Raw genomic sequence first — 288358 nt, 5'->3', positions numbered from 1 at the left:
AGGAAGAAATATACCTAATTTTGTATAGTACTGTCATTGCGGCCATCTTGAAATCCGCCATCTTGGATTCAGGTCAAAATTTTTAAATGTGACATATCGTTTTCTACCAGAAGCACAAATCTGGTACTATTTTAAAGATAGCTTTAGTCGTGTAAGAATTATTACCTGTGAAAAGATTTCTCCTTTTCGGATTAATAATTGTTACACGACTAAAAGTAAAGACATGAGTTTGGCGTGAAAAGAACGAAAGGGATATGCACGGCTTCAAACGAAAGAGGAACGCGAAAGAAAATGCACTTCTGAAAATGATTTGTTTGAACTTTATACGCCAAAAGACATGAAACAGTTCAAGTAATGAAGAGGAAAACCCAGTTGAGAACGTTAGAGAAAATGTAAATACGGATGCGTGTGTGTCCGGACCGTTCAAGAGATGTAAAAGGGGGAAAAACTAATTTTATTACTCAAAGACTGGTGTTGCTCTTAATCGATAAAATGTCACTGATAAAGCAGCAATACATATTCTGACAGCGACGGCAGAAACATTAGGCCATAATGTAGAGGAACTAGCAATAAATGGGTAGGTATTCCATTCACCGATGCTGAGAGTAAACCCGTAGCGAAGTTGCACAGAACCACAAGAAACAATTTCAGAGTGCATCAAGTGCGTTAGTTGTGCATGGGAACGGAAAACTACTGCCGAATTTGACTGGCAGGGAGACTGCCGTCAGGTTATCAATAATTATTACAGGAAATGGTCAAGAGAAGTTAATTGGTGTTCCCATTTTGTCGTCATCAAGAGAAGAACATATTGATTCTACTATAGTACATTCGCTTGAAGAATGGAACTTGGTAAAGTTCGGCAGGCAGTTTATTGTGACACTACTCTCGGCAATATGGATCATGTCAACGGTGCTTGCATTCTGCTAGAGCAGTAGCTCCAAAATAACCTTCTATACCTTCCTTGTAGACACCACATTTATGAATTAGTTTTAAAATGTGTATTTGATAAGTGTTGTTTCGTTTGCATCTGGACCGGACGTTCTCCTATTGAAGTGTTTTCAGAACGAGTGGTCTAGAATAGATTGCACTAGCTTTATTCCAGGAATTGATGATGATGTATCGAACAATATTTCCGATGTAAGAAATGAAGTGTTGAATTTTGCTTTCAAACTTATAGAAGCAGAACACTGCAGAGAAGATTAATCATCATATTCTTTGGTGGCATACCTCCTTGAGGAGTTTTCTTTCGTTTGCCTGGAGCAATTCACCATGTATGGTGGATGGGAAAAGCAAGCTACTATTTAAAATATTTCTGTTTCGCCAACAATTTCGTTTAACGAAGCAAATAGAAACGGGTCTTCGGAGAATATGCACTTTCTGATACGACTCTATATTAAGCCAATTGGCTTAAATGTGATCAAGCATCCCATTCACCATTACAAGACCTTCAATTTTTGAAAGGTTTATACAGTTAAAGACAAATAGATGCTGAATTATCTGAAGTGGCTCTTTCTAAATTTTCACGCCAACTCTGGTACTTGACGGAGGAACACGTAGCATTGGGGTTTTTTGATGATGGAGTTACCATAATGGAAAAACAAAAAAATGATTGAAAGAATTAAAACTATAAGCGGAAACCGTGAAGCAGCAAAGAGGCTTGATGAAAGAGATGATACCATAAAAATTCTTGTGAAAAGAGAAATCAGTGATTTTGTTACAACAAATACACAAATTTTCCTCGAGAGATTTAAAATACCCAAAAGGGTTTCTTTAGTGTGTTCCGACTTCATGGTCAAATAACAATGACTATCTTCAAGGAAAGACAATAGTTAAATTCATCCACGTAACAAACGGTGCAGCAGAAAGGGGAGTGTAACTAATAGAAGATTACAACAACGTTCTTACGAAAAATGAGGAGCAGAAACAGTTTCTTTTGCAGATAGTGAAGTCCCACAGACAATCTTTTCCTATATGCGACAAAGTGAACTATGTAGCAAATAAGATTCATAATTGACCAAAAAGATACCACATAAATAAGGGATATTTCAGTTTCTTCGAAGTTATAATTTTTCTTTTTCCTCATAATGGTCTATGAATCATCTTGATGGAAAAAACTTAGTTGCAGTTCAAAGGGAAAGAAGCAGTTTGTTTCAGTTTATGTAAAAGACTTCCAAAATTCTTACAAATCTGTGTTCCATAACTGCAATAAAATAACATTACATGAAGCATTTTGTTTTTCACACATAATAACTCTTACACGAATATAGGTAACTTGAAAATAATAACAGATTTGTGCATCTGGTGAAATGCTACCTCAAAAATATATGTCGCATGACCCTCTTCCTATTTAAAAATTTTGACCTGAATTCAAGATGGCGGACTTAGAAACGGCCGCCATGATAACGTATACAAGATTAGGTTGGTCTCTTCCTCTAGTTCCATTATTCAAGATATCTTTTCATTCCCTTGAGCCGTTTCTAAATTACGCGAGTTTATTCCAGCTTTTCCCCATACACTATGTATTGTAAACGCATTCAAAATTTTAGGTCGTTTGCGGCACCATTTAAAATTATTCAGTGGATCTAATTTTTCTCCTGGCTTAATTTGGTTCCATATGGAACGTGAGTCCAAAGAAATTCCTAAATTTATTTTTCCCCATATAAATTTGGACCACCCTAATATATTTAATATATATATATATATATATATATATATATATATATATATATATATATATATATATATATATATATATATATATATATATACAGGGTGTTAATGAACTACGCCGACAACTGTAAGAGCTGATTCCTCACATCAAAATAAGACAAAAATTTCATATAGACCTGTGGGGAAAAGTGCATAGTTTCAGAGCTAGGGCTGTCCGAATTCGCGAAAAAGCCAAATTTCAAGAGGCCGTATTTCGAATTTGAGAAACTGTGGATGGTGGTCCTTATCAGCGTAAAGGAAATCATGCATACGCAGTCTAAAAATGTACATTTCATTAATATTCAACGGGTGTACAGAATATTTCCTATAGGGTGAAATTCCCAGACATTCTATTAACCGAATTTTGAGATATGTTCTGACTTTAAGATTGGTCCAAAGTAGGCAAATGATAAGTCTTGATAGCAGTGAATACGGAATTCTCTGGCGCGATGTCGGAAGTATTAAGGATCGTCAGCAGCGCGATCTCTTGTACTCGGAAAAATGCATGCTGCGATGTTTTCTTTGACGCTTATAAGCGAAGGAAACGTGGAATATACCGTGACTAAATACATCGCATCAAACGTTATTCTGAACACAAAAAAGCATGGACCTGCCGGTTCCTAACACTTCCAACTTCCCTCCGAAGCATTGGATGTCCATTGTTGTCAAGGCTTACCCTCCTGCCTACTTTGGGCATTCCTTGAAATCAGTGTATACCTGAAAACTCTATTGAAAACATATCTGAGAATTACAACCTGTAGGGAATATCCTGTACACCTATTGAAAATTCATGAAATATGCATTTTTGGATTGAGTATGCGTGGCTTCCTTTACGCTGATAAGGATCAGCATCCACAGTTTCTGAGAATTCGAAATAGGGTCTCTTGAAATTTGACATTCTTGAGATTTTGGATAGCCCTAGCTCTGAAACTATGCACTTTTGGCCATAGGTCCATATGAACTTTTTCTCTTATTTTGATGTGAGGAATCACCTCTTACAGTTTGTCGGTATAGTTCATTAACACCCTGTATATACATACACACATACATATGTGTGTGTGCAGAGGTGGATCCAAAGGGGGTTTTAGGGGCTATAGCCCCCCTTGACGCTCAGGTATACACTAGATAAAATTGGCTTCAATCCTGCTTTACACTAGATAAAGCTGCAAACTATGGTTTAGTACCTCCCTTGATCATATCCTGGATCCGCCACTATGTGTGTGTGTGTGTTTTACTCATGTTTCCTAAGCCTACCACTTTTATAGTAAGTTAATGTTGTTCATTACTATTAAATTTTAAAACAATGCGTATCAGAAATATATCTCACAGTGAGCGAAAGCTACGCGTAGATCCAATGAGAAGTGAGGTTTGAGTTAAACGCGTTCATTTAAAAACTTAGAGCTTACGCCTGGCCTTAGCGAATATTTTACAGCTTGAATTTGAGTTGAGCTAAACATATTCCAAATATGAGGTTCTTCATTCTTATAGTTGAGTTACACATTATAACTATAGGACTTGACTTCTTATATAGTCAAGTGACCCAGCTTTCTTCAAGGCGAAATAATATGGTGGGGAAGACCTGGTGTGTGGGAGACAATTTGCTCGAAATCCTCTGCATCTGCCAACCACATAAAATTTAAGTCACATGTCATCAAATCAACCAACTGGCAGATCTCATCTTTCGTACCAAAAGTATTAGATGAAGTGAAAAACAAAATAAATCAGTAAATTCAATTTTTTTGATGATAATATAGTTAAATAATTATTCGGTTTATGGAATTCACTAATGAACCTGCTACAGTTGAAATGTTAAATTAGGAATTGAAGGAATGCAAACAATGTATATTTCTTTTGCATCAATAACCATTTCTAAACTAATTTAAATACTCTTGAAACAAGTAAATAAGTTACTTTCACGTAAAATAAATAATAATAATAATAATAATGATGATGAAATTAACATGCCTTTTATTTGAGAGAATGTTATAAACAACATAATCATGTAACTATGTATATGTTCAAATATTTTCTGTCCATTAGGTATGACGATGATGCTAATGAATTTGTAATACTCCAACAAGCGAAGATATCCTTCCTGCGTAATTATTTATGAAAAAGAAACGGATAAGGTAGAATCAGCACATAAAAAATGTGAAATATTTTACATTGTCTACGAATATTTTGAACTTTAAACTTTTATTTTGTATTTCTGAATATGAATTCTCCTTCAGAAACTAGTGCTTTCGTTAGGAAAAGTAATCCCATTATGTTATTTGCTTTCTATTAAATAGTTAATGTATTGACAGCGATTGATATTTTATTTATTACTACTGTTCAAGTCACTGAGAGATGCAAATAGTTTTCTTTGTAATATGAAATAAAATGAAATATTTCAGTTTTACGTCTCATGTTTATTCTGTGTAGGCTAAAGGAAACGGTGATGATAAGAAATGAATGAAAGAGTGAGATGAGGAAAGTAAGATAATAGAAGGGAGAACCCCGAGAAAATCACATACACGGTGTTTGTCCACCATAGAACCTACTTAGCGCGAGCAGAAATGGAACCAGGGTTCCCATACACCAGAGGTGAACGCTTTACCACGCGGTCCTCTTATAATATGAAGATAAGTTAATTATCAACGTAAACAAGTAACATGAAGTAGAACGTTATTTCCAGGTTAAACTAGACGGTTCCTGTCGCTTCAAAATCTGCAGTTGAGATCGATGTTGCATGTCCCTTTTTCACGACGAAACGGCTAAATGTTTTGAAGTGAATTTTTTAGCATAGCTCTTTCGTTTTTATCGAGTTTAGTTTTTGTAATTTTACTCTGATAATCAAGTACCCGTAAGTTGAGACAATTGATCATTCATTGAATAATTAGGGTTGGTATCTAGACAAAAGTAAGATCGAGACAATTTTGTTATAAATCGAGACGATACTGACACTCAATATGACGAGACTTACTCGAGACAAGACCGATATCGAGATAGACATTAGTAATTCGAGACAAGGCCGTGACTAAGCCCAGTGTCGAAGGTCTCGATCTTCTCTCGAACATTGACAAAAAAAAAAAAAAAAAAAAAAAAAAAAAAAAAAAAAAAAAAAAAAAAAAACAGAAATTCTCTTTTCTCAATTTTCGTGCGTCATTGAGTTACGTGTTAGGTAGTTGATCAACTGCCCTTGAATGACCGCAGCCATAGGTGTATACAAGGAAGAGAGAGAGGAAAATGCCACTTCTCGTCACGTAGTGTATTGAAAATGTTTACAACAGAAACCTATATACACCAATAAGTAAGTGTTAGGATAGGGGAGAAACCGACAGAGAAAAATGCAATTGGAAGGGGAGTTTGACAAGGATGCTGCCTCACGCCAACATTATTTAATATCTATTTAGAAGAGAGAATGAAAATGAGCCTATATGATGAAGATGACATTTCGATAGGAGGTAGAATGATTAGATTTATAAAATTTGCAGACGATATGGCGCTTGTTGCAGAATCAGAAAAGAAAATCAATAGGATGATAGAAGAGCTTTGAAGAATATTGGATGAAAATAAATGTTAAAAAGACAAAAGTTGTGGTGATTGGAACGAAGAGGTCTGTGTCAACTATAAAAGTGGGAGGGGAGAAAATAGAATAAGTGAATAGTTTTCGATATCTGGGTAGTATTCTTAGTAATGACATGAAGTGCGAACGTGAAATAAAAGCAAGAATAGGAATGACGAAAGAAGCCTTTAGGAGGAAGAGAAGTTTGTTTTGTGGGACCTTGAATAAAGAGTTGAGAAGAAGACTTATAAAACACTTCGTGTGGAGTGTTTTACTGCATGGAGCGGAAACATGGACATTACGTAAAAGTGATGAAAAACGACTGGAAGCCTTTGAAATGTGGGTGTGGAGAAGAATGGAAAGAATTAGTTGGGTCAAGCGGAAGACGAATGAGAGGATGTTAGAAACGGTGAGGGAGAAAGAACACTTTTAGGTATTATTGACAAGAGGAAGAGAAACTGGTTAGGACATTGCCTGAGAAGAAACTGTATCATGAGGGTCGTGCTAGAGGGTATGGTGGCAGGAAAGAGAGGGAGAGGGCGAAGGAGGTTACAATTAATGTACTATATAAAAACAGAAAGATCATACGTGAAGACCAAGAGGTTAGCGGAAGACCGTGGAGCATGGAAGCTTATCAGCTGGGGCAAGTGACTTGCCAATGAGGGCAGAATACCTATGATGATGATGATCAACAACAGTATAGAATTTTTCGTTGAGATAAACATTTTCCCCCTCTTTCATGCAATTTGAATTAGGCTACTCAAAAAGCATGCTGTCAACATATTGAGAAACGTAATTTTATAGAGGAAATAACTAAATTTTCAACTTCCCACACAGTCCGAAATATCCAGGAAAAGATGTTTAAAACTTCTTGTTGTTTTATTACGGCCCCTCGTATAAGTGGTGGTATCAATTTTTCTTTTAAAAATGACAATAAAGTCTTCAGTTTGGAGGAGAGTAGCAGTGACGACGCTAGAAGGGAGCAAGGGAACAGACGCCCCACTGATTGCTACTTGCAGGCGCGGATCCAGGATGTGATTAACAGAGGGGCTAAACCATAGTTCGCAGCTTTATTCGTGTAAAGCAGGATTGAAGCCCATTTTATCCAGTGTATATCTGACAAGTGAGTGTCAAGGAGGGGCTATAGCCCCTATAGCCCCCCTTGGATCCGCGCCTGGCTACTTCTACCACTACCACCCCAGATTTGTTACATTGTAGTATAAGTAAAGTAATATAATAATATACGTTTCGATATACAAAAGAATAAATACTCTCTAAAGTATTTTCTCTGTTCTTTTATAAAGAACGTTTATTCCCCCTCCGAAAGAAATTGAGGCTGGCGTCGACATTGAAGAATAAGAACATAAATTTCGCAATAAAATAGGGCAACATCATGAAGAAGAAGCATCTAATTAAACCAGAGAATTGATTAGAGATATTAATAAGAACTCTAGATTTAAAATATGTAAAATTTCTATATTAATAATTCCAAAAATTGATTTTACTAAACCATAAAAGAGCTACAAATAAATATATTTCTCTTACTTTGTTGATTCTCCGTGGACTGTAGTTTGAGGTACACTCCTGGTCACAAAAACATAGACTGCCTTCCAAAGACTAAATAAGAAGAAAGTTCTAGATCGTTACTAATTCCTTTAGGGCTGACTCATTTTCCCTGTATTTTTTGTAACGGAGGTTTGGAAATTGAGCGATAATATTGTTGTATACACACTATGATTTGATTGTATAGTATATGGACAAAACACTACTATACTAAAAGTACAGAAGTCGCAAATTTAATACATGCCATATTTTAAATGAAAGAGATAGCAGTAGGAGCATTACCATACCTATGAATAAATTACGATGACTACGTCTGGTTTACGTGTTTCGTTAATTGTTTCAGTACCAATTTGAGTGTCTCAACGATATGCCCTTATTTGTTGGCCTTCTTTGGAGCCATCAAAAACCCATCAAAATCAGCATAGTGCAAGCAGACCCGTATTTAGGTAAGTGCTATTCTGTGCTCGAGCACAGGGCGGTAGAATTTAGGAGCGGTAAAATTTTGGAATTCTTTTTAAGATTCACAATAAAGTAATATTTAAAACTAGGAACCGGCAGAGTCCCGCGCAAGCGCTAGTAAGTATGTGTTTAATTCGCTCTAATTACAGTAGTTACTAATTAGTTAGCTTGTCTGATTATTTTTAAAAAGTCATCTCTTCCACCCCAAGGGGTGAGGATGAACTTGAACCTCATGAAAGCTGATATCGTTAAACTGAGCAACCTCGAAAACTATGAATTCAACACTATCTGTCGTTTTTGATTACTTTTAAACTATCACACCCTCCCTCGGCAGTGGAGTATGACCTTGAAGTTGAATTGGATTAAAACAGTCACTATTCACCTCAGCGACCCCAAAAACTATGAATTCAATTCTAACATTGGTCGTTTTCGGGAAGGGGGCGACAAATTTTGTGCTGAGGCTGCAAATTATTTAGAGCACAGGGGCGCACAATATATAAATACGGGCCTGAGTGCAAGAAATAATATTTGAAAACATTATGCTGTTTTTTTGGTAAATAGTCCAAGTAGGCTGAAGATTTCAGAGACTAACGTAAAATCTCATTTACATGCAATGTCAGTATTATAAGCCTCATGACTGAGTAAAGTTACTATCTGAAGAAAGAGTAAAACTAATTTTGAACAACTGACATGGCATTCTGCTGGGCGTATGGCAATTTTTTTTTTTTTTTTTTTTTTTTTTTTTTTTTTAAGATGGAAGGACAACATCGTGTCCGTGAGCTATTGATCCTAAATATTTGAAAGTGTCCACTTTAACAAAAGTATTGTTTAATATTTTAACGCATCCATAATTTACCGTATTACGGTCCCGACACACTTCCATGTATTTAGTTTTCTCTGCATTTACTTCTAAACCCAAGGGTTTAATAAGATTTTTGCATTTCTTTCTATTGTTCTTCTATCATCCCCTATTAAATTTACATCATCAGCATATGCCATAACCTGGTGAATACCGTTCAACTCTAGGCTCTGTTTTCTAACTTTGATTTTCCTTATAGCGTATTTCAGCACAAAGTTAAATAATAATGGCGACAACGCATCTCCTTGTTTCAGGCCATTTTCGACGTGAAATCTCGTGGACAAAAATTTTCCTACCCGGACTTTACTTTGGGATTCATTTAAACATATCTTAATTAATCTAATTAGCTTTCTCGGTATTTCAAGTTCTGTAAGAACGTTGTATAATGTTTCTCTCCTAACCGAGTCGTAAGCCTTTCTAAAATCAATAAATAGTTGATGTACCGGGATATTGTATTCTTACTTTTTTTCGAGTATTTGGCGAATGGTAAAAATTTGGTCGATAGTAGATCGATTTCGTCTAAATCCGAACTGGTAATCTCCAATAATTTCATCTGCGTATGGGGTCAATCTTGCTAATAGAATATTTGAAAGAATTTTATAGGATATTGACAGAAGAGAAATACCTCGATAATTATTACAGTCAGTTTTGTCGCCTTTCTCGTGAATTGGAACAATGATTTTTTCCACTCTTGTGGCAATTCTTCCTCGTTCCAGATAAGGAGAATGAGTTTGTGTATCTTGTTCCACAATTTTTCGCCTCCAGCTAAAATTAACTCAGCCGGAATATCATCTACACCCGGAGATTTATGTTTCTTTAATTTCTTTATAGCGGTTTCCACTTCTATTCGGTTGAGTTACGGAATATACGGTTCTGCGCTGTGTATCTTCTTTTCTCCACGCACATTAGTTTTTGGCACATTAGTTCTCCACGCAGCAAATCGTCAAAGAAATCTTTCCATCTATTTAAGATGCTATTCGTATCAGTGAGAACTGTTCCGTCAGCTTTCTTTAATATATAAGCACGAGGTTGATAGCCTTTCTTAAATTCGCTGATCCCCTTATACATGTCCCGAATATTTTTATTTTTACTATTATCTTCAAGTTTCTTAATTTTAGCTTTCAAAAAATCGTGTTTCTTTGTTCTAAAAGTTTTGGAAGCTTGCCGCCTGATATCTGAGAAGTTTTGTGTAGTTATTTCATTCGCATTTTGTAGCCAGCGTAATTTCTCTACTAGCCTGTTTTCTCCTCTCTAGTAGCTTAATCCATTGGGCATTCTATGGTACAATTTGTACCATACGGGTGTTTCATGGTACATTGCGTTATAACTCTTCCATTTGAGCTTATTCGTCCGTTTTTTTTTTTTTTTTTTGTCTTTTTTTTTCAAGTCCAGAGGCATCGTAGCAGACCTTATGGTTTCACACCTTCCTGCGTCCAGACATAGTATGTGATGACGTCATACTTTTAAAACATATATTTTCTCTTATTAAGCCTATGTTCATTATTTTTGGCGGGCTTATTTTTGCACGTAGAAGACTGGAATTTTGCATAAACATTCAGTCCACCGAGTAGTATTTACCAGATTTTTTTTTCAGATTTCTGGTTAAAACAGGGGGGGTCCAGAGGAGCAAAGGGTTGAAAAAAGATATTTTTACCCAAAAAATCCCTTTCTTCCGGATTTTCCCGCCTTACATACATGATGGAGACACGTGAGTCGTACCGTCTGAAAGGCAGTTCTATTCTGAAGAGAATGATGGGTGAAACATGATCCTAGGGTAATTAGGGATGTCTCGGAAATTTTTTCAAAATATACTTCTGTATAGGGGAAAATGGGACATGGTCGGTATATATATGTATATATATATATTTTTTTTTGGCGGGTTTACTTTTGCACCTAGAAGATTGAAATTGTGCATAAACATTCAGCCCACCTAGTAGTATTTATCAGATTTTTTCAGACCTCTGCGTTAAAACAGGGGGGGTCCAGAGGGGAAAAAAGTTGAAAAAAGGAATATTTAGACCAAAAAATCCCTTTCTTCGGGATTTTCCCGCCTCCCATACATGATGGAGACACGTGAGTCATACCGTCTGAAAGGCAGTTCTATTCTGAAGAGAATGATGGGCGGATTATAATCCTAGGGTAATTAGGGATATCTCAAGAAATTTTTTACCTAAGATCATGGTCTTTTGCGGTAATTCGGGGCATTGTGGGGATTCTTGATAAAATTTCACCCGCCCTTACTATTTAACATAAAAACTTGAAATTTGGTACACACATTCAGCCTAGCAAGTACTATTTATCAGATTTTTTGAGATCTCTACGTTCACACAGGGCAGCTCCAGAGGGGCCCAAAGTGTGAAAGAATTCCCCCGAAAATTTCCATTTGACATCAGTTTTCCCTCTCCTGGTATATGATATGGATATGCAAGTGATACCATTTGAAATCCAGCTCCATTCTAAAGAGAATGAGGTATGAACCATGATCCTAGGATAAATAGTGACGATGCAGTAGCTTCTTGACTGAAAGTTTAAAAAATATCCCAAAAAGCCCTAATCCCGAAAGGATTAATGCATTCCTGGTCGAATCATGGTTTGTTCCTACGTTCTTCTAAAACCGAGAATCTATTCGAAACTGCAATCTGGTATTCCTCTCTTACCTGGCTCTCTTCTAATTTCTTTAAATTAAATCTCTCCGTTTTCGGACATTGAATATTACCTTTACCCAACGATAATCTCTCTCGTATTATCGCTGCTACCAGGTAGTGATCAGTGTCACAATCAGCCCCTCTAAACGACCGGACATCAATTATGCTAGATTGCCTTCTTCTATCTACTAAAACGTGATCAATTTGATTATGTGTTATTCCGTCTGGTTGAAAGAAAACGTTGTCCGTTGCGATAGAAACCGCCGTTTCCAGGGCAACAGGTCCTGTCACGGTTAGCCAATATTGAAAGAAAACAAAGTAAACGAAGAAAAGCAAGCGCAATGTAATGTAGAGGAGTCGCTAAAATTAATTCTCTTTAACGAGGACGATTTACGAAACATCATCTACTAATCGAAATCATGATTATTCTTCAATAAAGTAACTTCCAATAAACCTTTTGTTATTGTTAATTATTCCATATCGGACTCCCGAAGAAAACTCATCTAAACAACTTATTGACCGTGCCAATAGCGACTACTCTCAATCATGACTCCGTTTTCTTTCATTTAGGAATAGGAAAGAAAGAGAAGAAAGTAGAAGGGTAAAAGAAGGAGGTAGGTAAAGAAGAAAGAAAAGAAATAGGGTATTTTAATAAGAAACAGATTACTGGATAATTCCGGAAATATAGTAAAAGGTCGGGAAAGTCGTTGAAAGATGAATCATTCTAAATGTTATTAACAACTAATCAATTTTGGAATGCTTCGGAATAGACACATGTTACCTCATACCACCCAGACCTAGCTCCAGGCACCACGATCATGGGGTTGCCCAGACCTAGACCTGGAAATGAGAAAAGTGAAATCATTCTTTGTACTGTTATTCCAACCGGTGATTGATAACCATCCAGCATCTGAACTCTGTTCTCTAGGATCGACCACACATATGAATTAGCCAAGAGGAAAAAAAAACTTATTAACTCAATATAAATTTATGTATCGTATCAATAAAAGTTCGACTTCCTAGAAGAAAGATGTCGTATTTAGGCTTATCCTGCTAATTTTGCTTCACTCCTCGAGCCGATTTAAACCGTTAGTGACGGTCCTTCATGACCTAGGTTATTTACCTTAACACACATATTAAAACACGACACATATATTATAGATGTTAATATGACAAATGATATCACTAAAATTACTTAAATTAAATCTATCATGCATTCACGCGCTCACTCACTCAGGACAGTGTATATATGTTTAAAGGAAACCAACTAACTACAAAGATACAAATAGTTTATTACATTCATAGTGAAAAAAAATGACAAAACAAATAATTATAAAGAAAATCTTAAAAGCACAAGTTCTTGGTTATATATTAATAGAGTACATAGTATTATATTTTAGTAAATTTTTATATATTCAATCATATTGACAAATGGAAAAAAAAATAATTACATGTATCATATCTTAGGCATGCTAAACCAAATTATGATTTGCGACATACGCAAATAAGACACTTATTTCACTTAAAAAAAAAAATTGGACAAAGAGGAAAGAAAAAAAAACCTTTTGGTATATTAGAACTTATATGAGTCTCTACCTCACATTGGGTAATAAGATATTAATGATTTTGAGCGTTCAAATCACAAATCACGCACTACTCATAGTGTCCAAAACATTTCGCTCCATTTAACTTTGTTCGTGTTTATATATCTCTCTATATGTATATATATATCTATTGGTTTACAAAACCATTCGTCGTCTATACTTGGTTTATAACTTTTAACAGTTTATATCTGCAATCGCACACTGCGACGCTTTATACCCATCCAGGGATTTCGAAAAATCACTATCGCTAGAGGATGTTTCTCCTCTTAGACGGTCCATTTCCAAACTTATTAATTGAATAGTTTTAAGTTATTTATGCAACACTGGGACACGTCATGAGGCCTTTCCTTAGGATCACTTTCGTATATATTTATATATAATTCGGATTTTTAAAACGATCTCCCGCAGGTGTACGGAGTATAAAGGTTCAAATTGAGGATAAAAAAAAAAAAAAACTGGTCAAGTCACAGGATACATATGCAGGTGAGAAGGATTCAAGGTACACTTTCCACAATGGTTTTTGGTTGGTAGTTCAGGGATAATATTCGTTATGATGTGGGTTACGTTTAGACCTGCCGTTACTTTCCAATACATGCCATTACAGAATTACATAAGGTATCATTTACATTTATTCAAAAGAAAAGGAAAATTACTTAAGTGCACGGCGGTATTCATGACAAAATCTACATTCTCAAATTCGTCGGAAAACTCACTGGCAAACTATAGCAACCAATACACGTTTAGGGGGGACAGACACGAGCGCTCTTACATATATTCATAATACATTTAATATCATACTTTTACTTTAAAATCATATTCACATATTAAGTACATATACATTTCGACGTATTCATTTCTCTCTCTCTCTCTATATATATATATATATATTTATATTCAATAAATGCGCACACATTTAAATTAATCACCCCAATAATAAAATTTTTTACAAGGTTGCAAAAATTGTCCAAAAACAAATGACTTCCGACATTACATATGAAAAAGAAAATCGCTTTTCTACCTGATACCGCGCATCTATAAATTTTTTCACTTTTATATATTCAATTCGTGCTTAAATAACGAAAAAAAAACTTTGTGAGGCAGGCACGTAACACAGAGCATTTCTAAAGATATAACTAGATAAACCAAAGTACAATTTCTGGGCCCAGGTTAACTACAAGGTAATTGAAAACCAAAACAGAAAGGAAAGTGACCAACGGATTAAAAAAAAACTTAAGAGGAACGACGGTGAAAGAACGTAATCGAAGTGTCGTCAAATACTAAGTCTTTGTTCATTTCAGCGATAGGTCAAAATGTGATGGAGGACCCAATCATTATCTACTCCATTCATGAATCGTGTCTTGCAACGTCTCAGCTGGTAATTTCAGATCAGAGTTGTACGTTAAATAAATCGTAAGCGACAAGTTCAAAATCGGGGGGGGAAGGTTGAAATTAAAAAAAAAACTTGAAGAAATGAAGACAGAGAGAGAGATAGAGAAGAAGGAAGACGAAGAATAGGGGCGCCAAAGACTTAAGTGAGAAATAACTAACGCTACAAAGATAGAAGTCGAATTTCGCTCTGAACAAAATCCATAGCCAAAATATTCTTAACATGCCAAAAGGGTGGTCTACTCAAATACGTAGACTCAAGGGCGCCCTGCTGCCAAGGATGCAAGTTCTGTGTCCATCAGATCCCAATCCCACAAGAGTTTGCTTGTAAGATTGAAATCCGATCCCCGTATCCGGCCCAGACCAGCAGGATAAAAGGAGAGGGGGAAAGGGACCAGGTAACTGCGTCCCCAATTTTGAAATCTCTAAGTAAAAAAAAAATATTCGACCCCTTAGAAAAACTAAGAAGGTTCGAGGACAGTAATGAAACTAGAATAGAAGTATTATCTAAGATATCCCTAACTAATGATTTGCCGAAATAAAAAAAAAATTAAATAAACTGAATTTTGGATCGGTGATTTCTATGCCAAACCTCACCGATAGCTACCCTGCGCAGACACGCCACAGTCTGGGATGTCGTTAATTTCCCTCGTCTAATTAAACTAAGAAAAGAAATGAAAATACTTAAAGGGACTAGGGGTCGACATCGGGGTACGCGAAAATAAATTTCAATAACTAATTGTTTTGATTCTGTAACCCTATCAGAGCTGTCGCCTCCATGAACATTGTAAGCTAGCCTGAGTAGGTAACGTGAAGGAAAAAAAAAATCTCACGGAGCAGGATATTCTATTTTAAAAACCGACCAGAAAATATAATTCACTACAGCCCTGTTGTATAACTGCTACTGTCTTTTCATAATTTATTATTCAATATGTCTAGTCAGCGATTATATGATGCTACCTATTCTATCAGATGGTATTACTATGGTTGATTATTACTATAACACATTAAACTACAAAGTATTACCATAGTCCGACTATATATTGCCCTCCGATCCGCGTGATATCATGGTGCAGGGGTCAGAACTTGAGATGTTTGTAGCTACACGTATCTATTCAATATCTATATATCAACACACGGCGAAGTATTCACTGGGCTACTATATATTTAACTATATGGGTGTCCTATATTCTATATTCATTTACTACAATATTCATATACTTTATATTCATATTCACATTAATATTCATTTGCCACGACGCTATATTCTACAAACACCCTGTTTCCTCTATCTACGCCCAGCCTATTTACACATTTCATCATAATACTTTAAAATCTATAGTCACTACAAACATTTCCCATTCCGATCACCGCACGACAACCTCACTCGAACTCAAGACTCTTTCACACACACACAATACTATGTAATACCTGGTAGCTTTATTAAGAACGAAAGAAAAATCCTACGTATGTTCACTGAAAATAGAATTATCCGCGATAATATTTAATGTTTATAAAATTCTGCAGTAACAATGAACTTCTGCAGCCACGAAGAAAAATGAACATCTAATATAATTTCAAAGCGAAGAACTAGCATCATATCGCCCAACTTCTGTTAAAAATTTACGTATTGTTTATTTATTTAAATATTTAGGTTTCTAGACTATGCAGAATGTTGAAATTTTCAGAATATATTAATTTTGGGTCACTTGACCTAACTGTACATTCATATGGGCTGTGAATTATACCTTCTAGGTTTTATTTCGGAAAGAAAGGTCAATTTCATGAAATCTAAATCACTAAGCACTAGGGCGGAGCGAAAAATCACTTTTTTATAAATCGAAAACGCAATAGTGCGGAAAAGTTGTCAAGTGATGTTGATAAAATACTGTAAAAATTTCATCGCTGAAATCGAATATCTTCGGGTGGCGAATCGCCAAAACAGATTTTGTGTATTTATAGGATATGCAAACCCGCCGTACATATAACTCTTTTGTGTTTCTACGGTAAATGATAAAAACCTTACCTATATTTCTTAACTTAAGTAATATATGAAATTTAAGAAATATTTTGTGCATGATTTAGGCAGATTTGGAATCACACAATAGCCAATGTGATCAAAATAACAATCTACTTAATACAAAATACATGTTTTTTCTGTATCCATCTGCTTGTTTCAGTGAAACGACCCAGGACCCACGACGAGAACGGGAGTGCAGGTCGGGTCCCTCCCATGCCCACCCTACCATCCATACACGTGTGTTCAAAATTAGATCTTTGGCTCTTTGGAGAGCATAGTTTGCCTTTGTTTCTACTTTTGGGTTTACAGATTTCAGATTTTTTTTTTTTTTTTTTTGTTTTAAGTCTGATAAAACTATCTCTGCCACAAACTGATGCAGATGCTTCTGTTACAAGTTTCAAGCAGAGTTCTGTATTTTGAATATGAAAGGTCTTTTTATGAATGGATGTTCGTGGTTATTACTGTAGATTTCTCTATTGGAAAACAAGACAGCGCTGGAGGATGCGTCACTTCAACTGATTCTCAGTTAATAAAGTCAGTGTAATCGTTTGCATTGAAATTGCGCGTTGGTAGCATACTTCTTATTTACATATGACTCATTGTCTACTTTAGAAGGTCTTCCTCGTTTCGTCTTCCTACTGTTGCTACTATCATTATCTCTATTCTTCTCGTTCCTAGCCTTTCCCCTAGCGTTCACATCTTTCTCCATGCCTTTTTTCTGACTTGAAGTCTTTGATTGTCAACCATAGAAAGCAATATATTCTCCGGATTAGCGAAATAACAGTTATTTTGGATTACTTCCTGAACCAATTGCCGCTCCTTTTGTGGTATGTATCTTATGTGGTATGTGGTAAGTTCTCATTAGTCATACGTGTTTAGCTCTCCGTCTTTACAAGTAGGGTATCTTTCTACTAAAATCCAGCGACCTCCAGTCTTTTTTCTGCATAGAGTTTGATCTTTAAAACCATCAAAGTTTAAGCCTCTAAGAACCTTTCCTTTGGCCATTAGCACTTCCTTTTGTCGTATCTTATCCCTTTCTCGCCGGATTTTTGAGCGGTCTATCACCTTTGGATCAATCATTCCAAAACTTTGCATTGCAGCTGTTGCTATCAAAGCAGTTGCAGATCAGATATTCCAAATCGGTCTACCAGCACAACAGGAGGTCTAAGGACATGTCGTTACTCCTTGCTTCTTTTTTCTCTAATATCCTATTATTTCGCTAAGTAATCATCAACATTTGACTCATCGCCATTAGAAGATGATGTATGGAGTTCATTAGAAGTACTCGTTTGTGATATGTGAGAAGACTGTTGGAGAATGGTCTCTCCTGATTTCCTTTTAGTGCGTACGATTAGTTTTATAGGCTCCTCGTAGTCAACTCCCTCTATTCTGCCTACTCGTGTTGTTCTCTGATCTTGCAGAAATGTCCACTCCTTCTTGGGTACTTAGTTTCTCAATTCATATGAGCACATGGAAAGTTCATGACATTTACAAGAACATATATCAAAGAACTTAGTGTAATCTTGTTTAAATATATCCAATTGTTTTCTGGAAATTAGCAGAAGCTTTCGTTTTCTTCTCAGATTTACCAAACTTCTTGTATACTTTCCGTGCAAGCCAAGTAGAAGCTGAACTATACGTTCTAACGACACCGTAGGGATGGAAGCCTTGTCCTAAACAGATTTCACACACTGAGCAACGTCTCTCGCCACCATCTTTACAGATCAATCATACCCTTTCTCACACTTTTCAAGCTCTACCAATTAAAAATAATGTTTTATTACATCTGATTTTGTGGGTAACTGTACACCTGAAAGCTTAGCTGAATGTTTAAATACGAAGTAAGTCGTTCGTAATCTTGTTCTTATCTTTGGCATGGTTAGAGTTTCAATATTGATGCAAAGTACGAATCTCACAATTACATAAAGTTTAATTTACAGTACACAAACAAATTGTTTATATACTTATCAACTACGTACAACGAAGTAAACACCGAAACGCAATGCTAACACCGCAAAATATCTTGAAAAGACCGTCTTCCACACTCGAACAAAGTTATCGAATACTAACGTTGTTTCTTTTTAATACTGCTACTATGAATTGGACTAGTCTAAATTACGCAGGGAAGCAAAGTAAGCTGTATAAAACAGTACGAGAATTTTTTTAAAAAGGAAAACGAGTGTTGAAAGAAAAGTTGTAATGAACAATGAACACATTTATCGGCGTATTAATGCAATGCTGGAACCTTATATGGGACCACAAGTACAATGTATGGTATAGAATAATTTGTTTTGCTAAAAGGGGCTATTTTATGGTTCCAAATCTGCCTAAATCATCTAGAAATTATTTCTTCAATTTTACAGACTGATTAAGATAAGAAATATAAGTAGTACTTTTATTCATTTACCGTAGAAACACAAAAGAGTTATATGTACGGCGGGTTTGCATACCGTATAAATACACAAAATCTTTTTTGGCGATTCGCCACCCGAAGATATTTGAATTCAGCGACGAAATTTTTACAATATTTTATCAACATCAATTGACAACTTTTCCGCACTATTGCGTTTTCGATTTATAAAAAAGTGATTTTTCGCTCCACCCTACTAAGCACCTCGACAGAAGAATGGCGGTTAGTACTGACTTTTGACACTAGGGCTAGCGACGATATAATCAACCCTTGAACAACTGAATGTGACCTTGTACACGGAATTATTATACTATATTAAGTTCACTATTAAATATTGTGTATGAGTTCACTTAATGACGGAGTAATAAAAATTATCGCATAGCAAACACTACACTGTCCATGTTTAATTATCTCACACACTCTTTCATCACTTAACTATCACAATTACTACTACTACATTACAAATATACACATACATGCCACTACACACCAATCATCACTATCATTAATACATGTTATACTAATAAATATACACAGGAAACATTCATATTTTACCATTTTAAATCGGCTCGAAAGGAAAAGGAAAGAAAGGAACAGGGCCAACTGGCCCTTATATTTACTAAATCACATTCTTTACTTAACCTGTTTAATCAATGCCCTGAGGGGACATATCGGAGTATTAGCTAACAATAGGACCCCTGCCCTGAAGGGGCAGGAACCCGGAACAAACTACATGTTCAACTCATCCCGCTGGAAGCCGTACTCCCAATTTGGGAGTCAGATAGGAGCCCCTACTGTAAATTTACACGTGCATTATTCTACCTATCTTAACTACAAAGAAATTAAATACCGCCATGTATGTAATAAAAAAAAATCACTCGCTAACTACATAAACAAATCTATAATGGACAGGTCTTGTAACCCTCAATTAGTAGGAAAATTGGGAGGTAGAAATATCAAGGGAAACACTGATCTTCAGAACCGGATTTAGGAAGAAAACGGAAATCACAATACTTCTGAATCCTGTCCATATCGATCGGCAGATGAAATCATGGCGTCAGTATCTTGCACTTACTATTCTCAGTTTTTTAAACCAGTGTTGTTCGAAAAATTTAATAGTTTATGGCTCCTTGAGACTTCCAGTGATTTTTCATGTTAATAAAATCCAAATATTACCTGAATTTTGATGTTTACCACTGCAGGAATCAGTCCATTTACGAAGCAAAAAAAACTAATGTCGTCGACCACAATTTCAGGCATGGAATGGAATAATTGCGCCCTAATATCATAGCGTGGGTTTATCAGCCAATCAAAACTAAGCATTTTGGCGGTGGGGCTTTGAAACGAATAAAATTTGGTAAAATCTGGATTAAACTAGATTTTAGAAGGACCTAGGTATCTAAAAGAGAGGTGAAGGGTGGTCCTGAAAATTCTGTCGAATTTTAGATTGGTTATTTGATCTGGAAAGTTCCGTCCAATAGTGGATCTATATTTTCGGATAGCACTGACACCGTAAGAATTGTAATAATCCATTTACATATCCATATACAAGACTTATAACTAATTTAAAATATAAATAAAGATATTGATTCCCAAAACTATAATTCCCAATATTTTTTTTTTTTTTTTTTTTACAGTTTTCCATGTTAATTTGAAATAGAATAATGAACAATATTACGAATTATATGAACAGCCAGAAATTTTTTGTTAAACGTCAGGTACAGTCGGTGCAAAAAATTTCGGGCACCCTCCTATTAAGAACATAATATCATTAGACTGTAATGGCATATTACATGGTGATGTCCAAGTGTATTTATGAACGTCACGATGTGGGAATTTTGTGCTTTTCACGATTAGGTTTTTGGATGTGGCAAAGTTCACGAGTCTAACACCGTTGTCATTACTTTCCTTTCCTATAGTCGGTTTGAAAATATCCTCTCGTCCTACCTTCGCATTGAAATCCCCTAATAGAATTTTCATACGATATCGCGGGAGTTGTTCAAATATCCGTTCCACTTTTTTCGTAAAAACTGTCTTTTATATCGTCATCCTTATCTTCAGTTGGGGCATGTACATTTAAAACAATAATATCACACCACCTTAAGAGTAGTCCCTTAAGAGTAATAAAAGAAAGTCTGTCAGTAACAAATTCAACCCGTTTAATTGCTGGTAATATTCGTTTGTGAACGAAAAACCCTGTTCCTAACTGGTGATTTTTATTTCCTTCCCCGTAAAAGAACGTAAAATTTCCGGAATTAACAGATCCATTTCCTTCCCACCTAATTTCCTGAACTCCTACTAGGTCCATCCTGTATTTCTCTAACTCACTCGTTACGGATTTTAACGCGCCTGCCCTATAAAGACTTCTAATATTCCATGTTATATATATATAACATGCTGAAAAGTTCAAAAGTTCAGCTACATAATTTACCATTTGCTGGTTTCATAACCACAACCTCTCCTATTTCATTCTTGGTAGTAAGACCGTATCGTGTCTATGACTCACTTTCTCTCTTTCTCTGTTTATCTGAGTTGAAAGTGGATCTGTCTGTTGTGCATCGAAGGGGAGGGGCTGAAAATAGTAGGTATACAAGAATTATTACCGATAGTATTCTACTTCTGAGTAGAAACGAAGATTAAAGGAAAAAATTAACAAAAGTTATTCTCCTATTGTGTTATTTCAGTTCTTGTGAATACGAAAATCTTACAAGTATCCTACTATTCTGAAAGTTTTTTTTTTTTTAATAATGAATAAATAAAAAAAGGGGAAACTGGAATGGGATTCGATCTAGTGTCAAAATGGTTCGCAAGTTTGTAATCCTTTACTCACTCATTTATAAAGACTTCGTTGAGAGATTTTTCTACTTTATATCATACATTCATACATTCAGCTTTTCTAGCTGTAGGGTTCGCTTCGTGCCTCAATAGAATAATTTTCTGCTTTTTATTATTATTATTATTATTTTTGATTACTAAATCTTAACAACAGAAGCTAATATATGTTTGGCAGACAATCTAAACAGGCACCTGCAAGTTGGAACAAAGAGAGGGCCAATCACAAGGGACTTAGTGGTATCGTAGGCCACACCAGACAATGTATAACATTTTCACAAGAATTGAATAGTTATATTCAATGGAGAAACTTGTTCATCGTACAGAAACACGACAGGAACAAGAAAACTGCTATAACTGTAATCAAAATATTTACTTACTAAAAAAGCGCAAAAAAAACTTATTTACTTACTATTTTAGTGCAAAACTTGATTCTTCATATTTTGAACTAGTCTCTCAATGTTCGGTGGTAAATTGGATGTTCCAACAAGAAGTGTATTTTCAAGGTGAACATCAGTTTTCCAGGTTAAAAAAAATCAATACAAGTTAAGTTACGTATCATTTCCAATAGCGGATCAGGCGGGCCAGATAAAACGGTTCAGGGGCCGCAAACGGGCCCAGGGTCGGCTGTTGAACGTGACTGATCTAAACACTAGGTTGAACCAATAGTTCAATACTTTACTCTCTCTCACTCTCCCGCGCTTTACCCAGCTCCTTTAATCGAAACTGAATTTCCTTTCGTTATTACAAAAATCCCTCCAAAGCACGATTGCCAGGATTAACTCAATTGAGCTTAATTTTGTTTTTTGCCTATAATTTTGGTTTTTGTTTTCTTAAATATTTTTGAGAACATTTTTATATAAGGAATGCTTTCTATTATCTTCACTTACTAATCACACAACTTGAATCAATGCGGAAGGAAAAATGTAATAAATGCGGAAAATTGTGAACTATTATACACACAAGCTTTAATAAGCATTGTTATACATTTAGAATTCCAATGAACATTATCAGCGCATACAATAGCATTAAGTGTATAACAGGGAACTATATTTTTCTTAACATGATATAGCACTTTATACCTTCATCATTCCTATCTTCTCGTATTTTCCACAAATAATTGCAACTTCGGCAATCACTTTTATAATAGTTACTAATTCCCCTACTTACCAGCGCTTGACTTAACTAATTCCTTGATAAGGGATTAACCTCGGCCATTTTGAAAAAGAGGAAACGAATAACAGAACGCAAACTCACAAAAAGAATAAAAATGCTCCTGATGAGTGCATAAAATAGCATCGTAATCTTACGACCTGCAATGCATGGCTTAGTTTTCCGTCGATTCTCTTTTTTCCTGAATAGGATTCATTTTTTGATTTGATTTATTTTGTCTTTCAGCAGCGAGGCTATATGAGACATGGACCTACAGCTTAACGTAGAACCTGAACCACATGAGCTTCCGCTGGGAATCGAACCCGGGTCCCCCACGCCAACTTTCTAAACAGGAGAGGCCAGATATATGTTAGGCGGTTATGGAGAATAATTATAAGAATTCTGTATATGTATAGCAGAGGAATTATCAAAATGTAAAATAATTCTAAATTTTAATTAATTATAATTAAAATAGAATGTTTCCGAAAGAGAATGAACTAAATGAATATATTAGTCATATATTAAATAAGTCCCGGGACTATAAATTGTAATTTACACCTATTATTTAGCATGAGAGCCAATCAGCCAAAATAATGACTGTACTTCTCTCAAATTTCAACTATGGTCCAAGCGAAGTCCGAATGGGTTACAGTAATAAATTAGACACATACGAAATAAACTTTAAAATTATATGAATTGTGATTAAATTTTTTTATTAGTATGAGAGCAAACTGGCCAGAGAATAGTTAATATACTACTTTCAAATTTCAACTGAGGATCAAACATTTATTCTTGCACCCGATTCGAAGATCTATGCATCGGAAACGCACGTGAAACGCATCAATTATATAATTGCTTTCCGAACAAATAGGGTAATATAGTATGTTTGTATACAAGTATGTCAGTATATATGTACAAATATGTATATAATTAGCACAACTTGACGAATCTGGGTAATAGAGGTATACAATAGACACTAATAGCAAAAGCGACCTAAGTTTTTCTTTTCAGGAATAAATCACGACGACCAGGCGAGGCAACGGAACAAGCAGCAGAATTGCATGACATAATAAAAAATAACAAAGTCCCCACTAACAAAACACTTCCATACTACAGACAACGCAGACATGACAACAGATTAAATATTAGTCAACTGCAGAAGTAATATTATAAAGACACAACTACAGACTTATTTACATGGATTTTCACCACCCCTTCAAGTGTGGTTTTGCCATGTAAATTGCCTATGCATGCAGCACGACCGACAAGGGCTTTTTTTCTGGCTTCCAGGTTTTTTGTCCCTCTATCAAAACAAAATAACTTCTCTCGCGCTTTCCTATCTCCTTGTTTACCCTTCTTTCTTTCTATCTACACATAATACCAGATTCGCGTGTAAATGTCTTCCGTTTAAGATAGAGGCCGCGGTACACACACTCCCCACCGACAGATACTATAGGTTACTAACAGCATGGAGGAGAGGCATGTAGAATGTTGGTTGATGCCTTACTCACTATCCAGGACGCGGGCTTTCCTGAGGGGCGTCCTTACTTATAAATTTTCTGTTTCTGTTTCATCTAACATACGGAAAGCTGTGAGAGTGTTCTCTTACTTGGAATTGAACCCAGAGCAAAATGTATCAAATTTATGCTAGATCAGTTCTGTCCAAATCACGGCCCTCCAAACCATTTTCTGCAGCCCACAAAACTCTCACGACTTCCGATTGTTATCACTAATACTATTTTCATTTATATTTATTCATTCTTTTAATATTTCCACTCTTCTTTCGAAATAAGGCATCTATTTAGCGCTTCTGTACTAGAAAAAGCATCCACGGCAATACGTTTCCTTAACTTTTGTGAGTTTAGACAGAAAAGAGTGCCAATGTTTGGTAGTAGTAATTGTTTCTGCATTTTCCATCATGAAAATCGTGAAGAATCGTTTCAGAAGCTGCCTTGGAGATTCTTTTCTTTTACATCTCACGCGGCTCGCAACAACAGGCATGGATGTAGATATCCCAGCCCTTTTAAACGCCTGTTAGTCACTCTCATTTGCCACATTGAATAGGTATATAATATTTCAAATACCTGTTTATATTTTTCTTTTGTAGCGTAATAATAATAATAATAATAATAATAATAATAATAATAATAATAATAATAATAATAATAATAATAATAATTATTATTATTATTATTATTATTATTATTATTATTATTATTATTATTATTATTATTATTATTATTATTATTATTATTATTATTATTATTATTATTATTATTAGCTTCGGCCCTCCACCTTACTAGTAAAGACGGTTATGGCCCTCAGGCTCATTATAATTGGACACTACTGTGCTAGATCCACTAGAAGGGCTAATTTTAACAGTTATATTGTAAAATTTGAAGAAATAATCAACTTACTTTTCACAAGTTAAACTATTAATACACTCGAAGATAAAGCATTATTCTAACGCTAATCACTTTAAAAATTGAAGTCTTAAAACTAGAACTAAAAACACAGAAACAACCTCCAATAGTCACTGTTCGAAAAAAAAAAAAAAAAACATTATACTTGATACCATCAAGTATCGTCATAACATTCAAACGTCTGTGATTATCTCAATATTTTGTCACAGTTCTAAAAATAGCATCACGACGTTATTTGGTTCAGTTCTTTTATATACAGGTATATAGATATATGTATGAAAGTGACTATGTTTATGACTTAGTAACTCTTGAACCACCCGACCGATCGCGATCAATTTTCAACATAGATTAGTTCGGGACTGGGATGTTTTTCATCATTTCATTTTGACGGTGCAACTTTGGAAGGATGAGGGGGGAGATATATAAAAATGATCGAAAATGAGCGATATTAGTGCTGAATCCATAGTTTTCGGTTTCGCTGAGGTGAACAGTGACAGTTCCGGTGCCGTTTAAGTCCATATTCCGCCCCGCAACTTGGGGAGGGGGTATATATAAAATGATCGAAAATGACCGATATTAGTGTCGAATCCATAGTTTTCGGGGTCGCTGAGACGAAGAGTGACATTTCCGATGCCGTTTAAATCTAAATTCAGCTCACAATAGCAATATTTAATTATTAAGACAAGAAACATCGTCTATCAGAGAGCGCTTCGATAATAGTAAAAAAAGTGACTATCAGAACATTTTACTAATTTTTCTTATTTTAACCCAGCGAAGCGGGTAATTGACGCTAGTATATATATCAATTATCAATTTGATATACGTGAGTGTCAGACAAGTGAGATAAGATGATAGTAGGTGATGTCAGAAGTACAATAAAATCATTAATAATTTCGTGTAAGAAGTACATTGAGTTCTGAAAAAATAATTTTCGCTACAACATCAGTAACAAGATATGACATACTCTATGTTCTATTCATTGTTTATGAATTACGAAAATATTGTCCTAAATAACTGTCTCTTTTCGGGCTTCATTTCGTAACGGTCTTCGCAAAATTTGCAGACCGCAATGCAACGCAAATAATGCAATAAACAATTACAACTGCTTTGAAGGCTACTCCAAACTACAGCACAAATCTTAAGTTGCGTTTACTTAGTTACAGAATTAGGTCCCTTTATTTCACCAGAGTAGTAACTTGGATTGTTGATTATTGATGAAGTTTTTATTTGTGAAATATAAACAGTCATAAGATCCTTTATCGAAAAAATGTTATTCTTTTAACCTTCAAATATTCCACCCTTTTAATATACGAAGAAGATTTGAAATCCTCTGCTGGAGAACATTATATAAAAGTTAAGTTCAAATTTAGATCCGGACATGAACGGTATGGCCTATTGGTATTTGAACATATCAACACACAGATTAATAAATGTGCAAACATAAAAAATTAATATGTTACTCGTATTTTTTGAGGTGTGATTTCCTCGAGACAAGAATTCCTGTTTTTGATTGGGATTGAAACTGGTCAGAAGCAAGTGTTACTGGAATCAGAATTCAAAACGTCTTCACAAAATTACGTTTTACTAAACTTTGAACAACGATTTTCTTACAATTATCTCATTTCCATAAAACATGACATGTGCTGCGTTTGAAGTTTTCTAATGGTGCCCATATCTTGGGATTGAAAAATCAGGGGGAAAGGAAATAAACTAACCTTGAAATCACATTTTCGTGAAAATATCGTTTATTTCCTTTGAAGCTCCCCAATGTGGCACATTCATTAGAGTTCAAACGCGTCCCAACTTCAGAATAAACTTCAGGATAGGTTTACTAATAAATAAATAAATGATTAAATAAAAAGAAATTGACTATCATTGAACATGGAGTACGTTTTCTTTGACTCTAAGAATTACTCTTCTTGGTTAACGTCGAAATTTTCAAGCAAAGTTCCCGATTTTTAAAATTTATTTCCTATTTTGTGCACGGTAGTGAGACTTAGCTGAATGATGATGGAAGAATTGGTGGAATGAGAATGTATGAAGAAACAGGAGTACCCAGAGAAAACTGACGAATACCATGTTGTCCAACACAAACTTACTTGGACGGGGATCGAATCAGGGATCCTATGAACCAGCCGATCTACCACTGAGCCAACGTACTCCCCAAAAGGAAGAAATAAAATTAAAAAGTTCTCACAATTGCGCTCAATGTAGTTAGATATTTCCAAGGGTGGCTTGGGGTGGAAACTCTTCCAATGGGCCATATTTCCGGTCGTGGTTAATGTGTTTTACCAACATTTCAGCAATGCTACTTTCCAGATTCTGTGTATTGAAAATCTCTCTGAGGGAGGGGGAATTCTGAAATAACCATTGCTTTCTATATCTATACAAGTAAGAATTTATTGATCCAATGTTCTTCATGTCAACTCCTCACTTAAAAATAAATAATTAAAACAGAAATGTTTAATCTACGCGAGAAACCAACACAGCCACTTCTTGGCTCTTTCCAATTAATGCTGTTGAACATGAGCAGAAATGCAGGTGGGGGTATTAAATAAGTTCGATGAATTTATTATTTCGTCCTTCATCACGATTAGAGTATAACAAAAATTTAATTTTATATCGCCATTACGACATTTACGGAATACAGTATACTTTAGAAAAATAATAAACTGGTCACTTTTGTTTTATTAGTTTCAAGAATTCGTGGGTTTCATGTAAAAATTGATAGTTTAAAAGGGGTAGAGTTTGCGATATATACCATTACTTATCGCAGGGAAACCATAGGGTCCAAAGGTTTAAGTGAGATTAGAAACAAACATGGATTAGAACACTTTTGCCAAGCGATAGAAGACGCGTCTGAGGGATACTTATACTCATTACTTAGTCCTTTCCATAGTAGAATGCCTTGCTTTTGGTAGAATATATAACTGACAAACAGAGCCGTAGCTATGGGGAGGGGGGTGGGAGAGCGAGCAGGGCGGTTGCCCCGGGCGCTGATAGCAAGGGGACACCGAACGAGCAAGAAGAAAGAAAGAGTGTTGGAAACAAGTAAACGACGTGTCGACGCGAAAACCGATGCAACGACATTGCGCAAATTTTTCTAAAGATTAGATCGTTGATAATCTAAGTAATTTATGTCTTATTAACGAGGAGAAGAAAGTGCTGAAATTGCGCAAATTTCCGCCGCGACGTTGCCAACAACAGGATTTAAGGAATTGTGTGAAATTTTGCATCGAAATGAAATGTATAAAGCTATTCCTTTATGAGATATATTTTATTGCATTCTAATATTTACAAAGCAACATACTTATTTACAGAAAATTTCATTTTACAGTTTGAATGCTTGAAATTTAAATCCTACAGCTTTTAAAAATGTCATACGTGCCTTCTCATAGTTTCTCTGCGAATTCCTGAACTCAGCATACTTCCTCATGACAAACTCGCTCCTTTTGACTTCTGCTGGTCTTTGGGCCTTTGAAATTCCTTTTAATATGGACGTTATTTTCATGGCAGTTTCCGTTTGGATCTCTAACAAAGCAGAAATCACCGTATGAATATCAGGAGCAGGGAAGTAAAATTGACTATTATAATGTCTGTGAAAAGCTTCTGGTCCATTTGTCGTCCGACGCATCGTGGATGGTATAGACGCCCACATGACAGGTGGATACCTAAAATTAATAAAATAAAAAGATCCTTAGTTCATGCACACAATTATTGACAATTTATATAAAACACTAAAACATTTATAACACTAGATTCAAGAAATATTTATAGTCTTGGTCCGTAATTTGTTTACAACTATCAAAACCTGCATTTTAATCTACGTCTTACATGAAGACAGAAGAAAATTTCACTATAATTAAGTTGCATTGAGAGAAAATACCATATCAGCACAACCATTAATGTTGTGTTCAAACTAGGACAACAGTTTTTGCAGTATTAAGAGTTATTGAAGCATGTGCTACTATAGATGAAATTCAAAAGGAAGCTACTTACTTGCAACCGTCTTCTATGTAGTTTTCTAGGACGTAATCGGAAAATTTATGCCCTGTATCATCCGGCGTCATTGATATTAGTTGAGTAAAGGCATCTGATACTTCTGTTGGATGTAAATATGGCAACCCAAAAAATGCCTTTATCCATGAACCTGTAAGAAAAGCAATAATAATAATAATAATAATAATAATAATAATAATAATAATAATAATAATAATAATAATAATAATAATAATAATAATAATAATAATAATAATAATTTGTTAGAATAAGCAAGCATTGGGAAAGTAGTGAAATTGATGGATCTTACTGTTGGCTTTATAATTTCTTCATTTCGTACATTATTAGAACAGCAGTTTATTTGCTTTTAAGAATGGTGACTGAATTAAGATTCTTCAGTCAAACAGAATAAGATTCTATTTTCAACTGTATTCTGTATTAATATATAACAAAACAAAGTCCACATGGTATTATTAAATTAATAATAAAGAATAATAGACCATAATAATATCAATAATACCTAGTTCAGATTTTGGATCCATATATGCTTGTCGCAGATCATTGTCGGCTTGAATCCTCCGCCACCATGTTTGTCCCAAATGGAATCTGCAGCCACGAATGTCACAATTTGGAAACACATTCTTGATGGCTTCGTGAGCAGCTGTTTCAAAATCAACGTAAATGATTTTCAAGTCGAATCTACTGTCTAAGTTTCTTATCATCTTCCACATGGCCACATACGTATTCTTGTCTTTCTTCGGCAAAAATGCAAAACATAGAGGTAGATAATATCCATTTTTATATGCATGTATTGTATATAACTGTGTGAAATGCTTAGGAGCATAAGTGAAAGTTCCATCTGCAAATACTTCTAACCCGCTGAACTCACACAGAAAACTGAAAAGAAAATAAGATTAGTGTCAGAAAAGAAAATAGTAAACAAGACTGTAGTGTCATATCGTTAGGTGAAATGCTATGTTACGATATATTTTGTGAGAATCAAAAAAAAAAAAAAAAACTATTTTACTATAATTTGGAAATAAGACGGAAAAAGGAACTTTTCTGTTCAAGCAACTACTTCCTATTCTACTTCTTGATGCTGTAAATGAAACTCATTTCAAAGTTAATGGTTATAAATGAAATTATACTTACTCGATATTTTTCTTACACGTGAAAAGAATTATATTAGCTTCATCATCAACAAAGATGAATCTTTCTCCGTCAATTGCTATATCATCCTGCTTCTGAACCATTTGCTGTATAGCCTCTACGGTGTTTCTGGGTAGACGAGGAGTCACCTTTCTTCGATTTTTATAAATAACGTCTCGGCATCTTTTAATTTCTTTATGATCAAGTGTGTCATGATGTTCCAATTTTGAAACTTCCTGCCTTATAATTTTATTTGGCTTCTCGTTCAATTGTTCAGTGGCTCGTCGCTTACAATTCTCTCTAAGAAAATGCCGTTGAACACCATCTTCATCTTCACAATGATTATGAATATCTTTCCTTTCTAAAACTTCACTTGTATTTTCATCCATTGTTATACTAGCATTACAGCTTTTCTTAGTACATCTGAAAGAAAGGAAATAATAATTAAATCGTATCACGTGTTCTAAACTTACTATTTAAAGAAAAATGTATTCACTATTTCACTGGCAAAAATGTTATATCTTCCATCACCTTTTAACAAAGTATAGGTCCAATTGACTGACATAAATACTAATGCAGGCTTACTTATTCACTTACGAAAGTATAGGACAAATTGCCTGGCATAAATATTAAAATAGGGACTAGACACATATTTTAACAAAATATAGACCCAACTGACTGACATGGATATTAATGTAACTTTCCATTACTTAACAAAGTATAGAAGCAACTGAATGGCATAAATATTAATATAGGTTACATCACTTAACAAAATATAGGTCCAACTTCCCGACATTAATACTAATAGTGTGTTACATCTTTTAACAAAGTATATATGGATCCTATTGACTAGCATAAATACTAATATAGGCTTACAGAACTTACTAAAATATAGGTCAAGCTGACTACTGAAAATACTAATGTAGGCTTTGCATAACTTAGCAAGCTATAGGCTTATATACATGCAAAAATTATGTACTACATTAACTTACCTCCAATTTGAGCCTTTTTTTCCTTGGCGAAAGAAACGATACTTAAAGCCTCCCATTAATACACAAGGTACACCTTTTTCTGTTTTCGTCAATGTAAACTCCATTCTGAAAGTTTCACTTATGTTTCTCCAGTTTATTGCTTCCTGTTTATATTACCCTCCTCACTAAAACTTGCGATTAATTCTCGATCCTGATTGGCTCGTTGTGATTCTCGTTCCTCATTGGCTTGTTCTATTATTGGTTTATTATATCCGCAATTCGTTCGGGGTTTTAACAGAACCTGAGGAGGTCTGACATACAGTTGCTGGTGACATTTGGGAGAGTGCACAACGGAGAAGAATAAGCTTTGCAGAGAAGAATTGCTGAGATGCATTGCTTTCCTGAAGAAGGTGTTCCAACCACAACCAACATAGATAACATCAGAGATGCATTAAAACAGCAAAACGTACAGTTCACGAACCTCATTCGTGTCCAAACAAAGGAGGGACCAGCACCCATCTTGAGAATGTTTTCAACATTTGCTCTGGCCATATACGTTGAACACGCTTTGCCGACAGTCGGCTAACGGAAACGCTTTGTTATCTCTCTGGGAGTGAAGCAAATACACAGTAATTAAAGAACTGAGGCCCTTTTCAGGCCCACAAACCAATTTCAGGTCCAAAATCTTTCTAATGTACACTGTCCGGTAAATATCTTCAGGATAAAACAGTTGAGAATGCTCTAAGAGCATTGCCAGAACGAACTTTAAAAGAATGGAGAGATCTAGCGGGAAGGATAGCTGTAATTGTTCCTAGATGTAAAGGTAAATCTTTTTATCCGCACCCTCTTCTCTTTCTCGCAAAAATTAACAAAATATCATCTCTTTATGACTTATAGTTCTCGAGATATGACTGCTTAAATATCTAGAAATTCGAACTTTTTTAGTCAGTATCACGGGAACGGTAAGTCATAGAGAGATGATATCAGTGTTAATCCCTAATAGAACATTAAACATTTTCGTACTGATATTAATTGATGGCCAGTTGCACAGTGGCCACCGGTTACTATTTGCTACCAAAATATTTACCACCCTTTTAGATATTGACCAACACCAATATGACCTCTCTATGACTTACGGTTCCTCAAATAATGCTCCTTAAATCTCTGGAAATCGGCCATTTTTGGCCAATATCATGGGAACGGTAATTCATAGAGAGACGATATTGGTCTTAATCAATACCTAAGAGGATGGTAAACACTTTGGTAGCAATATTAATTGGTGGCCATTGGCCAAACCAGAACTCTTTAAGTTCGTTGAAAACCGCGGCGAGACACAACATTCGACATGCTGCTTTAGAATTCTAACTGCATGTAGGAGGTACACGTAGATATAAGTTGCTGCATCACTCAAGGGGGCGAGCTTTCTTGCCAAGGGGCCCTATTTATCTCTAATACACTGACCACTCATTCTTGTAACAATTTATACGATAATACCTAGGTAATATATAACAAATGTTTCTCACAGCACCTAAGAACAACTAAGACGCAAATGCAAATCTAAGTATCATTTATAGAAAGGTGAAAGGATAGTTATTAAGATATGTGGTAGACACACCTGAAATATGTATACAAGTGCTTGTTTCTGATTGGCCAAAACTGGAAGATATAGACAAATCTTTATTTCTGATTGGTCGAACGTCTGTTCACGATATTTCAAGAGAACTTCTAGAAATATTTATATATATTGTTTATTTTATATATGTTTGTTTTCCTTACAGTATTTCAAAACTATTTGCTTTCAATAACTATATTCTTACAGTTTTAATCTTACAGTTAGATATGATACGGAAAATGAATGACTGGGACACATTCCCCAGTCACCCTCTCTAACGACGCCATTGCACACATATAATATAAATGACTGAAAATGCTATTGTTATCCATTACTTTGTATTTTTTTTTTTGTTAAAACGACTTGCATTTTGGTGACTGTTTTTATTAGTCGATATACTTATGGTAATGATGGCAACGTTGCACAAGATTTTTTTCGCAATTTCCAATTTTGTTGCCTGCTCATTAAGGCTTTATCTGTGTCAACAGATAAGCGTGGGAAAATTTGCGCAATGTCGGTGCACCCGCGAAAACTATTGGCACTCTATTAAATTAATATTGTTATCGGTATGCAAAGAAATAGATTTGTTAGAAATAGATTTTCTTGCTCGCTCCGCTCCCAACCCTGCCTCTGCTCAATAGAAGTTTTTACTTGTTACCTTAGAAAGATATTATATATGATTTGTTAATGACGATGTGATGTACAAGGTGGCAAGTAATGACTTATAATCTACGCAGGAGTGTTTTCAAAATCAGAAACGGTCGAAGTCTGAAATATACGTGTTCGGTGCTTTTTATGGTTATGAGTTTGCTTAGATATCACGCTTTTCTACCTAATCGGATTAATCATGACGGTGAGAATTCGGCTTTGAGAAATTCATAATGAAGGCTCCTTCTGAATTTCCGTTACACTTCACAAAATATTTTTACCGCAAAGATTCGAAATTAAAATGCTATTTGTGTGGTCAAATACAGAATAAAATTACAGAAATTTACAATTATTACTGGAAATTAATGCTGTCACCTACGTATTTTGAACATTTCAAAAGCACATAGTTTCTAATTTATTAAAATTTCATTTCTTATGGATAGTGTGAAACGTTGTAAATAGTTGTAAATTTCCATGATTATTCTCCAAATGAATTTGTATACACTTTGTTTTCAAATTTAACAAAAAGTGCAAAATAAGCCTCTTGAAAACAGCTATTATTTGTAAAAGAATACATAATTATCGCTTTTGGAGGTTGCAATGGTCTGTCCAAGCAGCTTGATAAAAATTCAGCGCAGCATAACAACAAAAGCTGCTTCTCTTATATATATAAACAAAAAGAAAGAAAGAAAAAGCGTGGTAAAGTGAATATAGGGACACCGAATTCTAGTTCTTCCAGGGCGCCGAAATCTCTACCTACGGCCCTGAACATAAACAATGGATTTTCGTAGAAATAGGAAATGCAAAGCTGAATGGCGTTCCTTGATGCTATGCCACTGTTGTAAAGATTGGAAAAACTCAGATGGATTACAAAAAATACAAGAGAGACGGATATTACTGTGAAACTAATGGCATGGGCTAGTCATATTGAAAGGTGAAATGAAAATCAGTGGATGAAAGCAATCCGTGACTGGATACCATGAGGCAGGAAGAAATTTCTTGCAAAGTGTTGTGATGAAATCAACAACCACTGGTAGAAGTAACATGCAAAAAATTGCCGAAAATAGATGATTGAGTGGAAGCATGGGACATGCCGCATTGATTTTGCCTATTATGCGAAAACGTGTAAAGCGTCACATTACATTCTTTTCATTCCTCAAATCCTTGACAGGAAGACAATTGATATATTACAATGGAAATACGAGGTACAGGTAGGGACTTTGTTTTCTTTATATGATCATCATCAGTTAACGCCCTTGGATACCACTTTACACAGTTGAATAGCAGTGCAAAACGAAAGTTGTTCATACATAACCATATTGCTTCCTGCTTTCACTACGTCTGGAGAAATGTCACCTGCGTAACTAGGACCAAGAATATAAACAACTCCGTTATGATAAATAGAATGTTGTGGAGACGATGTACAGTTATGACATTTGTTTTCACTTTTCATAAGCTTATCTCTGACATTGAAAAGCAATCTTCAAAAGACATTTCTCGAGAATATAAATAGATCTATTTTTGAAAATAAGAAAAAATACCTTGTTGTCTTCCATTTTTGCTTGACCGTAATTGAAAAGAATTTCCTGTTTATAAACAAATTTAGTCTCGGTATTCAAAACATTCTAAACGGTCTTCACTTTTCATTTCTAATGACGCTTACTATAAGATTAATTTAACTTTAGCTTTTGCGTATTTCTCAGTCTTAGGAAAAGTGGTGTCGATTCCGATTCACCCCACCATTGAGAGGCAAACTTTCACTTCTATAAATCTATTGCCAAAATATTTTCATAAATCTATTACTTTAGCGATACTAAAACAATTTAGTAAATGTAAGTGTTCGAATTGGTACTATATAAGTTGACATACAAGTATTTTATTAAATTAAAATGTGAAAACACATATTAGCTCATAATAAAAATAAAATAAGCTCTACTATATTGAAGTAATGTCGTACTGCACAACTACTCATATATAATTCCTCTTCTCTCTCTCTCATTTTTTCTTTCAGGGGGCCACGGTGGCTTAGTGGTAGAGCGTTCACCTATGGTGCAGGGGGTCCTTGAACTAACCCCAGCTCGCGCCAACTGAACTTTGTGGTGGATAAAGACCGTGTGCGTGAGTTTTCTCGGGGTTCTCCCTTTTCCAGCCACTTTCTTCATTCCACAATTTCATTGATTTCTCATCACCACCGTCTTCTTTAGCCTAGCCATAAACGTGGAACGTAAAGCTGAAAGATTTCATTTCATTTTTCTTCTCTCTCTCTTGCTCGTGTAAGTTGCATAGCACTTCACTCCTGTCCCTCATCCCAGCCGATCCACCGAGCGCTTTCTAGTTTACATCCTTGTCCTTAACGTTGTGAGTGACCCAACAACAGTGTCTAAAATAAAATAAATTCTACTAGATTATTAAAGTTTAACGAAAAACTAAAGAAAATGTCCAAAGATGAAATATACACTTATAGATATATATCATTGAGTTCATATATATATGTTCATGCCTAGTATTCGAGAGAGTCGAAAAAATATTTTTTTGCAAACCTAAAAGTTGATGCTGTACAAGAGTGACGCCACTGAAACTGATACTAAAGCATACCTTCACCCACTTGTTCAGTATTATTCTACCAAGACGACAGTACGTGGTATGGTTAATGAACGTAAAACCCAAGCATATCCTTCAAATCTCGTATAAAAGTACAAATAGTTTGCCCGTAATAAATTTTTAGTTGATTTTTATCATTCTTGATTCAGCATATGAAGCATATATAAAGTATACAAACCAACATAGTATACAACTTCACTTCTGAAAAAAGGTCAACTTTTTTTTATTTGTGAATCGATACTCGAGTAGATAATACTCTAGTATAATAATAACACGTAAAATGAGAATTCCTCAACAAAATATTCAAATTAATTAATTAGTATTTTGTGAAAGAAAGCTAAAATGGAAGAATGAGCTATATTTCAATAACAAACTTACTGTTTTCCATAATGTTACAGAAACGTTTCTTTGACTTCAAGGAAAACAATTTATGAAGCTAGGAGATGAGAAAAGTTGGCGTAAATATTTTTCTTTTTTATCCACTTCCTAGGGACCAAACAACCAGTTGAAGCTATAGATGGATACATAGATATAGATACATGCGTGTTAGAAGATTGATCATATAAGCGTAAGAAAATGGGATGATTGATGATGAACACTTATCGGTAGATTTCAGAAAATCCAGAAAATTTCAGGAATTTTTATGGCGCTGAAAGTAAGGATATGTCGTTTGTTGCCAATATTGATGCAGTTCATGGATCCTATTTTACTGGAATACCTTATTTATTTATTTATGCACTATATATAACAATATTAACTATCAACAATATGAACCAATCAATGAGTGATATAGATATACAGGTGATTCATTAAAATATGAATTGAGAAAAACGAAAGGGCACCTGTAGAACAGGACTGGTGAGACATATTTGATAATAGAATGAAGAATCGTCATCGCATCCAGACATGAACCAAGGGCAAGAGCTCTACATATGAAAAAATACAATATTTTCAAAATTTTATATTTAGTTTTTTCACTTCATTACGAATTTTCATTTCTATATACAGTGAAACCCCTCAATAGCGGACACCAATGGGACATGAAGTTTTGTCCGTTACTGAGAGGTGTCCGTTATAGAGAGTTACAGAAATTTAATGTCTCATAAGGGTAATTGTATGCAGTAATATCAGTAAATACCTTTTTTATTAGCGTAAATACGTAAAATTCAATATGAAAATAGTCTTATTTAGTACAATTTGAATTACTGGGAGGGAGAAATTCATTTCTATTAAATCATAGCCTGTTATTGCTGGGCAATGTTTAACGCAAAAGGCATGCTTTTTCCTCTACAACGGTAATAAAACTCATTAGCAAGTGTCCTCTAAAATCCTCAGTACGATTGCAGAAGAAACAAGTGTGTGTGTGTGTTTGTGTACTGGCGCGGCATCTTCGTTGACAGAATGGATGAAAAGGCAAGCTATTGGGGGATGCATATTTATTGACCCAGGCCCAATCACAAAGAATATCCTTTTAGAGAAAATGAAAAAGGAAGCCGGGAAAACTTCATCCCAGACTTGTTCTAGTATCATGAGTAAAAGAAAAATGTTTCTTTTCCAAAAAAAGTAAGAGAGGTAGCATTGTTCGTTGAAAATGTTTGTTTTGTTATCTATGAAATTGTCGGTAAAGATGCAAGGTCCAGACGAAAAGGATTAAATTTGTTAGGGAAGGGAAGATCTTTCGCATAGAATTCCTGGCCTTACGACTAACCCTGCATGAGTGTTATTGCTTATTGAAAATTTTCTAGGATTTCCGCCGGAAAGCAGTTTATTGCGGAAAAAATTTGAAGTTCAGCTGTTCTATTTGATGGTTCACCAGGTCTGGACTCATGAGAGATACACTTATGGGGAAAAGACTTTTCTGTATACTGTAATATATCACAGAAAAGAGAACAATTCCTGTCCGTTATGAAGAGGTTATTCAAACGTTTGGGGGGAAAAAGGACTGTCCGCGTCCGTATCTGAGAGTGTCCGTAAAAGGGAGGGTTTTGTTCCGTAAGAGAACATATATTTTTGCCGGGACAAAAAAATATGTCCGTATTATAGAGGTGTCTGTTATTGAGAGGTGTCCGTTAAGGGAGGTTTCACTGTATTACAATTAACCACACTAGCTCAAGATCAAAACACGTAGTTCATATACTACATACTCAAGGATATCTTGACCTGATTAAGACAAGACCTGTAACATTTTAAAATTTTGAGTTGGACCCTGTCTGGGACCCTGCGAGGACCCTGGGGCAAACTATTTTATCCGAAAAATGTGTCCTTGGAAATGATTAGATACGTATTGTCTGAGTTTTCCACTTACCCAACCGTTTCCGAACAAATGACTCGGTTCAAACTATTTTGTCAGGTAATTTTTTGTAGTTCTTACATTACAAAATATGTTGTAACTCACGATATTCCGCCCGGTGGCACGTATAACTTTGGGATTCATCTAGTTATAACATATCAAATGCAAACACAATTGTCTCGTTCGGATCTCAGCGGAGCCACTGCGTGACCCTTCCTTGTGAGTTCGATTAAATATGTTTATACTTGCTTATACTGCAGTCAAATTACCAAAAAGTAAGGAACAAATTAGTAACAAGCTGAAAATTGGTACAGATGTTGGGAATGATGTTTTAAACAACACACTAAAAGTCCCCTGAAATCGAACTTGACCTTCGCCGCCATATTGGAAAATGGACGCTGGAAGTGTCAAATGAACAATACCCCGATAAAAATAGCAATATCTTCACTATGGTTGAATATAAAGAGATAAACTTTGTGTCATTTTATAGAACATAGATAACACAATTTTTTTAAGAGAGAAACAAGTGTTCATAAAACGCATACTTTTACAAATATTTAGCTCTAAACTCTAAAATTACGAAAACTACCGTCAAACTGATTTAAAACTTTATTGAACTTAGGAAGTAATTATTAACAAGTTAAAATTTGACATAGATGTTGGTAAAGATTATTTAAATGACATACTAAAATTCCACAACTTCTTCGTTCGCCATATTGGAAAATGTCCAAATGTCCGAAGTAATTGAAAGATATTTTTAAAACTGAAATACAAAATCTCAACCGGGCTAAATATTTGAGAAACAGTAAATATAGTCGATTCTAAATCAATTGCGAACAATGTTGGTGGGTGGGTCGAAAGATTATGACGTGTTTAAGGTTGTCGTCCGCCATCTTGGTGGCCGCCATTTTGGAATCAACTTGTTTACTTTAAATGGCAACATGGTCGTGTGATAAATTAAACAACATCCTCGTTCGAAGAGAAACTCAACGGTATCATTTTTTTCAAACACTACAACGGTTTTGAAGTTGTGAATAGATTTAGGATATGTTATGTGTGAATTCCTGTGAAATGTGCTGTGCGAAGTTTCGAATTGAAGGATAAAGTAAAAAAGAAAAAAAAGCTTTGTAACATCTCACATTACGTATTCTTTAATAACCAGGAAAATAGAGACTTAACTATTACTTAGACTTAAATTTTGTTATATGTGGAACATTGTATAGACGGGAAACGACTGTCTCTTTACTTTTTCTTGTAGGTATAATCTTAAAAAAGGAGAAGTGGCACCCTTACAAATTACAATTGAAACAAAAACTGTCAGAGGATGATTCTCATAGTCCAATGGAATTTTGTTAGTAGGCGTTGGCCCAGATAGCTCGTGACCCAGTGTTTCCTCATTACATTGTTTTTAGTGGTGAAGCAAATTTCTATATAACAGGTGGGATTAACAAGGAAAATGTCCGGTACTGGGCTAATACAAATCTTAATTGGATAGATGCACCCAGTGATTTATTTGTGGATTTTGTAGAAGGGGGGAATATTTATGGAAGATTGTGTTCCGTATAACAGAACAACTATAAAGTCAGGTTGGGACAACGTTATTTTTAAACCTATCTACTTTGAAATTATGGTACTAGTTTCATAGGCAGTCCTCAAGTTCATATATTTTTTTATTAAAAAAAAAACAATTTTATGATATATATTGGTAGGGACGTTAGATAAAATTTGGTTAGGTAGATGAGATTACATTCGTTACTTGCCTTGCTACTTTTCGTTCTACTGCTGAGGACAAGTGTGCAGCATCCAGCAAAAGCCCTATAGCTACATCGCAACCTGCATAACTTGTCATAACAAGTGTCACACTCCTACGTAAAACTGTTTTGTTATGACAAGTAATTCTTTAGTCCATTCTTATTAGGTATTTGAAGCCGAAATTCATCGCCCGAACAAAAAAAGTTAGTAGTTTACTTTTTGCAGAACAGTGATAGGTGCACATACACTTGAATCTAATTTTATTAAATACGTAGAAGGGAAAAGATGGTACTAAATGTCATTCTTCATACTATAAATAAGTTTTAGTACCAGTGGAATTAATAGTACTTTCATACCTCACTTTAGAATAGTGAAGCAATGGGAGATTGGTTTAAATCGGATACCGTCTTTTTTCCAGTTGATTTGTCGGTAGCAGCATGATGTCCACTTTTTATCCAGCTAATCACATACTTTTCTGCATTGAAAGAAGTCTCGAAATGTCTGGTAGATTCGAGGGTTTTTACAGATAAACGGTTTCTAGCGTCAGTGTGCTGTAAGTTTAAGCTGGAAAAGCCTCTCCCACAGTATGCAGAAGAAACTAGAAGAACAATGATTTCATGTTAAGATTTTGTAGATTTCGTCCAATATTAGGAGGTTCCCTCGGAATGCTGCAGAATTTTGGCTGTATTATCAGGGGAACATTTTATTTTATTTATTTTTTTAAAATTTCCATTACTTCTTTGTCGCCGTATAACATTCTTGCAGACAATTCTTCTGGCCACTTGGATTGTAGCAAAACCTCGACCCTACTGAACGTTTCGTTAGGAAAGCAAGATCGTATGTTATCTGCTAGATCCTGACAGAATTGAAATCTTATTTGCTGGTACTTCTCAAGAGAACTGTCTGAGGGTTTTGCAAGTGGGACTCTACAAAACTGACCAGTTTCTTCAAACTGACGTTGTAATTCTTCCATGAACATGCCATCCTTTTCTTGTAACGCTTCCAGTACACGTACAGTTGTTTTAACTTCGCTTATTGCTTGTACAGTACAAGGGATGCTGACCTTTCTTGTAGAAACAGGCTAAGGACATCTAGAGGTTCCAGCACATCTCGGATCATGAACATTTCATAAACAAAATTCCACTTAGTGAAATTTTGCAGGACCGAAAATATTGCACGCCGCTGAAAACTTCTCTGCAAATTTGTAGAAGCTTCTCGAAAGTGTCCCACTAGCGCAGAATAGGACTTCCACAATGCTTCTACTGAACGGTAAGAAGAGCCTAACCACCGTATATCAAAAACTGTAATAATATTATAGAAGAGAATACCTAGTTCTTCTGATATTAATTCGATTTCTCGTGTTCTACGGGCGACATTGAGTAAACACCGTGTAATCGCTCTACAAAGTTTTGAAAATGAACCACGTTGTGAACAACCAGTTCCATCTTCTGACTCATGTAGTAAAACACGAGTAAATTGGTATCTAATTCTCGCTGCAGTAAAGAGACAGCATCATTTATTTCGCCTTGCATGTTACTGGCGCTCTCAAACTGCCATAAGCCTTTCCCGTAATATCGTTTTGGAAAGATTCATACGTTCACATAATCATGGAATCACAAACCTCTCTGCCTGTTATTGCCTGTAACTCAAATAATCCTAAAATTATATTGATACATACGTGATTAACTACAGTACGGATATACACAATGAGAACAGGTTTATGAGACACAGTGGAGGATTCATCCACCATTAGCTCGAAGGGTTAAACGGAACGTGCAAGGTACTCGGCCACTTTGCCTTCATTTCTGTAGCTAAAAGTCAATAATATTTGCACATATAACATACGAGTAAAGAACTTTTCCGAGGTCCATTAAATTTATTTCTTGCAATTTAATAAGATGTGGGAGCACCATAAATGATAGACGATTTGGACAATAACGTAGGCAGTCCTAAATATCGTAGCTGTCTTTGTAACACGAATTTCATTCACAATTTTCCACCTGTCTTCTGCATTTGCCATTGAAACCTATATTTCTTCCCTATCCCTTTGTTCACATATTGACATGTGAACATTTCTTGTGTGCAATAGACTGTTCGTGGTCAAAGATTTTATAAAAACGTTTCTTTGATGCTTTTGCAATAATATCGTTGCACCATACACATTATACACTTATTCTTCTTTCTGTATGAATATCGAAATGAAATGAAATCTTCAAGTTTCACGTCCCACATTTATGCCGGTTAGGCTAAAGGAGACGGTAATGATGAGAAATGAATGAAATGGTGGAATGAAGAAAGTGGAAGGAAAGAGAAAAACCCCGAGAAAACTCACGCACTATATCAATATCGAGTTTACGAACGGAAGCACATATAGTACACACAACGCGAATGTCATTAGTATTTTGTTTAGCACCTAGCCACGGTAGTTTAATTTTCCAGCTCACAATTTTTTTTTTTTTTTTTTTTTTTTTGATCGCATATAGAAGGGAGCAAGCCACTGGGGCTAGAAATAACCTTACCATTATTAACACTAGGTCCCGAATCATTTTTATCTTTCTGCTGAGATGTGTCTAATGTGATTTCGGACGTTGTACTATCTTCAAAGCCTCTTACTTTGTGTGCTGGAATTACTGTACTTGCCTCATCGTCAGGAGCTTTTCTTTTGTTAAAATATAGTCTAATATCCATTTCCTTTTGTTCTTTTTAACGTGCTTGTCAACGAAGAAGATACCAATTTACAACTGCTATGACTGCTCACTGATTACTGAAAAAGTTTTTTTTTTTATTACTATGCTACTCAGATTAAGAATGGTAAGTAGTGAAAGATTGTTTCTTCGAGAAGCAATCCTATAAACAAGACCAACACAGCTCGCGACAACAAACATCCTGAAAAAATGAATTATTGTATTTTAAAACAGATTGTATAGCCTAAGAAAGGGGGAAAATATCTTCCCAGGCTGGGAAGAATGAATCAAATCTAGAGACAGGGAAGTCAAAACTTAGAAAGGGGGAAATTCCCAGGCTTCCCTGGCTACAAATAAATCCCTGGATGCACCAAAGATGTAAGGTGCAAGTAAGGTAATGGTATGGTGTGGAATATGGGACGAAAAACTTATTGAATCTGTTTCATTGATGGGATCTTGGATGCTGCACAATATGAAGATATGCTTGAAAACACTGTTATGCCACTTTTGTTGAACGAGGAAGAGTGATTTCGTCAATATTGGCAACAAGATGCGGCACCACAGCATTATGGTCGTAATGTAATCGATGGCTCAATGGACACTTTCCTGGTTGCTGGATAGATCGGCATGGACTAGTTGAGTGGCCAGTCAGGTCCCCCGACCAAACTCCGTTGGATTTGTATCTTTAGGGGCACTTTAAAGCTATTGTCTACCAGTGTAAAATTAATGACATTGGCTACCTGAAAAGGAGAATCATTACAGCCTGTGAACAAATATAATCAATTATGCTTCGCAGAGTGCACAAGCACCGGGTCGCACAGTTAAGAATGTGCATAGAACAGAACGGTGGGCATGTTGAAAATGTGATGTGATTGTATTTGTCTTATGTGTGTTAGCTCTCTCTTTTCCTGGTTATTAAAGAATACGTAATGTGAGATGTTACGAAGTTTTTCTTTCTTTCTTTCTTTCTTTTTTTTCTTTTTTTTTTTTTTACTTTATCCTTCAATTCGAAACTTCGCACAGCACATTTCACAGGAATTCACACATAACATATCCTAAATCTATTCACAACTTCAAAACCGTTGTAGTGTTTGAAAAAAATAATACCGTTGAGTTTCTCTTCGAACGAGGATGTTGTTTAATATGTCACACGACCATGTTGCCATTTAAAGTAAACAAGTTGATTCCAAAATAGCGGCCACCAAGATGGCGGACGACAACCTTAAACACGTCATAATCTTTCGACCCACCCACCAACATTGATCGCAATTGATTTAGAATCGACTGTATTTACAGTTCCTCAAATATTTAGCCCGGTTGAGATTTTGTATTTCAGTTTTGAAAATATTATCTTTCAATTACTTCGGACATTTGGACATTTTCCAATATGGCGAACGAAGAAGTTGTGGAATTTTAGTATGTCATTTAAATAAGCTTTACCAACATCTATGTCAAATTTTAACTTGTTAATAATTACTTCATAAGTTTAATAAAATTTTAAATCAGTTTGACGGTAGTTTTCGGAATTTTAGAATTTAGAGCTAAATATTTGTAAAAGTATGCGTTTTATGAACACTTGTTTCTCTCTAAAAAAAAAAAAAAAATGTGTTATCTATGTTCTATAAAACGACACTAACTAGGGATGATACCATACCCGGACCAAGTACGTGGGGATAACCTATATATCTTCTCAAAGCTCTTGCCATGAGAAGTACGAAACTATTTTCAAATCACGGGCAAACCCGCAAACTGACTCTATATAGAGCCATTGTGTTGGTGTTTGTGACCCTATGTATGGTATATTCGACAGAAATAAAAATGAATGTTTCGATGCATCACACGTAAGCCCCTGAGCTCATCATGTTCCTGATTGGCTCACTGCTAGAACGTGGCTTGGGTAAGGGTTTGATAATATCACTTTGCACCCAAACGTACCCATTTCATAAGTGTTGCCAACGAATTGTAAATACAACGTGGCAGATGGTTTCTGTACCACTCGATGTATATCCATGAAAACGTGGCATATACATTGATAACACTAAAGATGTGATATTAAGAGTTAGTTATACTTTTAATATAATACCTTTCGTGTTTTCAATGTACCCTTTACAGTATGAGGTGTGAAAATAGTTCCTCTGTTACTTTTATATTGAATTGTTGCTGATCTACCCTTGAAAATTTCAAGTAAATGATAAATTTTGTTTAATTGATTATTACATTTATTTGGAACAATATGTTTTAAAAACTACACTGTGTATTAATTTTCAATAGGAGTCAACATAACTTGAATTGGTTATGACATACTACTCCGTTTAGGTCTTTTCCTGTTTACATTGACCTGGTCAAAAACTCTTCTATCCCCGAAATCCTTCTTTCCGTCGCCATCCGCGTCATCGTAGAGTACTTTGAAGTCCGGATGATCTTTATACCAATCTTCACTGTAAAATAGATAATATTTACTTTAATAATATTATATAATTACTATTTAATTAACTAATATTCCCCGATTAATAATTATAATAATAATTAATAATAATTTCAGTAAGTTTAGATACGCTGCTAGTTTTATCCTAGTACGAGGGAGGATAAGAAAATAAGGTTACGAGGCCAATGTTTCTAGAGATTAGTCCATTATAGAGGAATGAGGAGTGTGCGGTAATTTTAATACATGGAGTTGATAACTGTACAAAGTTCCAGCCAACCACCACCTACGGTAAGTAAAAGTAATCTACGATTTTCTACACTTTTGTACACCTTTAAAAAAACTGTTGCGCACCTCTGTTTCTCGGGAATATGACCCTTAAACTTACATAATGTATCAAAAGAAAACTATCAACTTGGAGTGCGGATTTGCAATATCGGACATATAAGTAGTGGGAATGGTTGTACACAGTCTTGGGAAGTAACGTAACGCAAGTAACGCGTTACTTGTAACGCGTTACTTTTTAAGTAACTTTTCCTAGTAACGCGTTACATTTTTCAAAAGTAACTGTAACGGTAACGCATTACAAATTTTTAAGTAACGTACTTAGTTTGCGTTACTTTTTTCGCGTTATATTTCGGATGAGTAACTACAATATATGTATTTTTTTTTTTCGGAAACAAATGTTTCTTTCCTGTAAGTGAATTTCTCAGAATGAAACAATCGAGCATGAACTACGTATGTCAGTGACCGACAGTCACAGACACACACAGAAACAGATAAGTTCGTAGTGTCACTTGCTGTTTTTTTAAGATGAGGACAGTCTTAGGGAAATCACGTGTACTGATTGCAAACACCTGGAAGATTTCGTTGTAGATTTTGACAGCTCCAAATCAATACCTTCAGTGAGTGAACTAGGAGTGCAACTATTTTACTTTGATTGGTATTGTTTTTTATAAAGATGGAGAACTAAAATATTTTACCGTTCGAACATTTGAAAGAATACTTTTTTTTCTTAAGAGCTAAGGATGATGGTGGACAGAATTTAAAAGTAAAGTGTCTGAAGTGCCCCGGCGGAAAATATTTATCAACAACTAGGGTGTCATAATTAACGATTTACAGTAAGATGTTAATATGAATAAACTGTGTTCTGATGAGTAGGCCTACTTTATTACTAGAAAATAGTTTGCTGATGGTATGTAATATTCGAGTTCTTTCAGATCAGTTTGCTTATCCTAGAGTCCCGTTGATTATAGAGTAGTGTAATGTTTCTCTACAGTATACTCTTTATTTTTAATTTTACATAGCAACATTGTTATTATTATATAATTAGTTTAACAGAATAATAATAAGCAACCATTTTTTCTAACATATAGGGATGAGCACGAGTCAAGCTAAAACTCGACTCGACTCGAATTGAAGTCGAGTTTCGAGTCAAGTCAAGGGTAATATCCTCGAGTCGAGTTCCGAGCCGATTCAGTTTTTCGCGTCGAGTTTCGAGTCCAGTCGAGTTTGATAAATGGCTCGTTCGTTTTAAGTCGTCTTGAAATCATGGTCTGATTACACTGGAAAACGTAAGCCATGAGAAATGTAAGCTAAACAGTAATATGGAATACTTTTAGTGTTGCTCACGAGAGGGGACACGGCTCGCATTTCGTCTCGTCTCGATAGCGAGACCACAAGAGATTTTTTATAACAAGCTCAGCTCTGCTCGGCTCAACTGAGAAGATGGCTCGAGCCGGCTCACTTCGGGTGAACCATCGGCTCGAGCTGGCTTGGTGGGGATGAGCCATGTGCTCGGTTCGGCTCAACTGAGCCGAGAGCTCTTGCCGAGTCGTTTGGGTGAGCTGTTGGCTCCGCTACTTCTTGGTTCGGGTCGATAGTGAATGAGCTGTGAGCCGAGCTGCTCGAGTCGTTGACAATTCTAAACCCGGGCCTAGCAGTTTTGAAGATATTTGATCATGCCCTTTAACTTTTAACAGTGTTTGGCTCGAGCCCGAATACTCAACCTAGACCCTCAACCCAAACTCAGAAGCTCGTGAACAATGTCCTTGATTCCTAGACTTCACGACTACCGAGGTTGGCAATCAACTGGTTTTTTAGTATTCAAATACAAACCACTTATCTTTCTCTTTATATGCAGTGTTATAATAATAATAATAATAATAATAATAATAATAATAATAATAATAATAATAATAATAATAATAATAATAATAACATAAGTTGTATTATGTATTAAGTAATAATAACAAATTGCATTTGTCTACAACAAATAATATAAGTTGTAGTAGTAGTAGTGTCATTGATAATAATTATACTGTCTATGTAATATACTTGAAGAATGTACTCGAAACTACACAGCGGATTTGGCTCGAGTCGAGTTCTCGAGTTGGAGGAAATTTTTCGAGTCGAGCTCAAAGATGTTTGTTTCTAGTCGAATCGAGTGTCAAAGAAAACTCGCTCGTGTCCATCCCTACGAGTAACGCAGTATGGCATTTTATCAATGTTACATTATATGAAAATGTTCATATATCAAGTAAAAATTTGTCCTTGCATTTACATAAAGCGATTCGGAACGTGCAGCAATAATAATAATAATAATAATAATGCAGTTAGTAACGCGTTACTTTCGAAGTAAAGTAAAAGTTACTTTTTGGGGGCAAGTAACGCGTTACTAACGCGTTACATTTTAAGAGAAAGTAAAGTAACTTGTAACGCGTTACATTTTTACAAGTAACTTACCCAACACTGGTTGTACATGTTACTTAGAATTTTGTACACCTTCCGTAGAATTTTGTACACCCCTGTGTTTCCAGAAAATTACTTTAAAAATGTCGAAGTCAAACATCAACTTGGAGTCCATAATCATCATATCGAAGATTTAAGTAACGAAAAGTAATGTACGAATTTTGTCATACATGTCCATAGCCCGTCGTAAGGGTGTGTATGCTCTACGAGTTCAAACTGGTGTCAAACACGTTGCAGCGAGGCGGAAGATATGTCAGACTTTTTGTGAGGGTGTCGTAACTACACGGGCAGAGCAGCGGTGGTTTAACAGGTTTAAGGACAGTGACGAGGCACTCGGAGACGCACTGCGTACCGGAAAACCAACATCTAAAAAGTGAATATCTTCAGGCAGCAATTCAGGTGAACAATAGAAGACATGTGAGGAACTGGGACTACAGTTCATTGAGTGGAGAAACCATTCGACAGCACCACCGTGAACTTGGGAAGCACTACAAGTTGGGTCGATGGGACCCAGATGATTTGACTTCGGGTCAGAAGGCACCTGTGTTTCTTTGTTATTTCGTCTGAGAAAGGATCCATTTCTGGACAGGGTGTTAACAAGTGATGAGGAGTGTGACCTGTACGCAGCCACGGTGATGTCTTCATAAGTTACCATCCCATGAACCGATTCCAAAACAGTCGAAACCAGTGCACCAGAAGAAGGTCCTCCTGTGTGTTTGGTGGTCTGCTCGCTTCATCGTGCATCGGGAACTGCTACCAGTTGGTCAAGATTATCAATGCAACTGTGTACTGTCAGCAGTTGAGCTGTGTTATAGAAAAACTCAAAACTCTGGAACCAGCACTTCGAATCGAAAAGGGGTCCTCCTGTTACAGGATAACGCTAAGCCCCGATGGCTAGATGACCCGGGACACCATTCTACGCATTGGATAGGAAACACTTGTAGTGCTTCCCAAGTTGATGGAGGTGCTGTCGAATGGTTTCTCCACTCAACGAACTGTAGTCCCAGTTCCTCACATGTCTTCTATTGTTCACCTGAATTGCTGCCTGAAGATATTCACTTTTTAGATGTTGGTTTTCCGGTACGCAGTGCGTCTCCGAGTGCCTCGTCACTGTCCTTAAACCTGTTAAACCACCGCTGCTCTGCCCGTGTAGTTACGACACCCTCACAAAAAGTCTGACATATCTTCCGCCTCGCTGCAACGTGTTTGACACCAGTTTGAACTCGTAGAGCATACACACCCTTATGACCGGCTATGGACATGTATGACAAAATTCGTACATTACTTTTCGTTACTTAAATCTTCGATATGATGATTATGCACTCCAAGTTGATGTTTGACTTCGACATTTTTAAAGTAATTTTCTGGAAACACAGGGGTGTACAAAATTCTACGGAAGGTGTACAAAATTCTAAGTAACATGTACAACCATTCTCACTACTGCAAATCTGCACTCCAAGTTGAGTGCAGATTTGCAGTAGTGAGAATGGTCCGATATTGCAAATCTGCACTCCAAGTTGATAGTTTTATTTTGATACATTATGTAAGTTTAAGGTTCATATTTCCGAGAAACAGAGGTGCACAACAGTTTTTTAAAGGGTACAAAAATGTACAAAGTCGTAGATTATTTTGCTTACCTAAATCTTCGATATCATGATTACGATCTCGCAGTTGATACCGGAGTTAGAAATTTTGAAGCTAATTTTCTCTAAACCCAGAGGTGTACAAAAGTCTAAGGGATATGTATAACAATATAAGATAATTATATGCCTGATATTGCTATTCGGACTCCAAATAAGTGATTTGATTATGGTAGAATCCGTAGCTTTAAAGGCAATTTTTTCGAAACACAGGGGATGTACAAAATTTTTTGAATCATGTAAAAAAGTATTTGAAATATATACAAAATTCTACGGGAGATTAACAAAATTCTACATGGCAGATACAATCATATCTTCTACTTATATGTCTGTTATTGCTAATCGGCATTCCGATGGTTTGAATAGGGTAGAATCCATAAGTTAAAGGCATTTTTTTTTTTTTGTAAGGCAGGGCTGTACTTTTTTAAAAGGTTACAAAAGTGTACTAAATTCGTGTATTACTTGTCACTACTTAAATGTTGGATATGATGATTCCGAACTCCAAGTTGATGGTTGAGTTGGAAACTTTGGAGCTAATTTTCTGGAAACACAGAGGTGTACAAAATTATTTGAATGGTGTACAAAATTCTATGGAAGGTGTACAAAATTTTACGGCATATATTCAATCATATTCGCTAATTATATGTCATATATTGCTAATCGGTACTCCAACTTAATGGTTTGCTTATGGTAGGATCCGTAAGTTGGCCATTTTTCTCGAAATACAGGGGTGTACAAAATTTTTCAAAAGGTGTACAAAAATGTACAAAATTCGTGGATTCTTTTCGGCTTCTTAAGTCGTCGATATGAAGTTTCCGCACTCCAACTTGGTCGTTGAGTTCGAAACTTTGACGGTAATTTTCTGGAAACACAGGGGTGTACAAAATTATTTTATAGGTGTACAAAATTGTACAAAATTCGCAGATTATTTTTAATTACCTAAATCTCGGATCTGGTGATTCCACACTTAAACGTCAACTTGGAGTGCGGAGTTTTGAGGGGTGTACAAACTTTTTTGAAAGATGTACAAAATTGTGCAAGATGTGTGCAAAATTATGGACATGTTTAATATTTGATTTGCTCATTCCGCACTCCAAGCTGACGGACCTTAAATGCAGTTTATGTGCAGCAACTGAGAGCAGTATCGCCATAGCTGCTGTTAAAGTTTCAACAGTGAAGCAGTTCTGCGTTGCCGATTGAAGTATAAATAACAAGTAGTTAAAGCCCGTCACAGGGGAAAATACATTCTTTCCTATTAAAAGTGATATTCAAGAAAATATTTGCATAACATATGTTCCCTCCTGATTAGTCTTTAAAATCTTTTTGTTTTTATTCTGGAAGCTAGACAACCCATAGGACGAAATAATGGATATGATTTCGAACTCCCTGTTTGCTTAGTAAAATTAATTGGCTACATAAATCTTCCGAAAACGTTTATTTTTTCGATGAGACATACTAGTTCTTGCAGATTGTTTTTTTTTTCAATCTGAAGAAGGAAAAACGGGACAAACAGGCGTCCCGAAAGCCTTCTTTCATTGAAAACCGGGACTGTCCCGATAAACCGGGACGTCTGGCAACCCTGCTTGGGCAGATCAATTAGTATGATAGCTGAAATAATAGAGGAGAGGAATGGCGATCAGTTGGGAATGGCGATCAGTCCACTTTGCCCTCTTGCGTGACCCGAGGAGAAGTCAAACTAGTGCTGTAATCTGCCTCTTGTAGCAAGGTTTCTTGTGTATTCTCGACGAAGTTGTCAGAGAAGACTGAAGTCTACAGCGTGCTTAAATTTGTTTTTGTTGATTTTCTTAAAAGATCTGCATATTTCAACTCACGATACGTACAATTTTAAGTTGTAAGATCTTGAAGTTACTAAGATTCATAAAAAGTTATATTTACGTCTAATGCAAGACACATATTTATATTTCAAATGGTTTAGGTACAAAACCTCGCCTGGCCAAAACCTCGCCTCCCAAAACCTCGCGGCCCAAAATCTTGCCGGGCCGAAACCTCGCCTGGCCAAAACCTCGCCGCCTAAAACGTCGCGGGACAAAATCTCGCCTGGCCAAAACCTCGCCGCCCAAAACGTCGTGGGCCAAAATCTCGCGGGGCCAAAACCTCGCCACCCAAAACCTCGCGGGCCAAAATCTCGCCGGGCCAAAACCTCGTCTTCCAAAACCTCGCGCCCTAAAATATCGCCATTCCCAAGATTTCAAATACTCGAACGGTTTCGAGTAACCGATGACAACTCGATAAATTTTCACTCCCGAAGTTCGATAGGTCTTCAGCCTTATCGAACACCCCTAGTCCTAGGCCGAATGTGTGCCAGCTCCAATGGCAGGCTCTCGGGTTCAACCGACCTCGAGTCCCCAGTTATTGAAAACAACTAAAAAGAAGCGCCATATTGCGTCAATGAAAATTACTGTATATTTGAACTTTTTTAAATCGGGGAAAAGGGGTATTAATTCGCCCTTAGTTGGAGGCTAAATTCATCGTTTATTCCTGACTGATTTTAATCAAAGCTGTGAGAACTGTGCCAACCTTCAAATAATATATACTTAAAATTTTAACAAAAATCTAATAATATTTATGAAAGTATGAAATAATATATGAGTTTTTACGACGTCCCTTGATTATGTCCTGTAGGTTAAAGGAGACGTAGTTGACCAGGATGAAGGAAATGATCGAATAAAGAAAGTGGGAGGAAACAGGAATAACCCGAGAAAGCCCACACACACGATGTTTTGTATCTTATTATTATTATTATTATTATTATTATTATTATTATTAGTAGTAGTAGTAGTAGTAGTAGTAGTATTAGTAGTAGTAGTAGTAGTAGTAGTAGTAGTAGTAATAGTAGTAGTAGTAGTAGTAGTAGTAGTAGTAGTAGTAGTATTTGTAATGTGGAATTGCATATTAAGAAACTCATTGGGTAAATTTTAAAGAAAAGTTTCATTCCGCAAGGTTTTGGCCAAGCGAAATTTTGGTTCGCGAGGTTTTGGATGGCGAGGTTTTGACAGGCGAGATTTTGGCCCGGCGAGATTTTGGGCGGCGAGATTTTGTCCCGCTACGTTTTGGGCTGCGAGGTTTTGGCCACGCGAGGTTTTGGGCGGCGATGTTTCGGCCGCGAGATTTTGTCCGTATCCCATTTCAAATAAACTACGTTTTACATTATAACCAGTTCAATTTTCAAAATCGCGCAATGTTGGGAATGCCGATCAACGTGATCGGTTTACCATCATGGTGATCGCCATTCCTAACAAACATTTGGAAAAGTTCTGCTGCCAAAAATTATAAAAGAGGCTAAACTTAAGATAGGTAATACGCCTACTTGAGTCAAACACTGGAACTTTGGTATCGGTGTAACCTTTGTGGATCGTGGGTGCATGCTGACTGTACTGTTGTGGACTCACCAGATTAGGGATGCGCTCGAGTCGAGACATATCTCGAATCTCGACTCGACTCGACTCGAATTCGAGTCGAGATTCGAGTCGAGACACACTTTGTAAAATTCGAGACGAGTCGAGACAAACGTATTTCTCGACTCGAATTTTCGAGTCGAGACACGAGTCGAGTCGAGACGGCTCTTAAAAATCTCGACTCGACTCGAATGTCTCGAAAATCTTTCTATAATTTTTAATATTATTTTGAAGAAAGTATTCACTCAGAAACAGCCTTGAAACCAATTCCAGCTTTTATTCCTTCAGAAAGATACAGAACGCATAAAATTAATAGTTAATCTTTAAAGATCAAGATTTAATTTTCAGCTCAATTCAGTTAATTAGAACTAATAGTTAATGTCGTTGTATTTGGTTGTACTGCAAATATAATGATAATAATAATTGATTATCTAGTTTGTATAAAACTATTATCCGTAGTCTAAATCTAGTTTGTATAAAACTATTGCGATAAAGTGAACTTCATAAATTCTCTGAATGAGCAGTTGGTAGTCTATAGTAATTTAGCATAGTTATAATTATTGTGTTTTCGTTCCCATGAACGCAATAGGGTTACGTAACTTCTGGATTATTCGCTTGCCCAACTATTCTGAGGCTTTAATATGTTGCAGCATATCACGAGCTACGGATAATATATAATGTAACATTTGTTGTAAATCACATATTATGATACGAGACTATTTTACATAGTATATCTTATCTAATATAAATAAAATAAAGAGTTTGTTTGTGTGTTTGTCTGTCTGTCTGTCTGTGTGCGACCTGGGGACCAGACGAGTGGACCGAGAGTTCCCAAAATTTGGTCACGGATACCGTAGTCCAGGCCCCAGATCAAGACGAAGCGTTTTTTTAAATTTCGAACCAGGGGGGTCTCGGGGAAGACGTTTACTGGGACCGACCTGGGGACCAGACAAGTTGACCGAGAGTTACGAAATTTTGGTCACGGATACCTTGGTCCAGGTCCCAGTCTAAGGCGAAGCGTTTTTGTCAAAATTGGAACCAGGGGGTCTCAGGGGGGCGTTTAGCGAGACATGTAGTAAAAGTAATCCAAATTGATCGACATTAGTGTCAAATCCATAGTTTTCACGGTCGCTGAGATCAATGGTGACACTTCCATCAGCGATGACTTGCAAATTCAGCTACTACTGTATGCGGGCCGGGTGTCAGCGGGTGAGGAATATCGAGACATGTATAAATAGCCCATATTGATTGATACTAGTGTCAAATCCATAGTTTTCGCGGTCACTGAAATGAATGGTGATACTTCCACAGGTGTTGACTTCCAAATACAGCCCCCATGCGAAGAATGGGTATATTAAGCTAGTATTACAATAAATGGACTGCTTGGATGCCAAGAACTAGTACAGATAAGTACCATTCACTTCTATGAATAGGTATTTTTTAAAAGGATTTTTGTAAACACTAAGTTATAAAACAATGAACTACATACAGTAGTTATGGTTTTGGTTCCCAACATAAAAGAAATATGGATTGTTCATGAGATATTGAACTTCAACTTTCACTCCTGGAAAATTTCAGTTTTGGAGTTAGGCCACTTGGTATCAAAGCAGTTCACTGTAAGATAAATACATTCCGCACATTAGTAACATAGTTGTTCAGGGGCCTTCGATTTCCATCCTCTCAAATGAAAGCTGAACGATTGCTTGATACATGCTGACTATATGGGAGAAATAGTGTATTAAGCTTTCGAGCTTTGGTGCGTATCCGTATTTACACTCTGATATAACTTTAAGTTCACACTCAAATCGAGCTAATTGTTTAATGCATTTCGAAAGCTTTTGTTTTTATGCAGCTCATTAAGGAAAATCTATTTCATAATCGTAACATTTATGTACTAAGAAACTATGAACGTAAAGTGGACTCGACCTAGCCCCGTGGCCGCTGTGACTCAGTGGCACAGCTCTCACCCTTGATGTGTGAGGACTCTGATTCTGTGTGTGTGTGTGAACTCCGCGGCTAGTGTACGCGTCTTTGCCGTGGAAGACTCGGGTTCAATTCCCGGCGCGAGCTCATGTAGTTCGGATTCCACGTTAATCAGTAGGTCTACATTTCATATATCCTCGCTGCTGAAAGAGACGGTAAAGTCAAAATCAACTCAACAATATATATGTGTGTGTGCTTATGTGAATTTCATCGTGGCTGTATGGTTAACACATACGCCTTGATCGCGGTAGACTCTGGTTCGATTTACGGTGGAAGCTCATGAAGTTGGTACCGGTATCCCACTTTAAACTGTAGATTCATGCCTCATATAACCGTAGATATAATATATATGCCTTTGATACACTTATTTTCCGACTTGGAAGCCATCAAAAAGTCCCGTAGACCGAAAATGAGAAACATGGGTACAGAGTAAAACAGCCATAGAAATTTAAGCTTTTTAGGCTAACTTAATCCTTACATATAATGCAACTAGCTTGGCCAAGTTATAATGGAGGAAATGCTATCATTGCAACACTCTGAGAATAGAAAATGTTCGTCAGGTATTACTATCCCCCCTCTCCTGCAGAATGAAAACCCTGACTAAAACTCAATATATATATATATATATATATATATATATATATATATATATATATATATATATATATATATAACTATTTTGTGTAATGTAACAAACAGTGGCGGATAGTATTCATGTTTCCTTGCAGAGGTCCTTACGAGAGTTCGCTTCAATCTTCCTCTCCCCAAGAACTAAAATAAATTAAAAAATTACTTGTTACTATTGCTATTAATTGTTAATCTTGTACAAAGGACGCAATTAAAGTCCCAGTGTAACACCCCTTCACATTTAGATTTTTCCCCTGGAAGAAAAACAGTTATTATTGTTTCTTGATTTCTCAGTCTCGCCTACATAAACATACGGATAGAATTACAGGATAGGACATGTTTAGATTGCTTGCACGTGACATCTAACTATATTTCTCATCAAATGTGTCACAGATGAAAATTTCCGTTTGTACTGCCTCTATTTTCTGGTACATATGTTTCATTTATGTTATGTTGCTAAACTTCGTTAGGAAACAAGTACAGACTGCGCCTGTGTGCTTGACAAAACGTAAATGTACTGGATAATTATTTCTTCACTTTCTTCCAGAAAAAAAAAGTAACCAATCTCATGTCGGCTAACAAAAGGAGGTAGCGGACCAAAGATAGCCGTTGTTTACCTAAGGTCGTTACACAGCAGGGGTTTCATTCAGTCAGAGGGAAAAGAAAAAATAATTTAAGATTTCTACATTTGTTTTGAACTGCAATATACTTCTTCCTTTTATTTTAAGAATCATTTCCTTCTCATTTGTCTGCTTCAGAAAAAAAAATGCAAAAAAATCACTAGAATGTGCTTATTTACCAAAAGTACGTACTAGATCACTAGTTCAATAGTAAAATCACTAAATCTAGTACGAAATCATAAATGTGGCATCCCTGGGTTGGAGCGAAAGTAATGGTTGGGGTAAAAACTAGTCCGTATTTCTACTGCGTTCTGTTGTTGAATTCACAGAAATGTTCAAAAATAAATTCAAGAAGTAAAACACGATCCTACAAAAGACTGCTTACTTGCTCACTGGTTTTCGTATTGTGAACTGAAACTCAAGTGCGCAGTCATGTTGAATACTTCTGTCCCTTTCTACTTTACAACTTGAGGTGGGATGAGGGTCAGGATAGATCTAGTGATATACCGCTAAAGGAAGTGCTTCAGTACAGAGTCGGAAGCGGAATGTATTGTTTATACTACTTACAACGTTACCCCCACATAAAATATAAATTCACCCTTTTCTCCCTTCCCTTTTTCGAATAATATGAACCGACTCTTTTGCTGAAGAAAGATGCTAAAAGAAAATTGAAACATCTGTGTCTAAACTTTCTTTGAAGCGCAGTCTTCTGTATTTGTAAGGTTTTGCGAGTGTTTTCGAGATAGCCAAATCTTTTACCAAGGACTCCTGCTGCGAACTGACCGTGAGTAAACACCCGATCTCGCTGTGCTCAATTTCTCTCGCACACGTGAAATGGGTTTGTTGTTTCCAAAACAAATAGGAAGTTACCTTGTGCTTTTGCATTTCTGCACGCACACAGGTGCCATTGTTGTTTTAATGATCAGAAGAAATATCAAAACCATTCGATATATATGATACGAAACAGCTAACAGAGGGAGGCAAAGATAAAAGTAAGCCTATACCAAGTTTTCCGCGTGGTACCATTACGGAGAATAAATATTTGATAAAGTCACGTAGATGCGCTTAAACCTATTCCATCTGTCCTTATAACTTTTCTGGTCTCATCAATTTCTCAGGAGAATACGTACAACATATGTCCAAATTTCATATATACTCTTTCTAAACTAATGAGTAAACTCATTAACCCTCCAATACGCGCGCGGGCTACCATTGTAGCCCAGCGTTTATATTTTCCTTGCTGCAAAGTAATGCGAGATGATAACTCAAAGGGTGTCTGTGTACCTTTCTATCAACTATCATTCTGCGTGTTTAGTGTGTGGTCGAACGTAAAATCGAAAGGAGCTCATTGTTATTCTGCTTGAAAGTTTCATGGGCTACACCTGTGGCCCGCGCGACTATTGCTGTCACAAATGTTCCAAAACGTCAAAGTTTTTTCATTATAGTTTGAGTATTGATCAGATGGTCAATGAGTTTCAAAAATGCCAATTCTGATGCGGCATGTTTTCTAGATGGCGATAGTTAACATTTTGAGACCACAAAAATTCATTTTTCGGACACAGAAATAGTGAAAATTCAGAAGATGTGACTGAGAATTCCGGGCGGCAGGAGTCACTGATACCTATTGATAATAGTAGTAAAGACAGTTATGAAGTAAATTGTTATGTAGTAAAAGACAATCTCAAATGGAAATAAGTCACTCCTACTCGTAATATTTGCGCTCGTGCACATAATATTGTGCTTTGTTTTCCAGGACCTAAAGGTGGGGGCAGGTCTGCGTTGTCGGAGCTTGAATATCAAGTGCTTTTAGATGCAAACATTTTGAGACTTAAGGTTGATTTTACCAATATTTACATTGACAGTATTAGATTGAGATTTGTACTTAACCGTGATGCAAAATTTACAGACGAGATTGTACGTGCCCTTATTGACATTTTGATGCTTTTGATGAGTGGTCAATGCTTGAAGGAAAGTGTGCATTGACCACTCACCACTTGTGTGCAGAACATGCTTAGAAGGACATTAATAGGGAAACATAAAAAGAAAAATATATGAGTGTAAATAGCATATGTAAAATTATGCAAAATCGTAATCAAACTTTGATACCAGAAACTCGTTATGCTGAAAAGGTATATGTTTTATGGATAATGCGTTTATTTGTAATATTTGTAAAATTTTTGAAAAAAATTATACTTAAATTTTTTAAAAAATTCTAACACATATGTTTAAGAGGAAGGAAAGTTTAAAATGCGCCAGATTGGTCCATTTATTGATAAATACAAATAACTTTTAGTCTTTTCCTGTATCACTTTTGAAAAAATGAAGGGTGTTGGTCTTCTTTGTATATACATAGCTTTCAAAATAAACATATTTCTCAAATTGTTTATAAAACCTTTAAAACAGTTTATAAAAACAATTCTCTACAAGAAAGACAGAAATATTAACAAAGCTAGGCAACATAATAAAATAAAAACAAACGGGCTACAGCGGTAGCCCGCGCGACTATCCACGTCACAAAAATCCACGCGCGTATTGCAGGGTTAAGAACACCAACTGATATCAATAAACAGGAAAGAAAACAATACTTTATACTTCTATCATTTGGTACACATCTCTATGAAGCACAGCTTGTATCTTTTCGAAATAGCTCCTTCGTGTCACAGCTGTGGTTAGTTTTGTTTTGTGTTAGGATGAAAGAGAGAAATGCAACATTTGCTTCGCGGTGAAGTTATATATATTATTAAGATGAGCGGTGATAAGCGAGGTTTAACAAAGAGTGCCTTTCGGATGCACAATTTAACGGGTAGTTGCAGTCCGTGTTGAGAATCGAACCAAAGCTTTCTAAGACATGTTATGACAAATCCAAAAGGTGTGTTGTATCGGTGCAGTACCAGTTTTTCACGTTTTTCAAAATATTCCAAAACCCAAAGAATAATCTTTAATTTCTGATATTTTAGTCGTCACAAATTACAATTTTATAATGTAGTCAATGTTTATAATTACTGGGCAGTTGGGCGTTTAAACTAATGACATCATAATAAAGTCAAAACCATAATTTTGAGTTGAATTGATTCTGAGTTTAACGTCCCGTTCAGCAGCGAGGCTATGTGAGACGTGGACCTACTGATTAACGTGGAATCCGAACCACATGAACTCCCACCGGGAATCAAGCCCAGGTTTCCCACGCCAAAGGCAAGTATGCTAACCGTTAGCCACGAAGGAGCTCCACCATAATTTTAGTGGGCGTTAAGAAATATCTCGCCAGTGCTTTTACAATAAATAAAATTTTATAAGTATTAAAGAATAGTGGTAAGAGATTTTATAATAGCTCTTTTATTTATGAGATATGAGTATTTTGAAAAAAAAAACAACAACTAAAAAATAGGTTGGCGGAACCACAAAAGACTTTCTTATAAATACATACGCACCTTACTCACCTTTTATAATTGCCATGCTTACGTTCTCCATAAAAACAGAAATTCTCTTTTAGTGATACTTTACACAAGATCATGAAATGGGTTCAAATTTAATTAAAGGCAAAATACAATACAATAATCCACAAATATTGCCTCAAGTGAGTTTAAAGATTTCTAAACACTAGTGCGAAACCGGGCTCTGCCGTTGCGATCGATTTACAGGTCTTGAGACGAAAGTAAGAAGGGACTTACGCACACAGTAAGTAAATACAATTAATATGCCTGTAACTTTCCCCCAAATAAGTGTATCTTAAAACTAACCTCACCATTATTTTTCTAATTAAATTCTAGCCCGAAATTATGTATCATATTACCCTATTCCCATTTTGTAAACTTGACCTTAATTCAAAATGGTGGATTTCAAGATGGCTGCCATCAAGGTCATATCTACCATACGACTTCCCCCCAGGACTTATATGTATCCACATGGTTTTTCTTCACTTTTCTTCATTAACGCTCCGTTTACAAAGGGTAGTAAGGGACTTCTGTAGTAATCTCTAATAACTACATCACAACTCTTAAAAGTTATTTAAAAAAATAGAAAACATGCACCATGGCAAAAATTTGTCATCACAAGTAATGATGCATACATGCCTTCTATCAGCAAAAAAAGTTTCATTGAAATTGGAGCCGGACATTTGAGTGATGTCTCTTGTGGGATGTGATTGAACGTGACGTCAGAGCACATCGCCCCCCTTCCCGGAATTTACGGGAATTAGGTGAGCTGAGTGAGCACATGTGGTGCCAGCTCTCTCCAGCGACCTATCAAGGATCATTGCGTGTATGCCAAGACGTGTCGCCGTTTTTATCCATGCCAAAAGTCGACATACTGACAATTAGGTAGGTAGTCATGATGGTCTGGCTGATGTGTGCGTATATTTTAACTCGTACATTTTGTCTCGACTCGAATTTCGAGACGTCTCGACTCGAATTCGAGTCGAGTCGAGACAGAGACTGTCGAGTCGAGACACGAGTCGAGACAGAAACATATTTTCGAGTCGAGACACGAGTCGAGACAACATTTTCTCGAGACGAGTCGAGACAGGCTTAAATCTCGACTCGACTCGACTCGAATGCATCCCTACACCAGATGGATATATCTGTGACGTGTCTTTGAAAAGACGTCAATAAAACATTCAGTTGACGTTTCTCAGTCTTTCGAAGGCGCAGTTTAGCAAAAAAAAAAAAAAAAAAAAAAAAAGCCTATGGAACTATGTGTTTATTAAGTTTGTACTGTGATCGCCATTACCAACATGTGATGAGAATGGCGACCAAAGTAGTAATTTGAGGTTTTTACATCGTGTTCCCGAACTGAAAAAATGATCCTCTTTTTATTTTACACACTTATTGTAGAAGGATTGGAGTATGTATTTACAAATTTGTTTCAATATATTTTGCAAATGAAACTACGTAATAACCCATTTTTCTTGGGTGATCGCTATTGCCCACCTCTCCCCTAAAGGGAAATTAATCATTTCTAAGAAGGCTACAGAAAATTAGAGCAAGATTCTGCGGAGAAATGTACGAACTTCAAGCACAATTACAATACATGTATAATCAACTAAGAAGACAAAAGTGCTTCCTTTCTATTATCATTTTTCATTTGCGTTTTATTTATTAAAGACAACCAGAAAGATGACACACATAGTACGCGATAGTTGAAATTCATTTGATCTTGACCATGCTTTAAAACCTTGAAGGGATCAATATCCATACGAAATACAGATGGCGTGAATACTATAACGTACAAGCCTTTGGTTCTCAAATTGTAAGTCATTAAGGCTGGCCTTTGAACTTAATCAATGTTTTAGAACTTCTACTTACAATAGAAATACAAAAACAAACCAGTAGCGGTTCGTGGTATGGAGAAACAGTAGTTGCATTATCAAAGGTATGTGAATATGAGCGAGTGTTCCCCTACCCCGGTGTTCTGGACTTATATCCAAATAATATTTAGGAAATATGAACAGAATAGTTTCTTTAAGCTCTATTCTTTTAATTAATGATTTAAATACATTTACTAATGTTGATTTAATATAGGCCAGTTCCTTCTTTACAAACGAAATGAACAATCACTGGCAACGCACATTTATCAGTAGGGGATCGTAGTCTGTACTAGCACCGGTTGCAATGTTGCAATATCAAAGGTATGTAGGTACGCGCAAGTGTTCCCCTCCCCCAGCATTCTTGAGTCTTATCCAAGAAATATTCAGGAAAAATGAAGAGGAAAGTCTTTGAAGCTCTATTTGTATATTATTGCTTAAATTATTTCTCTAATATTAATTTAATATATAAGCTATTTCCTTTTTTTCAAACAACCACTATCAATGTACGTTTATACACTATTTATATAGAAAACCTCTACACTCATGTTATTGAACACGAGATAAATCGAATATATAGTATGTGTTGTAAGCCATGAATGATGGCGTTAATCCGAAAAGAAGAAAAAAAAGCAAGAAAATTGCGTGCACGCAGTTAAAAAAAATTATTTAATTATATAAACTATGCATTATTTTAGAATGGAAGGTCTTTCTTCAATCTTTCGGGCTTCAAATTTTTCTATGACTTTATTGAAATCTGAAATGCTGCTCGCCAAATTTCTCTGAATAGAAAGCATCGCTACCACAAATATTTTCCGCTTTATTTTCTTTAGGGTACAGAAACACCTCTCTCCTCCGACAATATGCATTTTGTTAGCATTTCTTTGTATAAATATACGGAACAAAAAGTCCATTTTCAGGAACCGTATTTTTTTTGTCTGTAAAGAAGCATGAAATCTAAGATGTTTTCCTTTGAAAAAAAAAAAGTTTAACATTCCAGCAAATTAGGCTAAAGAAGACAGAAGAGTATTGGAAGTGAATGATTTGATATTAATTTATGCTCTCCGCCGGAAATCGAACACGGAATCCTGTGCACGAAAGACACAGAGCTAGGAATTAGACCAGTAGTAAGACATTTTCTTCTTGGAGACTTGATTGACACCCCTTCCCCTAGAATAAGATTTTTTAAAAAAAATAAATCCTATCCCAAGAATTTTCACCTTTGTATTATAAATGTTAAATACCTAAAATCTATTGACTTCGAACGACCGCTCCCCAAACTTTCAGCCTGGATCCGTCCCTGCTACCACCAGACTTATATTTGTTCTTTGCGAGTTTATGTTTTGTGAATAACTTCTTTCTTCCACGCGTCTGTATCTTCCTCACCCTATCAATTGCGCTGCTAAGCGGTGGAATTCGTAACTATTACAGAAGCCGACCAATTGGGGAAGAAAATACAACCGCACGGGACCAATACGGGAAGATGGGAGCGTTGCAAGAATAAATCCACTTCCCCATGTTAAGAGATAAGAGCTCGCTGCCATATGCTCAATGTTACTGCTTCCAGTGGCAAGGTTCGCTGCCACTGGAAAGGTAAATCTCTCTCTTTCTTTCCGTTTTTTAATTGACTTTTTTCAGAAATGCATCAATACTGTTTTGCGCCCAAGAGCAAAGGTTTATTTTTTTACTGATACACTACTTTAACACTTAAAAATATTTTTAGTATTAAAAAATATATCCGGTTGCACAACCATGCAATATATAGTACCAGCCGCCACTGACATTTATATGTTACTTGTGTACGAACTTTGTATACCAATGTTACTGAACAAGAGATGAATATAAATAGGATATAAAGCATGTTGTGTAAGGCATGAATGAGGGTGTTACGGAAAAAGAAAGAAGAAAGAAACAAGAAAATTTCACACACCCATACACAAAATTAGAAGTCTATTCTTTGTATTTTCCGAGCCCCAGATTTTTCTGTTACCACCTGATTGAAATCTGGAATGTTATTCGCAAAGTCCCTCTGAGCAGAAAACATCGCTACTGCAGATAGTATTTCTTCTCTCATGGTGTTCCGAAGGAAGTGTTTATTTTCTCTGGAGCGAGAAGTCTCTCTCTTCCTCCGACGGCTCAAATTTCGTTAGCATTTTTTATATGAATATAGGGGTCAGAAATTAAATTTTCAGTAACCATATTATTTTTTATCTGTTGCTCTACTGTAAAGAAGCATGGCATTTATAGAATTTTTCCCTTCGAAAATGATGAAAAAAAGTAAAATGAAATTTTTACTTTAACGTCCTTCAGCTTTGCCTTTTAGGCTAGAAAAGACAGAAAAGTATTGAAAAGTATTGAAAATGAATAATTGTAAGAATATTTTTTTGTACTCTTTACCGAAAATCAAACTGTGGACCACGTGTACTGAAGAAACCCACTAACCACTAGACCACAATGAGAGTTTCTTCCTTTTTTAAGACATCATTTAACAAATACTTGTATTAATTATATTAACGAAAGAAGAAAACAACCTATTTTTTTAACACACCAACTCCTCTATAGGTGCGAATTCAACGATACATTAAGAGTGGAAAAGTGCATAATGGGACCGTGGCTAAAACCCGGGATTTTCGGCGTATTGTTCTGATGTGTTAACCATTACACTACTTTATCTGGAGTGATTTATCGATTTTCAATAGATGGAAATCATCGTAAATTGGAAAACTGAAATTTGATGCTGAAATTACTCTGAACAAAGGGATTTCATTTTTTGTGAGTGGTAGAAGTATACAGTCGACTCTTTTTAATTCGAAGTCCAAGGGGATACGAAAAAACTTCGAATTATCCAAAATTCGAATTATCCAACAACATTCATTTTCACATATATAACAACAAAGAAACCAAAGTACTGCACATCAAAAATATATTCATATGGTGTCGTAAGCCTCATTTGTTTGAATTTGATTGTTTTTGTACGGTTAATAAATCTTGAATTTCATGTATTGCGTGGAATACAATATTAATAACATTTGGCTGACTTTATCAATAATTCATCTTAAATTTTCAACCAATTCTGAAACAAGATGAGATTGGCACACGTTCTCTATCTTTACTTCTTCCCCAACTCACTTCATCTTTATTATTACATAGATTTTCTATTTATCTTCTGTATTACTCTTCCCTATGGCTGCATCTGGATAACTGAAAACACGTTAAAACTGTATTTCTCTGTTTACATCTGTCCAACATTAAAAATCTTCAACTGTATTTACTTCGACTTATCCAAAACATAGGTTCAAAAGTTCGATTTATCCACGATTTTTTACTATTGTTTTCAATATAGTTTTCAAGGGAAATGGACTTCTGTTTGAATTATCAAATATTTCGAATTATCCAAGTTCGAATTAACTAGACTCCACTGTACTTCGAGGTGGGAGAAAAGCAGATACTTCGATTACAAATACTAGATATTTGTAGTATTATCGATGTTCATTTTATTTTATTAGATTCATTGTTCATTCTGTACACCATATTACATGTACGTTTACTTATTGAGACTTCTTCATTTCAGTTCTTAGGACCTTTTGAATCGGGAAATTTAATGAAAACAGAATTAAGGTATTGGTTGGCATGAAAAGAATATATAGACTTCTGTACACAGTAATATTATTAAAATTCCCAGTATCATTCTTTTACTGTCATATATTGTTTCATAGATTAGCAGTTACTTGGGTCCACAGTACTTCAAACATTTCACAGATTAAACCTGCTTTACATCAGTTATTGTGACGTAAAAGGAAATATGACTTGTGCGAAAAATACGTTTATAAATAGCAAGAGATGTAGTCTCCATTATTCACCGCAAATTCGGTCGTATCTGACTATAAGGAAAACTTAGTGTGGAACAGAAAACCACTTTACACAAAACAGACTTGAGTTAGCTTACAAAATAGTGGAGCGGTTTGAGTGAATAATTTGTTAATCATCTGTTCGTGTGTCCAAATCCTGAAGCAAATCAAGATTTTTTTATATTATTATTATAGTTTGCAAGTAATCTAACCCGGAGACAGAATGTTTCTTTCAATAACGCTTTATCGGAACCTCTTCCTTTCAAATTCGATTACGAAATAATATTATACGAATTGTAACTGTCAAGTGCCACAGTTGAAACTAGAGTGTTAAGTATCTTCACTATTCTATTACTATTCCCTCAAGCGAGAGAGACTAGGGTTTGATTCTCGGTAGGAGCCCATATGGTTCGTATTTCACGTTGGGTTGTGTGTCCACGTCTCATATAGGTTCGCTGCTGAAAGAGGCACTAAACTATAACTAACGTACTATTATCCGGGAGCGGGGACTGTATAACTCGAATTAAAACTCAAGTATTGTTTCGTATTACACTTAAATTTGTTCTTATATAGAAATAGCGCTAAAGGGGTTCATTAAATTTCAGTCAATCAATCAACTTAGCATAGTAACAAATATAGCATAGTGCTTCGTAGAAAAATTAAAGTAAGGCCCAGTATATGTAAGTTGGGATTTAGGAATCAGGTTGTCTAAAAGGCATTGAGCATTTGGAGCCCAAAAGTGAAAAGATGTTTACTGTCGTTTAGAAGAAAAATTGCTAAACACGTATTCACCATTTTATTTGATAATCTTCTGCCATTGTTCCGGCAGCACTCTAACCCAATCGTTATGATACTTCTATTGTTTCTGGTAAGAAAATGTGACAGGGTTTTACCGACTACGTTTTAACTAAATTAAGACTACTCGGGGAATTTTCAGATCGATAACAGATTACTAGTCAGAAAACATGCACTTGTTGAGAGCAAAACAAAATGCTAAGAGAAATTCATTCAGATATTTAAACATGATGTCAAACACATAAGTATTTCCTTCTCTCTCTCTCCTTTCTCATAAGAATAAGGCACAAGTTAGCATCTTCCGTATAGCTTGAATGCATTACGGTAAACAAAAGAAAAAAAACTTTCCTCAAGTAGGATTAAATAGCAATGCCCATTTATTTTATAATAACCTTGATTCTATATTATTGCATAATAACTACGTATATAATAGAGTTAGTGGTTATGTTTCAGGTTCGATTTTTTGCGTTATGAATATTGTGTTTGTTTTAAGGATTTAAGCACACTACCTCATAGAAGAAAATAATGTTGTAATAGTGTTTCAAGAGTTTTACTACAATACAGCTGAAGGATAAAATTTTCGTTAATTTCTTAGATTAAAGTTCTCTATCTTTTAATGTGAATGTTCGTCTTTCGTGGAACGCAATGTGCCTCTCTTTTCTCTCTGCATCATTTTTAATAAGCTAAGAACAGTGTTAGACGTGTGAACAGTGTTACATGTTATAATGTTAAACCCCAATGAAAATAAACCATATGACCCCTTTTTGTAGGTCTAATGGCTAATACACGCATCTTTGGTGAATAAATCCTCAGTATTCAATCCTGAAGAAGCGCAAAATTTGATTCAGATTTCACTTTAAACTGTAGGTCTACCTCTCGGTACTGTTAAGAAAACATTTTTGGTGATTCGGATTTCATCGTAAACTACAGGTTCACGTCTTGGAACAGAACTTTAACCAATCAATCTTATAAGTAAAATAGAAACAAAGTGTTTGATCAAGACAATGTGATATGTAATATTTTGCTTAACAATTAATTGGAATAAAGTCGCTGAGTCGAGGAAGATAATCTCTGCAAATTTCAATTCATTATGAAAACGCATTGTTCATGAATCAAACAATGAAGTTTCAGCAGTACACGCTTTTAAACTATATCATGAAACAGTTTGTGCTGTATGCGAAATATTTTTATCGTATCAAACTTCACTTATAAAAGTAGTGAGCGTCAGCAGGATCAAATTAAAATCCTTTTTTGCACAAGATGCACTTGTTCACATTTATGTATTATTTCATTAATTTATTTTCTCTGTTTATGAAGTGCTTATTGTTTAGCCGGAATGGAGCTTTTGGCTTCACATATGAAAAATATGTTTATTTAATCATATATTGCTGTAAATTACTGTTTGATGCAAATGTATATTATTCTTGAATTTATTATATTAAACTTGTGAGAATGTTTATTTAATATAAACACCTACTTAATATTCGCATACATTAGGCTACTGTTGCATACAAATTCAGAACGGTAAATCGTTCACTTCTTTTCTAAAAGTAAAGTCTAACTCTTGGTATCGTAACACATTTTTTTTAAAAACTTACAATCCTATGCACTTGTGATGAGAACGAAGGGAAGTTCTCCCAATTAACAAAAAAGAATCAAACTGGGAATCTCTTGCACTCGATTAAATTGAGTTCAATGCATTATCACTTACTACTGGAAATCCTCTATGAGATAGGTAACATGGTTCTATAATTAGTATGTATGAAATCACTATCGCGTCTACAATGCAAGAATTACAAATTTCAATGTCACAAGCACGGGACTGACAAGGAAAGATCACGAACTGGCTCTGCTAAGATCCGAAGGAGACAATTGTGTTTGCATTTGATACGTTATAACTAGACGAATCCCAAAGTTATACGTGCCACCGGTCGGAATATCGTGAGATAGAACATATTACGTAATGTAAAAGCTATTAGCTGGCAGAATAGTTTGAATCAGGTCATTTGTTCGCAAACGGTTGGGTACTTAAGAACGTCGATAATCCAAACGAACATTTTCATTCATTCGACCCGTGGAAATAAAAAGATCTACGAGTGACCCTACCGAAGTACGGAAGTTGTTGCCGCCAGGCGGCAGCTCTAACCGCCACAGCAGACGATTGGTAGCATCATAGAACGAAGACTACTATTTTTTATTTATTTATTTATTTATTTACCATTTCGATTATTTCTTATTTCTTTGTTGCCCTCACTTTCATTTTCTATCCTGTGTGTATCATACATAAATTAGTCCGACATTGTGAACTTATCTTTTTCCATTTCACAACAACTTTCAAACGATGCGCTACTTAACTCCCCTTACCTTTGAAACTTTTGAGTTGGAGCCCACCTGGGACCCTGCGAGGGCTCTGGGACAAGACGTTTTTACTTTAAATCGTTGTATTTTTGAAAATAAAGCCAAACTGCTTTCCTGTTTTCACATTTGTATCACCATTTCCGATTTATAGGGGTGGTCATAGACTTTTCAATTAAATTTATGTTTACATTTTGACCCGCCGCTATTTTGCATAGGGTTGTCGTAGAGAATTGAGACTTGTTCCATCTTCTTTCTTTTCTCAACAGCTTTCAAATGATGAGTTACTTAACCCTCCTTGCCATTTGAAACTTTTGAGTTGGGCCCCGTCTGGGACCCTGGGGCAATTTTTTTTAACCCAAAAAAGTGTGCGCTTGAAAATGATTGGATACGTTTTCGCCTAGTTTTCCATATACCAAACCGTTTCCGAACAAATGACCTGGTTTAAACTATCCTGCTAGGTAATAGCTTTTACATTACAAAATATCAGGGTGCGAATTACCGGGAGAGATGAGGGGGATTTTCCCCTCAATCACATTTTGTTTCCCGCCAAAGAAGTCAGCTGAAGTATCCCTACCGGGGATGCTCGCTTCCCCCCCCCCCAAACTATGCTTAGTATAACGCCAAATTTCACTGATTTTTGTCATTTCTTGTAAGTTTAATCTTCTAGCTATATTTCGAAATGAACGATGTAAACTATTCACTTTTGGTCATTTCTAATTCCCCCACTATTTTCACCGTTGTTTAGTTGAACTATATTACTATGACTACAGTTGTTACTTGCAACCGTATCCTCGTACCCTTCAGTTCATCGTCGTTCGTGAATTTGAATGTAGTAATTGCGCTTAACAAAGTCTCATATGGATTTATAAGTGCTCTTAGTGGTTGGCCAAGAAGAAGTAAACAAATAGCTTCTTCCACCATACTTAGCGAAGTTCGGATATGTCATATTCATTCTCTACATTTGTATCGATTGTCATCTTATTTTTACTTTTGTTATATTTGTTTTCGTTTTCCAGTGTATTCTTTGTTAGCACATGGTCCTCATTTCCTAGTAGTTTGTGTGTATGCAACTCAAAAGTTGCGTTTAATTTGTGATAATTAGCATAGTAATCACTGCCTTTTATAGTTTACGGAAATAGAGTTTTGAAACTGTACTCAAAATCTGAGATATATTCTCTCGTGGCTATATGTTAACATACACGCTGGGGATGCGCCTCTAGTGAGCAGACGTGTGAGGGTGAGTAAGCGCATAATTGAAGATTTGTTTCAGCATTTGCTAATACGACTGGTTCTCCGTGTCATTGTCCATGTCTGTATAAGCACTTCAACTGGAGCGGGCTTTTAAAGTTAACCCTTCATTTTTCCATCTTTCTTTTCGCTGTACATTTTGCTGTCCACACCAATAATGTTGTCTGGAAAACTTCAATGTAATGTTTTACTTTATTTGAATAACGTTGCACATAGTGAATCAACTCATCTGTAACCTAACAGTAAAGTAATTGTAAGTGTTGACTATTTGAGCTGTCATGGAATCGATATTCAAAAAAAAAAAGAATGAAAAGCGCAGCTTTAGCGGGAAGTAGAAGCGCAAGCTCGAAATTTGAATTGATATTTTTCAAATGTTTGGCCTTCGATTTGACTTTGAAGCCAGAAATCGGGGCCAACAACAATCCTTTTCTCGTATGATAGGTTAATACCTAGATTTTTTAAAAGTCCGGTTTAACATAATTTTAGTGGTTTTCATAATACTATTTTTTTTTTTTTTTTTTTTTTTTTGCAAGCTGTGTAAACGCGAAATGGAAAGATTTCAATATGAGTAGAAAACTTGACATAGACCCTATGCTTGTGATCATGGCTATCGCTCGGGCCGAATTATTAAGTAAATGAACCTTAGAGAACTACGGGCACAAGAGTGAGTACATTTAAATACGTTCAGAAAGATTAGGTGTGGTGTGTGCATACGTACATAGTTATTGTCAGTTTGTCAGTAGATTATTGAATAAATAAATCTCTTACTTATTAAAGATGTCATATTTATGTGTGTGTGTAGGGGGGGGGGTAAGACATTATTGTCTCATTTTGATGTATTGCACCTTCAGACTTTACGTCCTGTTGACCTAATTTTATCCCCCCCCCCAATATAGATTATCTAATTCGCACCCTGCAAAATATGTTCTAACTCACTATATTCCGACCGGTGGCACGTATAACTTTGAGATTCGTCTAGTTATAACATATCAAATGCAAACACAATTGTCTCGTTCAGATCTCAGCGGAGCTAGTTCGTGACCTTCCCTTGTGAGATATTTATAACTAAGCATCACTAGCACACTTTAAAGAGAATGCAAGATGACAGGTCTGAATTCTGTTTGAATGATTAAGATTTATTCTTAACTAATATGTGACCAATGTTGCATTATTTTTCTATAACAGATAAAGAATGAGATTGAAATGAATATTTATAATGTTATTCGTTACATCTCGTTACGAAACTTGTAAAGGAAGCCACCTCACTTACTTCTCGTTTACTGCTCAAGAATTGTTGTCTTCCCATATGATTTTTATTATAGAATTTCAGTATAACAGAGACTGAATCAATATTTATTTTCTCGGCGGGAGCTCATGTGGTTCGGAATCCACGTTAATCAGTAGGTCCCGTCTCATATTGCCTTGTTGCTGAAAAGGACGTTAAACTCAAAATCAACTCAACTCAATATTTCTTTTCTTTATAATATGTAATTTATGAAGTGTTTGGCAATGAAAATAGAAAACAGGTTAATTATTCAGCTTAGAGCAGTGGTTCTCAAACTTGTTACCGCGAACCACATTAAATATTGAAAAGTATTTTGTATCCCACCTACTTTTATTCAAATACACATTAACATTCTGCGTAATGGTGGTGTATTTCAAAGCAATTAAATTTGTAAATCATATCTAATTTTTCCATAGAAAGGTAACGCAGAGTTAACCTTTTGTCACTCGCGCTGTTGGAAAAAAAACAAACAGGTGAGTAAAAACTAATGATTTTTACGAATGGGGTCGCATTAGCGGAGTCACCCTCACTGCTATTCCTCAAGTGACTCCTTCCCCTCTTTCACCCTAAAGCTCGCTGACGTGCTGCAATTGTAGTAGCTTCCAGTACAGGTTGAGGAAATAGTTTCGTCTGCGTTTGCTTTTTTCAAACGCACGAGTAGTTCCGTGATAACACTAGCAAACATATATTTTTATGGAGTTTGAAATTTTCCAACGCGCGATCGTTAATGTGATAATTATTGTTTATGAGTGAGGTTTTGTTTTTCTAAGCAACGTCTCGCTTCTTGAATAGAAGTGAGATAGAGAAGTGGCTTGACAATATTAATGATGAGTCTGATGCTAACTATCGAAAATTAGTGGCTGCTGAAAGTGATGCGGATTGAAGTAATGAAAAAGTGAATGAAGATGATATTGATCATGATAGTGAAGCAGATATGAACAGTGTAGATGCAGATTCAGATGCAAACGATATGGATGTGAATTACAGTTACAGTGAAAATATTGTTTCATTGGGAAAGACAGGAAAACAAAATGTAAATAGTAACTGGCAGCATCAGCAAAGACAAAGTGTAAAAACATTGTGAAAAAGATGCTAGAACCGAAGTTTACTGCTAAGGGTATCACTTTTTTTTTTTTTTCGAAATTTATCGATATAGCCATGATTGATGAAATTGTAAAATGTACTAACAATTATTTGGATAAATTACGAACAAGTTTCGGCGAAGAACGCACTGCAACTGTACAGTAACTTCAAGAGCAAAATTAATGACTTTATTTCGACGTTTTTATTTGATTGCCAAAAGAAAGGAGCACGTGATGATGTACGATCACTGTGGACATGTGACGGAACAGGAATTCCAATCGTAAGAGCAGCAATGAGTTACACGAGCTTTTTACTGCTACTCAGGGCATTGGATTCGATGATTTCGAAAGCCGATCTCAGAGAAGAGATATTGACAAGCTATAGATATACCACATTGACTTGACACCTAGTTTTCTGTTCCAAGTGTTGCTATCGGCTGAAGGAATCCACTCCCTTTCGCCAAGGCTCTCTCTCGTTTAGCAACAGCTGAACCCTTATTGGCTCAACGCGTGGATGTGTCGATGGTTTGAACTTTAGTTCGCATTTTTGCCACGAATCAAGACATTTTGACAGCACTGTAGCAACAATTCCAAATATCCTAAGTATTTACTCAACAATTGCATGCATTACTTCAAATGAGTTTACTAAATATATTGTTTGTATCTCAAAATGTCAATGTTGGAAAAAAGCAAACGCGCGAGTAGTTATGTTGCTAAATTTGGCGCGAGTGACAAAAGGTTTAAACTACTCCCGACGTAATTCCCTATCCCGTGACAGATTTTGACTTACCCACTCTTTCCATCCTAACCCAGTATTTCTACTGACTGTAGACAGGGCAGGGCTCTGAGTAACCACATCCTCTTCACCTCATTAAGAAGCGTTTCCAAATTTCATTTTCTGAATAGTAATTTACATAATCTGTTTCTGCATCAAAATAAAATTTTGATAATTAAAAGGATAAACTTCTGGCGACCCACACAAAAACGGCCCGCGATCCACCAATGGGTCGCGACCCACACTTTGAGAAACATTGGCTTAGAGTATAGTGTCCTATTAAGAATTGAATGGGTCAATCCGAAGGCATCCATTTTGAGTGTCGAGAGGGACCAGGTACTAACACACATTTCTTGGACTTGTAGGATATGAATCGCTGTGCTAAGTAAACGAAATATACTCTGGACCTCTGAAATCGATCAGTACATATTGAAGGGTTCGATTCGAGGTGGGAAAACACACAACATGTATTTCATTATGTTTGTCCTATCGTAGGGTTCTGTGAGGGTGTTTTAAAATTTAGTGATTCGGGTTTCACCTTATTTCACGTCTCAATGCTCACTAAATCAAGTAGTGTAGCTTAAGAATTCATTCCTGGTGACTTTACAGGCTATGTCCAGCCAAGCGGATCATAACTACTATGGCTGACCAAGCAGTTCATTTAGGTCGAGATTTCATGATTATAAGAAGCTTCGCTTGCTTTTATGACAGCGTAAACATTTCGCTACGAAATGAAATTAATCTATGGCTGGCCAACTGGTTCATCACGTAAACAAACTAGATTGTAGTAGTAAAAATATGGTTCTCAGCAGTTTCCAAGGCAATTATTTCTTAAGCAACAAAATATGTTTCGTTACAAATGAAAATCGATGAAAGGTTACCGTTCGCCAGTTGCTATGGTTTTCCAAAAAGACTGACCAAACAGTTGTCTTATGAGCTTAAGCTTGAGATTTCGTGATTAAAGAAAAAAGAACTTCATTTCAAGTAACATCAATGTCTCGTTAAGAAATAAATGTCCGGCTATGACTTGCCAAACGATTCGTCGTCTATATTATGAACGGGTAGTGAAAAATTAGTCCTGAGCAGGTTTACAAGGCAATTTAAATTTTAAATAACAAAATCAGTACACGTCAACCAGCAGGATATGGCCTGTCAAATGGGATATAACTAAACAGATCAAGTTATAAATTTAAAACATTGCCAAAATTTATGCATGAGTAAAACATTGTCAAAACTAAAATTTATGAGGGCTTTTATCTTGCCTAAGATGGAAGGCTTCTTTATAGCATATGACTGAGTACAGGACATAGTCTAAGGTCAATGATGAAAAGTTGCCTTAGGTGAACAAATCTAATTGGTTAATCCGTACCTCTAACATCGACTTTTGAACTTGAAACCTGATAGAATTATTGTAACTTATTGTTTTTACACTTTAAATTTTAGGATTATAGTTCTATATGCAGCCGAAAAGACTAAAACCGTTCATTTGTTAATCGAGTAGTTACAAACCATTTATTTCCTAATTCAATAGCTGAAAATCGATAAAGTTCACAGTTAACGGTGAAAACCTAAACGGTTTGTTTAGCTAAAGAATGTAGTTGAACTTTTAAGACTGAAAGTTGTTAAAGTTAATTATTAAAACCGATTGATATGTAACAACAATTTCACACATTGAACTTTGGTTACAACTCACAGTCTGTCATCTTTAGTATAGCCTGATTAAGTATTCACTTTCAGCTTAATGTTGAAAATATTTCGAAAGTTTTTTTCCCTTTAAAGTGAAAAGCTTGGTCTGAAAATTTTTAGTTACAAAATTCAGATTTGAACATTCTCAGTTCAAAACTTTTTAGCTTGAAAACTTTTAGTTTGAAAATTTTCGATTAAAAATTATGGATTAAAAATATTTAATTTGAAAAATTTTGATTGAAAATTTAGGTTTAAAAGATTTTAGCTTTAAAATGTTGTGTTTGAAATTTTCGCTTGAAAATTTTTTTTTGAAAATCTTCTGATTTGGTTTGAAAATTATTAGTTTTAAAAGTTATGTTTGAAAATATTTTGTTTGAAAATTTCTAGTTTTAAAATTGTCAATTTGAAAATTTTGGTTTGGAAATCTTGGTTTGAGAATTTTTAGTTTTTCAAAATTTGGGTTGACAATATTTGACTGAAAACATTTTTAGTTTGAAAATAGATTTAAACATTTTTGGTTTCAAAATTTTGGTTTAAAAAGTTTGAAAACTTTGTGTTTGTAAAATCTGTTGGATGTATACTACTCCTTTCTATGCGAAAACCTGATGGGACACATATTTCTTATTATTATTATTATTATTATTATTATTATTATTATTATTATTATTATTATTATTATTATTATTATTATTATTATTATTATTGCAGTATTATTGAACGTTTTCAGGCAAACAACTAGTTTTTTTTTACATGGAGTTTTTGGGGTAATCCATACTACAGTATGAAATAAGCAAAAATAATATACACACAAAATATAACTTTATTTGAAAGCGAATATTCTAAAAACAACATTTATTTGAACTCACACATGCATGCCATCCAGTCATACAGAGATTCACATAACAACAAACTCTCAAACATAACTCAACAATTTAAAATTCACTGTAAACAAGCAAGATTTTTCTATTTTTAGATATTTTGTATCTAAGACAAATTTATATTTGCAAAGTAAATTCCAAAATTTACAATGTAGGACCATGGTATAGACTACTTTGTATATTTTACATTTAACTATATAATTGTATTTTCTTGATTAACAATAACGAAGCAATTCCAACAACATACCCACACAATGCCATAGTTAGCTTAATATCTCCTAGTTGAAGCATTTGGAAAACCCGTATAAATAAATGAACGAAATCTATCCACGATTTATTCTAGCTTTGGAGGCAAGAAACAAAAATTAATTTTTAAAGTCCATTGTTTCGAGTCTTGTGTTATCTTGTTTCTGCAACTGTAAATTATCGTTCCTTACATTGAAAGTCCAGCTAAAGTCATACGTTTGATTTCATAATGTTTCTCCTTTGTCTTTTCCTGTTAGCATTTGCTTGGTCATATTTAGGGTTTCCATAGTTCTTTTTGCCATCTCCTTGTGATTCATTATACAGGGGGTGGTCCTTGTACCAGTCCTCACTAAAATATAATGAAATAGTCATGTTAGTACATTGTTAGATAGTAAGCACAGTCATTGTCAAAAGCCCTTTCCCATTACTAGAAATGATCTTACACAATTTCTGTAGAATTCAATATTATATACGGTGTTTTAAAAAGATTTTGAAATATGAGCTGGCAACATTGTGAGGTAGATGCTAGTAAATACAAAGCGTGAGAGTGAAATCTTGCAAACTCGTATTCGTGGAACCAAGGGTGTCCTGTGAGTTGAGCAAGTGGAGTTGTTGCCCAGACCCCTCAGGAAAAGTAATAAGTGAAGTTTATAATTTATAATTCATTATTCGAATTCAAAATATTTAGAGATGATGAACCATCACGTTGTAAGACAACTTTACGTATACTATTTTAATGTCACTAAGTGCAATCATAATGGGATATTCCTATCATTAATATGAAAAGTCAAAGTTAGCGCAAAATAATTTATTCGTTCCATAATGGATATGAAAGGCTCACCTACTTCATTCGTTCCACAGCTTACTATCACGAAAGGCCATGCAAATCGACAAAATGGCCATGCATTGAAGAATTTAACAGAATTGCATGTTTACGGTAAAATCTATTATGGGAACAATGATAATATTACGGCCCCTTGTCGCAAATTTCGGTGACTTTTTAACCTACTGCGGCATAAAGAAGTTCCATCATAAACCACAAACTCAAGAAATAACCACATGGATAGGAAGTTTGAAGAAACTGACATGATTTAAGAAAATGTGTCCACGACGACAGTGGTATAGACTACTTTGTATATTTTACATTTAATTACCTAATTGTATTTTCTTGATTAACAATAACGAAGCAATTCAAACAACATTCCCACACAATACCATAGTTAGCTAATACCTCCTAGTTGAAGCATTTGAAAAACTCGTATAAATAAATGAACGAAATCTATCCACAATTTATTCTAGCTTTGGAGGCAAGAAACCAAAATTAATTTTTAAAGTCCATTGTTTCGAGTCTTGTGTTCACAGAATTATCCGAGCTACTGTTATCAGAAGCCTACAGCGTCCAGTTGGACGCCAGCTGGTTCCAATGCATTCTAACACTTTAAATCTAATAATAACTTACGACGTAGCTGATTTTGTGGCTGATCTGGATGCCAAAGTCCACTTCAGCTTCAAATCAGTAAGCAAAGTTTTCCTTATTTGATCGAGCAAACTACGCGTCAGTTAGCGATGTTCCTTTAAACATCAGCAAAGTAAATGTATGGTCTTGTCATCATGAGGCCTGTGTTATCTTGTAAATATGTACACTATAATTATTTAATGAAGTTGAACCTTATTGTTGTTTACAAAAGGTACAGTGGAAAATTATTTTGATACATATGTGTACGTTGAAACTTCCTAGTAGATTTTACATTTCTTTTACACCTTATTTCGTAAGTGAAGGCGAAGAGGTTAGTGGAAGACCGTGGAGCATGGAAACTTCTCATTTGCGGCAAGTATGGCATGGTAGAAGCCCACTTTCGATTTCTTCAATAACGTAATGTACAGTCAGAAACAATATTAAGTAAAGCTTAGAGCTATCACTTCTTATAAATGGATTATATATATATATATAATCCAATACTGAATTATTTAATTATATAAATTTACTTTGTTGTGACGGAGGCAAATAGCCTCAATGCTGACGTCCCCATTAAAATTCAACCATCAACATAAATAACTTAATTCTAATTTAATTTTTAAAATGTTATTTAATTCCATAAAATATTGGTATTGCATCTTTATCTGAATTGTTTTCTTATATCAGTCGCAAGAAGCAACGGGGTTAAGGTCACCCAATAGGCCTACATGGAGAGAAAGAGTGACAATTACGATGTTTCGTTACTGGAGACATTTTTATATCCGGCACATTACAGGAGCAGAATGTCCGTTAGAAAATCCACCCAGAAGGCCATTGCTCTTGTTTTACCTTTCCCGTGACTTCTCACTTGTCAATGTTATCCATGCAGAATTAGCTAACTTTTAGACTTCAACTGAAAGAAACCTTAGAGTGAATGTGTTCGCATTATTTCTGTTTAAACTTGCAGTGACTTTCGTGTCTACACGCGAGTAACAGAGTTGTTAGTGTATGTATAATAGTTGTTTCACGTTCCATTCCCAGTGGAGGAATGTATTTTTCGGTGCTGCCACATCGTTGTGAGTCAGTTGGGGAGTTATTATAATAAAGAGGTAGCAAACTCCGTTTAAAAAACCAGAAATTAAAGCGAGGATGCAAATATACAAACACCGTCTGCTAGCCAACTAATGTAAAAGTTGACTCTCCAATCCTAGCTGATTACGGTCTATAGCACCAATGTATTTGAAATTTGGTTAAGAGCAGAATTATTATTTTTATATGTAATACGAAATTCTTAAACCGTCCCATTTATGCTTATTACATTCAAACGTCAATAGGCTTGCACAGATCTCAAAATAATCATGCTCCGAAGTCTAATACTGTGTAATACCTCGCTCATTTTTTGAGTTCTTTTCCAGTTTGTTATGAAGTGGTATTGAAATTAAGGTCGTTGTCTCTTCCTTGCTGTATGTGGAAGATTAAGATTTATGAACTTCGAAATACACAGAGAAAAAAAATACCCTGCAATTTGAAGGGCGTGTAAATTAATTTGGTAGCTTTCGGACCAAGCGGTTAAACGTAGAAAACTGGATGGAGGAAACATACAGAGTTGTTTGTATAAAACATACGTAACCAAGGCTGTAGAGAATATACTGCAATCTGTAATGTTACATACTTCATAATATGAAATGCACAGAAAGTAGGACGTTATGTATTTAAAGAAAAATTGTTATTGGTAAAAGTGGGGACCAAAACCAAAGACCTCAGGGATCAGAGTAGCACTTTCTACTTAAAGAAGCGACTACTTATAGGCTAATATTCTATTTGCCAAGAGATAGAATAAGAAAAACTTTCTAAGGCACCTATATGTTCTAAAGTGTATTTAATCATGTTTAAAATGTTAGTAGCACGTGACGCAGACGACAAAACTTTATGGCAGACAACACCAAGTGTGCCAACCTGTGTGCCAACGTCATTTTCACAATCATAGCTGGAAGAGAGGTATGTTTCATGCCGGTAACAGCGGGGACAAGTGCGGAAGAAGGAAAGTGTCATAGTCTACGAACTTCGCAGACATTGCATGTATCACTTACGTCCAGTACGGGTGTTTTCTACGTTTTTCCTTTCTAATCGCATTTCCTCCTTCCCTATCGATTTGTCCGTATATTATTATTTCTGCACTCATCTTCCGTACGCTCTCTGTATACGTATGACGTCTGTATGACCAGGATTTTGGGAGAAGAGCATATATATGGCGGCAGGATGGCGGCTTCACCCCCCAACTGGCAACGCATTTCCTAATAATCTTACGGACTCCGGATATATCTGATTTACCCAGCCAATACGCACACGATTTAGTTTTTCGTGCATATCAGTATGGTGTCGATTAATTAAATCTCTCATTATCTCAACATTAGTTTGCCTCATGTTAGATTTTTTTTTAAATCGATTTTACTGAAGGAGTTGTAATTATTATTAAGATATGAAAGGACAGTATTTTTAAGAAACGTAGTGAGTCAGCAAACAATATTGTACGTAAGTTATATTTTGTCCCTTTGAATATAGATAAGTTATAAGACTTCTACAGAAATACAATATTTAGTCTTTAAAGGCTAAATACAAGAACATGGTACAGTATCTACGACTAAAAGATAAAAACATGAAACACTTCGTTATTCTAGGAAGTGTACTTTAACTGGATGATGTGTGGTCAGGTAATCGACTCTGAATTGCATTATTTCTGGCTATCGCGATCTATGGTTCATTACTTCTCAATTTAAATAACTACCCATTCGGTTTACGATGCAAGGTCAACATCGGAAATCTATGACCTCATTGGAACTGAACTCTGTACCATACACACTAAAGGTACTTTTAATTAACCATATGGCTTCAAGAGTTGTACTAGGTGGTAGACAGGCTTCTTATAACCTTATCCTTAACACGCAAACCACTCCACATAAGATGAGTAAACAAGTGGACTCTAAACATAAGTGGAAAAAACATGGTACAGTATCTATGACTCGAAGTTTAACACTTTAAAACCTTTAGAAAATACATTACATGAGAAATTTTTAACTTACCAGCCAGGAACATTTTCTGGTTGATCACATCTTTGAGTATCTTCATTATACACCTCTCCTAAAGAACAGCCTTGCTCTCTTGGCATTACTCCATTCAAACACACGTAGAATTTCTGACAATCTTCTGGATGGGGGTATTTAGGATGAGCCACTGCCTGACCATGTTCATCTACTTGCTGTTCTTTTGGACATGAGAAACCATCCTTCAGTTCTACTGGAAAGAGAAGAAAATTAAATAATTACGGTAATTTAAACATGCTACAAGTAATACTTTCTTTAATTTTTGAATGACCAAGATGGGGAAGGAGAGCTCAGTTTATACAGTTAGTGAAATTTTGGGTGTAGGCCGCAAAGTTCTATTGAACAATTGCACAAAACTTTGTATCATACGAAACTGCCTGCTGGGCATTAATGTTGGCGCGAAGAAGGGGCACACGCAATTTAGTACAAGATCTCACGGCCGAAACCATACAGCCTGAACCTTATGGATCACAATCTCACCGCCAAAATATCACCTATCCAAAACCTTGCCGGGCAAGCTCTCGCGGATCATACCTGGTCAGAACCTCCCTGGAATAAATATTGCTTAGAACAGAACCTCACTGCCCAAAATCTTGAAGGACGAAATCTCGCGATAACAATTTCTTCGGTGTAGAACGTTCAAAATATCAAGTTCACAGTCACTAAAAGAATTTAAGTGAAATAGATTCTATCAGGATAGTCATTTGGAGTTTCAGATGGTGCCTCTGAGTAAGGTGTATATGTATATTCATTTTAATCAATATTATAATGACAAAGTTATGATAAATGTAAAATTCTACTGATCGGAGTGTTTTGCTTCCTAGCAAAACCTGAAATGATGCTGCTTGATTGGATAGATAAGATTTCTTCTAATTTGGATTTATAATTATATATCCATTCATTTTGAAACTGTTATTTTTTAAGCTTCTAATGTCTAAAATAAGCATTTCTTGTCCCATATTATTATTATTATTATTATTATTATTATTATTATTATTATTATTATTATTATTATTATTAGTAGTAGTAGTAGTAGTAGTAGTAGTAGTAGTAGTAGTAGTAGTAATAGTGTGACCTCAGAAACTCTTACATACGAGGGAGGATCAAATGAAAACCTTAAAAGTTTATTATAAATTTCAAATGTTGTGCTATTGCTCTGAAAGTTGGCAATATTGTTTCCAACAGCATTCTCTTTCTTCAGTGGGTGGCAGAAGAGTCTAGTCAAACAAGCGCCAGCACATTATCAGTTTCAAGATGACCGCCCCACTGTGCACATGCACCGCATTAGAACAGCGTTCGGTGATCCGGTTTTTGAGTAGTGAAGTTGTGAAACCAACTGAAATTCATCGCAGAATGGCAGCAAAGTATGGTGATTCGTTTTTGTCCCTGCAGCAAGTATACGAGTGGTGTAGGAAGTTTAAAAGTGGCGAAACATCTGTGGAAGATGCTCCTCGACCGGGACAAGCTCACCGCATAGTGACCGACGACCAGGGATTTATTTGTAGCCAGGGAAGCCTGGGAATTTTCCCCCTTCTAAGTTTTGGTTTCCCTGTCTCTAGGTTTAGTTTAGTCTTCCCAGCCTGGGAAGGTATTTTCCACCTTTCTTACGCTATACAATCTGTTTTAAAGTACAATGATTCAACATCATGTTTTAGTAACTTTTTTTTTTACTCTTTTAGTATGTTTATTGTCGCGAGCTATGCTGGTCTTGTTTATAGAATTGTTTCTAGAAGGAAAATCTTGCAGCTGGTACCACTGCTTATCATTCTTCATCTGAGTAGCACAGTAATAATAATAATAATAATAATAATAATAATAATAATAATAATAATAATAATAATAATAATAATAATAATAATAATAATAATAATAATAATAATAATAATAATATAATATCAGTGAGCAGTCACTGCATGTAGCTTCTTCGTTGACAAGCACGTTAGAAAGAACATAAGGAAATGGATATTAGACTCTATTTTAATAAAAGGAAAGCTCCTAAGTATGAAAAGGCAAGTAACTCCGGTACACAAAGTAACAGGCTTTCGTCTGACGGTAGTGCAACGTCGGAAACCGCATTATAGACCGCATTAAAAAGTGAAAAGAAAATATATGAACTTGGGGGTCGCCTATCAAACTAGTATCATAATTTCAAAGTTGGTAGGTTTAAAAATAACGTTGTCCCAAACCCCACTTTAAAGTTGTTCTGCTATACGGAACACAATCTTGCATAAATATTCCCCCCTTCTACAAAATCCACAAATAAATCACTGCCGACGACAACATTGCGCTAGTGCAACAGCTTGTAAAGGATAACAGGCGTATTACCCTGAAAGAAATCGCAACAATAATGGAGATTAGCTTTGGTTCAGCTCAACACATTGTGCATAATGTTCTGCATTTCAATAAGGTATCAACAAGATGGGTAACACGTCAGTTGACTGCTGAATTGAAAGATCGTCGCGTCGACCCTGCGAACAACTTTTGCGTCGTTTCAACGCCGAGGGTGATGCATTTCTTGACAGGATTGTTACAGGCGATGAGACCTGGGTTCACTATCATCAATCAGAAATTAAGAAAGCGAGCAAGGAATGGCGGCATAGCTCTTCGCCGAAACAAAAAAGAAAAAAAAAGAAAGAAAAAAGAAAAAGAAAAAATCTCCACTCAACCATTAGCAGGACAGCTCATGCTCACTCTCTTCTGGGATTCTAATAGAATAATTTTGGAATAGTACATGGAAAAAGGAGTGACGGTAACCAGTGCCTCGTATTCAAACATGCTGAAAAATCAACTTCGCCCTGCAATCACGCGTAAACGGCGAGGGCTTTTGTCCTCAGGAGTACTCCTACAGCATGCCAACGCCCGACCGCATTCTGCCCGTTTGACCGTTGAGACTATCGATGACATCAAATTTGAGTGTCTCATTCATCCACCCTATTCACCAGACCTTGCCCCAGTGACTTTCATTTGTTTGCACCACTCAAAAGAAGTGATGGGCGGCGAACATTTCAATAGTGATGAAGAGTGAAAAATGCAGTGCACGAGTGACTACAACTCGATCAAAAGAATTCTTCCAGCGAGGTATCCATGCACTTCCAAAACGGTTGAATACTTGCATTGAATGTCAAAGGGTCTACGTTGAAAAATAAGAGGTAATATTTCCTTTCATTGTTACATTCTAACATTTATTGCACTTTTAAGGTTTTCCGTTTGATTCTCCCTCGTATATTGTCATGGTGAGATTTTGGCCACGAAAGATTTTGCCATGCGAAGTCTTAGCAACGGGAAATTTTGGTCTCTGTAATTTTAGAAGCGAAGTTTCGGTCACGATAATTTATACATATATCACACACGAACATTCGTCCGGATCTGGTCGACGGCAGTACACCGGCTCATTCCTAGACTACAACATGTAACAAACTGTTATTGTGGATCGCATGTCACATCGACTGCTTAGCAGATAAACATCAATGTCGCACCTGAGTTGCCAGCTAGAACTCAAGCGCTACTCTGCAACAGTATTTTTTACAATCAGGGCTACGAAAATAGGATTCCCAGATATAGGCCTATTCCACGCCCCGTCATTGGACAGTTTACCACCTATTGAGTTGGTAAAAAAAAAGAAAAAAAAAGCAATTGGAGAAATAAATGTTTTAACCTGTCGGGTTAAAATTCGCATTCATATTTACATTGTTAAGAATGATGTAACAATGTGTGGAGTGTTATTATTTCCAAACAAAACAGTATTATTATTATGATTAATAATAATAATAATAATAATAATAATAATAATAATAATAATAATAATAAATGTTGTATGCATATTCTAATAAAGTGTATCTAAATATTGTTTCTTGGTTTCTTTAACAGTTTCATCACGTCTTATAACCTATTGATAAGTCAGAGAAATGATCATGAACTTATTATTTTTAATTTACATTATAAAAAACTTAATATGTTTTATTTCAATTAATATTTGACGTGAATGTTAAGTAACAAATTGATTGTAAATAACAAGTTATTCTTTAGTCTTGAGAAATCTTGTAATAAGAAAAGTAACAACAAAAACAAGAAAGAAAAAAATCATATACGTATTACAATTTATTTACATCAGGTTGTCTAAAGGCTATTGAGCTTTTAAAGTCAGAATTGAGAATTAGTGACTGTGGTTTGAAAATAACATTGTGAAACCTCTATGAACCATTTTTTCGATTATCATTTTTAGTCAAGATCATAATTCCGTTACTGTCGAACCTCTTTGGGTTCTGAAAGTAAATGATATGAAATAAATGGTGAAATAAGAGTGTGGGAGGAAACGGGAGAACTCACCACGGACCTGTCGCACCAGAGGTGAGCGTTCAATCACGAAACCATTGTGCCCTCCTATGAACTTTAAGTATCACTTGCAATTCATGCTGTATAAAGGGAAGATAATTATTTAAATAACTGTTTATTTGAGCTTTTTCGAAGAGTGACTTATTCAGTGACATAAAACAGATTTCAAATGTCATATCATATACATTTTAAGAAAAGTAGTCTGACGATCCGTTCGCTAATTACTCCTCAAGAAGCTAAGAATATGCTCGCTAAATGATGGTCAAGTTTAAATTATTATTATTATTATTATTATTATTATTATTATTATTATTATTATTATTATTATTATTATTATTATTATTATTATCATTATTATTATATTACTACATAAATCACAAAATTGGTTTTATTTCTACGTTCAAATAACCAGCTAACTTTAAAATACTTTGTATCTACACTACATTGCCAATCTATTACCTAACACAACGTGCCGAACTTCACGCACAGTAGTATTAACAATGTTATCCTGGCCCATGCGAATGTTTCCTTAGTTTACGATATACTCGACTGCTTTACATCTCATAGTATCTCAAATAACTAATGTCTTATAGGTAAATAAACATGTTTTATTTACCTATAACATACTTTTTTTTTCAATGAGGAGACTTACATAATGCAACTTAACGTACCTGTTTGAGTTCCACATCCTGATCGTCCAGAAGCTGATGCCCATACACACGTTCCAGAATATTCGTCAAAGTGAAGTCCCGTTGAACAGACTATTTCTGTGGCTTCACCATCTATGCAGTTGTAAAAGACGTTGCAAACAGTTGGGTCCGGATGAGCAAAGTAACCATTTTTACGAGGACACAATTTGTTGGATTTTGGAGGTTCTGAAATATATTTTTTAAAAATCGTTAATACAAATGTTTCTGCTTTGTTTAATTTATATTTAAACCATTTTATAGCGAAATTTTATTTCTGTGTGGGTACTCTTTTAGCCTTTCGTATGTTTGCCAGCGAAGAAATTTCTACGCAGGCGTAAAAAGAAAAGCATGTTTCACAGATCCTTTCAGTAAACATATACCTATCTCTTATGTGGGAATTTTACTATGAGGTATGCCGCATGGATAATACTTAAAATGATAGAGAACAAGAAGAAGCACTACAAATGTGAGTGTGGAGAATAATTGATAAACATAGCTAGTTAGCATTTCAATTCAATTGATACTATTAATTAATACTGGCACATGTCAGTGCGCACTAGCTTGAATCGGTGCACGTAAGCTGGGGGGGGGGGTTAATATGCGTTTCGCTGAAGGCTGCTTCGCGTATGGTCATTCACTACTTTTGACGTTACTTTCGATATTCATTCACTCTCCTATTTTTGGCAAATACAATATTTATAGGATTGTACACATCACATTAAAATAGGCCACTAATCACCTCAAAGCCAAGTTTAGAACAAATTGGTCAAGTTGTAAGTTTACGTTAGGATTCCACGTTTGGTCTTAATCAAAATTGGTCTTTGTAGTCTGATTCTCACCTCCGAAGGTTATTTAGTATTCTTGTTTCTTCTTTTGCTAATTGTTAAGATATTTCTCACTCAAACCTCGGAGTACAGGGATTTCTTAGACACTCTGTATATCTGTGGAGTATACAAATAGAAAGTATGTTACAGATATCAAACATGAAACATGACGCGAATATTTGTGTTCTTAATTCTGTAAAATATTTAAAGAAGTTATTATATCAATGAATGTGCTTACACGTGCACAGTATAACATGGTGTGCGTCAAAATAACGGATGAAGTGATCATACCAATTTTACACTGCTAATTCCTCGTCTGGTGTTCGTTAAGTAGCATGATTTCTTATATAGGAGTAAGAGCGATTTTTGTTGCCTTGAATTGTACAACAAATATTGAATCAACATCTAAACGAGAAGCGAAAATTTCCTTCGTGGGCTTAAATTACGGAAAATACATGAACAACCAGTTACCAGACTGAACTGAAGCGGAATAAAATAGTGAAAAAGTTAAGATCAATCTTTCTCACATAAAACTATTTAAATCACTGATTGGAAAATAATGATAGAATATTACGTACGCAATTCCTGTCTATCTCCGCAATCTACATTAAACGGTTGATCACATTTGTTCACTTTTCTGTTGAAAGGATCGAACACCAAACCATCTGGACAGAGCTTAGGTGCAGCTACTCCATTTTCGCATTCATAATATTTATCGCACTGATAAGGATCCTCAAATATTCCAAACTTCTCTGGACATCGAAATGCCTCTCCTGCACCTGTAAGCACAAAAAAGTGAATGTAACAATCAATTCCAATAATTAATTTAAGTAAGTTTAATACAAATGTGTAGTTACTTTCATTAATAGAGGAAGTTCGGGTATTATGGAATAGTCGCATAATATGGAATAGCTCATTATCTCGCCTGTGATGTGTTGCTTCCAAGCGGAGAGGAAAGAAACTATTACCTCACGTCCCCATGATGCTCTACAGTCAGTCTCCTTGTGACTGTGACATTCGTTATGTTGGTAGACGTGAAAATCTGATTTCTTATTCATGAAAACTTTTACAAGTAAGTGTTTTACAACCTGTATTTTCCTATTGAAATGTAGAACAACAATTCCTTGTTTATTATGACGTTGGATATACAAAGTGGTAGTTTGATAAGAATCATTATTCTATACACCTTTGAATGCGTTTAACAGCTCTTTCGTTTCCAAAGTGGCGTGGAGGGCAATATGGAATACCCGCAAGAAAAGCATGGTATTCCGTATTCCGTATGGTATTCCGATTACAAAAATATATATCGGTATTGGGCAATGAAAATACATTTACGATGATAACAAGTGTATTTTTTGTTCCAGCAAATTTTCTGATGGTACAAGGGGTGAGCTTGGGTCCAGCGTTCATCATGTTTAATGTGAGCTCACAATGACTGTGACGTCCTGAAGCAGACTATTATATTTGTGACTTTTGCAAGTAATCACATTCAGTTACGGCTTGGCATTTAGAATTTTCATATATTGTCACTGTATTCACTGTATGTTCAGCAGAAAACTCAGTTCTTTTCTATATAGCATTTGTATTCCATATTACCCGACTATTTCATATTACCCTCCAAAGTGGTTTCTTTACAAATTACAAATTTTGCCCACCCCTGTAACGAAACTTCTTTACCAAGATACGCATAAATAAAGCCAAATATGTAAGGCGTATACTTGTTTTCCTTTTCGTTTCAATGTGCAATTATTAACTGAGTTACAAGCGAAACAAAAATGATATTCCATAATACTCGAACTTCCTCTACTGCGATTATAAATTCATTCTTTTTAGCATTTCATTATAACTATTTTTCTCTAACGTAAAATAATAATTCAATTTCAGAAAAATATGAATCTATTTCGAACAACATTCAAATCTCACTGAAATAATTCATAACATATTTAGCGCCGATTCATTATTAATTGAACTAGATTTTCACCTATTCGTCGTTCAAAAATTTTCTACATTTCTTTTTTACTCAGCATGGATACTTCACATGAATTCGAACATTGAAGCTACAAATACAGCTACAAATACAGCCACAAATTAAAATGTTTTGGTAAATAGCGTCTCAAACAATTCTTGATTTTAATCTATTAAGTTGTTATATGCTCACCACTTTATCTCATGACATTCTGAGAAGTTGCTTCAATTTATGGTTATTGTGGAAGAAAGAGACGGGAGGAAACAAAAACAAATATAAGTCTGGTGTTAGCAGGGACGGATCCAGGCTGAAAGTTTGGGGGGCGGTCGTTCGAAGTCAATAGATTTTATTTAACATTTATAATACAAAGGTGAAAATTCTTGGGATAAGTTGAAGGGTAAGGGAAAAAACAAGAAATGTCCCCGTATGTGCTTTTTCTGGTGCTTTGCCCTATCTGTTGGTGACTCTTGGTACTATTTGACTATATATGCTATGCATGAGTAAATGTAGAAATGTCCATGTAAAATCGGCAAAACATTTAACTAACCCTATTCTTCTAACGCGGTTTTCAATATTAAAGCGCTGTTTTCTCGAAAATGCAGTTTTGTGACATTCCTTCTTTTCCCCCCTTACCCTTCACTTTTATTTTTTTAAAATCCTATTCTGGGGGGGGGGGAGGTCGATCGAGTCTCGAAGAAGAAAATGTCTTACTACTGGTCTAATTCGTAGCTCTGTGTCTTTCGTGCACATGATTCCGTGTTCGATTTCCGGCGGAGAGCATAAATTAATATCAAATCATTCACTTCCAATACTCACCTGTCTTCTTAAGCCTAATTTGCTGGAATGTTAAACTATTTTTTTTTTTTCATTTTTGAAGGAAAACATCTTAAATTTCATGCTTCTTTACAGACAAAAATACGTGGTTTCTGAAAATGGACTTTTTGTACCCTATATTTATACAAAGAAATGCTAACAAAATGCATATTGTCAGAGGAGAGAGGTGTTTCTGGACCCTAAAGAAAATAAAGCGGAAAATATTTGCGGTAGCGATGCTTTCTATTGAGAAACTTGGCGAGCAGCATTTCAGATTTCAATAACGTCATAGAAAAATTGAAGCCCAAAAGATCGAAGAAAGACCTTCCATTCTAAAATAATGCATAGTTTATATAATTAAAAAAATTTGTTTAACTGCGTGCATGCAATTTTCTTGCCTTTTTTTTTTCTTCTTTTCGGATCAACGCCATCATTCATGGCTTACAGCACATATTATATATTCGATTTATCTCGTGTTCAATAACATGAGTGTAGAGGTTTTGTATATAAATAGTGTATAAACGTACATTGATAGTGGTTGCTTGAAAAAAACGAAATAGCTTATATAATAAATCAATATTAGAGAAATAATATAATCAATAATATACAAATAGAGCTTCAAAGACTTTCCACTTCATATTTCCTGAATATTTTTTGGATAAGACTCAAGAATGCTGGGGGAGGGGAACACTTGCGCGTACCTACAAACCTTTGATATTGCAACATTGCAACCGGTACTTGTACAGACTACGAGCCGCTACTGCAAAATCCGATGAATCATTTGTAATGACCTTGTATATTTGTAAAGATAAACTATAACAAACTTCACATGTTCTTTTCGTATGTTCTTTATCAAGTTAAATAGGAACTTAAATTAATTCTGCGCTCAGAACATAATATCAAATGTTTATCTTCTGTGTAATTTTATCGTGGCCATTATATTTTTAAAAAAATCTTTACGTGATATTTGTCAATACTAGGTTGGTGCGAATGAAATGTCCGCTTTGATCTACTGAGAAACTCACCTCAGTTACACACCACAGGTAGGAAGGGATTAGAGTCACGGGTCCAACGTTACAAATAAATACACTTCATGTGTAGTTAAAAGGCTGGTGTGCCCAGATAGTCAGGAGGTAGTGCGTTCATGAACACGGTCGTGTGAAAGTGCATCATATTGAACACACAATTCAGAGAATTTTTTCTTTATGAATTCAAGTAGAAATAAATAAGTAAATAAAATAATAGTGCAATGGGCTGGGAATGTCGAATGACAGTATCATTCGCCATTGATATGGAAAATTTCATTCCGGCGATACAGCACTGTAAAATGAGCCTCATGGATAAAATCGGCGCGGTCGATTCATCTTCAGGTGGTTTCAAAGCAGACGGAGCACCATTGAAGTACCTCACATATTTCTTTGTTACTTGAAAGGAATACTCCAAGTCCTACTAGTTGAAGGTGGTCTTCCGATTGACCTACTGAAAAAGAAGCGATGTTGCAATTTTTTTTACGTTCTTATATAGATAGCGGTGTACAAATTTAGTCAACACGTTATTTGATCTTTGTAGCTGCGTATTTAATATGTTGTATTACTTTACAATGTCTACTTTAGAGGTTACATGGGCCTCAACCAGCCAACAAAAGTCGCTGTCTGGAGATGTGCAGTTCTCTGAGTGTAAGGAATAATCGAGGTTTCTTGCATCAGATTGTTACTTAAAAAGATAAATGAACTTGCTATAACAAGCATAAACGGATAGGACAATGAATGGATCATGATCATCCCACAGAATGGTTTTCTAAACCACCTTTCCATCTACAGAAGGTGTTGTGGTTGACATGGTGGTCTATGGTGGCCTGAGTGATCCATCACGTCTTTCTCTACCGAGATGAAACCATCAATGCAAATCATTACAGTGCTGAACTCAATGATATGCACTGCAAAGCCTGCGAACTTCCATCAATGATGAACAGACATGGTGTCATCATTTTGCATTACAATGCTGTCTCTCCATGAGTTACAGGATGAAGTCATTTTTTCCCATCGTATTCCCCCTATGTTACTTTTTTTGGCGTCTTGATCATTTCTTGGGATGGAAGTTTCCCTGATGACTGGGCAGTGCAACGTGCTGTTGAGAACTTCTTCGCATCGCAAACTCCAGATTTCTTTCGCCACAGAATCCAATCGTTGGCTGAGCAATGGAAGAAATTTGTGGTTTCAGATGATGACTATTTTGGTTAATAGGTATTGTAGTTTTCATTTTTTAAGTAATAAGAAATGACACATATCTGACAGACATTTCATTCTCACTAGCGTAATATTGTGGTTACTTATGAAGATGGCAGATATTTTGTTTATTGTTGGCCATAAATTAAATTTTTGCGAAATGTCATTTTACACTTGTTCGTGATTCTTAGGCGACTGACAGCGTTATTGCTATCGATTAGTATGCACATTTTATGTAATTTCCTGTTCATAACTTTCTCTATCGGCAACTTCGTTATTTAATGATATAACGCAGCAGTTTATTACATCATTGAGTCTGAACAGCTTACCCATTCTACTGACCTCCTTCCGCGAATAGGAATCTTCAACGAGATAATAAATATTCTAACTGGAAATATTTATAATTTAGATTCTAAGTGGAAATTAGGTGTTTATGACAACTACTAGTTAAAAGTGATGTTTGCAGGTCATTTACCTAACGTGCACTAAAAAGGATGTTTTAATCGAATTAATAGTTCAAAGTCACATACAGACAAAATTGATGTTAATATGTAAGGTTACAACCAGTTTTATATTTATATATTTACGTATTTTACATTTGGAAGATTTCCTGTAGTTAAATGTTATCGTATCTAAAATTTCAAGATTTTTAAAAATGAAAACGAATAAGTTATTGCTCATTTGGCGCTTCACATCGATATTATACTATAGGTGTTATTTCTGCTGAAGATATGGCTATGCTATGCTAGAGCAATTATTAAACTATTACCTGATCTCGAACAAGTAAGGAGTACGGTAGCTCGGTTCTAGAGCGCTTACCTCTTGTATGTGGTTTCTCTGGTTCTATTTCCTGCCAAGTAAGTTTCCATGGGCTTTCTCGGGGTACTCCCGTTTCCTCCTGCTTTCTTATTCCACCATTACTTTCATCATCAACTCATCGTCTCCCTTAGCCTAAAGGACGTAATCATGGGACATTCAACTTAAATTTAATTTCATTTTATTTTTCGAGCAAGTAAGTATTGAAGACACTCTTCCCTCGAAGGTATTTGAACCTGTGATGCCGTACCAAAAAACGACACCCTAGCCATAGTGTTATAGTAAGCCTGTAAGCACACATTTAGGCCATAAACGTTACAATATGGCAATATTAAAATTTTGGGGGCAAACTATTTTTCAAGTTTACTTATCTATTTGTATTTCAAATCACGTTATCCCATAGCTCACATTCAAAATAACCGCTTTCCTTCAAGATAATTTCGTGCATATTACTTTTAAAGGATCTTCAGCATTTACTCTTTTCAAAGAACATTTCGAATACACTTTTAGGAACCCAAATATTCAGTAATACTTGCTAGATTGCTATCTCTTAAAATCTTAAAATCTATTCCCATTTGAACGTAAATTTTCTTCCTACACTTTTTGTCCTGTGAAAACACTAAATATCCAGGTTATATTTCTATTTACCTTTTCTCTAATTCCTTGAAAAGTTTATAATTATGATTTGAAACAATATTTTTGACTCATTTAAAATACAGGGGTGCAAAAATAGGTTAACCATTTATTATTCTTGTTGTTACTTTCCAGATAATTATAGTTGATAATTATATTACACGTATATTTATTATTTTTACTATCTTTATTATTTATATATTTCTTGTTTATTATTATTTATTATTTATAAACAATTTATGCAAGGAAATTGAGGAAAATGTAGTCAAACCCAATACAGAAACACCTTATAGAAAGGTTAGAAAACAGTTCGGCGAGAAAAAGAAACGCACAGACATTATCATAGACAAGGACGGAACAACGTTAATAAGTTAGAAGAGGGGCAGATAACAAGAAGATGGCAGTAATACATTGAAGAACTTTACAAAGCAGACAGAGTGAACGAAGAAGAGATAGAGAAGGAAGAAGACGTCGATGTAATGAATTAGGATCATCAATTTTACAGTGCGCATTTGACAATGGTTTGAAGAAAATGCAACATGGTAAAGCCCCAGGAATAGATAAATACCAACGGAAGTGATTAAGAATCTCGGAATAGCAACACAAAATAAACTATTTAATCTTATTAATGAAATGTACATCTCGGGAAAAATACCAAGAGACTTCGAGAAAAGCAGATTGGTTCCTATCCCGAAGAGGAAAGGCGAACGGAAATGCGAAGAACACAGAACGTTAAGTTTGCTTTCCCATGCATGAAAAATACTGTGCAAAATTATCGCACAACGAGTAGAGGGGAAGATCGAAGAAAACGGTTATCAGAGGACCAGTTTGGATTCAGGAGGAAAAGAGGAACAAGGGAAGCAATACTGAGTCTACGGTTGATCATGGAACAGCACATCAAAATAAACAAACCAATTGTGATAGCATTTGTAGATATAGAGAAAGCTTTTGACAACGTAGATTGGAATGTCATGTTCAGAGCGTTGAAGAAGCTGAGAGAGATCAGAATGAAGCAAGAATAAGTAAAGGAGAGACGCAAGGATGTGGACTTTCACCTCTCCTGTTCAACGTCTATATAGAAAAAAAAAAAAAAAAAAAAAGAGGCTATGAAAGAATTCTTGGATAGAAACGAGAAAGGCGTAAAAGTAAATGGTCAGGTTTTGAGCACTATAAGGTTTGCTGATGACATAGCATTGATAGCGGACAACGATGAGGACATGCAGGAAGCACTTTCAAATTTGAACGACCAACTGGAAAACACATACAAAATGAAGATAAATAAGAAGAATGTCGTCTGTTATAGTAGAATGAGGAGTGTGCGGTAATTTTAATACATGAAGTTGGCAACTGTGCAAAGTTTCAGCCACCCGCCACCTACGGCGCTAGTTATAGGTAAACACAAATGGCGATTCGTTTGGAAAACTAGTCTCGCAAAGAAATCCGCTCAGTTCAGGGGCGGATCCAGGACCGACTTCTGGGGGGGGGCGGTGGGTTGTCATACTGCTACTTTTAAGGGCTCCAAACTTTGGGATGGGTTTTATTTATATATAAAAAATAAGAAAGTTTACTCTTCTGGGGGGGGGGCGATCGCCCCGATCGCCCCCCCCCCTGGATCCGCCCCTGGCTCAGTTAATCGATTTCTGTGGGGGAATCATGTAAGTGCGGTTGGAATTCACCGGTAACTGGTAAAGGTTTAAGGAGAGATTGTAATGTCTCTTCAGCATGTCCCAGAATGGTGTCGAAAGTTTGCGGCATACAGCCCAGAAAACTACCACACTGTTGAAGCAGTTTCACTGGGACATCATCGACCTCTCAATATACAGGCCGGACCTAGCTCCAGGCGACTTTAATCTGTTTTAGCACTTGGAGGAGCACCCTGGAGGCCGTCGCTTCGCTTCAAATGTGGCGGTAAAACACACTTCGTGACAACACTGAGAAAAATAATCGTATGCGACGTACGTATAACTCAATATATATATATATATATATATATATATATATATATATATATATATATATATATATATACGTACTTTCCATATGTGTTCCGAATAAGCGTACTTTCCGTACGAACGCATAAACTATATATAGGCGGTCGGGATTTCACATGCAGATATACATATTTAGCATACGTATATGTATGTAATATCCGGAAGATTATTAGATATCAGACATCCTGCAACAGCATGATGTAACATCTAAGCGCAGTACATATGTATTATATGGATATCGTATGCACCGTACTGATTTCTGTAATAAACATAAGGATATAGTATATTTGTACAATATACCGCTGTGCGGATAACTGATTTTTCTCAGTGAACGTGGCTGAAAACTCAAGGATAGGATGTTTACCAGAAGGGAATCTTCAAACTCATCCCACGATGCGACAAGTGCCTCAAACGATATGGACGCTATGTCGAAAAATAATCTGTTGGCTGTATTAGTTGCATGAAATAATATACTCTACACGTTTCACTGCAGGATTTGTAACGTTACTTTCTGATCACTCTCCGTATAACCAAGCTCCTATTAAAACGAAACAGCAAGCGTTTCATTATAACACTAGCGAAACGACAATATACAATATGATTAACAAGAGACAGCCCAAAATTATGATTAAAATTGTTTAAGTATAATATTGAGCAAAGATGAGACAAGCCTGTATATGAACCGATTAGTCATATTGAGAAAAAGAAAATGCATGCTTGAGTAAATTCTACTGTGTAGTTTTTAAAAATGTCGAGAAGAACGATTTTTTTATGGCGTTAAATATTACTTGTTGCAAATAGTGCAGTTTATACGAGTTTTTGTTCCCTTTGGAGTAGGTTTATTTATGTATTGTGTATGAGAAATATACAGAGTTAAGTAGCATATTGTATCTATTGTTATTCGATTTCTCCAGTGATACGCAATCCTAACAGTGACACGTATAGTCCTAAGGGATGCAGATATTATTAATACTGACGTAGACACACTTATAACAGTGATACCTATGCTACTTTAAAAGGTTGAAACACTCCAATCATAGCTTGGAGCACGAGGTCCTGAATTCGATTCCCGGTGGATGAGCCATGAAATTTGAACTCGTTAAGATGGTTTGGATTCCACTTTAAACCGTAGATGCAAGTCTCAAATAGCCTCGGTGCTGAAAACGGAAGCTAAATTTCAACAAACAACAACAAATAGCTAATTTTACTTTGGTCTGACGTCGCAATTTACTGGGACAGTTGTATAATTTTAACAATTCTTTAATCTTTCTTGTATCTTTATCCAAAAAGGAAAATATCCTATAGATAATAATTTACAAATTATAATTGTGTCAAATTTTCATTAAATTGATTTCAAATTTTAATGTTAAAGCTAACTTCAATCTTTGTGTCTTATTTGTGTTTTAATGTGTTAAAATTTAGTTTTACCGTTTTAGTATGCCGTTTTAGTATGTTATCAGAATGTCCTGTGCCCTCCCAATTAGTACAAGTACGGAGAAAATATTTTATTTGAAATAACTATAAAAATTTACTCTTGTATTCTTGTAGAAAAGGATCGAACATAAATTCTAGCTATTTTAATATAAAATCTGCAACTCGAATATTGTACTCCATGAAGGATTTGGTAATAGCATGAAATGACATTGCTAGGAGTGTCTCTCGGTCCAGTACCCACGATTCGGTCTTACCTTCCTCTAACGTCCGACCACAGCACAAGCTCATGGGATTGCGTAGTACCACGCAGGTACGTGTCCCTTTAAACGAGTGTCCATATGTATGTTTTAATCACGAACTCAAAGTGACTTTGACACTTCTTCGCTGTACAGTTCTGGAATGACGTTATACCGGAAAGAAGAAGCTGATATATGGAAGCACCTCGAATGAATGGGTCATCATTTACTTTAATAACAATCGAAATCAAATGTGTGCTTCCCCATTTCGCGAAAGGAAGATCGTAAAACTACAGAATTTGGGAGGAAACGGAATAACCTCGAGAAAACCCACGAACAAAAGCTATTCACCAAAAAACTCATATGGTCTCGGATAGAATCATCGATCTCTTGCATTAGAGGTGAGCACTAAACTAGTTTTTTTTTTCTTTTAAAGAGATTTATTCAATTCTTTCTTACCTTACACTTACAAATGTTATCGGACTCAACAACGATACAAACAGAAACAATTAGGACAGTTGATGAGTCAATGAGGACACTGGTAAACGGCTGTGCTGTACGCGTAGTCGAGCAGTCTGAAATTAGGCTGATGATCATTAGGTGAAGCCCATTGGAGATTCAAATCACTCTGAAGAGCACGGGGATTATTAACTGTTTTCTGTTTCTGAATTGTGTCCTTGTTGAGTCTAGTAATCATGATAGGTATATGAAAGAGTAAATAAGAATCGAAAAAGAGTTTTTTTGTTCCAAAGAAAAATTGTAGAACGTTCGCCCGATGAAACGAGTTTCTAGTTCGATCCAGGCTATATGAATTTGTAGTGGACAACATCATATCCATCGATTCACTCGAGTTCTCCCGTTTCTCTCTATATTATCAATTCTTTCATAATCATCTGCTTTCTTCAATCATCCGTCTATGTTTTCTTAAAGGACAGAACGGTGGAACGCAAAACTACAGATTTTGTTTCATTTTCTATTTTCACTCATGGTTTAGTAATTTTTCGTTGAAATAAAAAGCTAATATCCGGAAGTATCTTATAAAGCACAAACAAAAATGCAAAATTGGGAGGCACGGTGGCTCAGTGGTAGAAAATGAAATCTTTAAGTTTAACGTCCAACGGTTATGAAGGCTAGGCTAAAGCAGACGGTGATGAGAAATGGATGAAATTGTGGAATGAAGAATGTGAGAGGAAACGCAGAGCTCCGTGAAAACCCACACTTAGTTGGCGCGAGCTGGAATCGAACCAAGGACCCCATGCACCCGGGGCCGCGATGGCTCTGTGGTAGAGCGCTTACGTCTGGTGCGTGGGGTCCCTGATTCAATCCTGATCGTGGGTTTTCTCGGTTTCCTCCCACTTTCTCATTCCACCAATTCTTCCATCATCATTCGATAGCTTTGATTATCGTCTCCTTTAGCCTAACAGGCAGAAACATCGGACGTTAACCTTAAAATTTCATTTCATTTCATAAATACAAAGTTTTGCAACTCTTAAAATTATTTCGTCATGTCAAATACCTTTAGGGAGCAAAATCATGTAACAAGATATTGGTATTATTCTTTAATGAGTGTAAACGAGAATGATGTTTCAGCACTCTGAAAGTCATTTTAATTTTCCGTTTTTTTCTGTTTTTCTGTTTTTTTTTTTACATTGTTGTTAACTGAATTTCTTTGTTAGCCTTAAAGCAGATCAGATTCTATATCAGATTGAGATATAGAATCCCAAATCCTTTAACTCTCACCGGGAATCAAGTCCTTATTTCCCACACCAAAGGCACGTACGCTAATCATATAGCTACGAAGGAGTTTTCAAACATATTAGAATTTAGGGGCCTTATGCAGAGTCGTTCTGTTGCGTGATTAGTGCCATACTAAAGAGTTCGACTAACACAAGTTTCCTGCAGTAGTCAGGCCTTTAGTATAACGTTAATCATATGTCAAAACGACTCTGCATAAGGTCTTATATATATATATATATATATATATATATATATATATATATATATATATATAAAAGTTTATGCACAATGAATAATGAAGAATATTTGTTGTTGTTTTAGTATTTATTTTTCTGTATTTCAATATCTACACAAATGAAGGCGTTGATCAATGAGTATAATTTATATAGCTCTCACATGATAATTCTATATCCTAAATTTTTTATCGTTAACATAACTCAAGTCGTTAATTGCGTTACTTCAAAGAACTGGTTGCACTTTGCAGATTTCAGCAGCTTATCAATATATATTCTAAAGATCCCCCCTTTCAGTGCGTACTATTTCATCGAGCACATGTTACGTCTACAAAACATGTACTATTGGTTATAATCATGAATTCAAGCAGACGATACACAGAATAAACAGGAAGGCACGAAGCTTGCACAACGGAACCCCAAGAGGGACGAATCACCAGGAGTCACCTATAAAAGAGGACCATGAGACGTCTAAATTATCAGTTGACTATTGATCGCATAACCCACAATACCTGCTCCTGAGGTCGCCCTGGACGAAGTAGTATCACCTTACCTAAAATCCCTGGAGGCTGCCAGGAGTTAAAGGGATTTCAAATTACAATCTAAAGCTCTGGAGGCTGCCATGAATTAAGGGGTTCCCGTGCAAAAGTATTTCTTTCCTTCACCTTTACTTGTGATAAGGATAGACACTGAATTATTCTCTTTGTACTTTACAAAGAAGTTTTGTAAAATTTATAAATAAATTTAGTAAGGGGATAAATCCCGAACTATTATTGTCTCTACCGAAATACATTACAATATTGTTTTGCAGCGCGTTCTATGTTTGCTCGAACAAAGTTACAGTAAACTGTAACGATTACAAAGTGGGAAAGTTCTATACAGGCTCGTACTAGAACTGAGACAGGGAGGAGGGCTGAGATTATATTTAATGGAGCTTACTTACAGTCACACATACATACTAATTAACAACTGAAAGTTTCAGGTGGAGCTTACAAGTAAAGGTCTCTCCCAAAAATGGGGGATCCGAAAACTGCGCATATAATTTAGATAGAGGAGGGCCACGAAGAAATACTGGTGAAATATGCCGGGCCGACAGCAAAGGATAAATCCAATATGGCCGTCCGAAGGTCATGCCAATCGACTCTTGCAAACAACCTCTCATCTACTCCCCATGGGCAGATGGACTTAATGTTTTGCAGATTGATATATGTATGAACACTACTCATCTATTGGTTGAAATTTCGCGGACGTTGACGTATTGAACCCAATATGAAGCGCCCCTATACGCTTTGATGTCTGCCGCTATTTGGTTTTCGAATTTTACTTCTTCTTCTTCTAAACCTTATCCCAGTTACCTGGAGTCGGTTTTTCGGATCGCTGCTCTCCAACTATTTCCATTCTGTGCCATATCCACCGTGACAGCACTCTGCCGCACAGGCCGGTAGCCAGCCCAAAACTGTAGGGAGGGCTCAGTAGAAGTTAGGGGGGGCGATCCAACCATACTATAGTTCATCACCATATTATAGTTCATTTGCAAGCCTACCGTGAAAAAATTAGAGGGCCAGCAAAAATTTAGGGGGCACCCTAGCTCCCCCGTGGATACGGGCCTGCTGTCGCATATCTTCCTTTATACAATCTTGCCACGTCTTTTCCGAGCATAAATTCCCGATTTTGTTGCGAGAGTACATGTAACAACTAGATGTGAAGTGTTCATACAAATATAAATCTGCAAAGCATTAAGTGAATCTGCCCATGGGAAGTGGATGAGAGGTTGCTTGCAAAAGTCGATTGGCATGACCTTCGGGCGGCCATATTAGATTTATCCTTTGCTGTCGGCCCGGCATATTTCACCAGTATTCCTTCGTGGTCTTTCTCGATCTAAATATATGCGCAGTTTCCGGATCCCCGATTCTTGGGAGAGAACCTTTACTTGTTAGTCCCCTGGCTTCGGGCCTGAGCGTTTGACCAGTTTGCTCTATGCTATGCATCTGTCGCTTTAATGTATGAACGAGCCTTAGTTCGATAGTTTACAGCAGTGATGGCAACTTCTAACGCACCGCAGTTCAGAACAAAATAAGACCTAAACTTGGGGAACATTTTCCAGATTTTTTCCTCGCCTGAAGCCCAGGTTCACGAAATGTGCATAAGACATATATTTTACCAATATTATTGCTGTATTCTCCATTCTGCTCCTTATTTCACATATCTAGGAGGAATTAGAACTAAAGGTACGAATGTTTAAATGTAACTATATGAAGTTTGCATTTTTTCTTTTCAAAACATCAGCCCACCTCCAATGGCCTTTACTTGAAAAATGGGAATTGACTTTGAGTTTAGTGTCTCCTCCAGCAGTGGCTTAGATGAGATGTGGAATCCGGACAAAATGAACTCCTGCTGGTAATTGAGCCCGGGTCTCCCGTGTCAAAAGCGGTACGCTATCTAGTTATCAAAAAGCTCCCTTCCAGAATGGGTTTGGTAATCAAAAGGTAACAAAAATATTTTCACAGTAAAAATTATCTCCATTCAGGTATATTATGATGACCTGCTACACACTTCCTGTTACACATGGAGATAAGCTTGCAGATTCGCTAATCGTGTGCCTTTACAATCCTCTTCCTCAACTGCTTTCAATTTGCCGCGAATGAAATTGGAATCTCTCCGTATCTCCTTGCCTCGGATTAACTGTCCCACACTACAGTCAATTAGCCGGTCCTAGGGCAAAACCTGCAGCTTAGAATTAATTACTGACAAAAGATGCCAAGAAAAATCTAATAAAAATAGACCTGTCTTCCGAAACAAGGCTGTAGAATTTGGCTGTTCCCACGAAATTATACAGTAAAGATTAAGGGCAGCCTGTCTAAGAAACTGTTGTCCTGTCACTATGATTTCTGTCACAGACACTCACAAGGCAAGACGATTAGAAGGACACAGCGGAACATTAAACATCAGCAGGTACACTGGGATCTAACTATGTGGAATGATGAGAAGGTAGTCGTTACAGATCCAGAAAGACTCATCCTCCATAAGTCACAAGGGATAAGGTGTGTGCATCAACATGTAATGCAGACAGGGCATTCCGTACGGATTGCTGCACACTTCTGGGACTACATAATAGCCGCTTACCCAGGAGAAATTATTCCAGAGAAAGGGTGAATGACTAGCCAGGTTTATATTGATATCCTGGAGAACAGTTTGCTAGCATGGCTCCTTGAAAATTGTCCAGACCAAAATTAGTTTGTGTGCATAAACGACAACAGTGTCACGCATAGTCGAGACTTACCCAAGCGTGACAACAAGAATACCGAAACCTCATTTGCAGGGACTAGCCTCCACGGTCTTCTAATCTTGACCCAATGGAACATCGAGGGTGTTTCATGGTGGAGAAATGGGAGGAAACGCAGAGGATATAAACTAGATGGTTCTAGAAATTCACATTCTAGTGGTATGGCAGTACATGCAATAACCAGTGTAAATTTTATGCACTTGTTGCGAATATCCAGAAGCGACTCCATGCCGTTATTGCAGTACTCTGTGATTACATCATGTTTTGTTGACACCATCTCTTTTGCATTTCTGTAGTGAATTTGCCCAGTTTCACACAGAATGTCACATTCGCTCGTTGTTCTAAATTGTTGCCTATGAAATTGCAGATATAATAACGCACGTGATCAGAACAGCACCAGCTGCATACAGTATAATGACTTGAATGTACTCCTTTTGTTTCTCTTAAGCGTGTGCTACAGACTTTCATTGCCTCTTCCAACCAAACATAGTTATAACTAATTCAATTCTAATCTTCACCACACAAATTGATGTAGAAATGCCAGACTCACAAGCATGTGTAGATTTACTTCCTTGATAGATGGCGCATTATGTGAATTTTCTTTCTGTAACGAAAACATCTAATTTGCACCGATGTGATTTCCCACTTGTTGGAGTCAATAGCCGTCAACGGGTCATATTAAAGTAAAATATATTTTGAACTTAAATTTCAGACAAAAATACTAGAAACAGAGAAGAACAGAGCAAAACGTGATAGTTTTAGTACAGCTCAATTTTAATAGGTCAGTATTCCTTGCACAACTAACCACTTCAGCGTGTTATTTCAACACATAGGGCCCGGTATTGCATTTAACACAGGCATGGTGTTACTGGCTAGACATAGCTGGTGTTAAGCAATGTTACATTAGATGACAGTGTTAGTTTTGCAGTATGAAAATGACATAGCTCCGGTGCTAAAGAACATGGTAAATTAAGCGAAGGAACGCGGAAATTGGGTCAGCGTGATGGTGTTCTTTCATTATATAGCCTGTGCCATTAGCAATAGCACAGCTCACATGATGAACGCAAGCCACTGAGGTTGGAATATTGGTAATTAAAGCTAGAAATTTTGTGTTAAATTTTTGTTAAAAAGGGGCAACATTTTGTTTTAAAAAGGTTGCAAGAAAAAGTGGACAATTTTTAAAAAAAAGTTGAAATTCCAAATGTAAATCTTCATACAAATAATTTCAAAATTTATTAGGGCCTACATGATATGTAAGGTATCAAATTTAGTGATATAATAAAAGCACATGTCTAAAACAAGTCCCAGGACGCAATGTTATTAAAGTCACAAGCTCGGAAAACTATTAAAACAGACATTTAAGATTTCAATGTGTGTGTATGTGTGTTTATTCAGTGAGGTTGCATTTCTGGTCACTAAGTAAGGTTCGTGGTCAGTGTACGTGCCTTTGACGTGCGACATCCGGCATTAATTCCAGGTGAAAACTCGTGTGTTCAGGCTCCACGTTAAGCTGTAGGTCCACGTCTCGGTACTAAGCGGGATGCTAAGTCCTAATCAACCCATCCGGTCCCTAAGTAAATATTTGTTTCTACAAAAGTACTTAACAATACCGATTGGTGATTCATCAGATTGATATTGCCATTTCCTTTTACTCTCTATGCAATAACTCTCGCCTAACGAGACTGCACTGAGGCGAAAGTAATGTAATGCTACATACGCACCGAGTTCCTTGTTTAATTAGAACCAAATGAGGACAAGATTCAAAAAGTTTTAAAAAATGGAAAAAAGTTATGACATTAAGAAAATGTGCAAAAACGCTCTTGAATTGAAAACAGGTGCAACTAAATCACAATTGGAAGTATTTATTTAATGTTTTCTTTGAAAGACAAATTAATTTGGTAATTTTAATAGCAAAAAGTAAGGTGCACACCTAAACTTCCTAACACTAATGATAACTAATATTCGTCAGTGATAAGCGAAATCTTTTATTTCCTAAGAGCAATGACCTAGCAAAGGAATCACAGACGCTTCAAAGTCCTCTGAACCAGACAGATCAGTGGTTTAGTTGGACTGTAACGAAGCTGGAACGCCCTTTCGAAAAGTATTTACCGTAGCTATTCTGCAGTTCAGTAACCCATGTTTATTATCGCCCTTCCGGTAAATATTTTTGTTTTCAACTACATTACTGAGACAGACACATCCATACTGCAACTTTCAGCGTAATCATTGCCTTTCCAGAAAAGCATAAATATCTAGATAACTGATATTCAAAATTTATTTTGATTTAGAGCTATTAGAAAAGATTTGTGTGGTGTATTTGACATTTATACCAAATAAGGAACAACGTATTATATTTTCTGTAATCTTTCTCGAAAATAGTATTGTGAATTTGTGAATTCTCGAACAAAATTTATATTAATAGATGTGCTATACATTGTTCTCGATGTATTTCCACCTGGAAGAATTTTGAAAGTGAGGCTAAACCAAGAATAATTGACATCGGTTTCATTACTTGGATGTTCATTTTCTTACATTGTTTTTTCGTCAGTGATACCAGAACGTTTACACAAAAAAGCACTAAATGAGAGCAAATGACACTTCAGTTTGGAGTGAAACGTCTCTAAAAAAAATAGATTTTATTATTTCCGACAAAGTTAACACGATAAAGTAGTTATATTATAGATTTTTAAAAGTATTGTCAATTCTAGCATTGGAACTACATCAAGGTGACCAGAGCATTTACTTTCAAAAACGGGACGCATACGAATCGGCGACCGGGTGGGGGGGTTTCGTATATCTGACTTCCACATTGCATTTTGGGACTCAGCAGTGTTTTCAATTTACAAAATATACAAGTAAGAATGATAACACGCCGTTTCTAACTTAAGTACAACCCAACAATACTTTTAACTACTTGAACACTCAGAATTCCAACTCAATTTCCACTTGAAGCACAGAATACTCAATTCCCATTTGAACATTCAGAAGTTTCAGACACAGTGAACCTTCCCAATGAGTGCTGGTACGGAAGAGTGTAGAATTTTCATTGACCATTTATATTTTGAATAATAATTACTTGACACCTGGGTCGTTTTTGCTTAAAAACGGGACATTTAGGCGTCCTGTTTGGGGATCAGATAAAAACGGAACAACTGTGGGAAAAAAAGGGACTGTCTCGGCTAAACGGGACGTCTGGTCACCTTGAACTACATATGACTTATATAAAAAAAAAAAAAAACAATAATAAAATCTGACCAAAGCAAACTTTTATTATTACTAATTTTTGTTTCAATTTCGGCAATATTGCCTTAACCAGAAACGTTACTTGCTATATGGTGGAGTTTCGGCAAATATCATATATACCGTATGTTAGAAATTGTAACACTAAGTCTTTGTTTTGATCAGGTTTTACTTTTGCTTAAGATATTTAGAAATACACAAAAATTAGAGTTGATTTGATTTGATTTGATTTGATTTGATTTGATTTGATTTGATTTGATTTGATTTGATTTGATTTGATTTGATTTGATTTGATTTGATTTGATTTGATTTGATTTGATTTGATTTTAGTTTAGCGTCCCGTTCAGCAGCGAGGCTATATGAGACGTGTACCTACTGATTAACGTGGAATCCGAACCACATGAGCTCCCGCCGGGAATCGAACCCGGGTCTCGCACGCCAAAGGCGTGTACGCTAACCGCTTAGCCACGGAGGAGCTCACACAAAAATTAGAAGTCCAGAAAACAAAATATCTAACAATCACTTCACTTATGCTACTACAACTAATTTTGTTGTTATTAATGCTGTATTACTTGCGCCTCTCAACGGAGCTGTGTAAATTAAAGCAAATTGGAGGTTGGGATTATTCTCCGTTAGTGAACAAGGAATAACAGAAAATGAAGTAAGATTGTAGAGAAGTTGTAGATAGTGTCTGGTGAAGCCAAATGGATAGTTGGCAAAACTGTTACACGTTAATAACTTTACAATAGACGTATTGTTTTGCTCAGCAAAGTTTATACAATGGAAAATATTAAAGAAATGAACCATCAAGACTGCTTCGAACTAAGTGCCTGATTGCAGAGAGAGAAGTTGTGCACAACAATAAAAGATGCCAGATTTGGTAGTCAGTCTCCAAATTGTTATTAAAAAAAAAAATACCTAGGTAGTTGCCAATTGCAAAATTTTTTTTTGACGCAATCTTGGAAGTCGAACCTCTGAAGTTAGCGACTTTTACCCCCCAGATTGGCAACTGTCTTTCGTTCGGATTACCATATATAATAGCATTGAAGGCCACGATTTTCCTCTTCTTCACCGACTATATTCCGTTCCTCATAAACACTTAGAAATAATTTATGTCACATATTTTATCTTTTATAACAGCCATTTTAATTTACCGAAAATTAAGATTTTATATATATATATATATATATATATATATATATATATATATATATATATATATATATATATATAATGTGCTTGTCTACTATACACGAAAGAACAACAATGGTGTGTGGCTAAATTCACCCCATATTAACGTTTTTTTTTTCTTTGCCATGTTATGTAGTTGATTCCACTTCAAAATTCAATAGTTGAAGTAGCACCAAGAACGTTTCAAAATTTAACCCAACTCAGGAAACAAAGAGCTATTGTGTTAACACTGTCATTTTCTAGATACAGTACGTATTTTATTCATATGAATCGGTAATAATTATCTCAAGCATGCAGTTATTAAGAAATGAATAATTTAAACCGGAATTGTATGCTTCCAAAAGTGTGTATATTTCAGAGCGATCTCCGTAAAACATTTCATGCTTTTTTTTCTGTACAAGGGGACACGGTGCATCCTGGTTCGATCCTCAGGTAAGAAAATTTGTGGTAGACAACATCGTGTTCATGAGTTTTCTCCGGGTACTCCCGTTCCCTCCTACATTCTCATTTCATCAATTTTTCATATACCTTAATCATCCGTCTCCCTACCGTAAAGGGCAATAGTATAGGACGTTAAACTGAAAGATCATTTATTTTTTCTGTATAAGTGTCGTTTGTATACGTTTAAATGTGTATGTTATGCACCATTTATTTGAAATCAGATTAGAAGGGCCGCAGTGGGCCAGTCCCAGCTGCAGCCAAGTGGGCTTTGTGGTGCGTTGTTTTCTTGGGATTCTCAAGTTTTCTTCCTCTTTCATTCCATCATTATCATCCATCCCATCATCACCCTCTCCCTTAGACCAATGCATAATCATGGAAAACATTTCAGTTAGAGACTCATTGTCGCCACGAAGACGAAAGGGAGTGCTTTGTTCTGTAAGTGACAGAATCAGTGAGATGATACTATCAGGGCCGGTAGCCAGCCGAAAAATGTAGGGGAGCGGTAGAAGCTAGGGAGGGGGCCGATCAAACCATATTATATTTCATCTGCAAGCCTACCGTGAAAATTATAGAGGGGGGCGGCCCCCTTTGGATACGGGCCTGATACGATCCAAAACGTCTCTTCACCTTTTGGCTGAGAACACCTTTTTCATGTGCCTTTGCAGACTGTCATCGATCAGTCACACTTGTTTATCAGACCTAGGATTTTCCGATTCCAAAAAGCTGTCCGACGGCTGGAACCACTTTCGTGATCCTGAATTATCGGATTCAACTTTCTCTAATTTACGAAACCATCAGTGCTACTAAAACTGCTTCTTTCCATTCTCTTAGCAGGAAATAAGACGCAATAGAAGCAAAACAATACTTGTTTCTATGGGGAGTATCAGAATCCTTTGTCCGTTTGATATTTTCCTTCAGATCAGTCTTTCGAAAGGGAACGTTGTTTCGCAAACTATAATATTTACGTATTTTGCAATTCTCCTGGGTAGACCTGCAAGGCCTTTTGTCTTTGGTTCTGAGTTCGGTTCCCGGTGCAGACACTCATTAGAAATATTTTCACGCCAGTCACTCTGACATATGAGTGAGACTTTTCCTGTGTTTTCCTCATTCACGTCAGAATGGCACCTATCATAAAGCTCTCCAGATCACCTCCTTCTATGTTTATTTACCCGCAAAGCAATCGAAACATTTTAGATGTCAAAAATCATTACCATAATATAATATGACAAATTGAAGACAAAGCAAAAGGATCAGAAAATCTTGAATATGCGCAAGTGAATTAATTTGTTGTACAGCTTACTGTGTATGTTCATTGGAGATTTCCTTTCCGCTTAGTTCGATGCAAATAAAAACTAAAAATATAATCCGAACTCAGTTCAATTTACAGTATTGACGGTAGCGCATATGCATGCACTTTAACAGCAAGTATCAAATTAAAGTATTAATAAATATTAGATTTTAATGACTCTCTGTATAACTTGATCATTAAATGTATGTCCATCTGCTGTATGTACACAGCAGAACAATAGAAACGAGATTGATATCCAAAATTGAATCAGCAAATGAATGAATTTAGGAGTGGAGCGAGGATGAGATCGGGATGCTAGGAGCCGCCACGGTTGACTTGGTGAGGGTAGGAGTTTGAGAGACATATGATTTTTACTAAATTGTATACTAAAACAAGGTGAAATTCTTACGCCGGTGGACAATTTTGCCTCGTTCCCTTTCTGTTGGCAAAATCGGAAATGACATAACTGATAACTGGCTATGCAAAACGGACCATTTCTCGTTCTCTCGATAGTCGATGCATGACTAATGATCATGGCTATTAACATTGTAGAGAATCTTCCTTTCAGTAAGTACAACCAAGCGCACAAACCCTATAAGACAAACACAATGATTGTATCATCAACCACCATCGAGATGCATTATTGATTAACGAGTGATTGTTCATTTGCGTCATTTGGCCGGCGTGGCACCGCTAGCCCCTTAAATTTGAACAGTGTGTTTCCATATCAATGGACCGGCCATGGTGCTAATATCATTGCTGAAAGTACGGCTAGGAAAATGCCTTTTTCATTTCCGAAAAAAAAAGAGAGAAAAAAAAGAAAAGAAATTGGCTGTCTGATATTCCACGATCACGACCATCGTACTTCGATGAAAATTGCTTCAATCAGCTTCCTCACGAGGATTCTCGTCATACATTGCGGGAATTGTCGAAAGTTATGAATTATGAGCACTCAACTCTTATGTATCATTTGCGTTCTATGAGTAATTCGTGCATACGTGAATGAAGATAGGCTGATTTACAAAACGCTGGAACCTTTGCATCGACCCAATATAAGTGAAAACAATAGAGTAAAAAAGATTTACTAGGGACTGCCTTTGTTAAAATCTATTTTGTTCCAGCGAATCGATTCAAATAGCCTATTATATGATCGAGGAAACTGGATATATAAAGTATGTTTACGTTCATTCTTTAGTTCCCGACTTATTATAAAATATTAAAAGGTTTCGTTATTTACAATTCTATTTCAACCCTCATAAAATATTTCATTTCGCCATAAAGCATTTCAAATAACAGTAAGAAATGTATTTATGGCTATTTTATTATTCGTCCAGAGCAAAATATTTTAACGTACACCAATTCATTATATATTATGCTTAATTAATAAAGATGAACCAGTAATAGCTAATAAATTATGGATGAATTGATTATTTGAATTTAACGGCACCTTTGGAACGCCGAGATTATATAGAACGGTAAGCACTGTTTAAAATAGGATCCAAAACATCAATTGAGAATTTATCAAGGACAGTGCCGTTCACTCGAGACCATGTGTACGGAAAACACATTCATTAGCAATTTGACCACGAAGTACTATCGCTACTTCTCAATGGAAATTTTAATTAGCATTTTGCAGTATTCTTTCTGAAGTGACATTTTAATTTTTTACCGATATCGATGATATTTTTAATTATCACATAAGTATTATCCAAAAGTGACTTATATGGATGCACCTGAATGATTAATGTACATTTCGTTAGTTCATGGGATCCGGGGTTCGATTCCCCGTGTGGACACAGCATTTTGGGTATTGACTCACCATGATGAGGCAATTGGAAGCTACTTAAATTAAGAAGTAGCGAATTCCGGTCTACAAGGACAAAAATAACGTGATGGGAACTAATATATCACAAACTATCCATCTAAAAAATTATCCGAAAATAGAACTTACTGGCTTCTAAAACGAGGAAATGTAACATTTCTAATTCATGTGAGAAGAAATTTCGTACAACAATTTAATTTTTTTTTTTTTCATAATTAACAGAACTGTAACATCTGAAGAGTTGAGAGCCCAAGTGGTCGTCTTCACTCATTACCAAGATTAAAATACTACCATGTGTTATTGCGTTCTAAAATTTCCATATACCACACGAATGCTCCCGTTAGATGAAGTAAGATATATATGTACTATTCTTTCAAGCAAAAGCTTTCACTATACGGAAGAGAACTAGCCTTTTCTTTCTAGGTTCTCGTAGAAACTAAGATGGTATACTCTTCTTTGTATATATTACACTTTTTTCTAGCTCGTTCATTCTGCAAGATCAGAAGCTCTTAAATTGAAATTAAGCACTTTTATATTACAGCTAACAGAATGCCAGTTCTTCGTACGGGAAAATTCAGGTTTATGAAAATTATTTGAAAGATACATACAATTAAATATTTTTTTGTTCTAAAAAAATCTTTCAAGTCCCGTTTCCCCACCTTCTTTGAGAGATTACGTTTCATAAAACTTTATTTTACTGTCAGTCTAGGATACGTGGGAAATTACAAAATTTCAGAACTATGCTAAGCTAACGGTGGGAATTTGTGTAGCGGACATACATACATTCAGCTTTATATGTAAGATTTCTTCCTTTCACTTTCCTGTAGCAAAATTACCATAGAAAGAATTGTCATGACTTAAAAAAAAGAAAAAAAAAACTAACTAACTATATGTACTCATAACCATACTTGGATATGATAGTTTTAGATTATAATTGCAATGTAAATGCTTTTATTATTTTGCGCAAAAATTTTGCTATTTTTATTATTGCTGATATCGATGCATTGACAGGAGCTAAGCATTTACAGGATTTTCTGAGATTACAAGGAAGTTTAGTAGTTAATTATACGGAAGTTAAATTCAAACTAAAGCTTACCAACGCTTGCAGGTGACACTGCAGGCACAACTAACAGAACAATCGTCCACACTGCCCTCATCGTAGTGAGAATCGAACTGACACTAGTCAACAAGCAGTGGCTTGTGGCAGGTATACTGTGTATGTGAGTGTGTTTGTGGTTAGTCAACTTTCCAAATGACCCCTTGTTTCCTGCAACCAACGGGCATCAACGGTACTCACTCCTCGTACTAACACACATTGCGAGAGCAAAAGAGAACTACATCTGGCAGTTTGCCTAAAATATTTACACGTCATCTCCATACACTTTATGCGCATTAATACATCAACTATAGAAGTACGTTGCAATTTCTGTCTAAGGCTTTGATCGTAAATATAAGAATATTATTTTATTTGGGTGTGTCTGAAATTATCTTGGTGACAAGAGCTTTCATTCTCAAAAGGTAATAATAGCTTACATTCCGATATGAACAGGACTTAAGTAGTCAGATTCGTTTTACTTTATGTCTGATTGCTGTGTATACATCGTTCCTCACGTTTCACTTTAAGTACAGTTTTCCAGGATAATATTCTTCCTGTAGAAAAACTTGATCTTGCTGGGGGAAAATAAAACAAAGATGTTTAGAAACAAAAGAGAACCGATATGTTCCACTGGTTTCTTTTTATGTAATGGTTTATCGCCTAGAGGAATCGTAATGTTACTGTCTGAGAACAGAAAAATGTCAAGTGGTTTCCTCTGGCACTTAGTTGACCGCATCATGCTTATGAAGTCACGAAAACGAAAATTCTTTCTGGTTGGTTCTCAGAGTAAGAGGATAACACTACTGACAGCAGGAAATCTATTAAGATATAATCGTTTGAAATTTAAGTTCAATAAAAGAAATAAAACAGAAATCAAAGAAAGATAATTGTTAAAGGCATTTTAAAATGTTCTATTCACATCAAGTTTGGTTGTTTTAGAAAAATGAAATTCATAGTTCGTAATCCAGACAATACTGTATATTCTACATACATTAATATCGACATGTTTGTTTCATGACCATAGACAAACACTGTATATTTTAATTTTATGAAGAACAGAAAGGAGAAGGAGAAGAAGAAGAAGAAGAAGAAGGAGAGAGAGAGAGAGAAAAAAATGAAGACAATTCTTTTTTAATTTAATATTTTGTAACAAAAGAAACCTTAATATTTCGATGAATGCCACGCCAATTCCATCTGTAAAAATATTACATTTGCACTGCGCAACCAAAAGTTTGATTGCGTATATCTTTTGAACCAAGAACGATAAAGACATGAGACTTGAAACAAATGTAAGCGTATTCTATGCAAATATTTTCGAGATCATGACCAATGTTTGAATTTGTAACATTTTTATGTAGTGACGAAAGAAAGTACCGAAAGTGTAAAATAAAAAATGTACAAAATGAAGAAAATCAATATTCAATTGCAAAAAACTGATTTTCTGCGGGTGAATTCCTATGTATATGTACAGTATGCAACAACATTTATCCATTGGTGCGAAAGTGTGACCAATTTGATGCAGTGTTGTCATGTATTTTTCCCCGCTCGCAGTATCGCTAGATCTTCTTCCACCAGCGTCTTCACGATACTTATTTTGTAAGGGAGTAAGCTATTTTAGGCCTCTATTACACACCAAATTATTAGCTTGTGGTGACTACTTAGAGCAAATCTAGAGGTTTTTTCAAATCTCCTTAACAATAAAACGTTCCTATTCAAATCAATTTGGGCTCTGTGAGATACTGAAAAGTCATTCCCTAACAACATGTCTTACGAAAATTCACTTAGTACGCGAAAAGCATGATGAAATGTTCTCCTACTAATTTTGAAACATACAATTGCTATCTTGTTTATCAAAAGAGAATTCTGAGTAATTTCATTTATTCGTGTATCGATATTCAATACCTTAGCCTGAGTGAAACTAAGTCCTCTCTAATTATTGATATATAATACAGCATCAGCATTCTCATCTTCAATCAATAATGGCATTAAGATCATATTATTTATTTATTTATTTAACAATTACCAGATACAGCTCTGAGGCCATTTTATACTAGATATATAACAATAACAGCAACAATGGAAAGGATTTGGAAGGTATCGGCCAGGGCCTGTTTTAGTAGGTACCATCCCGGCATTTGTCTGGTAGGATTGAGGGAAACCCTGGAAAATCCCAATCAGGATGGTCGGCAGCGGGAATTGAACCCGCGACCTCCCGAATGCGAAGCCAACCCTCTACCACTTGAGCTACTTCGCTCGGTTTATTTCGTGTAGTAATGGAGGATTTTACAACATGACCCTTATTTCCTAATACAGTGTTATCTGTAAATGTACTTCCCACATTTACAGACATTACACGTTTAAAGGAAGGCAGCAAAGAAACTTTATGCGCTGGAATTATTCGTAACATAGGGCCACCTTGAAATAGTCGGCTCCAGGGCCCCATATAGTGATGAGCGCAAGAGTCTTGGTCTTGCAGTTTTTGCAAGAGTCTTGCATGCAAGACCAAGAGCAAGAGCAAGACCAAGACCAGGAATCCCGATACAAGACCAAGAGCAAGGCCAAGGGGTGCAAGATCAAGACCATACCTGCAAGACCAAGACTCTTGCGCAAGAGTTTTGCACAAGTACCGGCACTACTTGATTTCTTTTATATAATGGAAGAAAGAAGGAGATAGATTTCTTGGCTTCATTAAAAAGGTGCTGGAGTGAATGTTCCCAGTAGTTTATGCAATCCGTGTGAGTCGATCTGCCCCTGTAGCTTATAGCAACAGTATGTCCTTTTCTGAATTGGTTGTTCACGTTTTCTGTAGATATTACTCGTTTTGAAGCCACACAGGTGTCATCTTGCACCATGTGAGCTATTTTGGTGGACAAACACCGTGTGCGTGGGTTTTCTCGGTATTTTTTCGTTTCCTCCTACTTTCTTCATTCCACCATTTCAGTCATTTCTCATCATCACTGTCTCCCTTAGCCTTGGTGCACAGTCGTGGGACGTTAAACTAGATACTTCATTTCATTTCAAAGCATAATAGTGGTGTTTTTCTTCCAAAACTAAATAGAAATGTAGTATTGAACACCATAGGTGTCGACTACATGGGTATGGCCTTGGCTCCGAGACTCAAGCATCCGTTGGAAATTTTCAATGTGTGCTCATAAAACTAATATCGAAATAACATTTTCGTGACATTGACAAAAACTTAGTGCATGTGACCGCAAGTTTGATTTCATGGGCGGATGCTTATACATTGAATAATTGTTTATTAATATAACATTTAGCCTCCTTAGGTATACGGGACATCGAGTATTGAAAGACATAACATTATACTACAACAATAAATTTATATTATAAAATTGAAAGTGACTATTTTTGTGACTCCTAATCTCTTGAACCAGCCGACTGATCTCGATCAAATTTTCAACATAGATGAGGTTTGGGCCTGGGAGTGTTTTCATCATTTCACTTTGACGGTAAAACTTAGGTGAGGGGAAAGGGGGAGTTATAAAATAATAAATAAAACTTAATAACTCTTGAACCAAACGACCAATCTCGATCAAATATTTAACATAGATGAGGTTCAAGCCTGGAATGTTATCTGTCAGTTCACTTTGACGGAGCAATGTAGGGGAGAAGGAGGGGGGAGATGTACAAAAATCAATAAAAATAAAAATAAAAATGACTAAGTTTGTGACTTAATAACTCTTGAACCAATCTCAATTAAATTTTAACATGTATGAGGTTCGGTCCTTTGAAGTTTTTTTTAGAGTTTGTTTCACTTTGATGGTAGAACCTAGAGGAGGAGGAAGGGAGGGGATATATATATATATATATATATATATATATATATATATTATATATATATATATATATATATATATATATATATATATATATATATATAGATATAGATATAGATATAGATATATAATAAATAAAACTCAATAACTTTTGAAACACCTGACCGATCTTGATCAAATTTTCAACATAGATGAGGTTCGGACTTGGATTGTTTTTTTTTTTTTTTTTTTTTTATCATATCACTTTGACGGTAGAACTTAGGGCAGGAGGAGGGGATGAAAACTGTTCAAAAACAAATAAAATGTAATAACTCTTGAACCACCCGACCGAACTAGATCTTATTTTCAACATAGATGAGGATCAGACCTGAGGTAATTTCTGTCATATCACTTTGACGGTGCAATTTAGGGGAGGGGAATTAAAGATATTTAAAAATGATCGAAAATGACCGATATTAAAATGGAGTCTGTAGTTTTAGGGGTCGTTAAGATAAACACTGACACTTCCGATGCTATTTAAATCCAAGTTCAGCCCCGTAGCTTGGCGGAGGGAACAGAAGATATATTTAAACGATCGAAAATGACAAATAGGTCTATTATTGTTGAATCCATAGTTTTCCAAAAAGAAAAAAAATGAAATGAAATCTTTTAGTTTTAAGTCCCACTGTTATGCCAGTTAGACTAAAGGAAACGGTGATGATGAGAAATGAATGAAATGGTGGAATGAAGAAAGTGGGAGGAAACGGGAGAGCCCCGAGAGAACCCACGAGCACTGTGTTTGTCCACCACAAAGTCCACACGGCGCGAGCTGGAATCAAACCAGGGACCCTAAGCACCGGAGGTGAACGCTCTACGACTGAGCCACCGCGCCCTCCACCACAATTTTCCAGTTCGCTGAGTAGAATACTGACACTTCCGATCCGTTTACGACCAAATTCAGCCTCGTAACTTGGGGAGAGGAAAATACATAATAATGATCAAAAATGACCAAATATTAGTGTTGAATCCATAGTTTTCGGCGTCGCTAAGGTGAACAGTGATACTTCCGATCTTGTTTAAATGCAAATTCAGCACCGCAACTTGGGGGAGGAACAAGACATATGAAATTATCGAAAATTACCATTATCAATGTCGAACTCATGGTTTTCGAGGTCATTGAGATGAACAATGACACTACCGATACCGTGCCTCGCAACATGGGGGAGAAGGAGATATATAAATTTATTGAAAATGGCCGATATTAGTGCCGAATCCATACTTTTTGTGATCTCTGAAACGAACAGTGACACTTCTGATGTCGTTTAAATTCAAATTCAGCCCCACAACTTGGGGAAGAGGAGGAGAGAGACATATAAAAATAATCGAAAATGACCGATATCAGAGAGCGCTTTACTAATAGTAAAAAGTGACTGACTAACGAAATATATTATTATTTAAGTTTAACCCAACGAAGTGGGTAATTGATACTAGTAATCCATATTCACAAATGAGACTTCAAATAACTTGGAGTTTGATTCCGTTATTTTGTATTTCCAATACAGGTCAAAAGTATTTATATAAATTGAGTTTACACGAAAGACATAGACAGTTGAATCGTTTTCAGTTTTCACTCAAATTATTCTAAAATAATAAGAGGTTTGATTATAATAATTATTATTTTAATTTTCTCTCTCTTTTTTTAGTCAATATTGCTAAATATATCATCATCTTCATAATAGCTATTCTGCCATTATTGGCAGGTCACTTGCTGCAACTGAGAAGCTTCGACGTTCGGTGGTCCTCAGCTAGTCTCTTCGTCTTGACGTAGCAATTTTCTGTTTTAATACCTTCCTTCAACTAGTCTCCTTCGCTCTCTCCCTCTCTTTTCTTCCACAATACCCTTCAGCACGTCCCTCATAATACAGTTCCTCCTCAGCCAATATCCTAACCAGGTCCTCTTCCTCCTCTTAACAATATCTAAAATTCTTCTTTTTTCCTTACTACTAATATTTTTTAACACCTTCTCATTCGTTGTCCGTTCAACACAGCTAATTCTCTCCTTTCTTCTCCATGCCCATGTATCGAAAGCCTGCAATTTTTTCATCACTTTTGCGTAATGGCAATGTTTCTGCCCCATAGACTACATATTGGAATCAATAAAAAATCTCAATATTTAATTGGAAGTTTGATTAATACAAGGATTAGCTAATCGTGGTTAAAAATAAAAATCTGACGCCTTTAGGGTGTGAATATAATTTTGCAATTAATGGTATTTCAATAATTTGTGCCGTCTTGATTTTCTTTCATGCGTCTCAGGTGTAGCCTCCCCAGTTTGGGAACCAACGGAGTGTTGGATCTGTTAAAAATATAAACAGATTACGAAACGTTGTGATTTAGGCATATCTTACAAGTAGTGAAGCGTGGGCACCCATTAAAAAAATAAAGGACATCACCTATGTTGTACACTATCATCATATTTACACAAAGTTAAACTATATTACATTCAGAAACATACATTGTATTTCCGTTACTATTGACGCATTGTAGAGTTTATTATCCCTTATATCCATAGTAAAATTTACCTATGAAAACCTTGAGATTTCTTAAATGCAAGACTTGCAAGACTCTTGTATGCAAGACCAAGACCACGACCAAGAGTGGGTGTGCAAGACAAGACCAAGACCAAGACCACCCGGTCTTGGTCTTGGTTTTGCATTTGCTCAGCACTAGCCCCAAAAACCTTAATCCGCCATGGCAATACTCGTATGTCCTGCATAGAATGCAACTTCCCGCCTCAGAATCTAGTGAATAGCACTTTTTATTGTTTCCTGAAGAATGTTGGTTGATTTTTGAGAAGCGAGGTTTTGTCTTAATGATAATATTGACTAACGCTTGGGCTTAGGCCTACGCATCGATATGAGAGTTCATAGGGTAGAAAACGAACGGAAAGCTTCTGATAGGATAATACAACAATATAAACTGTAGTAATACAACAAAACCTAATCGAGAGCTAACTTATACCAATTATTTTTCTGTTCGTTGTAGTTATGGAACCTGAAAATGAAATGGAAAAACAGTTGATCACATTCATGCATTGTCGGAAGCAGAGTCCGTACCAGATAAAATTAAGAGTTTGGTCTGTATCATTTAGGCTTGCAATAGAGCTTGGAATAGCACATACGTTTAGTAAAGAAACTGAAAAAAGAGGATATTATTAACTAAAATCATTTATGCAAAGAAATCCTGAACTTAGCTTCAAGCAGAAGGATTCTCTGCTGCAAGGGGTCAAGGGATAAATATATACGACGTTGATTTTTTTTTTTCTGTCTATGATTTGACAAATCTCATAATATGTTTAATGTTGATGAGACAGCGTTACAAGAAAAAGGTTAGAAAACGAAACAGGTTTTATCTTCGGTTGAAAAGGGAGTAAACATGACAATGATAGATTGTTGCAATGCTGGTTGATATTTGCCTTCAATATTGATTTTTAGAGGTGTAAATGTTAAACAGAATATAATCGAAATTTGCCACCAGGATCAATGGTTTATATGAATGCTAAATCATTTTGTATTTCAAGAGTGAATTTATTTCTAAATGCTTGAATAAATATCTTTCGCAACACAAATCGAACGTCACGTCTCCCATTGCAATTCGTCGCAGATATTGTAACAGCGTATTGATAATGATATCGTCTGGTTATCCCTTCCTACTTATTCTACGCATTACAACCCTTGGATAAATGTTCTTTGGACCCTTGAAAAAGTACCTTCGCCAAGAAGTTACTTTACGGATTGCAAGTCCGAATTATTATTATTATTATTATTATTATTATTATTATTATTATTATTATTATTATTATTATTATTATTATTATTATTATTATTATTATTATTATATTTTATAATCTTTATTAACATGCTGAGAACAGCTGAAGGCAAAAATACAGCACCTAGTCTTGCAATCCCATGTTATAGTTGTAGTACTATACATGGATAAAAATATAGGCTCTGATAATATAGTCAACGTCAATTCCTAAAACACATTGAAAAATAAAAATAAAATATAATTATAATTAGTTTTTTTTAGTTAGTTGAAGGTCTTCTGATGAAAGCATGTTTCTTGTCATGCGGTTGAAACATTATTCTAGCTCTTGTACCATATTTTAGGACTTTTCATTCAATATTTTTAAAAGTATAGTCTGCATAATAGCGGTCGTCAAATAACTTTTCAATAAAAGTGGAATTCAGTAATTCCCTCCCATCTTCTAATTTAATACTATTTTCTGTAATAGTCTGATGAATTCTAATGATAATTACAACTTAACTTAAAACATAACATTCTAATAAAACATTTTTGAACCATTTCAAGTTTATTCATAAGTGTCTGTGTTACGCTGTTCCCGACTATTGATGCGTATTCTAAGTTTGACCTTACCAACAATTTGTATAGGAGTATATATGCATCAAGTTGACAAAAAGCAAGCCATTAATTAAATAGCCTTTATTTTCTTTGCTTCGTTACATATGGTTTGTATATTCATTAAAGTGTAAACAGCTATCAAACATTACACCTAGATCTCTTACTGTATCAACCTTTTTCAAAACATTGCCTTGTATTTCATATTGACTGAATAATACTGAGATTTATTATTGTATGTCATACATATAGTTTTTAAATAATTTATTCCCATACCATTAGTTTTATACCATTCAACAATTCTACTGAAATCATCGTAAAACATAATATTATCTTCAATTATATTTACTATTCTAAAAAGTTTAATGTCGTCGTCTGCAGTATATGTCGAATGTTTCAAAACTATTGTCAAGTCATTAATAAAAAATATAAAAAGTAATGGTCCAAAAGGAGAGCCTTCAGGAATTCCATTGTTGTTGGTGGATGAGTCTGACAAGACATTTTCCATTTTAGTTTGGTATGTTCTACTTGTCACATAACTTTCAAAAATCTTTAAGTACAAGCGATATATTCCTACTTTTGACATTTTCTGTAAAAGTAGCTTATGATCTACTGAATCTAAGGTTTTATTCATATCAATATATGTTACATCCGTTTGATACATTTGTTTCAATGCGTGATCAACATAATCAGTTATTTCGAAGATATTAGCTACAATGGATTTTCTTTTATAAAAATCATGCTGAGATTCATTTAATACATTATTTATACTAAAAAAATAAGTGTTTGTGAATAATATTTTCAAGAATTTTAGAAAACAATTTAAATTAAGTTATTGACCTCTAATTAGTTGGATTCAATTTGTTATTACTCTTATGAACCAGTACTGTATGACATGCTCCCATTTAGATGGAAATGTTCCAGCTCTTAATGTGATGTTACATATTTTTGTTAATAATGGAGATATTTTTTTGAATATGCTTTAATTGTGTAATTACGAATGCTTTCTGGTCCTAATAAAGATGCTATAGATCGAAGTTTGATTATTACTTCAATAACTTCATTTACCCGTATAACTGGATTGTTGTTATTTCTGTTGGGGATGCTAACTACTGGTTCTTCCAAGGTTTTTATTCTAAGATTAAAACTATTATAAAATACATTTTTAACCCGGGAACGGTCGAATGTTGATTTGTGACGCGAGCGGTCGACAGGTGAGAGCGGCGCTCATTTACAATATAATCATTTCTATAGCTGTTTGTGACTTTATACGGAATTTATTTTGAATACATTTCTATATGTTGACATTTTGTGATTTATTATTATTATTATTATTATTAAAATAAAATCGCAAATAAAACTATAATGCGTTTATATAAAACCATGTCTTATTATAAGTTATATCTATTTTTATTATCAAAGTTCTTTATGAAATCAATTTCTGTTATCCCATAAACCATACAATTGGTTGATTTAGTTGTCGCATAAAATTACATTTTTATTATCAAATAAGGATTACATTTTCTAAAAAAAAATATTTACATAATTAGAGCGAGTTTTCAGTATATGTTCCTCATATGTTCATACTATTCATATTTCGAGTTGGAAATCTCTAATGAAATTAAAAATATAAATATCTTAGTGTAAACACCCTACTTATGTCTCTTGATATATACAGTAGGTATTTCCAAAAGACACTATTCTACTTCATGTCTCATCACTGTCTTGATGTAATCCATTACACTTCCAGCAGATGCTGACAATGTATTTCCCACAGATTGGCACTTCACAGGCAGTATATCGTACAGTTTTTCAGTTTTTCGCAAGCCGTAGCTGAATCTGCTGCTTGTTGTCCATGATCTCGGGAAAAAATCACTCACGCTGTCGGTCGACAGGTGAGCGTGGCGCTCAGAAATTACGCATAGTCACATTTATAAGGCCAGTGCTACTCCAACAGAAGAGACTGAAGAGGATATACTTGACTCTCACACACTAGACACATCAAGAGACAGCTAGACGGCGACTCAAGTTTGAGACCCCGTTAGGGCGGCTTTGAAACGAAAACATAAATCAGGGTGAGAGCTGCGCTCACCTGTCGACCGTTCCCGGGTTAAAAATTTCCACAATATGCCTTGCTCCTGTAACATTGGTTCCATTGTATGAAGCAAATTTGATTGTATACAAAGGAACCAATGTTATAGAGGAAAATCATATTGTAGAAGTTTGTAAAGATGAATTTTATGATAGTTTTAATTTTGGAATTTAAATAGTTTTAATAATAATAATAATAATAATAATAATAATAATAATAATAATAATAATAATAATAATAATAATAATAATAATAATAATAAACTTGTTAAATGTAAAAATTTGAGCTTTTAATTAAGCATGATTTTCACCTATAATGTACGGTGCATGCCCGCCGACTACGTGTGTGCTCCGGGGCTCCAGCACCCACACAAATGATCTTGTGGGTGCGCCGCACCCCCAAGATTTTTGGTTTAATTAGAAACAAAATAAATATTTCTCACTTGCCAACATCAAAAAATAACAAACAACGAAAACATTAGATGGAAGGTAAAGTTTCTAACCTCTAAAACATAATTGTCTGTTTGAAATGAGTTTGTGCAAAGGCAACTAAGCAACACATTTAAGTTATAGTCATTTTGTAGTTTATGTTCACAGCAAAATACTTGCGCAGTTCTTTCTGCAATACGATTAAAATTATTTGGTTTTATGAAGACTGTTTCATTTTAATTTGTATGAATGTGGTATTTTCCTTTAACAACGTGTAAGGTATTTTCCTTTAATATCGTTCCCTCTTGCAATCATTGTGCATCAGGTAAGTTGTTTGAAGTATACACTTAATGTTACAATTACATATGTTGAGAATATTCATTACAGTAACTTATCCTTAACCTTGAACCGGGGTTTGAACCAGTTTCTCTTGCGTTTAAGTCAGCCGATTTACCGACTGACGTGAGCTAGGGCACCCCAACTTATCCTTATAGTACCTGGAGATGTTACTTTATCACAGGAAAGCCCTTTATGAGAGTGTTCATTTAAGATTTTAACTTAAAGGAAATCAATCAAAATGTATCGAGACTCCCTAAAAAAATATACGTCCCAGCATTGGTATGCATCCACATAAATTTAGGAAAGTCGGCGCCATTGATGCAGTGGGCAGAGAATTACTACTATTTTGTGTAAGATGAAAACGAGACAAAATACTAGATGGCTGCTTGAAATTCACGTACAAATTTAAAAGCTACAGTTAATCATGTTTTTGCGAAAGACCCATGTTCAATTAACTGTATAAAGACATGTGATTCGGATCCCATGTTAAACTGTAGATTCACGTCGCAAATAACCATGGTTTCAATTCAACTAGCCGATACCACAACGACCAATTACAAATCTGTAAGTAGTATATGTGATTATAGGTAATATAGTACCTGAATTTTATAATACTGGAAAAGAAGCAGTCATATATTGAAGTTCACAATACTTGTATTATGTTCACAATTTCTTTCTTAAACCTTGTAAGAGTCAATATATATATATATATATATATATATATATATATATATATATATATATATCTGTATGAAGAAGTATGAAGAATATAAATAGTACTACAATGGACATAATGAATATATATATATACGGTATATATTTCTTAAAGCACTTTCTCTTAGTCTCTTACATCTCCGAAAAAACGGCTTATTTGTTTAGAAAGAGAAATTTAGATTGTACGGAAGAACTAACGTTTTACTGTTATCTTATTGACACATATAAATGGAAGACGAGATCCTCGTATCTTTCTGTTTGTGTAAACCTAGAGTGCACACACGGAGTCCAGTAGTCATGGACACTTCTTCCAAGCATACAAATCTCCACACATATTTACAAGACTTTTAAATAATATAGCCTACTTATACACATGAGCCTAACACGTATTTTAACTTTTTCTTCATACTATTTATAGACTATAATTATCATCTCTACAAATAAATCCAAGTGTAATTCTGAGATAAAATCATCAGCTAATTATCCACAATGGGTAAACTGCTTTTGATGATAGTCTATACAAAGATAGATCTAAGCCTGAAAAGTTTTGTCTTTTCACTCTGATGAAATACTTATCATGAGCTGAAATCATTGACCACTGAAACATTGGTAAAGTAAACATTGTTGACACTGCATGCAATAACTATGACAACTGTTAATTAATTGCACTTTTTATTACAAGGTATGTGCATTGTTGTTTGAAGAAATCAAACAATAGACAAAATATGCGACTTAACAGTTTATAAGGGTGTTTCATAACTCCTAGTACAGCGCTTGGAGGTTGAAAATAGACACGAAAACAAGCGAAAAACTTTATTACACCGAGCGCAAAAGCTAATAATGTTAGAGGAAGCAGTGTGGTGAATGTAAGAGGAAACCACATCTGTGTTGTCAGAAAATACCAAGTTCAAGAACATGGGGAGAGTAGATACAAAATTTCAAAAATTAGTTCAAGGTCTCCTAAATAATTGTGGATTGAATGGGGCAAGGTTTAGTGACTTCTTGCGTAATTTCCCGAACATCTTGAATGTGGCATTTTTCGAAAATACAAGTATGGTGTCCTATGAAATTCATCATACCGCTTCTTTTAACACTATTAGTCTTTGTGAGAAAGTAGAAAAGAATGTGATACTTGTCTGATGAGAACATACGTAATAGATTCAAAGCCTGAGATAAGGTTGCGTTTACAAAATAGTATCTGGTTGGATCGAAGTGGTAACTTGATTACTGAGATCTAAAGAATGACTAATAGATGGGCGGAGAGAAACAGAAGTTGAATCTGTACGTCGCTTTATTGAAGTTTGTAGGCGCTGAGATGTATGCTAATCTGGAAGAGGAAAACTATTTTGAAAAAATAAAGCAAATGTATTATTCATCTCAGTGATGACTGCCTTACTATTGTGAACAATGGAGTATGACATGTGGAAAACTGTAAAGTGAGCTGATGGAATTTCTGCCAATATTTACTCGGATATTTTCGCTTAAACAGTTGAATTTCTGTTGTTGGACTTAAACGTTGTGCTGTATCTTGAATAGATTCAGTAAGAGCAGTGATTGTGTGGTCAAGATCATATTGTGTAGTAGGCATGAGCAGTGTATTAACAGCAGTATTCAGATCGGAGCGTTATTGGCCCCAATTAGCCCGTTTGTAGCAGAAAACTTTCTGAGAAGGTGGCATAGGCCTGATAACACTAGGGCATCCCAAACCGGACCCGATGGGGAAACAAAAAAAAAAAAAAAAGAAGTTTTATATTGCATTACTTTAGAACGCAATATAAAACTCTGAGCAAGTAACAATAAATTGAATTTATGTATAGAATCCATATCGTACAATAATTAAATTAATTGTGTAATAATCGATCGTAAGACAAGAACATTGATATAAGGTATAAAAAACATACGTGAGTGGTCATGTGCAATGAGTAAATAAAATGCAAGGTAGATTTGTAATAAGATTAATGAAAGAGTGAGTCTAATTAGTAATTGTAATTGCAAAGTGTAATTAAGCTACATAGAAGATAAATAAACTATAATTACCAGCATTATCGGAAATCTGGTAACTTTTCAGCTGCAAACTGCGTAGAAGAAGTCATGAAAAATCATTAAAGGAATAAAGTAAAACATTTAGGGGGAAAAGCTCCACACATACAGAACTAAGGGGCAACATTTCGAAAAGATGCCGGTTTTCCTGTACTCCTAGTACACATGGGGTCGTGAATAGTCGGAAACGACTAAACGAGTAAAGAAGACAATAAAATATATAGTTGACTTGCACGATTTATAAAATAGGAGACAGAGCGAGTAGGGAAAAGAATTTTAAAGTATCTTTATATGTCGCAGTTCTACGTATAAATACTTAGTGAATTATACTTACTATATTTCATCAATTCGTAATTGTTTATATAATAGAACATTAGAAAACACAATTCCCTAGAGATGGAAAAGAGGGGGAAATTATTACATAACAATAAATAAAAGGTACGGGCAACCGCAGTAAACTTTCTCCCTCCAATTACTTACACTAGATAATGCTGTGCTGCAGTTATTAATGAGAAATTTTCTTGTGAAATACGAACAAAATTCTAAGATAATTTTTGTAAACTACCGAAAGAGAACTCACCCGCAAAAATAAACTATCCTTGTAGAGTTTTCCATAAGAAATAACTTATGCTATGTGTTAGGGTAATTAAAGAAATACTTGTTTATAAAATAATAACAGTCAAATAAGTGGTATTTTACAAAATTTTCAAAAAAAAAAAATTAAACTACATAAAAGTGATTTATGCGAAATTATAAGAATAATAATGAAATATGACCAAAATTGCTCAAACGAGAAAGTAGTCTGAAATGAAACACATTCCCAAGAGTAAACTACCCTTTGTGATGTTTTGTTTTTTGTCAGGAATAATTTACAACTGTCTTATAGTGTTCTTAATGAAATACTTATGAAATATGAATAAAATGACATGGATTGTTATGGAGAAAATCATCCGAAAAATCTCACCTCCAAGAATAAACTACCACTTGTAGATTTTTTCAGCACCAATGAGCTATGTCATATTGTCAGGTTATTAACAAAATATTTAATTATGGAATACAAACAAAATCACCTGAGTCATTTTTGAAAAAATCATTGGAAAGAAAACTCATGTCCAAGAATAAACTACTCCTCGAATATTCCCAGAGAAATAACTTATACCACATGATGGGATTGTTTTCGAAAATTGATTTATGAAATGTAAACAAAATCGTTATACAGTAGCTATATTTGATAAAATACATTTATTTTTACCCTTAAGTAAACTACTATTATTTTTAGGGGTAGGAAGAAAATTCCAGAAACTCCCTGGAGGGTCACATAAAAACCTTAAGTTCAAAATTTGATTGAGATACGTTGAGTGATATGACCTCTAAGTGAGTGTACATCGGGACGAACGGACGAACTAACTCGCAGATGAAAAATCACTTGAAGTGAGTGTAAATCCGTCGAAATCTGGAATTCGATTTTTTCACTATTACCAATGTTTCTTCTCTCTTTCGTCTCTCGAAAGAAAACATTATTTCATTAATTGTATATTTAAAACTACATAGTGATTCGCAATAATTTCATGTATGATTCTAGATCGTCACTTGGGGCAGATTTTGAGACGAAAATTTATTGAGATCCCTAAAAGGAAAACAACATTTTACTATCATTGTGTAATCTTTTAGAGCCCCTGCAAGTATAGATAGAAATTTGGTATGTGAGATTACTGCTGCACGAATACGAAATCTCACTTAGTTGCGTAAATTTTGGAAATTACACTCCGAATCGAAAATTTACCAACACCGTGTGCTTCTTTTGAATCACTAGACACAATATTTGGTATAATAGGTTTGTTGCTTCTGAGGCTAAACGTATTATTCTTCATTTCTGTGCTCTGGAATTTCAAGAAAATGAGGACAACTTTACTATTATCACAGGTTTTGAGTTGTTGGATCCAAATGAATATTTGACTTACTGAGGGTTTTGTTTCGGAGAAAACAACCTTTGGGAATTTACGAAATTCAATATGGTAAACATTTAAGATAAGATGGATCGTCGAATGTAAAGGTATGAAATTTGATATCTGCCCTAATTTAGATAAGAGCCTAAGAATTTTTTTTAGGATTGAATTGCGGAAACTAATTTAGCAATAGGGATTTAGGGAATAGGGAATTTAGGAATACTTACATTATTTTTCTAAATAATATAAATAATATTGGGTGAACACATCACTTGAGAAAGCAGAAACTTATTTAGATAAATCTCGGCTTTTGGACAAATCATTCAGAGTCGATTACACTAGCCTGCAAAACTAAGACCACTAAAATGTGTTTAAAATGTAATTGCTTTTTGGAACATATCTGAAGTGCTTTTTGGAACATAAAAGGTTCTTATCCAGATATTGTAAATAATTCTTAACTAACTCTACGGCCAATGGAATACATGACTTATGTACTTAACCAACTCCTTACTTACTTAGTTTTTATTTTGTATTGCATCATAAACCATTTCTGCGAGATCCATCTTAAAATTGTCTTCTCATCTGCGCGTAGGTCCTCCTAATTGTCTTTTCCCGATTGGGTTTCCTGCCAAAATTTTGAATGTGCTTCTACTTTCTCCATTCTGGCTGCATTACCTGCCTACCTGAACCTCCAAGACTTGGTGACTGTAGCAATCTTTGGTAATCGGTATAAATTATTCAGTTCCTTATTATGAATTTTCCACTATTCTCCATTCCCGTCCCACTTGGGTCCAAATATTGATTTTATTCGGTTTTATTCTTGATCCTAACGATTTTATTCTCAAATACTTTCAGTCTGAGTTCTTCCCTCAAAGTAAGCGATCAAGTTTCTTAACCATACAGCACAACGGGCATGATTATCGTTTTATATATTTTAAGCTACAAATTCTTCGACAGAATTCAGGAAGATGAATGTTTTTGAACCGAATAATAACACGGATTTACTGCTTTCAACGACCATTTAATTTCATCGTGGATATGGTCTAGGTATCTTAATATTGACCCTGGATATTTGAAAGTATCTACTTTGTCGAAAGTATTATTTGGTATTTTAACTTATTCATAACTTGCAGTATCAAGATCACGGTGAATTTGTATTTATTTCTAAACCCACGTCCCTCCAAGCTTTTAATAAAACCTCTGCATTTCTTTCTAATGTTCTCATACCATCCTCTATCAGATATACATCATTAGCATAAACCATAACCTGGTGAGTACTGTTCAGTTCTAGTAAGTGCTGGTTGCTACCTTTGATTTTCCTTATAGCATATTCCAGAACAAAATTGAATAATAATGGCGATAACGCATCTCCTTGTTTCAGGCCATTCTCGACGCGAAAGTTCGTTGACATGTATTTTCCTATTCGGACTTTACTTCGGGATTCATTCTTAATTAATCTAACCAGCTTTAAGGTATACGAAATTCAGTAAGAATATTGTACAATATTCCCTCCTAATGAAGTTGTAGACCTTTCTAACATCAATAAACACTTGATGTACCCTGGTTTTGTATTTCCATTTTTTTTAAATAGTTGACGAATGGTAAATATTTGGACGATAGTTGATCGATTTCGTCTAAGTCCGCACTGGTAGTCTCCAATAATTTCATCTGCGTATAATAATTTCATTTGCTAACAAAATGTTTGATGGGAATTTATAGAATGTTAGAAGATAAAAATGAGTCGATAATTATTACAATCATTTTGGTCGTCTTTCTTGCGAATTGGGACTATGGTTAATTCTTTCCACTATTGTGGTAATTTCTCCTTGTTCCAAACGAGGAAAATGAGTTTGTATATCTTGTTCTATATCTTTCTCTTCCAGTTAAAATTAACTCAGCAGGAATTTCGTCTACATCTAGACATCTGTGTTTCTTTAATTATTTTATAGCAACTTCTATTTCTATTCAGTTAGGCTCTGGAATGCATGGTTCGGCTGTGTGTATTTCACTCTCTCTTGTTTTCTGACTGCTTGTTTAGCAACTCATGAAAGAAAAATTTTCATATTTAAAATGTTATCCGTATTAGTGAGAATTGTCCCGTTGGCTTTCTTTAACATACAAGTGGGAGATTGATAGCCTTTCTTAGATTTGTTGATGTCCTCATGCATGTCTCAAATATGTTTGCTTTTACTCTTGAAGTTCAGGGGGGCCGCGGTGGTTCAATGGTAGAGCGTTCACCTCTGGTGCATGGGTCCTTAGTTTACCTCAGCTCGCGCCAAGTAAACTTTGATGTGGACAAGCACTGTATACGTGGATTTTCTCGAGGTTCTCCCGTTTCCTCCCACTTTCTTCATTCCACCATTTTCTTCATTTCTCATCATCACCGACTCCTTGAACCTAGCCGGCATAAGTGTGAGACGTAACACTGAAATATTTAATTTCATTTCTCTTTAAGTTCAATTGTTTTAGCTTTAAAAAATTCGCGCTCTTTCTTCTAAAAGTTTTGGAAGTTTTCCGCTTTATGTCAAAGAAAATTTTGTGTGGCTATATTGTGCAGTATGATCTCGTCAGTTTGTGTAGCTCGACGTAACGTAACAAAAGTAAAATTAAGAATTTGGGGATTTAGAACTGAGTTCATCATCCCAGGATTTTGTAAAGTAAAATCTTTAGAGCAGAAATTCATAACCTGCGTTGCTTAACAAATGAAATTGAGCACTTTCCAATTAGACTATGATGTGAAAGAGTGAAAGAAAAAGGATGAAATTAGAATAAGTAAAAGTCTACACAACACTTGCTTACAAGGGACATCACCCAATTGTCCGGCTCCGATTTCAATGAAATTTTTATTGCTGATAGAGGACATGTATTCATTATTTGTGATGACAGAAATTTTTGCCATGGTGCATGTTTTCTATTTTTTAATAATTTTTAAAAGTTGTGATGTGGTTAATAGAGAATACTGCAGAAGTCCCTTACTCCCCTTTGTAAACGGAGTATTAATGAAAGAACAACCATGTAGATACTTATAGGGCCTAGGGGGAAGTCGTATGGTACGTATGACCTTGACGGCAGCCATCTTGAAATCCGCCATTTTGAATTAAGGTCAAGTTTTTTAAATGGAAATAGGGTAATATGATACATAATTTCGGGCTAGAATTTAATCAGGAAGACAATGGTGAAGTTAGTTTTAAGATGCGCCTATTTGGTGAAAAGTTACAGGCATATTAATTGTTTATACCTACTATGTGCTTAAGTCCCTTACCTACGCTTCTTACCCGCGTATTAACGATAATAAGTGGATAAAGGTTTCGGTAATACATATTATGCATAGAGGGAAGTGATACGATAAGGTTATCATTGATGGCAGCCATCTTGAAATCCGCCATTTTGAATTAAAGTGAAGTTTTGGAAACTGAAAACCATAGCATGTGGCACCAAATTTTAATAGTAAATTTTCCCCAAAAGCCAATGGTATGCTTATTTTTGTTCTATAGTTAACCAGTATGAATTTATGACTCTTCTAATGTGCACGAAACGTCCATTATTCGATTTTTCAAATTGGCAACACTCCTAATTTTCACCGCATGTTTTAAGATTCCAACTGGCACTTTGCAATTGTTTCCATATTTTCTAAACTTATTACATTTTTTAAGAGTTGCGTTTGTCAGTTGATGAATAGTGTTGGGATAAGCATCCAGCAATTTTTCTGAATTTTGAAGACTTGCCATGTAATTATTAATTTCATAGGCAATGTAATTATTTATTTCCTATACCTGCCCTTCAAAAACTCGTTTACTGACATGAAACATCGCAGAACGAAAGAACTTCAACTTTGCATTGAGGTAATACCGGAGACGTAGCTTGTAATGGATAGTAGATGAGACGAGAAATAAGTTGAAAATTCACTTCAAAAAAGGAAACGAAATATGATTGTTGTGCAAATCAATGGTCTTTTGTTTTGTTTTATATTTATTTGTTTATTGTATATTTATTTATTTATTTATTTTCTATGGCAATATTTTAGCTAGTGAGACAAAAAATGTCATTCGTTTTCTAGTGATTGTTGTCGATGGTTCATGGTGGTAAGATTTATAATCAGTATTGATCGGGAACTCGATTAAGTTACACCTCTTCATAAACAAGTTACCTGTTTTCATACTTTGTTCATGGTACAAACAGTCTGTGGGAAACAGTCATATTATGTCACTTTGATGTTTTCTATTATTGCTGCTGTTCCTTTAAAGCTGTAAAGTTGTATTTATTTTTTTTTTTAAAAAAAATACTGTTTGTCGTTTGCGCAACATGCAGGCTACATTTCATGATAATTTTGAGTTCGTGTTACACCAATTTCTTATAATTTCATTTGTATTTCTTTACATCACATAGGTCCATAGGTTCCTCATGTACTCTGGGTTAAAATAAATAATTACACTGCCTAGGAAATTAATAATTACATGGCAAGTCTTCAAAATTCAGAAAGATTGCTGGATGCTTATCCCAACACTATTCATCAACTGACAAACGCAACTCTTAAAAAATGTAATAAGTTTAGAAAATATGGAAACAATTGCAAAGTGTCAGTTGGAATCTTAAAACATGCGGTGAAAATTAGGAGTGTTGCCAATTTGAAAAATCGAATAATGGACGTTTCGTGCACATTAGAAGAGTCATAAATTCATACTGGTTAACTATAGAACAAAAATAAGCATACCATTGGCTTTTGGGGAAAATTTACTATTAAAATTTGGTGCCACATGCTATGGTTTTCAGTTTTCAAAACTTCACTTTAATTCAAAATGGCGGATTTCAAGATGGCTGCCATCAATGATAACCTTATCGTATCACTTCCCTCTATGCATAATATGTATTACCGAAACCTTTATCCACTTATTATCATTAATACGCGGGTTAGAAGCGTAAGTAAGGGACTTAGGCACATAGTAAGTATAAACAATTAATATGCCTGTAACTTTTCACCAAATAGGCGCATCTTAAAACTAACTTCACCATTGTCTTCCTGATTAAATTCTAGCCCGAAATTATGTATCATATTACCCTATTTCCATTTAAAAAACTTGACCTTAATTCAAAATGGCGGATTTCAAGATGGCTGCCGTCAAGGTCATACGTACCATACGACTTCCCCCTAGGCCCTATAAGTATCTACATGGTTGTTCTTTCATTAATACTCCGTTTACAAAGGGGAGTAAGGGACTTCTGCAGTATTCTCTATTAACCAAATCACAACTTTTAAAAATTATTAAAAAATAGAAAACATGCACCATGGCAAAAATTTCTGTCATCACAAGTAATGAATACATGTCCTCTATCAGCAATAAAAATTTCATTGAAATCGGAGCCGGACAATTGGGTGATGTCCCTTGTTAGAATACTCGGTATACTGATGATCGCTTTTAGGAACATGGAGTCTAGGTTGAGTTGAGTTGATTTTGAGTTTAACGTTCCTATCAGCAGCAAGGCTATATCAGACGGGACCTGCTGATTAACGTAGAATCCGAACCACATGAGCTGAAAATCAAATACGGGTCTCCCACACCAAAGGCGCGTATGCTAGTCATACATGGAGTCTAGGCTATGAAAGACCAGATGCTCGGACAGAAGCTTAGCACAGAAGCAACAAAATTAGGGTAAACTTATAGCGTGGAATAACTCGGAGTACGAACGTTCCCTAATAACAAAATCATACTTGCCGTTGATAAAGGAATATGTAACTATATGCGTTACCATTATAAACACAGGAAGTTTAGGTTCCAAAATTAAGTGTCGCGGAGAGATTCTCCCTATATGTCGCAATTGGTCAACTCTGTCTAATGACGTGTTCTCACTGTAGTTTTGTTCCAGGGCGTCGGTCGTTGAATTCCTAAGTCAATGAATTGAAGGCAGGCTGATGAAATGCAAAACATGTAGATTGGCGTCAGACAAGGAAATCTTTATGAATGCGGACAAAGGAATAATCTGTAAGTTTATTCATTAAAAAAATATATAAAATTAGAAGTCAACACCACACACACACACACACACACACACACACATATATATATATATATATATATATATATATATATATATATATATATATATATTCTGAGCATGTAAACGAACTGTAAGTTATGCTAAAGGAAATGAAAATTCAAAATACGATTTTAACATCTGACAATGAAAATTCATTGTTCATGATTTCAAATAAATAATGTTTGACATTTTTACAGAATTTCAGTCCAATATATATCACATGTCCACAGCTTATTATTATTATTGTTGTTTAAATCACATCATTCGTTGTGCTGAACACAATATCTTTAAAATATCATTTGAATTTTGTATTCAACACAGTTTTGTCTATTTTCTCTTCTCTGCTAGTTTAGTACCTTCCTGATCGAACCATGGTTTATTACGCATTTCCGTGTGCCCTAACTACGTATTTTATCACTGAAATTTTAATACCATCCCTAACTTTAACATCTCTAACACTATTGCATTCTAAACCTTCTAAGTAAAACATAGTATCTGCTCGACATTTCAATTTGGTATTCCCCTCTCAACTGGTCCTCCTCTTCATTAAGTTAGACTTCTCCGTTTTCAGATGCTGAATATTTCATTTTTTTCAAACGATAACTTCTGTCTTCAAAATGTGGTGTTGGAGGAAGATGGAGAAGATAAAATGGACAGAGAGAGAGAGAGAGAGAAAGAGAGAAACAAAAGAATATATTTTAAAACGAACTGGAGAGAAGAGGACGCTTTTAGCCAGTATCCTTCGTAGGAAGGCCAATTGGATTGGCCCCATCTTGCGAAGAAATTATCTTCTTCATACCGCTATAGAAGGAAAGATGAAAGGAAAGCGAGGAATAGGAAGAAGAAGAACACAACTGATCGACGATTTGAAAACAGAAGAAAATATTGGGAGTTAAAAGAGGAAGCTGAAGATTGAGACATGTGGAAGAAACATTTCTAAGTCCAAACCTAAAGTTGAAATGAAAGAATCCTCATTTCTCCCAGGACCTGACAACAGGCATAATACTTAATAATAATAAAACTAACCTCCCACTTATCATCGCCGCTACCAGATGGTGATCTGAGTCACATACAGCTCCCTAAACAACCAAACATCAATTATGCTACACTGTCTTCTTCTATTTATTAAAACGTGATCAATTTGATTGTGTGCTTTTCCATCTTGTGAGGACCAAGTATATTTGTATGAATATTACGATGTTAGAATTTTGTACTCTTGACGATAAGGTTTAGGATGTTGAAAGTTCACCAGTCTAAATCCGTTGTCAGTACTTTCCTCATATGGACTTGATATTTAGAATTAGCTCAATAAAGAAATTAAGAAAAGTTTTATATTTAGCAACTTTTAAGGACAGAGAATACATTGTTTTTAAAAACTTGCCAACAGGCGGACAAAAGAGCGGAGCTCTTCAAAGATTAAATAAAGGTTAATTACACTATGCTTCCCATAGTAGCTAACTACATAATTTCTATCAAACTATATTCCAGTTGTAGATGTTCAGTTTTGGGAGATTATAATAACAAGGTGACGTTGTGTAGCTTTGAATAAAAGAGAATGTTCGTTTCTCTTTCGTTCGTTCGTTGAATAAAAGAGAATAGAAAAGATTTTCGATTATTGCACTATTGTATGATATTCGCGCATATTTACTTACATATATAAATTTGAATATACATACATTTCCTCATGTTGTTCAATATTCTAAAATAATATTTCTATTGGTGTACTTTTAAACTAGGCTACACTTAGTTATTCAATTACATATATTACACTATTGGTGTGAGAAAACTTTATACCACATTATGGGGTAAAATGGAAAGGACACACACACATACAATGCACACACACATACAACACACAAAAGAACTTTAAAATTGATGAATTTATTTTTTGTTCTGTGAAATTAAAAGTTTTATTATCTACAATGTATATGTATCACAGATTAGTTGTATTTTTTAAAAATAATTTTGAAAGGATTATTATAAACTTATTACGGTAAAATGATTCCCTTACCTGTAACAAAAAATAAACAATGTTGATAGATATAAACTAAATGAGACATTCCGCTCACCCGTTTTCGAAACCAAAATATCGTAGCATGAGTAAAACCATAACTGTATTAGTGCAACCTGGAAACAGTGTTCAAAGATCAAGTTAAATTTTGTAATAATATACTAGCATTAAGGAAAAAGGAAATTTTTATAGCAAAATGCTGAAATCAAGGGAATGAGTAGGATTGTTAGAAATTGAATTTTATGTAGAAGGAAATGTTTTCCTTCTACGATCTATTGAGAATAATCGATCAACCTAAATTCCCATCAGTTCCTTTCGAATTCTTGAGGTCCTTTCAAAGAGCGCGGTCCCATGTCTCTGTTCTCCTATTAGTTTTCTAGACAAGAATGGTGTAATTGAGAAAATGAACATAGAACTTATTTAAGGTCATACTGTAAGCCACAATCTTGCTGATCAAATCAAGACATTTTCAAGTAAACTATTGTCGTCAGTACGAGAAGATTGCTATGAGTATTTATAAACTAGAGAAAATTTAACTAAAAAGGGAAAGTTTAGTTTGGTAGGAAATTTGTCTTAAAAAATCTAAAAACACTGCCTGGAAGTTGCATCAATACATTTAATGGAATTATAAGGATTTCTTTTTAAAAATTGGTACATTCAGAATAGCCATAAATGTAGTTTTTTCTCAATAAAACATAGGGCTATATTCTTACATAATGATTATATATACATATAACAAGTATGTCTGAAACTAGTTTTATCGAGGGAAACTACTACTCAGAATCTCTATAAATGCGATTCACGACGTTATTGCATAATCATTATGGAATGCTACATAATATTGAGCTTCACTACAATCTACATAAAATGCTTCAGCTTGTCTGTATCTGTGCTTTATACGCTTTTATCTTGCAACATGTGTCAGTCTGTCTTTCAATAAAGTAACTGTAAAATAATGTCATTTCATTTATATTAACCCCCTTCTGTGATGGTTCAGTAATAAAGAATTTTGTTAGATGATATTCCAGAGATGGCTATTCTTCTTCATTTTACTTGTATTCACTTCTTTATATAAATAAATGAAGCAAACGTTTTTGTTGTTTATTTGTTTTTCACTTAGTCTTGAATTTCTGAGACCCTCAGGTCATCGCTGTAACTCATTAGCTGCTAGTGGAGCGACCTTTTCTTCTGCTTGGTTGCCGTCCACCGCTGGGCGTAGGCTTAGGCTTTGGCGTTACCTCTTCTTCTTCATCCAGGATTCCTTTGTAAAAATCTTTGCTAGAATTGAAACAACATAAATGATTATTTAGTACATACAAATACAGAAAGTTACATGATAAAAAGTATGACACATTTTCTTAAACATTAGTTATAGCATATTTGTTCCAAAATAAACATCGGACAGCTTGACAACAATATCTTTCGGGTCTTTAACGATTTTGAGCAACAAAGTAAAATCTGTAGATAATGTTGCTACCACTCCCAAATTTACCGGTATTAGCCATGACTTCCAAGAATTTATATTTATCCAAACTGGATTCAAAACATTCTTCATGAACATAGTCAAAGTGGTTGTCAGCCTCCTAGGATGTCTCTACTTCCGTCTTATTGTGTGTTATAGAAGAAAAATCTCGTCCAGTTCTTTACCAGGAGGTAATGTGCCTAAGATCGATGACACATTCCCGCGCTGGATGGCGATGCTGATACGTTGGAAAAGGAATGCAGTAGCTCGGGGGTCACCAGTTTTGATTGCTATTCGATGACCAACTTCATTAATGAAATTAGATCCTTCGTGACCCCAAGACCCACTGGTTTCTATTGCTACTGTTACAAACCAATATTTGTCCAATAGGTTTGAGTATTTTAGTCTTTTGTCTGATTCTCTGTGAGCGGCGACGAGACCTGCCTGAATTGAAGAATGGGATAAGTTGGAAGGAGCAAACGTATCGGAACATGTGAAATACCAGACTAGTGCTTTTCCATTTTTCCACGGTACCAAGGTCATGCCATCAGGCCTTTTACCATCAGAGCGGAAACAACCATTTGGTTCTTTTATTGAAGGAACTCCCGCTGAAACGAGGGCTCTACAAATAATGTCGTTTACAATATGATGTCGAGATTGTCTTCCCGCACTTTTTTTTTTTTTTTTTTTTTTTTTTTACATGAAAGACCATGTAATCCTTTATTATCAACATATGCGTTGCAAGCAGGGCAAAAGTGAGGCTCACAAATATTAGCACCTAAGCGCAGAGCTGTAGCAATACGAAAGCTCTCATTAGAAAGGTGAAGGCCGAGTGTGTGAGAAGGTAGGGCTTGAAGCCATGCTCCGTTTTTGGAGGAGGAGACAGCTAACAGCCTGGCTTTGTCATCTGGGTTATTGGTTGATGATAGGGGTGAAGATAAACGAAGTTTGACTATAGGTTCATCCCAAACAGACTGAACATGTCTTTTGTCGTTAGGTGGGGGATCCATTCCAACCAGACTAGTCCATTTATCGATGCATTCTTGTACATCTCGAATCGAGTCTAAGTCAACCTCCTGTTGAAGAAGAGATCCAATTAGTTCTCGTGAGCCATAGAATGATGCGAGGAAAGAAGGTATGGCGATATCCATGGCTCGACGAATCCCAAGGCCCCCATTCTTCACTGGTAAGGAAGCTTGTAACCATGAACTGTCTTTCAAAGAACAGTTTAGAATGGATTCCAGTCCTGTTCTAAGAGTGTGGTCGAATTTGTCAAGTAATTTATCATCCTGCCAAGAAGGGGAGCAACGAAGGAAATACAGTAATCTTGGAAGTGAGAGTGAAGCTCGTAGTAAATAATAAGCGGAGTGTGCAGAAAGCTTTGATAATTGAGAAAAGAAGAATTCTAATTTTGATATCTTGTCCAATAAAATTTTGCTCCTTGATTCGGTAGAGATGGCAGCCCCTAAAAGTCCCGCATTGGTAGGTAATAAGAGTTTGATACCAGGTGCTACTTCATTAAACCTTTCATAAAGGTCATAAAGGTAAACTCTAGTACATTGTTTTAAAGTAAGTTTAGTTTTAATGTTTCAAGCGTTTCATATTATAAAATAATACTACTGATGTTATGCCTCGTAGAAGCAGGCAATGCTCTTTGAACTCTCTCAATAATTTTAACATTAAGCAACAGGAATAAGTCCCAATTTTCAAATAAAACGTACACTGTGTATTATTAATTTTGGATAATTTTTTACCAAATATATAAAAAATATGAGTGAGGAAATTCAGCCTCTTATTATCGACCATTGAAACTATGTGTTTATTGCATCAAAATCAAATAATCTTTTACCAAAGCTAACGTGGAACATTTTTTTCTAATACATGCATGTGGAGGTAAAAGATATCTCATTCTTTACTGATTATAACCTCAAGTTATAATTGTGGGAAGGAATCAAAGAACTTGTGCATCATATTGTGTAAAATAGAATAATTCGTTGCGAAAGGTATCGTAAAACATTTTATTTTTTAAATCGGAAGAGTAATTTACATATAAATTCTCTACTGATTCTGGACTGATTTTGACCTGAAGAACTGGGGACCACGGAAAATTCTCGAAGAAAATATACCCAATATTGTATCACAATCGAACAACTTTTACGAAAGTTGTTGGTCAACTTTACAAAAATCTATGGAAGTTAATCAGTTAATTATTATATTCCTTTATTTCCTACTGACTAACTTCCCAACATTGGGGATGATTCGGAAGCCTAAAAGAAAACGCCTCAAATTATGATATATCATCATGATTTATAAATTTCGTAAATATTTATTTACGAAAATTATCATGAAGATTATCTTTTAAAATAAAGAGGGTGTGTAAACTTTGTTCGTTAATTCCAAACATATTTTAAGCTCAAGCAGAGATGATTGGGAAGTATAGAAGAAAATATACAATATATTGCATCTAGGCCGAACAACATTGGAGCAAGTTATCGGGGGAAAACATTTTCTATCATATTTAAATATAGAAACTTCGAAATTGTATTGGTCCTTATCCCCTCTTACCACTTAATCTAAGTCAGTTTTAATTGCAAGCAATGTACAAGATTAGGAAACTCCCTACGAAAATTTGCATTATGTCAAAATCGACAAACTTTCACGTTGGTTTTAGTGGATATTTGTTTTATCATGTTATGTATATGTGCAAGTTTTAAACTTCGACTGGATTTGAATCATATTATTTTAGCTGGATTATAATACAACAGAACATATCCTAAGATTCACTAACCAAGTTTAATTAAATCGGACAGACTTTGCGAGAATTATCCTGGAATAGACAGACAGAAATACAAAATTCCGGTTGAGTCGAATGATAGAAGCTCGACACCCTCGTTTCAATAAATGATATGTATAAATCGTTCAAGAGAAACATCACAACCTAATATTTCTTTCAAATACAAAATTTTAACATTCATTAAAAACGGATAATTCTAGGCAAAATCATACACTTGTTACAGCTAACCCGTAACTGTGTCATTAAAGGTTTATTTTCCTTTAATTAAAAATTATAAGAATCTAGAGGAAAATTATTCTGGAGAAATTTTTCAGAAAAGAAAGATCTTACTCTGAAAATTACTATGCAATTCAAGTGCCTAATAACCAAATCAACAAAATGAGAATGTTGGTTCTCTGATCATTCTTGACATACGGTCAAATCATCATCAAGAAAGTTTTGACGACTCAACTAATAGACAGATCTATGATATTCGAAACAACAAATATATTAAAGATGTTTATTCTGCATCTAAAGACCGTTTTCTGACTGCATTTTTTGTGTTAACGTTACAGACACCATGACGAACAGTCAAGAATATTTCAAATCGCAACTGCCAATACACAGATCACGTCAAAGAAATCGACGAATAAAAATCGATGTAGTAATCTCGAATGCTGATGAAGTAATTCCAAATATGAAGACCATTTTTCGATAGTTCTTTCTGATCTTGAGATACAAAATCTTTCTAGCGATCTGATGTAATTAGCAGACAGATCGCAACATAAAAAGGGGTTAGTCAAATCAAGAGTGCCGATTCCAACCTGGAAAAGATCGCTTTTAATGGCTCTTTTCGTCTTAATACTACAGACACCGTTAAGGATAGAACATTTGAAGCGACTCTTTCGTTACAGCGCCGTTGAAAGATGCATTGCTGGCCTACATATATAGAATACGTAATACTTTCTTTCTATCTTCGTTAATTAATTCCAACAACATAGGATGCATTTTTAATGTATAAATACTAAAAAATAGGTATTATCGTTTCATGTTTATCTTGACCTTTAATACTGATTGGTGGAGATGGTCACGCAAAAGTGGAGAGAAGTAATGTCATTTCAATTCTGACACTAAAGAAATCATTAGTGACTCATGACACTGGTAAAAAGTATCCATGCTTCAATAAATTACTACTTATGCTTTTTATAGTAACCAGAGGATGCTGACTGTAATGAAATTATTTTTAAACATGTTCGTCCATTCATCATGAGAAAAATGTCCTCAAAGTTAGAATCTTTGAAGTAATGTTTATTTATTTACTTATTTATTGTATATTGAACACAACAGGCGTTCAACAGTATACATAAATGGTTACATTACATAATATTTGTTCTACATGCTAAACTAAATAGTCAAAGTATATTTTATATATACATCAAATATATCTATTGTAGAACGTTTTATTTGAACACTATTATTTATTGTGCAGATTCTCCTAGTAGGCGATATACATAATGCATGAGTACGTTGTTGTGGTTCATGAAATGTTTGCAGCTGTAACCGCACTTTCCTGTTCAGAACATGAAGGGATGGTAAAAAAAAATACCCACGCTTAGCTACATTTCTAATTGCACTTTTTATACAAATTTGAAGACAATGACTCCAATGGAATTATTTTGTAACACACCTGTCCATTGGGTCACGAGATACGTGGCCTTAAATTTAGAATCTTTGAAGTATCTCTTATGTCAGTAGTGAAACTGCCTATGCTTCGATAAGTTTCCAATTGAACATTTTTTTTTACATATATATATATTAATTTGATTATCCTAAATCCAGCGAAATTATTTTAAACATATTGATCCATGAGATCACGAGAAAAATTAATTCAAATTTGGGACAAAAATAAATATCCCAACTTTGAGATCATATTTCTTCTGAAGTGTTTTAAAATAGTTCGGTTGGATTCTGTATCATCAAATAATATAAAAAATGAAAATTAGAAATGAATCCAAGAGTGGGCACATTTTACCAATGGCATGAGGGATAGTGGTAATGTCTAATGTAAAATATTTAAAGATCTAAATAATAATAATAATAATAATAATAATAATAATAATAATAATAATAATAATAATAATAATAATAATAATGTTTGGAAACGGAGTACATAGTTACAAACAATTTGTATGAAGTATCAATACACAATAAAATATATAGGGTCTAGGACAGAATAATAACTGACTCAACGCTCGATTAATTGGGGCTTGATGGAGATGTTAGTATCTAGGCTATTTGTTCTAAGCTTCATCTCATGAAAGAACTGCCGAGTTAAAACAGAGAATAAAACTTAAAAGTATATGGTTAAAAGAGACAAAAACAAATGTATACCGGTAGGTATGTTACAACGGAAAGTAATATATTGAAAATGATTCAAAATACTTAGTAAAAAATAAGTTATACAAATAATGAAACGAAATACGGAAATGCTACAAAACAAAAGACTCAGACAATGTTTAAGAAATAAACATCAAGAATAAAAGCGAGATTACGGTTGTTACAAAATGCGTCATTCCTAAAGAAATACTAAGAGCATTAAACAGTTCTAGACGTTCTTTGATGTCTGAATATTCCGAATATTCTTCAAAAATATGCTGAATCCTCAGTAGAAGGATACATTTTTCAAAGTATGGGCAGTCAATGCCACACACTAAGAAGAAATGAGTCAGATCAGAGCGTTCAAAGTGCAAACCTAGGAAGAGATATTTATCTTTGCGACAATGACGGTGATCTCTGCTAAAACAAGTTTCACTAAATATACTAGTTTGCTTCCGTTCGCAGCATTCCAATCCGTTAGTGATTAGAACGTCCATTGGAGAAAAAATCTACAAAAGAAAGGAATAATAGCTCCAATAAACCCCTACCAAAGCGTCATCCTTCTGTAACAGTCATTCCAGTATTGATGTTAATGGAAAGCACAGTGATTCCCACTGCAGCATGATGTTAATTCCAGCTGCAGTCAAAGTTACTTACTTTAACGTTTGAAACGCTTTGAATACGAAGGGAGGCTAAAAAGCTAGATGGACTAGAAATGATAGTCTCCCAATGGGACAGTTCAAGTTTTGTTTTGTGGAACGAACCGAATTCAGGATGAGGATTCCCTTTTAAGAGTAATACATTAGCAGCATTTCTTAATGTCAAATTTATAAATAATATATAGATAAATTTACTGTATAATACATTAAATTGAAAGGGCAACGGCATGGCATCTACAATTTGTAATAAATGTGCATGCACCTATGGACGAAACTAAATATAACAGTAAAGACAGTAAAAAAAAAAAAAAATAATAATGAAGAAATGTTTCGTTCAAGATTAGTAAAGAAAGTAGTATACATAAAAAAGTAGGAAATGACTGACATAATTCTTATAAATTTCTGAAGATTCCAGAGTCTAATAATTAAATTCACGTACTTCCAATTCAAGGGCGTCCAAAACTATGTTTGAACATCTGATAAGTACAAAAGACAGCAAATTGATAACAATTTGTAGACCAGAGCAGACATAAACATGTTAGATATTCAATAGGATAAGAGTTAAAATTTTATTTTGAATCATGATCTGATAACTGCGAATACACGAAAAATACTTTCGACAATAAAAAGAAGCGCATAAAACTTACACAGAGAAAAAATTGATATTACAATAGAGAAAAATCTATTTTTTTAAAAAAAAATAGTATTTGTACTAAATTTCAAGCTCTACAAGGTGGAGAAATTACGAAAATGAAGGCAACAATGGAAATAGTGCGAATGTTGACGAAACTAACGACACTATGCATGAAACTACGAATAGAATAGAGGAGGAAAGTAATAGAACATATCAGGATCATGAAGGTAAATATGGCTAAATATAAAGCATATAAACCCATAAATTATCAAGAACACGGATTAAATTGCAATAGTTTGTAAATTTGATAACTACAAATATATAAAATAGAATAAGAATAAATGAAAAACTACTCGTACTCTCATCAGGAAAGATAATACATGAAAAGTAAAAACCAAATCAAAAGGAGTAGTTCTCACGAATACACGGTAAATGCCGGAAGCAAGGGAACACATTTATTCCATTACTTTATATAATCTCTAGAAATATGAAACTAGAAAATTAAAGAAAGCAACAGAGCACTGTTGAATGGACTCAGCCATCTTGCTTATGCGGATGACATAAATGGAAATGCATATATTCTTCTGGCAGTGTGCAAAGAAATTGATTTCGAAATACATGAAGACATTTCGCCAAGACAAAGTACATGGTAAGAAACATTATAGGATCCACGGTAACATGGTAATCAATAATACCGTAATAATATAGACGAGGTGAATAATTTAAATACATGTGTGTAGTGACAATTAACAATAATAAAATCAACGAGAAATAAGATTATTAAACGTGGGAAATGGGTGTTAATTTTCTAGCTCACTTAAAACATCTGCCACTCACATTTATGAGTAAAATCGATAACATTAAAAGTAACTCTTAAGAGTTAATCACTAACAAAGAGCGTACAAGAGACTAAAGATATTTTAGCTTTAAATGAGGGAGTTCAGAAAATTTCACAAATCTGAACAATCGTCACAGATCTCCAAATATCATACAGATAATAATGTCGAGACATCGGAGATGTTATCACGGGTAACACACGAGGAATCTTGCTCAATAAGCCTACACGAAAGTGGGAAGAAGAAGCAGAATCCTAGCCTGGAAGAGAATGATAATTTAGAGTTTGCTTGGTACCAATAGAGACTAATAAAAAAGTTCTATTTTTCTGACGGTAAGTCTTCAGATTTGCTAGCGTCAGTAGTGTTACTTCGACATTAGGCTAAAGAGAAATATGCACAGAGGCAATTGCGAGGAAAAGTACAGTCCTATGAATACATAATTTTATTTTGTCAAAACCTATGAAATAATGAGCTGCGTAAAGCTTCAGACAACAACTATTGTACGGCACACAGAATTAGTTTCTAAGTATTAGGATTAGGGATTACATTTTTGGGCCTTCGACATCTACGGCATGTCACCTATGCCCCTCGACGAGTAACACTGCCCAAGAAATTGGGGAGGAAAAAGGAATGGGAAAGGAAGAAAGTGACCTAAAGTAGGTATCATCCCGGCATTTGCCTCGTGTGAATGAGGAAAATCTCACTCATGATGGCTGACCTGAGAAACTTTCTCGACTTTGTGGCCCTACCGAGAATCGAACTCGGGCCCGTTCGCAACAAAGGCGGGAGCGTTAGCAACAGCTACGCGCGACCAGAATTAGTTCCATGTACACCACCATGTTCAACAACCTTAGTGAAATAATACTAAGATAACATGGATTGACAGCATACTAAAGATAGCATCCAGTTTTCCTAGTTTTCGTACACTTGTGTTTCTTAAGTTAACAATTGTTCTCTGCTTAGGAGTATCATTTCTTACGACAAGGGCTAATGTATAGCCAAGCAAGGAAGCACCTCCTTTTACCTTAATAATTATATGTATTCGGTTGGTACGATTGATTTGATTTGATTATGACCTCAGTATCCCTTTCAGCAGTGAGACTAAATGAGAAATGGACCTGCAGCTTAATGTGGGAACGAACCACATGAGCTCCTACCACGAACCGAACTCAGGTCTCCCATGCCAAAAGCATCTACGTCAATCGCTTAGTCACGAAGCTGCTCGGTTTGTACGATTGAAATGTCCAATTTTACGTCTAGTAGGAAACCACCCTCTGGATGAAATTTCTGGTAACAATGGATGGAATCTTCTTAAATGATCAGGAATAGAGTGGGGTGTCCAAGTGTTTAGCAGGCAGTGTGGTGCTAAACGGGGTCGTCGTTTAAAAGTGTACTGTGGAAAAACACGACTGTGAGATTATCCTTTCCGAGCTGAAACTCAGTTTTACTGTATATCTGGCCTCTAAACTCATCAATAGCGCATTTGGATAAGGACTAATGAATAAATGAACGTAGCATACTTCATTAGTTTATGAAACTTCATTAGTTTATGAAACAAGATTGAAAAATGAGCCCCGAAGCCACAGGCTACATCAACAGCTTGTTCTGATGAGATCCTTAGGAACCAAGTGAAAGCGGATCCAAATGATAATAATACGTATAATAATAAAAATCTTACCATTCTGGCACATTCTTTGGAGAGTCGCATGCTTTGGTTTCATCATTAAAAACTTGACCTAAAGTGCAGCCATTGCGACGTGGAACCTCTCCGTTTATGCATACGTAAAAGTATTGGCAATCATTAGGATCAGCATATCGTGGATGTTGCTGACCTGATGTTGAGATATTTGTTTGTGGACAATCGAATTGAAACACATCTGAAACAAACAACAAAATTTTTAACTTTATCGAAATGTTGAACTGCCAAGAGTGTCAAAACTAATTCAAAATGTACTATAGTATATTGTGTATTATATATGCATTTTTCTATTATTAGTATTATAGCCTTAATTCCGTGCAGTAAAATAAGTGCATAACTTACTTTAAAATGTTGTTGCCTTTTATTTTAAAATACAAAACCTATAGTACGTTGATTTCCTAATAACTTACAACCAGTTTATTAACTTATATCAGTTTTTCATTTTAATTTTAAATAAGGCCAGGTTAATTTAAAATTTGATAAAATTTAGAATGTTATATTACTGAAAAGGACCACAAAATAGTATCCTTTATTGCTTCAACGATCGCTTTGTCAGATAAATAATATACACACAAAATTGACCAACAATGCTGTTGATAGTTTACTGTAAACTCATACTGGTTTGAATTTTTTGTTTAGTCAAGCGAGTTTCTACTAATTTAAACTGGTTGTTTGTGTCACTTCAGTATGAAGATAAGTAAATAAAACATATAGGCACTATAGGTAATCTAGATGTACTTTTTTTTATATCGAAAGCTTATTAATTGACGTGCGAAAGTGATTTACCTCTGTGGTGAATCCTTAATTATTTAGTTCTTGTGTGCGTGGAACTATTCAGTTCTTTTATACTAATTTTTTGGTCAAAAGTACTTGCTTAGTGTATACTGGGAGTTTATTTCAGATTCTGCTTTTCCAAAAAAAGTGTTACTTCACGAGAACGTATTTTATTGAATCAGATTTTTCTTCAATAAACTTGTTGTTCTAAACTTTCATGAAAATGCGAGCTTGTAACGTTATTTTAACGCTAATGCCTCTGAACAGGATTTCCACAAGTAAAAATTCCATATAATACAAATTTGTCTGATTGTTTACAGAATATAACTTATAGTATCCGATACTAAACCTTCGAATAGAAATAACAATTTAGAGCCTGAACATAGATCTTGTAGCAAAGTTGTAATTAAAATGAGAAAGTAACTACGTATAATTTTCTTAACTGGTATTAATAATGCTGCAATATTGAAATAATATTAATGTGCACCATAGATGTAAATGTCCAACCTGTATATTTAATTTTACAACTAACCTTTGGAAGAACAACCCTTCTTCTTAGCTTCATCTGGCCATGTGCAAATTCCAGTGTTTTCGTTGTATACTAATCCTGAAGGACATGTAATCATATTAAATTTTCCATCTACACAGTAATAAAATTGATCACAAATAGTTGGGTCTTCATGAGCGAAGTAGCCATTTCGACGAGGACAGTGAGCAGATGGTTGTGGTTTCTCTGAAAGAAAAATATGTAATAGATACATGAAACTATCTTGCAACTTTAGTATTATGTGCTATATGAATTTTTATGCAAAATTCTTTACAAATTATATGAAGATACGCATGAATATTCTAAATGAAAAGTCATAAATAAAATACATAGAATGATTTGAACGACTACATAGAACAGTGTTAAATGCTATAAGCATACTCTTATCTCTGGAAGGTCACTCACTGGTGGTATGTTACAAACCCCCATGCACATGGTACGCTGCTTACCACTTCGTTGCTGAAAATCTGGCCGTCATATTTAATCTCGATCTAACTTCTTTTCAGTCGCACTTTCCTCTGTTCTAGCCTCATCAGTTCGTACTATTTCTCTTACAAGTCTTGATCCTTTCTCTTCAACTCAACCTTCTCTAGTCTTCCTATCCAGGTATGTTATTATCTCAGTTTATTCACGTAAAAGCCTTTTCTAAATTACTAAACCCTACATTTACCTCTTTCCCTTTTGAAATAAATCTTTCATTGATCTATCATAAGTAATGAAGTGAAGTCTCTTGTGCCTTCTTATAAGTTAGAACTATCCCTCTCAATTTCCTTGTAGCATGAGTATCCAGTTCAATATTCACAGTACAATTTTCACTATATGCAATATTATAATAATTATTCCGTAATGCTTATAATGTGTTACTTTGTTGTGTTGTTTATCAACGAAATTAAGTCTGTAAGAAATCATGTTGCAATTTTCCCGATTCAATGATTGATGGAAATTTTTTGATTGATTTCTGTGGAGAATGGGGACGTCGGCAACATGGTCATTTGTCCCCGTCACAGTAGAGACAACTGACTTTTCTCCACTTTATATATAGTATTTCAAAGCGTATCCGAAAGAAGTCTTTGTTCCTTTCTTGCCTAAATTCCTAATTGAATACATAGGCATATCTTCTATCCCAGTTGCTTTTCTGTTTCTCATATTTCAAAGTGCTTTTTCCAGTTCAATACCATGAACCCTTTGTCATCGCCACTTACATGTTTCTTATAATCAGTATCTAGACTACTATCTAGACTGCATCATGTAACTCTCAAATATGTGTCCCACATTTGTTTAGCTTTTCTCCATACTACATATCTGACCATTCGTATTTTCTACTCTCATATTTGTCTTACCTTTCTTATGGCATACTTCCTTTGATGAACTTCACAGCACATTTTACTCATATTTTCCTAATCTTTCTAGAACTCCCTCATGGCTTATGAATAGCATACATGCCTTTGGCGCGGGAGACACGGGTTGGAATCCCAGTGAAACTTCATATGGTTCAGACTCCATGTTAAGCTGTAGGTTTAAGTCTCATATAGCCTCCGTGCTAAACGGAACGCTAAATTTCAAATCAACGAACCAATCTAATTTTTCTAATTCCTATGTCTCTTCACATTTGCTTCTCTAGTATTTTTTCATGCTTTAATCGATATCCCTTTTTAATTCATTATTGAGCTTCCAATACATTCTATTTTATTCCTCAGTATTACTCTGTTATAATACTCTCCTCTTTTTTAATTTCAGCAACTCAAGGTTACTAAGACTTTTTCTGAAGCTGACACTCTACACTATCTTCTTCATTAGTGCACGCAAAGCTTGAGCTACTTTCATTAGCCTCTGTGTCCATTTCTTCACAACTGAAATGCTTATATTCGAGTTCAAACCAATCTATATTTTATTTTTTAAACTTCAAAATTTTCAGCATTTAACTATTAACCTATTTTTCTGCTATCCATATTTTGAAATTGAATATCAACTTCAGCTAGAACCAGCTTGTTATCTAAGAAAATCTGGGTATGTCTACCTAGGGAAGAACTTTCTCATTTCTTAATTTTTTTCAATATCTTTCCAGTTGTCGTGACGTATCCAGTTCTGTGTCGTGACATATCCTATTTCATACTTTTGTCTATTATTGAAGAATTCCAGGTTTGTCTTTTCATATCGTGCTGGTTGTAAAGTATTCCTCATTACTAGTTAGTTTATCTTTTAAAAACATAAAAATCCATTTTTATGTTATTCCTTTTCGCTGAACTATTTATTTCAGCTAATCAGAGACAACACAATTTGCTGCTCGTATACTTACAAGTAAACCTTACGTTTGGGTGAATCGAGTTGCTGACTGAGACACATATGAGAAAGTAGTATTAAATGTGGTCAGTATTTCAGTGAAGTTGTAGGTGCGAAGCTCCAGGGGTTTAGGAGATACAGCTACCAGAACATCACATGGAAGTACAGAATAGTCTTCATACAGTTGAAGGTAAAAGCTCTGTAAGACCTCTTTTAACGACAAAAGATGAATAACAAATGTATGGGTACACATTAGGACTAGGGGGAAGTCATATAGTAAGGGTATATCTGACGGCGGCCATCTTGAAATCCGCCATTTTGAATTAAGGTTAAGGTTTTAAAATAGGAATAGGGTCATGTGATACATGATTTAAGGCGCAAATTTAATCAGAAGAACAATGGTGACGTTAATTTTTATTTTCGCGCAATTGGTAAAAAGTTACAGGGAAATTAAATATTGTTGCAGCATATGTATTAGTCCTTTACCCCACCTTGTAATTTTTTTGTTAATGATAATAATTAAATAAAAAGCAGGTGGATAAATATTAGGTCTATGGTAAGAGTTGCCTTGTTGGCGGCCATGTTCAAATCCGCCATTTTGAATCAGACAAAAGTTTTAAACAAAACGCATAACAGTGACACCTTATTAATAGCAAATTTTACCATAACTCCAACGGTATAACCATTTTTGCTTTATCATTAACCAGCACAAAATTAAATGGACCGCTCCTTAGGACTACTGCTTTGGCGGAATTTTTAACGACAAATGTGTCAAGTGTAACTCGATTGCCTTTGTCAGGTGTGCTTACTGTGGGCAGAGCATTTGTGCAAGTCATATAGTCACTTGCTGCATTTGTGCAAGTCATATAGTGCAAGTGACTCTTTTCTGAACTACATATTGATTGTACTAATTGAGGACTTTTCTGGAAGAAAGACCCAAGTTCAATTATGACTCAATTTCACTTTGGTCATTTTTCCTTAAATTAGCAACTTGTTTATGCGATAACAAATGCTGGTTAATGATAAAGCAAAAATGGTTATACCGTTGGATTTATGGTAAAATTTACCATTAATAAGGTGTCATGTTATGCGTTTTGTTTAAAACTTTTGTCTGATTCAAAATGGCGGATTTGAACATGGCCGCCATCAAGGCAACTCTTACCATAGACCTAATATTTATCCACCTGCTTTTTATTTAATTATTATCATTAACACAAAATTTACAAGTTGGGGTAAAGGACTAATACATATGCTGCAACAATATTTAATTTCCCTGTAACTTTTTACCGATTGCGCGTAAATCAAAATTAATTTCACCATTATTCTTCTGATTAAATTTGCGCCTTAAATCATGTATCACATGACCCTATTCCTATTTTAAAAACTTAACCTTAATTCAAAATGGCGGATTTCAAGATGGCCGCCGTCGGATATACCCTTACTATATGACTTTCCCCTAGTCCAAATGTGTACCCATATATTTGTTATTCATCTTTTGTCGTTACAAGAGGTCTTACAGAGCTTTTACCTCCAACTGTATGAAGACTATTCTGTACTTCCATGTGATGTTCTGGTAGCTGTATCTCCTAAACCCCTGGAGTTTCGCACCTACAACTTCACTGAAATACTGACCACATTTAATACTACTTTCTCATATGTGTCTCAGTCAGCAACTCGATTCACCCAAACGTAAGGTTTACTTGTTAGTAAGGCACACAAAGACAGCAAGGTGAAGACAGCAACTCTAGTATTGTTACTAGACAGTGGTGACAGGCAAACATGGCGTAGTCGATGGTTTTACAGTTACACTACTCATGGATTCATAAGTAATCATATACTGTCACTTGTTATTCCATTCCAATTACCTCGATTTCTCCCCTTGTTTCTTCAATCTGTTTTCTCTGCCCTGGTTGTAATCGTAAAAGTCCGCTGCTACGCCATACATTGTCCAGTTAAAAATTACTGTTCTAAACCACATTTATCTAATATTCTACCATCCTTTACCTCTCTTATAACACCCGTAACAATTATGCATGCACCCTTTTTCTTTCCATCTGCAATTTCCTCATAATTTTTATAGTTTTCTTCCGCTTCTTCCATCAAACATGAAGTGCTCAGTGCATTTGCTTTATTGTGGTAAGATCTCTTCCCAATCAAATCTAACTACCATAACTCTGTCATTTAGAAATTGAATTTCCATTATATTTTCTTTCTGTGTCTTCTGGAGAATCTCTTCCATGTCATAAATCCGATTGTCTCATTACCTGGATAATGTCCTTTTTCTTCTTTTGTACTACTCTTCCATCTACTTCGCATATCTCCATCATATCTAAATTATCTCCTTCATCTTTACTCTAAAACTTTGATTCATTTCTTACAACATAATATATCGTTGGATATTGCTATTGTTAGATTTTAAGACACATTTCGTATGGAATTTGTCACTTTCTTGTTCATCCAACAGTCTTTTCAAAATTTCTGCCCTCCCACTTCGGACTTTGGGAACAACCTCGGAATAGTTTGACTTGCTAGACCATTACAGCTATATTTTCCCGTTTTACGTTTGTAGGAACTACGTTTGAGGAAATTAATGTGGTAGTTTCTTGGCTTTCAGGACCATAGTGTTCCAACCACTGAATTCATACTGATCATACCTCGAACTTCGCAGTGAACGACAATTTATCTTACTAATGATTTCTATTAACTTAGGGGCCAGACTACTAAAAATGATACAAAAGCTAACCATTATTCTTTTGGCCGTTTTTCGTAAGTGAAAAGAGATAATCAAATGTAACTTAACACAATAATAGATAATGTTATTCTACACCCGAAAATATGAATGAAAAGAATTTTCAGTGTTGTCATCCATAGAAATTACAGTGTGGCCAGAATATGAATTACCCAAAAATCTAGGTTAAAACAGTGTCTAGAAAAATGAACTCAACGGTAATTGATGACATATCATGTTGTCTTTGTTCCTTGTTAACTACACTCTGTAAAGAAAAAATAGCGACACCTCAATTCTTAAACTAACTTACACAGAAAACCATAGTTGCAGCCCGTTAGAAGAGGAATAGAAGGAAATGAAGAGTGGGATAGTTCATTTGCGTTATCTGTGACACCTGTGGTGTAGGACATCGCTTGTCAATTGTTTGTGTATCACTAGTATTTTCGATAGATGGCACTGAGTGCGTCTCGTAAATTATTGTAGTAAGAATTCTGCATTGCATTTGTAATGTGTAGGCTGAGGTAAATAGCATTTTATGATTGTTCTTTGCTTTCTCATTGTTTGGACAGTGTGTCAAGTGGCAAAATTTTTGTTGTGCAGTGTTGTTTGTGTGTGATATTGTTGCTACATGTGGACTGTAAACAAATAAGATGGGTAAGAAATGTGAGTTGTGGCAAATCTCTAAAAGAATAGATGGAATTCTGAAAATCCATCATTCTACGGCAGGAAGAGTAATTCACAAGTGCAAACAGCATAACAAATCGTCCCTTCGTCAACAGTGTGAAAGAAAAAAGAAAGCATCACCCAGAGCAGATTGCTAAATGAAATCAATAGCACCGCAGATTTAATGAGTGATTTCCCAAAAAATCGCTTTTGTAGTTTGACATGATCTTGGAACTGCAGTTAGGCCTACTTGTACAACTGTATTGTCTTGACTGTATGAAGAGGATATTACAAAGAAAAAACAGCGTAGAAAGTCGAAACTGACAAAACACAGAGGACTTCAACATGTAGTTTTGTGAGTCGATATACAACTTGGACTTATGACAACTGAAAGCATGTCGGTTTCTTCATTGAAAAGAAGTTTAGAATAGTGGGAAACGATAGTGGTGTGAAGTTGTGGATATGAACAAGCAAGGAACTTGACAAGGATTTTGTTTAAGAGATTCAAATATTCAGTTACTGAGTGATGATATGGGCATGGTTCACCGTTAAAGACGTCAGAACGACGGATATATGTGAAGGATCGTTTGATGCACGAAAATATCATCAAATTCTGGCACGTAAAGTTCTTACAACAGCTAAAGATGACTTTTCTGAAGAAGATATGGACTACTTCCTTTCCCAGGACGATAATGCTTCATGTCACCGAGCCAAAATTGTTAATACGTGGTTCAAGAATATGACTATTTAGAGACTCGTGTGGCCTACAAACTCACCCGACATGAATCCAGTTGAAAATTTGTGGATCAATATGAGTAGAAATTTCAATAGACAACTATCTCAAATAGAATGGAATTCAAGGAACAGATAATCCGGGTGTTATTCCGTGATATCGAGGTTGCATTTTGCAATAGCTTTGTTACCAATGCGGGAAGCCCATGGTGCACATACAAAATACTAGTTTGGTGTATCGTACTTCTCGATGTTTGCACACAATATGTCTTACCCTAAAGAAATTCCATTTCTTGTTTTCTGCTATTGTTGTTGATCTTTTTCAGTTTTATGAATTACTCTTCCTACAAACGATTTTGCTCAAAACACACATAGCTACTTATATATGCATATAAATTCACCAAATTCATCTCAAAAGCCTGAATCTCTGGCGCAAGTATTAAGAATGAACTGCTCATTAGGAATATGCCTTGTAATATTATCAGGAATTCATGTAAAAATTCATATTGATTAAAGTATGTTGAGAAAACCATATTAGAGCAAGTGTCGCTATTTTTTCTTTACAGAGTGTACTTTTTAAATAATATTTGTATTTATTTTGTACTGTTTATTACAAAAAGTTGTTAACAAGGAACAAAGACAACATAATAAGTCATTAATTGCTGTTGAGTTCATTTTTCTAGTCACTGCCTTAACCTAGATTTTTGGGTAATTCATATTCTGGCCACACTGTAATTTCCATGGGTGGCAACACTGAAAATTCTTTTAATTCATATTTTTGGATGTAGAATAACATTATCTATTATTGTGGTAAGCTACATTTGATTATCTCTTTTCACTTACGAAAAATGGCCAAAAGAAAAATGGTTAGCTTTTGTATATTTTTAGTAGTCTGCCCCCTTAACTAGAATACTGGAGCAAATGGTGCCTTCTTTAGATGCAGTTACTCTGATGCCTCTATTTACTTCAATTCTGAAGGTGGCCTTTCTGAGAGCAAACTACTTCCAACATAGTTTTAATTTCACCAAACCACACATTCCTCCCACCTGATAAGATACATAAAAATATCTTTGTAAAGTTGGTGTCCAGCAGAGCTGATAATGATAGAATGGTATTTCTTATTAAAACAATGAACTCAACAGCCTTGTTAAGGAACAGGTTTGTATAAATCTTACAATATAATGCAAAAGCAACTCAAAATTTATGACAATAAATTCCGCATGTATCGATTATGCCGCTTACTAACTGAAACCTAAGTTTGCGTTGCGCTGCGATCTTAGATTTCCAGAAACCTGTTATCTCTATATATCATATAAATAATAATAATAAAATAATGTTTGAGTATGTGTATCTGTTGTTTGCATTGACATGGGTCCACATAGATCCACCAGATTTTGTGCACGGATAGATCTTGACCGGATCTGAGCAAGTACGAAGCCGTTTTTACGATTTTTGGTTCGGAAGAATCTACGAGAGGGAGAGGTTACAAACTAGGGATGGCCAAAATTTTCCGAAATCGGAAATTTCCCTTCCAGATTTCGGAAAAATTCCGATGTCGGAAAATTCCGGAATTCGGAAATAATCCGAAATTTTGAAAATTACGGAATTCAGATTACATCGGAATTTTTTAGAATTCCGGAATTTTTCCGAAATCGGAGTTTTTTCTAAATCCGGAATATTTCCGAATTCCAGAATTTTTTCGATTTTACTTTCCGGATACTGGAAAGTAAAAGTTTCGGAATTGGTCATCCCTATTACAAACGTATACGGAATTGTACGCACGTTTCTCAGTTTCTCAGAAGGCCTTACCTGTTTGCAACCCTAATTTCATGCTCGGTGCGCAGTCTTACGTACAGCACAGGATAAATACTCGGGTATTGGGTTTCTTATTTTTATGCAGGTTCTGAATTAAAACTGGCAACGACGCGACAGGTGCTTACTTCTTTTATCCAGGCTCTGAATTAAGACAGGGCAATGACAGCTACCATGATAAAAAAAAAGAATAAGTCCAGATTGGCTGAGTAACTGACGTATGACTGATCAATACCCAGACCATATCGTAAAAGCAACAAATTTGAATTTTGGACAGTGACGTAAGAATACTAGTGAGCAAAGATTTCAGGAAGTTTGACAAGGAAGAGGGGAAAATGGGTGTTGCAATTATTATATTAAAGTGATCATATTTTCGAATCTCTGAAGATTCGAGACACGAAATTTGATAGATGAGCTTCTTATTTAAAATAATTAGAAACATGTTACAGCGTTTTCTTTTTAATATTTGACCTAAAAGGAAAGAAAATGGGATGGACAGGAAATAAGAGGTAGGATTACAATTATTATAATAACATGTCTATGTTATACTAAGATGGCCATATCTCGGACTTCCTTACCGTTAGGGACATGAATCTTGGTATTTGGACTTTTTATTTAAAATAGTTTAACACAGGTTTCAGCATATTTTTACATTTGTCCTAGAAGAGAAGAAATTAGGTTTAAAGAAAAGGGGGCAGTGGTAGCAATTATTACAATAAGATGTCCATATCTTGGAATCCTCTACGTTTAGAGTCGTGAAATTTGGTTGTTGGATTGTTTTCATTTAAAATAATTAAGCATGTGCTTCAGCGTATTTATGTTTGATCTAGGATGGAAAAAGAAGTGAGGGTACTTTCAGCTGCGTTGATTTCTGTATAACTTCGGTAAGGAAATCCACACGGACGGCAACTACGAAAGCATTATTCTTCGTTATTTATTTCACTCGTTGCTTTACTTTAAAAATATTTTGCATAGAGCTTATTCTTCCGGTGCGAATATCGGAGATTTCAGCTAATTCAATCTAAGGCTTTAAATGTAGATAGTATTTCGATATTTTAATATAATTAAAACATATTTAATAAAACCTGGGTACATTATTGCCAATTCACCTCGAGACCTCTATTTAAAAGCACCATTTCTGAATTATTGTTATTTATTGAGGTTTAGCATCCCTTTCCATCATCGAGGATATTAGAGAAGTGGAGGTATAGTTTAAAGTGAATTTTGAACCACCGTAACGCGTTCAATGGTCTTCCATTGGAAGTCGGATCCAGAACCCTTATATTTAAAGGTCTGCACGCTAGCGACTAGACCAGTGGAGAAAGCACAAAAAATCGTTTCGTTACATACAATAATATTCTAATTTTACTTTGAAAGTTTTACCTAATATATAGTAGTCTTTACTGTGTAATCAGAAGAAACTGTAGAAAAAATATGTATTTATTTATGAATAGGTTTCAGATAGTGATGGCTTATTTATCAAACATCACAAACATGTCTTATAATGGGATTTGAATGTAGGCCATTTGAGAAGTCATAAGTACAATAAATACAAAAAATGTACAATAAATAGCAATAATATTATTACTAAAACATACAAGTGCCATAGTTCGCAAAATGATTGTTTTCTTCAACAGACTTCACAATTAACGAAAAGATTTTGAGCACACGGTACTTGTGAGTCCTAAGTTCGAACTGGAACTGGCTACCTAGTTTTAGTTTTCGAAGTATCATTGCTTTGTTACTCTTTAAGATTACATTATGCAACCCAGCTTTATTATCTCTATTATTTGGAGTGGGTAACTGGGTCTTTGTTAGTGTCTAAAACTTTCATAATTTCGGTTCCTTATTCGGTTTCGTAATTGTTTGATTTCAAACTTGCACATGAGAAAAACGATGACTGGTCATTTTGCGTAGGTTGTGAACGTTGGTTATTTTTTTTATAGAACTTTTCCTTACCTGCTGTTATAAATTGAGAATTATTAGTGATATGTTATAGAGAAACCGGTAATAGCTAAAAAATAAAGAAAATCCTTATTAGAGGGGTTTAGAAATGATAGAAAATGATTTTATTTAACATATATTCTGAGAGGATTTCTGATTTTGAAATTCTCTTCCAGTTTGTACATATATTCGTAATTTAACCATTATATTTTAGGGATTGTTTTTTGAAAAGTTACTATAGATTTACTATCATTTACCACTAAAATGAAATTACATAACATTATATTTTCGTTGAGAAACTTAACTTTGAACTCATGAAATATTTATTATGAATTGATTTGAAACAAAGCTGACAATGAAATATTTATTAATTTTAAATCTATGGTTACTTACGTAGTTCAGGTCTCTCCGAGCAATCAATGTTGAACGGGAGATCGCATTTTTCGTGTAAGGGGCTGTAATCATTGAAGACCATTCCATCTGGACAAAGTTTTTCAATTATTTCGCCTTCACGACATTCGTAGTATTTGTCGCACTGATAAGCATCCGCAAAGAATCCATTTGGCTCTGGACATTCATCGGTGAATTCGTCTTCTTGTTTCTTAGGCGCTGCTGTGCAGCAAACAGCTAATACTGTAAAACAGAAAATAGGTGTCATCACAAATTATTCAATGTGCTCCTTTAATAATAATAATAATAATAATAATAATAATAATAATAATAATAATAATAATAATAATAATAATAATAATAATAATAATAATAATAATAATAATAAAGGGGAAGCTCATGTGATTTTGGTACTGAACTGCTGAAAAACAGGGTGAGAAGAGTAGGTTATATTCCCTCAAAATTTATTTGAAAACATAAAGAATGGTATAGTAATATTAATATAGTAAAATATAATAATAATAGCATTATAATAATGTTACACGTCGTTAGCTCTTTGTGCTTTCAAATATGTTAATTTTAAAATATTTCTTAAATATGTACCGGCAATTCCTTCTTTGACATTAAATATGAGTAAATAAATACTGTATTACGTTCTCTAATCGTTGTATGCGAATGGCTCGGTTCCACTGATAACTCGGAATTCATGTAATTGCACGTGTGCCATGTTCTTTCCATGGAATCTAAAAATATATGTATTTAAAGACAATTGCATTCAATTTTATAGTTACATGAATACCAAAATTTTGACGTGACTATCTATACTATATCCAGAAGCAATTAATTCTTTATTTATTCATCCATTAATCATTCGTCTCTTAACCTAAAAGGCATTACTGTGGAACCTTAAGCTGCAATAATAATAATAATAATAATAATAATAATAATAATAATAATAATAATAATAATAATAATAATAATAATAATAATAACTTTATTTCATTCTGTAGCATGAAGTAGTTGTCTCTCACTTAACTTTAATTTAGTCACATGAGGGAAAAGCAGGGATAATTAACCCCATCAGGACGTCGCGGTCGGAAAGATGGATTGCCGCCGTCGACGGTGGCGGGCCGCCGGAGGCAGCCGGCACCCGCCCGCGGCGGCACGACGATCTACTTGTTCAAAGTTGCCGACCTTTTGCCGAGGCGGCAAGCGGTCGAAAATCGTCAAGTAAAATTCCCTTTGCCGACTCTTTGCCGACTTTTGCCGACCGTCAGAGCCGGCAAAACAATCGGAAAGGCCTCTTTCCGACCCTCAGCCGACTCCTTATGCCGACCTCTTTTCGACGGCGGCGCCGGCGCATTTACTGCGCCTTTACGGTTGTTTGCCGACTGCTCGGCAAGACAACTTTCCGACGGCGGTGCCGGCGTATTTAATGCTCATTTCCGGCTGTTTGCCGACCGCTCGCCAAGGCAACTATTCGTCGCGGTCGAAAATCGCGCTGAAAGATGCCGACGTCCGGCGCCGGCAATCCGACCGCGGCATCTGGTCGGCATGGACAAATTGTCCGACTATAGGCGGCAGAATCCTGATGGGGAAGTAAGAATCACGTTAGATGAGAACGAAATAATGTAATTCATAATGTTAAAGACACATAATTCATAATCATATTCACTATTAGTTGCAAATAATTCTTGCTTTTAATTTACTTAAAAGACTAAAAGAAAAATAAATGTAGATGTTTAGATTAAAATGCTTTCTATAAATTATGACTTACCACTACAAGTACTACTACTACTACTACTACTACTACTACTACTACTACTACTACTACTAATAATAATAATAATAATAATAATAATAATAATAATAATAATAATAATATAACAATAATAATAAAGTTTAATTGTAACTCATAATTTGGTTTGGTTTGATTTAGTTTAACGCCCCACAGTTATGCCTGCTAGGCTAAAGAAGACATGGACCTATTGATTACAGTGGAATCCGAACCACTTAGGTTGTTCAACTACTCCAACCGGGATTCGAACCCGGGACCACGCGAACCGAAGGCAAACGTGCTAGCCATTAGACCAAGTGGGACTTCTAACTCAATTTCTGGGAAGAAATGATTAGGAACGAGCTGTTCTCAGCAATTATTCTTCTAAATCTTATAAGGTACAGTCAGGGCCGTTGCATGGGTTGTAAGCGCCCGGGGCAAGAATTCAAATGCCCCCCCTCCTTAGTGTGGTATAAAAAACCATCAGAGTTTATTCTGTGCTCGTAGATTTAAATATGGAATGTACGATCACAATGTAATATAAAACAAGTTCGTATTACGTTTTTTTTTTTTTTTTAATTGAATGGCTTTTGTAGTTAAAACATAAAAGTTAATGAAAACATGGTTTTGAATTATTGAAATCGAGTACTATTCTTGTTTATTTTAAACTTGATACACATCAACATATTAATAGCTTAGAATATACAAATAACGATACAAATATTAAAGCCGGAATGTGTAAGTGATAACAAAAACTGTAATTTTCTGACTTTTGCTAAGAAAAAATCAACAAAATAAACTTTCCTTTCCTTGCGATTAACACATAAATTTTTCAGTAAATTTATCATAGCCTTGGAATAGACATGTTTTTAGAAAAGAATAAAGTAACTTTTTCAGGTGACGTTTGTAATTATTTGCATTTGCTTCAATTCAATCCTACCATTATAATTTATGTTAAAATCAAAATGAACGGTTTGTTAATGTGTATTCTGCAAAACGATGTTAACGAAACGTTGTTCCAAAACATGTATTCTAGTGTAAATATCATATAATGATATCATAAAAATACTAATAAATTAAAATAGAAGTGAGCAAAATTAACTGCATAATGACATATACATACTTTATTCAAACACTAAATGGCACTCCTAACTTTTCTGTGAGCAAATCTAACTTTCTGGCTTCATTTTCAATAGTTACTATGGCCAATGAAATTAGTCTTTCCTGAGCCATTATTGAGCGTATATACGTCTTTATCACTTTTAACTTACTAAAATGTCAATGGGACAGGCATTCTTACATTAATATAAAAAATAGAAAATTATTTAAAAACAAAATAGGTGTTTGTTAGACACGACAAAGATTTGTGTTGTTGACATTGTAATAGTTGGCAGGGACCCAACCAGAATTTCGATTCGGGGACACCGAAAAAGAGTGTCTGGGAATAATCTTCCCCTCCCCCGAGTACACGATGTCCGGCAGTACTCTTCGAAACTTTATGTAAAACTTAAGCCTTAAAATTGCATTGTAATGCCTTTTTAAAAACTGTTTAATATAGGATAGTCTAAATTTGAATTTTAATAAGATTTCTTTTTCCATTTTAGTGTGGGGAGACCTTGAGCCCCCTCCATGGCTACGTCCCTGATAGTTAATAAGCACAGTTTCTGTATGAGGTTACTTCAGAATTGAAGGACTGAAAAGATATTTATTCTGATATTGGAGCATTTCTTGAACGGAATAGAAATAAAGAAATGTTATTGAATTGTACTGAAGTTTCTTCAGTTTGTACACTACGTATCAAAAAAATTGCGACAGCTAACGCCGTGCAGTTAGGCCACCCAACATAAACTTTCTTATCCCATAATCGTATCAGTTAAAGAGACACACTCTCTCTCCTCCTTTCTTCTCTTCAATACTAAAATTACCTTACAACATGACCGCAATTCTAATTTCAAACTACACGTGTATTAGTGTCGATAAAATGAAATAACAAAACTGAGACGAAACAAGATTCATAAGTTGATGTAGGGAGAAACTGAAACACACACAATGAAAAATTGTGTCTCGGAGATCTATAGTTCTACTGGAAATTCCTGTATGAAAGTGACTTAATGAATGTTTAAAGCATCCTCTATACATTCGAATAGTTCTGAAAAATATGTAAAAACAAATGTTATTTCTACATTACTGTTGGATTTTTGAAAACGGAGCTTTATAATGTTAGGTTCTTTTCTTACTACGTTTAAATTCCACATTTTTATCTGTTCTCCCTTTTCGTTTCCTTCTTCTCTCCTCTTCTCTCTCTCTCTCTCTCTCTCTCTGCCTAATTTCTGAATCTCTGTGTAATAGACATACATTAGTTTCAATTTTTCATTGTGTGTGTTTCAGTTTTTACCTACATCAACTTATGAATCTTGTTTCGTTCGGTTTTGTTATTTCATTTTATGGAAACTAATACATGTGTAGTTTGAAATTAAAATTGTTGTCATGTTGTTAGGTAATTTTAGTATGGGAGAGAAGAAAGGATGAGAGAGAGGGGGTCTCTTTACCTGACACGATTATGGGATAAGAAGGTGTATATTGGGTGGTCTAACTGTACGGCGTTAGCTGTCGCAATTTTTTTGATGCGGAGTGTACCAAACTATCATACGGATAAGAAGTAAGTAGTAGCAGATCTTGGTCAGTTTTCCAAGATAAAATCTCTTCTCACAGAGGGATGGATAGAGTTCCCGTTGAATAATCCTAGACGATGTTTTACATTACCGGTAATTTTACTTAGCCGTGGTCTGATCATTATTAAAATATCTGAATTAACATTTAAATAATCATTTACCAACATAATCTGAATTCCTTGAATGTTGTTGATTTGTCGTTCCGGCGCCTCGGTCGCCCCGCCCACGAAATGGCCCTAGGCACAGTATTCGTAATATACATAATAACGGTTTTAGATAAAAACATATCCAGATAAAATTTACAAATTTGTATGATTTTTAAGCCATCGCTTCGTTTGCAAATTACTTGCACGCTAGCGGCATCTTTCGGCAGCAGAAAGGAGGCAGCACAGCAACAACTGTTAGTCTGATTGTGAACTCCGACAGACAAAGACATCTTGCTTTTATAGTAAAGATCACACATTACACATACGTACACTTGTTTAGGAAGCAGAAATTGATCTTACATGATGCAAACTAGATTTATACATCACTTTGTCAGCCTTCGATGAAACTTTGGAAATTATTACTTACGATATGTGCGAAATAATAGCGATTACTTGTAAGTGTACGATGTGTTACTTAAACTTATGTGAATGTAAGAAATTGAATATCACAGGAAACCAGTGCCAAAGAGGCGCAATAATGATTAATTTCAGTTGTATTTTAATTCCAAAATTATTTATATTTTGTACGTTCAGCTGTGCCTTGAAGTTTTGCAGTTCTTAGAAATTAAAATGTTAACGTCATGTTTATCTACAAGTTGAAACATTCAGGTGTCTTATTAAAGAACTGTATCACTTATCTGGTTGGCACAAATCTATGTTTATAGATCCACATGCCAGGCCAACTAAATTGTCAATTAATGATTCTATGTATTGGATTGATCATGGTTAGATGTTAATTGTTCCATTGAGTTTGCTGAAATGAATCTACTACTAAGTAAAGCTGTACCTTAAATTTCAGGTTAGACAAGCTCATATTTTAGTCTGCAAGTCATATGTTGTTTGGAATTGTCTGATGGCTTTCTAGAATCATGTGAACGCAAATAAACAAAATACGAATAGAAACAGTTACAATGGTAGCTTTAAAAATTTATGGCCTGGAATGTAACCTGTAAATTGAAGTTTCAATTGCTTTAAATTTCTTAACAGACTACCAATATCTGTAATACTCGTAACACATGTAAATCGGGGTTTTTCTTTCGTTTCACGAACAACAAATTAATTTTGCAGTAAAGAAAAATAATAAAAAGGAGAATAAAATGTATTGAATCGTTTATTGAATGATAATATGGAGAGTTAGGTTTAGGAAAATGCAATTAATATACTATTAATATTAAAGGATTGCAATGGTTTGATAGACATTAAAGAAACACATCTAAGATTGTCAACTGAATACCCTACCACAAAATCCATTCATGACTGGGATGGCAATTGCAACCCCCAGTTAAGAATGTGTGGCAAACACTGTGAAAATGTTATCTCCGTTAGGAAATTGGTTTCAATAAGATATAAGGCAACAAAATGTAGAAGGGAATCATAAATTGAAATTATTTCTATACTTCTACTATAGGTAACAAATTACGTAAATAAAAACCACGAGTTTACTTCGTTTTATTTGCATTGCTGGGTTTACCGTGTAGTTTCTTTTCAGTTCTCATCAGAAAAATAGATTTAAAGCCAGGTTATTAGTACACTTCTTTCTTATATAGGTAGAGATAACATAAAACTCTCTTTACAAAGCAAACTAACTTCCCACCCGTATTAGTTTTCAGATGTAATGATTAAGAAAGCTTTATTATTCGTCACATCTATAAAGAACTCTTCAAGTATAATTCTGTCTTCATGAGGTCTATACGTATATTTTGATAACTGCTATACAATTCATATTTAATATGTGTAATAAAATATTATAGGCTATTTTCCAGAAAATTTGTGCGATGTGGACAGAATTAAAATGTAAGGGGGCTGCACACGGGTATTGTTCTTTATTAAAGATATGAACAGGCTCTTCATGATAAACTACACTCTCGAATTAATAGAACACCTGTCTACAGAAGAGTGGATAGGTAAAACAATGCTTTCGTATATTTCATATTTATTTTGATGTTATATTCTTCATAGTTTGTCTTGAAGTTTTTTAACATCATATTGATTTTTGTCACCAGAAAACTGTTAAGTACAAAACGAATACATTTAACCCGTCTTTCTAATACCGAAATGTCATATTTATACTTATACTAATTTTGGATTTCTTCAATTGAAGCACTCTTCTCGATATCCTACTTCTGAGTAATTTCTTCACATATTTTTAATTCGCTGGTTCATCTGTGATTTCCAGGTTTACGCAGTCAAAAACTCCTCTTAATAACCAACACTTCTTTCCTTTTAAAATTTAAATCTTTCAGTTTATTCCAAATAAACCTGGACATCTTGTACTATCTACCTAACAGAAACGGTTTCTTTATACAAAATTATGTTCAAAGCTTATAAACAATTTTAGTCGCATGCGTTTATAGATTAGAGAAAAAGAGGCGGCCATTTTATCAGTTCCTAGAAAGCAGGATGTATTGTGTATTATTGACTGATATGCTGCTATTGGCGTCCATTTTCTTGATCGTATTGAGATTAATTTATGGCACTAAAGATTGTGAACTCTATAAAACAAAATGTATTCATTGTCGAAGTGTACACTTGCACTAATTCGTTTGGAAATGTGCTAACTAAATTTAGCGATTCCTACGATGATGATGCTCTAAGCAAGACAATATTTTTTTGGTTTTCTTAGGCCTCTTTCACATTATCCGGCGATTTGCCGGATCCGTTCCAGGCTGTTTGCCGGATCCGGTTTCGGCCCCTTTCATATTATCCGGCGTTTTGCCGTGGATGAAAAATATGCGAGCAGGGTTGCTGTTCAACTGAAGAAACAAAACTCTGTGACTCTTGTCGTGTTTTGGTGGTTGTAATGGACAGACGCAAAATGTGTTTTCTATTCGCCTTGTTAAGACACAGGCAGAAAAAAAACGTTAGGGACACATATGGGTTCACCCTTTTTTAGAGAAGCGGTATCTTGAAGGAGATTTTTCTACACTGTTTCCACAATTAAGGGAAGACGAAGGAAAATTCTTTAATTACTTTCGTATGTCTATCACATCTTTTGATGAGTTGTTGGATCGCGTACGGACCCAGCTGCAGAGGCAGAATTGAAAATTTAGGAACTGTATTCAACCTCCAGAAATGTTGGCTGTAACATTAAGGTAAGATAATTTGTATTTTTTATTCACATAGATAACGTTAAATTTCATGTAATTAAATAGATGGTTGAAGAAAGGATTTGAGTCAATTTCGTGTAGTCATAAGATATTGAAGAAAAACATGTTAAAACATTTCACTACAATATACGAGACGAAACACTCAACACAAGAAGTTAAGTCCTTTATCAATAGTACCTTACATATATTCGCAGCTGAATTTCCAAGGTGATGGATCCAGGTCCCTTCTGCAATATATTTGAGTGACAAAAATAATTTAACACATTATTTATATATTTTTGTAAGTTTATATTAAACTCATGATATATCTATGATAGCCTGGGTTCTGGCAGCCCCCCATGTTTTCCCTTCTAGATCAGCCACTGAATTTAGCCTAAATTAGTAATAAAAATAATAATGTATGGCTAGGCAGAGTATAAGATTTCTATAACATTTTTCTCGGGGCCCCTGTTTCCTTGTGATAATTCTAAGGGGGAGGGGAATAATTTCACGCCAAAAAGTATTTTTTCAAAGACCATTGAAAAGGGGACTTTTTTCCTTGTCTTATAGCCGTAAATTGACCTTGAATATACTAATTCAAAACTTCGGGACTAATTCATCCAATTTGTTTTAATTCTAAATTTTTGATTTTGTTATTTTTTATTACTTTTTTTTTTAGATTGGTCAACATAATTTTCTCTCCAATTCGTATTTTTGAGTTAGAAATGTTAGGCTTGGCCACTTTGGATGACTCCTGAGGGCAAAATAAGTTTCCAATCGAAAAAAAAAGTACAAACTTGTTGAAAGTAAGCACTTCTTTGCCAGTATAATACTAGTGGAATTATTCTTACGACAAATAATAGATATGACCAAATTTAGTGTGCGGTTCTAAAGATTTTCCTAAATCCGAATATATTTGGTCATTATTATTATTATTATTATTATTATTATTATTATTATTATTATTATTATTATTATTATTATTATTATTATTATTATTATTATTATTTATATGTTCTTCAGTATTGGTACCGATACCGAAAATACCGATATATATCCATACCGATATACTTTGCCATGTTGAGTATCTACAGGGTGTTTCAAAACAACACCGACAACGTTTGGGAGGTGATTCCTGATACCAAGATAAGACGAAAAGTGTAGACCAACCTGGATGCACAAATGCTTTGTTTCGGAGTTATAGGAAGTCAAAACATGAAAAAATGAACTTTAAAGGTCTTTAGCTCCAAAACTGTGGAACCTACCGTAGTCAGGTCGAGACTCTACTGAGGAATTCATATGTGCGCTATCCAAAAATAAATGTTTCAGAATCTTGCGGTACTCACGCAACGATTTTTATAGAGGGAGTTTAGCTACGGGCATATAATTCGAATTACTCACCAACTACTTCTGTAAAAATTGTTGCGGAAGTACCGCAGGTTTCTGAATTTGAAAATCATCGCTAATGAAAGTATCACTATTTATCTCAGAGACCGCGAAAATTGTGTATTTGACACTAATATCGGTCATTTTCTACTACTTTTACATGTCCTGGTAAACGCCCCCCTGAGACCTCCTGGTTCGAATTTTGAAAAAAAAACGCATCGGCTTGATCTGGAGCCTGGACCTAGGTACCTGTGACCAAATTTTGGTAACTTTCGGTCCACTCGTATGGTCCCCAGGCTGCACAAAGACAGACAGACAGCCACATAAACTCTTTATTTAATTTATATTAGATTATTATTATTATTATTATTATTATTATTATTATTATTATTATTATTATTATTATTATTATTATTATTATACTATTTCGGGTTTATTGTTTTGTTTTAAGCGTTCCGACTATTGACTCAAGTCTCTTTAAAGCACTGCTCTAGTCCCTGAATTCAGAGGACTATTCAAGAAATTACAGCGATAATTATAAAACATATAAAGTACGGTATATTTATCAAATATCACATCATGAATTCTCTCTTGCTTTGCGTAGCAAAATAGTACATAAATATATAGCAAAAGACTGTATTGCTGAAATATTTGACAGTGTATATTTCAATTTTGGGTCACCACAAATTTATAGAAGCTCATTTGTCCAATGCTACCCGGACATCTCCCAATCTTCTATTACATAGAAAAATAATAATTTACATTGATTTCGACACTTCGGTAGTATTGGTCGTTTTCAATTAATTATAAATGTGATCTTTCCCCATATATTGTATGTACAGGTTTGGTTAGTTACTCCAGATGTACTGGGCTAGAGCATAACCACATACACAAACACACTCCACACACACACACAAAACCACACGCTCCCATATTATGGCAGCCACTTTCTGCTCTTTCCTGGCAACACTTGCTTCCTTCCCCAACACTCATCCGGTAGCTTGCCGCGTATATGTGAAGAGCTTCATTGCTTGTAATGTCCCACTTGGAAATACACGGCGATTTGCCGCGCCGGATTCTAGCAGGAAGATCCGGCTGTTTTTGCTCGCCGGATAAATGTCCGGCGATCGCCGCACATATATGAAGAGCTTCATTGCTTGCAATGTCTTTCTTCCTCGTCCGGCAATTCGCAGGAAACGGATCCGGCAAATCGCCGGATAATGTGAAAGGGACATTAAGCTCAAAAGAACATCTTTTGGCATTAATTGAAGTCAGGCAGATCTTCAACACCTTAAGTTATACAATTTCTTCAAAATAGCCATACTCAATCCGTACGAAACTCTTTGCCACATTTGCCTTATGAGAATAAAAACACCATAATTTATGATACGAGTCTATGACAAAAAACGTAAATTTCAATATCGTGTTTAGTGGGATCGTTATTATATCGGATAATTGACGGGGTAATGCAATTGTCCAAGAAACAGATAGCCTAATAATATTGCTTCCCACTGGCGCAAATCCAGGGAGGGATGAGAGGGACATGCCCCTTCCAATCCTGGCACTGGGGGACAACCCCCACCCAATAATCCGATTTGAAATGTATCTTTTGCGGAGAAATGTGATGATTTTTGTCTGACTGCCACAAACGAAAGTGAAATGAAATTGTCCTCCCAGAATAAGTCTTATATCTGCCCGCCTCCCAATGTTGAAGACAGCTCTGCTATCCTGATCCTCCACAGCATTGTTTTTCAACTTCATTAATATTTTGAACATCGCTTATATATCTATGTATTTGTGTAGGGGAGACCGTCTCACCCGTCCCCCTTATGTTGAAGACAGATTTGCGCCGCTGTTGCTTCCGTGAAGTGGTGTCAAAATAAATTTTAAAGCCAAGAAACAGTAGATAATTTATTTCTACAATGGAGGTGATTTCATTTATCAGAGCAGGAACGAATTAATTAGAGCTCTAGAATTTGGCTGTCTGAGAACCGTCATGCCATTCATGAAGAATCATATCACAAAACTTTTTTTATGTTGACCAATGTCAAACAAACTGTTGTATAGTACTTATTTCTTAATGAAACCGTAACAAGTGAAAGTCTTGTGAGTGATTGCATTCCTATAGTTACGTAAAGAGGAAAGAAGGCAAATTTGAATCCAATATGCGGATGCAATCATACATTTACAAAACCACGAAATACACGCATCATTTCATTTCATCCCGTGACTTACCCTGCCGTTTTTTTTCCTTGTGAGAATGTGTGAGACTAAGAAAATGTGACTTTCTATGCTAATGATTTAATCTTTTTTAAAATTAAATTTATTGCATATTTTAATTATATCGGTACAAGGGTATAGCCATAGCGATATTCCATCTATCTGGTAAGACCGAAACAAATAATTTTCAACATATTGAGAGGAAAGGGTAGATATATGGGTGGCAATTATTATATTAAATTTCCACATCTCGGAACCTGAAGGTTAGACATGAAATTTGGTATATGGACCTTTCATTTAAAATAATAATATTCTTGCTTCAGTGTTTTTTTCATATTTGATCTAGAAAACAAAAAAAGATAATGGGAATAAAAAGGAACTTGATTGTATTTGTCATATTGAAGTCTGTAACTTGGAATGTTTTAAGGTTAAAGTAATAAAATTTCACACTTAAAATAATAACACACATGTCCAAGTGGTTTTTGATATTTGACATAGAAGGGAAAAACTGGCATGGAAAGGAAAGAAGAGGTGAGATTAGAATTATCATCATAAAATGTCCATATTACAAAAATTGAGTAGAGTACATAACCGTTATAATAAAATGCCCATATCTCGGAATCATTTAACGTTAAAGACATCAAGTAGGTATTAGAACTTTATATTTAAAAATCAAACACGTGTTTTTAGTGTTTTTTGGTATTTGTCCTAGAAGAGAGAAAAAGAGGTGGGATGAAAGAGGCGTGGGGGTTGCATGCAATTATTATAAGACATCCATATCTCTGAATTCCTCAAGTTTAGAAATATTGAATTTGTTGTTTGGACACTTCATTTAAAATAATCAAATACGTGTTTAATCGATTTTTTAATATTTGCCCTAGAAGAAAAGAAAAGAGACGAGAAGAAAAATTAAATATGTGTTTAAGCGTTCCTAGATGTTTGACTTCGAATGAAGAAAACAGGGGTGGACTGTTTAACTAAGATGCACATACGAGACGTACGAATTTCCCGAGACTTAGAGTTCAAATGGATTGTATATGAAAGATGTAGAAGAAAATGTGCAGTATATTGCCTACAGTAACAGTAAGGCCATTTGCTAGTGCGATTAAAAGCGCTGATACTTATATATATATATATATATATATATATATATATATATATATATATATATATATATATATATATATATATATATATATATATATATATATATATATATATATATATATATATATATATATATATATATAATAGGGATTGCCCTAATATTGTATGAGGTTTCGGAAATGTACGTAAGATCAAAGCAAACCATTTGGACAGTCTATTAGTTGAACAAAAGTTGACGTGTAAGAGTTAGTTTGGTAACTTTCAGTAATCGATCAGTAAATTTAGTAGTAGTTTTACAATTTTAACAATAGTTTGGTAAAATTTAGTAGTAGTAGTAGTAATAGGGAAGAAAACCCCGACAGGAAAGATCCTAGTCTTCCATATTGGAGATTGACGCCAGGTTGGCAGCCGGTTGTAAAAGCAATTGCAAAATCCAATATGGATTGAGAAAGGAATATGATTTTGAGACAAAGGTTATTATCCGGTCTCTGTCAAGCCAAACAAGTCTCTGATTCATGAGTATATTTTCGCAAGTCTCTCTCGGATTTTCTTGATTGAAAAGTTTCTAGAGATATTCCTCTCATCGCTTTTTTATTTTCTTCTCACTTGTCAGAACCTTGTTTTTCATCCTTGATGCAGTATACATTCAAATTATCTTTCTTTTGTCTCTCTCTTGCTTCAAAGGCTTGTAAATAATATTTTCTTTCTCTTCTTTGCAGTTTGTTGTGCAACTCATTGTAAGCATTGACTTTTGCTACACTATCTTCTTGGCGCTCTCCTTATCTTTATGTAATTTTTGTGGTCCAGAGATATGCTACTGTTTGAATCGTTCCTTTTTCTCCTTTACGGCTACTTGGACTTCTTTATTCTACCATCATGTTTCTTTTTCAACGAGACTTCTTACTTTTGTTTCTCTGACAACTTTCCTTATTGTTCCCCTAAGTGTTACTGATACTCTGGTCTACTCCTCTTTCCCGTGCGAATCTTCTTCATTGATTTGTAGTGTTTACGAAGTGATAATTTTCCGTCGAATCATTTCAACACTTGTCCCATCTAGTTTCTACCACTTAGTTCGAACTGGAACATTCTGTCATACTCTTCATACATTTTCCTTGATGCAGATATGGGCTACTTGATGCACACGGTGTTTCTCCGTTAGATTTTTACCTGTGCAGTCCTTTTCATCACCTAGGTTTCGACTCCTCCATAAGATGATGTCGATCTGACAAGGTACATTCGCGATGTCTCCCCTCGGTATTCATCTAAAATTGATTTAAATGCAAAGTACTCCGCGTCCCAAAGTGTATTGTGCTCATTTTAGCGGCCCATGCGGGTAATTTGCATATTTATGGGCCTTCATATATCCGGAATTCACACACCATTAAAATGCTTGCTCACAAAATAGCTTTTAGTTTCTTTAGATGCAACTGAACATGAATGTGGGCATATGCAAAACAAATTGGATCAAGTACTGCTCCTCTGACACGTGTTATCCACACCACCGCCATCTTGGATCCGCCATATTGGATTCAACTTTCGTTTTTTCAAACAGGAATAGGTGCATGTGATACATCAAATTCATACAGAATTTTCTCGGAAATTCATTGGTGTAGTGGGTTTTACGGTACCTTGTATCGTTTGCAAGATATTGCATGTTAAATGTGAGGCACCTCACAAATTCAACCATTAAAAGTTGTGCAGTGTCCCATATGTATATGTGATCTTTTATGTGATTTATTGTTGACTAAATGTTTTCTGAACGTACATACATACAGACACACAGACGTAAATAGGTATGGTAGGTTTTCACCAAAATCTGGTCGTATCTAGATTTACATTAGGCATTTTGTTCGTAATACAATACTTCCTTGTTATAGTATAACATGGAAGTAATAACAATCACTCACAGAAATGTTGTAAGATTATGACACCAATGTTGTAGAGAGTTTGTTTATATCTACAGTACTTTTCCAGTTAGAAATTGGTTTGATTTGTCAACATCAAAAACGTAAGCGTAACTGATATTACTCTGCAATGTCTATTTGCGAAATGCCTAGAGGGATTTAACATGTATTACCTCGCAAATGGTACAAGCTACCGTAAAACTCACTACACCAATGAATTTCCGAGAAAATTCTGTATGAATTTGATTTATCACACGTACCTATTCCCATTTGAAAAACTGAAAGTTGAATCCAATATGGCAGCCGGTGGGGATAACACGTGTCATAGAAGCAGTACTTGATCCAATTTGTTTTGCATATGCCGACATTCATGTTCAGTTACATCTAAAGAAACTAAAAGCAATTTTGTGACCGAGCGTTATAGTAGTGTGTGATTGAATTCCGGATATATGAAGGCCCATAAATATGCAAATTACCCATATGGGCCGCTAAAATTAGTACAATACACTTTGGACCGCGGAGAACTTTGCATTTAAATCAATTTTAGATGAATCCCGAGGGGACACTTCGCGAATGTACCTTGTGAGATCTTGAGGTGCCACTCTTATATGTAATGTTTTTTTTTTCTCCCCATAGAAGGTAATCAGGAGAGAAAGATGCCATGCCATTCTCCATGCCATGGATGTTTCTGCCATTTGTAGTATGTTCTCACCTTTCATATATTTGGCTTCCAATCCATATCCTCCACATATTCTTTCATATTCAGATTTTGATCGTTCTACATGCCCATTTATATCGCTTCTTAGAAACGAATAATTAAGCAGAATACTTCAAGTTCCATTCAAAATTCTTGTTTTGTTTCTTCATTACACTCAACTTGTGAGGCACAGATGCTGACTATATTCAAAGATTCTCTTTCTTTTAGCACGAGCTTGACTGTGATCATTCTGTTTCTTATTCTTTACGCATCTGCCAATTTCTCCTTCATATTCTTATCCTAGACCATTCATATGCCATTCTTTCTGCTGTTGTTCCACCTGTGTATAAGCTTGTAGCCAGTTTCTATTTCCTTTGATCTTAAACCCTCTCATTTAGTGTCCTGGATGCATGCTATACTTACTCTTCTTCTTTCCAGGGTTTTGGATAACTAGTAGCTTTTACCTGTTAAGGTTTCGATGTTCCTATTCTGACCTTCTGCATGGAAGCATGGAAAAATTCAGGTAAAGAAAAAGTACAGTGCTTTACTTGACTTTTAAATAGAATATTGGAAACAGGAAGTATGCCAAAAGAATGGAAAAGCAGCAATGTGTTTAGATTGCAAGATGTGCAAGAATATGGCAACTACAGGGAAATAAAACTTACGGGTCATGCAATGAAGCTCTTGGAGAGAGATATAGAAGAAAGATTGAGAGAAGATGGCGATATTACAGAAAACCAATTTCATTTTTCCAATTTCAGGACGGTCGATGCAATTGCACTTAGTGTGCTACTGGAAAAGTACAAAGAATACGAGAAGAACCTCTATATATAATAGTTTCCATTGACCTTGAGAAAATACATGATATAGCGCTATAGGATCTTATTTGGTGGACACTGAAGAAGAAGTGTGTTCCGAACAAATACATCTGTATAATTCAAGATACACACACACACACACACATATATATATATATATATATATATATATATATATATATATATATATATATATATATATATATATATATATATATATAAAACAGAACAGGAGTGATGAGCGAGTAAGAAATAGCAGCAGGATTCACAGTTAAAGTGGAACTCCATCAGGGATCTATTCTCAAACCTTTTTGAAATTGCGATGGATGAACTTACAAAGGATATCCAGGAGTTAACACCTTGAAATATGCTATTTGCGGACGACGTGGTGCTGGTGAGTGAGACAAAGACAGCACTTCAAGATAAATTAAATATCTGAAGAGGAGCATTGGTGATCAAGACAGAATACTTTCATTGCTCATTCAGCAAAAGTGTAATCGAAAATACAAGAATGCGACTGGAGAAGGAAGAGATGTAAATGACGAAGAAATGCAAGTATTTGGGGAATGCAGAAATAGAGGAAGGTGTAAACAGCAGAATTAGCAGCGGTTTGATAAAATGGAGAGCAGTGGCAGGAATATTGTGAGACCGTAGGATACCAATACTCCTTAATAGAAAAGTTTGCAAAATTATAGTGAAAACTGCCATGTTATACCCAGCCATAGTATTGGACGACGAAGAAAAGAGAGAAACAGAAGTTGTATGTTGTGAAGATAAAGATGCTGCGGTAGATATGTGAAGTTCGCGGAAGAACAGAATCAAGAATGAAGTAACGATAAGACCAATAGTATAAAAAAGAACTGCAAGAAAGTAGAGTTACATGGTTTCGGTATGTAAGAAAGTAATCTTCGGAATAAGTAGTTCAGCAAGTTGATGTTATAGAACTGAATGGGAAACCAGGGCGAGGACGACCAAAGAAGAAGTGGGGAGATTATGTGAAGAATGATATGGTGCAGTGTGGTGTCACAGTAGATATAACAAATATAGAAACGTGTGGACAGTGATCCGAAAAGTTGACCCAGCTATGTGGAAGAAAAGGTCAGAAGAAGAAAATACTCATTTCTTCCTCTCGCGCATAACTCCTGCTCTTTAATTTTGTGTGAATAAAATGTGCCTTAGTATGAGATGTTTGTAACTAGAGAGCAGATATATATACATTAAACCATAGAAAATAGGCAGGTAAATGGACACTTATGATTTAAAAAAAATATATGTACTAAAATATAATTCCAAATAATGAAGATAATCATTGAATGATACAGAAACTAAAACTAAGCGTTTTTATAAATATATCTGGTTGTTTGTAGAGATTATCTTCTTTAAAAAGAAAATGAGTATGAAATACTTTCCACGTATATCTAATGGTGTCATTCAAATCATTTAACACCAGTTTTGTGATCAGTAAAGAAAGCTGACTCAGTACTATTACCATAAATTATATTATTATTACTATTTGTTCCAATGATACTAACAACATTAACTAGAATTAAGTCATATAGCATCTCTACTGTGATTTTTATTTATTTATTTTCGAAAGTAGTATTAGATAATTAATTCTTTTTCGTAAGCTAGATCAACATAGGAAGAAAGAATTAACAACTGGTTCTAGGAAATTGAGAAACTTTTACAATCGTTTCGGTCAAACCGGCTGAATGACACTGTGTGCAACTAACACATTATTTACAGAATTATATTACTTCAAATTGCAGTTCAAAGCTTTATAACAGTTAAATATTGCATTCCGGAGAAACAAATTGTAACTCTACAATAATGGATAAATTATTTAAGTATATTTTAATTTAATACACTTTGATAGTCGGTCATAAGGAATTGTTAATTTACAATCAAAATGAAAGCGAGTGTTTTTCTTTCCAAAGTTTCAATTGATAATTATATCGATCTAACAAAATCTAAAACTATCGTTTTGTTTTCACAGGTCATACGCACAGTACGTAAGAACGTATAAAGTGGTGCATTTTCACCTTTGGTACTTCTGGAATTCTTATAATTTAGCAAAGTCGTTAGCCGCTATAATTCGCTTACATTTCTTGCGGTAACTTTATTTCCACGTATGGTATGGAGATTAATCTTGAACTAATAAAATTCGTTTCTGTTAATTTTAACTTCCTAGGAAGCGATACAAACCCTTATTGAAAAGAAATCTGTGTAGTTATTCCAAATAGGTTCCGATATATTTTAAGAAAATGTGAAGAATAGGCAATTTACAGCATTTAAGTTATGATATAGTCAATATAGAGCGAACTAGGCAAAATAAATTTTGCTTAAATTGAAGCATAGGTATTCCCCCAAATAAACTTTAGTGTGCTCATTTTTATTATGTCTAATATTTAAAAACAAAAAAAGCATTTACCTAACGCTGAATCTCTACTTATTACTCTTAGAAGTCATTCTCTATATATATACATTTATGGCTGTACATGAGATGTAAGGAATATCAGTTTAGGTTTACAAATGAAACTATTATTGCAGAAAGTACCTAGATACATGAAGTAGCCTAAAGGGCCAGTAAAGTTTCACTGTTCGTACTGACTTCAAAATTATTGCATGTTAAAATCAGAGTTGCGTCACTTTTAAGACAATCTGTGCAAACCCTTTTAATCTACCCTCTTAATATATTCAATCGGTACTCTATCTACTCAAGCTACCATCTTGTTTCTAAATTTAAAAGAAAAGACATAATGTATACAGTCATAAAACTTACTAGAAATCTGACGAACAAGTAGATTTTATTTCCATGTTTTGTGTGATTTCGAAACCCTTCTTGTTAACCCTTACTAATTTATGCCTAGAAGACAGTACCTGGCCTTTTTAATGTGATTCCGTTAGTTTTGTACAAGGTCAAATTCAATGGACATTTCAAAAGCCTAGGTCTCTTCCACCTTAACTGATATTTTAGACAGAGGCTAATACCACAGTATAAACTACATGACAAAAAAGATCTTGCAAGTTGATTTTAATACTGGATGACCTTCGTTGGTCTTGCATTTATTAAATGTGGTTCAAGGCTTTGAATATCTAAAGGGAAGAAAAGTCACATAGATTTACGCGCTAATCATTAAATAAATACATACGTGTATTGATTCCGAGAAAAATATTCGTATTTTTTACATTCAAATACAATATTGTGGGAATGTAACGAAGCAAGTAAGTTCTTGCGAAATGATTTCACGTATAATTTTAACATCCAATAATTAATATTGCTAAATTATTCGGAAATACATATCCTTACTTGTGTACAGTGTTTAAGAAAACCGACGGAAATGCCTTTGAGGTATGCAGTGTAAATGAATTTTCTCGAGTTCAACGTCTTCCTCTTGTGACCTTCAAGCTAATACTGTTGCAGCGTACTTGCAATAAATTAACTATTGGAGAAGTATGGCAAATATTTTCTAACATCGTATAACTAGATAAATACCAGTCATTATATAAATGTAGGTATACAATCAACTAGCAGAAATGCCCGGCTTCACATGAAGAAAAAAAAAGAAAGAAAGAAAGAAAGAAAGAAATGTTCGATTTGCATGTTGAAAAACATACTAGACAACGATGAGTAAGGAAATTAACATTTGTGTGACATTCTATAGTGATTTTGTCATAAAAATAAAGATTCACTTATCAATGATATCGAAATCGATTATCAGTTATTGTTAAAATTTTAAAATTAATGTTTTTTTTTTAATTAATACAATCAAGAATATTATTGATAGTCTCTTGACTGCGGAATTCAAAGTGCCGTCACCTACATCTTAGAACAAGGTCAAAAAGTCACTCACAAAATAAAAATATTATGTGGAACTTCAAAAAAAAAAAAAAAAAGTCATAATAATGCTATGTACTGATGTTGTACTACTACTGTATTTCATATGTACATTATTCTAAAAAAATGTGTCATTAGTTATTGATTCAGTAATTATTGCGTCATTAATTTATATTAATAAATTATCTATATGGAAGAATATTGTTTATGCATATTATTTGGAGATAAAGAACTGAGTAGAATAAATAACAAAGAGTGATGACTTCGGCGTTGATTCAGGACAAAATGGCATGCGAAATGCCTTCGGTATTCGCTCGTCAGAAAATAAGGAACTGAGTTGAAAGAAATAACCACGAGCAACGCCTTTAGCGTTGACCCTGTCTATTCCTCAGTCAGCTGATACACACATTCTTCACTAAACTTGAACTTAAATGTTATCAGGACTGTTTCCAATCACTTTAGGAACCCCGTAAATTAGGATTGGATACTAATATCGGTCTATTTCTACTAAATTAACTTGTCACTCTATACAAGTGCCCTAACCCATCAGTTTTTTTTTTTTTAATATTGTAAGTTATATGTGTATGCTAACTTAGTTTTAGATATGAGTTTACATACTGAGTTTTATCTTTCCAACATTAGGAATTACTGAAATACGTTAATATTTTTACATAAATTTTAAGCTACTTCTTCCACTTTGAAGCCATCTTCTTCCCCCTTAGGATAAGAACCAAAAAGTTCTATATGAGCTATAGTCTCTTTCCAGACTGATCTCTTCGATAAAGTTACTTTGAACGGTGTGGATTTGTATACCGCACAAATAAATCTTATTTTCATATGTATAGGATTAATTATCGTGGTGGAGTTTTCTTTGATAATTTAAGCCTGCATTTTTAATTTAATAAGGCAGCTAATGATTAATTTAAACTTTTCGTCATCAGATATTTAGTTTCACGTCTCGTTTGAGTATAATGGTCCCCTACCATGTATGAACCACACCAATACTCACAATGAATATGATACTCACAAGGAGCGGACATGAACTTGTCATGCGGACGTCCGAATCAAACCTAGTCCATTCGACAAACGTTACAAAGGTATGTTCATGCACAAAAACTTAGGTGCCATGGGCAGCGGAATACAGTAAGTCCCTGGAGCCCATTAACCATGTTAGTATAAAGAAAATTGTAGACTCGGAGTAAAATAGCTATTGTATCAATACTGTTCATTGAAAAGTTATGGTTTATAGTTCATTTTCTTCAGCATAAAATAGGCTTTCCAGAGGTGCTATGTATTGGCGCCCATAATGAACTTGAACAGGAAAAATTGGGGTAATGTCGGGAAAATTCTTACTTTCCAGTGAACTGTTTTGATGCAATAGCTATTTCACTCCGAGTCTACGATTTTCTTTATACTAACGGGTTAATGAGAGCCATGGGCTTACTCCGTTGTCCATGGCACCTAATTTTTTGGGTATGATCATATTTTTGTTATGTTTATCGAATGGACTAGATTTGATTCGGATGTTTGAATGACACGTTCATGTCCGTTCCTTGTCAGAACCACACTAATTCATTTCGGTATCGTGACAGGTCGGAATCTTTGAATTAAATGACACGAAATGTTTCAATACAATTACAATTAAAACAAACTCATGCAAGAAGATATGAAATAGTACATTGAGCGATTAGCGAAGTTTCAATTCTACATAGAATATGTTTCTGCAACCACGTTATATACTACGTTATATACCTGTAATTTCGGAATACGTGGACAAATTTCAACATTTTTCTTGAGCGAAAATATAATTCTTTGTACGCTACCAAAAGCTCCGCATGATTGGATCATTCAGTCCAAAGATAGTGGTTCTGAAATAAGATTGATTGATTACACTTGAGCGTCAAGTTCATCCGAGATGTTATATGAAATATTGACCTACAACTTAACATAGGATCCGACTAACACAAACTACTACCGGTACTGAAGAAAGAACTCAAGTAAGCAGACCTATAAGAATTTTTGTAGAAATTTTAGATAATTGGATAAGTAGATAGGTTGAGGTTTTAATGGGATCATCAGTAGCTAGACTATCTTGACATTGCTGTGATGTAACCAAGCAGCCAGAACTTTAGGAAAAAGAGTAATTCAGAATGGTCAAAAATGAAAGTAAGAATCAAAAGTCTCAAGAAAAGAAAATTATAAATTATATAAAGACTAAAGTCGTTAAAATGATACAAAGAATCGTTATAAAAATCGTTAAAATGATACAAAGAATTTTGAAAAAAAAATCAATTCACTATCACAAAATACAAACTGAAAAATGTCAAAAAAAAAAAAAAAAAAGAAAAGAAAAGAAAAAAAAGAAATGCAGAATATGTTGAAGAGAAGCATAGAATAGCATCCTCCAATATAGGCCAAACTTCCCTGATAATCCTAAACGTTTTTTGAGATACAAATGCTCGTAATACTCTACATAAATACGCCCAATACTCAGAGGAACGGTACATTCTTCATGATGTCACTGAACCCTTTCATCCAGCCCACCTGATCTGTTATTGAAAACGTATTTCTTACATAATGTCTTAAACTGAATGATTTTTCACCCCTTGTTAACTGATGCTCACCTTGACAATAGTCTCCACGTTCAAATAATGAGTGTTCCACTGTACATTAAGATACTAGTTCAGAACATAAAGGGTCAAATTTTCCACTCAAATGCTAAATAGATGCATTTTCAACTTTTTTTCAGGAACGGTACATTTTAAGTTAATACGAATATATCAGATGATGGAGGCCAATACCTAACCATGTTAGAACCATTTCATATCGAGTACTCCGACGAGACCATGATTTTCAATTCCCAGAGGAATTTCTCGATATGTAATTTCTTTTATCAGCCTGGTTTCAATTCACAATGTAGCGACTTACTACCTTGAGGAGTGAGAACAAAGATCGAATCCTGATTGAGTAGTGCCAAGCGATCATTATATCAGCAAAGCCAATGTATGTAGCTGCTGTATGAGCACGGAGGTTACCTGCAATGCTTACGTGATATGGTAACGAGCATACTGTGACCATACTTCCATCTTGCTGCAAACGATTTATTTCCAACTGATTTCCAATACAAGGGTGTATTTTGTGAAGACACTTGTCAAGTTTTGTTGTGGATGATGCAATGAAACGTTAAACAGAAATTTGAACTGATTTTAGACAAGCGGAGGTTAGGTGAACTTGCAGACAGAGAAAGTCTCGTCATCTTGAATTATCAGGCAGCGTAGCACGAGAACAATATACGTTGCGCCTAGACCATGACGTTACAACATGAAGCTTGATGTGTACTTAGGAAAGGAGTCAATGTGTAGACCAGGCATTTGTAATAACCGGCCCCAAGGCCCGTTCTGGTCCACTGAACCTTTTCATTCGGTCCGTCTGACTTTTTATTAAAAATGTATTTCTTACATAATCTTTTAAACTGGATAAATTTTTCCCCTGGATAGCTGATGTTTATCTTGATGATAGCCTCCGCGTTGAAACATCGAGTGTCCTACTGAATATTTAGATACTACTTCAGAACATGAAGGATCAAATATTCCACTAAAGTGGTAAACAGATAGATTTTTCTGCTTTCCTTTAGTAAGAAAGAAATGTGGCTTGTGCAGGTTCAAAAGCTGGTACACAAGTTTGTAAATTTTGTAAAACAAATATCTATTGTAATTTTAAAAGAGTACAATACAAGTAATAAAAAAAATATATATGTGGGGATCTTACCTGTGACAAGCGTAATAAGGCGGAAATATGTAAAGCAAAGTGTACGCTTATAACCACGCAATACTGGATAACGAAGCCATTATAAGCTGTAGTTGTGTGTGAAAGCAGTGTCCTAGGTCACGATGCGTAGCATTTTCTTGTATATTTGACCATACATTTAAAAATGTACAGAAGTATATGTTATTTTTTTTTTACCTTATTTTCCTTTACGCGCATCCTTTCTACTTTGTATTTCTATTTCTGCCAGATCTATCTTACTACTCTCCTATCTTCGTCTAGGCTTCCCTGATGGACTTTTTCCGATTGTGTTTCCAGTGAAAATTTTGAGTGTTTCTACTTTCTCCCATTATGGACTATATGACTTGCCAATCTGAGCCTCCTAGACTTAATGACCCAAACAATGTTGGGTAAACCGTATAAATTATGCAGTTTCTCGTTATGAAAATTCCGCCATTTTACATTCCTGTTCGTCTTGGGTCTGAATATTCGCCTTAGAATTTTATTTTAAAATATTTTCAATCTGCGTGCTTCTTAAATAAGAGACCATGTTTCGTAACCATACAGTACAACAGACATAATTATGGTTTTATGTACAGATATTTTAAGCTTCAAATTCTTCGACAGAATTTGCGAAGAAAAAAGATTTTGGACTGAATAACAACACTAATTTCCTTCTTTCAATTGACATTTACTTTCTCCGTGCATATGATTTTGGTCTCAATGTAGATCCTATTTTGTACCACTACATATAAAAAGTAATTAATTGATTTCTCTTCCTTCTTGTCGTACTAGACCAGAAAATTTGCAAACTCCCTTCGTAACATCATGAAACTAGTTCTATTTAATTCATTTCGAGAAACAATACTTACGTAGGTTTTGGATTGGTTGATTTACAGTTTAGCATATCTTTACAACTTAAAAGACCATGTGAGAAGTGGACCTACAGCTTAACGTAGAATCCGAACTATGTGAGCTCCCATTGGTAATCCAACCCGCGTATGCTAACCATATAGCCAGGAAAGAGTTCATTTAGGTTTTTGCATAGCTAATTATATTGAGAAGAAACATTTCGAGAAGCGAAATGTAAATGCAAATAGAGGTGAAAAATAATAGTAAACGCAAACAAACAGCATTAAAAAGAAAAAGACAAAAAGAAAAGGATGTAAATCATTGAAATAATCAGTATAGAATCCATAAAGTCTAAATTTCCAATAATCCTGTAAACATCGGCAAAATATACTGGTATGAAAAAAAAAAGCAAATATCCTTCATGTTGATTACTTTATCAAGAACAACAACAAAAATGGATGGATTTCAGTACAAACGATCCAAATACTTACATGCAAACCTTAACCATAAAAGATTCTTTCCAATCAATTTTCAGTTTGTGTGGAAACTGAACAAGTATATTCCATACATTCCCTGCTTTTGCCTACGTTTATACAGGGTGTTTCGAAACAACACCGACAACGTTTGGGAGATGATTCTGACACCAAGATAAGACAAAAAGTATAGACCAACCTGGTTGTAGAAATGCTTCCTTTAGGAGTTATAGGCTGCCGAAAACATGAAAAAATGAACTTTATATCCATAGCTCCAATACTATGGGTCCTACCGTAGTCGGGTCAAGACTTCACTTAGGAACTAGTATGTCAGAGATCCAAATATCCATGTTTCAGAATACTGCGGAACTTCCGCAACAATTTTTATAGAGGTAGTTGGTGAGTACTTCAAATATATACTCATAGCTAAACTCTCTCTATACAATTGTTGTGTGAATACCTTATGATTCTGAAAAATGGATTTTTGGGTAGGGCACATACCAGTTCCTAAGTGAAGTCTTGACCCGACTACGGTAGGTCCCATAGTATTGGAGCTATGGACCTTTAAAGTTCACTTTTTCATGTTTTGACAGCCTATAACTCCGAAAGGAAGCATTTGTGCACCCAGGTTGGTCTATACTTTTCGTCTTATCTTGGTGTCAGGAATCACGTCCCAAACGTTGTCATCGTTGTTTTGAAACACTCTGTATTTGCTCTCCCAGAACTAGTCATAAGTCGATGCTGCTGTGTGTATGAGCGTGTTTACGTCTTTTACGAACTCAAGTACTCTTTCTAACGAAGTCATTTTATTTATATATAAAATTAATGTATCGATTTATTGCGTAGCTAAAGCATCGAATTTCAAATGCCTTCTATCTTATCTTTCTTATAGTGACCGCGAGGACTCGTGAAGCCTGGGCTCTACACCAATCATAGAAGTGCTTTCCGTAATTTGTGATGTATCGGATGAATTCGGTACGATTCGTGCACCTGCCTTCCGAACGCATACTTGAGAAAACATGAAACAACAGAAGTGCACGAATAACGTTGCCAAACTTAGATGACATGGTGAACGGGCGACAAAAAAAGCAGCACTTTTAAAACTATAACACGAACATTACCACTAACAACAATTCGAATTTAATGGTGACAATAATAACAGCAAAGTTATAAAACATCGACAAGAACAATAACAACAGAAATAAACAAAACGAAATTTAGGGGCAATCCGACAACACTGTACTCTCGGGAGATGTTTTCGATACATCGCGAGAGACGACACTGGCAAGATTTCATGGATGGGGTTTGACGAGCGGGAAATACGCTTGCATTCTATTGGATGCTGAAGTTGGTAGGTCTAGGTCAACTTCACGGCTCCGTGCAACCACTATAGCACAGAATCATGTTTATTTTGTTCGTTTCATGTCTCCACGACCCTAGCATTCAATACTTTCAAACCATTGAAATATTTATAACATGCGATAAGTCAGAATGTCCAGAATATAAAAGGAAATTACGAAGTTAATGTTCATATTAAATATATAGGATATTGTAAATTTTACTTCATTTTTCAATTAAACTATCTATTTGATTTTATTGGAATATTTTCCGTTACTGGTCTACACTTGCTGCTAGAGATACAAAAAGCCAGCTTTTCTTGAGATAGGAGATGTTTTTTCTTTCGTGAAAAGCCGGACTTCAGAATAAACTGAAATTTTCGATTTATTAAATTTTGTAACTTTCTTGTTCAAGTACCACTTGTTTCCCTAGTGGATTCAACAAGTTTACAACATGTACTACTTCTGAGCCCTATGCTCAGGCCGAGATTGGTTGTCTTGATTTGTTTTCAAACTGGTATTGCTGTTGTTGCTTGAAGTGTAAGTTATGCAATGTACATATCCCAAGTGTTGTTTTGATTGGGTAAACATTCTATCGAGTTTCTAATGGACATCTTGATATATGTGTTTTACTGGTTGGCTAAATTCAGTTTGGCAGGCAAGGAAAACATTTATTAAACATACATAAAAACATTTTTGTTTTCTTATAAAATTTTGCTTATATCTTGTTCTTCGTTTGTAAACAATTTCAGCTAGAGCTTCAGGGAGTTAGTTCAGTTTACAAAATTAAAGCCACAAACGACTATTTTGATTTTTTTTTTAAAAAAATTGATTTTATGATCTTACTGTAACATTATTATTTACAGAATTCCTTCTTTCTTCGCTGTTATGTCGTGTAAACTTATGGGTAGCGTTTTAAACATTCTCTATCTCGATTTTAAGCAGCCTTAATAAATGCTATGCATAGCTACAATGAAGTTTTAGTTTCTTCATAAAGAACATCCGATGATGCCAGTAGTTCATGCTTGGATAAATTTCTAATTGCGCTTTCTGTACTAATTTGAGGATGCTGAGTCCAAGGAAACTATTTTTGAAACTTATCCATCCGTAGCGTTGCGAGAAAAATGACCTCAAATTTGGAGTCTTTAAAGTGCCGTTCTGTCAATAATAAAAGTGCCTGCTTTTGAATACGTTTCTAGTTGCACTTTTTGTACTACTTTGAGGATACTGAATCCAACGGAACTATTTTAAAACATATTACAACTAAAATGACTTCAAAGTTAGCATATTTGTATTTATTCATATCGTAACTTTGAGTTTATTTCTCTCGTGACCCCATGAACGAATAAGTTTTAAAACACTTCCACTGAATTCAGCGTCCTCAAAGTAGTATTAAAAGCGCAATTAGAAATGTATCCAAGCGTAGACACTTTTACTATTGAAAATAGTGGTATTTCAATGACTCCAAATTTAAGGGATTTTTCTCGTGACGTCTTGGACAGATAAATTTAAATATTGTTTCTTTGTATTGCGCCTCCTAACAGTTATTGTCAATGCTATTAAACTTTTTACTAAACAAACTTGTCATTGGATGTTACTATAGTAGCTACATAGACAATATGTTGAAACTACAAAACCCACTACGCCCACCGATTTGGGCTTTTCGTTTTCTACTAAATGATTGATTTTCTTTGACTCTTGACTTTTTCAGGATTTTCTCTTCGGAATTCAGTAATTAAATGGTTTGTGTATATGTGTGTGTTATAATAGGAAAACAAAGATGGAACATGCAACCATCTTTCCACTAAAATAATTTTAAAATCCCAAGCTTGCCTACGTAAAAACGCCTGAAAAATCTTCGTTTAAAAAACTGTTATTTTAGGAGCCCATTCATCTCTAAGTGTTGCAAATTAAAATTTTCGGATTTCATTCTTTCTTCTGCTTATTCTTCTACTGTTCTTTCCTCTACACCTTGTAACAGACACATTCCTCAGAAATTAATTCTTGGGAACTATAGTTCGGATTCCTAAAAGCTTTAAGAGATTGCCGGAATTTGATCAAAATATGCAGATTCTGGTTCATCTTACTCACAAAAGTAAAAACTAGTAATATATTAATCGTATATTACTAATCGATTATTAAAATATTAATCGTATTCATACATCACGAACATTTTTGAAATATTCGTGCTACATTTTTCTTTATCTTATAATATTATCCAAAGGCTTGCAATTCTTGCTCTTCTAGATTTTTACTGAAAATCTCATCAATTAATTGTTGTACAACATTGTTCCAAAAATTCTGGTCACGTACTGATCTTTAAAGTGGATTTTCCTGTATTCTATCCCATTGAGGAATTAGATCAAACAAGTCCGATTTTTTTTCTTTTTGGCAAGGAGGAAATTGAGATCTTCATGTCACGACCAAGTATTAAAGTTCCATATATACGGCTGCAATAACGTAATCATTTAAAGAGAAATGGATGACCAAGTTTCAACTGACAAGACTATTTACAGTTTTTAGTAGATCTGTAAATGAGAGATCAGTAAAACAAGAATTTTAGGAAGGATCAAAAAATGAATCAAAAGATTGCGATCTTGGCCATTATTATTATTATTTGATCAGGGGCCACAAAATTTTTGAACGGCCCCTAAATCGAGTTTTCGTATTTTCTACAGAATAAGCACATCATACTGGGTTAAGTGATAGTTTGGTTTGGCTACACTATATGTAGTTCTCCAGATATAAGGCCTGCAAGAAAATTTTTGATTAAAATATATTGGATCTTTTGATCCAATAAATACATAACAAGTGTAACTGTAGGCTTTATGATTTTGGTTCGACTTCCATTTAATGAATGTAATACTCGTAGAATAACTATTTTTCATTACTGTTGGAAATGGTGTCCAAAACTTCTAAAATGCTTTGCAAATTTAAATATATGTATATGGGTATCTGAGGACACTTGTCACTATTAGTAAAATGTATGAAATAATTGTTTATAAGATGAATAAGGACTTAGATAACAAGTTTATATAACAATAATAATAATAATAATAATAATAATAATAATAATAATAATAATAATAATAATAATAATAATAATAATAATAATAATAATAATATCGTTTCATATAAATGGTTTTGGAAAAGAGTATTTTTTGGGGGGGTAAGCATGTAAGAACCTACCATTAGTCAGGTAAAAGCAACAACGTAGAATATTTAAGTATTTTAGTTAACATTGAAGAATACTGATGAATACATTCTGGTTACCCTTCTTGTGAAGTAAATTTCTTATTTGTTTGAACATCAATGTAATTTTAAAGCACCTCATTGTACATACGTTGACCCATGGCCATACCCAGAATCGGAGAAGACTTTTAAGTAAGAATCAGAAACCCTGAATACAGATCAGCGTAAAGAAACTCATTGTTTTAATATGGGATATTATCCAGTGTAAACCTAAGAAAATGAAGGGGAATTCTGAATCTCCATTATACCCCTTATGTTGGGGGCACGGTGGCTCAGTGGTAGAGCGTTCACCTCCGGTGCTTGGGGTCCCTGGTTCGATCCCAGCTCGCGTCGTGTGGACTTTGTGGTGGACAAACACCGTGCTCGTGGGTTTTCTCGGGGTTCTTTCGTTTCCTCCCACTTTCTTCATTCCACCATTTCACTCATTTCTCATTATCACCGTCTCCTTTAGCCTAACCGACATAACCGTGGGACGTTAAACTTAAAGATTTAATTTTTTACCCATTATGTATTGCTTGATATGAAATTCGAACCACATGAACCCTCACACCATAGGAGAGAACACTAATCATTTAATCATTGATAGTTTTGTTCAATAGTAAAGAAAAGATTTTCTTTGATAATCAGATAGTGATTCTGCTGCCAAAACTAGCATGTGGGAAAACTATTTATAGGGTATGGAATAAATGCATTACTTAATATTTAAACCAGGGAATATAAATTAAAAAATACTACGATGGCATTCGCCTGTTGGAGCAGGAAAAATCCTTGGGAAAACATCAATCGAGATTTCTAGCAGGTAGATTCGAATCCAGGACATTCTAACTGCAAAGCAAGGACGTTAACTGCTACCCTACTTCTGCTCATTTGGTAAAATAAAGTCTAAATAATACATGCGAGTTCAATTATTAATTTCTGTTTTTAAGTAGACCATTGCCTATCATAATATCAGTGTTTCCAAGTTTTGTATTAAGGTTAACTGAGATACAAATAGGATGTTTCTAAGGTTTCTTTCTCTCTGAAAATTTAAATTCAAAGAAAGATCAGTGAATACTCTTAAAGCTGCTAATAGACTATAGTAGAAAATTAGAATACTTTTGAGACGCTCAATAAATTTTAAACTCTTAGTTCTAAAAAGTGCATCAATGAATTACTAACTACATCAAGTTCAATTCAATTTTCTAAAATATGCACGAAGTTCTAAATATATAATCTAAAACAATCGCAATTACACATACTTTTCCTGTATTAATATTTAATCATACCTAGGTATATTATTAATAAGAAGCAATGTATAATTAAAAATCTGAATGACCACTCTCCTTCATTGGTGGATCCAGAGGAAGGGCGGTTACTAGTCTAAATGCTATTTTTTAACTTTAGCATAATTTGTTAAGGAACACAAAATGTTCTGGTCTGTGTGACAGGTTTGAAAGAGTCTTTCTAAAATGTGTGGTATTTAAACCAGACACATAATTTGAAGCACGCCTATTTCTATTCTTAGTTCCTTGACCGGGTTGCGATAAGCCCAAAGTGGTTAGTGCATGACTCATTTTTTGCACAAACAGCTGTAGAAAGGAGGATGAGAATATTCAAATTTTTGAACTAAAATTCTGTATGTTATCTTTGCACAGAAAGGGATATAGGAATAGTGTGCAGGCTTCGATTATTAGAGATATAATTTGATTCGCCTTTATTAAAAAAAAAAAGCAATCCTTAACTTTTCTTACAAAGAACCACAAGCTATTTGATTGATTGATAGGTTTGAATTTACTTTCCTTGTCAACAGTGAAGCTATATAGGAAGAGACAAACAGTTTCCAACAAAAATGCAACTAATCTGCTTACATCATTTGTTATATTAGGCTCTGTTGATAGATAATTAGATAGATACAAACTTTCGGGTAACATATTGTACCACTTTATTCTGTGCTTGTATTTCATATATCAACCCTATATTCATCGTCCAGGAGACAATTCTCCCCTCCCAAACGGTTCCTCTTGATCCGTTAGTGCCTCCCCTAATCGAGACAATCCGACCGTAAGAGTTTTCCTTATACATAAGCATATTGTGTTTCGAGATTAGATATTATCATACAATTCGTTCCATATTTACATTGAAAACTCATTATGACTACGAAAGTTATACTAATAAACAGTAGTAATAGTAAAAAAATAATTTTTCTCTCAATAAATGAAAATTAATGAATCCTCAATGCTCTGCATTACTTCCACATAATTTGCTGACTTCTAGGTCTTTCATGCAAGTAAACATATTTTGGATAGACAATGACTTTTTCTTTTTTTTTTAATAATATAGATATCGAGTAATAAACAATCACTTGAACAGAAGTAGAGCATAACATCGTTTTAAAAGTCGTTTAATAGGTTACCAGGTTTATGTTAATATTTTGTATCAAGTAAACTGAATTTAATTTACATGTTTTTATACTAATTTCCAATATAATTACTGTTTTGTCCATTAACATGTTCAATTAAAGGCAGGTAGAGAATAAGTTTTGATATATACAGACTGTTCCATAATTCGTGTTATTTTCTACAGGGCTGGAAGAAGATGAAGTTTATACACTATTAATGTAAGATTTGGCACTCTTATTGAGTAATATCTGAATTTTTCGAATTTCTAAAGAAAATAAGAGAAAATTGCTGTTTAGTCCCCCTTTTAGGGGTGAAAACACGAAAGTTCATTTTCCTTATGGGAGATTCAATGTTAAATTTTAGAAGCAGTTTTCTCCAATAATTATTCGTGAAGATTTTGGAGCAAATGAGTTGTATTTGTTACAAAATGCAAAAACACTCATTCACAAAGCTAGTAAAACCGTCTCAAACATTATTTTGCGAAGGTCCTTCTTTTCGGGAGCAAGGGGCGTAAAAAGATGGTGGGTGATATGTTACCAAAATCCCAAAATTTATTTTCGGAATGCCAGTAAGCGTGAGATTAATCACAAAAGTCACAGAATTAATGCTCCAATGTCCTTACATGTAAGAGTGACTGATAATGGGGCTACAGCCCCCTTTCAAAAATTAAAAAATCATAAATATCCTTAGTAGGGACATACGAGAAGGAGGTATTTTTTTAATTAATGTAAAATTAGGCATCATTGTATCAAAAGAGAATGCGTTTTTCAAATCTGGAATGTTATTTTGATAACGCACCGCCTTAGGGGGGCACAGGGGGCGAAACATAAAATGATGGATCTTTATAAAAATTCAAAATTTTGTTCTGGAAATGCCAGTGAGCATCAGATTTTTCACCACTGTCACAGAATTAATATTCTAAGGCTCCTTGCATGTGCCAGTGACTTATATGGGGCTATAGCCCCCTCTTGGAAAAAAATCATCATAAATATCCTTAGTAGTGACATACGAAAAGAAGGTACTTTTTGTCAATTAATGTGTAATTTGGCGTCCTTGTAGCACAAAGGTATGAGTTTTTCATATCTGAAATGTTATTTTAGTAACCACTGCCTTAGGGGGGTACAGAGGGCGAAGCATCAGATGATAGACCTTCATAAAAATTCCAAATTTTGTTCCCGAAATGCCAGTGAGGGTCAGATTAATCACAAATATCACAGAATTAATATTCCGATGCTCCTTGCATGTGTCAGTGACTGATATGGGGCTACAGCCTCCCTTCCAAAAATCATATTAAAAATTCACCATAAATATCCTTAGCAGGAACATACCGGAAGAAACTATTTGTTTAATCAATTAAGTTAAATTTGGTGTTATTGTGCTAAAAAGGCATGTGTCTTTTAATATGAGATGTTACTTTGGTACCGCACCGCCTTAGGAGGCACAGGGGGCGAAACATAAAATGATGGATTTTATAAAAATTCCAAATTTTATTCTGGAAATGCCAGTGAGCATCAGATTAATCATAAATTTCGCAGAATTAATATTCCCATGTTTTTTGCATGTGCCAGTGATTGATATGGGGCTAAAGCCCCCTTGCAAAAAATCACATAATAAATTAGCCATAAATATTTTAGCAGGGACATCCGAGAAACCATTATATCTTGTCAAATTAATGTAAAATAATTTGTTATCTTATTAAAAAGGTACCCGTTTTTGAAATATAGAATGTTATTTTGGTAACACCGGGTTAGGAGGGCACAGAGCGCGCAGCATAAGCATTTGAATCTTTATTTTTAAAAAAAAACAAATTTTATTCTGGAAGTGTGAATGAGTATCAGATTAATCACAAATGACACAGAATTAAGATTCCAATGCTCCTTGCATGTGCCAGTGATTGATGTGGGGCTACAGCCCCCTTCCACAAATCATGATAAATATCCTTAACAGGGACACACCGGAAAAAGCTATTTTTTTAAAATCAAGTAATATGAAATTTGGCGCTGGTGTTTTTTTTTTTTAATTCGGTATAATTTTGATAAAGCACCATAAGATTGTGGATCTTTATGAAAATTCCAAATTTTATTTTGAAAATGCTAATGAGCGTGAGATTAGTCACAAATGTCACAGAATTAATATTCCGATGCTCTTTGCATGTCCCAGTGACTTATATGGGCTACAGCCCCCTTCCAAAAATCAGAAAAATTCACAATAAATATGTCATAATTAATATGTAAGTTGTCATTATTGCAAAACAAAAAATATACAATAAACTTGGAAATTACTGTAAATGAATAACTTCCGTCAGTGTAACTCATTATGCATATAGCTTTGTTATTATGGTGTCACTGGAATGTAATCAAAGAATTTTATATTTTTAAAAATCAATTAGTGCTCTTTTTATAGCAGAAAATCTCACACACAAATCACCTATGTATTTTCTACACACTTAAGCAGAACCATCTCAAAATAGAACACAAAATTACAATGGAAAACGTAGCAGGAACAGAAAAAAAAAATCTTAATGAAAAGTAAGATCTTAAAAATTAAAAGTGAGCTTTAAGTTTCAATATTGTTTGCTTTATTCGTAAAAAGAAAAAAGCATGTATTTTCATTACTTCTTACACAATAACCGTATTATCCAACTTTCCATATAACAACTTACTCGTATGTACTGCAGACGTAATACACACTGTTGTAATACAAACAAATGTTTCCCGAGGAATAAAAATCAGTTGCTGGAAATTATTCTTTGTTGAAAACTACTCTTTTTGGCTCTACTATCACTAACTGTTTAAAAAGATCATTAACCTAAGTGTAAAACCCATAAAATCAACTTACTTTTATTCGGCATGCCCTCCTGAACGAGCAAGACATAAATTAATGCGATTTACTAAAGAAACTGTGAACACCTTCTCCAACATATCTGGAGTGATCATCTCTATATTGTGGACAATCCTCTGTTTCAAGTCCTCTACACTGTTACATGATTTTTGGTAGACAATTTGTTTAAGAAATCCCCACAAGAAAAAATCGCATGGTGTAAGATCCGGACTTCTTGGTGGCCATTCGACACTTGACCCCATAGAAATAATCCGTTCTCCAAATTTCTCTCTCAAAAGATTTATAGTCGTATTTGAGCGATGCGCTGGCGCTCCATCTTGCATAAATCATAATTCATCACTTTGACCTAAATTTAAACGATCAAGTTCAGCAAATACTTTTTCTCTTAGTAGCTTTTGCATGATGACGTTGTTACATTTTCATCAAAAAAGAAAGGTCCTATCACCTCAGTCGCAGTTATACCACACCAAACCATTATTCCTCGTTTGTCCATTGACACTTCTGATCTCACGTTCGGCTGTATGGATGACCAATATCTTGCATGCGATGAGGACACAGAACCATTTAAGAAGAATTTTGCTTCATCGGAAGACATCACTTGAAATAAGAACATAGGGTTTTCATTTAACTTCTCGATAAACCAGTTACAGAAATAAACACGATCACCATAATCACTTGCACACAATTTAGAAACCATTCGGACCTTGTATGGTTTTACCTTCAAGTTTCTTAAAATTCTTTGTAGCGTAGTTTTCTTAATATTTAAGCCTAAGCTTCGACGAGCAAGGGATTTCCGCGGTGAACTAGTAACAGATAACAACACCTGTCTTTTTGTTTCTTCTGTAGATGCACTTGGAGATCTTCCTGCACTTTTTTTAGATGCAAGATGGACAGTGTGAAAAAAATTGCTGCGGAACTGTTTGTACAAACGGTGAATTTGCATATCGTGTACTTTTAATCCGAGTTCTTTAACTATACGAGATCTTGTTGCCCTTGCAGATTTTTCCGATAAAATGTACCATTCAATTACATTAGCACGCTGATCCTGAGTTAAAGACTGCATGATCGAAGGACACTACAGTATGAATGCACTCTTAAAGTATACTGGAAACGACAAGTAATTATCAAATGATTAAGCCAATCTATCCCCGAGATTCACCTACTATGCAATGTCCATTTCCGAAGAAGTCAATCTAACCCAGGTGTTGATTACAGACACGAAATCCTATTGAACTGTCAACACGTTAACTCGTAAATCGTTGGTGTATTGCGATAAGAAAAGGTCTGAAACTGTTGTCAGCACACATGAACAAGAAGTTGAGTCAGGAATTAGAGGGTAATTTATAAACAAAAGTTTGTTGACATTGCTTAAAATCAGCTTACAGTGGGACGCCAACAAAGGATTCGGACGTATTCCAGTGCTTCTTAAACACACATCTCTTAGCATGCATTCTGAATAGGCCAGAGAGAAGCATGGAAGATAATAAAACAAAATGCTGTGGTTCTTTAAATGATTTTGGGACCGGGAAGGGGGAATTGAATCACTAAAGTGGTCGCTGGCACATGGAGGTAGCTTTAATTTTGGTATATTTCCAAATATTTTGACGCTCACAGGAAATAACGAAAAGTTTGAATTTTTCTTACTGCCTATCTTCCCCAATTTGGAGGTTTGGCGTAATAAAACTAGAAACACATGTACCATCATAGATGAAAGGCGAGGAAGAAGAGGAATGGTATCGTATTTTCTACCTAAAACTGCTAATTTACAGCAAAATTCTTATAAATATAGAGCAAACTGCTTTCCGCATTTTACATTGAAACTCCAGTTAGGCCAATCAAATTTTGAGTTGATGCCACTAAAAGAGATCAACACATGACCATTATCATACTGTCGCTTTAGCTCTTTTTCTAAACACACATTTTTCGACAATAATGCCAAATTTCACTTTAATAATGAAAAATATTTACCTTCTGCCAGTAGGTCCTTGCGTATAAAGACATTCATCATGAATTTCTATTGTTTTATGAAAGGGGATTGTAGCCTAATATCAGTCACTGGTACAGTCCGCAGCAAAAAACCTGCAACATGAGCATATATGTTTATTGTGAAACGACGAAGTCTTTTGCTCTAAAATAAGTGTGCAGGGGAGGACCCCGAGGTTTCTCCTGGCATGATTCATGCCACTTAGACGTTATGTTGATTCCCTGTGCTGTTAGTCGTAGTTTCACAATAAACTTACATGCTCATATTGCAGGTTCTTTGCTGCGGATTGTACATGGAAATAGCATAGGAGCATTAATTCTGTGCGCTTTGCAATTAATTTCATACTCATTGGCACTACCAACATAAAATTTGGAATTTTTATACTTCGGCCCCCTGTGCCGTCCAAAGCCAAAAATTACCAACCGCGCCCTTTGTCCCCTGTTACCAAAATAACATTCCAGATTTGGAAAATAAATAACTTTTTATTACAATAACGCCAAATTTCACATTAATTGACCAATAGAAAAAAAGCTTCTTCTGGTATGTCCCTGTTAAGGATATTTATCGTGATTTTTGGTGATTTGTGGAAGGTGGCTGTAGCACCACATCAATCACTGGCACAAGCAAGGAGCATCGGAATATTAATTCTGTCAATTGTGATTAATCTAATACTCATTCAGACTTCCAGAATAAAATTTGGAATTTTTATAAAGATCCATCATTTTATGTTTCGCCCCCTATGCCCCCTAAGGCAGTGCGCTATCAAAATAACATTCCAGATTTGAAAAACGCATACTCTTTTGATACAATGACGACTAATTTCACATTAATTTAAAAAAAATGCCTTCTTCTCGTATGTCTCTACTAAGGATATTTATGGTGATTTTTTTATTTTTGAAAGGGGGCTATAGCCCCATATAAGTCACTGGCACATGCAAGGAGCATTACAATATTAATTTTGTGACAGTGGTGAAAAATCTGACGCTCACTGGCATTTCCAGAACAAAATTTTGAATTTTTATAAATATCCATCATCGAGTGCTTCGCCCCCTGTACCCCCCTAAGGCAGTGTGTTATCAAAATAACATTCCAGATTTGAAAAACGCATTCTCTTTTGATACAATGACGCCAAATTTCACATGAATTAACAAAAATACCTTCTTCTCGTATGTCCTTACTAAGGATATTTATGGTGATTTTTTTTATTTTTGAAAGGGGGCTGTAGCCCCATTATCAGTCACTCTTACATGTAAGGACATTGGAGCATTAATTCTGTGACATTTGTGATTAATCTCACGCTTACTGGCATTCCGAAAATAAATTTTGGGATTTTGGTAACATATCACCCACCACCTTTTTACGCCCCTTGCTCCCGAAAAGAAGGACCTTCGCAAAATAATGTTTGAGACGGTTTTACTAGCTTTGTGAATGAGTGTTTTTGCATTTTGTAACAAATACAACTCATTTGCTCCAAAATCTTCACGAATAATTATTGGAGAAAACTGGTTCTAAAATTTAACATTGAATCTCCCATAAGGAAAATGAACTTTCGTGTTTACACACCTAAAAGGGGGGCTAAACAGCAATTTTCTCTTATTTTCTTTAGAAATTCGAAAAATTCAGATATTACTCAATAAGAGTGCCAAATTTTACATTAATAGTGTATAAACTTCATCTTCTTCCAGCCCTGTAGAAAATAACACGAATTATGGAACAGTCTGTATATATATATATATATATATATATATATATATATATATATATATATATATAGTACTGGATATGCTTACCTGCTATACAGATGAAGAAGGTAATTGTCTTCATGTCTTGTGAGAGAACTTGTCGTCTGGCCAAAAGAGAGTACTAAACTACGACCTTGGTTGTTAGTTTTCTTTGCACGCACTCAGATCCTTCCTTCCTCCAGCTAGCTTCTGGTGACTGCTACCACTTTTCCTGCAGGCTCAGCAATGTCTGCCGCTGCCGACTGCAAGGAAACAGTACCAACAACGCCTTGAAGTGAATTGTAACTTTCGAATACCTGTTATGTTGAAGGTTAAATATTTTCATTGTTTCATAGTACTTGTACAAGAATTAACCAACCAACGCCCTCGATAATATATTCATCTACATCCGTTCGTTTCCCTCCTTTCCTTCTTCTTTTGACGTACGTAGAGTCCAGAGCACGATGACCCCGAACAGATTTCTTTTAGTTAGGTTTCATTGGAGAAATAAATCACGTTTCTTTGTCAGCTATTTACTCCTCTCTTCCAATATCTTTAGATAGCAAATATTATACCGACATTCCTATTGAATAATGGGGAGTACGCTGGTCCAGTGATAGTGTACAGTCATTAGATATCGTGTCTTATGTGTTTCGTTCAGTAAGAAACAGAAATGTAGCTTAAAATGCACACTTTCCTTTAGGGCTGGATTAACCATCTGGAGGCCCAGGGCTAGAAAAAAATATGTGGCCCCTGCTGACTTCACTTAATACATTTCTGTGAAAGTACAGTAGGAGACTTAAGGGAAATTGTTTCATATTTTTGGTCATATTTTATTTTATGATGATGTATCTTCATGATTCTTTTTAGATAACCAGTTGAAATTTTGATCAGATCAGGCCCGTGCTGGCCCACCCGAAACATCACATTATAAATAAAGGTACAAGTTTTTTTTTAAAAAAAAATAATAAATTCTTACAGTTGTTATTGGTAAAGAACCCGTGAAGGGTACAGTGCGCCCTTTACATAAGGCGTCCTTGCGAAACCACATCAAAGATATGATTTTATTTATTTTTCTCTATGGCACACTTCTGTACAATGAATACATATTGTTACTGTTGGTAAAGAACCCGTGAAAGGTAGTGCGCCCTTTCCGTAAGGCGCCCTGCGAAATATCACATTATAATAGGTAAGTGGTTCTAATTGTTCTTCTGTATACCAGTTTTGCATAGTAAATTCACATAGTGGCTGTTAGTAAAGATCCTGTGAAGGGTACAGTGGGCCCTTACAAAAGGCGACTTGTGAAGTATCACATTATGAATATTTTTTAAATTCTTCTGTATACTAGTTTTGTATTACACATTCATACAGTTACTGAGAGAGAAAAGGTAAAAAGTGCGGTCACTTTTCAAAAATATGTATAAAGCCAGTAAAGCAATTAACATGTAGGTCTATTTTGTAAGATAATATAGGAGTTTCCGTTGCTGCTGCTCATTTATCGAAAAAAAAAAAAAACTTTCAGAAGCTAAGTGCAATCGATATAGTGCAGTTTAAATATTCAAGTTTTTGAAGTTCTTTATTTACAAATTTGATTGCTGTTGAATGTTTTAGAGCAGTGTTCGAATGATCAGTACGTATTGTATTTCTAAAATATAGGTATATTGATTTATTGGTATATATTTAGCTTTATTTTATTTGACAATATATATATATATATATATATATATATATATATATATATATATATATATATATATATATATATATACAAATAAATATATGGGTCATTCTATTTGAAATGGGACTTTTGATGTAACTGATATGCTGATAGGCAGGTAGAAATCAAAACATGTTGAAATTGTGTAAGTACATACATTGCAAAGGTAACTTAAAATTAATAATGAAGTCAGTAATATTTTTATAATTTTATTTTAAAATATTGATGTCAAAATAGGTGATATGTCACCACCGTGCGTTGTAACCACTTACAGTTTACTTGAATGATTCGAAATTACTAAAGTACTATCTTTTATTCGCCAAGTATTAAAGACTTTTTTAACGTATGAATATCAATGAATAGATGGAAATAAATTTATAAGCTAATGTTTTTTTTATGCTATTAGAAGTAGTATTCTTTTCTGTATCCAGTTTTTTTGTCACCTGCGTGCTACATCGCAGAAAAAAACATATATGTCCACCATATTTTTCAACTTCATTTTTGTCGTAGTCTCAAGAGTTGTTAGTTTATGGAACTTTCCAAGGAAGGCGCCAGTTAAGCGAGGTAAGTTTGTTGGTGATGATTGTTCCTTTTTATTAGTCTGAAATCGCGCTTGTTATAATTTGGTTCAACACAAACTGTCAACTCCGTCCGAAATTATAAGAAGGTATTTATAGATGATAGTTTAATTTAGTTCAATCATGATGTTACTTTTTTAAGAATTAATGCTGGAAATAAGGATAAACAGAATCTAACCTTAAGGGTATATCTTAATTGTGCCATAATGGCGGAATTTGTCACCTCCGTGCGTATAATGTCACCTACGTTCATTACTGCGTGCACGGAGGGGATGTGATCTGTAATATCTTCAAAACAGATAAAATTATTCGAAAAGTGGAAAAGCAGTATATTAGACAAGAGTATTTTGCATGAGATACCATTATCACGACTCACCTATCTGCTTTCGATTTGCGAACATTTTATAGTACATAGGTGAGTCGTGATAACGGTATTTCATACAAAATAATGTTGTCTAGTACAATGAGTTTCCACTTTTTTTTATTAATGTTATCCATTTTGAAGATATTACATAAAATCTGTAAAATTAGCGGAAGTTTAACTTCGTCACAATGAGGCTTCTTAACTAGCTCTATTTTTAATGCGCACATCGTATTTCTTCTTCTTATAATAAACAATTATTAAGGATAGCATATGTTAAATAAAATACTGTACTTCATTTGAATGCTAATGTCAACAATTGAGTTCTGGACATTGGCAATCATTTATGCACATGTGTAATACTAATGTTATATTATGTAATACTAGTTTTTTTTCGAAATTCGTTACAAATTTTTACTTTTCAATTGGAAAGAGATGGTCTTGTCACCTGCGTTCATGTGATGTCACATCCATGCTGGTATAAAGTCTTCTCCATTCAAGTAGCTGTTACCTCCGTTCAGAGCATTTTTTTAATTTATCAATATATATATATATATATTATTACAAGAACTAAAAAGTGTTTCTCTAGCAAAGGCGTTTGACATTTTAGCTATTTAGGTTACTAAATAAATTTGGTGGTTTTTATACATGAAATGACGCTCATATATATACAAGGTGTAACTTAATATGACAAACGTCGGGAGGCGATTCCTGACACCGAGATAAAAAGAAAAGTATACACCAACCTGGTTGTAAAAGTTTCTCCTTTCGACGCCTTGATCACCTGAAAATTGGTTAGAAAAATATAAAAGCAGCCACAATTCAAGAACAAAACGTCGGATCGAAGTTGGGTAAAAGAGAATGTCCACTAGTTTTAGTCGTAAATTCCATTAGTACAATCGGATATTGTGCAGTGGCGACGCAAGGGTGACTCCCAAAGAAACTGGCGTATTTCTTTGAGTATTCTATCAAACGTTGAATGAGGGAAATGAACAACAATCAAGTACAAGATTTCAACAATCAAAAATAATAATACATCGTTCAATCAGAAGAACACGTAGAATTTCAAAGAAAGAGAGATACACATGTGATTGATCTATTTAGTCTCAGTACAGAATGAACTCTCGGAAGAAGAATTTAAATGAAACGTAGTTTTTAATGTATCACAATTATATCTTCTAGGCTAATGGTGACGGGTGATAAGCGAACGGCTTTCTGTCCAAGTTACAAGTGTATGAAAATGGAACCAGAATAGGTTTAAAACAACTGTGCATAGGACAGTCAGGTGGCATGTAAAGAAACATAACATGCAGTATCCAAAAATGCAAAAATCATATGCGATGAATGAGTGTACAAGAGATCTTCACATGATACAAAGATTCCCAAATATTGCATGGATACATATTGGGCAAAGCAAGCTGCAGCATATTAAAAGATTTCCTCCTCGTAATATGTAATTCCGTGGAATATGATACTTCCATGCATGGAAATAACAAAAATGGACGGAACACGAGATGTTGTACACGTTACATAACGATACCTACATTGCTACACTACATTACAAGTACCGGTACGTACGTAGCTCATAGTACTTTCACTAAAGGCGTGATGCTTTGGTCGCACACTACGGAACTATCGCTCCTTGTGTTCCAATTGCGAGTGGCTCGCAGAAGGCTGTCTTGCAGTTTTGTTATGGAATGGCGTCCATTAGCATGACTTTATTGTAGTAGGCATCTATGTAACTTGTGAGTGATATATATAGTCCGATGCTCTGGTGTTCCGTGTGGAATTGCTGTATAATAGGGTAGGATGTGTTGCGTTCAACGGTAGAAGGTTGTGTTCAGATATTCACCATCGTGTATAGGGGTAGACGTGGATGTTTGAGTAAAATTGATTGTATTAATCTGTACATGCCTGCGCAATAGCAGATTACTCTGTCCACGAGCTGGCAGATATGCACCTCATTTATAGAGAGGCAAAGGGAAATAGCCCAGAGGCGAGGTGTTTATATCGTAACCGTCGCCCTCAAAGGAGAGTAACTTTCCCTGTATTTTCCCACGCCTCCATATTCATCTTCGAGAGATAGGGTCTCTTCAATTTCTCCTACGTGAAATCGGAATAAATCGCACCATGTGGACAGCTGAATTTGAAGAAAGCATATTAAGAATTATGAGGGGCTGTTCTGAAACTAGTAATCCCAGCATGACAGTGCATCTGCACATTTTGACAGAAATATAGAGACCTACCTAAATGAAACATTCCCAGATAATTGGATTGGGAGAGAAGGACATGTGTTACGAGCACCTCATTTACACTACCTCACGACCCTTGATTTCGTTTTTGCGGGAGGGGTTGAAACGCCCTTTATATGTAAAACAAGCCACGACAGCCGAAGAACTTGTTCGAGTTAATATAGCTGCGGCAGTCATCTCCGAAATTTCGGGTGTGTTTGACCGCATGCGGAAAAATTTGCTTCGCCGATGTCATCTTTGCAATGCGGTCAATAGGGATGGGCACGAGTGAGTTCAAGCGAGTATTCTTTGAAACTCGACTTTACTCGAAACAGACATCTTTGAGCTCGACTCGAGAACTCGGCTCGAAAAATTTCCTCCAACTCGACTTGAAACTCGACTCGAATTTAGGTCGAGTCGAGCTAAAACTAGGCAAAGTGAGCCAAATCCTGTGTGTAGTTTCAAGTATTCTCTTCAAGTATCCTACATAGACAATATAGGGCCTAATTATTATTAATGATACTATTACAACTTATTATTATTATTATTATTATTATTATTATTATTATTATTATTATTATTATTATTATTATTATTATTATTATTATTATTATTATAAATAACACTGTGTATATAAACATGAAATATACTAAAAACTAGATGACTGCCGATCTCGGTATTTGTGAAGGTTAGGATGCAAGGACATCGTTCACGAGGTTTCGGGTTTATATTTTGGAGGACCATCAGAACCGTTGCCAGATGGAGCCGGGGGGAGCCCTCAAGGTTAATTGACGCTCCTGAAAGTGTGGGCTGAGATAACCTTTGTTTGTTAATTTAATTAAAACATGAATTTGCAATAGAATGAAATAGAATAAAACATGCTTTCATGATTACTTTATCTTATACTAGCAGAATATAGTATACCCATTCTTCGCATGGGGGCTGTATTTAGAAGTCAGCGTGCAGCGTCTGTGGAGTATCGCCATTCATTTCAGTGAACACTATGGATTTGACATTAATATCGGTCATTTTCGGCTATTTTTACATGACTCGCTATCCCCCTTCTGCTGACCCCCGGCCCACAATCAGTGTTGGGCAAAATCAATTGAAATCAATTGCAATTGATCAATCAATTGAAAGTAATTGCTCTGAAAATCAATTGCAATTGATTTCAATTGCAATTGATTTCAATTTGTAATTGACAATTAATTTCAATTGCAATTGAATTCAATCATAAAATTTGCAATTAAATTTTCGTCAATTGTTAATTGTTAATTGGTCACCAGGCAATTGAAACTTTTAATTGTTAATTGTCAATTGCAAAGGGTGCAATTGAAACATTCAATTGTTAATTGCAATTGACAATTGAAACTTGTAATTGTTAATTGTAATTGTTAATTGTAATTGTTAATTGCAATTGAAATCAGCAATTAAAACTTAAGATAAGAAGATGTGTGTATATTGTATTGTCAACTTGTTACTGTTTTACATATTTCAAATAAGGTACTTATAAGAAATGCTGGATACCTACCATCCCTTTTCCCCCTGGGAAGAAAGCCATGAAACTAAGTATTTTTTAAATATATTATGTTTATGGTTCTATCCCCCTTGAAAGAACTCTATATGCCCGTCATGCATACAATAGGAATGAGCACGAGTGAGTTCGAACGAGTTTTCTTTAAAACTCGACTCGACTCGAAGCAGACATCTTTGAGTTCGACTCGACATCTCGGCTCGAAAAATTTCTCCCAACTCGACTCGAATTCGGATCGAGTTTCCAGTCGAGTCGAGCCAATTCGAGCTAAATCCTTTGTGTAGTTCCAAGTACTACTATCTTCAAGTATCCTACATAGACAATATAATTATCAATGATACTACTACTACTACTATAACTAATTATTATTATAACACGTGTACCTGTATAAACATGGAATATAGGCGGTTTGTATCGGAATACTAAAAATTAGTTAACTGTCGATCTCGGTAGTCAAGAAATCTTCAGGAGGCAAGGACATCGGTCACGAGGTTCTTGGCTTGAGTTCAGGAGGAGCAAGTATTCGGACTCGAGCCAAAAATTGTTAGAAGTTATGGGACTCCAGCCAAACATGTTTAAAACTGCTCGACCCGGGTTTAGGGTTGTCAACGACTCAAGCGGCTCGCTCACAGCTCATTCACTTATCGAGCCGAACCGAGAAGTGAGCCCAGCCAACAGCTCATCCAACAGAGCCAGCTCGAGCCGAACCGAACCGAGCTGATTGCTTACCCCAACCGAGCCGGTTCGAGCCATTGGCTCAGTTAAGCTAACTCGAACCCAGCCTATGGACTCGTTTCAACGGAGCTGGTTCGAGCCATTGGCTCCAATCGAGCCGAGTCGATAACTCGCCTTTACCGAGCCGGTTCAAGCCATTGGCTCAATTGAGCCCAGTCGATGGGTAATCCCAACCAAGCCAGTTCAAGCTGTACGCTCAGTTGTACCGATCTGGGCTGGTTGACATCACTATTCCGGTTGGGCTTCTACTTTGGCTAAAAAATTGGACCGTGCAGTTCTCAGCTTTGATGGTAAGAACTACAAAAAATTATATGAAATCTTTAGTTTTACGTCCCACACCTATGCCAGTTAGGCTAAAGGAGACGGCGATGATGGGAAATGAATGAAATGAAGAAAATGGGAGGAAACGGGAGAACCCCGAGAAAATCCACGAGCACGGTGTTTGTCCACCACAAAGTCCAAACTGCGCGAGCTGGGATCGAACCAGGGACCTCAAGCACCGGAGGTGAACGTTCTACCACTGACCCACCGCGCCCCCTGGTAAGAATTACAGTATATGCTTATATTGGTGCTCACGGCGTTACTAACTTGTTCCACCACCAACGAATTTCGAGATACTTTGTTTTGCATCTTTCGTGCGTGTTTTGTGTCGCTTTGTACGCCTATTCCCACATTTTGTGCATCACCGGAAGTGGGTCAAAATGGGCCTACAAATATGACGGAACAAATTATTGTTCTTCCGCCACCAATGAATTTCGAGGTCGTTTCCTTCACATCGTTTTGTGCCGTTTTGTGCATCTACTTCCGTTTTGTGCGTCATCAGAAGTGGGTCAAAATGGGCTTCCAAGATGGGACGAAAATGACCAAGAGTTCCGCTACTATCGAATTTCAAGGTCGTTAATTTCACACCGCGTACCCTTTTGTGCGCCTATTTCGACGTTTTGTGCGTCACTGGAAGACGGTCAAAATGGGCCTCGAAGGTGGGACGAAAATGACCCACTTCTCCGCCACTACCGAATTTCGAGGTCCTTCCTTTTGCATCGACTACTAAATTTTCGTGCTGTTTCGTGCCCTCATTTCCACGTTTTGTGCGTCACCAGAAGTGGGTCAAAATGGGCTTAAAAGATGGGACGAAAATGACCCACTGTTCCGTCACTATCGAATTTCGAGGTCGTTAATTTCACACCGCGTACCCTTTTGTGCGCCTATTTCGACGTTTTGTGCGTCACTGGAAGACGGTCAAAATGGGCCTCGAAGGTGGGACGAAAATGACCCACTTCTCCGCCACTACCGAATTTCGAGGTCCTTCCTTTTGCATCGACTACTGAATTTTCGTGCTGTTTCGTGCCCCCATTTCCACGTTTTGTGTCACCAGAAGTGTGTCAAAATGGGCTTCCAAGATGGAACGAAAACGACCCACTGTTCCGCCACTATCGAATTTCGAGGTCGTTAATTTCACACCGCGTACCCTTTTGTGCGCCTATTTCGACGTTTTGTGCGTCACTGGAAGACGGTCAAAATGGGCCTTGAAGGTGGGACGAAAATGACCCACTTCTCCGCCACTACCGAATTTCGTGGTCCTTCCTTTTGCATCGACTACTAAATTTTCGTGCTGTTTCGTGCCCCCATTTCCACGTTTTGCGCGTCATCAGAAGTCTGTCAAAATGGGCCTCCAAAGTGTGACCAAAATGACCAATTGTTCCGACACTATCGAATTTCTAGGTCGTTTCTTTTGCATCGTTTAGTGCCTGTTTTTTTAAAAAGTTTTCTGTACCTACTTCCTCGTCTTGTGCGTCACCGGAAGTGAGTTAAACAGGCCTTTAAAGTGGGAGTTAAATTGCTCACTGTTCCGCCACTATCGAATTTCGGGGTCGGTTCTTTCGCATCGTTTAGTGCCTGTTTTGTACGTTTTGTGCGTCACCAGAAGTGTGTCAAAATCGGCCTCCAAAGTGTGACGAAAATGACTCACTCCTCCGCCACTACCGAATTGCAAGGTCCTTCCTTTCGCATTGACTAGTGCCTGTTTTGTTACGTTTTGCCCCTATTTCCACGTTTTGTTCGTCACTAGAAGTGTGTCAAGATGAGCCTCCAAGGTGTGACGAAAATGACCCACTGTTCCGACACTATCGAATTTCCAGATCGTTACTTTCGCATCGTTTAGTGCCTTTTTTAAAAAAAAGTTTTCTGCGCCTATTTCTCGTCTTGTGCATCACCCGAGGTGAGTTAAACGGGGATTTAAAGTGGGAGTTAAATGGCTCACTGTTCCGCCACTATCGAATTTCGGGGTTGGTTCTTTCGCATCGTTTAGTGTGTATTTTGTACAGTTCTGTTCGCCTACTTCCACGTTTGGAGCATCACCAAAACTGCGTCAAAATGGTCGATCAATGTGTGAGGAAATACAGCCATTGTTCCGCCACTATCGAATTTGGAGGTCGTTTCTTTCGCATCGTATAGTGCCTGCTTTGTACTGTTTTGTGCTCCTATTTCCACTTTAGTGCGACAACGAAAATGGGTCAAAATGGCCTACAAGTATAGCGGAATAACTTAATGCTGTTCTGTCACCATCGAATGTCGAGGTCGTTTTCTTCACATTTTTTTTTTTTTTTTTGCATGATTTGTGTCGCTTTGTGCATCAGTGGGAGAGGGTCAAAATGGACCTTGAAAGTGGAATGGCTATGTCTTTTTCTGCCATATTTGTAGGTCGTCTTTGACCCACTTTCGTTGGCCTGCAAAACGTGAAAATATGCGCAGTAACGGTAAAAACATGCACTAAACAATGCGAAAAAGCGACCTTGAAATTCGATACTGGTGGGAGAGTGGATCATTTTTCTTCCCACATTGAATGCCCATTTTGACCCACTACTATTGATTCGCAAAACCAATACCGCGAAAACTATGAATGTGACACTAGCATCTGCCATTTTCTACTACTTTTTACATATGCCGGTAAAAGTCCCTATAATCCTCTGGTTCCAATTAAAAAAAAAAAAAAAAAAAAACAATGCCTCTGGCCCACAGCCGATGGGGGCTGTATTTGGAAGTCAACGCCTGTGAAAGCATCACCATTCATCTCAGCGACAGCGAAAACTATGGATTTGACACTAATATCGGTCAATTTCCATTATTTTTACATGTCTCGCAATTCCCCACCCCCCGTGACTCCCGGCCCGCATACAATGGTGGCAAAATTTGAAAATCATCGCTAATGAAAGTATCACGATTGATCTCAGCCACCGCGAAAACTACGGATTTGACATCGGTCATTGTGGATTATTTTTACATGTCTCGTGATCCCCTTTATAATGCCACCCTTTCTTAGCTGATGGGGGCTAAATATGAAAGTAAACGTGGTCTTGAGTTTCACTATTGAGCTCAGCTATCCCGAAAATTATGGATTTGACATTAATATCGGTCATTTTTCGATTATTTTTACATGTCTCGGAATTCCCCCCTCTGGTGACCCAAGGCCCGCATACAACGGTGGATGAATTTGGAAGTCATTGCTAATGGTAGTGTCGTCATTGATATCAGCAACCGCGAAAACTATGGATTTGACACTAATATCGGTCATTTTGGATTACTTTTACGTTTCGGTATCCCCCCCGTTGACCCACGGCCCGCAGCCGAACACGGTGAATTTGGAAGTTAATGCGATCGGAGTTTCACCATGGATCACAGTGACCGCGAAAACTATGAAATCGACACTGATATCGTTCTACTTTTACATGTACCGGTAAACGCTCCCCTGAGACCCCCTGGTTCGAATTTTGTTGAAAACGCTTTGCCTTGGTGTGGGACCTGGACCAAGGTATCTTTGACCAAAATTTTGTAACTCTCGGTCGACTTTTCTGGTCCCCAGGCCGGTCCCGGTAAGCGTCCCCTGGACACCCCCTAGTAAGGAATTAAAAAAAAACTCTTAGTCTTGGTCTGGGGCCTAGACCAAGCTACCCGTGACCAAATTTTGAGAAGTTTCGGTCCACTCGTATCGTCCACAGGCCGCACAAAGATAGACAGACAGACACACGAACAAACTCTATTTTATTTATATTAGAAAGGTCAGATCCGCCGTTATTGTATTAGTGCGGTGCTTGAGCGATTGATCGTAGAAATTCAAACTCCGATAAGTGATAATTTTATAGGCTTGTTTTATTACAAGTTTAAACTCTTTAGTCAGTAGAGAAGAGGTCGTGAATCATGGGTCAGAGTTCATGACAATGGGTTTTGGTGGGTCTGTGGGTCACAGTGGGTAAGAGTGGTTTATGGTGGGTGGTGGGTCAGAGTGGGTCACGGTGGGTCGTGGGTTACGACAGGTGGTGAGTCAATTGGTCGTGGCTAAAGTTTTCATTGCCCCACGCCCTCTCTGAACTACTGTGTTGAAAATTAATCAGTGAAAATCAATTGCAATTGATCAATCAATTGAAAGTAATTGCTGTGGAAATCAATTGCAATTGAATCAATTGCCAATTAATTTCAATTGCAATTGAATTACAGAATTCAATTGCAATTACTTTCCACTGCAATTACTTTCAATCAATTGATCAATTGCAATTGATTCTCCTTTTTCAATGGCCAAATGCAATTAACAATGAACCATTACTTATTTCAATTGTTAATTGCAATTAACAATTAAATTTACAGATTAATTGTTAATTGTTAATTCAATTGAAATTTGCCCAACACTGTCCACAATACCCCCGCAATACCCCCGCTCCGTAGCTGAATTTGAGTCATCGCTCATGGAAGTGTCACCATTGATCTCAGTGACCGCAAAAACTATGGATTTGACACTAAAATCGGTCATTTTGGATTACTTTTTCATGTCTCGGTATTCGCCTCCTCCCCGGTGACCCCCGGCCCGCAGCCGAATAGGGTGAATTTGGAAGTTAATGCGATCGGAGTTTCACCATTGATCTCAGCGGCCGCGAAAACTATGAATTCGACACTAAAATCAGTCATTTTCTACTACTTTTACATGTCCCGGTAAACCTTCCCCTGAGACCCCCCTGGTTCGAATTTTGACAAAAACGCTTCGTCTTGATCTGCGGCCTGGAGCAAGGTACCTGTGGTCGTCTGGTCCCCAGGCCGCACACAGACAGACAAACACACTAAACCACTCTTTATTTTATTTCTATTATATTAGACAATCAAAAAGGGCAAAACCCTGTACTTAGTCTGGGCCAAGGAGAATAGCTGGGCCAAGGAGAATAGCTGGGCCAAGGAGAATGGAAGGGACGAGCACACCGTTGGCAGAGTACAGAAACAAATTTATCAACTCAATAACTAAAAATTGTCGAATATCAGAAGAAATTATCGTATTTCTCGTAAAAACATAAAGTATATATATATATATATATATATATATATATATATATATATATATATATATATATATATATATATATTATTGAAAGTGATATATTTTATATATTTCTGAAAATTTTGAATAATTTTATTTCAGCAAATCTACATTTTCACAATTCAAACCTTGTTTTGTAAGTTGTTTTTTTTATCAATATACAGTATATATATTGTTTTTTTTTTAAGAAACAATTCTTTTATCTTCTTTTTAAGACAATACATATACTGTATGATTTACAATTTTATTAACATCAAGAACGCTTAAACTCTTCTCTGTCTCTTTACTTTCTTGTTCGCCTGTTCTACGAATACGCGACAAAACGTACTAGCGACAAAACGTACCACCGACAAAACGTACCACTTACCCTGAGGGATGCTTGTGAAGGGTTTTCTAAAAACACTTTAAATAATGACAAGCGACAAAACGTACCACTTGACTGGAGGGCTAGTTGCGAAGAGTCTTCCAATCAGCCATCAAATAATGACAGGCGACAAAACGTACCACTTAATAGGACAGCATATAAGTATATATATATCGGCCAAAATAAGGTTAAAAGTTGAACAGATTGGTGGGGAGAAAAGTACCGATGCAAGACCAAGACTAAGACTAACGCTAAGACTAAGACCATGCCTGCAAGATTCTCGCCAGACCAAGACCAGCAAGAATTATGCATATGCAATATTTGAATATTTGCTGATTTCCATCACACTTTATCCAGGCTTTGGACCAGAGACGGATAGGCATTATTAGAGGGGCGCGGCCGCTTTCTCCCACCACCACCAGTATCTCAATGTCACAAATCAAGTTGCACAGTTTTCTTTCTACAGCAAGTCAATAGTATTAACAATTGACAATTAAAACATGATATTCTTTCATCAGTATATTATTCTGAATTGTTCAAAATATTATATGAAGTTCAAGGAGAACGTATAGTATATTACAAAATTATCAGATGTTTTAGTGTACTAGTTTTTGATGCTACTGTATCTATCACTTTTGCATTCGAAATATTTTTTTATAAATCTTTTTCAATAGACATCAACATAAATGTTTTCAAATGTTCCTGAGACATGGTTACTCGTTAGCCTATTTTTAATGTATTTCAGTTTATTTCAGTTTTGAAAAATTTCTTTCACATGTTACCTGAGTTACGGGCAAAGTCAATAAAAATTTGTATGCTGGAAACCTGGATAAGTATTACTGCAAAATTTACAATTCCACCAAATTAAAAAGCAGCACATTGGACAATTTTGCAACACGTTTTGCATTCACTTTCCTTGTAAACAAATGTATTTTCTCCTAATTCTGAATCACTTACACCATCAGCACAGTCATTTTTTCTCGGTTGTGCTCGTCATCAAGACTGACTTTCAAGGATATCCACGTCCTTCAAAAGTCCAAGAGAATACAATTATAGTATCCTTGGAAACTTCTTAACTGAAGTTTTTCAGAAAATATGTAAGTTTATCGAAAGGCACGTCTGGAAGTTCTATTACTTGGTTGAAGTGTCTAGGATCCAAGTAATCTATAAAGTACATTGCTTCTTGAATCTTGAAGAAATACTCGGAACTACCATGTCCAATATTGTGTTGAATGCGTCGATGCAGTACCTGGTCATTGGATAGAAGCAGCTTCATCTTCATATTCACGGGAATATATTTGTCCATCTCTGAAGGTGAATTGTTGCCAGGTCAATAGAAAAAAAAAAAAAAGAAATCACGTTCTAAGTCTTCAAATTTCTTATTGGTCCACTCTGCAAAGCTTAATGCTGCATTCTTAATGGATTCAAAATCATCCCTCTACAGTTTCACTTGGAACAGAGTAGTCTGCATCATCCGATAGGACTAGACTAGCACCACCCTCTATTTGGAGATAGTTTGACAGAGAGGTCGTCACTTGAAATATCTTAAGGAACATTTGTGCTGTCCGAGTTGTTTTGAACTTGAAAAGATCTTTTATATATCCTTTCGCTTTACACCTAGCTTTTGGTTTGATATTTTCTGTAGAAGCAATTTTCTTAATTATTATGGTCAACTCTATATACAAAGCACTTTCTGGGTTCGAAAAATGATTAAGCTTTTTCTGAAAAACAGTGTGTTTTCTACCATCGCCTTTGTTAACATTTGGTCTTCCAAATGTCCATTCGTTGATAAGACTCACGCATAAATATCGCACTGTCATTCAGCAAAACAATGACACAGAATCAATGCAATTTTTTGTCAGATCACATATGACATGATTGAGTATATGAGCTTAACACCACACGTGTAACTGAGTTTCTTAGTGGTTAAGCAGTTAGCGTATGCGTCTTTGTCGTGGGAGATCTGGGTTCGATTCCTAGCGGGATCTCATGTGCTTCGGATTTCCCGTAAATCAGTATGTCCCGTCTCATATAGCCTCGCTGCTAAAAGGGCCGTTAAACTCAAAATCAACTGAATCACACGTGTAACTGATCATAGGTGAATTGAAAATATCCGAATATTGTCCTTGCATGTTACTTGAGCCATCGGTTGAATTTCCAATACACTTCTTAATATCAAGGTTCAACTTCTGCAGAATTTCCAGCAGTAAACCGCAAGGACACTGGCCTGTGGTAGATATGCATTTTACAATGACAACAATACTTTGTTTAACAACCATTTTAACAACATACCGTAAAACAACATAGCACTGGCCTGAAACTACTATATCTTGAGTAGTGTCTAATAGAACAGAAAATATTGAAGCTTGAGAGACTTCTTTCGAAATATCTTCTCTGATAAGTGTGTTGGTAGCATTCAAAACATAATTCACCGTGTTTAGTAAAAGTTATGCGACCACTATCCTGCTTACTTCCTCGTATATGACTCTTCTCGGTGACCTTATCTAAATTATTTTTAAACAGAAGATCAAATTTGCTTAAGAAAGGAACACTATCCAAAAAGTTTCCATGATCTATAGCTGTGTCTTTCAGTTTATAGGCTGCTACATTTCCTCTGCAATGAGTCTCTGCACTTTGACAACTCGATACATTACCTGTCTGTTCTTCTCAACCTTATACTGCCGTTGTTTTACCTGTTCATAAGGAAGTAGTTTCTTAACATTATGTTCTCTTTTGTTAGATATGTAAGCACCCACATTGGTCAAATGTATTTTGGAAGACTCGTGTTCTCTTACTGACTGATAAACGTGTTTAATGTTACGTTTGTTACGTACAGAACCTTTAAGAGAAGTTTGTTCTATCTGCGAATACGCTGAAAAAAAAATGCTTGAAGTGGTACGTTTTGTCGCGCATTAAATATCCAAAATGTTTTAATTAGTCCAAGACAGGTTGTAATTTATATAAGTGGTACGTTTTGTCGTGGAATAAATATCAGAAATGCTTTAATTAATCCATGGCAGGTTGTCATTTATGACAGGTCGTCAAAAGTGGTACGTTTTGTCGCGAAAATTCAAGTGGTACGTTTTGTCGCTGGTACGTTTTGTCGGGACACCTGTTCTACATGCCTCTTGTTTCGCTTTGCTGACCTCAGAAAGCTTCCTAACGTACATGACTCCTCGAATTGTTACCCGTTCAGCATGATCGGAGATATTTTCCAAGAAACTACAGCTCGCATACACACCTTTGTTCCCATACTGCTTGGCAGGTAATACTAAAGCTTCTTTCACATTGAGGCGGCGATTTTCCGTCGCCGCTTGCGGCTGTTTGCCGCGTGAGAAGTATACCCTTTCATATTACGCAGCGTTTTGCCGCGAATGAAAAATATGCGAGCAGGGTTGCTGTGCAACTGAAGAAACAAAACCTTGTGACTCTTAACGTGTCGTGGTGGTTGCAATGGACAGACGCAAAAAGTGTCTTCTACTCGCCTTGTTAAGACAGACAGGAAGCAAGTAAGCAAACAGACAAACAAAAAAGATATATATTTTCACCCTTTTTTTTAAAAAAAAAAAAAAAAAAGAGAAGTGCTTTCTTGAAGATTTTTCTATACTGTTTCCACAGAGCAAAATAGCGGCCAGATTTTGGATATTTAAAATACCATCCCGATATTCATCTGTTGTGACTAAAATTATCGTACGTTTTATAATAATTATTTTCTATCAACCGCACAAAATTATCGTATGTTTAGATAATTGTCGTACACTCTGGCAACACTGTACGAGCATATGAAGGATTGAAAATGACGCTCAAATTCAATGTTCAACCTCCACAGCGCTGAAATCGTTAAGGGCGAGGACACAGGTACAAAACGGAATTGAATTAAACAGCAAACTAGCATCTTGTCTTATGCCGTTGGAAAGAGATGAGGGAAGTTGCAGCATCCTCTTGCAACCTACCCCAGCAAAGGAAAAAGCCTATCTTTATTCGTTTGTTAAATGCCGTTCGAAGAAAGAAAAGCTTGTGAAATACAAGCACTACAATAAAATTTTATAAGCAAAGAGAGATCCGATGCATTTAGAACCAACCACGGGGCAAAATTTGGAAGTCTTAAATGAAAGACACTTCTGGTGTCCTTTTATGTTATAAACAAGATTTTTTTTTTTTTTCATATTATTCAAGATATTCTTCTCACAGCCTTAGCCCTGGAAAGGACTATAAACTTCCGAACTGGTGCGACTTGCGTATTTGCGGATCCAAACGTTTCAGGTATCATCTGCAATACCGACTATTCAAAGAAAGAAAAATGAAAAACACGGTTACTTGACTTGTCATAAATATGTCAATTATTTTTAGGGGATTTGCACAAAAGATGAGCAGATGTATTTGATATATCAACTATGTGAGTGAACAATTGTTTATCCTGTTGGTTTAGAAAGAAATATTTGTTTTTATCTCCTTTCTACCAACACATTCTGAAACGCTTTAAAGATATCTGAATACTAAAAATTATATTGTTTACTGGTTGACTGCCGACTTTGGTCGTCGAGAAGTCTTCAGGAGGCAAGAACATCATTCACGAGGTTTTGGGTTTGAGTTCCGGAAAAGCAAGTATTCGGGCCCGAACCAAAAATTGTTAAAAGTTGTAATGCACAGGTCAAACTGCCGGCCAGGATTTAGGGTTGTTAGCGGCTTGGGACTCTTTCGTGGCTAAGCGGTTAGCATACGCGCCTGTGACGTGGGAGACCCGGGTTCGATTCCCGATGGAAGCTCATATGTTTCAGATTCCTAGTTAATCAGTAGGTCCCGTCTCATATGGTCTCGCTGCTAAAAGGGACATTAAACTTAAAATGAACTCAATTAAAGTCGAGCGGCTCGGCTCACAGCCCATTCACTATCGAGCCGAACTGAGAAGTGAACAGAGCCAACAGCTCACCTAACCGAGCAAGCTCGAGCCCTCAGCTCCGTTAAGCCGAACCGAACCGAGCTTATGGCTCTCTTATACCGAGCCGGCTCGAGCCATTGGCTCACTTGAGCCGAGTCGACTCAAGCCAAAGAACTCGTTTTAATCGAGCTGGCTCAAGCCAATGGCTCACGTAAGTCGAGTCGGTGACTCATAACAACCGAGCCGGTTCAAGCCATCGGGTCAGTTGAACAGAGCCGATGTTTCATTGGAACCAAGGCGGCTCGAACGGTTCGCTCAGTTGAGCCGAGCCGAGCCGATAGACATCACTGCCTGGGTTTGGCTTCTGCTTGTGCCGAGCAGGTCTGAGCCTTGATGGTAAGAACTACAGTATAGACTTATATTAGTGCTCAGGACATTTGAGGCTGTCCCGTTATAAAAATCTATTATCATCACGTTATCGAGACGAGGCGAAATGCGAGCAGTATCCTCTCTCGTGAGAAACAATAAAAGTATTCCACATTACTGCTTGTATTTCTCATGGCTTTTGCTTTCCGGGTCTATTCAGGCCATGATTTAAAAACGAGCTGAACGAGCGAGCCATATCTCAAACTCAACTCGACTCGAAACTCGAGCTCAAAAACAGTGACTCGGCTCAGAACTCGACTCGAGAAAATTACCTTTGACTCGACTCGTGCCCATCCCTAGCGGTCAACGGTGGACAATATCAGACTGTGAACTGTTATTGTTCACAGCTGTCTCGTGTAAATATACTACATTGCAAAAATACTGTACAAGGTACCTGTGAGTATATCGCAGTTATCCTACTTTGTACGAAACAGAGTAAATCGGTAGTTTCAAACTGTATTTTTTGTATTACTGTGCAACACACCGAACAGCTTGTGTTTCGTTCGAGTTTCATTGCTTCTGTGCTGGGAATTATCTTCCACGGAATTTCGTTTTACGAGAAGGAAACCCTTTAATGCAGTTTACTTTCGCCCAAAATTGTATTCACATAATTTGTGATAATCACTGTTGTCCAGAGTTGACGTGGGTCAATGAAAACTTGACCCACGACCTACTGACCCACCACCCTCATAACCCACGACCCACTGACCCACCACCCACCACGACCCACTCTGACCCACGACCCACCATGACCCCACCCACCGTGGCCCACTCTGACCCGCCACCCACAATGAACCACTCTCATCCATTGTGAACTACTCTGACTCACCAAAATCTATCGCCATCAACTCTGACACATGATCCACGGCCTCTTCTCTACTGACTAAAGAGTTTATACTTGTAATAAAGCAAAACTGTGCAATTGTCACTAATCGGAGTTTGAATTTCTACGGTCAATCGCTCAAGCACCACTCTGTTACAATAACGTTGGAACTGACCTTTACGATATAAAATGGTAGAGTGTTTGTCAGTGAGGAAATTGAAGCACTTCGAGGTGGGGGGAGATTAGTGTGTGCGTTAAGTAAACTTGTACTAAGAGAATATTCTTGCAAGGGTTAATTTCTCAACGCATTCCAAAAGAAACTTCTATTTGCAGGAAAATACTTCTGTACAATATGGAAAAGGTTATGATTTCTCAGTTCACAGTATTTTTTTCCAAAAGACTTGAATAATCAGTTTTTCATAGCGTATAAAGGTGCTCGAGTACCTTCTGTGAGAGCATCTCCATAAAGTATGCTCATAATTGTAATTTGTGTAATCACTAAAACACCACGTTAAATTTAAGTTACAAATATGCATAATTGCAATTATTATCAATATTTCTTCAAAGTAGTTTACCTTCTAGTTTATAAAGAGAAAAAAACAGACTTATTAAAAATTAGGTACAAAGTTGAATAACACAAATAAGCCATTAGTAGTGGTTTAATACAAGTATACATTTTCCATAACTCATAATTTGCCACCTTAAAACAAATCTGAAATCGAGTTTCTTTCTGTTGACCTCCAGGACTTTTTCGTGGTAAATCATCCGCAGCGGAATGATGTCCATCCTTCAGCCAAGAAATAACTAGCTCGTCTACTTTGAGCCTGTCTAGCGGTAAGCCATTAACATTGATGAACAACAAGTTAGACAATGTTTGAGCACTTAGTCTATTTCTAATATCAGTCATTTGTAAATTCATAAGGGGAAATCCCCGTTCGCACTCAGTCGTGGAAACTGGTAATACTTCTACCTGACGTAGAAATTTCTGCATCTCCTCATCGACAATCTGCTTGTTAAATTTAAGTCTGATAACGATTTTTCTCGATCAGTTTTTAAATACTCAGCAAGAAGTATCACCTCTCTATCACCATACAATATATTTTCCATATCGACCATGTCAGTTGGCAATGTCGACTCATGAAGAACAGAAACTTCATCTACCACACCTTCGATAGGGAATCTTGTGCATAAATTATCAATTAAAACCTGATAAACTGATGATTTCTTAATTGTTTATAAATTTAATTTTTGTAATTACACATGAAGGTTTGATATCATTACCATGTTCCTTCCCCGCCTTGAAGCCAAAAGGAAACGAGGTTCCAGGGAAGTGTTCAGAGATGCCTGGGAATTTCCCCCTTCTACCCCTTCAATTACCACACTGCTGTTTGTCATGGGCCAAATTACGATGAATTTCAATTAAATTATCATAGTATAATTATTTTCTTGTTGAATTATCGATAATTTTCAGTGGAAAAAGGAATGAAATTTGAAAGTCCCAAATCGAGATAAGTAGACCAACGTAAAGGAAAAAAGTGTAAAATTTTCCATATAATTATGCATAGAATCCAAACTTAAAATTTCCGTATACTTAAGCTTGCAGTACAAATTTCATGTCTATTTTTCTCTCAATTTTTTGGATTGATTGCCGTGTGCTGTAACCGCTCCATATAATAAACACAAGCTTCAGCAATTATTATAGTATAAAGCAATGGATGTATGAAGCGAAGCACTGTATTTTTTGTTTCTGTATTTTTTCTTAACTAATATCGATCGTTTTTGATCATTTTTACATACCAACTCACTACCAATTTTCCATATATCTATATAAAGTGACCCTCCCATAAAGAGTATTTTTTAAAAAATGATAGGACACATTCTGTTTATTTTTAATAAAGAGTTAATACACTGAATTTCAGCTCCGTAAGTTTAACGGCTTGTGAGATACTCATTTTTGTTTCGCAAAAAATTTGGATCCTCACTACCTCCTTAGGATATGTGTTATAATGAAAGCAATATACCATCCCAGTTTGGATTAAGGCCAAAAGTTATTTCAATTGGCTTTACAATTTGGCCGTGATGATCAGGCACACATAGTTACATTCAATTTTTTATATAATAATTTATACATTACAGTGATTCAAAAATGTATTCTTCCAGTAGTTAGCTCCTCTAAAAACTGACAGCAATCGAAAGCCAAGTAGTAGTATAAGTCCTATTGTTATTATTACAATTACAAATATCAATACCCAAAAGTGCCTGAAGTTCTTTTTTCACTTAGATATAGACTACTCACCTCAGGTAAGTAGACAGAAACAAATGGAAAGGGAAGGGAAATGAAGGTCTTGAAAGTAAAACGCAGACAAATTTAACCGTCTTCAGAAGATACTGTCTACAATGCAGTGAGCAGAGTGAGTCGGTAGGTCAGACTGAATCGGAGGGTCGCAGTGGGTCATGGTGGGTGTTGGATTGCAGTAGGTTACGGTGGGTTGTGGGTCGCAGTGGGTCATGATGGGTGGTGGGTCGCAATGGGTCATGGTAGGTGGTAGGTCGCAGTGGGTTACATGCTGTTGACCGACGACCCACTGACCCACCCAGAAAACTTGACCCACTTGACCCACCGACCCACTCCATCTGTGCTGTTGTCACATGAAGATCGTCATACTCTCGTTCATTAAACATGATGTTTGCCGCCTGACTGTCTTATACACACTCATTAGAAACCTAACATGGATCAAAGTTTGTTTGTTTGTTTGTTTGTTTTTCATTTTCACACACTTCTAACTTGGACAGAAAGCAGTTCATTTATCATCCCTTATCATTAGCCTAGAAGATATAAATATTATTTGGTCTAGGAATTAATTCGTGGGGTTGGTACGCACACATTGAAGCTGTAGTACAAACACAAAATACATAAATACCTTAAGAAAAATATTGTCCATCGCTAGCCACCACTTTCGCCCATCTGTCAGGCAATGTACGGATTCCGTGGCGAAAGAAATCCTCATCCTTGGAAGCGATCCAGTCAGAGACCCATGTTTCGATATCTTCTGAAGAAGTAAACCGCTGTCCAATCAAATCGTTGTTCATGCAATCGAACAAGTAGTAGTCCGAAGGAGCAACGTCTGGTGAATACGGCGGGTGGGGTAAAACTTCCCATCCGACATTTTCTAAATAGGTTTTGACCGGTTTTGCGACATGTGGGCGAGCGTTATCATGTTAAACAATAAGTTTATCATGTCTGTTCTCCCATTCTGGTCGTGTTCTGGCCAGAGCTTGCTTCAAACGCATTAATTGTCGTCGATAACGTTCTCCATTCATAGTTTCACCCGGTTGAAGCAGCTCATAGTACACCACACCTTTCATATCCCACCATATGCACAGCATAACCTTTGCACAGTGAATATCTCGTTTTGGTTGTGATGGACCTGGTTCACCTGGTTTCACCCAGGCCTTTTTTCGTTTAGGGTTCTCGTAATGGATCCATTTCTCATCACCCGTAATAATTCGATGCAGAAACCCCTTTCTGCTCTGTCGTTGAAGCAGCAATTCGCAAATGGTTTTTCGTCTTTCAACGTCTCTGTCTTTCAATTCATGTGGAACCCAATGTGACATCTTTTGAATCATTCCCATGGCTTTCAAGCGTTTGGAGACTGTTGTTTGATCAACGCCTAATACTGCTGCAAGTTGTTCCTGCGTTTGACACGAATCCTGCTCGAGCAATGCTGTCAATTCTTCTTCTCTAAATTTTTTTGGCTGTCCAGCTCGCTCTTGGTCTGCCAAGCCGAAATCACCACTTCTAAACCGTGCAAACCACTTCTGACAAGTTCGCTCAGCTAGAGCATGGTCACCATACACTTCCACCAAAATACGATGACTTTCAGTCGCACTTTTCTGCATGTTAAAGTAATGCAGCAGGACACCCCGCAAAAACACTTTATCAGGCACAAATTGCGCCATGTTCACTTAACTACAAACTGGTGTTGTTGACGCTTTAATCCACTGCCCTATACTACGAACGATACGCGATGACAGGGGTTTGCAACACATGTGTGGATACACGGAACTGTGGGACGCTCCGTTCGTTGCGCCATCTCTTGTCCACCCGCACGAATTAATTCCTAGACCAAATAAATAACTGTGATATGTTAAAGACTTCTTTTCATTTAAATTATTCTTTCGACAGTTTATTTTGTATTGAGACAAAATAAATCAATCACACATCATCTTTCTTTCTCATAATCTTTCTCATCAATTATCTCTTTTTGTTTCGAATTCTAAGTGTTCTAACTTGGACAATGTAAAATTACTTTTGATAGTTGAAATCTAGTATTTGACTGTTGTTCATTTCTCTCATTCAACGTTTGATAAAATACTCAAAGGAATACTCCAGTTATCTTGGGAGTCACCGTTAAACTGCCACTGCTCTACATCCGATGTACACTAATTGAATCTATGACTAAGATTTACGGACATTCCATTTTTCCCGATTTCGATTCGACATTTTGTTCTTGAGTTATGGCTGGTTTCACATTTTTCTGATCAAGGCGCTGAAAGGAGGTATTTTTACATCCAGTTTGGTGTATACTTTCCTTTTTATCTCAGGAACAGGAACCATCTCCAGTTTACTACATTAATTAAGTTATACCACACACACACACACACACACACACACACACACACACACACACTATATATATATATATATATATATATATATATATATATATATATATATATTATATATCTATCTATTAAAATGCTACAATAGCAATTAAAAGCGCTTTTTTTTTTAGGGGTATGGGAATAAGTGAACTGGATAAATCTTTATTCATCAATTATGTACTGCTTTGGTAAAGATGGTACTTTTACTCCCAGCCATTAGAGGGTTACGCCCTCTCTTTGGCATAGGTGTCAGTAGATATACATTGATGGTTATACATTATGAGATGGTTAAAGTGCAATTATATAAACATGAGGAAAAGTAAGCATATAAAACTAGGTACAGTAAAGCGTCGATTATCCGAAGTAATTCGGGGACATGGGTGTTCGGATAATCGAACTGTACATGTTTATTTGCCAAAAAGAAGTACTGTACAGTAAATTTATTCATAAAAAGAAGTGTGCTGATTGTTCAAAACAGCGACTGGCGGCTTGGCCGGTCAGCAGCGCCTTATGAAGGCCCCATTAGAAGCAATGTTCCGCCAGCGGTGGCTCAGTGCGGCGACTACTGTGGGAAACTTGGTTTGGGAGTGAGGGGGATGATGGACGGTAGGGTGGGAGAGTAACAGGTGCGAGCGAGTACACAGTTCGGTTAAGCGGTCGTTCGGTTGACTGACGTTCGGATAATCGACGCTCTACTGTATACTGATAAATAAGAAGATGAACAATAATAACAATAAATCAAAAGTAGAATAAATATGTGCAAAAATGTATATGAATACGAGGTGCTAAGGTATTAAGATGATGGAAAACAAAATGTATCACTAAAGTAATAGAATTTAGAGCGATGATGATGAGGTATGAGATGAAGTGCAGAGACGACACAAACATAGTTGTATTAGCAAGACAGATGCAGTATTAAATCTTCTGTCCCGGGGCGACTCGGGATTGATGAGGACAGGGGGAAGCCCTTGTTAATAATGAGGATTACGTGCTAATATGGAAAAATATGAGGAAGATGATCATTAATGAGGTAAATATCATATATTTCTCGTTCATCAGCAGTCAGATGTGTATTTTGAACAAACAGTGATACTAAGATGTTTAAAGGTGAGTGTTTATACCGAAATGTAGCATCAGTAAGAGCATCAGTCTGCAGAATGTCCAAGAATAACGGGTGACCTGTTTGTATACGTGAAGTTATATACCTTAGTCGTAGTTCTGCGAGGTGTTTCGTGAGTTTTGAGAAGTCGATATACTCATATGTAAGCCATGTAGGGTAAGGAAGCTTAATACGATACGCCAGCCGAATAGCATGTCGCTCCATTATGCAGAGTTTTTCGTAATATGACGCAGAAGCATTGCTCCAGGCGGTGTGTCCAAAAGTGAGGATGGGACGGAGAAACGCCTTATAGGTATGAAGTAACACTTCAGCTTTCAGACCCCAAGTTGTCCCTGTGAGACGACGCAATAAATTTAAACGAATTTTAGCCTTAGCTGTTAACTTTTTCAGGTGAGCATTCCAAGTGAGCTTTGAGTCAAAGACCACGCCTAAGTAGGTAGCAGTAGGGGAAGGGCGTACTCGGTACCCATCAACATTTACTTGCAAGAGATTTGGATTTCTGTAAACTCTGGAACGCCTGTTCGGAGGTAAGAACACGATTGCTTGCGTCTTTTCTGTATTAATAGTTAAATGCCATCTCTTGCACCACCTAATGTAATTATCGAGAGTTCGTTGTAAAAGAGTATTAAGTTGTTGGATAGTTTTACCAAGAGCGAGAAAAGCTGTGTCGTCGGCGTATTGAAAAGTAAAAACATTACGTGGAACTGCAGGGATATCAGAAGCATAAAGGATATATAATAAAGGGCTGAGAGCCGAACCCTGAGGAACTCCAGTAAGCGGAAAGATAGGCAAGATAGAGCATTACCCACTGAAACATAAGCAATGCGATTTGTAAGGAAAGAATATACTATCCTCAAATAGCAAAGTGGAAACTTAAATGATTGTAATTTTTTAATTAAGCTGTAATGCCAAACTTTATCGAAAGCCTTTTCTAAATCCATAAGAATGAGGCTTTATTATACTGGTTAGTAATTATGGTGCTGAGACGAAGTAGCTGGTCATTTATGGAGTAATTAGGCCGAAAGCCTGCTTGATGGATGAGTAGTAGAGTAGTTGTCTCAAGATACTTATGAAAACGGCAGACAAGAACTTTCTCAAATATTTTACTGAATACTGATGTAAGTTGAATTGGTCTGTAAGAGGAAACAGAATGCACGGCTTGTTTGGTTTATGGAACATGCAAATTTTTGAGACTTTCCAATCTGGAGGATAGAAACCAGTTCTGAGAATAAAATTATATATTGCCACCAGTAGTAGTAGAAGTGATTGCGGGGCTTCTTTTCTATGTCGATAACATATGTTATCTACCCCAGGAGCTGTGTTGTTTTTCCGCTTGAGGGCTATGTGAAGTTCATCAGTAGTAATGGGTGCGGTGAGTGGATGTTCCAGATCAATGGCATGATCGGCAGAAGGTTGTAAAGCAGGAATGCAAGAGATGTCTATCCGTTCAGAGATCTTAGAGGCAGCTGTTGGAGTAAAAACGCTCTGTAGCTGACTAGCAAATGCGTTAGCTTTCTCTTCGTCGGAGAAAAGAGGAGTGCCATCTACAATTAGAGGATAAGTTGTTGACGTATTCTTGCCAGTTAGTTGATTAAACCTCTTCCAATAGCGAGATGGGTGTGCTTCTTCGGGTAAGGTATTACAAGTCTTAATCCAACTGCGACGTTTATATGCAGCAAGATAGTTGCGAACCGCTCGTTGCCATTGGCGATGTTGATGTAGATAGACATCAATCCCTGTTCGATAGTATTCACGGAGATGTTGACGAGCCTTGTTTATTACGAAGTGACATACGTCGGTGATAATTTTGGCTTATGGAGAGTTACTTGAACAGTTGGAATATAATGATGAGCACTGGTTCGTATTGCCTCAGTGAGAGTAGTGAGACACGAAGCCAACTCAGGCTCGGTAGCTGGTGCTGTTACACTTGAAAGAAATGTTCGATGTCTTGCCGAAAATGAGGCCAATTCGCTTTGTAAAATCTAGGAACACTTCGCGGGGTCCGGGGTCCGGTCGTTGCGGTTGTCCTCGAGTTAATGTTAATTTAATTGGATGATGATCGCTTCCGATGGAATCGAGAACTTCAAGCTGGCAGTCATTAATAAGATTTATAGATGTGATGACGACATCTGGTGTAGTCTGACTGATTGGTCTAGTGTGACTAGGAAGGACATGAAGATGCATCTGTAGATTTTCAGTTAAGAACTGCTGAAAATTTGCCTTTTCGCGAGCACTACGACTATGGATATTATATCCGCCATGATGATAATATTACGAAAGTTATGTGCTATGTATTCAAAATACTGTAATGGTATGGGTTGGCGTGGTCGAATATAGATAGTGCTAAAATTAATTATTAATGATGGAAAATATATAGAATAAAGTAAGTATTCCGACATATCGGCAAAAACTTGAGGAGTGTATGCTCTTACTGGATATTTGGAAAAATAACCTATTGCAACTCCGCCTTGAGCACGTGCCATATGATTGGGATAATCGTGGCGCTGCAGTTGATAACCAGAAATATGGGCTAACATGTTCGGTCTTAAGGCGGTTTCATTAAGTGCAAATACATTAATATGTTCCTCATATAATAATGTTTCGAATAGCAGCTTATGTTGTGAAAAGGATCGAATATTAACGAATAGGAAAGTAATCAGCATGATGTAAAGTAACATATGCATGGCTTTAAACAGCAGTTTCCAGCGGTCCAACGTGAAAATGAACATAATTGTTAGAGTAAGTTGCATGGAGATTGATGTGAAAAATGGATTTTGCAGCAGAGATTATGTGGTGTAAGATATGAGCTCGCTGAAATGGAAATATATTTTGTAACACCAAACTGATATAACGAAGGAGATCTTCGACGATTAACGGAGGTAATATGGATTGAGTCGGTTGAGTTGTTTTATCAGCCGTTTCTAGCGGTACCGTTAGTTCTAGATGCTCAGGGGTCGGTGCTGGTTTGGCTTTACAGCGATAACTGTAAGTAGGATGAAGCCCACTGCAAGTGTTACATTTCGGTGGTCCTTGTAGATTGGGACATGCCTTGGTCTCGTGTAGCCCTGAGCAGTATCCGCATTTAGAAGGATTTGAACAGTTAGCGGTAGTATGATCATTGTAAACCTGACATTTTTTTTCAACGAATTGGTAACGGTCCTTGAGTTTTAGATGGTTCAACTCTGTGTATTTTCTTATAGATAGGCGCATCATATGGCAATAAATAGTCAATAGTGTCCTGTCGCTTACAAAGAACGCGGATCATGTATGTAGGACCATTATTATTTCGAATGCGAAGACATTTATCGACTGATATCCCTTCTTGCGCTAGTTCCTCGTGTATTTCTGCATCTGTTAGTTCAGGTGAGACTCCTCTAATGACAACAGACAGAAAAGATGGTTGTCGAGGTGGTGGAGGCTGCTTTTGACGCTTATCTGTCAATTTCGTCAGTTTAGCATTTTTCCCGAAAATTTCGTAGGAAGCTTTATTCCGTATGGTGATTCCAAAATTCGGATCTTTCGATTTCAAAATGTAGCCATTCCTAGTGGAAACGATTTGAACTAGAGTGTCCCGTACCCTAGGAACGTATTTCATTATTTGCAGAAATATCATTTTGGAATTTGTGAATTTAGTGTCATATTCTGTGAGTAGAAAGTGATAAACAGGATCGAAAGTTGAACTTGGTAAGGAATGATCTACAGGACCCGTTATTTTATTAGTATGCTGTGGATTGCCCTCGATATCCATTGACGTAATAGGGGACCTTGATCGAACACGTTTAGCAGATTGTGTAGATTCTGTAGAAGGATGCCTATCTCTAGATGTGCTCCCTATCGGTTGACTTCCCCAAGAAAAGTGGCGAGTCCGGCTGCGAGATCCAATAGATGTAGGTTGATCGCGGGAAGTGCTTGGATTCGTCGGAAGTGTAGGTGGTAATCCTATATGTCGTCCTTGGTGAGCTTGACCGTTTGTGTTGCCAGAGTCCGTCATCGTGATAAAGTAGCCAAGGGCCGAAGCCCAAATGAAGATGAAGAAAGAAAAGATGATCAAAATGAACGAGGTTCAAAAAGCAAGTTGCCCTCCGAAAGTGAAAACTTCTGTCAGCCCTCTAAGTGTCGTATGTGTGCTGTGCTCCCAAATGCGTATTACAACACTTGATCGTAGCTGGCACATTAACTAACACAAGAGAGGTTAGGCTCCTTGATTCAGTGATGAAGGATTAAAAGCGCCTGAGCTCCAACCTATAACTTTAGCTTTCAAATCTTTCATTTACGGTTATGTGTGATTTCACGTTTAACAGAGACAAACATTTTAAGTATTTGTACTTTAAAAAGTGTAAATTAGTTAACTATTTTATATCTTTTTCATAAAGTTTATGATATTAAATTATTGTTCAAAGCCTTTGTATTTTAATAAGCCTTCTCTAAAATCAATGCATGTGAGTTGTGCTTCCATCTTCCGAGTTCTTTTAAACTATGTTTATATGTTTGTGGCCAATCCTTTCGACAATGAGATCTTGGAAACTACAGGCTCTAGAAATATGGCGTTTTCACTAATCGATTGGAAATTTTGCGTAGATTGTCCAGTTCTAATTGAATATTTAAAAAAAAACATGGCCATTATTTCTTTATTACATTTCTTAGGGTACGCAGGAAGCGTTGAAATTAAAAAAAAAACTAGAGCATCATATCCTATGCGTTATACATTCCAACACTACAATTTTGTATATTGGGGTTGTATATGTCTCAGGCGTTTGTTCCATGGCCAAATAATAGTGAAAAAGGAAGGATAACCATTTCTCGAATCTTAAGATAAATCTTTATTTTTTGAGTGTTTTGCCCAATGAAAACCATATATAACTGACATTATAATTAATAGTATATCTAATGTATTTGCTTATTACATACTGCATGCAGAAAGAAAGAAAACACTGGTCTTACATGAATTATAAACTCCAACCGGAAGTAGGCTCAAATCTAGCAAACGGTGCGAGATATTGAAAAAAAATAATCGAAAAAATCTCCCGTTTATGATACCCCTTGTTGATTTTTTTAAAAATCAAGACCTCTTTCACTTGTGTCTGTAAAGAGACATGTACATATGTTGTGAGGAATGAGAAGGAGATGTATGCTCATATGCGAATGATGCGCTGTGTAGAGAGCGCAGGTTCAGCTAGTATATATATAAAATACGTATTCACGTTTGTAGGGGCGCCGTTTTGGTTGACTTGTCCACCGCCCTCGCTAGTATCCCAGCACGGGTCTGATCAGAGTGGAGGCCCCTGTCCACTTCGAGACCCGGGGCTACAGTTCCCTAAGCTTCCCTTAATCCGGCCCTGCCTTACTTGTCTACCTCATCGGTCAAGAGTTGTTTACTTTTTACACAGTAGACAATAATATGTGGTAGGTCCCATGTATTGACATAACAGTGGTCAATCCAAAACACTGCGTGTGCCATGCAGATATACCGTAATGGCAAGGACATTTATTTGTTGTGGTTCATTCCCTTTCTGCAGTTTATTATTACGTAAATATAATTTTATGAGATGTTGAATCTTTCACTGTTATGACTAGAGACTGGATGTTAAGAAAATGCTTATTTGTTAACGTTAAGGACATTATACAAATGAACGCAATGATCTCACTGTGGTATTATATTGACATAACAATGGTAAATCTAGAACAATGGTAAATCTAGAACAATGGTAAACCTTTGAGATATACTGTAATTGGCAAGAACATTTATTAGTTGCAGTTTATTTCCTTTCTGTAGCTCATTATTATTAATAATAACAATAATAATATAAATATAATTTTATGAGATCGTGGATATGGCGATTCCTTCCTTTTTAGCGTCCTACCACGGATCTCTTCGTTTAGTCGAGGCTCTTCTTCCACAAGGTTACCACCTAGACCCAGATGGCACAGTTCAAGAAGGCTCTAGCAAATGGAAAAATTTAACAGATACAGATCTTCCAGAAATTAACATAAGAGGTTCTCAGGCATCTTGGTACACACCAATTGCAGCGCATTTTCATGAACTTCTCTTACAGTCAGTTATTGCTCCAGAGGATAAAGCCAGGATTCGTGCTGCCTCATCTCTACATGCTGGGGCATGGTTGAATGCAATACCCTCCCCACCATTAGGTCTTCATATGACTAATGAGGCATTTCGAATCTCTGTCGCCTTAAGATTAGGTGCAGATATTTGTGAGCCACATCGTTGTTCAGCTTGTGGGGATCAAGTTAACCAACGTGGCCTGCATGGCCTTTCATACATGAAGAGCATTTGCAGACACGCTAGACTCCTCTGTGAATGATATCATTTTACGAGCCCTTACCACAGCTGGAATTCCTTCCATACGTGAACCTTCAGGATGTTGTCGTTCAGATGGTAAACGACGTGATGGCATGACATTAGTTCCTTGGTTGAAAGGCAAATCACTAGTATGGGACTTTACGTTTTCAGATACATTTGCCCATTCAAGTCTCCCTTTAGCTGTTATGAATGCTGGAGCTGTTGCTAGTCGTAGAGAAGTAGAAAAGCAAAGGAAATATAACAACCTCCTTGATAAATTTATTTTTGCTTCAATTGCCATCGAGACTAGTGGTGCTTGGCGATCTGCAAACCTTGATTTTATTAGAGAAGTAGGCAGACGCATTTCTATCGTTACTGGAGATATTCGTTCAACATCTTTCCTAATTCAACGCATATCTATTGCTATCCAACGTGGCAACGTGTCGTCGGTTCTTGGCACCTTACCACATGGAAAAGAGCTAGATGAGGTGTTTCTTCTCTAACACAAAGGACAACACTGAACATTTATACAACTGGATGACATACTATACAAATAAGGTGTAATATCATTGGATGACGTAGAAAAGCAGACAGTAACACTAGATATGATGCCGTTGATAGGTGGTTTTCTACCCCTTCCTTTGGTTCGACTATCGAAATATATTTCCTGCTGACTTAATTATTTTTTCGCAATTGTTTCATAAATTTATTTAATGCAATTGTTACAATTTTATTCAAATTATTATATTTTTCTGTTATTCTGTTAGCAATTATTGTTCCATTTCTCATTTAGCCCTGTTGTTATTTTATTTGAATGTCGAATAATTTTGAATTGTAATAAATATTTAAGAGAAAGCAATGAAAATAAATATGTAATTGAATAATAATAATAATAGTAAATAATTATATTTTAATATTCTTTAAAATATAAATTTTACACTGTTAAAAAAAATTATGAGATGTTGAATCTTTTAATATTATGACTGGAGACTAGGTGTTAAGAAAATGTTTATTTGTTAATGTTGAAGATATGATAGAAATGAACACAATGAAGTTCATTTGGGGGCCCTCTACTTCAATTTCAATAAAGCTTATTTTGTCTATTTCACTCTATATTGGGCACATTATTGTTTGCGTATATTTCCCATTCTTTACATCCTCTTCAAAATCAGGACTTCATTGAGATAATTACATCAATCTCTTGTTTCTGCCAATTCCTTGAAATTTAAGAATTACGGACTAATTTATGTCTAGATCAGGGCAAAGGTCCATCTTGACACACGGTAAGAATGCAGCGAGAAATGTGACTTATTGCAGTTAATAAAGACTTGACAAAATACAGACAATTGGACAAATTCTCAAAGTTGGAAACCTACAAAGTTAATTTGATTCAATTATTTTGCATGCTGTAAATAGCACTGTTATATCCGTGGAAATAGAAAGACAATTTTAGACATAAAAAAAAGAAGAACAGACGATCGAAGACAATTCATCGATTGACAATTTGAAAATACATATCTTATTATGCTGAATTTCAATTAGTGATACCTTCTGAGGGACTACCAAAGTATATTAATATATACTTTATTTATAGATTTGAAATTGATCATCAATTTCTTTCTTCAATAATTTATTTATTAAATGTACATACATGGAAAGAAATTCAAACTTCCTTCCTTTTAAACAATATGTTCTTCACAAACAAAGCCAGGGCATTTCAATAGTGTTTTAATAATAATCATGACTTAATTTAAGTTTTTCTGTCGCATAAAATGCTTATCTTTATTACCTTGAGTTGAATTTTTTGCCCATTTTTTTCTTTTAATTATGAGTGCATATTTGTCTGCCTATTTTCCATTAACTCTAGCAATATATTCCTAAATACAGTGTCGGATCTAGCGCGGGACCGGGGAACCCAGGGTCCCCAGTTTACCAAGTTACAAAAATAATTTAAACTATTATTTATATATTTTTGAAAGTCTTTCCAGCCTTAGAACAAAGTAGATGTAAACAAAGCGAAATTAATTACTCCGCGGCTCACATGTGCTTCTGCAGAGAGAGACGTGAACAGCAAGATATTCTGCTAGCTTATTGCCGTCGCATAATTTCCAAAGTGTAAGGCTCTGTTGGTTCGTATATAATTAACGCACTGACACTGACTACTGTTATGTTGGAAATACATATTTTCTTAAATCGTTATATAAACGAGATTGCCTCTGTTCCTTTTGTTCTCTTTTGTGTTTTATAACACGAGAGGAAGGTGGATTATTGTAACACTTTTTCGCCATGGAACACTCTGCATTCTACAATTTCAAATGAGTGGGGTCGGCGCGCGAACGCATACGCATGCGCAGTAAATACTATATGTCCAACCCTGGTGAGGTTGAAATAAAGCTACATCTGTTGTTAAATATTACATATATTTCGTTTATCACAAAATACAGCATAAATTCGGATATTTTCATTTGAAATTATTATTTTAGTAGAGATTACATGATATTGCGGTAGGATATTAAAGTCCAGACGGTATAACGGAATACGCGACAAAACGTACTAGCGACAAAACGTACCACCGACAAAACGTACCACTTACCCTGAGGGATGCTTGTGAAGGGTTTTCTAAAAACACTTTAAATAATGACAAGCGACAAAACGTACCACTTGCCTGGAGGGCTACTTGCTACTTCCAATCAGCCATCAAATAACGACAGGCGACATACCACTTGATAGGACAGCGTATATATATATATATATATATATATCGGCCAAAGTAAGGTTAAAGGTTGAACAGATTGGTTGTGAGAAAAGTACCGATGCAAGACCAAGACTAAAACTAAGGCTAAGACTAAGACCATGCCTTCAAGATTCTCGCAACACCAAGATCATACCTGCAAGATTATCGTCAGACCAATACCAACAAGAATCTTGCATATGCAATATTTTAATATTTGCTGATTTCCATCACACTTTATCCAGGCTTTGGACCAGGGACGGATAGGTATTATTAGAGGGGCACGGGCGCTTTCTCCCACCACCAGCAGTATCTCAATGTCACAAATCAAGTTGCACAGTTTTCTTTCTACAGTAAGTCAATAGTATTAACAATTGACAATTAAAACATGATATTCTTTCATCAGTATATTATTCTGAATTGTTCAAAATATTATATGAAGTTCAAGGAGAACGTATACTATATTACAAAATTAGCAGATGTTTTAGTGTACTAGTTTTTGATGCTACTGTATCTATCACTTTTGCATTCGAAATATGTTTTTATAAATCTTTTTCAATAGACATCAACATAAATGTTTTCAAATGTTCCTGAGACATGGTACTCGTTAGCCTATTTGTAATGTATTTCAGTTTATTTAAGTTTTGAAAAAAATATTTTACATGTTACCTGAGTTACGGCCAAAGTCAATAAAAATTTGTATGCTGGAAACCTGGATAAGTATTACTGCAAAATTTACAATTCTGCCAAATTAAAAAGCAGCACATTGGACAATTTTGCAACACGTTTTGCATTCACTTTCCTTGTAAACAAATGTATTTTCTCCTAATTCTGAATCACTTGCACCATCAGCAGTCATTTTTTCTCGGTTGTGCTCGTCATCAAGACTGATTTTCAAGGATATCCATGTCCTTCAAAAATCCAAGGGAATACATTTATATTATCCTTGGAAACTTCTTTACTGAAGTTTTTCAGAAAATATGTAAGTTTATCGAAAGACACGTCTAGAAGTTCTGTTACTTGGTTGAAGTGTCTAGGGTCCAAATAATCCATAAAGTACATTGCTTCTTGAATCTTGAAGAAATACTCGAAACTACCATGTCCAATATTGTGTTGATTGCTTCGATGCAGTACCTGGTCATTGGATAGAAGCAGCTTCATATTCATATTCACAGGAAAATCTTTGTCCACCTCTGAAGGCGAATTGTCGACAGGTCAATAGAAAAAAAAGAAGAAATCACGTTCTAAGTCTTCAAATTTGTTATTGGCCCATTCTGCAAAGCTTAATGCTGCATTCTTAACGGATTCAAAATCATCTCTCTACTCTTTCACTTGGAACAGAGTAGTCTGCACCATCCGATAGGACTACACTAGCAGCACCCTCTATTTGGAGATAGTTTGACAGAGAGGTCGTCACTTGAAATATCTTAAGGAACATTTGTGCTGTCCGAGTTGTTTTGAACTTGAGAAGACCTTTTATATATCCTTTCGCTTTACACCTAGGTTTTGGTTTGATATTTTCTGTAGAAGCAATTTTCTTAATTATTATGGTCAACTCTATATACAAAGCACTTTCTGGGTTCGAAAAATGACCAAACTTTTTCTGAAAAACAGTGTGTTTTCTACCATCTTGTTTCCGCCATAACTGTAAGACGCCTTTGTTAACATGTGATCTTCCAAATGTCCATTCGCCGATAAGACTCACGCATAAATATCGCAGAGTCATTCAGCAGAACAATGACACAGAATCAATACAATATTTTGTCAGAACACATATGACATGATTGAGTATATGAGCGTAACACCACACGTATAACTGAGTTTCTTAGTGGTTAAGCGGTTAGCGTATGCGCCTTTGTCGTGGGAGACCTGGGTTCGATTCCTGGCGGGAGCTCATGTGCTTTGGATTTCCCGTAAATCAGTATGTCCCGTCTCATATAGCCTCGCTGCTAAAAGGGCCGTTAAACTTAAAATCAACTGAATCACAGTGTAACTGATCATAGGTGAATTGAAAAAAATCCGAATATTGTCCTTGCATGTTACTTGAGCCATCGGTTGAATTTCCAATACACTTCTTAATATCAAGGTTCATCTTCTGCAGAATTTCCAGCAGTAAACCGCAAGGACACTGGCCTGTGGTAGATATGCATTTTACAATGACAACAATACTTTGTTTAACAACCATTCTAACAACATACCGTAAAACAACATAGCACTGGCCTGAAACTACTATATCTTGAGTAGTGTCTAATAGAACAGAAAATATTGAAGCTTGAGAGACTTCTTTCGAAATATCTTCTCTGATAAGTGTGTTGGTAGCATTCAAAACATAATTCACCGTGTTTAGTAAAAGTTATGCGACCACTATCCTGCTTACTTCCTCGTATATGACTCTTCTCGGTGACCTTATCTAAATTACTTTTAAGCGAAAGATCAAATTTGCTTAAGAAAGGAATAATATCCAAAACGTTTCCACGATCTATAGCTGTGTCTTTCAGTTTATAGGCTGCTACGTTTCCTCTGTAAATGAGCCCTCTTTTACCAATGAGTTTGTGCATTTTACAACTCGATACATTACCTGTCTGTTCTTCTCAACCTTATACTGCCGTTGTTTTACCTGTTCATGAGGAAGTTGTTTCTTAAAATTATGTTCTCTTTTGTTAGATATATAAGCACCCACATTGGTCTTGGAAGACTCGTGTTCTCTTACTCGCTGATAAACGTGTTTAATGTTACGTTTGTCACGTACAGAACCTTTAAGAGAAGTTTGTTCGATCTGGAGAATAATCTGTGAACACGCTGAAAAAAAAAAATGCTTGAAGTGGTACGTTTTGTCGCGGATTAAATATCCGAAATGTTTTAATTAGTCCAATACAGGTTGTAATTTATATAAGTGGTACGTTTTGTCGTGGAATAAATATTAGAAATGCTTTAATTAACCCATGACAGGTTGTCATTTATGACAGGTCGTCAAAAGTGGTTCGTTTTGTCGCGAAAATTCAAGTGGTACGTTTTGTCGCTGGTACGTTTTGTCGGGACACCGGTATAACGCCGTTGCATTCCCGCGCTTGGACCTGGTCGTTACTGGAGGTGTGGTAGGAGGACAGCCAATCACCACCCTTCAGATTTGCCAAACTTTTACTCATCGCAAGGTCATTCAGTTAATATTTTCACATACAGTGTCAACCAACTCTCAAGTGTCAATATCCGCCTGTTTCCGTTGGTGCGCATAAGAGTAATTGATATAGTGCGTGTGCGTATGTGTGTTTTAATTTTTGTTCCCTTTTTGTTTATTACATATGTAGTAAGTGAATTAATAGTTCTTGCTTCTGGGAATGGTAGGAATCACTATTCTTGTTACAGGATATCGTATAATTGTTGATTTTGGGGGGAGTATGGCGTGGAAGAACTCTCCGCTCCGATGCACGAGAAATTGTGGTAAAAATTTATAACTTTTTTTCAATCTGAGTTTGATGCTGCTCGGAATAATAGACCATTTCTTTCTGTAAGCTCGGCGATGCACAGAACATCAAGTGCAAAGGGTTTGTCCCCCACTTGTATTAGGACAATTTTTGAACAAAAAAAAAAAGAAAAAAGTAAAGAAAAGAAAAAGAAAGAAAAGAAAGCAGAGATGCACGCGGCTCTCCGTTACGCACCCCAGGCAAAAAAGAAACCTGCTACAAAAACAAATATAGACGCTTTTGATAAAGATGTATTGTGGCGTCTTATTATCAGAATGTACAATGAAAAAAATGTTCCAAGCATGAAGGAAATCTATGTGAGGGCAAAAGCTGATATAAATTTTAGTGGGTCGCATTGGTTTATCCGTAAAATTGTCAAAGAAATGGGTTTCCAGTACTAGAAAGCAGATAACGGCAAAAAGTGTTTGATCGAAAGGGAAGACATCATATTCAAGAGATGTCAATATCTTCGTAAAATCAAACAAGCGAGGAAGGAGGGAAAGCATATAGTATACCTCGATGAAACTTGGGTTAACACACACCACGCAAAGGGAAAAATGGGGTTTCAGACAACGATAAACCTCCCCTAAAAGTACCAACAGGGAAAGGTCAACGACTTATTGTTGTCCATGCTGGAGCTTCCACCAGTTATGTTGACAATGAACTCTTGCGAAATCTACGAAAGACTACATGTATCATGAAGAAATGGATGCTGATAGGTCCAAACAATGGTTTGAATATCAATTATTACCGAACATTCCACCGAGTTCAGTGATAGTCATGGACAATGCATCTGTACATTCACACAAACTAAATAGCGCAAGAAAAGCAGAAATGCAAGAGTTGTTAGCGCGACACAACATACCATTCGAGAATAGTATGTTACGGACAGTTCTGTATAATATGATTAAAGAAAACAGAGAAAAATTTGTAAAATATGAAATAGACACTCTTGCAAGTGAGCACGGACACGAGATTCTAAGACTCCCTCCCTACCACTGTGACTTAAATCCAATTGAATTTATATGGGCTCAGATTAAAGGGTACGTGGCAAAACACAATACTGTGTTCAGAAAATCAGGGATACAAGATTTATTTCATGAAGCAGTGTGCACATGTGTTAAAAATTGAACAATTCTACTGGCAACAGGATGCATTGATAGATCGCATTGTAGAACTTGTCATTCACCTTTCGTCAGATTCAGAGTTGGAACCGGAAGATGTGACGAACGACGGAAGCGAAGACAGTAGTGATTTGGGCGGTATTCAGAGTCTGTCATAACAGGTAGGTCTGATTATTATTTTTTATTTTGGCACCGGAGAAGGCTCAGTTTACGGCACACATTTCTTGTGAAAAATATCCTAGATTCGACCCAAACCCATCCCTTGTGAATCCCCGGTGAATCAGCATTGTGCGCGAGGAAATACCTTTTCCTCATATTTCAGCATGATTCTATTGTGTACATGTATTATGTCCATCGTCTTCCTTACTCTACAGCTACAGAGCACAACCCAGTAAGTTAATAAAATAAATAAAATTAACATCACGAGAGACAAAGACCAATGGGAACATTGGTGGAGTCAGAAAATATTAAGAAAAAGAGAAAACACACTCATTCATTAAAATTTCACACGGCTTTGCCGTTATATGAAGTTATTACATTATAATAATAATTATTATTACTATTATTTTATTCTACTTTGAACTGATAATTGGAAATCGAGTACTCTTTTAAACATAATTATGCCAAACTAAGCAGTTGAACCTGCAATGTAGTTTTTTTTTTTTTTTTTAAATACCGCATGTAAGATGGGAAGGAAAAGAGAAATGTCGAAACTGTCTGCTGCGCACAGCGAGCCACGAGTAACCAAGCTGGCAACTCCGCGTGAACGTCACTACAACTTTTCGCGGGAAGCCAACGACGTTATACCTTCCGTAGTATTGTGCAGTGAAACCAACAACCAATCACTGGTCATCGATCCACTGGTGGTCAGGTGAGTTTGTTTACATCCACTTTTTTCTAAGGCTGGAAAGAGATTATAATAGTCTGGGTTCTGGCTACCTCCCCCGCAGTTTTTACCTTCTAGATCCGCCAGTGCCTAAATGTAATTTTCATATCACTTTTTTTTTTTAATCCCGTGTTTGCATGATTGTTTGCAGAAAGTTTGAACATCTCAACAATATGACAGGGAACTTATTTTGCTTACTTCACTTATGATCAGCTAATTGTTCTTTTTTTCTTTCTGGAAGGGACACAGCCACAGATATCCACATGGAAATGGAGCTGATGCATGGGGACAAGTGTTTAGGAGTACAAAGAGTGCAATGGTTGTGGAAGGAATTTGAAAATGAACAAAATGAAAATGTCCAGGACAATGAGCGATGGGGTCAATCTGATTCCTCGCTGACATCAGGCAACATTACGTGTATGACGAAATGGTGGAAGCGGATCGACGTGTTCCTCTGATAAGTTTGATTTCCTTGGTAGTGTTTACGACATTGTCTACGATTCGTTGGCATACTGCAAGGTAATTATAATGTCAATGTGATCCTAAGGTTCTTAGTGATGTCGATAAGAACAAGTGAATGGTCACGTCAGTGAACTATTTGCAACGTTACGCTGAGGAGGGTGATAGTTTCCTGGACCTCATTGTCACTAGTGATCAAACGTGTATATTCCCAAGTCATGCAGAGCATCTCGGCTTGCCAGTAACAAAAAAGATATTCCAAACAACACTATCGACCGGTAAATTGATACTTACAGTATTTTGGTACACTCGGAGACCACTCTTATTGAATTTCGTGCCAAGAGGTAAAACCATCAACGCGGAACGCTACTATCACAAACTCTCGCATCTACGAGCAACCATTAGGAAAAAGTGTCAGGATATTTGGAATGTTGACGATATAATTCCCCCCCCCCCTCATGACAACATAAAACTGCACGCGGCGAACACAACAATTGCCAAACTTAACTCTTGCGGGTGGGAAATTATGGAGCATCCCCCTTACAGTCTAGACCATGCCATCAGTGATTACCTTCTTTTTGGTCCATCGAAGAAATTCCTAATAGGACAGAAGTTCACGAACGACACTGAAACACAGAACGTTGTTCGTTCCCTGATCAGCTGGCCGCCTTCTACGCAGCGGATATCGGAAAACTTGTGGTACGATAGGACAAGTGGCTCAACAGATGTAATTATGTGGAAAAATTGACCAAGTTACGTAATATATTGTGTATACCTTATATTCCGTTTACGGTTTGTAATCTGCCTGTACTTAATATTAAGTACTTTTTTTTTTTTTTTTTGCTTAAAGCTGTTCACAACAATGAAATAGAAATTACTATTACATCATGAAGCCTTTTATTTAAGTTATGCAAAGAAAAATTTGAACAATAAGTAATTTCTACAATAATGCTTGAATCTCTAGCGAGTGGTAAATATAGTTAATTACTTAGTTTTTCTCTTTTATTTGGGTTTAAAAAGAAAAATATCAGTTACAAGGATATTGTGTAGATAAATGGAACTCATCCGATCTTCACGGAATTTGACCAGACGGTACAGTAGACCTTGACAAGCTTAATGCACATATGAAACGTTACATTCAGTAGGTCCTTGGTTCTGTAGTTATTGGGCATCAAAGTAGGAGTTTGGACTTACTTTGTGACTAAGTTCGAATCCCAAATTTGATGGCAGATAACTCTGGAACCAAAATTTACACATATATTTCAGAGGAAAACTCATTGGAGCGAAGAAACTGCTCTTTACTCAACTTAGGCGTTCGGTTATGAGGTTACTCCCCGAGATGCCTGAACTATTTCTAACCGAATTTGGCATGGTTATTTGTGAGGGCACACTGAGTGTCGTAAGGGGTAGTATATCCTGATCGGACATACCATTGAGGAATAATCACCAAAAATTGGATCTTCGAGGTGCCTGAACCATTCTTCACCAAATTTGACTCGGTGATTCGAAAACACTCGCAGAGTGCCATTGGGGTCGCATGTTTTCATTGAACATACCATTGATGAATAATCACCGAAAAACGGGAGAAATCAATAAACGTCGTCGCCTTGCTCCAAATTTACAATTATTGTATACCGAATTAATAAAATTACTAGAGGAATTCCAACAATGCTTATTTAAACCTCAAAATGGTTTACCATTCAGTGAACACACAATATGGAATAAAGAAAATGAGCGATAATAATTTCTTTCCCTTAAGATTGTTTGACTGCTAAAAATTAATATAAGGTGGAATGAATCTACAACGATAACGAATCACTGATTCTTTTTGATTTATATTTGAGCCATTAAATAATATATACTCCGTCCTTTTATTGATTCCATTTATTTATATTATATTTTTGGCTGCCCCTGACAACCTGCTATCCAAAACCTTATTATTTTTTGAACATCTGAATATATATATATATATATATATATATATATATATATATATATATATATATATATATATATATATATATATATATATATATATATATTGACAATCATATTATTTAAAGCATTTCTTTCTCTTCTTCTGATAGTAAAAATCAGCCAGCCTAGTACATATTTAGAAAATCTTATTGCCCAAAATTGCAAATATACAATGTACTGTTGTATATTATGGCGCACGACGGACTTTTCTTTTTTTCATTAACTTCATAAAAAGAAAAAGAATTCTGGACCGTTTACATATACATGTTAATCATTTGAGTTTTCAAATGCACCTCGTATGTTTGAAAATTACAATTCATATATTTATACATACATATATATTATATTTAATTTTATAACAATATTATTATCATATTTATAATCATATTTACTTTAAACTTTATCATCATTTTCACTTATTTATACATTTCAACGACGATAAGGCACATTCGAAATTTGATTTACCAGTTGTTTGACTTTTAAGTCATTTTTCGGGTCCATTAAATGCTTGTTACAAGATAATAATTATTTATTTGGGCATTATGAAGAAGGTTTTGAAAAAGATGTATGTGATATTCATATAGTTGTTCTTTGAACACAAAAATGATTAAATATATGATATAGTTAAACAAAATATAGATTAAGATTGAAATATTGATAATAATCAGAACATAAAATAATTATTAACATCTTATTAACATCATAACATTAATAACGTGATTGATATAGCATTTTGACAATCATATAAAAACACATAAATAGTATGAAACACAAATATCAAAGAAAACACATAACATTAAGACATATGCTGACAAATTGAGTAACTGCGATCATAGACATGAACTCAAGATTATATAACATAAAGTAAAATACAATAAACCGAAAAATCATAATGACATTTAAAGCAAAATCCATTGAATACGATCTTTTCGAACATCGGAATTCCAGTCTAAGTTACATGGCCAACAAGTTCATTCAAGTCACAAACGGAAACACAATATTGCGCATTATTTACTTCTTCAGTTCTTCGTTTCTTACGTTGAGAACTTTCGCCGTAATTCCTGCCATCTGAATAGAGTTTCTGACAAATCGTATTATTTCTGTTGTAATTAGATTGAGTCATGCTACCGATAAAATTAGGTTCGGTTGCACAATCACTACCTCTGTTACTGTCACTACTAGGTTTGGTTACATGATTACTATTACGGTTGCTATTAAGATTGGGTTTGATTATCTTACCGGTAAAATTAGGTTTAGTTCTCATTCGTTTTAATGGTGACAAGATGTCATGTCTCCTACCAAATCTGTACCTATTCTTTCTACAATATTCATGGTACTTTGTCCTATTACGGATTTTATTTCTTCTGTGATTAGATTCAGTTGCATCACCGGTACACGTGAATTTAACATCTTCCTGTACATAGGAATCACACTTCAATCGCACATGAATACATCGAAGTTGGTCTCGATTAATGTTAGTCTGATTCAAGCTAGCAATGTATTGCATCATTGATGGATTTTCAAAACTTTGCAACAACACACTTGGATGATGGAAACTAACGCACTGCATCAGATTATGTGAAAGCATCATCGGAGTGTTAACTAACATCATTCTGGTCTTATCTTTAAATGCACAGTTCAACAGATTCAACTCAATCGGCCACTCAATACAAACACTGTTGGAAACACACGTCTTCTTTCTGCATTTCACGAATATTGGGATCAACTTATCTCCTGCTACATGAACCATAGGATTAATATCACGTTGGATATACAGGGAACACAGATATCAATAACGTTCTCATGATGAGGATGATTATAACTTTTCGCATACTGATACCTACCAGAATCTTCGTTACACACATCATCAGGACAAAAAAAACATTCGAACGAAGAGAGAAGTCGGGATAATCCGATTCAACCAATACCGCAGTATGCTTTTGCGAACATTTAGCTAATTTCATACAAACATTCAAATCAATAATGTCATATTTCTTCGTCTATGCCAACTTTGGATCTGCAGAAGGTTCAGGTTCATTTAACGTATTCCTGCTAACTGACGATGAAGTTTCGGGAACTGACAAATCTTCTTTAATCTGATTGGTATGTTCCTTTACCGTTGTCTCAAATTTGGCAGCAATTTGTTGGTTCATTTGTTGCCATTGCTGTTGTAAGCCATCATTACGATGTTGCAATTGCTCTAATCGCTCATCAAAATGTTGACCTTGCTGATTTACCTTTTGGTCCAACTTTTCCAATTGCTGGTTCACCCTAGCAAACTGTTCAGCTTCGTCCTGAGCCTGCCTAGCAAACTGTTCAGCTTGGTCCTGAGCCTGTTCCTTAATCTGTCTTGATAGCTCCTCGCTACATCGAGCTTGGTCCTGAGCCTGCCTAGCAAACTGTTCGGCTTGGTTCTGAGCCTGCCTAGCAAACTGTTCAGCTTGATCCTGACCCTGTTCCTTGAGTTGCCGTGATATTTCCTTTAAGGCTTCCAACATGTTATCGGATGAATTTATTGCTTGTTCGTCAGTTGTTCCACCATCGGTAACATTCATACTGTTCCTATATATAGTTCGGCCACTCCTTAAAAACGTTCAATTAATGTATGGCTCAATCTGATCGCTCTTTACTAAACTTCGAAAACGACACTATTACTTTTCCTTTTCACTCCTGGGTTTCGGCACCGTGTACAACGATAAATATATATAATCAACTTTTTCGTCCTTCCATCCCGGGTTTCGGCACCATATACAACGATAACGAATCACTGGTTCTTTTCGATTTATATTTGAGCCATTAAATAATATACACTCCGTCCTTTCATTGATTCCATTTATTTATATTATATTTTTGGTTGCCCCTGACAACCTGCTATACAAAACCTTATTATTTTTTGAACATTTGAATATCTTTGTATATATATTGACAATCATATTATTTAAAACATTTCTCTGTCTTCTTCTGATAGTAAAAATCAGCCAGCCAAGTGCATATTTAGAAAATATCATTGCTCAAAATTACAAATAGACAATGTACTGTTGTAAATCAACTATTTTGTGTTGCAAGAAAACGATTTAACTAAGTTCCGATTTTTGCAATAGTAACTTCGAGGTAATTTGATGGATGGAAAGTCCAATGAATTTCTATGTGAACAAATTTTTTGAGCCAGAAAACAGAGGATTGTATATGTTATAATATACAACGACTACGTTGTATATTTTATATATTTCATACATCAGAGCAGCAGTGCTCCAGCATTTTGTAGAAGAAGAAGAAAGAATTAATGTAGGTAATATCTATCGATTGATCTCAAGGATGTTATAAATAGAGGATCTGCCCATATGTATCTTCATCCTATTAAACCGATGAAACCAAAAAACAACCGAGCATCGGCACGTCTGATTGGCTACTCACGTTTCTGCTATCGTCTGATTGGCTACTTTTGTTTCCGCCATGATTGTTGGCTCAAAACATTGCGATCCTATTGGGCGGAGTGGGGAGAGTATTGGTGGCGAAACTGTGACGTATGGCTACAAGATTTTGTTGTAAGGGCAGATCCTCTATTTTATAAGATCCTTGATTGATCTAGATATATTTCTGTTTGTACGTTGCTATGGTGATGTAAATGGTTGTCAAGATGTTTCGGAATAATTGAGAGAATCGCCATGACAGTTAAATGTTTGATTTGAAGTGTGATGTTAAATAAGTAAGTTCTTATAAAATATAGTGTTTTAGAAGTTGAGATTGGTGTATGTTTCAGTGTAACTATCTCTCGGGTCGTACGTAATAAGTACAATACATTAACCAAATAAGAACTATGGCAATAATAAATTGTTATATATATTAATGGTGGATTCCACGCCACTAATAAAATTTAATTTAATTATATACAAAGCAAAGTTTCCACTTATGGAAAATATTACAGGAAAATTTGTTTAATCTGAAGCATAGTAAGATTATTCAAAATATTACGTAACCAGAGATTAACACAAATCAGAAGATGGAGGAAATTTTAAGAAATGCACCAATTTCAGAATCACCTAATTCTGAACTTCAGCATTTTACGCTACAGATAAAAGAACTGATTGAAAGCAAATTCGAATCTAGAGTGGTCAATTATCAAGTCGAAGTGAACAGTTAGCAAGTCAAATTGAACAAATAATAAATAAATTAGAATCTCATAATAGTAAATTTGATCAAATAGAAAGTAAATTGGAATAGTTAGTGCAAACCCAAACAGCTACGTTGGAATCTCATAGCCATAAATTTGATCACGTGAACAACAAACTTTAACAATTAGAACGAAATATGCAGTGCCAAATTTGAACAATTATCGCAACATCTAAAGAACAAGTTTAATGAAATAGAAGAACGGATTGGTAAAAACACTGCTCGGATTGAGAATAAGTTTGCTCAAATTCGTGGTCTGTATCGTGAATTCTGAGATTTTAAGAACAGTCAAAAGAATGATATTGTAACTCACCAGAATCTTCACATTCGGGAAGCTGTCCCGGAAGTATCCCAAATTGCTAATTCACGAGACGGAAGTTCGCAAAATGTAACAACAAGGATTATGTCCAGCACAGAATCAGAAAGTGAAATAGAAGAGGACAGAATACATGGTAAAGAAAAATGAGTATATCCCTTTCGGGGTCCTGGGTTTTTGTGGTATTTTTTAGACTTTCAGTCAAGCAGCTACTGCATCGTCACTATTTATCCTAGGATCATGGTTCATACCTCATTCTCTTCAGAATGAAGCTGACTTTCAAATGGTACCACTTGCATGCCCATATCATATACCAGAAGAGGAAAAATAGTTTTTTTCACACTTTGGGCCCCTCTGGAGCGGCCCTGTGTGAACGTAGAGATCTCAAAAAATCTTATAAATAGTACTTGGTAGACTGTATGTGTGTGCCAAATTTCAAGCTTTTATCTTGAATAGTAAGGGCCGGAGAAATTTTATGAAGAATCTCTACAATGCCCCAAATTACCGTAAAACACCATGATCTCAGGTAAAAAATTTCCTGAGACATCCCTAATTACCCTAGGATCATGGTTTGCACATCATTTTCTTCAGAATAGAACTGCCTTTCAGACGGTATGACTCACGTGTCTCCATCATGTATCTAAGGCGGGAAAATGACGAAAATCGGGATTTTTTGGGAAAAATATCTTTTTTTCAACTTTTAGCCCCTCTGGACCCCCCTGTTTTAACGCAGAAATCTAAAAAAATCTGGTAAATACTACTCGGTGGACTGAATGTTTGTGCACAATTTCAATCTTCTACGTGCAAAAATAAGCCCGCCCAAAAAATTCAGAAAATGTCCCATATTACCCTATACAGAAGTATATTTTGATAAAAATTCCCTGACATCCCTAATTAACCTAGGATCATGGTTTGCACATCATTCTCTTCAGAATAGAACTGCCTTTCAGACGGTATGACTCACGTGTCTCCATCATGTATCTAAGGCGGGAAAATGACGAAAAACGGGTTTTTGGGGTGAAAATATCTTTTTTTCAACTTTTAGCCCCTCTGGACCCCCCTGTTTTAACGCAGAAATCTAAAAAAAATCTGGTAAATACTACTAGGTAGGCTGAATGTTTGTGCACAATTTCAATCTTCTACGTGCAAAAATAAGCCCGCCAAATATATATATATACCGGCAATGTACCATGTTCCCGTATACAGAGGGATATTTTGTAAAAATTCCCTGAAACATCCGTAATTACGCTAGGATCATGGTTTGCACATCATTTTTTTGAGAATAGAACCGCCTTTCAGACGGTATGACTCACGTGTTTCGATTATGTATCTAAGGTGGGAAAATGACGAAAAAAGGGATTTTTTGGGTAAAAATATCCCTTTTTTCAACCCTTTGCCACTCTGGATCCCCCCTGTTTTAACGCAGAAATCTGAGAAAAAATCTGGTAAATACTACTCGGTGGACTGAATGTTTGTGCAAAATTTCAATCTTCTATGTGCAAAAATAAGCCCGCCAAAAAATCATGAACATAGGCTTCATAAGAGAAAATATATATTTTAAAATTATGACGTCATCACCTCCTATGTGTGGACGCAGGAAGGTGTGAAGCCATACGTAATGTCTTCTACAATGCCTTTGGACTTGAAAAACAAAAAAGACCCGGACAAAAAGGCTCAAATAGAAGAGTTATAACGCAATGTACCATGAAACACCCGTATGGTACAAATTGTACTATAGGATGCCCAAAGGGATGCTAAACACAACCTAACCAAATTTAAGCAGTCAAAGTTATCGGTAAAGTTCAGTGAAATTAGAGCATTAATAAAGTTCAGAGGCTGAGTAGATGATCTTTCCGCTAGTACTTTTGTTGAAAAATTCGAGGTAGAATGCGATTTAATTGGTATAGATAAATCTATCTTAAGATCTTGCCTCCTTTGTTACTTCCACCATGCTTTACGTGGTACATAGCAATTAGGTCTAGACTACGTACCTATGAAGATTTTAAAAGCATTTTGTTGGCAAATTTTGAAAACAATTTTATTCTAGCTAATCGAGACGCCCAAATTCGTAATTGAAACAACTCAACCCATTTTAACCAGATTCCCGAATTATAGCATCAATTAGGTTTTTATTGCCATGTAAGTTATATCAAGTATTACTTTCTTCCTAATGTATGAACTTTAATCACTTACTCCTGATTGTCCAAAATTATGAAAATCATATGTCTGTTCAGTATAGTGCAAATACGAATACACGCAATAATCCTATAATTCAATATACGTATCACTAGCACTAAACCTAGTACAAATACTAAAGAAATTGCAATTCCAGATAGAACCATAAATCAAGTAGAAACAATGCAAGTAATAGTTTTGCTTTCAGAAATTATCCATACGGGAATAATAGGCAAGGAATGATGTTTCAGTGTAAGAATCTCCTATACACGTAATAAGTATAATACATTAACCAAATATACGAACTGTGGCAATAATAAATAGTTATAAATATTTTCTATTAATTTTATCTACTACATGGAGAGAAAAGGGCATATTTAAAGCATGAAGAAATTTTTATTATTCTGGCTAATATTTCCAATTCTACTGTGGTCTCAGAGCCAGATCCGAAAACCAAATCAATCTCCTGAAATTAGTAGATTTTATCGATTACCTTCGCGTAATCTTTAAGACACTCTAAGATCCATTTTCAAAACCAGCTAACTTGAGAGAATGCTTATGACTCGGAAATCTGAAAATCGTATCGAGAACAGCCTGCCCATTGAGTAAGCTATTACACCATTGATAGGTACACATTTAAAAAATATTGACGTTACATGTTTTTTCTTGATTTTGGCTTGATTATCTTTAGCATGTGGTTGACCTGTCTTCTGAACATATTTAAGTTTTTCCTTTAGGTTTTCTGCAGACGGTCACGCCGTGTCTTCAGTGGTGATAATTTTTGGTATTGGGTATTTTTGAAATTTTAGATTGTCTATGGGAATTCCGTATTGAGTTCTGCATAATTTTTTTTAGCCAATTGACTTTAGAAAATGAAATGGAATCTTTCAGTTTAACGTCCCACTATTATGCCTTTTGAACTAAGGGAGAGATGAATAACGTAAGTGAATGATGATAAAAGAATTGGTGGAATGAGAATTATGAGGAAACTGAAATACCCGAGAAAACCAACAGATTGTCCATCACAAACTTACATAGCCATGATCGAACCAGGGACCCGATGTATCATATTTAAGCGCTCTAGCACTGAGCCACCCTACCAGTTGATTTATATGGACAAGTCCTTTGATATGAACAGAAATTTTAATAATTTTATATTACTGATTTCCTTGTCTTATTAATATGTGCTTACGTCTATACTAATAAATAAAATAATGTATGTATGTATGTATGTGTGTGTGTCTGTTCTTTTGTCATGAGTTTTTGCGTACAAATGAATCACCTAGAGCTACTAAATTTTACACGTAGATAAATCTTCATCAGATCTAATCGCGCACGAAGCCACCTTGTCAATTTTGGGGGAATTGGAGATTGACGGGGATGGACAAAATGTACGCTCGTTTCTGATAGTTTCTAAGAACACCTTGCATGTATACAACCAACAATATATATTTGTTATGCAGGCTTACGTAACAGAAAGCGTTATTTATTTATTTCACTCACTGCTTTACTTTCAAATAATTTTCATAAACCTTACCCTCCACGTGCGAAAAACGGGGATTTTCAAAATGCAATATGAAATAAATTAAATTTGATTTATAAATATTAGTAGTAGGCAGGCGCATATCTATCGTTTCTGGAGATGATCGTTCAGCATCCTTCTTATTCCAACGTATATCTATTGCGGTTCAACGTGGCAACGTTTCGTCAGTTCTTGGTGCGTTGCCTCCTGGAAGGGAACTGGAGGAGGTGTTTTTTCTCTAGTACAACAGATACAAGCGAACAATAGAATAATAAAAATAATAGAATGTAAAAAAATAAATAATGATCCATAACTAAAGAAAATTAAAATTATACATTTGAAAATTAATTTTTGCAAAGCATGGAACATTTAGACATGAAGAAGTTAGTAAAATTAAAATTCCAGTTTTCCAAGTAAATCGAATACTTCGACTTATAAACCAATGGACTAAGAAACAAAAATGGTGCAAATATTAAATTTATCCGTTATGTTGCTTGGAAGAGAGAATTCAGATACAGCTGAGTGCTATGTGTGAGGTGTGTACACTTAACGGTGAGATAAATAAAGTAACGTAAGATATTGCGTAGTCGATGAAAATGAATGAAAGGCCGGCAACATGTTACCAGAGGGCTACGTTCAAATAACGTGGCGTCAGAATGAACGTAGCCCCGACTTTCGCAACACAAAGCGGTTGATTGAAGGGAACAAGGCAGTGGATGGGTGTCCGTCAGAGGTGTGTCAAGACGCATTGTGGTAATGTTCCAATTACATGGCTCAGAGACAACATTTGGATGACGTTACATGTGAAAGACTAATCAAAAAGTTTGTTACAAACCGGAAATTACTACAGATGGTCGCTGGCGAGAGGATGTGATAAAAGTTGGATCGGATATGAAATATGTTGAGAAACTCTCTTTCACGCATCGTATTTTGCTGATGTCTCTTCATATGACTTCTCCTGGGATCTGCAATTTATTTTGACCGAAGATCTTCTTTCATGGCTAGGCGTGCAACATGCAGTTGAGAACTTTGTATCAAAGTCTCCAAATTTCTTTTGCCATTGAATTCTATAGTTGGCCGAGTGGTGGCAAAACCGTGCGGTTACAAACGGTGACCATTTTGATTAACCAGGTATCTTAGTTTTCATTTTCTAGCTTTTACAAAAGACACATCTGGGTTGAACACTGCATTCGCTACAAGCTAATGCAAATGGCTCTGCGGCAGAACGTAGTCGTAAATTGCTACTTGCCTTTTATCCACATAGGATTACAAAGATTCGCTATCTAGTTTCTCCAGAACTACGAGTGTCTTCACTGAATTATTTACACACAAATCATTTTGCCAACTCAGATAATTGGCTTATGTTCCTATACTACTTGTTAACAAAGCTTGCCTCTTGCCTGCCAATTTTCAAGGCATGTGTTCAATTATAGCCGTAGCCCAATTATACCCGAAATATTTAGCTAAATTCTATTTACTCAGATAGAAGAAACGAGAGGGAGAAAGACTGTATGGGACGTCCGTTTAGACCAGTGATCGCCAAACCATCAATCGTGAGTACTAGCAGTTCGCGGGGAATTTTAGGTAGATCACGTTAACACTTCGGTTGGCTAATATTGATTCATCCACTGATTTCTGCATAAACAAATGTAAGATCTTTAAAAAGTTGGTAATTCTTTTAGTTGGTAACTCTCAGTAAGATTTACAAACGGTACCGTAGCTCAGAAGTACATGCCTTGGATATTTCTCGACTTAGCCATCATAAACTTCCAGTGTGGCAGTGTGGCGCATGCTTCCTTATGTGTAAAAAATGTGCCGCCGCCTAATGCTATGATGTGCGTTTGGTGAATTCGAAAAGCATCGTACATCACGAGCTGCCGCCCGGTAGAAAGACAGACTTGAACCTGTAATGTCGATAATTAGCTAGAGTGCACCTAGCAATTCAAAATAAATAAAAGAACTAATCAACAGAAAGGATGGCGTATATCACGCTAACAACACAAGACGGCGTGCATCCTTAACGACTCGTCAGAAATTGAGAGAACTTGGAGGAGAGGTTTTAATGCATCCACTATATATATATATCCCTGACCTGGTACTATCAGACTATCATCTGTTTCGGTCTTGCAGAACTCCCTAAATGGTTAAGTTAGTTTCAAAAGAGGCGTGTGAAAACCACAAGTCAGAATTTTCTAACCAGAAACCACGAAAGTTCTATAACTCCGAGATTGTAATTTTCTCAGAAAAGTATCAGGTAACCGAACAAAGTGGTGCATGTCTGGTTTAATGTTATTATTTTCAAACTGCAATAAATATCCTCAATTTTGATCTCCAAAGGTTCAATACTTTTTAGACAACACATGATTTTTAGATATCTCATTCTAGATTTAGATGAGACTTTTCAGATATCTCATTCACATTCAGGAATTTATATAAGGCAGCCTCTCCCAACTTGGGGTCCGCAAGACGATCTCAGGGGGTCCGCAAGCCAATCTGAGAAAGGCACACACAGTGGTGAGAAATACACTGTTTTAAGTTAAATAATCGAATTAATAATGACAAGTCAATTTAAGTCAGGAGTGATATACGACCAACAAGAAGTTGCCTATACTCCAAGAGTACTTTCATGTTAACTTGTTGAAGTTAATACCTTTTTTTCAATACTTTTTTCTAGTCCTGATGGGTAGGCTATTGTGGTTTAATTTTGTTTACGTACTGGATTTATTTATATCCATCTTAGTCAAGGTGTCCGATTTGAAACCCAGGACCACCCGATTCCGGAGTAGACACCTAATATGATTATACTACTGCAAAGAAAAAGAAAAACACTCTCATATATATATATATATATATATATATATATATATATATATATATATATATATATATATATATATATATATATATATATATATATATATAGGCTATATATACTAACATGGGAAGGAATATAAACACTAACCGTATATATTACAAGAGGTTCTTCACATGTATTGTAGACTATAAAGGGGCCGCAGTGTGAAAAGGTTGGGAAAGGTTGATATAAGGTAAAGGTATGTAAGGTTAATTTAGTTCAGGGGTAAAGTTATGCAGCTCCAGTGAGATCGTATTTATATCAACAAGCGTCCGAAACTATAAGGTAGAGATTTGTGTTTCAAACGATTTCCGTTAAGTTTATTTGTTTTCGGTAGACATGATTTTACATTTTTCTACTTGTCACATGTTTCAAATAAGGGACAATTTGTTATTTAGTATATGAAAGAAATTGCCTTAAGTAAGATTTGTTTCTTAGTTGTTGTTTTTTTTAAGTTTGTAGAAAGTACAGTACATAAAGATGTTTCATGTTTCTGTTATCGTCCACGATCACAAGCGACGCTTGATTCTATAGATATACACATGCATAGAGACAAACAACTCCTGGTTTCCTGTTAGTTCAAAATATTGACAAAACCTATTCTACACATCAATCGGATCGTGCAGGTGCAGTTTTCACTTTTCTGAAATGTTGTTGATTTTTGGACATGGACGTTTTGTTGTAGTAGCTGTCCTTGCCAAGACAAAAAAAAAAAAAAAAAAAAAAATCTAGAATTGAACCATTCTCCATAAAAATATGTGGTCTCATATGCCAAAAACTTTCTTTCATTTCTTCAGATTTCCTTTTAATTTATCAAATAGTTAATCTGTTAAAATAATCTATGAAAGAGTTGATTTTTGCATATTCATAAGTTATCTCATATTTGTGATGCCACGGAAAATAGGTCGTCCTGCGTTGCTCGCAATGAACTCGGGAGCGTTTCAGTCCAACATAGAAAACAGTTTATTTTATTTTCAGCTACAGTTGTCTTCATGTTTATTGATTTACGCAATGACGAAGAGAAGTTCTTTAAATTATTTTCTCGTGATCAGTACTTCGTTTGATGAACTCTTAACGATAATACGTTGAGTGATAAAATTAAAGCAGAAGATATTATCATAAGACTTCCGATACCACCAATTCAAATGTTAGCTGTTATATTAAATGTAAGCTGATTATGTTAACTAACTATCGTTTGTATGAATGCAAAAAGTAAGAAATTCGGGGACCTATTCATAGATATTTTCAGTTGTTATTAGCGTCCACTAGCGTAGTTTAATTACCGCGTGACTAATTACAATTTTTGGCATATGTTGGCAACTTTAAATTAAAAATTAGACACTTACTTGAGCGTTTCCAAACATTCCGTTCCCAAGAGAGTAAGAGAGGCATTTAAGTAACGTTAAAATTTCCCTTTATTTATTCACATAGAGCCGAATGTGAAAATGCACTTCGGTTAGAGGTGTAAAATTCGGAATGTAAACCCCTAAATAAAAATAATGGAGCACAGGCTCCAGCGTTTTTGAATTTTTTTTTTCGCTTGAAGAGGAGAAGGGGAATTTCTATAGTAGTGGTAAACCCCTAAATAAAAATAATGGAGCACAGGCTCCAGCGTTTTTGAATTTTTTTTTTCGCTTGAAGAGGAGAAGGGGAATTTCTATAGTAGTGGGGTCGCCGTGGCTCAGTGGTAGTGGGTTCACCTCTTGTGCGTGGCATCCCTGGTTCGATCCCACTCGCGTTAAGTGGGCTTTGTGGTGGGCAAACACCATGTGCTTGGGTTTTGTCGGGTTCTTCTGTTTCCTCCTACTTCCTTCATTCTACTATTTCATTCATTCTCATCATCACCGCCTCCTTTAGTCTACCCGACATAATCGTGAGGCGTAAAACTCGAAGATTTCATGAATACCCTGATGTTCAACTAATTTTCGTGTTAAATTTACGTTAACAATGGACGACAAATTGTCACCCGAAAAACGATGTTTCTTTTCTTTCTTTTCTGTTCTGCTATTATGTTGATGGTTGGTTTGGACTTCAGCGTCCCTTTTCAGCACAGAGGCTATGTAATACGTGACCTCGACCTAAAGTATAATGCTGTGTTACAAGTGGCCATTCATTCCGGAGTGAGTGATATAAGAAATCCCATCAAGGAACTGCATTATCAATAGAGGCTCGTTCTTCAAACCTATTTGTTGTCTATTGATGTTGATATCACAATAAAGTGTTCATAGCCTCGCTGCTGAAACGGGATGCTAAACGATAACAAATGTAAATACTACATGAATTTATTATTATTATTATTATTATTACTATTATTATTATTATTATTATTATTATTATTATTATTATTATTATTATTATTATTATTATTATTATTATTATTATTATTATTATTATTATTATTACATTTGCTCAGCAGAGTAACTCTCAGCCAGTGCCTTGAGCATACAAAACCGGCGAGGTATCATCATTATGAATGTTTATTTTTTAAAATTTTCGTATCCTTTATTTCATAAGTAAATCAGAAAGGAAGAAAAAAAGGGAAGGGAACGGAAGGTCAGGAACAACCACAGACAAGATATTGATAAACAAAAACAAAACAAAGCAAAAAGAAAACCAAACAAACGAAAACAAAACAAAGTTTTAAGGTGTTATTATGTCATTAGTAACACAACATGAATATTAGATTCTCACATTAAAAAGTAATAATAATACATATCAATGCTGTTTTTTCTTCTTTGTTTCTTTTCATTAAATTTCTCACATAGGTCTCATCTTGTTCCATGCCTCTCGCCTTTTATTTCTGTCTCGATATTTTTCATACTTTAAATTCCATATATCGGGATATTTTTGTATTTCGTTAATGAGTAGTTCTACGTTCAGGTTTTCGCTTTTTATTTCTGCGGGCACGGGGAAGTCTGCTTGTGTGGCTTGACTCATTGCCAGCAATGGTTTGCCGACCCGCTACATCTGCGCGGACTCGCTGTGAGCCAGCAGTCCCCGCAACTCAGTGTTTGCCCGCTGCGAATCCGCAGCAGAGTTGCACGGGAAAGTCTGCTCGTGTGGCATGAATGATAAGAACCAATGTATTTTCGGTTTGCACGGGTCCGCAACAGAATTTTCTGTTCGTCTGAACCGAGACTTATGCACAACAGGAAGTGTGAGATATTGCGTATCTAGTTTAGGCGCCAGCGCCTCCCATCAACGTTGATTGGCGCCAAAAGGGACTCAATCGTTAGTACGTCGTTTGTGCACAACACATTTTGTTTATGTACAAAAGGTAGTGGCGTATGTCTTTGGAGTATCTCTTTTGGGCACCACCTTCCGATTAAAACCGGAATCAAGGGCCTAGCCTAGAAGGACTGGGACAGTTGGAGCCAACTTGCAGTATCCATAAATCATTAGCCAATGATTAAAAACCAAAAATATATAAATAAATAAACTTTTCTATTTACATATATTAAGGAGACACGGGCCATACTCCATAAAATTTGTAGTAATAAAACAAGACTTACAGAAATTGCTCTCCATGAAGTTCTGAAAAATATTTTCCTTTTCCTATTTGACGAGAGTAAAGGGGCATATTACCTCATGAGATGCCATGATGCGACTCTTGATTCTCGTGTAGAAGAACTGGGATGAAGCAGATCAATAGCTCTTCGGTTAACAACTATAAACAAGCTAATAATAATGATACGCTTATCTATTTACATATTTAAAGGGCAGAGGGCATAACATTAAACTTCCAAAAACGGAACAAAATTTGCAGATTTTACTCTCTATGACGGTTGTAACGATAATCCGTACAATTGTGTAAATGTTGTAATGGGCAATGGTTTGGTACGGAAGATATTTTCTGTTATGGCCAGACCTGCACATTTGTGTAGTTAGTTTGTATAGACAGACAGATTTCTAGGCAGTTAAGAAACAATCAAAAGAGACATCATTGTAAAATGCATGTATGTTCAATTTAAAAGGAAGAAATATTATAAAAATATAAGGTAAATATGAAAAAAAGTCTTCGTAAAATACACAAGTTTAAATTTATTTTATTTTGTATGTTATCATTGAACATTCATTGGGTGATTTCCATCTTAAGTAGTTTAATAATCATATTGCCTATTCTAACTTAGGGCAAATATGTAACTAACTGTCCAACAAAAATACGATATTGAAGTTGGAGTAAATGTTACATATTTTACGGCGCCAAATTCACGGGGTAATTCAAGACACGATAGTAGTTGGAAGTTCAGTACGCCAGTCTCAAATTTGTAATTAAAAGTATAGTATATATTATTACCAAATAAAAAGATGTACGAACCTCTCAAAATGATAGTTTCAGATAGAGGTAATAATTGTTCTGGTGATAGAGCGGAACAGAGCAATTTGTTCTCAACTGATTCAGTCCCTAGTGTGGCTGATATGATTCGACAACTAGGGCAACAATTGAATTCATTGAACTAGCAAAAGACAGAATGAATGAATATCCGGATTGAACACATGACCCAGCAATTGACAGAACGAATGGATGCTCGGGTTGAACACATGATTCAGCAAGTAAACGAACAAATTGATGCCCGGATTGTACACATGATTTAGCAAGTAACCGAACAAAGTTATGGCCATATATAACACATGACTCAACAAGTAACAGAACGAATAACTCATCAAATTAATAGAACGAGCCAAAATGGAATTGATACTTCAAACATTGAGGTTATGCAAAGTGCAGTCAACGTAGTGCAAATACAAACCAAATCAGGAAGCTTCAGGATGAAATAAAAACAATTAAGGACAAACTTGGAACGACTGAGATTTGGCATACCTAAATCTCATTTTCTTAAAATAATTCCATATATTTTGTTACCACTCTGTTTTTCTTGGTACAAGTCTATAAAAAATAATTTACAGCGGTACACTGATTTTAAAGTTGACTTAATCTCTAATTTTGAAAATGATTTGATGCTAGCCAATCGAGACGCGTAGGTCAGGAATAGACACTTCGATCCAAAGCTAGACAGAAGTGTAATCTCACCCTATAATGATTTAAAACTTCTAAATCCTTTTAAGCAAGACTCTCGAATAACGAATGTTGTTACTTTTCCGGTTGCAACAAGTATTAATTTCATCCCAATGTGTTAATTTTAGCCATTTGCTTGTAATTGTACAGAATTATGAAAATCAACTAATGATGCAAAATAACAGTAATAAAACCCGACATAATCAAGTGGCTATTCATAATGTTGATATTAAAAGGACTACTGATTGTAATACGAAAGAGGGGCTGCGGTGGCTTAGTGGTAGAGCCTCTGGTGCATGGGATCCCTGGTTCAATCCCAGCTTAACCCAAGTGAACTTCGTGTTGGACAAACACCGTGGGTGGGTGTTTTGTCGAGGTTCTTCCGTTTCCTCCAACTTTCTTCATTCAACCATTTCATTCATTTCTCACCATTACCGTCTCCTTTAGCGTAGCCGGTATAAACATGGGACGTAAAACTTAAAGATTTCATTTCATTTCATTTGTAATACAAAAGGTAATTTCCAACTTCGTAACTCTTTCAGAAGTAACAAAAATATTCGAGATAATGTGCATCAAAATAATGAATATCATAAAATAGTGAATCGTAGTACAGAACGTGCCAATAATAATTTTAGAATTGGAGGAAACATCACAGATAATGAGGTACAGAGAAACTATGCGTAGCATAGTGTACGAAGTTCGAGGCAAGAACGCGCTGTGCAATATGACATAATTATACAATTTAGTAATCTAATAACTTAGTAATACCTGATGTTAGATGTGGCTGGCGTGGGATGAATTAAATACACATCAGTAACCTAACTATTTTCATGATTACAAGAATAATTGTATATTTATTCGTACAAAAATAATTTAAATAATTTATTTGACTATTTTAAAAACGAAACCATTCTTGAAGTTCTTAATATGAACAAAAACACCAGAGGTGCAAAAAGTGCAGCCAAGTTCGTCAGCCTCAAATAGTGTTGAGATGAGGATAGGTGAGCCAAGTTCCTTGGCCACTGCATCTGAAAGGAACGCTGGAACTTCTGAAAGGAACCTCTGGTGTTTTTCTTCATATTTCACTTCTTTTTGTAGTTCACTATGTCAATATCGTATATTGGGATTCTCAATTGTGGCATATTGCTGGATTTAAATTTAAAATTGTACATTTTTAAAGGAGTCATAATGTGTCACATGCAACATTAGTTCCCAAGGGACATCCCACCGGGAATCGAACCCAAGATTCTGTACAAGAAAGGCGCACATGCTAGCCACTAGAACAGCGGGGAGGGTTTATTCTATTTAATATCTATCAGAGAGTTATATCCAAACGAGATTCTAATTCATTTACCCGAACTACAAAATCACGATCGCTAATATCTCATTTTTCATTACTAAATACGAAGAGTATCAACATTGCCCAAAACCCTTGATGCTGAATCCTTGCTGCTACATCACTAGACATGGCTGGTGTTTCAATATACTTAGTTGTTCTCTACCCTTCCACATTGCGAAATTACGGAGTTCATGTTGCGCAGTTTCATACTGCCTCGGGTTTTCCTTCCAATGATATACACCTTTCAAATAGCTTGTAAACTTACGACATATCCTAACTGTATATAAAACTACATGAACTGACTTAAATTAAAGGGGTGCTTCCGGTTGACATGGAAAGTTGAAATGTTGAAGGAGGATGAAGAATTTTCCCATGTTATTTAAATGGGTCCGGATGAAGAATTTTCCCATGTTATTTAAATGGGTCTGGATGAAGAATTTTCCCATGTTATTTAAATGGGTCTTTTTTTTTGACATATAATCTCATGTTTTAGGAACTTGAAATTGGAATAAAAAATTGAAATTCAGTATGCCTGTACGTTTTCATTAGTATTACCTCAGTAAATCAGTAAAACTAATAATTCCAACTTTAGAGTGGTTTTATGGGAAACTGAAAAATCTTTCCCATGGTACGTATTTATATGGGACACCTTATACACCCCAAAATTATAGGGCACTTCCTGTAAGGCTACAATGATTAAATTTGATATGATTGTAGTTTTTCGGAACTAACTGACAGAAAAATTGCCAAAAGTGAATATTTTTAATTTTTAGGGAGTCTAAAGGGGAGATGAAGAAATTCCCCATGCTATTTAAATAGGCCTTTTTGGACTTATAATGTCATATTTTAGGTACTTGAAATTGGAATACAAACGTGAAATTCGGTATGCTTGAACGTTTTTGTTAGTGTTACCTAAGTAAGTCAGTAAAAATGAAAATTTCAAAATTTAGAGTGGTTTTATGGGGAACAAAGAAACCTTTTCCATGTTATTTATATTGGACGTCTCCTACACCCCAAAATGTTTACTTCCGGCAGGATTAGAATGATGAAGTTTGGCACGATTGTAGCCTCCCGAGACTAACCTACAGGAAAATTGCTAAAATTGAATATTTTTAATTTTTAAGGCGTCTAAAGGAAGATGAAGAAATCACCATGTTATTTAAATAGGCGTTTTCCTGGAATACAAAATCTTATCTTTTAGATAGTTGAAATAGGAAAAGAAACTTGAAATTCGGGAATTGTAAGCTTAAGAGGTGTGAGGAAGTAGGCCGAGCAAAGGCGAGGGTGTGGGGGCGAACCCCCAGGAAGGCAAATTCAGGAAATATGAAGAGTAAAGGCACGAAATTCACTGTTGATGAAAAGGCTGATACGTAAGAGATTCTCACACTCTTCACAGATAGAGATACGAAGCATCAAGAACATTTTTACATAACGACTGTGGTAACTATAATATAACTCGTGGTACCAATATATTTACGAAATCGGTTACATTTTGTTGCTAGTCTCACATAAATTCAAACAATTGGATTTCTCATTTCTTCGAAAACTTCATTAATTTTAAATATTCTCACCTCTACAGTATCTTACTTATCAAATTAATTTCAATATCTATTTAATACCAATGACTGCAATAAAGGAAAAATCTTCACCGAAAAAAGACAAAATATTGGCTTTTCTTTTCTCGGTTTCCAACAACGAAATTTACGGCAGTATGTACGTGCCTTAGCCCACGTTTTTAAAAGTTAACTGATTCACAGAACGTGCCTCATTAACTTGCTTAACTACTTATTACTAGCTTTCACTTATTTTACTCGCACACTGAGAAAAAATGTATGTGGCGTACCTAAAAACGTTGGTTATATGTGTAAATCCTGTAGTTTTTGGACTTAACGTACACTAAACGTATAACTGAAAAAATATATTTTAAACATACTTTTCGTATGTGTTCCGAATAAACGTACTTTCCGCACGAATGAAAAGACTGTATGCAGGCGGTCAGGATCTCACATACAGATGGCCGTATGTAACTTATAGCTGACATACGTAATGTACGGAAGACTGTTAGATGTCAGACATCCTGCAATGGCATTGTGTAACATCTAGGCGGGAAAGAGGGCAGTATGTATGTAGCATATGGATAACGTATATTAAGTATTGATTTATGTAGTAAACATAAGGATCCCGTATATTTGTACACTATACCGCTGTCCGGATAACGGATTTTTCTCAGTGACCTTAGCTCGTTTTTCTATTAACCTAGAACGACAGGGACACGAACACAGAAACATCGAGGAGAGTTAAGATTCCAAAGGCTCTTCCACCGGGAATCGAACCCAGGACCCCATGCACCAAAGACGCACGTGGTAGTCAATAGACCAGCGAGGAAGGCACCAACTCAACCACTCAGACGATTGACAACATTATCACTATGCACATGATGTGTTCATAGCAAACTCCTCAAATTTTATTTTCAAGCCGTTATAGGGTACCTTTATGGAGAGTTTCGCATCTTTATCTCATTAAGAAGTACCTAATGGCTATGGACAGTTTCTCGCCCATAAAAATTCTCGTAGTACATTCCTTAAATTTGGAATTTTTACTTACACAAGTCATTACATAAGGTAGGTACCATTATACAGAGTTTCAATTCTCTATCTCATTTGGAAGCACCTAATCAATGATGAGTGAGTAAATGAACCAATCTCTGTTTGAGTAAGGACAGTTTTTCGCCCATAGATAATTCCATAGCACATTCCTTAAATTTCGGATATTTTTCATATTCAAGCCATTATAAGCTACCTTCGTGTAGACGGTGACGTGCAGTTTCTCACAGTGCAATTTCACACGGTGCTCATTATCGAGCAATTTCACACGGTCCTGTTTATCGGATTAATCATTCTGCAGGTGCCGTGCACTTTCACACGATCCACCTGTCAGTCACGTGATTCATCCTGAAAACCTTTCACTATAGGAGGAGGAAGGACACAAAAGAAGTATCAACTGAGTAAAAACAGAAAAGGAGTAAACTCAAGTTAAAATAAATACGAACTAGAGGAGGAGAGCTTAGGAAATATTTCACAGAAACAATAATGAAAATAACCGGAAATTAAAATAACTAAGCATGTATAAAAACTATACATACTTAGTAAAATAACTAAGTATGTTTTGTTTGTATAAAAAGATATACAAACAAAAGTTATAGTAAAGAAGGAGAGAAATTAATAACATAAACAATATGAGATTGAAGTTCATAAGAAAAATAATAACAAAACCTATCGCACTTTCAAATAGATGAAAACATAAAAGAATAACAAAATAAATAAGCATAGAAAAGAAACAATCAAAAACTGTAATCATTAGGAATAGAAGATAGAACAATCACAAATTAAAATAAATAAATAAGCAGCACATCAGAGAATTCAGTCAAGAAGGTCAAAATCAAAGAAAGATGTTCCCGCTCCAGAGCATAGTAAAACGTTGTGATTTGTGAAACACAAAACATTAGCTCCATACTCCAAGGCAGTTTAAAGAAGAACCTTGTCATCTGGTTATTTTCCGAGCGAATAACAAATCGTTAAGGTGGAACTTTCATACTTCTGTACATCGTCAATTCATTTTGTATAATTCCTAATTCATTATTCCAGCTTTTGGAGATGGGCAGGAGCGAGTTCGAGCCAGTTTTTTATAAACTCGACTCGAAACAGAAATCTTTGAGCTCGACTCGAGAACTCGGCTCGAAAAATTTCCTCCAACTCGACCCGAATTAAGGTCGAGCTTCGAGTCGAGTTGAGTCAAACCCTATGTGAAGTTTCAAGTAGTCTCTTCAAGTATCCTACATAGACAATATAATTATTATCAATGAGTTAGTACAGCTACAACTTTATTATTATCACCTTCAGTCCCAGGCGTATATGAGTAAAGTTTACCTCGAAACCAAAACACACTTCACTCTGGGACCAGCCTAGATATGTAAAAAAAAAAAAAAAAAGTCACAGGGCTGCCACCTGTTGAAATTTTCATGACCCAAGTCAAAATTTCTTTTCCCAGGGATCAAAGCTTTCAATTGAACCATTTAGTCAAATGAAAACTGTGAGTCTAGCAGACACACAGGTCCTAGAAGACAACCAATATGTGTGAGGAAAATAGATACACGTGGTCCACCTGTAAAACATTACTGTGAATCAAATAGATACACATGGGACTTATTATTATTATTATTATTATTATTATTATTATTATTATTATTATTATTATAACAACACAGTGTATAAACATGAAATACAGCAGGTTAATATCTGAGTATCAAAAACTAGTTTACTACCGACCTCGGTAGTCGTAAAGTCTAAGAGGCAAGGACATCGTTCACGAGGTTCTCGGTTTGAGTTCCGGAGTCACCTGAGCCGAACCGATGGACTCGTTTGGCACAATTGAGCCGAGTCGATGATTTATCCTAAGCGAGCCGACTCGAGTTGTTCGCTCAGTTGAACCGAGCAGAGCCAGTTGACATCACTACCCGCGTTGGGCTTCTGCTTGGGCTCAAAAATTCGACCGTGCAGATCTCAGCATTGATCGTAAGAACTACTGTATATACTTATATTGGTGCTCACGACATTTGAGGCTGTCTCGTTATAAAAATCTATTGTCATCTCGTTATCGCGACGAGACGAGATGCGAGCAGTGTCCCCTCTCGTGAGCAACACTAAAAGTATTCGACAGTACTGCTTCTAATCTTATGGTTTCTTTTTCCAGTCTAATCAATTCATGTTTTCAAAACGAGTTAAAACGAGCTGAGCGAGCGAACTATTTATCAAACTCGACTCGAGAGAATTACCTGTGACTGGAAACTCGATTTGAATTCGAGTCGAGTTTTTAGCTCGACTCGTGCCTATCCTTAAGCTCAAGCTTTTCAAGCACTTTTTAGAAGTCCATGCCATTTCCTAGCTTCTTCAGGACTAATCGCAATCTGTGGTCATGATGAACTAAGTTGATTTTCTATGCTTCTCCGGATTACAATTTAAGCCCTGTCTCGCAAAAGCATGAAGTCTAGACGTCGCATCTGTTTTAAGTACACTCGGATGCTTCAAGATATGTGGTATACTCTTAGAAATGCTGCAGTTTAATTTCTTGCGCCAACTCTTCACTAGATTGTTTGTTCTGTGTCTTTGAATATTGCAGTTCTATATTTCTCTGAATGTTTGGAATGTTCACCCATTGTTCAATGAAATAATCGTTTAACTCTTCGATTTTCTGGCCAGACGGACAGTCCTCCATGACATTGAGCCAAGCTTCATCGATCGTAACGCACTACACATACAAACATGATGACGTACATCTTCATTGTTGAGGTATTCTTCCACGAGACCTAAAAAGCTTCCACCAGACGCTCTGGTTAAAATGGTAATGGCAGCCAGAAACCTGTAAGTTAGGAAACACCACATCACAAAGCAAGCTCAAAATCAACTTTCAGCACTCGACTAGCCAGACTACATTTTAAGAAATGTAAACAGTTCCTTGAATGTTCGCTCTATTTTACCTGGCATCGATGCATACTAGACTGGTATAGCCAATGTCTTATCATATGTGGTTCTACATCTGCATGTATGGTGTACAATTGGGAAAAATACTTGAAGCTGGTATTAGTTCAATTGTTCGTATTTATTTTAATTTGTGTTTGCTTCTTTTCTGTTCTTATTTACTTGACATTTGTCCTGTCCTCCCACTCCCTACAGTGAAAGCGGTTTTAGAATGAATCACATGACTGACAGGTGGACCGTGTGAAAATGCACGACACCTGCAGAATGATTAATCCGATAAGGAAGACAGTGCGAAATTGCTCGATAATGAGCAGCGTGTGAAACTGCACCGTGCAAAATTGCACGGAATCGTGTAGACATTCACATCTTCATCTCATTGGGAAGTACCTAATGGCTACGGACAATTTTTCGCCTTTAAAATATTTCCAATACCACGTCGGTCACATTTCGGACTTTTTCGATACTCAGGTCATTATAAGATACCTTTATGCAGAGTTTCACGTCTTATCTCATTGGGAAGTACGAAATCAATGTGATGAGCGAGTGAGTGAACCGATTTCTGCTTGACTAAGGACAGTTTTCACCCATAAATTTGTTCCATAGAACTTCCTTAAATTTCGGACATTTTTCTATGCTCAAATCATTATAAGGTACCTTTATGCAGAGATTCATCATCCTTTTATCTCATTGGAAACTACCTAATTAATCCTATGAGTGAGTCAGTCAGTGAGTGAACCGATTTCTGCTTGGCTAAGGACAGTTTTCATCCATAAAAAAATTAATTTAGTACATTACTTAAATTTCAGACCTTTTCCATACTCAAGTCATTATAAGGTACCAATATACAGACTTCTACGTCAATATTTCATAAACAAGTACTTAATCAATGTGACGAGTGGATGAATGAACCGATATCTGCTTGGCTAAAAACAGTTTTTCACCCATAAAAAAATTCCCATTGCACATTCCTCACATTTCAGACTTTTTTCACACTCAAAGGTACCTGTATGCAGAGTTTCACGTCTCTATCCCATTGGAAACTAGCAAATTAATGTGACGAGTGAATGAATAAACCGATTTCTACTTTGCGAAGAACAGTTTACATCCATGAAAAATTTCCCATAGCACATTCCTCACATTACGGCCCTTTTTTACACTCAAGTCATTATAAGGTACCTTTATGCACAGCTTCACGTCATTATCTCATTGTGAACTAGCAAATCAATGTGATGAGTGAGTGAATGTACCGTTTTCTGCTTTGCTAAGAACAGTTTTTCGCCCATGAAAAATTTCCCATATCACATTCCTCAGATTTCGGAATTCTATCACACTTATGCCATTATAAGGTACCTTTATGAAGAGTTTCACGTTTCTATCTCATTGGGAAGCAAGTAATCAATTTGATGAATGAGAGGACGAACCTATTTATGTTTGACTAAGAACAGTTTCTCGCCAATAAAAAATTCCCATAGCACATTAATCACATTTCACTTTTTCTGTACTCGAGTCACTATAGGGTGCTTCTATGCAAAGTTTCACTTGTATATTTCATTGGAAGGTACCTAATCAATTTGATGATTGCGAGAATGAACCGATTTCTGCTTAGCTAAGAACAGCTTTTTGCCCATTAAAAATTTCTCATAACACATGCCACACATTTCGGACTTTTCCATACTCAAGTTATTATAGGGTACCTTCATGCAAAGTTTCACGTCTCTATCTCATTGGGAAGTACCTAATCAATTTGATGAGTGAGTGAGTGAAACTATTTCTTGCTTGGCTAAGGACAGTTTCTTGCCTATAAAAACTTTCCCATAGCACATTTTTTACATTTCGGATTTTTCCATACTCAAGTCATTATAAGGTACCATTGTGCAGAGTTTCACGTCTCTGTCTCACTGGGAAGTACCTAATCAATTTGATGAGTGAGTGAGTGAAACGATTTTTCTCCTGGCTAAGGACAGTTTTTTGCACATAAAAAAATTTCCATAGCACATTCCTCAGATTTTGGACATTTTTCATACTCAAGTTAATTTAGGGTACCTTTATGCAAAGTTTCAAGTTTCTATCTCATTGGGAAGTACCTAATCAATTTGGTGAGTGAGTGAGTGAATCGATTTCTTGCTTGGTTAAGGACAGTTTTTTGCATATTTTGAGTGAGTTAGTGAGTCAGTGAGCCTGAAAACTGCATATTTTGGAGGTCCAGTACTCAAATATGTTGAAGGTAGGAATGTGAGATTTGGCATGAGTACGGATATCTCCTTAAATTCTAAATTTCATGTTTTTAACCTTAATAGAATCGTTTTTACAAAGCCTCGAAATCGGCGATTTTACCCAAAACTCTTGTTCGTGTATAATATGCTTACGGCAGTGCAGGCCAGTTTTAATTTTCTTCGCGGAACTTGGCTGCCATGCACTGCGTGAATGTTGATTGTGTATAACCATGATAGTATATTTCAATTCGTAGTTGTTATTGTGGGTTATATGAATTACTTGTTAATTAGAATTTTTCTTTCTTTTTTTGTGTTTAACATTTCGAAAGATACATGAGTTTAAATCGTTACTCGATTATATGCTTAATGCCTGTTAACATACTATCTTTTAACATAAATTGGTTTTACAAATATATTAATTAACAGAGGAGGTACAATAATGGACCGATTAATGTTTGTAATGTTTAATGCACTTTCGAAATGCGCCTTCATGTATATAAATATAAAAATATATGGATATGAATAATTAAAGTATGATATAAATATTAATATGAAATAATAAATAAGTATAAAGTTATAAATGAAAAATAAAATATGAATGTTTTGTAATTATATTTTTATGAAGACCATTCGTAAAGTAAGTGCACATGGTATGTTAAATCATATCATTCATGTTATTTCGGTCCAAAATTCTTTATTAATTTGTAAGAAAATAACCAAATTAACAATTCCCATTTGTTCGGGGCCACTTTAATGTTGCAATGGACAATGGTCTGGTACGAAATATACAATTTTATTTTATGGCCAGACCTGCACAGTTATGTAGTTTGTTTGTGTGGACGAATAGATTTCTAGGCAGTTAGGAAATAATCAAAAGATACATCATTGTAGAATGCATCTATATTCAATTTAAAAGAGAAAAAATCTTCGTAAAGTTTAAATTTATTTTATTTGTGTGTTATCATTGAACATCCATTGGGTGATTTACACCTTAAGTAGTTTAATAATCATGCATTCTAACGAACTTAAGGCAAATATGTAAGTAACTGTCCAACAAAAATAGTTGAAGTTGGAATAAATGTTACACGGTCTGAAAAATAAAATAATTTTAAAATTTACTCTTAACCATTGAAATTTACTCTTAATTTTTTTTTTTTTTAATTTTAATCTTTAGCAATCACTTAAAGCTATACAAAGTTGAGCATACGCGGTAGCATGTCCTAGTATTCCGTGATTGCAACGTAGAATTGTCCAAGTAGAGTTGCGTACGTGCGAACAGCAGTAAGGTGAAATGGTCATGTAGTACAAAATCCAAATGTGAAGTAAGATCTGCCATACGATTTCTAAACGACAAAGAACAAAATGCAGCTGACATTCATCGGGAGTGTTGAAACGAACGATTTAGTGGAATGCGTTAACGAGAAAATGAGTACTAATTGCCGGTTCATAAGACTTAACTCATTTAAGAGTTTCCACAAGTGTATGTAAAAACAGCTGATGAAATTGTGATTGAAAATTTGGTATGTCATAAACTGTGTGCGAGGTGGATGCCAAAGATATTGACAAACACTCACAAAGAGCAAAGAATGACAGCTACACGTGATATTTCCCGCTGGAGGAGGAGGCATGAAATTTTGATATCGTGCTCCACTGGCTAGATGAAACAGCATTCAATGCAATGGCAGCATTCTGGTTCTCCAAAAGCGAAGAAATTCAAACACCATCAGTTCACAAAATCATGATAACCGTGATTTATGTATAAAAGAAGTTATTCTTATTGAGTTCTCGGAACCAGGACGATTACAGCAGATGTTTATTGCCATACATTGAATAATCTGCGAAATGTCATTCGAAATCGACAAAGAGAAATGCTAAGGTCTGAAATTCTTTTGATCCATGACAACGCCCGCTCACACACAGCTGCTCGTACTGTTGAGACAATTCAAAGATTTCGATGGGAACTATTTACTCATCCCCTTACAGACCCACCTAACCCCAAGCGACTAGATTGCATCGAAGTCTTTCAACGACAGTGAAGCACTGAAGTGGTTATTGTTTGACGTAGAATCTAAACATGTATTCTCACAGAGAATCAAACCCATGATTTCCATGTCATACGCGATTAAAGTTTCTGTACAACGAACCACTGAAGTTCATTTCCAAGATATTGTCCCCATTAAAGATCCTCTTTTAGTTCTGTCTAGAATTTTATTAGTAAGTAAATAACAATAAAAATAACGAATGAGTGAGTTTTTGAGTCTGAATTTGCTTGTATTATCTGCCACAAAAGAAAATACATGTTTTTCGCGACATAGCATCTTTTGCCCTTTACTATTAGAATTAATTCAGTACGCGTACCTTTCTACTACCTCACGATTAAGCTAAAGATTTTCAAGGCCAAATCTCTAACTAAATCGATAAACGCATTCTCTTTCTCTTTGCAATTCATACAAGACACTATAGAAATATCATAAAACTTAATAAAAAGAAGAAAATAGAACTACATTCTTTCATAGCTTGCTAATAGTACATATTTACACAGTACATGGATTTTACTACATGTTATTTTGTGGTGCATAAGACTCCTGTCCACCCGGCTCGAGTTCGAATCTTTGTCGCGGTTTTCTCCTGTTTTTCTCGTTGATTAGGCAGGACAATAGAAAAAACATTATTACAATATTAACTGTGATTCAACACTGCTTTTTTTTTTTTTGTCTAGTGAAGAAAATGAAGTAGGATTTTACAAGCATAAAGACGGTCCTACATTTTGCTATTAAGTGAAACTATGAATAGGTTTACAGCTGAAAACTAAATTCAGTTATCTTCAATTATAGTCTATAAACAGCTATGATCAATGAGATGGATTTCAGTTATTTTGTGTGTGGTCACCATATTGACTTCCATCATCTTTATTTTTTGACTTAAATATAACATTTTTTTAAGAAATAAAATACCCATCTTTAATTCTAAACAAAACGAACAGTATAGTTCAAAATGCCTCTATGCCATCATATTTCCTTACATAAATAAATGGAAAAATGAAAATATTTATATTTGAAAATGCTGAAGATAATGTGACAAACATTATGAATAATTCTATAATAAATTAAGAAATGGATCATAAGAAAATAAACTGCAATGAAGTGCAAGGTATTGGAAGTTAAAAAAACTTATTTGTCCTTATACGCTGAAACACGTTTCTTGAATAGATAGGGACAATTCATCTTGAAATATACATCTTGAATTCGATTCTCGACAAAATCTGAACCTGAAACCTTTAGGAACTCAACACGCATTTGACACTCTATTACTATGATATTGTCTTTACAAACTGACTAAACTACCGATAAATCCAGGGAATGGCTCATTGAACCAGCTCCTGTTTCTCAATTTTTTTTATATATCAGCATAATTAATTACAAAATTACTACGTATCGGATTTTAGGTGAAAAAATATTTTACCCTTTGCATACATTTCAGGAAGAAAAAGTTACGTCAACATTTTATTAGCGAATGTAGCAACTGATTAAATTTAATAATCCCAATTATAGCCTACTTTGCTTGTTAGAACCGACTTTTGGTGGAAGCCTCTACATTAAACTTCTTTTCAAAGTTTTTGGGTATTTCTGAAGGTTTTACAAAATGCTTCTTGTTATACATACATGTTTCTTCTGTTTGATAAGAATGTAGTTTTATTATGAAAAAAATGATCTGCAGAGTCCTTTCTAGAATATCTGTTATTAGTTGCTGTAGTTGGTTTGGGTTTAACGTCTGTTCAGCAGCAATGTTATATGAGACATAGACCTACAGCTTAACGCAGGATCCGAACCGAATAAGCTCCCGTCGGAAATTAAACTCCGTTTTCAGTTTTTTTAAAAAAGTATCTGACCAATCAGTTCTTACCCGGTGGGGTTAAACAAACGTTGTATTAAACTTGATATTGGGAAACAACGATAATATTGGCTATGAATTCCATTAGCTGGAAGCAGTCATACCTCTGACCCTACATGACCCGAACAGACCTGTAGACGACGAAACATCGTCATGCACGTAAAGGATTTGAATGACACTGTTGATAGAATTCTCATTCTGCTTGCTGGTCTATTGCATGCGCCTTTGGTGGATGTAGTTCCGAGTTAGATTCTCGTTAGGAGATAACTAAAATTTTACTTTAACTAACATTTACTTTCATTAATCATTATCCGCTTCCTCAAGCCTGAATGTCTTAACTGTTGGACGTTAAACTAATATTTCATTCACGTTCATTTAATTTCTACATGGAAATCTAGCAAACACGATCCTGTCCTCCCTTCTCATTAAATCTGTAATCGTTTTTCTCTCTTGAAGTATGCTTCCGTGTGTGTCAAAACTTTGTACTGAAAGATAACTACAAAATCTGTAACAGCATAAACGCTTGAGAATTACAGAAAAGATAAATTATATGATTTTGTTATAAGGGATCGTCAAAATATCAAGCAAGCAGCCCGTAAAACTTATTGTGTAAAATGTAGGAGATGTAACTGAGCCCAAACAGTGTTTTCTTAAATCTTTTTAACTAATGTGTGTCCAAAACCTCTGCATTACTTTTAGTATAAGAAAAACGAATAAAAGTAAAATTATATTTGAAATAGTGAACCACTTGGTGGATTAAGAAATGTTATACCGAGAATCAAACATGTAAACATCGGAGCTGGAATAGTTGACATCATTAATCATAATATGCTGTATACCTGACATGTGGTTACTTCTTCGGGTCTGACCGAAAAGCTAGGTTGTTTGCATTACCGAATCTGTCTGACTATGATTAAGATAGGGTCTGAAATGCAATTCCCGACTCGATTGACATGGGTAAAAATTGTGGCCAAAGTCATCCAAGTTTCAGTAGTAGCAAATTACTTCCCAAGAAATAAGAGTGTACGATATCGATAACAAAGAAATTTTTGCAAGATGAGCAATCTAAACATGATATTGAGTATATTCAATATATTTTTCCTTTTTATCAGAAGCATTTTTCAAATTAGGGGGCAGTGGTAAATTATTACACGAACAATTTTCAGTATTGTAAATATATTGAGGAAAATATGCAACTAAAACCGAGAAACTTGACAAAAATGTACTGGAAAAAAAATTTGAAGACTATACATGCAATAAAAAAGTCTGGTGCCAGTGCTTTGTAAGCTATTGACAGGAAAGAAAAACTCTTGAGAAATTAAACTGAACAATGCTTTAGCACTCAAGCTTAAATTGCTAGGTGTGACATATATTCAGTGTAAGACGAATCTTACAGACAAAATTCACAGCCTGACTTCTGATAACATGGAAAATATTGTTATGCATTGTTCACCACAGTAAATATAACAACTCATTTTTGATATCAATAAATAACTTACACATATAGACAGTTTCAAAACTATTAACCTACACTATGTGATCAAAAGTATCCGGACACCCCCAAAAACATACGTTTTTCACATTAGGTGCGTTGTGCTGCCACCTACTGCCAGGTACTCATTATCAGCGACCTCAGTAGACATTAGACATTGTGAGAAAGCAGAATGGGGCACTCCGCTGAACTCACGGACTTCGAACGTGGTCAGGTGATTGGGTGTCACTTGTGTCAGAAGTCTGTACGCGAGAATTCCACACTCCTAAACATCCCTAGGTCCACTGTGTCTGATGTGATAGTGAAGTGGAAAGGTGAAGAGACACGTATAGCACAAAAGCGTACAGGCCGACCTCGTCTGTTGACTGACAGAGACCGCCGACGTTCAAGAGGGTCGTAAAGTGTAATAGGCAGACATCTATCCAGACCATCACATAGGAATTCCAAACTGCATCAAGATCCACTCCAAGTACTATGACAGTTAGGCGTGAGGTGAGAAAACTTGGATTTCATGATCGAGCGGCTGCTCATAAGCCACATATCACGCAGGTAAATGCCAAACGACGCCTCGCTTGGTGTAAGGAGCGTAAACATTGGACGATTCAAAAGTGGAAAAACGTTGTGTGGAGTGGCGAATTACGGTACACAATGTGGCGATCCGATGGCAGGGTGTGGGTATGGCGAATGCCCGGTGAACGTCATCTGTCAGCGTGTGTAGTGCCAACAGTAAAATTCGGAGGTGGTGCTGTTATTGTGTGGTCGTGTTTATCTTGGAGAAGGCTTGCACCCCTTGTTGTTTTGCGCGGCACTCCCACAGCGCAGGCCTACATTGATGTTTTAAGTACCTTCTTGCTTCCCACTGTTGAAGAGCAATTCGGGGATGGCGATTGCATCTTTCAACACGATCGAGCACCTGTTCATACTGCACGGCCTGTGACGGAGTGGTTACACGACCATAACATCCCTGTAATGGACTGGCCTGCACTTGAATCCTATAGAACACCTTTGGGATGTTTTGGAACGCCGACTTCGTGCCATTCCTTACCGACCTACATCGATACCTCTTCTCAGTTCAGCACTCCGTGAAGAATGGACTGCCTTTCCCTAAGAAACTTTCCAGCACCTGATTGAAAGTATGCCTGCGAGAGTGAAAGCTGTCATCAAGTTCTAGGGTGCGCCAACACCATATTGAATTCCAGCAGTACCGATGGAGGGCGCCACGAACTTGTAAGTCATTTTCAGCCAGGTGGCTGGATACTTTTGATCACATAGTGTATATCTATATTATACAAATGAAAAAGATGTTGCCTGTCATGAAAAATGATTGAACCGTTTGGATTGAATGTTTTAACGTAGTTAACACCTATCTCGAACTGGGTTCTTGTCACGTCATTTTTATTAAAATACGTACCCCAATGCTGGAGACAGGGTAACAATTGTATGCCAAAACTAGAGTAAGTCATGTTAGGGAGATGAACATTTGACACAAAATATTAAAAATAAGTGGGCACGTGTCCAGGCGTTTTCAGAATTTTTTGTATTAAGTAGGGAAGAGGGACAATTTTTGTATCTCTTGGTCAATATTTAAGAATGATGACATCGGGGTTGCATGCCCTCATTACTGCAACGGATGAATCACTTGAAAAGATTTTTTAACATACTGTATTTGGCATTTCGCTCCAGTTGGGTTTTTAGATAAGAGGAAGAGGTATTTAAAAGGTATGAATAGAATATCTCTAAAGACCTTTATGTTAAAGAGGTATAACTAGGTGTATAAACAACTTGTTTTAAAATACATGAACACATCCTCCATCGTCTTCAAAAAATTCACTTTTAAGGAAAAAGGGAAGCAAGTCCCAAATACTTGGTATGAACCAAAATTAACATCGTGGTTGTCTTTCTGATCATCTCGAGAAAACGAATGAACCGTTTCAAATGAAGTTTTGAATACATTTAATATTTACAAGAAAATGGTTAGCTGACACTCGGGGGAAACTTCACATAACTTGAACATACTTTAAAGAATGATCAAATATACATAAATATAGAACTCTAAGAGAAAGTGAACACGAGGAGAGAAGTTGTAGGAGTTTGAAGTTTAGCATTGGAAGTCATTGAGAAACAATATGATGCACCCCCCCCCAAAAAAAAAGCAATTTCTCACAGAATTTGAACACATGAACATCTGATTAACAGATTATTTACCTGAACTGCTCGGCTATTTTTTACGCATATCTAAATTGTTTAGCTGCGCTCTAATTTCTGATTACTGATTACTGCTGCATCTAAATCTGTTTCTTATTCAGTTTCAATACTAAACTTCACTTCAACCCATAACTTTCCCCCGTGTGTAATTCCATTTAAAATTTTGTATTTAGGCATAGTTGAGTATTCTGTAGTGTCCAAGTTCGCCAGAGAGCAACAGCTGATCATCTCTTAACTCGGACGGGGCTTTAATTATATTACGTTCATTGCAATGCATGGTTTGGGTACCATATCCCGCGAAAAGAACTTCGCGGACCAAAACCTCGCAGACCAAAACCTCGCCAGCCACAATCTCGTCGGGCCCAAACCCGCTTCCATTGAAATGCTATCCTATCGGAGGAAGAAGTTTAAATACTTGCAAATAACACTTCCAATAACTTATTCTTCTCGTTCGAAAGACGGGAATTTCAACTATTTCGTGTCTGCATTTTAAAGATTTCCAGGCCAATATTTTTTTTTAAAAAAAATGTGTATCCTAGTTTATGATTTTTAGGATATATTTAAGGGTCATTTGAGCCAATATTAATACCTAGAAGCACAATTTTTGAAAAATAGAAACTATAGGTCACAATAGTTCAGCGAAATATCAACTTTTATACTCAGACTTGTGACTTTGATCTACTTTTGAGTTGCACATGGCAATTGCTTCATACATGGCTTTTACATTAATTGAAACCCTTCATACATCACAAAGCAATCATCTTTTCTGAAACTATGAGCTCTAAGACCTAGGTTGCTTGATTGGATATTTGCCTCCGTTTCAACACTTAGGTTGTATGTGACATGGATCTACAGCCTAACTTGGGATGCCGAATCAAACGAATTCCCACCAGGAATCAATCGCTTGGTGAGATTGATCCCACAAAATGTTATTTCTTGTGAATCTCACATGAATATTCCCAAGTAGAATATCAAGTTTTAGGATACATACTATCTTTCCACTCGATAAGAACACTAGCTTATTAATCATATTCTGATTAAATAGTGAACATGATTTATTTTTTTAACACATTGAAACATCTAATAATAAGAATAGAATATACTAATATATTTTCATTCCTCTTCTATTTATGATTTCACACACAGAGCAGTATTTCATTGATCGAATAAATGAAAAAATGTGTTTTCGCTTTACCGTGAAGACAGAGCGTGAAGGCAGGCATTCCAAAGAATTCTTGAGCAAAGTGAATATTCCTTTGCTACCTCGCTCTGTGTCGTTTAGTGGTGAGTCTCTGAACAAGTGGTTGTTTGGTGCTAGATCTAAAAAGATCACGCTTATAATTTTTTTTTCAAAAAAGGAAAACATATAATTATATTTGTATATGAAGCAACTTGCTTCTTTAGGAAAATAAAGTAACAGCCTCGACAATTATAAAACACGATTCTATGAATAAATCAATACGAAATCTTACCTTGATCTTTAATACACGACCTCAGACTCATTCGTTGAGTTAGATATCTCGTCAGTGGTTTAATTGGTGTTAGCAAAGGTGCCTAAGAGTAGAGGCTCTTTTAAATTGACCAGATTGTGAATTTACAAAAACGGTGGTGAGAAGGGGACTTGACAACCTTTGATTCCCAGATTGTATTGGACGTCAGCAATGTTTATAACTTACAAAATACACAAGTCAGGCATTGAAAAGTTTCAAACACTCAGCAGCATTTGAAGTTCTAGGTGTGGCCTTAAATGAAATGAAATTGTCTTTTCTTCCTTCCTTCCTTCCTTTCTTTCTTTTCTTTTCTTTTTTCTTTTTTTCTTTTTTTTTACTTAAATATTTCATGAAAGTGAATGATTGTAAAATTAACTCTTTATGTTGCATCCCCGGTGGAAAAATCTTGCAAACGTTCCTGCTAACAAACATTTTGTTTGGAATCCAAGATGTGTCTTTTCGAACCTAGTGAAATTGACAACGGAAATAACGAAATAGCTTGATTCATGCATTTTAGCAGAAAAACTTTTCTCAATAAATATTGAAACAGGAAGTGGTCATATATTTTTGCCACTTCTCGTTGTAGTACAGAGATTTGAGTAAAGATTGAATATATTCTCGAGACACTTAACTGGTTACAGAAGGCCGATTCTCGCTATCTATTACTATGTTTATTTTGTAACGACCAAGGTTTAAACCGGAAGTGTTTGATTTCTGCCACTTATGTTTCAAATAGAGGGTTAGGAGAGAAAATGGTAGCTGTTTTAGAATGCTAAAATGATCGACTCCCCTCCAAAAATGAATGAAAGGAAACGCTTTTCGCTACTTCGATCGTTTTTGCTGCACGTAGATCAATATTGAAATCGGAAATTGTAGTGAGTTTTTGTGATTTCCAGTTTTAGCAGAGAGTTAAGATAGGAGATAAAGTGTTTTCTAAGGACGCGTGATCGATTGCAGGAAACCGCTTCTCGCTTTATAAGATAGAAAACCCAAAATGGTTTATTTTTATCAGTTCTTGTGTATATATCTCCTGCATCAACGAACTCGATTTCTAACTATGGACCTTGTACATTGTGACCAAAATCGATGGTGATCAATCAGCCAGCTCTTCGGATTTTGTCTCCCGGGCTGATACACGGACAGACACGCTAGTGGTCTACTACTGCCACACTTAATTGCATGCATGGAGAACATGCCCACGACCGTTCGGTCTATTTGATGGACGGGTTCCGCGAAAATGTGCCACAACCCGCCCGTAGTACCTCGATACATTATTGTATCCACGTGCACGTGGTGCACCGTCAGAATTTGTCCCCTAATTCTGACTCGCCGAAGCGATGTAGCCCCCATTCTCTGAGGGAGTGGGATACGCCCACTGCGCGGCCACACCAAAGTCTTTAGTGCCTACCAGTTAACCTACTGGTGGAGGCGGTCCTGTTAGCGAGTTAGGCCCTACTATACTCTGCAGGCATGGTGCCCGAGCGTTATAAGGCAAGTTCACCTCCCGCACATATCTCCGTTACCCAGGTTCCTGGGATTAGTTCCCATATGCAACCGAACCCCACGATATGACCACAGCCCGGCAGAGTCCAACCCAATCCGGGAACCCCAGGCAATGTCCGAGGGGGCTTGCGTCCCGGCCCTGCCTACCTCTATCGTTCAACTGGCAACCGCCGTGTGTAGAGGTACCACACACACGTCGAAGTGCTTCACACCTCATCCCGGATCCAATGGTACGTGTTAAGTCACCATTTGAGTTCAATGTTGGTCCATGTCCTACAGGGTTTTCTCCCTTCCGCGGAATTAGAGCCGTTACCCAGGTGTCTGGGATTGGACCTTTCCCGCTTCCGTTTAGTCCTCCTAGCAGGCAGCAATCCGTCACTCCCCCCTTGGTAGGATCGTCCAAGCAATACGGGACTACCTTTCTTTAACGTATTGAGGTACCACGTACACGCTGAGATACTCGGTATCTCTTCCCGGACCCAACAGCACGTGCAAGTCGCCAATTGGGAGAAGGGCCGTAGCCACTGCTTTCCCTCGGTAGGGCCGTCCAGAGAACTACCTCACTTTTTACCGTGTTGAGGTACCACGTACGCTACCAGACCCAATGGGAGGCGTTAATTTCCCATATGGGAGTCAGCGGGAGGCCCAGAGGAATCCCTCGTCCCCTAGCAGGTTGGGGGAGGAAGAAGACTCGGGGAGTTTTTTCCTCAGCGGAATGCATGCATTCCTTGTCAATTGTCTGCCTGTGTATAGGAGCTCGTCATCCGGATCCCTCCGAGTTGAAGTTCGTTGGTATACGATATTTACACAATTTACAAGATTTTATTCATGCTGCAGACGTTCGTCAATTCCGTTATATTCCTGTGGGATAACTCCACGCCTCTGTCTGAGACGCTCATAGTATCTTTCCTTGTAGAAGGAAGATACGGCGGTGGTAGGCCTTCCCAGGTCGCCGCATAGTGCTTTAGTTCGTATAACGTCCCTCATCGGTATATGCAGCAACCTTGCTCGCTCAGCAGGATGGACCTGCTGAACTAGCGCGCACTCCAGGACCAGTGTGTTCAGGGGAGCCAGGGGCGTCCCCACAGTCACACTGCAGAACTCTAGCTAAGTCCAGAGAGTGGAGCTTAGTATTATACGGCCATGTTCTGTTACAAAGTGTACGACACCTTTCCCTGGACGCAGGTATTCCATTTGCAGCCTTTCAGTCACATCCGGGAGCACGTCAGGGGTTCTCCTTCTCTTTCCGGAATCATCCCACTCCTCCTGCCACCTGCTCACTACTAGGGCTTTTGTCTCTGCTTTTGTTAGGAACAGACGGCCGAGTAGATTTACTGTCCTCTCAGAAATTCCTTTCCTAATCCAGTAGTTGGCAGCTCGTTAAAGAATCCTCAGATGTACAGGGACTACTCCCAGAATTGCACATAGTGCGTTTCCAGGAATCGTCTTGTATGAGGATCGAGCGCTCAACCGCATGAGGATCGAGCGTTGCAATCTGCACACCTTTTGGATATTGTCATCGCGCACGACAAGCCTATGTTCCCACGTGCTAGCGCAATATACCAACACTGAGGTCCACAAGCTGTCATTGTACACTTTGATGTGACCGGGTTGGAGTTGGAACTTTCTTCCTCCGAGAGAGAGGATCCTCTGTGCTATGCTACTTGCTCAGTCGCAGGAATACTCGATATGCTTCTGCATATTGAGTGATTCATCCAGAATCACTCCGAGGTATTTTGTATGTCTGACCCTCTTTATGGTCTGCCTGCCGAGTTTAAGGATTGGATCCCGAAGGAGACTTTTCCCGAACAGCATGTAGACCGTTTTGTTGATTGAGACAGTCAACTTATTCCTGCTGCACCAGTGCTATTCGAGTCGTGCTAAAATAGCATTCCCCTTTGTCCCGTGAGTACGAGCAAGTCGTCCGCGAATGCCATGAGATCAATTGTCTCCGGCATTTCCAATAACTCCGTTAGGAGTGTTTCAATCGCTACATCTCAGAATGTTGGTCCGCACACAGATCCCTGGGGACAGCCCTTGGTGCAGGTTTTGGAGTTGCGAGCATCTCCGATCTGGAACCAAATGCTTCTGTTCCTGCAGTAATCAAGGAACATCTCGTACAAGTTCCTAGGGCATCGCATCTCCCTGAGACGCCCGAAAAGGGTTGGCCACCAGAGATTATCGAAAGTCCCAGAAATGTCAACGAATACGCCTACGACATATTTCGTTGGAGCTCCGTTGATCACCCTGAGTGCATGGTTAACAGCATCTTCAGTTGACTTCCGCGGACGGAAGCCGTACTGATTGTCGACTATCTCATTTCTCTGCCGGTGCAGAGTCAACCTGCGGATAAGCAACTTTTTCCTGCACTTTACCCAACACATTCAGTATGCAAATTGGTCTGTACGATTTCGGATCTTGGGGATCTTTATCCTCGCCTTTGCTGAAGACGACCATTTCTGCGTTCTTCCAGATAGCAGGTACTCTTCTCTGTTTCAGACACGCGTTGAACAGAGCTGTCAGCGCTCCAGCAAGTTCATTAGAACATTGCTTAACGACTTCGGGCCTTATCCCGTCTAGACCTGCTGCCCGGCCGGACCGCAGTCCAGAGATCGCCTCCTTTATCTCTGCTTCCGAGAACATGGGGATGTCCCCTTCTGCATCGTAGTTGTTGGTGATTTCATCGCGCATTCTTCTCTGGTCTGCATCATCCTCCTCCGGACTGTCATCCGGGAGGAGGACCTTGAACAGGAGCTCTCCAGTCTCCTGCCCTCCCTACGTGAGCGCATTAGCACTTAGCACTCTTAGCACACTGACAGACAGTACATCAAAGAGTTTTTAGTAAACTTTACTGCTTAGAAACTATGAACTGCATCAGATTGTCAACGAACCTAAATCTATTTAATGCCAAAAAAATTAATTCTTTTTTTTTTTTTTTTTTCGAAAACCACAGATGAGAATTTACACAAATCATGTTATTTTGTACACTTTATGATAAGCTATATCGATTGATCTTCTGTCTATTGTCTTATCTTCTGACAATACTATACTTAAACGAAAATAAATTTTAAGAGTCAGGAACAATTTTGCGATAAATTTCATTAACCATACTATATATTTTCATTCTGTTAGGCAAGCGTTTCTCAACCGCTGTGTCGCGAGACATTGGTGAGTCGCGAGATTTTTAATGTCTTCTAAGATCTTCCACAAAGTAATTATCTTAAGAAGAAAATAAATATTTATCGCCAATCGACTTGATTTCACATTTCTTTTTAAGTGTGTAAACACAAGTTTAAATCTGTTCAGTTTTCTTTGGAAGGGAACATTGGACATGAGAGTGTGCCTGTCAAGAGTTCGTCCACGCAAAGATATCGTTTACAAAAATCGCCAGGGACAAATATCTCATGATGTCTTCTTATATTTCTGATGGTAACATTTCTTTCTCATATCCCTGCTTAAGAGTTATTAAGTTTATTTTATGTTAATGCGTTTCTATTTAAGGGTGTTACGTAATTTGCTTGTGAGATTTGTATCTTATAGTCGTTCCATGATATATATATATATATTGTATGTATCTTTTATTGTATCTAGGAAAAAAATTGCATGAAGAGGCTTCGTGAAAGTTCAAACGTACTTTAGTGTGCCTCAAAAGAAAAGCGTTTGAGAAACACTGTGTTAGTGTTATAATAAAGAAACTTGATGAGTAAATACCTCAGTATCAGTTTCGTCTCAATAGTTTATGAAGTTATCGTGCAACATCAAACAATATCAAGCATTATCATAGAGCTTTAGGTTTATAGAAACATTCCTTTTTCTTGATTTTCTCCAAAATTACCCACGGAGAACTTACATTTATCCATATCATTTTGTTCAGTATAATCAGATCTATCGATTAGTAGACTATCTGGCTCATTTTTGGACTTTTTTCTTATTTAAAGGCTATATATAATATTGAAGATTTTCTGGTTTTTAATCATTAGAGAATGTTTGTTTATGAAATAAATATACATAAAAGAGTAAATGCAATATATTCAAACAAGTTATTTTTAAAGGTTTTCCCACATTCTTATAATATGAAGAAAACATATGTATATCATGATGTGTAGTAACTTAACATCAAAATTTATGTAACATTCCCCTCGGTGTGTTGCATGACATGCTACAGACTATAATATAACTTTACCTAAGCTTTAATGACAATAAGAACTACATTTCTCTCAGATGTACTCAATGTAATAAGCATAGTTTCTCGTGGGAAAGAACTATTACCGATTAATACGAGGACGCTGAAACCAAAATTCAGGTACTTGAAAAATGTATAAATACAATTTAAAAATAGTTTAGAATATATACTTAAGCTTATTTCCAAAGGAAAACTAATAATACTCATACAAAGCTATAAGTCGGCTCAAACAATGTTATTCAAATTTCAGGTTTTGGAAAACATGAACTTCAATTTAAGTTTTGGATGCAAGAACTAGATAGGTCCATATTTTAGCGAATTTGAGTTTTTCACATGTTCCAGTAGGAAATGATCATTCTACATAGTATGCAAGAATCGTGTGGATCTAATGATTATATTTAGTGTTATAATGCAAGTGTTCATCGTGAAGTTAGAGCAAGAAAGAGGCAGCTCCGAAAAAAAATTCTAAAAGTGGACTTACCTGATTCTTGCATCCAACCCTTCAATTATAGCCCTTCATATATAGTAAGGTGCTGGTAACGTAACAAAGATTGACAAAGTTAAAAAAATAATAATACTTGAATAGTCTTTCTGAAAGAGAACTGGTAAGTTAGTACAGTAGCAGAACCCTTCATTTAGGTGAAACCCGACAAATATTGGTACAGAAATGATTTATGTCTTGTTTGAAAGGTTTATGTTTGTACTCCAACATAACCAAAATCCATCAAAATCCCTCTCGGGAATATCAAGATATGACGTCATCAATATGGCCGGCAGTGAATTTCGCCTCAGTACGTTGAAAAGTGTATAAAACCTCTACGTTCGTTAGAGAAGTTAATTTTTTTTCATTTCTTAGAGAATACATCGGAAAAGAATTTCTGTGAAAAATACCATGCATATATTGTCGCCATTTATAAATGTGACGTCCAACAATAAAAGAAATCCACATTCAGTGTGCATTTAATGGTAAATAACTTCAAAATTTTATATTATTATTATTATTATATTGTTATTGTTATTGTCAAACGGTATATACGTGCTTTTGAATCGCTCCGTGAATTTGCTTCATTTTGAGTGGGAAAGTGTAGTTTATTGGTGAGGAGAGTGTTTTGATTTAACATTCAACATTTTCCGGTGACTCTGAGGACATTTCATGATTTGCAGGCACTGATAGGCACTGGGAGTGAGTCTGGTATTTGGTGTCATCTTTCTTTTGTCGTTCATTGCATTTTTGTGTAATTGAAGCAGTCTTCTTTGTGCAGTGCTTTGCCCTGTGTGGGTGATTGAGGGAACAGAATGGATTTTTTTTATTTTGTGCTGTTTTCGTGTTTTGTTTCATAGTGCAAAATGAATGTCAGTTATTATTCGTTAAATTGCATGTCAGTTAAAAAATATGGAATTCTTCAATAATAACAATATCTTTCAAGTCTAAGTTTAAATAATCCAACAATGAAGAAACAATGAAGAATAATTCAAATCTCTCCAACAAACAAATGGAGAAAAATATTTCAACGAAAATCCTTCTACAATCTCAGAAAGGCCTGGATCCCAATGATTACGAATATTTTGATTGCTCTCACTGTAACAAAACATTTCCTACAAGAAAAGGTTTAAATATACACAAATCGAAGAAGCATTCTACAGAGGAGCTAAATAATAATTCGAACGATTTCTCTGAAGAATTAACACTATTAAAATCTAATACATGGATAATAAAGAGAATACCTATAGGAGCCAGAAGCGCTGTAGCAAACAAACTTGCCTTAACCATCGTTGATCGTGTAGACCAAAACGATCTCAGCACTTGGAAGAAACTCTTCATTTTCGCTTTCTACCACTTTAAAATTATAAAAAAGTGTGCTGCAACTTCAATCACTAACATTATCAAAAATAACCTTAATGATTCACATGCGCCCGAAACACCTCCTGTTACCACCAAAAGGCCGAAACCTAAGTTTGATTTGGCTAAAGAGATAATATCTAAAATATCAGACTCTGATACAAGAGGCGCCTTAAGATTATTAACTTCTGATGATACGTTGGCACTTTCCAATGAAGAAACATTTCACTGCCTGGTGAACAAGCACCCGGCTCCATCTAGAGCCCTTGAAATGCTGGAAACCCCATCTAATCAAGATTCATTTGTATCTGTAAATGAAGAAATGGTTCAGAAAGCCATAAATAATTTTGCGTCCGGCTCAGCGTCTGGGATAGATGGGATTTCCCCTCACTCGAGATCTGCCGGTGAAGCAGGATCTTTTCTTTTGAGTCAGATCACGAAATTGATGAATCTCATCCTTAATGGAAGAGTAAATCAAGAGGTGTGTCCATACCCGTTTGGAGCTAACCTCTGCGCCCTAAAGAAGAAGGACGGAGGAATCAGACCTATTGCCATCGGCAGTGTTTTTAGACGTTTGGCATCAAAGTTAGTAGTGTCCTCAGTCTACAATCAATGTTCTCAGTATCTACAGCTTCATCAACTGGGATTTGCAACACCAAAAGGCAGTGAAGCTATCATTCACGCCACTCGAACATTTATACATGCAAATAAAAATTCGAACAAGGTCATTCTAAAAATCGATTACAAAAAATGAATTTAACTCAGTTGAACGAGACATCATTTTAAAGGAAGTTAAACAAATCATTCCTCAATTTTATTCATATTTTTGGCAAAGCTATGCAAATCCGTCAACGTTATTTTACAAAGAAAGGAAAATATCCTCATGTGTAGGAGTTCAGCAAGGCGATCCAGCAGGCCCGATGTTATTTAGTCTAGCAATACATCCAATTGCCTTTTCTCTTTCTTCAGAGCTAAATGTCTTCTACCTTGATGACGGAACTCTTGGAGGATCACCACAAACCGTGTTGGTAGATATAAAGAAGTTGATTACAAATTCTGAGAAAATAGGTCTAGAAATAAACCCACAAAAATTTGAACTTTTCTTCAATTCGGAAAAAAGCGACCCTAAAATTGTATCTGAATTTTCAAACATATTACCCGGAATACGAATAGTGAAAAATAATGAGATCTCATTGCTGGGTTCACCACTACACGAAGAAGGAATCGAATACCATTTCGAGAAACACCTGAATGACCTCAAAAGAATATCATTCCGATTAGAAAGTTTACCAGCCCACATTGCTTTCTTTTTGCTCAAGAATTGCTTCGGCATTCCTAAACAAACCTACTTTCTCCGAACAGTTCCAACATGGGTCAATCCCTCCAGACTTCTACAAATGGATCACATACTGAAGAAAGCGTTACAATCAACAATAAACTTCAATATCAACGAAACGCAATGGACTGAAGCAATCCTTTCCATCAGAGTGGGTGGTTTAGGCATAAGAAAGGCTTCAGACCTATGCCTTCCTGCCTTCACTTCCTCTTGCCACGGATCGTTGCCACTCGTTTCCAAAATTATGAATTATCCAGTTGATGAAGTGGGAATAAGCCACTTGGCAGAGGCTTTGGAAATTTGGAAAGGCATTTACGATGGAAAATCCCCGGTTTTAAAAGAGTCACAGAAACAATGGGATCAAATTATTCTAAACGAGGTAATCGAACACGAAATAGTCGCTGAAAACAACATTGAAAGTGCGCGCATCAAAGCTTTAAGAGAGAAGGAATCAGGAGCATGGCTACAGTCAACACCATCTATAAACATAGGGACATTCTTGAATGACAACTTTTTCAAAATCTGCATAGGATTGCGCTTAGGCCTGAATATTTGCCATGAATTTATTTGCACCTGCAACAACAAGATGGACAAGAAAGGTCTTCATGCCTTGAGCTGCAACAAAAGTGGAGGAAGATTTGCACGTCATAGCGAATTAAACAACACAATCAAAAGAACTCTTGCAAGCATCGACTTACCGAGTATATTAGAACCTCCAGGAATGTTCAGGAACGATGGTAAACGGCCAGACGGAATAACATTAATTCCGTGGAAAAAGGGTCTAAGATTAGTCTGGGATGTCACATTGTGTGGATACGTTTGCTCCATCTTATTTACAATCCACAAGTATAAAGGCTGGGAGTGCAGCGGAAGCGGCTTGTTCACGCAAACACTCAAAATACTCTAAACTTAAAGAAGACCATCATTTTATAGCCTTTGCTACCGAAACAACAGGTGTCTTCAGCAAAGAAGCAATGGATTTTTTGAAAGAACTAGAAGCAAGTCTGACAGCAAAAACAGGAGACCCTAGAAGCTATCAATTTTTACTGCAACGTATAAGCATAGCCATACAAAAAGGCAATGCTGTCAGTATTTTGAGTTCCTTCCCTTCTTCCCATAAGCTTGAAGAAATCTTTTACCTCAGATAGAACACTTTAACCTGGCATAAGGAGAACCTGAAGACAACCTGAAGAAAGTAGAATCTGTAGCATCAGTCTAAAGAAAAGTGTATTAGTTTGTCTGGTAGTTATATAGATAGATTGTGATTTGTTTGTTGAAAATAATATTGTAGTTCTAATTTCACTTTTAATGAGTTTTATGTCTGAAAGTAGTTTCTCCACTTATAATTTGTTATATAATATTAATTGACATAGAATCTATCTCTTTTTGTCAATATCACTCATTGTAATTTTAGAAGTTATTGTAAATTTCCATTGTTCTATTTATGAAATATCTAGAAACATGAATGATTTACTAATTTCAACAAAAATTCCCAGGAATGACAGGTTTCTCCAAGACTGTACTTACAGAAAGAATGATACCATACTTCCTACAAATCATACTCTGTAATTAATATTCAAAAATTTTATATATATGTGCAAATATATTTATATCAGAATTTGAGTATATCATGAACATTCAAACGAGCCCAGTACCAGTGCTGTATGCGTTAAGGTGGCAGAGATGTAACCTGTTTTATAGTGCAAGGTGTATTCTCTTGTTTGAAGTATTAAGCGAATATGACTGCAGTAAAGTACTTGTAATGGAACAGCATCTCCAGAAGTACAAAGAATTTCTTGCAGAAAATTCCCGGACATCCCGACTGTGGTTGCAGTATCTTGAGTATGCGGAAACTGTGAAATTATTTGTTTATGCTGAGCGTATTGGTGATTGACACTTGTACTTGTTTGCTGTCAGTCGTATACTCAATCCCTATGCAGCAACTGGACACATACAAAAAGCAAAATGTGCTCGCCTGACTTATGTACAAACTTCCGACATCTCATCCGTGTTTATATGAACAGTTCATAGCAAATGACAGTAAAATCCGTCGATCGAGTCGACGCTAATTAAGAGGCGGTCTGACTCAAGGAAGGGGATTCTCTGACAATATAAGATTGCTTTGGGTCCACGCTATGCTTGTGTTCCACTGTTCACGAAGCTATGACTTCGGTAACTGTAAATCGTCACATTTCCGGAGAACAACACATTGAAATGAGGTCGACTAGAAGGAACCGTGATGCAGCAGATCTAAATCAGGTATTTGAGTGGTTTGAAGTTCACAATCCATTTGACGTCAGGGACGATTCACTTCGAAATATGACATCAGGTATTCGTGATATTTTGAAAGATGCGATTAATTGCGATGACGCTGAAGATTTTGGCACAAGAATACAGAAGAGATGGAACAACAAGAAAGTGTGCAAAACACCAACTCGAGAAGCAGACCAAGTTTAAACGCTAATAATTTCGCAGAAAGGAATCAATGTTGTCCACACAGTGCTCCACATTGATCCCTCCGTACTGTTTTCTCGACTTCTTACCATCGCTGAACGAAATGGAAATATGGCTAAATAACTCAAATATGAGCTTACTGCTGAGTCTGCAGCATTGTTCAAAGACGGCTACATGAGAAAGCCCGACAAGGCTAACCTAATAATATTAATGAAGTCATGCCTGATGCTCCACAACCTAAAGTGTGTGACAGATATGTCTTAGATAATGGAGCTTTTCTTCATCACATTCAATGGCTTACAACTGGAACCTACTTAGACATCTGCGAACAGTAGTATTTGATGGCTATGGTGACCAGTCTTCCATTAAAGACCATAAACATCAACGGCGCTCTGCTGAAGTCATGTCAGCCAACTTAAAAGTTACTGAAGACACGAAAATCCAGAGAAACCAAAATGCTTTCCTCGTAAATACATACAACAAAAGACAGTTCATTTCCATACTCTGCAAGTATCTTTGAGACGATGAAAGCACCAAGGCGAACTAAGCTTCTGGTAACGCGGACACAGAAGTCGTTGCAGCCTCACAACAAATAGCTTTAGAAGATCATGAAGTGACCGTAGTTGCTGTTGATACAAATATTCTCATTATGCTACTTTATTATCTAAAATCGGAAATGGCTAATGTCTGCTTCATGTCTGGAGCTAGACGGAAAAGTGCAACTAAAGATATTAGTGTGCGCCATATTTTCAGAATGTGGGAGAAAATCTTCAGCCACATCTGTTGTTCATCCCTGCAATGACTGGGTGTGATAACCCATCCGCTCTCTTCGGATGTGGAAAAGGAAGTTATGTAAAAAAAAATGTCGCAGTATTAAAGGATCATCAAAGTGAACAGATTGACAAAGTTAACTCCACCCAAGAAACTATTGCAACCACTGGCCTCCAATTTCTTCTTAAATTATATGGTGGTAGCACCTCAGATTCCCTCAGTGTTCTGCGTTTTAAGCTATCCATGAATATAGCTGCAACCGGTGGTTCTCTACCTCAACCTGAGACTGCCACGCACAGAAAGAGCAACGTATTTTCACTGCCTGTGAGTGCAACTTCATGTTGTTTCATAAAGCAACTTTCGCTGTCCTCTTGAATGGGGCTGGAAGCACGAGCATGGGAAGCCGGTACTCATTATTACTGACCAAGCACCTGCTCATGACGACCTGCTAAAAGCGATAAGTTCTAAATGCAAGATGTCCTCCAAGCGGCCACGTGGAACAAGTGTTTGCTCATGTCGTAAGTACGGCCTAAAATGTGTTGTGGCCTGTAGTCATTGTAACGGTAATGGATGCTAGAATACTGAATTGCTGCAAGTTGAAGAAAATGGCGAATTGCTGGAGGACTCAAATGTAGTTTGGTAGAACTTTGTCTCCCTTTTGCTTTTTGTGCTACATGTTATGTTATCAGAGTTTTTCTTTTGCTAATCGATATTTTCTTCTTCAGCATTCAGAGAGAAATAAATTTTAAAGAAAAAGAAGAAAGAAAAGAACATAAATATCGATTAACAGCAGTGTCAACGATTGAACAACATACATTTGTTGTAAACAGCGCTTATTGTGAGAAAATTGTCTGTAAGGAAATTGTAAGTGGCGATGAACATACAAATGTAATTACTGATGTGCAAATAAAAAGTTTTTTGCAATGTGTTTCTTGAATATAAATAAATTTATGAGCAGCAAAAGTGGCGTTATCCTTGACGGATATTTTGTTGTTGATAGTAAGTATTTCGAATTTAGTTGTTAAAAGATTCTGTACCATTTTGTCGGTTAGAGATTAAGAAGTACTGTCGATATTTCCGTTAATTTTCCTTAAACCTTTTGACACAAAGAAGGAAGAATGGAAAAGATATATTTCTTTAAATCAACTGCCATTTTAAAAGATTTTGCAGAATTATGCTGGTTTTAACACACAACTGAGACATTGTATATATCCATCTTAGTTTGGTTTAGTTAATAATTGCAGAATAAGTTAAGAAATACCAAAATTACGAATATTTGAAAAGTTTCAACTTCCACCATTTTGAAATTTATCATACGATCTTGCTGGCTAAATAACATGTATGCTAGGGAGTGACGAACAGAAAAATTACATAGAATTTTTCACTAAATTTCTGATATAAGGGTTTCTGCAGGAAGTAGCGTTGTAAAGAAATGTTCCTTTATATAGCCTAAAGGGCACTTAGAAAAGTCGATTTATTTTATTGATAGACGCCATATTTAAGAAATGGTGGCAATATATGCGCAACATTTTTCACAGAAGTTCTTTTCTGATGTATTCCCTGAAAAAGGAACCGAAAATGTAACTTTTCTGACGAACGGTAGAGGTTTTATGCACTTTTCAATGTAGTCAGGCGAAATGCACGGGCAACATTTTCATGACGTCATATTTTGATATTCCCGAGAGGGATTTTGGTTATGTTGAAGTACAAATATAAACCTTTCAAACAAGCCATAAATCGTTTCTGTACCATTTTTTCCGGGTTCACCCTTTTTTCTACTCTACTAAGTGGTATTGGTGATTTAAGGCTCTGTATACATCCCATTACATCGAAGATAAATGAATTTTAGAATTCAAAGTTTTTTTTTTTTAATAGCTAGATAATTACCCTTCAATATTAACAGTCGAAAATCAAATTCACGAAGAAATTAAATGTCGACTAAAAGCAGGGAATTCGTGTTATTTTTCAGTTCAAAATCTCTTGTCGTCGCGAATTCTGTCGTGGAATTTGAAGCTTAAAATATATAAAACAATAATCATGCCTGTTGTCCTGTATGGTGCGAAACATGGTCGATTACTCTGAGCGAAAAACATAGACTGAAAGTATTTGAGAACAAGGTCCTGAGATGAATATTCGGACCCAAGTGGAACGGGAATGGGAAATGGCTGAAATTTCATAACGAGGAACTACGTAATTTATACAGTTTACCAAACATTGTTAGGATCATCAAGTCTAGGAGGCTCACGGAGCAGGTCATGTAGCCAGGGTGGAAGAAAGTAGGAACGCTTTCAATGTCTTAACTGGAAGATAAATGGGAAAACGACCATTAGGAAGACCTAGGTGCAGATGGAAGGACAATATTAAGATGGGTCTCGCAGAAATAGGAATACAAAGTAGAAACTGGATCCAGTTGGCTAAGGATAGAAGTCAGTGGATTGCTTTTGTGAACGCGGCATTGAACCTCAGAGACCCATAGGCCATAGAGTTAGTTAATTATATAGATAATTACCTTCAGTGTGGTATATTTAATGTTCTGTTTTCATACATAATACTGATATTAGGTTACTTTTCTGTTTGTTTGGAGTGAAATTTTGGAACAAAAATTTCACGCACTTCGATGCTAACTTGAGCCCTTGGATCTTTTACAGATACGTAAACACGGTAACATTACAATATTTTCACACAATTTTTACTCAAGCTGATGACTTTACGGTAAAATTAATTAGAAATAATTATTGAGCGGCTGTGCTTATGCTATACAACCAAAACCTTTACAGACAACTAAGCGCTCTGTTCACTTTATATACAGAACTATTTGAGCCTACGCTGTCTACACAGCGCATCATTCACAGGTATGAATCTCGTTGTCATTCCTCACATCTGTACTTATCCCTTTACAGATACAAGTGAAAGAGGTCTTGATAAAAATCGACAAGGGGTACCATAAATGGGAGATTTTTTCGATTATTTCTTCAATATCTTGCACCGTTTGTGAGATTTAAACCTATTTCCGGCTGTATGATCAGTGTTTTCTTTCTTCTTGCAAGCAGTATGTAATAAGCAAATATATTATAGACACAATTCATTTTAATGTCAGCGATATATTGTGTTCATTGGGCAAAACACTCCAAACAATAAAGATTCATCTTAGACTGGAGAAATGGTTATCCTTCGTTTTTCATTATCATTTGGCTATGAAACAAACGCCTGAGAGATATACAACCCCTGAATACAAATATATGGTATTGGAATGTAAAACACGTAGGATATGATGCTTTACTTTTTTTAAAATTTCAACACAGTGTACCCCTAAAAAATGTAATAAAGAAATAACGGCCAAGTGTTTTTTCTATAAATATTCAATTAGAACTGAACAATCTATACAGAACTTGCATTCGGTCAGTAAAAACGGCAACTTTCTAGAGCCTATGGTTCCCGAGAACTCGCTGTCGAAAGATAGGCCACAAACATGTAAACTTTTCTAGCATTTTAATATATAAATAACTCTAGAATAGCAACCATTCACTACGATTTATTATAGAGAATTCCTTCCCTGATATCCAGAAAAAACTTTCATTCTCAATGTTAGGAACAGCTTCATCTGAATTTAGCTTTATCCTTACAAATAAGCTTCTTTATGGTGCACTTTGTAAAAGCATTGTTTTCCAGCTTTTATAACTATAAATTTATATATTGTTTTAAATAAACATCTTTTTAATAATCCAAACTTTTAATGTTATATGACTTGAGTCCTTTTCTGAAATGTCACATTATTATAATGTAAGAATCTGTTATTGTCATCTGTCATTCTTATTAATGAGTCTATCGTCACGAAACAACAATACTTACATGATGAGATGCCTGCTGAAATGGTGACTTCTATTTCATGTTCGTGCACATCGACGAGTAAGTTAACAGTTGAGGAAGTAGTCTTTCTGAACGAAAAATCCTGATATTCTTCAGCACTTTCAGTGTCGCTGGAAATGTCAAGCAAAAGCGGAAAGGTAACTGATTATGCACGCTACGACGTGCAACTGCCAAAAGAGCTGCAGCGCAAGAAGTGAAGAAATCGTGAAAAGAAACCGGTGGATTGTATAGCATTCCTTTATTCATGTAGGTCAACAACGTTTTACTTTTTGCCCACACCCACGCTTCTCTCTCTTTCCCCTACTCTCTAGAAATTTATCTCTATTTTTTAATCTCTCTCCTTCCCCCTCTATTTCTTCTCTTCTCTCGTTCCTATATACTTTGGTTTATTTATGGAATAGTGCTGCCAACTCCAAATATTAAAAGCTAGAGAAGAATCATGGAGAGTTAGTTTACCTCTACCGAGATGAACTACTATCCAACCTCCATTATCTTAATTAAAATTTAAGAATATCCTTCTGATGTTTACAAGAAATGCATATACTTAGCTTTGGAAACATTAATTGAAATACATTTAAGAGTTAAAAGTTTAAGAGTTAAAGGTAATTTTAGGTTACTATACCATACTCTAGGCATTAACCATACTGTATATTGTTATATTGGTAATATCATATTAAAAGGTTTGATGGGAATATACTTTGTATCAGTTTCACCTTATTAGGTGGCGCTAGCGGTATCGCTAGGATTAAATATTCTTTCCACCAGCGTCTTCACGATACTTAATTTGTGAGGGAGGGAGTTATTTTAGACCTCTATTACAAACTAAATTATTACCTCGCGGTGATAATTCCTTTGAAATATCTCTGTCATTACTTAGAGCAAATCTAGGAAATCTCCTTAACAATAAAACGTTCCTGTTCAA

At 35.7% G+C, this 288358-nt stretch overlaps 2 protein-coding genes and 1 long non-coding RNA gene across 6 annotated transcripts; 1 reads left to right on the top strand and 2 right to left on the bottom strand.

Moving 5' to 3' along the window:
• Positions 1–45522: 45522 nt before the first annotated feature.
• obst-A (obstructor-A) lies at positions 45523–111355 on the bottom strand. Of its 3 annotated transcripts, none has more exons than XM_081765622.1 (5): positions 111122–111355; positions 87255–87455; positions 85835–86038; positions 80811–81024; positions 45523–45753 (listed from the first exon to the last, which is right to left on the bottom strand). In XM_081765622.1, exons 1-5 carry the CDS (start codon positions 111180–111182, stop codon positions 45609–45611), a joined length of 825 nt encoding a protein of 274 aa, XP_081621748.1. In that variant the 5' UTR covers positions 111183–111355; the 3' UTR covers positions 45523–45608. The 3 variants fall into 3 exon arrangements, with proteins under 3 accessions (XP_081621748.1, XP_081621749.1, XP_081621750.1); XM_081765623.1 differs by having other exon boundaries at positions 80811–81021; XM_081765624.1 differs by lacking the exon at positions 45523–45753 and adding an exon at positions 75953–76623 and having other exon boundaries at positions 111122–111350.
• LOC145690588 (uncharacterized) lies at positions 76644–236722 on the top strand. The gene is made up of 3 exons (XR_014132245.1): positions 76644–77962; positions 132724–132850; positions 235070–236722. It is a non-coding gene; the product is annotated as an uncharacterized LOC145690588 (long non-coding RNA).
• Positions 135000–287595, bottom strand: obst-B (obstructor-B). 2 transcript variants are annotated; one of them, XM_081765625.1, is made up of 6 exons: positions 287419–287595; positions 195609–195802; positions 157229–157468; positions 146662–146862; positions 145335–145533; positions 135000–136194 (listed from the first exon to the last, which is right to left on the bottom strand). In XM_081765625.1, the coding sequence occupies exons 2-6, from the start codon at positions 195640–195642 to the stop codon at positions 136077–136079; spliced, it is 792 nt and encodes a 263-aa protein (XP_081621751.1). In that variant the 5' UTR covers positions 195643–195802; positions 287419–287595; the 3' UTR covers positions 135000–136076. The 2 variants fall into 2 exon arrangements, with proteins under 2 accessions (XP_081621751.1, XP_081621752.1); XM_081765626.1 differs by lacking the exon at positions 287419–287595 and having other exon boundaries at positions 195609–195844.
• Between the last annotated feature and the right edge of the window lie 763 nt (positions 287596–288358).

This window comes from Thermobia domestica, chromosome 7, assembly GCF_964235325.1.
Source record: "Thermobia domestica chromosome 7, izTheDome1.hap1.1, whole genome shotgun sequence".
NCBI classification, from domain to species: domain Eukaryota; kingdom Metazoa; phylum Arthropoda; class Insecta; order Zygentoma; family Lepismatidae; genus Thermobia; species Thermobia domestica.
Note: the sequence above shows the minus strand (reverse complement) of the source record. Positions and strands in the feature narration are given on the sequence as shown.

Bases quoted from the DNA above. Each gene is read 5' to 3' on its own strand.
- obst-B (XM_081765625.1), bottom strand. From the start codon at position 195,642: ATGAAGACAATTACCTTCTTCATCTGTATAGCAG. The intron at 157,469-195,608 runs GTAAGCATATCC...TCTGTTTTACAG, and splicing joins CTTCTTCATCTGTATAGCAG to TATTAGCTGTTTGCTGCACA. The intron at 146,863-157,228 runs GTAAGTAACCAT...TTTTTCTTTCAG, and splicing joins CTCGGAGAGACCTGAACTAC to AGAAACCACAACCATCTGCT.
- obst-A (XM_081765622.1), bottom strand. From the start codon at position 111,182: ATGAGGGCAGTGTGGACGATTGTTCTGTTAGTTGTGCCTGCAGTGTCA. The intron at 86,039-87,254 runs GTACGTAATATT...AATATATTTCAG, and splicing joins CGGAGATAGACAGGAATTGC to AACCTCCAAAATCCAACAAA. The intron at 45,754-80,810 runs GTAAGTTAAAAA...TCTATTTTACAG, and splicing joins CCAGAAAATGTTCCTGGCTG to TGAAGATTGGTATAAAGATC.